General features: G+C 39.8%; 2 protein-coding genes and 1 pseudogene across 4 annotated transcripts; 2 read left to right on the top strand and 1 right to left on the bottom strand.

Annotated features, from left to right (window-relative positions):
* Nucleotides 1–31,440: 31,440 nt before the first annotated feature.
* On the top strand, nt 31,441–31,984 carry LOC311626975 (ubiquitin-conjugating enzyme E2 E1-like; annotated as a pseudogene). Its single transcript has one exon. The product of its transcript is annotated as a ubiquitin-conjugating enzyme E2 E1-like (transcript).
* A 54,785-nt stretch (nt 31,985–86,769) lies between these two features.
* On the top strand, nt 86,770–226,231 carry TLK1 (tousled like kinase 1). Its single transcript, XM_084892299.1, has 21 exons — nt 86,770–87,643; nt 133,295–133,413; nt 144,151–144,222; nt 165,484–165,559; nt 168,214–168,260; nt 169,434–169,529; nt 171,719–171,808; nt 172,785–172,877; nt 177,665–177,775; nt 177,890–178,026; nt 180,450–180,638; nt 190,293–190,359; nt 204,693–204,790; nt 206,670–206,751; nt 211,599–211,690; nt 211,774–211,863; nt 211,998–212,167; nt 212,436–212,571; nt 214,004–214,115; nt 215,230–215,337; nt 224,403–226,231. The coding sequence occupies exons 1-21, from the start codon at nt 87,013–87,015 to the stop codon at nt 224,577–224,579; spliced, it is 2,793 nt and encodes a 930-aa protein (XP_084748425.1). The 5' UTR covers nt 86,770–87,012; the 3' UTR covers nt 224,580–226,231.
* Nucleotides 226,232–254,869: 28,638 nt separating this feature from the next.
* GORASP2 (golgi reassembly stacking protein 2) lies at nt 254,870–287,937 on the bottom strand. Of its 2 annotated transcripts, XM_084891917.1 has the most exons (11): nt 287,694–287,911; nt 277,506–277,570; nt 273,998–274,078; nt 272,766–272,969; nt 272,301–272,387; nt 271,196–271,326; nt 266,904–267,036; nt 265,284–265,407; nt 260,533–260,619; nt 259,032–259,142; nt 254,870–256,778 (listed from the first exon to the last, which is right to left on the bottom strand). In XM_084891917.1, exons 4-11 carry the CDS (start codon nt 272,907–272,909, stop codon nt 256,438–256,440), a joined length of 1,158 nt encoding a protein of 385 aa, XP_084748043.1. In that variant the 5' UTR covers nt 272,910–272,969; nt 273,998–274,078; nt 277,506–277,570; nt 287,694–287,911; the 3' UTR covers nt 254,870–256,437. The 2 variants fall into 2 exon arrangements, with proteins under 2 accessions (XP_084748043.1, XP_084748044.1); XM_084891918.1 differs by lacking the exon at nt 277,506–277,570 and having other exon boundaries at nt 287,694–287,937.
* Between the last annotated feature and the right edge of the window lie 421 nt (nt 287,938–288,358).

Below are 288,358 nucleotides of genomic sequence, written 5' to 3'. Positions count from 1 at the left end.
CACACAGAGAACCAGGATTTACCCTGAGACTGTCGGCTTCAGAGTCTATGCCATGAATTGTTCTCCAGTTCTATAAGCCAACTTCTTCTTCTTCTTCTTCTTCTTCTTCTTCTTCTTCTTCTTCTTCTTCTTCTTCTTCTTCTTCTTCTTTTTAATAATTTCTTAAATTAGAGTTGACATACAATATTATATTAGTTCTAGGTGTACACCCCAGTGATTAGACATCGCATAACTTAGTAAGTGATCATACCAATAAATGTCATACCCATCTGACAAAAATTGTACACCTATGGATGAGGACAGTGAGGGGGATAAGGGCAGAGGGGGGGTGGAAACTGGGTGGAAGGAAGCTATGAAGGAAAAAAGAGAAACAATTGTAATAATCTGAACAATAAAGATTTAATTACAAAAAAGAAAGAAAATAGAGAAAGTGGTAAAGAAGCCAAAATTATTCATATTTTTATCACCCAGGGATAATGTTTATTAATACTTGGTTCTAGTTCCTTTTGGAAATTAAGTTACATATATAATTCTTTTTTCAAATAGCATTACACTGCATGTAATGTTTTAAATTTAATATTAAATTTTGAGCATTTTCCTATGTTAGTAAATTCTCTTATAAACCATAGACTTTAATGGCTACAAATATTCCAGTTACCCAGCAGTACCATAATTCACTTTTAAATCCCATAATATTGGACCATTAGGTTGTTTCTAATATTCCCGAGGCTTCTCTGTTGGTTTCTTGCGGATTCCTTTGCCTTGTTTTTTAAGAGCTGCCTGGGATATTTGAAGAACAGCTCTTCTATTAAAGAGAATTTGTCTATTTCCCTCTCAACAAGTAAGAACATCTCTGAGCCACTGAAGACAGATGAAAAATTTTAAAATCTCTTAAGTGTCCAAATTTTCAATGAGAATCTGAAATTTCATTCAATTAAAAAACACATGTAATTTTTCCTAGTTTTATAAATAAAACATTATTTTGTAAAGAAAGTAGAACATACAAATGAGCAAACAAAAAAAAATAAATGCCAAAACCGGTTTGGTTCAGTGGTAGAGTGTCGGTCTGCAGACTGAAAGGTCCCAGGTTCGATTCCGGTCAAGGGCATGTACATTGGTTGCGGGCACATCCCTGGTAGGGAGTGTGCAAGAGGCAGCTGGTCGATGTTTCTCTCTCATCGACGTTTCTAGCTCTCTATCTCTCTCCCTTCCTCTTTGTGAAAAATCAATAAAATATATTTTAAAATAAATAAATAAAGAAAGAAAGAAATAAAGAAAGAAATAAAATCCTATCAAATAAAAGGATAATATGCAAATTGACCCCTGGGAGTTCAACCGACCAGGTGTTTAACCTACTGGGAGTTTGACCGCTCACTATGATGTGTGCTGACCACCAGGGGTGGTGCGGAATGAAGGAAGGCCCTGGCCTGCAGCCAGAAGGCTCTGATCAGCCCTGATCACCAGCCAGGCCTGGGGACCCTAATGATGCATGAATTGTGTGCACTGGATCTCTAGTGTAAAATAATACCACTCAGGCCCTAGTCAGTTTGGTCCAGTTGATAGAGTGTCAGCTTGCAGATGGAAGGGTCCTGGGTTCAATTCCTGTTAAGGGCACATACCTTGGATGTGGGGTCCTACCCGATTTAGGCCCTAATTGGGGTGCATGCAGGAGGCAACCAATTGATGTGTTTTTCCTCACATTGATAGTTATCCTGTCTTTCCCTCTCTCTTTCATTCTCTCTATAAATAAATGGAAAAATAGTCTCGGGTGAGGATTAATAATAAACTAAATAAATAAAATAATACCACTCAGCTTCACGAATATCTTTCCACACTATACACTATCTTGTTACCTTACCGTTTTGCTCAACAACATATAACATCCTTTCACAATGTATCCATATATTAAATCATCATGTTATACACCTTACATATTTTATAGTTTTATTTATCAAATAAAAGCCCAGTGCATGGATTTGTGCACATTGAAAGGAAATTAATTAGAAGAAATATTTTAATATCACTATTCACCCTTTCTTTGTAATAGAAGTTTCAACCAAATTTATAATCGACAATGACACATGGAAACACACACACGTGCAATTGGCAACAGTGAGCGCTTTATATGTACCGCGCATGTGCAAGTCAACTTAGCCTTTTATATACGTAGATTATATTTCAATAAAGCTGTGTGTGTGGGGGGAGGGAAACACAGTTCTGAATGGTAAATGATTTCTTTCTAATCCAAGTCCTGATCCCTATAGTCAATCACAATTAACTCATTTATAGTTACATAAATACATTTACAGCATTTTTCTCCCTTATTCATTTTGCCATACCTACCATGGACTAGTTGCTACACTTTCAGAGAAGCAAAGGATTCTTCTATCACCAAGGACTCTGCCTTCTATCTGAGGGAACAAAAGCCATATTCTTGGGGAAAAGACAAATAAGAAAAGGCTGTAAAAAAAGTGACCCAAAGTGATGCTTCCAATAAGAGCATATGTGGGAGTAAGGAAATATCAGGCCATTTTACAAATTCAAGCCCTTTCTTCCATCTTTAACCCATCCTAGTGTGTTCATTTTTCCTTGTTATCCTATAGCTCCAGTTGGTTAGAAAAGGGCATAGAGTTAGTTATTCCCATAGATAGTCTCCTAATCCATTATCTGCCTCTAACTTTTAAGGAAATATGTCTATTTCACCCTCTTCCTAATTTATCCAGAAATGAGTGTCTTATTAAGTTGTATCAGAAGCTAAGCCTACGTTTATTTTAAATGATTGTGTTTGAAATTAGTGAAGACAGGACTCTGAGCCACTCCAGTTTTCCCAGACAGACTTTATTAAATAATGCAGTCTTATTTCCAGAGGAATTGTGAGTCTAGGTATCACTATACTAAGATTACAGCAAGAGGTAAAAAGATCAGATGAAGTGTAATCATCTTGCTTTGTGATCAAACTAATGCTGAAAGAGTAAAAAAAAAAAAAAAAAAGTTTATTTTGTAAGGTCTCTAAGGGAATAAGAAGTTTTAGTTACAACTCCTGCAGCTCTCCCTATTTCATAGCTTCAGGTTATTTCCAAAGCACCATTCTGAACACAAGATTATCATAATTACTTACCATAATCCCATCATATATTATTATGACTTTAAACAGTCAATTATGTCTTAAAGAAATTTTTAAAAATAACAACCCAAAAAAAGTATTTTACACCCACCTGCAAAGTTATCATTTCTGATGCTTTTCTTTCCTTTGTGTAATACAGATTTTCCTTCTGCCTGATGGACTTTCTCTAATATCCCTTATAATGCAGATCTGCTGGTGAAACTCTTTTCAGTGTTTGTATACATGAAGAAGGCTTTATTCAGCCTTTCACTTGGAAAGGTATTTCTGCTGGGTATAAATTTTCAGGATGACAGGTTTTTATGTGAATACTTTAAAGATGTTGCTTCACTGTCTTGTGGCTCACACCTTTTTCTCAGAAGAAATTAAGTGACCTACTATCATTCTTAATGTAATACGAGTAGCCCTGCACACGACCCCGTGAGCCAGTAGGTTTCTGCTGCCCTCCTGTAGCTCCCCCCTACCCCCCTTCATTGCTTGCTGCCCTGCCTCCTCCTGTAGCTCTCTGCTGCCTGCTTATAGTTCGCTGGTCCACCCTCCTGCAGATCTGTGATCTGATTGTCACTTGGCTGGTCATTACGCCACAGGGCATAACGGATAATTAGTATATTCCTCTCTTATTATATAGGCTATCTTTTTTTCTGGCTGTTTTTAAGATTTTTCTTTTCTAGGTTGTTTTCAACAATTTGATTATGATGTGCTTTGATGTAGTTCTCTTTTTGTTTTTTGTGCTTGGGTTTGTTGAGCTTCTTGCTCTGTGGGTTAGAAAATTCATCAGATTTGCAAAACTTTAGCTATTATTTCTTCACAAATTTTTTGTCCTCTCATCTCTTTCTTCTCTGTTGTGAACTGAATTGCCATGCCCCACCCCAGTTTATATATTGAAGCCCTAACTCACAATGTGACTATATTTGGAGATAGGCCTTTAGGAAGGTAACTAAGGCTAAATGTGGTTCTAAGAGTGAAGCCCTAATCCAATAGCATGGTGTCCTTATAAGAAGAGAAAGAGACACCAAAAATCAATCTCTCTCCATGCACATGCACAAAGAAAAGATCAAATGAAACACAATGAAAAGGCAGCTGTCTACAAGCCAAGAAGAGAGATCTCACCAAAAACCAACCCTGAAAGCACTTTGATCTTAGACTTTACACCTCCAGAACTGTGAGAAAATAAATTTCTGTGGCTTACACCAGTAGACTGTGGTATTTTGTTATGGCAGCAGTAGAAGACTAATTAATACAATAGTCCAGAGAGTTCTCATATCTCACCCCCTACCTCACATCTAGTTTCCCCTATTAAAAATTTCTTACATTAGTACCATATATTCGTTACAGTTAGTAAGCCAATATTGACCCATTATAATTAGCTGAAATCCATGTTTTATTCAGATTCATTTAGTCTTCCCTAATATCATTTTTCTGTTTCAGGATCCTATTCCACACACCAATTTACATTTAGTTGTTATATTTTCTTAGGTTCCTCTTGGCTGTGACAGTTTCTCAGACTTTCCTTGGTCTTAATGACCCTGAAAGTTTTCAGTATAGTAATCCCCACTCATCTATAGGGGATTATACCTATACTCATCTATACCCTCCAAGACCCCTGGTGAATATCTGAAACCACAGATAGTACCAAACTCTCTATATACCACATTTTTTCTATTTATACATACTTATGTATGAATAGGTATGTATGAATTACAAATTAGGCACGATAAGAGATTAGCACATTGGTGCTAACTAATAGTAAAATAGAACAATTATGACCAAAGCTGATCAGATAACTGAAACAGCTACTACGTAACAGGCAGGTAGCATACATGTTGAGGATATGTTGGACAAAGGGATGACTGACATCTGGGCAGGACAGAGCAGGAGAGACTAAGATTTCATCCCACTACTCAGAACAGCGCACAATTTAAAACCTATGAATTGTTTCTGAAATGTTATATTTAATATTTTTGGACTGTAGCTGACCACAGTTAGCTGAAACCATGAAAACTGAAACTTCAGATAAGGGAGAGGGGCTGCTGTTCTGGTTAGGTGTATTGTAGGTATAGGTGTATTGTAGGATGCCTCTTTATTGGATTTTATCTGATGTTGTTATTTGTGTGTATGTGTTGATGTTTTTTATTATTAGTCGAAGGTTATGAGTTTGATCATACCAAAACAATACCCTTCTGAGCTCTAGTCTTGATAACCAGTAGAGCACAAGGTTTTTCCACTGTGGCTACTGGGAACATAAATTATTCCTGGCTTTGTATAAAGCCTGGGGATTATCTGTCTGTTCCTTTCCACTGGGTCTTCTCCCTTACTTGGGGAAGTTCCTCGGTCACGTGTCTGGTGAATACGTACATGAAGACTGAAGAGGAACCCTAGTTTTCTGGAGTCCTCCCTCTCTGGGTGTGCAGCACTCTCCTCTCTTGCACTCTGCCCTGTGAATCCTGTCTCTCCAGGCTCCTCCAAATTCTCAGCTCTGGCTACTCAGTTCAAGGAGATTGCTGGGCTCTGTTTGGGCTTTTTCTTCTTGTGCTATAGCTTGAAAACTCTCTAGGCATTAAACTGGGGCAATCATAAGGCTCACCTCATTTATAACTTTTCTCTAAGGAATTACTTAGACTGAGGTTCCATGTGTCCAATGTCTGAAAAACATTATTGTCTTGTTTCTAAATTTAAAGAGGGAGACTACAGTAAATCCAGCTTTTTAGTTTCATGGTCACATACTAAAGCCAAAGTTACGTTCTTTGTTTTATTGTGATAAAATATACATAACATAAAACTTACATTTAACAATTTTTTTGTATAAAATGTTTAAAGATTTATTCAAAAATAGACAGTTCATCAATAAACTGTGGTATACAATGGACACAGACACTGGGGCTATGGGGGCTTGCCCAGGGTGGGAATGGCTGGTGGGAGGTGTCAATTGGGGGAAAAGGAGACATATGTAAAACTTTAGACAATAAAAAACAAGACTCAGCAGGAACAAAGCAATATATAAATTAATTAATTAATTGATAAATTAATTAGTTATACCATGGTATAACCACACACCAAGAACTGTAACCATTTTAATTGTACAGTTCAGTGGCATGAAGTGCATTCCCTTTGTTGTACAACCAACATCACCATCCATCTCCACAAGTTTATTTATCATCCCAAACTGAAACCCTATATCCACTGAGCCAAACTGGTTTCGGCATATATATATACACACACACAAATGTTTTCATATATATATACACAAATGTTTTCAAATTTTCCAGGTAAATACCCTACAGAAGAGAGATTGCTGGATCGTGGGGTAGCTCTCCTCTTAATTTTTTGAGGACCCTGCATACTGTTTCCATAGTGGCTACACCAATTCACATCCCCACCAGCAGTATATGAGTTCCCTTTCTCCATAGCCTCTCCAACACTAGTGATTATTTCTTGCCTTGTTGATAAAGCCACTCTAACAAGTGTGAGGTAGTATCTAATGGTTTTCATTTGTATTTCCCTTCCTTATAGCTAGTGAAGTTGAGCATCTTTTCATACAACTGTTGGCCATCTATATATATATGTCTTCCTTGGAAAAGTGTTAAACTTTAAAATTAAGTTATTCGTTTTTAATTGCCTCAATATTTTCATCCCTGTGGATATCGATGTTAAGACCATAATAACTGCTATTAGAAATTGTTACTAAATAACATCAGTTGATAAATGTTTAATATGGAACACTCCGAATGACTTAAATTGCCAACTTCACTTTTTCCAGGATAAGTTAAAAATAAGAGAGTGGAGGTGGCTAACATGATGGAGTTTGCTTCGACAGAAGGCTGCTATGGCGCTTTATTTGATCTAAAATGGAAAGGTGACAAATATGGGAATCATTTTAGTTCAGATGTATCAAATCTACTTATTATTCTAGAGCAAATATTAGTGGGTTGAATGAATCTCAAGCTGTAGACATTTCTCAGGTCTATTTTTAAATTCGAACTGGCTCTTTCCCAGAAAGAAGAGAAACAGAAATTTACTGGCAATAAAGCCTTTTACCTTTTTTTCGTTGAATTTTCTGAGACTTAAAAAAAAAAAAAAAAAACACTGAAAAATCAGAACAGATGGAACATTATGAAGAGCATTGCAAAACAGACTACTTTTCAGAGTACTTAGGAGAAAAATAACGTGCTGAAAAAGACCTTGTCTTTTTTAAAAACTGAGTTGAGCAGAGACAAAGTATCAGATGTAGTAAATATTTGCTTTTCTTTGAAGGAACTGAAAACAATAAAAGCCCAGTCACATTAAATTGTCCTCAAGTTGGTCTGAAAGGCGGCACCGGTCCAAAAGATTTCCATCTGAAAAAAGTTTGTAGAATTCTTCTTAGCAATCAGATTGCTGTGTGGTTTGGGTCAAGCTTGAGAACGTTGATTAAAATGTTGCCTATTAACATTCACTCTCTCTTTTTCCTAACCGGAAAACTGGCAAACTGGCTTTTAGATGTCAGAAACTTAAATGTTACACTGTGTAAACTCTCCAAGAAGGACAGGGTAGCAGAGAAAATTTTAGACGTGGCAGCCATGTTTGGTGCTCACAGGCTTTATCATCTCCACTTGCAGGCAGATGAGTGAGTATTAGAGCAGTTAGCTGTCTTTTTGCAACAGGTAAAGGGTGGGAGATGGTCTCTACAAGGGGTCGGGGGAGACTGTGGAGGGCTCCAGGGTCCTGGTTTGCAGCCCACCATGATTCATTCATCATGGACTTGCTACCAAACCATTGAGACGGAGACAGGGTAAGGGAACGTGTTACAGCAGCCAGTGAAACAGACCAAAAAACTGTCAGTCCCAGGAAAAGTCCTGGGGAGGAGGTTTGCAAATGCAGCAGCGAGGCTTTGCCAAGACAATACAGTTGGTTTGTTGGTTTTGCGTGTTTTTTTAGTGTCACACTTGACAAATCCTTCCTGAGTTTCTAAGGGAAGAGACAAATAATACCCAGCTTGTTATCAATAAAGGTAAGCAGGTGGTAAAGGGCTTAAATGCCATGTGAAGGACTTAAATACCAGAATAAACTATAGAGGGAACGTGGCAAACTCTCCTAAGGTAAGAAAGAAAGAAAAAATAGAGAAAAAGAAGTGCAGTGAAAACAATAAAAGCATAATCTTCCTTGAAGGGAAGCGAGAGAACATTTCCTTGGCTGAAGATCCATTGTGAATCAAAGAGAGAGAGGGAAAAAAATCACATTTGATAAAGGCCAAATGAAATGATAACCAACCTTCAGTACTAATGAGATTATCAAGAGGCCTTTAGATGAGTGATTTGGAGTGCTGGTCTTTTGACACCTGAAGCTGTTTACCAAGCTTAAAGAAATTGGCAAGTCTCCGAGAAAGGCTTTCAAAAGCCCTTCATTATGATTCTCTTTGTTTCAGGAAAATCAAATAGATGCCTTAGATGAGGGGTGACTAAAACGCATAAATGCAGTGTTGTAACAAATCCAAAGTGTTTGGAAACCATTGTGTCTGTGCCTGAGTGTTTGGAATAGCAAGATTTTGCAGAAATGGTGATCTACAAGTGGATGGTCAATCCTGGCCGCAAAAGGCTGCCTGCATGAAAATGGTTATCGTAGGAAGCCCACCCTCCACCTCTCTGAGCTCCAGAAATCAGCATGGTTTAATGACGTCACTTCCTCTAAGAGGGTGCAAGTGATATGTTGCTTTAATCATTTGACAAGCTTGCCTCCTCCAGGGACGGAGTGAAATCCATTCCAAATCTATTCCAGGACCTGGATCTGAGACCCGGAATCTCAAGAATCCTGGGGATTGGACCTGGGCTCTCTCCTGGGGGAGGACTTATTAAGGGAATTCTTTTTTTCTTCTTGACTAAAGAGATGCTCAGGAGGAAATGTTTCTTCTTTTTCTGCATTGGATGAATAGATCATCTGTCTTCTGTCATATTCCACAAATATTTTTCTCAGCACCTACTATATTCCAGGCTGGGGATAAAGTAGCTAATGAGACACTCATGGAATTTACATTCTAGTGGAGGAATCCCAAAATAAACAAGTACACAAATAACTATTTGACTTGCAGATTGTAAATGAGCTCTGACGAAAATAAACAGGGTGTTGAGAGAGTGAATGAAAAATGTCTCTAAAGTGCTTATAAGTCCCTTTAGTTAGAGGGTCAGGTTGCACAGAGCCATGTTTGGATGGATAAGGAAGAGCTAGCCACATGGAAACAGCAACAGGGAATGAGTGAATGTTTCAGGCAGAGGGAACAGCAGGTGCAAAAGCGATAAAGTAGAGAAAAAAAAAGGTGATCTGATAAGTCAAGGGAAAAATGATAGAAGATGAGGCTGGAGAGTTAAGAAGTTAGGGTTTTATTCTGAGAGCTCTGGGAAACCACTGACGGCTTTCCAGCAGGAGAAAAACTTATATTTTAGTAGGATCACTTGGACTGTTATAAGGAAGCTGTATTGGAAGGGAACAAAAAGGAAGCAGTGAGAGCAGTAGGAGTTGCAAGGTGGTGGAAATTTGTCCCAAGGATATCTATTTATCCCACTGAGAAGTGGGATCCACATCCCTTCCCCTTGAACTCTGGGGACTTCTACTATTAGAGTAACCATAGAAATGCCCCCTGGGACTTCTGAACTTGGACCACAGAAGGCCCGTGCAGCTTCTGCCTTGTCTGCTGGGACCTTGCTAGATCACTGCATAAGAAGTCCACCTACCCCAAGGCTGCCCTGCAGGGAAGGAGCCTGGGTCGCAAGAAGGGGCCATGTGTAAACGTTCCAGCCAATAGCTCCAGCCAAGGTCCCAGCGGACCACCAACATCAACCATCAGATGAGAATGAAGATGTCTCCAGATAATCCCTGCCTCCCAATGGGACATCACCCCCAGTCTTTGAGTCTTTCTGACGCTCCAAGGTATATTGGAGTAGAGCTATGTCATTCCTGCTGTCCTCTGTCCTAATTCTTGACCTATTAAGGCTTGAAGTGGTTTGTCACACAGCAGTGGTAACTTGAACACTGGGTGAGGAGCATCTTTGAGGGGAAAAATGAAGAAATGCCAATGAAAGCTAAGGGCATACTGGTGAAACAATCAAGTAGAGATACCAAGTAGTTAGCTAGCCATGTAAGCTTAAACAGAAAGCTGGGCTGGAGATACGCAAACTGGCTAACTGCATATGGATTCTAATTACTTCCCTGGGACTGGGTGAGTTCACCTAGGACAGGAGGTGAGCAGAGAAGACCTCTTTTTTAGAAGATCAGCAGTTAGGGAAGAAGAGGAAGAGCCAGAAAAGAAAATTGAGACAGAATGCCCAGAGAGACAAGGAAAGAGAGAGAGAGAGAGAGAGAGAGAGAGAGAGAGAGAGAGAGAGAGAGAGAGAGAGAGAGAGAGAAAATGGTTGGTCACAAAAGCTGAGAGAAAATTATTTCTAGAACAAAGGGAGGGGTCAACTTAGTGGAAAACTACTGAGATCTAAAAAGATAAGAGAGAAAAACTGGTCATCAGGTTCTGCAGCAAAGAGATCACTTGTGACCTTGAAAAAAAGCGAGTTCAGTGGGAGTGGATGGGACAGAAACAAAATGGGGTTTTGATCTCTGAGAGAATGAAGAATAGTTTATTATTTCAGAGAAAGTTGGATCAGCATGCCATATGCAGCTAGCTTAAGTGCTTCTGAAACTGCACAATTTACCTGCCTAGAGAAACAGCATAATGTAGAAAACACCATCCATTTTTTGGCATCAGAACTGGGTTGAAATAGCTATGGGCAAATTATTTAAATACATTGAGTTTCAGTTTCTTTATCTGTGAAGTAAGGATAATGATCCTTCTTCAAAAGAGTTGTTATAACAGGAGATGACATATTAGCACAATACCAGGCATAAAGAAGTCTGCTCAATGCTCATTCATTGAAAACTCACTTTCTGAGTGCCTCCTGTGCCAGCTCCTGTGCTGGGTGCCCGGGATACAGGGTGAAAGTCTCAGTCTGTGATCTCCAGAGAGCTAAGGGCTAGCGAGGAGATAGGTCTACAAACAGGTGCAGTACAAGATCATTGTGTCAGTAGGACTGTGAGGAAGGAGACGAAAATGTGAAGTGTGTCTGAGTGAGTGAAAAAAAGCTTTACAGAGGGAGAAGCATGTCATCTGTGACTTGAAGGCATGGGGTGGATTTGTCAGGTAGACAAGCTGGGGAGGGTATTCGGAGCCGAGAGAATATCATGTGCAAAGGCTCGGAGGTGGGACTCAACAGAGCCGGTTCTGGAACTGTAGACAGCAGCACGTTGCTGAAGTATAACCCGTGCAGAATAAGAGAGGTGGTGGATAGGAAGTGGTGAGGGGCGAGGCCAGGCTTAAGAAGGAAGAGGAGGATGAAGACCCTCATTTGGGGAAGATTAGATTTTATCCTCAAGGAATAAGGAGCCATTGCAGTCAGTACTTGGCATAAGGCAGTGACAAAAGCATTCTTATGTGTGGAAAATGGACTGAGAGTTTCCCTAGCTTTGTAAAATGCCCTGGCCTTTGCATTAATATATATATATATATATATATATATATATATATATATATATATATATATATATTATTGATTTTTTACAGAGAGGAAGAGAGAGGGCAGAGAGTTAGAAACATCAATGAGAGAGAATCATCGATCAGCTGCCTCTTGCACACCCCCCACTGGGGATGTGCCCGCAATCAAGGTACATGCCCTTGACCGGAATTGAACCTGGGACCTTTCAGTCCGCAGGCTGACGCTCTACCCACTGAGCCAAACCGGTTTCAGCTGGCCTTTGCATTTAAAAAAAAATGGTGCCTTTGACTAATGCTGGACGTGTGCCATAAATTGTTTTTCCATTTGTGACAGTGGAGTATTCTCATTCTCCTGAACAGAGCAACTCATGGACCAATTAGAATAGAGAATCCAGAAAGGGACTATACCAGAGAAAAGACAATTAGCTTTCTATTCTTTGTATAAGAATGATGTCAATTCCATAAAAAGCAGTGAATAAAGAATATGTAGCAAAGATAAATAAATAAAAGTAGGGGAAAAGTATTAAAGAGACGTAATAAATTTAATATTGATATGCTGACATTATCTAAATTTTATGATAGTTGTGGTATTTGTGATTTTATAAATTTGTGATTTGATATGCTTTCTTTTTTGTTCTAAATTCATTTTTGTTCCTACTTTTGCATCACTGATTTTACATTCTTTTTTTTGAAACTGTTCTTTCTTTCTTTTTTTAAAGGTTGTTTTGTTGATTTCAGAGAAGAAGGGAGAGGGAAAGAGAGATAGATACATAAATGATGAGAGAGAATCATTGATTGGCTACCTCCTGCATGCCCCACACTGGGGATCGAGCCTGCAACCGGAGTGTGTTCCCTGACCAGGAATCCGACCTCCTGGTTCATAGGTGGATGCTCAGCCACTGAGCCAGGCCAGCTAGGCTATATTCTTTTTCTTAAAGAAGACCTTAAAAATTGAATATGCTTTAGATTCCACAAAACCTATATAAACCATTGAAAGCTCAATTGGTTTCCGTAGGCCTGCCTACAACTTTGTAGGCAGTCATATTATTAAACTCTTCTCTAGTTTTCAGTTTAAGCATGCCAGCTGTTTCTAGAACCATGCTTGATATAATATTCACATTAGCTAGATCCTTTGTCCATCACTTATACATTATATTTTTTTGTATGTATGAAGAAATTCTCACTTTTAGTTTCCATAAATGTAAAAAAAATAATAAATTTCTGTTGTTTAAGCCACTCAATCAATGGCAGTTTGTTACGGCAGCCTAACCTGACTAAGACCGTAGATATAATATTTTAGCCTGTGTAGGCCATAGAGTCTTTGTCACAGCTGTTCAGTTCTGCCCAGCATGAAACCAGCTATAGACAATACGGAAACAAGTGAGCATTTTATTTCTGGATGCTGAAAGTTGAATTTCATGCAATTTTCATGGATCATTATTTTTTTGTGTTTATCTATTTATTTATTTGTCCAGCTATTTAAAATGTAGCCATTATTCTTAACTTGCAGGCTGTACAAAACGCAGTGTCAGGTCACATTTGCTGACCTCTGCAAAAACATTCCTTTGTGCTCAAACCACCTACTGTTGCTTTCTGATTTGCAACTAAAAATCCTGACTAATACATTTTAGTCTGTGCCTGTTTCAAGAGCAGCTGATTCTTAAGCTTCTAAGATAGACAAACACCCATCCTGCTTTTCTTCAACTGCCAGAGAGGAATTTTCTACGTAAACCCCCATGGGTCACCTGCTGCAATTTTTAGCAGCTCCTTGTGCTGTGTTATATTCCCGAGTCTTCTCCTGAGGATGGATTTTAAATAGTTTTGGTTTTTTTTTCTTTGCCCATAGATTACCCTGCTCTGGAGAGCTCCTGCTCACCTGAGTGAGCTATTTGTTTTGTTGTCACCTGAACCGCGTGACTGTGGATAGACACAGCTCAGCAGCCATAGCCGCAGCTCAGTCTTCCTCTAGCTGACAGGAAAGATATGTGAAGTGAGACACACAGAGATGGCCGTAAAATAAAGCCGGCAGCAAGATGAAAGCAGGTCATTCCCTGGACTCATTTGTAAGGTAGATTTAGGAAACTACCACACCACTCTGGAAGCTCGAACTGACCAAAGGCGCTGACATTTAGAGTCTGCCCCTTTCATTCCAGGCACTTCCCTACAAGACCCAGACTCTGTCTGCCTTTTCAAATGGAGTACCTTGCCTAATAAAAATATGACGCTCAGCAATAACAATGGATGGCAACGATATTTAGTCAATCCAAAGCTGTATAAAAATGCACTGGGCAATATGATGGACACAGTTGGCAATTCTCCTTGTCCTTTACTGATAGTATCACCTGGATTTATTCTGCCCTGAGAAGCATCTATCAGTCTGCAGTGATTTGGTTTGTCAGGGGAACAATGAGGAAGCAGAGGCTTAGAAAACAGGAGGCTTCGCTTTGCCTTCCTCTCAGTCACAAGTCTGGAGTTTTTAGAATTCCTGCCTGCACTAGGGTCTCCCTCTACCTTTGAATATTAGGCCTCCAATTTTACTTTTAAAGTTATAATAACCTATAATAATAATTAAAAAAAAGGGTAATATGCTAATTAGACTGGATTGACCAGATGTCTTCTGGACACATCCTATGTGCTTCCAGATAAAGCCAGGGCCTGCCCTGGGGGAAGCAGCTCAAGGTCACAGTCCTGGCTGCCTGTGGCCAGCCAGTGGAGGAAAGCCTGGATCCCAGGTGCGGGGGCTGAGGCAGAGGTGGTTAGGGGCATCAGGCAGGTATGCAGAGTGGTTAGGGGAGTTCAGGCAGGCAGGAAGAGGTGGCTGGGGCATCAGGCAGGTATGCAGAGTGGTTAGGGGCAATTAGGCAGGCAGGCAGAGGTGGTTAGGGGCATCAGGCAGGCAGATAGAGTGGTTAGGGGTAATCAGGCAGGCAGTCAGAGGCAGTTAGGGGCATCAGGCAGGCAGGTAGAGTGGTCAGGGGAGTTCAGGCAGGCATGCAGGCTAGAGGTCAGGAGCCATTAGTCCCAGATTGTGAGAGGGTGCAGGCCAGGCTGAGGGAAACCCCCCCTCCCATGCACAACTTTTGTGCACGGGGCCTCTAGTTAAGAAGAGAAAGCAAATCTGCGTTTAGGGGTGGAGGGGGAGAGGTGGAGGGAACTGGAAGAAGGTACTTAAGAACAAGAGAAAAAGTCTACTTCCCAAAGAAGACAGTGGTGAGTTATGTTGACGGCATGTACCCTCGATCTGAGGGGATAAGAAGGGCACTTTCCCTCTGTGGTCTTCCTCCCCAAAAGCACAATCCCAGTCTGATCATGAGAAAACATCAGACACATCTCATGGGAGGAACATTCTACAAAATACCAGACCAGTACTTCCCTAAAGGTCATCAAAACAAGGAAAGGCTGAGGAACGGTGAGAGCCAAAGAGAGCCCAAGGAGACGTGACAGTTCAATATAATGTGGTGTCCTGGATGGGACCCTTGAACAGAAAGGACATTAGGGGCGAACTGAGGAAATGGGAATAAATTATGGACTTTGATTTTTAAGACTATATCAATATTAGTTCATTGATTGCAACAAATGTACAAATGTAAGATGTGAAGGAAAACTGACATGGGTATATGGGAACTCTGTACCAAACAATAATTCTGCAAACCTAAAACTGTTTAAAAAGAAAAAGCTTAGCCCGGCCGGTATGGCTCAGAAGCTGTGCATCAACCTATGAACCAGGAGGTCCTTGGTTAGATTCCTAATTCCCGGTAGGGGCACTAGGTTGCGGGCTCGATCCCCAGTAGGGGGCCTCTAAGAGGCAGCCAATCAATGATTCTCCTCTCATCATTGATGTTTCTATCTCTCTCTTCCTCTCTGAATTTAAATTTTGTTAAAGTTTATTCAAAGGAAATAACTAGGCCTTTTGTTAGACTTACTCCCAGCCTTCCTGCTCCCCCAGACAGAGACTGCAATCGCTGTCTGCACTCAGCTCAATCTGCAGCACGTTATCTGAGGCTGGGTAATAGAGGATGCAAATGATCAGCCAGACATTTTTTAACTGAATGTAGGCAAAAACCGGAATTAAAGCAGTGCACATAAAAGAATGACTTCCCTAAGCATTTTGTTATTTGTCAGTGTGAATAGACCATAATCTGTGAGAAACTCCAAGATGGAATCCGACCTTTTATTTTTTTAACAAAACAGATTAACTCAGTGGTTGCCTGCAGTAACTACAATCATTGCCTATAGACAGCACCTCTTCCAAATTAGGGAACATTCCTTGAAGTTCTCATTAAATTCACATTGCTGTTTTGGGGTGGATATCCTGGGAGCTATGATTGTTCAAGTTGCTCTTTACAGAGTTGAGTTCTTCTATGAAGCTGAAGCATTGTGTAGACACTGACGTGTATTCTGCGGAGTAGGTTTGCTATTCAGTACAAATATCTCCTTTGGGAATTGTGCTATAGATAGCCTCTCTGATTACTGCGCCATGGCTGTGTTTTTAGCAGTAATCTTTCCCCTTAAGATAACCGTACAGAGGTCATTCTTAAACGGAGAGGACTGGTGATTGATTATCTTGTCACTGCCCTTCACCATCGGTCACGGTGGAAGCTGGCCATAGGAGAAGGAGGAGCCTCTGGGTTTTTTTGGTTTTTGTTTTTTTTGCTGTAAAACAAGTGAGGGACTTGGAAGCCCTTTCTGCTGCCTCCAGGTCCTGTTTGCAGAGCCTGGGGCTGCCTTGATGGAAGCAGCTGCCCCGTGTCATTTTAATGCCGGCCTTGACCTTTCTGCTCTTCGAGTTATTTGAGTTATGATTCTGCACCTTTCTCCCCACCTTTCGTTGCTTTCACCGTACAGATTTATTAAAGAAAGAAGAGAACGGTCTAGGACTGGATTTCAGCATTCTCAGCTTTGCCATTATATCACTCTGTTCCTTGGGCAGAGCACTTTGGCTTTCTGCTCCTCAGGTTCCTAAGCTATAAAATTGAATTCATAATATGTACCCCCATTATTTTAATATTACTCTGAGGATCAATGGTCATAACCGATGAAACCTTTTTTTTAAAGTTTAAAATGCTAGACATCGTTATATTTAAATACTAAAAAGTACTCAAAATATCAAAGCGCCCATGAAGCCCCTGAAAACGGCAGTTTACTTGTGACCAAGGTGTCAGAGCTACCATTTGGTCACGAGTTTCACACAGCAGAAACTAATTCTGGCTGATTTAAGAAAACACTACAACGATGTATCTATATATCAAAGGGAGCATGAGAGAAAGACATTTTTTGGAACACTATTGAGTAACTCCTATAAATATCAGGCTTGACAATGGGTAAGAATAAGGAAGTACCAGTAGCTAGGACCATGACCGAAACTTTGTACCAACACTGATGTTGCTGTTGATGCCACCTACCCCATCCCCGCCACTGCAAAAACAAACAAACAAAACATTCTTTGCAATATGCAGTCGACCATTAAGCAGTATGGGATCTAGGGGCACTCTCCCATCCCATGCAGTCAAAGATCCACATATTACTTATATATATATATATATATATATATATATATATATATATATATATATATGTGTGTGTGTGTGTGTGTGTGTGTGTGTGTGTGTGTATTTTATACAATTATATATATATTTTATACAATTATATATATATAATTGATTTTTTTTTTACAGAGAGGAAGAGAGAGGGATAGAGAGTTAGAAACATCAATGAGAGAGAATTATTGATCAGCTGCCTCCTGCACACCCCCACTGGGGATGTGCCCACAACCAAGGTACATGCCCCTGACCGGAATCGAACCTGGGACCCTTCTGTCCACAGGGCGACACTCTATCCACTGAGCCAAACCGGTTTCGGCCACATATTACTTTTGACTCTCAAAAAACTTACATAGCCTATTGTTGCCTTACCAATAACATAACATTGATGAACATATTTTATATATTATATACATTGTATATGGTATTCTTACAATAAAGTAAGCTAGAGAAAAGAAAGTGTTATTAAGAAAATCATAAGCAAGGGAAAATACATTTACAGTATTTATTGAAAAAATTTCACGTGTAAATGAACCCACACAGTTCCAACCCGTATTTTTCAAGAGACAATTGTATATTTCTTTGAATCACTTATTCAAAGTCTAAAATAGGTATTTCTCATTGGCTCTGCCCACACTGTGTGTGACCCAACCTTCCTTTAAGGAACCTGGGAAATGAGAATCAAACATCTTCAGCTTTGAAAGTGAGAAGCAGGCACTATCTCCCACAAAGGCTCATAAAATAGCATTCATTTCACAAATGTGGGAAAGAGGTCCAGAGGCTGATATGACTTTGGAGAGTTCGTGGTAATTTCAGATTCATTTAAGGGGAATTAAGTTAGGAATACATTTGGTTTGGGCGTGGTGGGATAAATGTATGTGGTCAGTAGTCATTTATGTGAATAGCTAAGTTATTGCTGGCCACCCCAGCCTTCAATTCGCCAACTTACTCGCCGCTGTGACCTGCAAGGGCAGGACCACTGATGGTACACTGGTTAATATGAGGATGGTCAATTAAAAAAAAATTTAAGATTAGTCACTGCAGAACATAACTTGAAAGGCCCACACATAACTTGAAATATTACAGCTCACATATGAGATAAGATAACATGCCTAGAAATTTATATGACTTATCAATAATGAGTTAGGAAACTGAAAGAAGCAGCTTTTCTAACTTATCAATAATATAAAACATGTTGATCAACCACACTGGAGAAAAAAAATGGAGTTTTCACTACAAGAAATGATCTTATAAATTACTGTCATAAGAAAGAGGAAATCAGCCCAAATTGTGTAAGCTTCAGGCCCACATAAACCTAGAGTTGCAGTCTTTGGAACACAGATACATTGAGGCCCATCTCAGTCTTCCAAGTGCTTACAGTTTAATAGGTCAGACAGACAAAAAAACCAACAACAAGCAGTTCAACATAGTGTTAACAAATGCAACAATATGAAATCAACTGACCATTTAGGGGAAAATGGATCTTGCTAGACTGGCTAGTTTATAAGCAAGACAAATTTATTTCTCACAGTTCTGGAGGCTGGGGTCAAGATCAGGGTGCCAACATGTTTGGGTTCTGATGAAGACCCTCTTCTGGGTGGCACACTGCTGACTTCTCATAGTATCCTCACAGGTTACAAATAGAATGCTCTAGTCATCTTCTTTAAGGGCACTAATCCCACTCATGAGGGCAGCACCCTTTTGACCTGATTACCTCCTAATGGTATCACATTGCAGGTTATGATTTTAACATGAATTTTGGGGGAGACAAAAACATTTAATCCATGTGTAGTTTTTTCTGATACGAAACGTGTAGTTCCTTTCAACGGGTAACTTGTTCCCAAACCAATTCTACAATTCCTCCACACCAGCTGAGTGTTTTACAATTCCATTCAGTTTTGACACCCAGAGTTTTGCAGACCCCATAGGCTAAGAGCTCAGTCCAGCAAGAGTGTCCCCACTTCAGATGCCATATGCAAGTCCCAGGTCCTCAGGCTGCCTGCACTCTGTCGGACTTGGCTATATTGAACAAACTCAAAAGGAGTCTGGAGGCTTTGCTAGAAAAAAAATAACAAAGATTTATCCGAGGGTCTTAAGGTTTGCAAACAGAAACACAATTAGGCAATACCCAGTGTGTGTGTGTGTGTGTGTGTGTGTGTGTGTGTGTGTTAATGTATTTTTATTGATTTCAGAGAGGAAGGGAGAGGGAAAGAGAGATAGAAACATCAATGATGAGAGAAAATCACTGATTGGCTGCCTCCTCCATGCTCCTTACTGGGGACAGAGCCCACAGTCCAGGCGTGTGCCCTTGGCTGGGGTCATTGCTTCCCTGCCTCCCCTTCTCCCATTTTGTAGTTTTCTGGACCAATGGAGACAAACTGCTCACTTCATGCAGGGTTAAATGGAGTTCATTTGTGTCACCTGCATTGTCTTCTTTAATCATGAGGAGATCCCAAATGAGTCAACACAAGGTGTGCCTCTGGGATATACAGATTGTTTTGAGCTAAAGGCAACTTTAGCCTCAGGCTCAAAAGAAACTCTGCCCTCCCCCACTTAACTACTTTGTAGAATTTGAATTAGAGGCCTTGCGCATAAGAGATTATCAAAGATAACTTCTGTCAGTGTACCATAAGAAACATCTAAACCTGCAGAGAATCATTTTGAGTTTATTTGAGCCAAACTGATAACAATTGCCCAGCAGCAGAATCTCAACAGATTCAGAAAAGGCTCCAGAAAATGAAGTTCTACTGCCTATTTTATACATTAAAACCAAAGGAGGAAACATAGGGGTGGGTAAATCCATTAGTGGTAGTTTAGGGAGGTGGGGGTAAGCAGTGCAAGGGGGAGGAGAGGGATCTCTGGGATTGGATAAAAAGTAAAACAGATAGACACAGACTTTCACATTGGTGGGTAATGATAGTTAACAGTTAACAGTTACAGCACGTAGAGATGGTGTTTGGGCAAGAAGATAACAGGGGTTCTGTGGTCTCCTGGTAGGAGATTGTGCCTTGAGGGTTCTGGGGGAAAGGAAAGGATTACTCTGACATTCCAAAGGTATGTTATCATAGATGCAAAAGACAATAGTCAGGCTCAGTTAGGGTAAAGATGGACCTTTATAGAAGAAGATACCAGTTTAGGACGTGACTACCCACCACGACTCATTTTTAGTTAGGAATTTTTATCTTGAGACCATCCTATATAGATAATTTTTATCTTGAGACCATCCCCGAACTTGTCAGGCTTAGTATGTGAGCTCTTTTTCACCCACAAACCTATCTGTTGGGTAAGGCAAGCTTCTATTTACTAAAGATCTGCTCTTCTTATCATCCTGCAATGGACCTTTAGAAGCCCCAAGGTCAGGATGCCTCATTTCTATGTCAGGCTGTCTTACATACCCAGGTTCCCTTTCTTTTTCTTTTTTTATAGATTTCATTTTATTTTTAATTTAATTAAATCTTTTATAATTCTCACCTGAGGATATTTTTCCATTGATTTTTACAGAGAGTAGAAGGGAGAGGGTGAGAGAAACACTGATGTGAGAGAGACACATCAATTGGTTGCCTCCTATATTACATGCCTCCAACCAGGGCTGGGACCTGCACCAGAGGTATGTGCCCTTGACCAGAATCAAACCTGGGGACTTTCAGTCTGCAAGCCAATGCTATATCCACTGAGCCAAACCGGCTGGGGCCCCATGTTCCCTATCTATCTCTGAACCTCTCATGCATGTGGCATCTCTGACTCTCTCATGTATGTGGGTCCCCATACATATGTATGTATAAATTTGGTTATTTTCTCTTATTAATCTGTCTCATGTCTATTTGATTATTAGACCAACCAGAAAGAACCTGAGGTTAAAGGAATGTTTATCCCTCCCCACAATCATTTTTAACATTATAAAGGATACAACTCAGGGACAGCCAAATATAAGAGAGGCATAGGAAAATACATTGGAGGTGGGATGAGGGTTGGTGCAGAGCTTCCATGCCCTTGTCAACATAAGATATATTCAAACCTGCCTTGCTGGCATGGCTCAGTGGTTGAGTGTTGACCTATGAACCAGGAGGTTATAGTTTAATTCCTGATCAGGGCACACGCCCAGGTTGCGGGCTCAATTCCCAGTGTGAGGTGTGCAGAAGGCAGCCAATCAATGATTCTCTCTCATCGCTGATGTTTCTATCTCTCTCTCCCTCTCCCTTCCTCTCTAAAATAAAATAAAAATATATTTAAAAAATAAATATTCAAACTTGTAGATAATTCTTGTGAGTTTATTTGAGCCAAACTGACCACAATTGCTGGGAAGCAAAATCTCAACGGATTGAGATAATGCTTCAGAAAATGGCAGTTCTTGCCCTAGCCGGCTTGGCTCTGTGAACTGAAGGGTCTCGGGTTTGATTCTGGTCAAGGGCACGTGCCTGGGTTGCAGGCTTGGTCCCCAGTAGAGGACACGCAGGAGGCGGCTGATCAATGAGTCTCAGCATTGATGTTTCTCTCTCCCTCCCGTTTCCTCTCTAAAATTAACAAAAACGTATTTAAAAAAGAAAAAAAAAGTGATGATAAAAAAAGAAAATGGCAATTCTGCATCCTACTTGCACCATACATCACAAACAAAATAGATTAGGAAGCAATTGAGGAGGTGACTCAGCTATGAACCCAGCAAGCAGAACCAATAAAAGGTCAGGCCAACCCACCAGGAGTCAAAATATCATCTCAGCAACATCATCTCATCGCCTGATAACCAAGAACAATAGCTAATGTCTGCAGACCTCCAGGCCTGCATGTAGCTGCATTTCTCACCCCAACGCCCTTCCCTCCTATGCCCTAGCCTTGAAAAACCTGTTTCCCTAAATACTTATCTTGCAGGAACCTTTGAGCATAGTCTCACCTACCATTGCAATGGGGGGGGAGGGGGGGGAGGCGGGGGGAGATTGGGGGGGTGAGTGGGGAGCTGCCAAAGCCTGCAAAAGTCCGGGAACTGGGAACAAAAAACGTGCCCTATATAAGAGGAAACCCTGCTGCAATCAGCGCTCAGCTTTCAGAACCAATTTCCCTGAGCCACAGCAACGCTGCTCCGGCAATAAAATGCATTTTCTGAATCTTCTGAGTTCCTGGTTGTATGTCTTCCTACCGCCTAAAAATTTTGCCATAACACCAAGGGGAAATCAGTTTCAACTGATATCGGTGTTATTAATAACACCATTGTTGAACATAGAAACCAAATGAGGTGTGTAGACTATACCTATAATTTCATCATGGTAGAACTTCTTTTTAAATGGTTCTATTCTGGTAAGAAGTGTTTAAAATGTTTCAACTAAACTAAAAGTTTCTTAGAAGGTGCAGATTGGCCAGAGCAGATTGTAAAACTATAGGTTTTAGCAACAAAGTCACTGAAGCTCATTGAGAAGTGAAGGTAGACTGGCTTGTTTGTTAACTGAGTTAACTGAGTGAATTAGTAACTTGGTTGCTAGAGTAAAAAAATTTTTCTGATTGAAAGGCTGCAATGAAGTGAGTCAAAGACATTGGATGGTGGTGGGGGGGAAAAAGGAAGAGAACGAAGGGGTTTAGAACACACCACCCAAAAATGTGCCACTTTGCATGTGGATTATTTGGAACTGAAGGTCATGAAGACCCAGCAGAATCAGGAAAAGCTCTTTACTACACCCCCTAGCTGCCTATAAGAAAGTATTTGTAGGGGAAATATATATTTATAAAGGAAATTCTCACTAGGAAGGGTGCTTGGATTAGGAAGAGTTGCTACAGGAGATAACTTTTTTTTTTTTTAACCTGAGAGACATATCTGCATAACAAGGCATCTTTTATTTATCACACACTTCCTCCTCTCACCCTCCCCTAACTTGCTTCCCCCACCTAGAAACCTCAAACCCCTATCTCTTTCCTTAGCTCAGGATGGTATAAATCTCAATTGTGTGGCTTCCTGTGAGTCTTATCTATATGTGGCTCCCGTGCACACAGATGTAATTAAAATTGTTTCCCGCCCCCCCTCCTTGCTGTTAACCTATTGTTAATGAAAAAAAACATTGAAACCTGTAAAGAATTTTTGTGAGTTTATTTGAGCCAAACTGTCAACATATGCTGGGAGGCAGAATCTCAACGTATTGAGATAATGGTCCGAAGAATGGCGGCTTACATTTCTATATTTATACATTGCAATCATAGGAAAGGGACGAAGGTGAGTTACATGAAATTCATTGGTGATAGATTAGGGAGGTGGGACAGAACGAAGCAGGGAAAAGGTTAAATGATAGACATGGGCTTCTTTTATAGAGATGGATACAGGATACTCTAACGTAACAATTGACAATTAACTTGAAAACAATAATAATGAGGGAATGTCTCGAGGCCATTTGTTGTGCCCTGAGGGGGTAAAAAGGAAGTTACAAGTTACCCAGACAGTCTCACAGATATGTTATCTTAGAGGCAGGAAGGCAAATGGGCTCAGTAAAGAAGATCTAAGTTGATCTTTGTCAGGTGAAATATCAGTCTAGGACATGACTACCCACTCTAACCTGTTTGTAGTTAGATATTTAATTTTCAAACCATCTTTTGTAGTTATTTTAGGTCTCTGAGTTTGCAAGACTGCCACGCGGGCCTTCCCTGAGCTTGTCAGGTTAGCATGTGGCTCTTTTCTTTCACACTATTTTATGTCCATTTAATTCTTAGACCAGCCACAGAACCTAGAAGGGTAGAACAGAAATCTTTTCCTTCCCTAGAAGAACATGACTTTTTTTTCTGAACAGGAAGAAGATAAAGCAAAGAAAAGAGATATTAGAGAAAAATTGATGCCATTAAATACATGGAAGTCATGCTATTCAAAATTCTGAATTAACATACACTAAAGGAGAATCCTTATAATGCCTACTATGAATTTTAAAAAGTGATTTATTCATAGTATGCCATAGGTCTGAAAACTTTAACAAGTCAGAAAAATAGAAGAGAAAAAAATTAAGATGTTGTTAAGGACTGGCTGTTAATGACATAGTTAAGAACAAAAGTATTTATCCAAACCTGTCTAACTATCTTTAAGTTTTACTTGACTTTGTATAGATTTTGTTTACACATTTGTAATCAGTGTTGTAGCTCAGCAAAAATGGTGAAGAATATAGCCTTTAAAGACAGACAAGACTAGATTCTAATTAAGACTGGAAAGTTAAATTCTCCGAATCTCAACTTCTTCCTTTGCAAAAGCAGAATAATAATTGATACTGGCTTACTAAGAAGTTAAATAATGGAAAGCCTTGACAATGGCTGGTGAGTCATGATACCCAACGAAGAATTGGTGTATGCTTGAGCCTTTGAACAAGTCACCATTATCAAGCAGCTCTCCATAAGACTGTCAGCATATAGCTGCCCCTTTGTCCCATGAAGTGCCATGGAATCATAGAAAGTCTAGAGGTCACCTCGTTCATTCTACCCATCCATGAATGCATCTGCTCCATAATATCCATTACCTGCACCTGAACATGTCTTTCTTTGGAGAAATCACTACTTCGTATGGTCCCTATCTTGCTTTAGAATGGGTCTATTAGGAAATTTTACCTTACATTTAGCCAGAATCTGCCCTTCACGTCTAGTCTTAGGCCTTTGTTCTGCTACAGTCTCCTCCTTATTTCAAGTCCGTGAATGAGCCCTGTCCCCGCTGCTCTAGGCCTTCCCTTTCCCAGGCTCTTTTCCCCAGCCCCTCTTCTGCATTTTGGGGTCCATGAATAGGAGAAAAAGCCTCGTGGGGTGCGTCCTTTTAAGCATAGCAGCTTGAAGAGAGGATCTTTTGCAAATTTTTGTTTAGGGTCAGGATAGAGGGCATATTTTAAGCTGGCACAATGACTGTTCACATTATCAATCATTTGCTACATAATAAAATCAGAACAGAGCTTCTCTCTCCTCTGAGAAAATGTCAACGAAAGAGGGTGGAGATTCCTCTTGCCACTGACGTAGCCATCACTACAGAAATCAAAGAATGTTGGGATCATCAACTAAGCAGAGCCTAATCAGGAGCATAGGAAAATAGAGCAGAAATCGGTCATTTGGTTACTCTGAGAGTGAGAATATACTTGATGCGAGACGCGTTCCCTCTCTCTCTCTCTCTCTCTCTCTCTCTCTCTCTCTCTCTCTCTCTCCCCCCTACCCTTACTCTCTTTGTTTTATGCATGCAGAAAGTGTCTTTTGGAAGACAAAAGAATCAAGAATTAGAGCACATGAGGGTTTGGGTTTTCACATAATTTAACCTTGTCTTCCTTTATAGCCCTCTGGTGGTTGTATTTTCCAGGGTCTGATTTTAATAAAAATAGCTACCATTTATCAACCACTTACTATGAAAAATGGAATTGTTCCAAGCAATTGAGCATATTAACTCACTCAATCCTCAAAGCAACCATTGGGGAAAAGACTATTATTATCATGAGTTTATAGATGAAATAAATAGGGAAGGGATGGTAAAGTATCCTGCACAAACACGCATAGCTAATAAGGAGCCAAATGAAACTTCAATCTCAGACTGTCCATGACACAGAATTCTCTTCCTCCTTAAAAGAGAATGGGTTGTTTTTCCCCCCAAGTTCTAACCTAGAAGAGTTACCAAATAATAGATATATCATTTGCGATTATCTTCTCCCATTCAGTATGTTGTCTTTTTGTTTTGTTGATGATTCTCTTCACTGTACAAAACTTTTTAGTTTGTTGTGGTCCCTTTTGTTTATTTTTGTTGTTGCTGCTCTTGCCTAAGGAGACATATCCAAAAAGACACTACTAAGAGCAATGTCAAAGAGTTTACTGTCTATGTTTTCTTTTAGGAGTTTTATGGCTTCAGGTCTTACATTTAAGTCTTTATTCATTTTAAATTTATTTTTGTATATGGTGTAAGAAAATGGTTCAATTTTTTCCCCCTGTGTCTGTCCAGTTTTCCCAGCACCATTTATGGAAGAAACTGGCTTTACCCCATTGTATATCTTTGCCTCCTTTCTCATGGATTGACCATATAAGTAAGGATTTATTTTTGAGCTCTATATCTGTATCTATATCTATATCTACATATCTCCTTTATTCTGATACCATACTGCTTTCATTATTGTAGCTTTGTAGTACTGTTTGAAATCAGGGAGCATGACACCTCCCACTTTCTTCTTTCTCAAGATTGCTGTGGCTATTTAGAGTATTTTGCGATTCCATATAAATTTTACAATTAGTTATTATAGTTCTGAGAATAACATTGGTATTTTAATAGGGATTGCACTGAGTCTGTACATTGCTTTAGGCAGTAAGGACATCTTAACAATATGTATTTTTTTTCATCTTAACAATATTAATATTTTGTACAACTGGGAGGAAACAATCACTGCACTTTTTTTGAAGTCTCAACCTTGCTGTATGAGGGGACCATGCCTGGAGATGATGCATATTGCAACCATGATGAGGCAAGTGAAGGTACAAAAACCAAATCTCTAGGTTTGGGAACATGAAACAGGCCAGAGTCTTTGATGACACTGTTGAGCTCTTAAATTAACCAATCTAGAAATCACTCTATTCTGGAATTCCTATGAGGAAAATGAAATTCCTTACTGTCTAAGCCACTTTCAGTTGGGTTTTCTGTAATATACAGCCAAGAGCATTAGAATTAAAACCCAAGACCTTATTTCTCATTAGCTTTCCATCAGGAAATAGCATATTTCCCTGGAAAAATCAGACCCTTTTACCTTATGAAGAAATAAGTGGGAATATTAGGGGCAATCAAATTAGCTAGAGCACCACTAACCTCAGAATCACCCAATATTAGTGGTCAGCTACCACGCACAATCTGATGTCTACACAGATTTAGATCCTATCCATGTAAGGCAAATGTGTCTCTCTTTACAAGTGAATACAGCCACAGACCAAAAAAAAAAATATTAAAAAATCCACCTTGTCACAGCAAAGTCATTTGCCAGAGAGATAGCCACAGACATTTGAAATCCATTATGGCCTTCACAGCCCACATGGGCATCTCTAATTTGGAATGCCATCTGCTGAGCTCTTCCAAAACTGTACTCGACAGGTAATTCTTTCTGTGAGGAATGCATTCAACTGACATGCAACTATTTGGTTTCTCTCAACAGGAATGAAAGGGGTCATATATACCCCACATTGATATCTTCCTTTTATGGTTTATTCTGTACTACACAATTTAGCCCTTACGAATATGTATTCTGATTCTTTAATCTTTACCTTTTAAAATGTCTCTTCTTTATTATAAAGATTACAATTTCCTAACAGGCAACACAGTAGGGAAAATATGCTCTCTGGTCTCAGAATCATGGTTTAACATCTTGGTTCTCCCGCTTACTGTCATTTTAACTTTGGGCAAGTTATTTAACTTCTGAGTCTCAGCCCATCCTCTGCACAATGTGGATAATTGCATGTCCTTTCTCAGTGGCATCATTCACTTTTATGAAACCTTTTAATCTATAAGTTATCACATTTAAATTGCACTTATCTTAAGTCACATAGTGATTTTAAGTGGAAGGGAATATTCTTTGATTCTCAATGCTAAGTTCTCGGTGGAAAGCAGTTGGCTCTTCATTTCTTCTTCATGAATTCACAGAAGAGTAAAGAGGATTCTGGCCTGTTACAATTCATCAATATTGACAATAGAGTTGACTGAGAACCTCTTCCCACTATAAACACATAGAAATGCTGGGTAAAATATTACTGAGTCATTTTTAAATGGAATAAATAAATAAATAATGTAAGAGAAATAAAACAATTCTGGAAATGAAGCCAAAACTTCAAAGCCAGAGTAATAAGATCTAGAAATTGCCATTTGCTCAGGTTAAGACTAGGATATTGGCCCTGGGTTATGGATGCCGTGTGGCTCCCATTTTTCCTTAGAATTGAAATCCCCAGCCTATCAGGGTCAGTGAAAGTGGACCTGCCCTCTGGCAGAACAGAGTGCTACTGTTTCCGAAAAGGATGGCACCATAAAGGAAGGGTGAGTTCTAGGGTGGCGAGAACTAAACACAAAATTCAGGATTCTCAGAGAAACCCAGCTCTCCTGGCATTGTGCTGAATAAATGAATGAAAGTCAAGAAAGCTCTGATCTCAGGCCAAGCGTGAGACTCTGGGCTAATGAAGACAGATAAGTAACCATCATCCTGCATAAGACCAGTATTGAGATGTGATGCCATGTAGTATGGATCAGATTAATACTGCGAGTGAACTAATCAGATTTCCAATTCTTTCTTTATGAAGTTTGACAGGATGGATTTTTTTTGCCCCAAGAATGCCCCTGAGAGTCTTGGACAATTCAGTGGGAAGTCCTTACAGGAGAGATCCTGGAAAAGAAGATGTGAGAACTTCAGTAAATAATTGGAAAAATGAAAGATATAAGACCATATTGTTTTTTAAGCTGGAAAAGTGTGTCTTACAGATAACATATATGCCTTGTCAACTCAAGAACCTGAGTGAAACTTCCTTAAGTTCCCAAGTGAATCTAATGCCCACATCAGGTGTCCATTTCTGGTCTATGCAGCCAGGACCCCAGGAGGAGGGAGACCAAAAAGCAGGGATGAATAGGCAGATATTGACAGAAAGGTCAATGTTGACATAATTTGAAATAAGAAAAGAGATAAGCAATTTTTCTTAGGAGAACACAGATTTTGAGCCAGAAAAATAGAAGTTTAAATGCTGGAGCAGTCATCTATGATCTGAATCACCTCAGGAAAATTCATCTATCTGAGCCTTAACTCTCCAATTGGTAAACTGGGTATAATAATACCAATCAAATAAAAGAGTTGTGAATATTAAATAAGAAAAAGCTATAAAATGCCTCATACAGTTCTTGGCACATAGCCTATTCTCAGGAAAAGTCATTGAGTCAATGATATTTTTAACTCTATTAACAAGTGTTAGGTGTTCTTCTAAAGAGCCTCACATTCTCCATGATTTTGGTCTTTGAGGTCTGTAAATGGGTTGAGATTCTTTGGGGAAAAGTACTAGCATATTGGGAAGAAATTTTATTTGTATTCTGTTTCTGGCTTAATTACTAAGTCATAAAGATTAGACCAGGGAGAACTGTAATATTTTTCTGGCTGTTTGTCCTAACAGAATGGGTGCATTAATCAGAACTCTTATAGTTACAAATAAAAGAAATCCAACAGCTTAAAACAAAACATAACAAAAAAAAAAAGGAATTTGCTTCTTCATGTAAATTAAAAAGTCCAGTGTATGGTGGTTTATTTGGATCCAGGTACACAAAAGATGAAGCCAGGAATCTCTTGGTTCTGCTTTCTCCTGTATTGTCAACAAGCTTTCCTAAAATGGTAGCAAAGCTTCCAAACAACAACTCCAGGCTTACATTCCATCCGTTGGAAGGAAAGTACCTCTTTCTTAATAATTCCAGTGCAAAACTGGAGAAAAACTCTCATTGGCTCAAGTGGGTGACATGCTTATCTCCAAACCAGTCATGAGGGCAGGAGATTCAGCATTCTGATGGACCAGGTTTGGGTCATGTATTCATCACTATGCCTGCGGATCGATGTGGGGGCCAGCTCTACCTGAAGCACATGGATAATGGTAGCGAGCCTCAAAGTATTATGGGGCCATTTTTACTAAAAGAAATAAGATGGGAATGTGTTACTGGAAAGAAAAACAGACAAACAGTTGTGAGAGGGAAATTAAAGCAAAATGACTACCCTCATTTTTTGCTGCTCCAAAATAATGATACATCTACCTCATGGTGGCCACTAAAATACATTTGGTAATCTTATTTTAAAGAAATTATGTAAATCTGACTAATAATGTATTCTTGGATGACAAAGATGAAATCACCAGAAGCTGCAAATAAATTACTTTATGTAAGGGCAGTTTTACTTTTATCTGGATGAGTTTTATGTGCCTGACCACTGCCCTGACCAGCTCATCCTATAACAAAGGAAATTGCCATCTGTCCCTTGGCTTGTATAAAATATTTCTGGAGGTGGCTTGCCAACTTCAGCCAGAATTACAGAACTAATGAGTTTTTAGCTACCATATGCACAGAGTGTAATAATAGCAGGCTCTCGGCAAATGTTGTCTACTTGCTTCTGGGAGTGCTTTCCCTCCATGATAGGAGCAGATGCCCAAGGCTCTATTAGGAATTCTGTTTTCTTCATAAATCTGTACAGTAACATGGAGTCCTCATATTCTAGTGAAGTGATTTTTATATGGAAAACATGACCCTTGTTAACCCCTTTCTCTTCAGTTTTCAACTTCTGTTATATAGAGACGGGCCCTTATTATGTCAGATTTAAGTACCAGGTGCCTTTTAGAAAATGTGGCCAGTTTGAGCTCTGATAGGTCTTTTGCTCTTTTGATGCCTTACTGATTTATGTGAAAGAAAGCAAGATTTAATTTCCTAATACTTCTTGCTCTTTTATATTAAAATGATTAGATATACCTAGCCCAGTGCTTTGTGCCTAATTATTCCAACAGTCAGAATAGGTTAGATTATGTGGTTGTAACAAATGAACCCACATTTCAATTTCTCACTCTCGCTGCACGTTCCACCATTTTCTATAGATGACCATGCAATTGGCTTCCTTGAGGTTCTAGTATATGGGATGCCACCACTGTAAATTTGTAAATATTCACCTGAGACTATAGGGGTTGGGTTGGTGAGTATCTTAAAAGTTTGTAAGTTAGAATATGTTTTCAAAATATATTTTTATTGATTTCAATGAGGAAGGGAGAGGGAGATAGAACCATCAGTGATGAGAGAGAATCATTGATCAGCTGACTCCTGTACACCCCCTATTTGGGGATTGAGCTCACAACCCAGGCATGTGCCCTGACTGGGAATCAAACTGTGACTTCCTGGTTCATAGATCGATGCTCAACCACTGAGCATGCTGGCCAGGCTAGGGTGCTTTAAAAACAAAACAAAACAAAACAGAACAACAAAAACTAGTACCAGAAAGCCTGACTCTGTCCACTGACAGTGCCTAGAAGTAACTAAAGCCCAGTAGCAATGAACACACCTGGTGCCCAGATTTTGGTTTTTAAATTTCATTTCTCAATCATGAAAGAAGTCAGGACTTCTTGGAGAAATGGCTGATTCTGGATTTGGGACAGAGAAAGATCATTTCAGAAAATAAGGAAGCATTAAGAACATGTGTATCCACTGAACCACTGATGGACATTTGGGTTGTTTCCACTTTCTGGCTATTGTCAATTAGAATGTACGAGAGCAGCTGCCACGGCAGCACAAGGAGCCAGACCCAAAAAGAGGGGCTGTCATGGGGTTTCCTATGTCGGGTGACCATTGGAGGACCAGCACCAGTTCGTCTTCATCTTCATCTTCATCCTCCAGCCAGCAAACTGAGAAAGAAACAAACACCCCCAAGAACAGAGGGAATGAGTAAGAGGATTCAGAAGGAACGGGCAGATTCCGCTTTAGCTCCCCCAACTAACTGCAGTGCTAGTCCCAAAGGTGATAACATCTATGAATGAAGATCAACCATCCTAGAGCTGCCAGCATCTGTGTACGAGGGCGGTGTATTCTTCCTTGATATCACTTTTTCACCGGAACACCCCTTCAAGCTTCCAAAGGTTCCATTTCAGACAAGAATCTGTCACTGGAATAACAGTCAAGGAGTTATTGGCTTGGACATACTGAATGATAATTGGAGTCCAGCACCAAGCATTTCTACAGTCCTCCTTTCTACCTGCTCACTTACTACAGTCTGTAATCCTGCCGATCCCTAGGTGAGAAATTTCGCCAGTCAGTATATAACCATCAGAGCAGAACAGGACAGAATGGCCTGACAGTGGACCAAGAGACACACTATATAAATTGGGTTTTCACAATTCTTACCTTATTTGTCTTACAGAGAGATTTTGAAGGAGTGAGGGAGGGTGGGAGTTGGTGTTTCTGTAACAGACATTATTCAGTCTTATTTCCCAAGATTTTGTTGTAACTTAAGGTATGTTGCTACAGTAGACAGAATTGGTATTACCAACACTTAAAATTGTCATTAGTTCTGCAATATAAGTTGAAATGTAGCACAGAGAATAGACCTTTAGATTCAGTTGCTTTAAGTCTGTAAATTTAAAAGCAGCTTAATTTTGTACAGGTTGCACACATGGCCTTTTATATGAAGCCCTTCCAAAACTACATACTTTTTTGCTTTAAAAAAATTGAAACTTGTTTTCCCTTCTTGGAAAGGAATAATGATATTTAACCATTTTTAGAGACTGTCATCTAATATATAGTAATTGGACATGTGTCTATAAGATCATACAGGAAATGAGTCATCATGCATTTTATTTTATATGACAGTCTGCTTTATGGTGAAAAGATTAGAGGTTTGATTCAGGGCCTGTGAAAACCTGTAGTAAAATACCTGAAGCTATTAGCTGTAATGCGTGGAATAGGAGCTGCTCAGTGAATTGGTTATATGATGCGGACTACTTAAGTCTACGTTTGTTACTGTGCTAATAAACAATATTAAACCAATAAAAAAGAATGTATGAATATCCATGTACAAGTTTTTCATGGATATGTTTTCAATTCTCTTGGGCATACAACCAAGAGTGGAAACTCTGTTTAACTTTTTAAAGAACTGCCAGACTATTTTCTAAAGCAGCTGCACCATTTTCCATTCCTAGTAGCAATGGACAAAGGGTCCAATGTCTCCACATCCTCTCTAGCACTTGTTATCTTTCTCTTTTTTCCTTACAGCCTTCCCAGCGGGTGTAAAGTGGTATCTCATTGTGGCTTTGATTTGCATTTTCTTACTGACTGATGATGGTACGCATTTTTATTGTGCTTTTATTGGCCATTCGTATATCTTCTTTGGATAAATGTCTGTTCAGATCCTTTGCCCATTTTTACATGGGCTAGTTTTCTTTTCACTTCGAGTTGTGAGAGGTTTTTATTTTTATTTTTTATTTTGTATATTCTGCATACCAGACTCTTATTAGATATATGATTTGCAAACATTTTCTCCCACTGTGGGTTGTTTTTCATGTCCTTAATAGTTTCCTTTGAAACATGAAAGTTTGAATTTTGATGAAGTCCAATTTACGTTATTTATTTTTTTCTTGTGTCACTAGGCTTTGGTGTCATATTAACTCTTGCAGTTACGTCTTTGATTCATTGCTTTTTGTATGAAGTGTGAGTTAGAGGTCAAAATTCAGTCTTTTATACGTTAATACTCAGTTATCCCAGAATTATCTGTTGAAAAGACTAAACTTTGCTGAAAATCAATTGACTATAAGTGTTTGTTTCTGGATTCTCAATTCTATTCCATTGATATATATATATCCTTAGGCTAGCACCACACTGTCTTAACTACTGTAGCTTTATACTAAGTTTTGAAATTAAGAAATGTGAACTTCAAATTGTGTTATTTTCTCAAGGTTGTTTTGACTGTTCTGGATTCCTTGCATTTCCATATGAGTTTTAGGATTATCTTATCAAAGTCTGCAAAAAGAAGAAAAAAAAAAAATAGAAAGCAAAAACAGAAACAAAAAACAAAAAAAAACAAACCAGTGGTGCCCTGGCTGGCATGACTCAGTAGTTAGAGCATTAGCTAGAGCACTAAAGGGTTGTGGGTTCGATTCCTTCCCAAGGGCATGTACCTGGGTTGTAAGTTTCACCCCAGACCCTAGTCAGGGTGCCAGCAGGAGGTGACCAATCAATGTGTTTCTCTCATATTGATGTTTCTCTCTCTGACTCTGTCTCTCTCCCTCGCTCCTTCCCTCCCGTTCCTCCCTTCTCTCTCTAAAAATCAGTGGAAGAAATATCCTCAGGTGAAGATGAACAACAACAACAAAAGTGGGATTTTAATAGGGATTGTATTGTATTTGTAGATCCATTTGGGGAAGGCTTCAGATTCATGAATATGGGATATCTTTCCATTTATTTAGTAGTTGACTGTGGTTGAAGAATAAGATTTAATGATTAGTCAGGAAGTGCAAGGTCTTGCTTAATTATAAGTTTACCCTGAAATCTAGACAGCTTTGATATCACAAAGGTTTATTTCTAATTCGTGATACATGTCCAGAAAGTTGACTGGGGGTAAGGCTCCAACATAGTCATTCAAAGATCGGGGCTATATCATCTATATCATAAAAGCCTGAGCGACCGGATGAGTGGGCGACTGGGTGACTGGATGACGGAACGACCAGACAACTGGATGACCAGCGTTGGCTATGATGCACACTGACCACCAGAGAGCAGATGCTCAATCAGGAGCTGCCCCATTTGTCAGCAGCAGAAGCTCTGGAAGCTCCGCTCAGCTGACAAATGGGCACCAGATACTGGGCTCACAGCTGGTGAGTGCAGCTGTGGCAGCAGGAGCATCTCCTACAGACACTCCCTAGGCACAGCGGGGCCAGAATGAGCAGGAGCAGCGTGGCAACTAGCCCAGGCTCAGGCTCCTCCCTGGCCACCTGCTGCTTCAGGCACTACTTTGTGCTGTGCAGGATAGATGCTGGAGCATGACCAGCTGGTGGGTAAGGCCAGGATGTGGCAGTGCAGAGGCCCACTGATCCCTGTAGGCCAGGCCAAGGGACCCCACCAGTGCACGAATCCATGCACCAGGCCTCTAGTTTAGAATATATGGCTTCTAGGTCATCAAGAGAAAAGCAGAGAGACCTGAAGACCCATGCACCAGCTTTTTCTTCCTCCCTTCCTCCCTCACTCCCTCCCTCCTTCCCTCCATTCCTCTTCCTTCCTTCCTTCCTTCCTTCCTTCCTTCCTTCCTTCCTTCCTTCCTTCCTTCCTTTCTTCCTTTCTTTCTTTCTTTTTATTTCAGAGAAGGGACAGATAGAAACAGTGATGAGAGAGAATCATTGATCAGCTGCCTCCTGCACACCCCACACTGGGAATCGAGCCCACAACCCAAGCATGTGCCTGGACTGGAAATTAAACCACAACCTCTTGGTTCATAGGTCAATGCTCAAATATCAAGCCACTCTGGCAGGGCCATGCAACAGCTTTTAAAAACTTCAGTCAGAAGTGATACATGTATATTTTGCTAACAGCAATTGGGCAGACTAGTCACCTGATCCTGACTGACTATAGTGGGCCTGGGAAAGTCAGGGAGCACATGGATATTTAGTGAGCAATAAATGTTTGCTATGAACTGAATTGTCTCCACCTCAAATTCATATGTTGATGCCAGAAGTACCAATGTGACTGTATTTAGAGATATGGTTTTTAAGGAGATAATTAATATAGTAAAAATGGTGGGGCCCTAAACTGATAGTGCTGATGTCCTCCTTCTCTCTCTCTCTCTCTCTCTCTCTCTCTCTCTCTCTCTCATATAGATATAGAAATTTAGATATAGATATAGATATAGATGATATAGATGATATAGATGATATAGATGATATAGATATAGATTTAGATATAGATATAGATATAGATATGGATATAGATATAGATATAGATATAGATATAGATATAGATATAGATATAGATATAGATATAGATATAGATATAGATATAGATATAGATTTGTGTGTGTGTGTGTGTGTGTGTGTGTGTGTGTGTGTGTGTGTGTAGAGGAAAGTCCTTCACATGGAGAAGGCTACAAGTCAGGAAAAGAGGCCTCATGAGACACCAACCATGTTGGTACTTTGATCTTGCACTCCCAGCCTCCAGAACTATGAGAAAATTATTTCTATTGTTTAAGCCACTCAGTCTATAGCATCTTGTTATAGCAGCCTGAGCTGACTAATGTCTAAGCCACATAGAGGGAGAAAGAACAGAAAAATAGATTGCACCACATTGTAGAATGTTTTACATTAATCTACACTTAATTGTTAAATAGTAGAAATCTTTGGATTTTTAACACCTAATAGAGCGGTACATCATCTTTCCTCCAAGGGGTTTATAAGGTTTAGGAGAGGAGTGGATTGTCCTCACACACACATAAGTATGTGCTTTAATGCTTGATTTACACAAATTATAGAAGTCATAAGCAGAGCACCCAGAGGCGTTTATTCTTTTTCAGTCAGTCCTGCCTTCAAATCTGGCTCTTTTTTCATTTTCTTATTCCTTTATGTCGTTCTAGGGTAGTTTCCTAGAGGAAAAGTGGGACACTATTACTAGAGGAGAGGAAAATGAATACTGGGTGAGCAATAACAGCTGACATTAATTACATTCCTCAGTCTAAGAAGATGCAAGGTAACCACAATAGCGCGACACCTCTTTCCTCTCTGCTCCCTGGAATGTGAAAGCTGTGTGCCACTCCAGTCCATTTCTTATTCTCAGAGATTAATATCAGATAAGCCCCAGATATTCTCTGTAAAATCTAAAAATATATGTAATTTTACATAAGTGCATGGTTAGAAAGAAGGGGATTTTTTTTTAAAGTGTAGGGTTTTGTTTTGTTTTTTGGAATTGGGGGGCTTGGTTTCCCCTCTCATAATTTCTATCTATGTTACAAATTACCCCATCATTATATGACTTAAAACAACAATAAATATTTATTCTCTTTCATAATTTTTGTGGGTGGGAGAGCTTGGCTGGGTGCTGGGCAGTTCTGAGCATGCAGTAGCTATTTAAGATCTATCTGGGGCTCAAGGATCTGCTTCCAAGGTGGCACATTCACATGTTGGCAAGTTGGTGCCCGTTATTGGTGGGAGACCTCAGTTTTTTTGTGTGTGGACCTCTCCATAGGGCTGGTTGAGTGTCCTCACATGATGGCTGGCTTCCCTCAGAGCAATTTATCCAAGAGAGCAAGGCAGAAACTACCATGCCCTTTATGACTTAGCCTGGAAATCACACACTGTAATTTCTGCCATGTTATATTTGGTCACATAGACAGCTCTCATTCAGTGTAGGAATAGCCTATAAAAAGGTGTGAATATTAGGAGGCAAGGATCATTGGGGCTCATCTTTTCTTTTTTAAAGATTTTTAAATTGATTTTTAGAAAGAGAGGAATAGAAAGAAACATCTATGTGAGAGCGAAACATCGATCGGCTGACTCCTGCACACACCCCTGCCAGGGATTGAGCTGCAACCCTGGCATGTGCCCTGATCAGGAATCGAACAGGCAACCATTAGGTGCACAGGATGCCCAACCAATTGAGCAACACCGGCCAGGCCATTGAGGCCCATCTTGAAGGCTGGCTACCATGCTGCCCCTCTCCATGTGTATGATGTAGTATATATCTGTGGTAAGCTGAAAAATGGATCCTCAAAATAGCAGGTCCTAATTCTTGGAACCTATAAATGTCATCTTATATGGAAAAGGGGTCTTTGCAGATGTGATTGAGTTTAGGAGACTGAAATGGGAATTTTATCCTGGATTAAACAGGGGTGCCCTACATGCAATCACAGTGTCCTTGTAGGAGAGAAGCAGAGGGGGGTGTGACACACATAGAAGAGAGGAAGGCCATGTGACCACAGGAGCGGAGATTGGAGTGTGAGCCACAAGCCAAGGAATGCGAGAATCTGGAATAGCTGAGGAACAGATTCTCCCTTAGAGACTCCAGGGAGCGCAGCCCTGCCAACACCTGAGTGTAGCTCAGAGACGCCAATGTCAGAATTCTGGCCTTCAGAAGGAAAGAATAACTTTAATAGGGGAGAGGTCATTGTTTTTCTGGGTGTGTGTGTGTGTGTGTGTGTGTGTGTGTGTGTTTTAATAATTAGAGACTATTTTTATTTTACCTTTTATATATCATAGCAATTAGGAGGAAGGCCTTAAGAGTCAGATTGTCCTGCATTTGCATCCCAGTCATTTCCCATCATTAGCTCTTGATCAAGTTGTGGTGCCTCCTCTTCCTCCAAAATAGGGCTAACAATAGCACCTACCTCAAAAATTTAGCTTTAAAAAAACTGTGATAAGATGCACATAACATAAAATTTACCATTTTTGAAGTGTATATTTTTTTAGCGTTCGATACATTTACATTGTCATACAACCAATCTCCAGAAGTCTTTTAATCTTGCTGAACTGAAATTCTATGTATATGCATTCACTAACAACCCCTATCTCCTCATTCTTCAGCTCTTGGAAACCACCATTCTGCTTTCTATCTCTATGAATTCAACTGCTCTCTGTTGTTTGTGGCAATTTGTTATAGTAACCATAGGAAACTGACACAGTATGCTTCCACCTCCATGTTCATTACAATCTTAAATGTATTAAATGTATTAAATCATTAAATGCATAAATGTACATAAACAGTTTTATGCACACATAGATACACAGGATTTTTTTTTTTGCCACTGTTTTATAAAAATGAGACTATATTACACATAATTTTCTTTGCTCTTTTCATTCAACATGTTTAATAAATTTCTTTTCAGATAATCATTTCATTCTTTGACTTTGGGCAAACCTCTTAAAAATTACCCTTATAACCCTAGCCAATATGGCTCAGTGCATAGAGCGTTGGCCTGCGGACCAAAGCGTTCTGGGTTTGATTCTGGTAAAGGGCACATACCTTGGTTGCAGGGACCTCCCTGCCCCAGGCCCTGGTCAGGGCTCATGCAGGAGGCAACCAACTGATGTGTTTCTCTCACATCCATATTTATCTCTCTTTCCCTCTTTCTTCCACTCTCCCTAAAAAGCAATGAAAAAATATCCTCATGCGAGGATTAACAACAAAAGTGCCCCTATAGGCTTCAATAAATACTGAAGCCTAAAACATGTTCAGAGTGCTTTTTCTACTGTTTGACAGTGGTGCCCCTCAACTTTCCAAGCCCTCATGATCAGGTTTGGGGGTTGTACTTCTCTCTCCTGACATCTGTTTTTCATACCTTCCTCCATTCATTAGCATCTCCATCAGACAGGGGCAAGAAAATGAAAAAGAGGGAAAGCATTACTCAAAAATAGAGACCAATAGAACTGAAACCAATTCTTTTTTAAAAAAAATAAATCTTTATTGTTGCAAGTATTACATATGTCCCCCATTTTTCCCCATTGACCCCCTCCAGCCTGTCTCCACCTCCTGCCCCAGGCCCTCACCGCCCTGTTGTCTGTGTCCATGGGCCATACAAGGTCCTTGATTGATTACCTTCCCCCCACCACCCGTCTCCCCTTCCCCCACCTTAACGCTGAGATTCTACACTACAGAAATCAATTCTTAACACAGTTATTTTTCCTTGTGTAAGGGATGTTGGAAGAAAGTTTGGTGGCTAATACTACTTAAGTCATCTGGATATGAGAGAGGGAATGTTACAGTCTATTCTTGATTTTTAAGACTTTTCGTCCCATGTTTAGATAATCCTGGCAAAGAGTAGTCCTTTAATAAATGTTGGAAGAATGTATTCAATCAACACATACTTACTAAGTACCTACTATATACTGGGAATCATGCAGGCTCTGAATGAATGAACAACTCAGATTTTTTCTTCTTGCCCTACCAAGTAGGCCTGCTATTCTATAGCTTTGCCATTGGAAGTTAGAAGGGAGAAGTGAAAGAAAATAAATGTGTCAGTTCTGTATTGGTTTCCTAGGGCTACCATATCAAAATACCACAGACTGAGTGGCTTAAAATAAAGAATTTATTGTCTCATAGTTCCTGTGGTTAGAAGTCTGAAATCAAGTAAGACCACACTCCCTCTGAAACCTGTAAAGGAATCCTACCTTGCCTTTTCCTGGCTTCTGATGGTCATTGGCAATCTTTGACATGCCTTGGCTTGCAGATGCATATCTCTGACATCTACCTTTCTACGTGGCATTATTTCTGTGTCTGTCTCCACATGGCCATCTTCTCATAAGGATACCAGTCATATTGGATTAAGGGCCTACCCTACACTAGTATAACCTTATCTTTTTAAAATAAATAAATAAATTTACTTATTTATTTTAGAGAGAGAGGGAGAAATACATTGATGTGAGAGCAAACATTGATCAGCTGCCTTCTGCATGCCCCCTTACCGGGGATTGAGCCTGCAATCCAGGCATGTGCCCTGAACAGGAATTGAAACAGCAACCTTTCAGTGCATGGGACTGTTATGGACGGCAGGAATGGTACCAGTTGTTAGAGTGGTGGGATCAGACCGGACCTGGCTTCAGCAACCTTGGTACGCCAGTTCTGGCTAGGAAAGAATTCAGAGCCAAGACTCAAACTATAAGAGAACATTTATTTATAAAATCACAGAGGCAGGAGGAGTAATTCATATAAGAAATGGGCTTAGGAAACAGTTTATAGATGTAAAGGAAGAGTCCTAGAAGCTTGGGAGTGAGTAAGGTAATGTTAACTCCCCTGGGGGGGAGGCAGGACGAGGATGGGAAAGGTTCGGGCATAGGGCATGCTCCCAGGAGGGAGAGCACACTGCGTCCTCAGTCCTAAAGATTTTAAGGGTGGAGAGCTTAAGAGCGATCCCAGTGTGAGATCTTGATAGAATATTCAGCAGCTTTGCAGATGTGTCCTTTCAGGGTCTAGGTCTCCACTGATGGATTAGTGGGTGCCAGGGCAGAAGGTCACTATCCAATGCAGCTGGTCCTGAGGGCAGCTGTGGGATCACGGGTCTGGTTTGTTGCTTTTCTGGGCCTGGAGCTAAATGTTATCTCTAGGGAGGAAAGGTCAGGGGTTCCAAACCACATGACCAGCGATATGCTAGGGGAGGAAAGGTCATCTGAGGGTGAGGTTCTTCCTACAGTTGTCCTTTGCTAGGCACCTGGGGCTTTCCACCTGGTGACCTTCTGTACCTGGCCCATCTTTGCTGTGCTCATGTCTGTCTAACTGCCGACCACAGGATGATGCCCAAAAGGTGACTCTTCTAGCGGTTCTCAACCTGTGGGTCACGACCATCGGAAAACATAGATATTTACATTACAATTCATTAACAGTAGCAAAATTACAGTTATGAAGTAGCAACGAAAATAATTTTATGGTTGAGGGTCACCACAACATGAGGAACTGTATTAAAGGGTCGCAGCATTAGAAAGGTTGAGAACCACTGATCAAGAAGATTGTTCTCCATTAAAAAAAAGAGATAGCAAAGAATGCACTCTGAAGCCATCGTTGATCTGAATCCTATCTTTCTTTACCTCGTAGCAATTAAGAGGTGCGACCATGGGCAAATTAATTCTTTGTGCCTCAGTCTCTCTGTCTATAAAATGAAGTTCATAATAGTACTTATGGGACTATTGTAAGGGTTATATTAATTAATACCGGGATAGTCCTTATAATAACAACTGGCACATAGAGAACTTTGATATGTTAACAGCTCTTTTCATTAAAAAATGAGTAGCTATGAGAGGATGATTCTTATTAATTATTTGAGACCCAATACACAAAATTCATACGCTGGGGGATGAGAGGTCCCTCAGCCCAGCCTGCACCCTCTTGCAGTCCAGGAGGAGTGGGCCTAAGCCTGCAGTCAGACATCCCTCTCACAGTTCGGGACTCCTTACTCCTTACCACCCGCCTGTTTGCTCCTCCTTACGGCTTGGCTCACTGCACTTTAGCGCTGCCATGGAGGCAGGAGCGGCTCCCACCACTGCTGCTGTGCTCACCAGCTGAGAGCCCGGCTTCTGGCTGAGTGGCCCTCCCCCTGTGGGAGCGCACTGACCACCAGGGGGCAGCTTCTGTGTTTCAAGTGACCCGTTGTTCTGGTCATTCCGCCTTAAAGGTCACTTAGGCTTTTGTTTTATAGATTCCCCTGAGAAAGGTGTAGTGACATGTATGTTGGAAAAAAGCCTGAGGGACTAAGTGTCCCACTGTGTGAATGCACCAGTAGGAGCCTCCTTCTAAACCAAACTGGGCCTGAGTGATGGCTGCTGCCCAATACACTGCCCACTTTTTTGATGAAGTGGCCTCTCCTGGCATCTGGTAGACCATAAAGCCAACAGACTTCCAAAACCCCAAGGAATAGTTCTTCTTTCTTTTGGAAAAGCAGCCTGTGAATAACAATTGATTGAAATGTTTTCACAGAAAATACATCACTACTGCCCAGCCACAGTGGCTCAGTGGTTGAGTGTTGGCCTATGAACCAAGTGGTCACGGTTCACTTCCTGGTCAGGACATGTGCCAGGGTTGCACTGTGGCTTGATCCCCAGTAGGAGGTGTGTAGGAGGCAGCCAATCAATGAGTCTTTGTCCTCGTTGATGTTTCTCTCTCTCCCTTTCCCTTCCTCTCTAAAATCAATAAAAAAATATAATTTTTTTTTTTTTTTTTAAAAGAAGAAAATACATCACTACCAGGAAAGCCTATGTATATAATTTAAATGTTTTTGGTTCTTTTTGGATTTCAATTTAAAATGACCTCTCTGCTCCATCAGAGAAAAGCCAGTGCACCACCATGGTGCCTGTCTTGGACAATATCAAAAGCAAATTTCAGCATTTGCTGGGCCTGAAATCACCTCCCTCCAACCCCAGAAGAGCCAGAATGTAGATTTGATTTCCTTAGAGAGCTCTCCAAGGAAAAGAGGAGAATCTCATCCCTTCTGACAAGACGAAGAGGAACACTGCATTCTGTATTCATGCATGAAATGAACACGGTTGCCATCCTTGGTTCCTATGATACTGAGTGTTAGAGTCATTAGGTAAGTGGGGTGGAGGGGCTGCTGACAAGAATTGAAAAAGGATATTGATTGCAAAGGGAGTCAGGCTTCAATTGTTGAATCAAGACCCATTGTCTTGCCTCACTCAAACATCATGGAATTTTTTAGCTGAAAGGCCCTCAAGGGATTGCTAATTCAGTAGTTAAACCAAAGTGTAGAAAGTAATTTATTACAAATAATGAAAATGCAGTTTGTGAATGATTGACTGGTTGATTGGTGGATTATTAAATTCTAGTGAATTCAAAATTCTTATCCTACAATGGTTGTCAAAGTATGGTTCCGGGACCTCCACTCCCAGAAGCAACATCATTTGAGAACTTAACAGAAATGCACATTTTCAAGTCCTACCCAAGACCTACTGAATCAGGGTGGGGCCCGGTGACCTGTGATTAATAAGCACTAGCGGCTATTCTGATGCCCAGTCCAGTTTGAGAACCACTGTTTAAATTGCAGTAATCTAACTTAACTGGCATTCAGGTGTGCTTAATCAAGGGATAGTGGAAGGGGTGAAGTGGTATACAACTAGTGCTCAGCATGGAGTGCAGAGAGCTGTGAGCTTGTGCACATGTCATTCTTGGATGCTCCCCAAGAATGACAACTAGATGGGGTTTTCAATAGGGGAGAGAAGTCCAGCACAACTCTGAGTACAACAAGGACAAGTGGAGGTTTATAGCCAAAGCACAGGGTGGGGATGAGTGGATAGCAAGTTACTAAGATAAAACATCAAGGCTAAAGAGATTCTTGCTAGACCTACTCAAGCTAGGGTAATAAGATATTGAGGGTGGGGAATGAGGAATTTGATCAGATATCAAGGATTTTCTGCCAAAGTGACCCAGCAGGATTCTTGCTAAAACTTGAACTAATGGCTTAAAGGACAGAGTCAAAGGTCAAGGCCTTGAGGGTTTAGCAGGGGTGGGGGACCTTTTTTCTGTTGAAGGGTCATTTGGGTATTTATAACATCACTAGAGGCCCAGTGCACAAAATTCACGCACTGGTAGGGTCCCTAGTAGATACCCCCTTTTAGCTGCCAGCCGGCTACTCCTTGCCTTCCCCTGGCCGACCTTGCCCCCTGGTTGAACTCCCCATTGAGGGGACAATTTGCATGCTATGCTTTTATTATATAGGATTTGTGGGCCATACAAAATTTTTAACTTAAAAATTAGCACGTTAAAATAAATAAACAAACAAATAAAATTAGCCTGTTATATTGTCAAATATTTATTTTTTGGGGGGTCAAATATTTAATTAGCTCACCCCTTGCCTTGTCAGGGCCAGACCAAATGATTTCCCAGCCCATATGGCCTTATACAGCCCCAGGGGCCTGATATTCCCCACTCCTGGCTAGAGGTAGGTCAAGAAGAAAGTCTTTGTCACCTTTTAGGATACAAGGTGGACACGTGATCTCTCTTAACACGATTTTACGGATGAGGAACATGAGATAGGAGCGTTTATAGGACTTACCCAACTGACTTGGACACTAAAAGGCAGTGGTGCAGGTCCCAGTTTGCCCAGAGACCATCAGCTCAGCATGTTCTAAAACTATACACCGCTGTCTGGGAGAGGGTGTGGCTGCTACCGGTGGGATCCAGGCTCCTTCTCTAGAGAGATATGGCCCAGAGCAGAGTCCTGTAGTCTTGCAGAGCTCAGACGAGGAATTCACCTATTAGCAAAACCTACAAAAGTTAACATTTTTTAAAAAGCAATTTTTTAAAAAAGTTTAGAAAGTGGCATCTACTGTGGCCATAATTTCATAAAAGAAATGACTTTTACTCCAGAATAAAATCTTAAAGATAAAAGAGCTGATTTTTACTGTGTGCTTTCTTATTTCCCCACAGAGTAGTAAAACTTTGCGAACAAATGCTCATATGAGGTTCACAGGGAAAAAAAAGCCTCATAAGAGGCTCACATGCTCTGCTTTAGACCCCTGACCGACTAGCAGGGGCCCTGATTGCCTGCCTCGCCCTGCCATGTGCCATCACCGCGTAGGCCTTTGATAAATGCTTTCTGGTGATAAAAATGATGAGAACGGAATGGATTTATAATATTTATTACGGTTTGGAAACTACATGCTAGAGGTACAGGGGACCTAAATTGCTTTTCCAAGGTCACATAACCAGTTATGAAAGGAGCTGGTGCAGGAATTTAAATCTTCCATCTCCTCGTTCAGAGTCCTTCTCCCTTAGGCCACGCTGACTTTGATAAAGGAAGTCTAATAGGATGTCTCCTAGTTGCTTGGGGGAATATATTAACCAGGAAATAAAGATATGATGAAATCAAACTGCCTGGGACTTACTACAAGATAAAGAAGTACATATCAGCCCAAGAGATCTCAGGAAAGTCAGGAACGTTAGGTTCAAGTGGCAGAAAAGAGCAGGAGGAGGAATGGCGTTGGGGGAAGGAACCAGGAATGTTTCTCTGTGATAAGGCCTGACTGCTGGAGTGGCCAGGCTGCACTTACGCAGATGCCAATCAATTTCCTTCATCCCAAACTGGCAACACTCGTTAGACAGGTTTAAAACCGGGAGAACAGGTAGAAGGAGTATCCACTTCATTCTGACATCCCGGGATATATGTATTTATGATGTCGAATACTGGACTGAGAGGGCTCAGTGGAAAACAGCATTGTAAAATTACACTTCGTGTGTGCATCAGTGAAGTACCTTAGTATATTACATCCCTGGTATATTCAAATAGGGTAGGGGTGTCGAACTCAATCAGAGAAGGGGCCAAAATCTAAAATCCAGCCTAAATCGCGGGCCGAATGGTTTACTGAACAGTCATAAACTGACAATGTCATAAACTGACAGCGGAGTGCAGTGATGACAGCGCGGTGCGGGCCACATTGCAAGGCCTTGCGGGCTGGATTTGGCCCGCGGGCCTTGTGTTTGACACATGTGAATTAGGGGGTAACCACTTGGTGGCATCTTAGATGAGTTTAAGCAAGAAAAAAAAAGAGGAAGTAAATTTACCATGACTTCAAACGGTTTGAAATAGCTTGTGGTAAAAATGAAAAAAAAAAATCTGTTATAGAAAGTGAGCCAGGTAAGTAATAAGACACTTGTTTAAATTTTTGCTGCATGAAAGGTTCTACGGCAATTTGTCCCATGTAGCAAACACTGACAACTGTATAGGATTCAAGTTCTCTGAACAGTCGAGCACTTTTTTTTGTTTGTTTCTCAGACGGTAACAAGGGCAGGAAGTAGAGAAATTAACCATAGGAAGGTTTTCATGGGCCCAGAGGAGTTTGCTGCAAAGATCCAATGAGATTAAGTAGCGGTGTCTTTAGAAGTGCCTTGTGGGCCGGCTGCTCATCACTGCTCTCCCTGGTACACCCAGCTGTCTGTCCTTGATGGTTCAAGTCACCCTCAGCTTCTCAGATGTATTCAGACTGGAAAGCAGCTTCCTTTTTTCTGCAACTATGTCCTCTGAGTTCCTAGCTTTCCTCTTCATATTTCATGGCATTCATAATAAATTAACCTTGCCCTAATTTAATTAGCCAACAAGTTCTCCCTTGTAACGCAGTTTAGTCACTAGATGGTTCAGATATGAGGATGTTGCAATTCAATGCAAAAATCGTCAGTTCAAAGGTATTCCTGAACTTCAAGACTGGGTGTTGGTTTGTGCGTGCGTTTGTTTTGCTTTTTTTTTCTCCACAGAGAAATTGTTTTCATTTCCTGTGGTGCTCAGCTCGTTAGATGTGCTCATTATGGAGATTTTCTGATTGTTTCTGGGATTAAAATACTTGCCTGTTCCGTATATCTGCCTAGGTGTGGTCCCTGGGAGAACAAGTGTTCCAGCCGGGAAACAGCAGCGACAGTGAGGCCTGGGAGGTGGCAGGAGGAGGAATGGTGGGAGCAGCCCAGCCAGGAAGGTGACACAGGCAGGGAGCATTACTGACCAGGAGATATGGGCGGCGCTATAACCTTACTCCTCCTTCAGGGGGGCTCTATAAATACACATAGTCACCACGTTCCAGCTTCGCTTTATTAATCTAAGAATAACCACGGATCATGGCAGTGCAATGACACTCAAATTCAGAACAGCATTGCAACTTTAAAAATATATATATGTTTTTATTGATTTTTAGAGCAAGAGGAAGGGAGAGGGATAGAGAGATAGATGAGAAACATCATCAATCAGCTGCCTTTTGCACTCCCACTTCTGGGGATCACGCCCAAAACCCAGGCATGCGCCTGGACTGGGAATCAAACCAGTGACCTCCTGGTTCATGGGTTGACACTCAACCACTGAGCCACACCGGCCAGGCAGTAATATAACTTTTTAACATAAGGAAAATGTAAATAAATGCAGATTAGGGTATGGTACCATATTTTGACTTACCTAATCAGCTAGAAGTAGGTATGAAACAAGCATTCTCTTACATCACTGGTGGGTACAAGCAACTAAAATTTTTCAGAATGTAGGTCTATAGGTATTGGTTTCCTAGAGCTGTCATAATAAAGTACCACAGACCAGGTAGCTTAAACAACAGAAACTTATTTTCTCACAATTCTAGAGGCTAGAAGTCAAAGATTGAGGTGTCGGCAGCATTGGTTTCTACTGAGGCCTCTCTCCATGGCTTGTAGCCGACCATCTTCTTTCTGTGTCTCCACATGGTCTTCCCTTTGTACAAATCTGTGTTCAAATTTCCTCATTTTATATGGACACCAGTCATGGTGGATTGGGGTCTACTCTAATTACCTCATTTTAAAATTATGTTAATTAATTTTTAAATTAAGACCCTAGCCGAGACCGATTTGGCTCAGTGGATAGAGCGTTGGCCTGCGGACTGAAGGGTCCCAGGTTCGATTCTGGTCAAGGGCATGTGCCTTGGCTGCAGGCACATCCCTGATGGGGGTGTGCAAGAGGCAGCTGATCCATGTTTCTCTCTCATCGACATTTCTATCCCTCTATCCCTCTTCCTTCCTCTCTGCAAAAAATCAATAAAATATATTAAAATAAATAAATTAAATTAAATTAAATTAAGACCCTATACCCAAATACAGTCACATTCTGAGGCATGGGTATGGGGACTCAAAAAATATACTTAAAAATGGGCACTTGGAACCGAAATATCTTTGCTGACATGTTCACATAAGGAACTGTTTGACATTGGAATTGGGTATCAGAAGAGCTGTTGGCCCAGTTAGAAACTCACTACAAACTGATTCATTTGCCTTTCAGCATAACCATTATTGCTTGTCTTATTTTCTATTCTTATTAGTATATTTCCAGTAGGACATGATCTCACTCATCTAGGGGAGATGGTGAACAACATAGACTGAACAGACTCAGAGATAAGGAGCCATGGGTCAGACTGTTTGTTGGACCTCAGAGGGAGGGTGGGGATAAAAGGGAGAGATCAACCAAAGGACTTATATACATACATATGAGCCTAGCCAGTGGCCAAGGGCAATAGGGGGTTGGGGGCATGAGTAGGGAGGGATGGGGGATTAGAATGGGGGGTTGAGGACAAATACCGGTATGTGATACCTTAATCAATAAAGAAATTTTTTAAATTTAAAAAAATAAATAAATAAAATATTGTAATAAATACCAAAAAATAAAAATAAAAAATGGACTCTTCACTGAGCCATTCTACATTTAGGAAGCCACACTAGAGATGTAAATATAATTCCTCAAATTATAGTATCGTACATTACTTTCTTATAATCTGCTTTTCTCATTTGTTATATATTTTGAACATTTTTATCTATGTATTTAAATACCTACAGCATCAATTTTATTTACTACCTAGTAGACTGTCATGCAGAAACATCATAATTTAATAATACACTTGTTTTTAATGTAATTTTTTGAATAAGATATGTATTTGTACAGTTCAAAAATCCCAAGTTTATAAAGGTTAACCCAGAAGCCTTGCTGCCATCCTACCCCTTTCCTCATCAGTAGCCCCTTTTATTACTACCCTTTCAGTGTTTCCTAATACAAATACATGCTAATGCAAATATACATTCTTATTTCCCCCTGCTTTCTTATACAAAAGGGAACATATTATTTACACTGCTCTGTACTTTTACTTTTTTTCTTCTTTTTTTTTACTTAATATATTTCTGGAGCTTTTCCATTATCACCATAAGAGTATTCTCTTTTCCCCTACAGCCACAAAATATACAATTGTGTGGATCAACCGTAGTTAATTTCCCCTACAGCCACAAAATATACAATTGTGTGGATCAACCAGTGTCCTCTATATAAGGTTGTTTCTCATCTTTTTCTATTACAAACAGAGGAAAAGGATAAATTTATATGTATGTTATTTCCTACAAGTACGAGTGTGCTGCTAAGATAACTCCTAAGATTGGGATTGCTGAGTCAAAATGCATTTGCACTTTTTTTTTTTTTTTTTTTTTTTTCATTTGTACTTCTGATAGACTCTGCGAAGCTGACCTGCACGGGGCCTGCACTGTTTTGTAATCAACCAGCAGTGGACAGTGACTCATTCTTTACAGCTTCCCCAGTAGGATGAGTTGCAAACTTTTAGATGTTTATCAATACCAAATGCCTCATTTTTTAACATTTGTTATTTCTGCTTTTGCTACACTTAGCAACACTAATGTCCTCTAATTATAAGACTAATACCCTCATAATTATACCTTTGCTCGTATTTTCATTATTCCCTTAAAATAAATTTCTCAGAGTTGACTCTGTTGTTCCAGGAGTACTTGCCTTCTTAGGGCTTTTGATCTGTTCTCCCTTTTGGGCAGGTTCATGAAGTCTCATGGGCTTCTAAAGGAGAGGAGCACTCCTCACTCCTGCATTGTAATTAATGCTCTAAGCTAATTGTTAATACACAAAACGGAGAAAATCTGTCTTCCTTAAGCATTTAAACATTGGCTCTAAACTCATTAATTAAAATATTTTTAGTGATTTAAAATTTAGTTATAAATTTAATATAATATGAAGGATTATTTATAATATTAAAATGTCAAACAGCCATGATAGAAACGTACACTTACTATTTTAAAATAGCAATATCAGGCCCAGCCGGCATGGCTCAGTGGTTGAGCATTGATTTATGAACCTGGAGGTCACTGTTCGATTCCTGGTCTGGGCACATGCTCAGGTTGCCCACTCTATCATGCAGGAGGCAGCCAGCCAATGAACAATTCTCTCTCATCATTGACGTTTCTATGTCTCTCTCCCTCTCCCTTCCTCTCTGAAACCATTAAAAATATGTTTAAAAAATAAAATAGCAACATCATGAGTTCAATTCATTGAAAATTCTCTGGACCTATGACACTAAGGGTTTCTTCAACCTCGACAACAGCAGAACCTCACTTCCTGCAGCTGATCCAGAAGGCTCCTGCCGACCCCAAAGCCAGCCTCTTAGTTCTTCCACTCTCTGGAGTGAAAGTGGTATTATGTCAACTCCCAAAAATATCTTACTTTATTCTTCAGCATTTGAAATTTTTTTTAATGAGGTTTTACTTACTTGTTTTAGACATCTGGTAACATTGCTTCTTTTCCACTGGCCTTCCAGTTGCCTGTTTTCCTTTGGCACTAAAATAAGGCCATGCTCCTTCTCATCCTGAGAATATCACCCTGGTGTTCTCCCCTGGGAGTTTTCTACCTGTTTTTATTTCACGGAAAACTGGCAGGTGACCCTCCCTGATGAACTCTACTGCACTTCAAACAAAGAACTCCTTTTCTTGGCCTATCAGCCTCTCACCCTGAAGTGCATACATCACTTTGTGGATTCCGATGTTTAGTACATGCATTCCTTTCGTAAAATATTATCTGTTTGCATGTTCTTATACCTTTAAATTTTAATTACAAAGAAAAGAAAGAAGACTGCCTCAAACCAGGTTAGAGAGCCTGGGCTGTCCATTTAGTTGATCTGTAGTTGTATTTTCTAAGGATCCAAACTTAAATCATCAGTCATCAGAATACCTCTTTCTACCATGCCCCTTTTAAAAAATAAACTTGTTTTTATTTTATTTTTATTTTTGGGGGGAGGTCACCTCTTTTTTTTTTTTTCTTTATTGATTAAGGTATTATATATGTGTCCTTATGGCCCATTGTCCCTCTACCCCCCTGATAAACTTGGAGTTTTTTTGTTTGTTTTTTTAAAATATATTTTGTTGATTTTTTACAGAGAGGAAGGGAGAGGGATAGAGAGCTAGAAACATCTATGTAAGAGAAACATCGATCCGCTGCCTCCTGCACACCCCCTGCTGGGGATGTGCCCACAACCAAGGTACATGCTCTTGACTGGAATCGAACCTGGGACTCTTCAGTCTGCAGCCGATCCTCTATCCACTGAGCCAAACCAGTCAGGGCCAGGGTTCACTCTTGATGCTGTACATTCTGTGGGTGTAGACAAATTTATAATGGCATGTATCCACCACTTTAGTGTCATGCAGAGTAGTTTCATAGCCCTAAGAATCCTGTGCTCTATTCATTCTTCCCTCCCACCTAGCTGCTGCTGGCAACCACTGATCTTTTTAGTCTCCACAGTTTTGCCTTTTCCAGAATGTCATGTAATTGGAATCCTACAGCATGTAGCCTTTCATGCTGACTTCTTTCACATAGGAACATGCACTTAAGGCTCCTCCACGGTTTTTAATAACTGATAGCTCTTTCTTTTTACCACTAAACAATTTTCCATCCTCTGGAAGTAACACAGTTTACTTATTCAGTCACCTACTGAAAGACATCTTGGTTGCTTCCAAGTTTAGAAAATTATAAATAAAGCTGGTTTAACATCTGTGTGCAGATTTTTATATGGGCATACATTTTGAATCTCTTTGAACAACTACCAAGGATCATATTGTAAGAGTATGTTAAGTTTTGTAAGAAACTGCCAAACTGTGTTCTAAAGTGGCTATACAATTTGTATTTCTATCAGCAATAAATGGCAGTTCCTGTTGCTCTGCATCTCCATCAGCATTTGGAGTTGTCAGTGTTCTGGATTTGACCATTATAATGGGCTAGAGGCCCGATGCATAAAATTCATGCAAGAGTAGGCCTTCCTTCCCCCGTCTGCTGGCACTGGCTTCCCTCTGGCACCCAGGATCCAGGCTTCCCTTGCAGCCATGGCTTCGTCTGGAAAGTTGTCTGGAAGGATGTCTGGTCTAATTAGCATATTACGCTTTTATTGTTATAGACTAGACGTAGGGGTGTCAAACTCAATCAGAGAAGGGGCCAAAATCAAAAATCCAGCCTAAATCGCGGGCCGAATGGTTTACTGAACAGTCATAAACTGACAATGTCATAAACTGAGAGCGGAGTGCAGTGATGACAGCGCGGTGCGGGCCACATTGCAAGGCCTGGCGGGCTGGATTTGGCCCACGGGCCTTGTGTTTAACACATACTAGAGTCTCAGTGCATGAAATTTGTGCATGGGGGGCATCCCTCAGCCTGACTTGTACCCTCTCCAATCTGGGAACCCTCAGGGGATGTCCTACTGATGGCTTAGGCCCGCTCCCTGTGGTTCTCTGCTCTCTGTGGGGCCTGCCTATTTCACACCGTGGCGATGGCCAAGCAGGCCCTGCTGGGTGCTGTCAAGCTCTATGGCTGGACCTGCCTGGGGGCGGGTCCAGCTGCACCACCTACCCTGGAATTAGTGGTCTGGCCCTGCCTCCCTCCCCAGCCCTTGAAGCAGCCTCAGCAGCTGCTGACCAGACCCTCCCCCAGTGCAGGTGTGCAGAGGCCCCTGCCACCCTGCCCCCGACACTGCATGCACAACCTCCTCCTGTTCGGTCGACCTGTTACCGTGTCCTGGTTAATTAGCGTATTTCTCTATTTTGTATAGATGTGTTGTGATATCAGGGACTTCCTAATTGAATTGTTGTATGTATGGCCCAGTTGTAGTTGTCCTCTCAAATGCTCTGAAGTGAGGCCAGGCAGAGTTAGTGTACATAATGTGGCTCCCTAATAGTGATTTTGAAGAATATTCAATAATGATGGATGACGAAATATTGCATGTATATCTATAAACAAAAAGATGGCAATGAAATCAATTAATTAACAAGCGTTGATAAAGTGAATTTAAGATTAACCACAGACTTACTCTATGAATGTAAAGGTTTTTGTGATGAAATTAGGGTGAGGAAGACAGTATAAATGGGGTTGAGTAACCCTGGCACGATTTTGTGGGCTTGCCTAGGAAATGAATCTAAAAGATATATTATACATGCAAGTCCCTAATATATCACTACTGCTAAGAGAAATTCTTCAAGTAGCAAACAACTTAATTATAAGTGACCTTTTGAAAAACAATTATTTCATTATTTTGAAAAATGAATTTTGGGTACATGGTCCTTTCATTAAAAATCTACTGGATGACAATAAAGATTTTTTTAAAATCTACTGGATGGATAGGACTTGACTTTTAAAAATGATTTATATTACATGTTACCAAAAAAGGGTGGTTCTGGTTATGTCAGAGCCATGCTTTTTCATTTTAGTCTGTTAAATAAAGCACCTAAATGCAGAAATATACTATAAATTTACTTTAAAGTTGATCAGTAGGTAAATAGGAGAGACTGTAAGTTATAGTTAGTAGAGAACTGAAACAAGCAAACCTTTTCTTTTATAGATTGAGGGGATAATTTATTAGGGACAGATTTTTCTGATTTTGCAGGGTTTTGAAGGCCATTTGTAATCAGCCTCATCCTTTAGTCAATCAGACCTATTTTCTAATGCATCTTTGGATACTGGTCTAACTTCCCATTCTCATCACTGCCAACCCAACCACCAGCTCTACCCAGCTCAGCTGCTCTCACAACCTGCTATTTGAATAGTTATAATAGCCCTTTTATGCATGCTATCGAAACCCACTCCAGTCCTCCACTTCGGCATGTTCATTCCAGAATTTTTATTATAGTTTTAAAAGGGCTATTTTTATATTGAAAATTATTCTCTCATCCATAAGATGCAAATATTTTACACAATTTTTCCAATTGAGATATTGGGGCTATGTTGATCCATTGCTATTTCTTAAATGGTGCCTCTGAGCAGAAAAGTGTCACGCTTTCATTAATTGGGCCGACACATTTAAAGCACATTAATTGAACTTATGCATTTATATCACACATTAAATATGCCCATCAAATACAGCTATGAGGTTTTCCAGTTACCTGTCCACATCTTTCATCTTTTACTTTTTTCTCTGTACTTGTTTTCCCCGGTAACTATAGAACATAATCATACTTTAAAAAATGTATTGACAGAGAGAGAGAAAGAGAGGGAGAGAGAAGCATCACTTTGTTGTTTCACTAATTTATGCATTCATTGGTTGCTTTTTGTACGTACCCTGAACCTGCAACCTTGGCGTATCAGGACAATGCTCTAACCAACTGAGCTAGCTAGCTAGCCATGGCATGAATAGTTTGTTTGTTTGTTTTTTTATATTTTATTGATTTTTTTACAGAGAGGAAGAGAGAGGGATAGAGAGTCAGAAACATTGATGAGAGAGAATCATCAATCGGCTGCCTCCTGCACACCCCCCACTGGGGATGTGCCCGCAACCAAGGTACATGCCCTTGACCGGAATCGAACCCGGGACCTTTCATCCGCAGTCCGAGCCAAACCAGTCTTGGCATGAATAGTTTTCCTAAGTAAATGCTTGGACTTAAGCTATGGTTAAGAGGAAAAAGACCATCTCCCCTATTCACGTTGCTTACACAAGCATTTATTAAACATCTGCTCTGGGCCAGGCAGCATGCTAGGTACTGAGGATACAAAAATGACCACACCTTATCTATTCTATCCACAAGGAACCTTGTTACAGTACTTCTCAGATCATAGTGTTCTTGAGAGTCGTGTGAGGGAATTTGTTAAAATGCAGATTCTGGAGTTTTCAGCGAACACAATTTAAACAGTTTGGGGTGGGGCCCAGGAATGTGTATCTAAGTCCTCCCAGTGATCTGTTGCAGGTAGTCCATTAATTAACACCACATTAAATTTTGTCCAATGTCTTATATTTGTGCCTGTTGTTCTGTACTATTACCATGAAGTTAAAAAGTGTTATTTAAAGGAAATGTTATTTAACCAGTTTCCTTTTCCACAAATATTTTTTTCTCCTTCTACCATTTTAAAATAAGAAATCTTCTCATATTCAGAGGTGACCAGTTAACTATAAGAAGATTTAGAGTCTGAGTACTTAGTTAAAAACCTAGTGCCCGGCCAGTGTGACTCAGTGGTTGAGCATCGAATATGAAACAGGAGGTCACGGTTCAGTTCCAGGTAGGACAATGACTGGTTGAGGGCTTGATCTCCAGGGTGGGGGCGGTTTGCAGGAGGCAGCAGATTGATGATTTTCTCTCATTATTGATGTTTCTATGTCTCTATCCCTCTTCCTTTCTCTATGAAATCACTTATATATATGTATTTTTTTAACCTAGAAATTTATCATATATCTTCCTTAATTTTTTCTACCATAAGACCAAATGCCTTATAAGACTATTACAACAATGTTATCACTTTGTAAGAATTTAGATGTCAACATTTACTGCTCTGAGTCTGCTGTTTCTTCACTGGTACTTTTCCTGCAAGCAAGGTCTCCTGCTTCCAGGAGAAAAGGAACATTTACTTTTTCTAATCCAACTAAAGGCCCAAATTATTACCGTGTTTCCCCAAAAATAAGACATCCTCTGAAAATAAGACCTAGCGCATGGAAAGATAAGACATCCCCTGAAAATAATACCTAGCGCAACTTTGGGAGAAAAAATTAATATAAGACACTGTCTTGTTTTCGGGGAAACAGGGTATTTACTTGTGATGCAGATTTTAGTCAATGCATGCCCACTACTTTGTTTTTTTGTCATTGTTGTTTTTTAATATGTTTTTATTGATTTTAGAGAGGAAGGGAAAGGGAGAAAGAGATAGAAACATCAATGATGAGAGAGAATCATTGATCAGCTGCCTCCTGCATGCCCCACACTGGGGATTGAGCCTGCAACCCAGGCATGTGACCTGATGGGGAATCAAACCATGACCTCCTAGTTCATAGGTCAAAGCTCAACCACTGAGCCACACTGGCCGAATTTATGCCCACTACTTTGGAAGAAAGTATGAAAGTAAGTTTTAACAAAGCAAAACATTAAATAAATTCACAAGTCGGTTTTTAGAGCCCTAATCATCCAGGTTCTCACTGATGTTTACGTTTGATTAGGCAGAGTCCCCCGTCCAGGCCCAGTTTTGAACTTTCTCTTCCGACTCATTGTGAAGTCTCTCTCACAGCCAGGCTGATAATGGCCTCCAGTCTCTTTCCTTCACTGCATACTACCTGTTTTTGCATTTTAACTGCACGCTTGCTTAGTCTTTTTGAAGGGATGCCCGAGCTCAGCCTACAGAGGGGAAATCCATCCCCTCCCCCCATTTTCTCTACAACCTCTGTCAATGCAGCTGAGGGGAGATACACACTGTCACCTTCCTCCTCCCTGCCCCCCCCACACACACTTAAAATGACAGTTACTTGGCTGCCATATATGATATATGATTATATCTATTTATCTATGGCATATGTGTATTGATATTTTGAGAGTATTTTTAAAAAAAACCTGTGGATTAGTTGTTTTCTAAAAAGCAGGAGAAAAAAAGAAAACAAAGAGCAGGAGACTGTTATCCATATTACAGGTGAATTAAATGAAACAGTCCCACCACATCTCTCTTAAAACAGCTTTGCTGCCTTTGCACTTGCTGGGATCTCAGCAGAAAATCATACAATAGTCATCAATTTTAGGCGTTTATCCAACCAGAGAGAGAGAGAGAGAGAGAGAGAGAGATCTAAGAAGATAGAAAATTACAAAAGTAACGGTGTGGATCATCTAGGGATAATATACATAAGATGAGGATATATTTAATTATTGCCCCCTGGAAAATGGAATGAATTTAGCTATCAGTCCTCCCCAGGTACTGTTTTCTTCTTAGCGTCTGACATCTTGTAGGGATAAGGGTGTTTGGGGTTGCTAAGAATGTTTCCTGTCTTTAATGTTGAGAGCTAGAAAAATTTGACTAGTGCAGCCTTTACTGGCAGCAAATACATGGAAATGCATCTCAGAGAAATTTTGCTGCTGACGCAAACTTGCCAGACGCAAGCATTCTGCATTTCGAATGGATGAGGGAAGGGGTGTGTTAGAAAAGAAGCCGAGAATGAGCAGGATAGTGATTCGTGTAATGGTTACCAAGAACCTTGAGTTTCAATCCCCCTTTTTTTATTTTCTAATACTTAAAACAATATATTTTGTTCTTTTAATGGGAAATAAATACAATAGCTTTTTGCTTCTAATCTTATTCAAATTTTATTTCACTGTACTTTTTTTCTCAATCGAAAATTTTACTTTATTCTATGATTAACGATGTGGAACTTAAAGTTACATAATAAATTATCAACTTGGCTCCATGTGTGGAAGAAACAAATCACAGGATTTCTTCAGAAGCCTTCACACACCCTTCTTCCCCAGTCAACTTACATCTGCGGGCACGGAAGGTGGGAGCCCAGGGCCCACTGAGGGTGGCACAGGCCAGCCTGCACAACCAGCGGTGACGTCCCTGATGGCAGAGCCTGACTGTCCAACACTCCTGAGCACTGTGTTTGCAGGTTAACGTGAAGAGAGACTAAAGAAATACATTTCATCCATCGAGAGCCCCAACATGCCCTCCGCACACTGGCATATAAGCCATTTGCTTTTAGCACAAGAGGGGAAAAAAGATCCGGATATGCCAAGACCAGGGCAACTGCATGATTCAAAAAAAAAAAAAACAGAACAACAACAACAAAAACCCAAACAAAACATTAAAAGTCACCACGGAGGCATTTTGTGTCATTTAAGACAAAAGGGCTTTGGTAAGGTTTATAAAGTCCGAGTGGGAGCGATCCCGCTCCTCCTAAAGTAGGCTTTTCAATCACGTCCAGTATTGTCATGTCTAAGCATGACTTCTGGCCTCATGCGCTTGATTTATTTTAGCATAAGGTTGAGCTCACAGATCTTCTTTCGACCAAATGTGTGGTTACCGATACTCTACAAGTTTATACCTGAGCAGGATGTTTTAGAGAGCAAACTTAAACAAGATCTCTTATAGCAGTCTAAACCGGATTTATTATGAACCATGGAGAATTAGCAGGCTTTACACCTTAGTCATTTCACAGATTCTGTAACTAAAAACTACTAAGTGCATATGCTAACGTATTGTTCATCTATTAGACAACTGATCCCAAATTTGAGAATAATAACATGGAAACATAATCAAGTAACAAATATCCTCTCTTTAATAAAGAGGCTCAAGACCCACTTTATGAATGACTAGAATAACAGCCATCAAGATGTTGGAATGTGAAGCATGTACAGATGGTTTCCCTAACATTGTCTTAAACTATCTTTAACCTTTTGGCCATCACCTTAAATTCCAGTGTTACAGATTGGTTTCTTTTGTTCCCAAGAGCTCTTTAAAATCCCAAAGCCCTTTGAAGGCGTGCACTTGTATCATGAAGATAATAATAATAATACATGTTTGTACATCTGATTAGGGCCAATATCCTCAAGATGTATTCTGCGGTATAAAGAATCCTATGGTCAAATTATACTGAGAGATTCATAATCAAAATCAACACACTGCTGCGCTTCTCAGAGCTTTGAAGATGCTGGAGTGCATTGGGAGTCTGCGGAGGAGATTCCGGTGGGCAACATTCCCCCGATTGATTATACCCAAGGAGCAGAGGTTTGTGAGCTGATGTTTCACAGTACACCCTTAGGGAAGTGTGTTGGCCATGCTGCATAAACCTCTTGCTGTGTTCAGGTAGAAAGACTGCTAATATGGGTCGATGACAAAATGGAGTTGTTGAGTATACAGTGGAAACAAGCAGTTTCATTTTCAGTGGAAATTTTCTAAGAGAATTTGAAACTCAGTTTGTTTTTCTCCTTCCTGTGGCCCTCTCCTGGCTGGTGTGGGACGGCTATTAGCTTCATCTAAGAAGGCTAAATGAACTCAGGGTGAGGGTCACTGGGAAAGGACATTTCAAATGGGCATCTCTGGCCAACTAACTCCAATTCTGACTTAAAAGAGAGCAGCACTCTCTGTACACTTTTAAATATGTGTATATATATAAAAAGCCCAAGTGTCTGTCTGACCATCAGACTGGTAGCCATGATGCACACTGACCACTAGGGGGAAGACACTCAAAGCAGGAGCTGCCATGATGCACACTGGCAGGCACCACGGACCTGGCACCGACAAGGCAACACTCCGCTTCCCCCAAGTGGGACATAGGCACGGCCACCACCCCGGCGTGACAGCCCAGCCCACCAAATCGCAGCCAACACTGCCAAGACCCCCTGGCGCAAAATGGGACCCACACCCCAGCCCAGCCCAGAAACAGTGGCTGTGGGTGCCCGGTAATGACATCACATAGCAATGCCCAATTTCCTCTCCCTAGTGACTAGTCTCCTTGGAGTTTCTTCAGCCCAGGAACATGACTTGCTTTATAGCCAGGTGCAAACATTTTACACTGTAACCAAATGTCTGTGAAGTGTTTTTCTGTGCCTCATCTCATTTGATCCTCACAGAAGCCCTGGAGTAGGTAGATAGGAGACGTGGTAGAATCCTATTTTCTTTTTCATTAGCTGGAAAAGAGATTTAGAAAGTTTAGAAACTTGACCCGACTGAAAAGAAGTAAGAAATAATGGTACTTGAAAATGACTTTAGGTTTTCTCACTGTGTAGAATATAGTCAAACACTGTTGCAATTAAATATTTTGCCCTTTGTTCTCCCTGTGTGATCTACAATAATAATCTGCTTCATGTTGGTATTTACTTCTGTGTTGCTGACAATTACCTGAAAGAGAAGTTGGGGTGCTTCACTGGACTGGAAAAAGTGTAGCTAAATCATTGATGAAAGAGAAACATCAATCAGCTGCCTTCTGCACACCCTCCACTGGGGATATGCCCGAAAGCAAGGTACATGCCCTTGACTGGAATCGAACCTGGACCCTTGAGTCTGCAGGCCGATGCTCTATCCACTGAGCCAAACCGGTTAGGGCCAGCATAAGTTTGATTAACTGCCTGACATACCTTTATATTTTAAAAATATTTTTTTGCTGTGTGCTTGTTGTTTGCCTCTTCATATGAAGGTTTCAAATTTCAAAATAACATATCCTTTAATAATCTTTTAATAGACAATTGAGAAAAGGTCTTTTTTAGCACCTTAACTTAATGGAAATGTCATGTAAAACTTTAGAATTACTATGAAATTTTGGGAAGTTTTTACCTAGTTTATTTCATATATGAAATTTCAGAGTATTTCAAGTTTTCTTGTCAGTAACTAACATAAAGAAACTACTCTGAGCTGAAAACACACATTAAACAGTTAGTTGATTACCAACATGTTATCGTAGCTTATGGATGAATGAGATTTATGTTTAACCCTGTACCTTCTTCACATCATGGTGCCAGATGAGTTATGACAGTGGACAGCAGGAATATTTCGGTGGCTGACAATAATTCCAATGCGAATTTCCATAATATACCCCACAAAACCCAAACTAAATACATCCTCAAAACATAGCTTCCACTTAGCTTGATCTCTCAAAACCCATGGCCACATCACAGCATTCACCTTCTGTCATGAGGTTGGGAAAGTCAAAGTTGAAAAGAACAGTGATATTATTAATTACAATTAAAATATCTTAATTGAGTCTAGCTGGCATGGGTCACTGGTTGAACCTCGACCTATGAACCTGGAGGTCACAGTTCGATTTCCAGGAGAGGCACATGCCCCAGTATGGGGCTCAATCCCCAGTGGAGGGCATCAAGAGGTGGCCAATTAATGATTTTCTCTCTCTCTTTCTTTTCTGAAATCAATAAAAATATATTTAAAAATTAAAATATTTTAATTGTTCAAGTTTTACAAAAGCATATGATTTTGTGAGCATATTTCCAGAACCCCTCCCAGGTCCTCAAAGGAGTCCATATGAGTGAGGGAAGCTAAAGTTTAAGCTTCTTTTTTAATGTATTTTTATTGATTTCAGAGAGAGAAAGGGAGAGAGAGAGAAACATCAGTGATGTAAGGGAATCATTGATTGGCTGAATCCTGACTCCTCTACTGGGGATTGAGCCTGCAACGGAGGTACATGCCCTTGTCTGGAATTGAACCTGGGACCCTTCAGTCTGCATGCCAACACTCTATCCACTGACCAAACTTAACTAGGGCATGAAGTTTAAGCTTCTTTAGCAACAGGATAAATCCTGCCTCTGATGCTCACCCCTTTTATGCCCAGCTCCTTCCAGTTGGATATTTAAGCAGTTTTTAAAATATATATATATTTATTGATTTTTAGAGAGCAAGAAAGGGAGAGGGACAGAGAAAAAGAAGCATTGATGTAAGAGAGGAACATCAGTTGGCTGCCTCCTGCATGATCCCCATCCCCACCCTACCCCCATCCTCACCCACCCCCACCATGGGAATCAAGGCCACAACCCTGGCATATGCCCTGACCAGGAATTAAACCAGCAACCTTTTGGTGCACCGGACAACACCCAACAAACTGAGCCACACCAGCCAGGGCCTTTGGGTATTTAATACTGCATCAACATAGAATAGTCAGTCTACTGTACATATATCCTACAGATACTAAAAGTGTGGTAAAGTGCAAAGGCGATAGAGTACTTTTCATAGCTCATAGCTCATCCTGAAGCTTGGAGTAGCCATTTAGGACAAGTTCTGGTCAACGAGACCTGAGAGAAAAGTTGATGAATAAAGGCTTCTGATAAATCTCTTACCAAGTTTTTGCTGGCACATGCCTTTTGCCCTTTGTCACTTCCTTTCTGCTTGCAGTGCTGGAGGTAGAGCAGCCATCTTGTGAGCACAAATGACAACATGAGGACAACTGTCAGTCCACTCCTTTTCTATGCCCCTGATTCTATTATATTCACCAGTTTATTCCTCTCATCAGATATTTTATTCACTTGATTTTTAGATTCATTTGTTGATACATAAGTATTTGTTGTTTATAATTTTTATTTTTACCTTTTTCTTCTTCTTCCTCTTCTTAAAGAATACCTTTCAGCATTTTATATAATACTGGCTTGGCAGTGAAGAACTTTAGTTTTTTCTTATCTGTGAAGCTCTTTATCTGACCTTCAGATTTATTGGTATATGACCAAAAAAATGTTTCTTTTTTTGTTTCGTTATTTTCTGCTGAGTGCAATCACAAATTGAAACATTTCCCATGATCGTGATTTTGAAGTAAGGATCTAGAAGACAGAATTTCTTTTGCAACCTTCTGTGGGACTTTGCAATAAAGAGTGCAAGTTGTTTTCATTGTCAGTCTTTCCCATACTTGTTATTGACATTTTGAAACCAGGAAATATTTAAAGTCTTAAAATTATACTATCTATGTTTGAGTTGATTTTTCAATTTTATTTATATTCCCTCACTAATGTGGTGAATGGAAACTTCATTTAGAATGTGGTATTGATTTAACATGATTTTCCCTGATTGACTTGTCCTTTGTAAAATGGAGATAATTACTGGTCCCATTAAACACAAATGATGTAAATGAGTTTGTTTTAAGTTCTTTGTAAGTCATTAGTATGTCATTACTGCTATAAGGTACCTTCATTGGGCCTTAATGGCAGATTAGGATTCAGTAAAATAAGATTTTAAGTGTGTCTAGGATTATTGCTTAATCTAATGGACTTTGAACTTTTCAGAATTTATCTTATTTTTCCTGAGAGCCTATCAGATATTCTCCACCTAGATCAGACATAGGGATAAATGAGTTTCTCTTGACTTTTTCTCCATGCTTAAGTGCTCCTAATAATTCAGTAATATGTTTTTATATTTAACTAGAGGTCCATTGCACGATATTCATGCAAAAATAGGCCCCTGGCTTCACTCCCAGCTGCCCAGAGCCAGCAAGTCCTCGCTTCTGTCTGGAGCATCACTCCAGTAGCTCCCTCCGCCACCCTGCTTCCCCCAATAGCAGGTTTCACACCACTCCCGCCTGCATATGTAAAGTAACCTCCATCTTGCATACTCACTCTGATTGACTGTGGGCATAGCGAAGATATGGTCAATTAGCATTTTTATCTTTTATTAGTGCTGATGCCCTTCCATGACTTTGCAATCTAGTCCAGAGTTTACAATATGTCATATAATCACCCCATTGACATGAAGTTTCTTTTTGTTGAAGAATACACCACTGTATTCTTTTATTGGTAAATGATTATATATCTACTTATAGTAAGTTACTTATTATTCATTTATTCAACACATATTTAATGAGTGCCTATGTAGAGCAGATACAGTTCTATGCACTGAGGATGCAGTACAAATAAAGCTGATGAGGTTCTTATTCTTATAAAGTTGACATTCTATTTTTTTTAAATATATTTTATTGATTTTTGTACAGAGTGGAAGGGAGAGAGATAGAGAGTTCAAAACATCAATGAGAGAGAGTCATCGATCAGCTGCCTCTTGCACACCCCCTACTGGGGATATGCCCACAACCAAGGTACATGCCCTTGACCGGAATCGAACCCGGGGCCCTTCAGTCCCCAAGCCAACGCTTAATCCATTGAGCCAAACCGGTCCCGGCTAAAGTTGACATTCTAATAGATACAGACAATATACAATGTTCTTTGTTGTTATTGTTGCTGTTGCTGCTGCAGCTGTTGTGTTCTTTGTTGTTATTGTTGTTGTTGTTGCTGCAGCTGTTGTTTTAAACTTATTTTTATTGATTTCAGAGAGGAAGGTAGAGGGAGAGATGGAAACATCAATGATGAGAGAGAATCACTGATCGGCTGCCTCCTGCAGGTTCCCTACTGGGGATCGAGCCCAAAATTCAGGCATTTGGAATCAAACCTGGGACCCTCCGGTATGCAGGCCAACACTCTATCCACTGAGCCATACCAGCTAGGGTCACAATGTTGTTTAAAAACTAGAAATGGACCTAGGGAATGGTGGGGAGCTAGTTTTCTAAAAATCATGATTAGAGAAATCCAAAATCCAGCAGCTCAAAAAATATCTCCCACTTGATTGAAATAGTCTAGTGCCCCTTCTTAAAATTCTCTCTTACCCTTCAACTCATGACATTGGCACAAACTGTAAATGCTCATTAATAACTTAGAGTCATGAGTACATTTAGGAAGTACTTGTGAAAATGTTGTAGACTTTTAATGATTTTTTACCTCTACAACGTCAAAACTGGAAGGGAATTTAGACATAACGTAGAAAACACATTACGGAGCCACCTGGATTATCAGTTTGAAAAATTAGGAACTTGGACCCTAAAAGAAGTATACATACTCCAGGCCAGAATATCTATTTCCCAAGGGGGTCCCCAAATTAGAGAGGTTCCTGGAGGTAGATAACAAATCATGAAGGAGACTCTTAGAGATGGGTGGATGGGTGAAAGAAAGTACTGAAGGTAAACTTATTTGTTGTTGCCATTTTTATTAGAATTACCTTTACCTGGACCAATCAAGAAAAGAAAAAAGAAGTATCTGGGTGAAATGACTTCATTCTCTTTTAGTTCATCTTTGATCAATTATATAAGAAATATGGTCATAGCTACGAAAGGTGACTTACAAAGAAACGGACTGATTATTTAAGCCCACGTAACCTTCAAACTATGACTAGGGGTTCCTGCCCCCATTCCTTTGCCATTTCAGTTAGAATGACTTTTAGTGCTGGCATTCTCCCAGCCCATTAGAAATTAAAGATACATAAAGTCAGCCTCTTAATGAGGTCATTATGGGCATTGGGGGCAGGATAATTCTTTGTTGTTTAGGACTTAATCTGCACCTTGTAGGATTTATAGCCTCTCTGCCTCCTAACCACTGAATGTCAGGGGCACCTCCCTGCTCAACATGTGACAATCAGAGACTTCCCCAAACACCCCGACAATTGAAAACCACTGATAATGAAAAGAGGTACTTACATATGTCACATCCATGTGACATCGTATGTGCTAGGCTGGATGTTTGTGTTCATTGCCATGGGAACACAGAGGAAGGGGGCCTCACCAAACCTAGTGATTCGCACAGGTGTTTAAATGAGGGTTATGCCTATTAAAATATCCAGACAATATCATTCCTACTCAAAATATTTTAGACATTCTCTCCGGATTACTTTTAGAGCCTGAGTCATGTTCTTTTGAAAACTTTTCTTCCTTTGGAAACATTCCCAAAGTCACTTGTAGCCAAGCCTTGTGAATAAGACGAGTGAACAAGCTGGACAATATTATTTTTAGTCAAAAGCAGCTTCACGGAACACGAAAAGATGAGCTGACGCTTAGAAGTTACTGAATTATGAAAAGCACTTACCTCGGGTTTTAATAAGAGGTGCCACTTACTTGATTACTTTCCATATTCTTCTTCTTATTATCGTAAGGTTGTTAGCACCCTGATAAGTGGCTACGGAAATGAAAGACTGTTGTGCTGCTGTGGAGGTGCCACGAAGGCCGCTAGCTCAGTCGAACAGCGAGGACATGCAACGCTTGCCAAGGGAAACTGATGCAGTGCTAATTGGCTTGGAGGAAGAAGGGAAGGTGTTCTAGACAAGCAACATATCCAAAGATACCAAAGACCGGAAGTGCGGCACTCTCCACGAGCTTCCAGCTGTATGGTGTCTGGAGCCCACAGTAGCAGGAGGGGCCGGAGGTGACTCTGATGAGGCAGGCAGCATCATTTGGCAAGCCACTTCTATGTGCCACACCGAGAAATGTGAACTCTGTATTGAAGATGAGGGATGGCCATTAAGGGCTTACGTGGCATAAATCTGATTAGACTTGCATTTTTAAATCATCCTATCAGTAAAGTGGAAAATGAACTAAGAGAGCATGCTCTGGAGGCAGAGTATTAAGATGCTGGCAACAGGAGAGAAAGAATGAAGTCCTAAATAAAGAGGTAGGAATGGGAGTTAAAAGGGGAAGGATGCAAGACTCTTTTTTTTTTGAAATTATAAAGCAACAGTAATTAAAACAATACAGTTATAGATCGGGAAAAGAAATCCATTCTGATCAATGTGCGTGGGAATTACATATTTAGTAAAAATATCACTCTAATAGGAACAGGATAGAATATTTAATAAAAAGTATTGATTAGAGGAGTATATATATATATATATATATATATATATATATATAAAATATATTTTATTGATTGTTTTTTACAGAGAGGAGGGAGAGTGATAGAGAGCCAGAAACATCGATGAGAGAGAAACAACGACCAGCCGCCTCCTGCACACCCCTTACCGGGGATGTGCCCGCAACCAACGCACATGCCCTTGACCAGAATCGAACCCGGGACCTTTCAGTCCGCAAACCAACGCTCTATCCACTGAGCCAAACCGGTTTTAGCTAGATGACACATCTAGCGTCATCGGCTGGTTGATGTTTCTCTCTCATCGACGTTTCTAGCTCTCTATCCCTCTCTCCTCCTCTCTGTAAAAAATCAATAAAATATATATATATATTTTTAAAAGTGTCATCTTGCAGTTTCATAGTCAGAACTCCGCCGTGGGCCGGCACCGGTTTGGCTCAGTGCATAGAGCATCGGCCTGTGGACTGAAAGGTCCCGGGTTCGATTCCGGTCAAGGGCATGTACCTTGGTTGCGGGCACATCCCCCATGGGGGTGTGCAAGAGGCAGCTGGTCGATGATTCTCTCTCATCGACATTTCTAACTCTCTATCCCTCTCTCTTCCTCTCTGTGAAAAATCAATAAAATATATTAAAAAAAAAAAAAAAAAAAAAAAAAAAAAAGAATTCCGCCGTGGGTCTCAGTGGGCTGAAGCAAGGTGTCAGCGGGACTGCATTCCTGCCTGGAGCCTGGAGGCAAGAATCTATTCCCTTACCTTTTCCAGTTTTAGAAGCCACCTTCATTCCTTGTTCTTGGCCCCCTCTTCCATTCCTATAGCCAGCAACATTGCATTTCTCTAACCGAGTGGTTCCCAACGTAGGGTACATGCCCCTCAGGGGGGTAATTTGATTTTTAAGAGAGGCAATTCAAGAATGAGTTATTGCCCTAACCGGTTTGGCTCAGTGGATAAAGCATTGGCCAGCGGACCAAAGGTTCCATTCCAGCCAAGGACATGTACCTTGGTTAAGGGCACATCCCCAGTAGGGGGTACGCAGGAGGCGGCTGATCAATGTTTCTCTCTCATTGATGTTTCTAACTCTCTATTCCTCTCCCTTCTTCTCTGTAAAAAAATCAATAAAATATATATTTTTAAAAGAATGAATATTAACAATGAATTTTTTGCATTTTTTATGGTTCCAGGGGTCTCATATACAGTATATAAATACTAGGGGCTCTGTGCATGAATTCACGGACCTTGAAAGGAACTGTGGGCCACAGGCTGCAGTGAGCACAGGGTGGGTCTCAGCCCATCTTCTATGCCCCCGCCCAGTGGCTCCCACTGCTGCTGCTCCCACGGCCCTGTTCGCACCCACTAATGATGCAGAGTGATTGGGGCCAGCTCCAGCAGTGGGTACGAGCAGGGCCAGTGCCATCAGCAGGTACAAACACCAGCTGCTGCCCTGTTTGCCCCTCAGGAGCAGGGGGAGGTGGAGAAACCCTCAGGAGTGATTGGGGACGTGCCAGGCACCGGTAGCAGGTGCAAGTAACAGCTCCAGCACTGGCTGCAGGTGCGAGCAGAGCTGGTGCCAGAAACAAGTGTGAGCACTGGACAGGACCACGGCACATGGGAGCAAAAAGTTTTCAGTAGCCACCAGAGGCTCACGCTGATGCCCCCGCTCACCTGCTCCACCATCCCACCATGGCTGATGCCTGCCATGTTCTGCATGCACCCCCTGGTGGCCAGTGCATGTCATAGCAACTGGTTGCTTGGTTGCTCAGTTGTTCTGCCCTTCAGTCTATTTGCATATTATCCTTTTATTATATAGGATGTAGTGTTACATATTTATGCATTTCAGTTCTCTATTATATCTTTTGAAACTTTATTTGCTATTTTTTCATATCACTTAATATTATTATTATTTTTAACAATTTCTTAGTGATTTCTTCTCAGTTCTTCAACTATCCTTTCTTTTATTTTTTTCCATTTCATGTATACTACACTCTTTGGAAGCTTGTTTAGACAAAGTTAATGGCCTTTTAGGCTTCCTCCATATGAATAGGAGGTCACCTTTTGAATAATAAGACTTATATTTCACAGTGGAGGTATCAGGATTTTAGAGATGCTGAGGTGGGTCGTGGACAAAAAAAGGTTGGGAACCACTGCTCTAACCATTGTTCTATAGTTGCATTTCCCTCTGACCACAGCCAGGAGAGGTTCTCCATTTTTAAGTATTCATGTGATTAGATTGGGCTCACTCAGATAATCCAGGATAATCTCCTCATTTCATATTTCATAATCTTATTCATGAATAAGATTCATGTGAGATAATGTGTGTGTGTATGTGTGTGTGTGTGTGTGTGTGTGTGTGTGTGTGTGTGTTCTGGGGGTTTAGGGCGTAGATACCTCTGCCAGATCATTATTCAAACTATCACAGGTGAAAAATGTGATTTAGATTCTTACCTTCTACCATAAACAAAGAATAAACTACTTATGGATTCAAGATCTGTGGATGAAAGAGGGGTTCTCCTGGAAGTAGCCTGTGATTATAAATTCCTAACTGTGCAGGTCATGGTGGGTAATCATGCCTATAACTTCTTTAGAAAACAGTACTAAGCAAGGCCTGTCCATTGTTGTTGTGCATCCTGGGTACCATACCCTTGAAATGCCGGAGTAATCCTCTTTGGCATACCCCTCCAAAGCAGAACCACCTATAAAAAGCATACAATCTTGTTAACCATCCTGCCATCCGATCACCACATTGCTTTCTCTCACCCTCATGTAATCTTCCTTAGACTCCCTTCTCAGTTCCACATGCATAATAGAAACTGCAAACTGTCATTCTCTGGAGCTTTTGAGATCTTGCTTCCTAACAATTGCCATCAGTTGGGCTCAAACAAATCCTTATAAAAATCCATTACAGTTTGGATGTTTCTTATGTCAATAGATGGTATCTGCCAGATTTTGACTGAAAAATTACTCTTCCATCCTTTTATAATTAGTATTTGAAGGAAATACTTGAGATCATGTAAATTCTGTTCCTCATTCCCTTTCATCCATTGATACCTCTTTCCTGAAGTACTACTTCTCTTATTGCCAAAGGGATTTCCTAATTCCATAATTTCTTCTATATTTATTAGTATAGAGAGTGAAATTTAGCCCTATCCCTGGAGATATCCATTACTAACATTAATTTTTGATAGTTTGGTGATTTTTTTGCTCTCCAGGTGTTCATATATAAGAGAAGCTGGTGGTTGGATTGATTCAGAGTGGATTTAGTAACTGACCTTTCAAAGGACTAAGGAATTTAATTGTCTTGGCAAGAGTGGGATTGAAGGGATGAATTGTGGGATCTGGCTGAATAAGGTAAGAAGTGAAGCCAGAGGCAGCTGACTGATTACAGAGACGTGGAGAGAGGTGAGGATTTTGAACCTTGAGGATGTTAACATTATGGAAGGGCAGCTCTGAAGACACGCCAAAATATTAGAGCACTTGAGTGTAAGCATTGGCTCAAATCGGTCACACCACTGCAATCACCTTGGCTTTTTCAGACACACACTAATATTTCAGAATCTTTATATGATCATCCTAATTGAAGTCAGGAATCAAGTCAACATTGCTTCCACTTGTGAGTCTGACAACTTTGGGGTCTTGATAATGTTAGAGTTCTACACCACCAACTTTGGTGTTTTATTCCAGTTCATAAAAGAAACATCATATTTTGTTTGAACTACTGTTTTCTTTAATGAGACATTAATTCTTCCCACTTCTGTTGAAAGATCAGAACAAATGCAGACTTTTACTGTTTTTGTTCATAATCCAAAAGGAACTTTGTTGTGCTCAAACTTTCTTGCAGAATGGATCATTTCCTTTATCTAAATATAACTCCTTGATCATCATTTTCAGAGTTAATTATCTCTGAACTTTTCAGCATTTTTGTTAAGTCTTATATCTCATAAGGGGCATCTTCTCTACCTTTGAATTTTGTGTTAAAGTAAAAAAAATACTTCCTGCCAAAACCGGTTTGGCTCAGTGGATAGAGCGTCGGCCTGTGGACTGAAAAGTCCCAGGTTCTATTCCAGTAGGGCATGTACCTTGGTTGCGGGCACATCCCCAGTAGTGGGTATGCAAGAGGCAGCTGGTCGATGTGTCTCTCTCATTGATGTTTCTAACTCTCTATCCCTCTTTCTTCCTCTATGTAAAAAGTCAATAAAATATATATTTAAAAAAAATACTTCCTCTTACCATTGTTTTTATGCCCACATACTCCTGGTATGTCAAGTGACTCATCTGCAGAATTTGCATGACTGGAAATATGGTTTCAAATCTTCCTGTGAATAACAGTCATACATTTCGAGCACTGTAGAAAAACCCTGTGTGACACTGAAGCTACAAGTTAAAACATGCTGCAATCTTCTCAGCTCAGACAGTTACTCCTCTGTTTCCAGGAATCATGGGAGAAAACCATTCTCCTCCTTAGTTTGCAGCACGACTGTGTGCTAATCTGTGATTTCAATGATCTATACTCAAGAAGAAAGATATTAATGTGCATAAAACAACTAATAATGTGATGAGGCTTTCTTTCTCATTAGCCAAGCATCTGAATTTCTACAACAGACACTATCTGCCAGCACTGGGACTTAAAAGGATGTCCTCTCCTGCCTTCTCAAATGACTGTTCTTTAATGGCTCCTTTAAAAATTCCTTATTTGTGAATAACAAAAAATGATGTATAAGGCAAATACAATCTGCTTGATTATCAAACCAAAAATTACTTCCTATTCTGCTTTTCTCTCTTTTCTTTTTTTTAAAATATAAAAGCATTGAAAGAAACTAGGTTCTTAAATATTTGACTCACAGCAACAAAGAGCCTGGTCATGTTTCAAAGCCTCTAAAAAATGTCTAGAGGACAAGTTGAGGTCAGTGGAGGAATCCACACCTTCTCTAATCTTTCCTTCCTCTTAGCCAGGATTCCAACTCACAAGGGTATGAGTCTCCTAACTGTTAAAAAATCAAGTCTTTCTAATGAGAGTGAGAAAGAAAAAAAAAAAATGTTGTCATGTAGGTATATTCATTTGGTTTGGGAATGAAAGGGTTCCCTATAATTTAGATTAAGAAACGGGGATGACTCATTACAACTATGAAGGTTATTAAAGAAATCAATAAATAGGTCACACCACAACTACTGTGCTTGTCATCACAGTAGCATTGCTAATTTCCCCATACAGTTGGTAATTGCTATTTCATATCTTCTTATACGGACTCTAAGACCCATTCTGGTGAAACAATAAATATTAGGATAGTCTTCAAATCCACCATTAGATGAGGCTATAAAAAGCTGTAAGTAGAGCAGGTGCAAGCTACTGAAAGAGTCAGAACCGAAATTGGAAAGAGTCACTCAAAATGACAACACTGGGTTCTTCATTGTGGCCAGAAATGGAGGTGCAGCCAGTTCTGAGACCCCAGAGTGGTCTGGGACATGTAGTTGTAGGAGATGGGGGATAATAGACGACTCTTAGACTAGGCCCTTCACCCCCGCAGTTGTTGGAGGATGTTGTTTTCGTCCTTTGCGGGTTATGTGGGCCAATGCTGAGCCTTGTCTGTCCTCTGTGTAAAAGCCTCCCCAAGAGGAGTGGGGCAAATCTCAGGACACCGTGGAAGCTGCAGGGCCCTGGAGAGGAACCGGAACCAGGCCATTTTGGAGCTGCAGGCCTGGAGTCTGCCTGCACAGACCCTCCTGTAAGTACCCCTTTTATCCATGCCTACCCATCCCAAGACCTTCCCTGGAATGAAGCTTATATTCTAAGCATTGGCCTCACTGGGGCAAATTCCTCCTGAACATTATTCCCCCATATGTCGTGTTGTACAGGTGACAGCATTTTCTCTTCCATCACTCAGTTCCATGACTTCCTGAAGGACCACTTCCTGGGTGAGGAGGTGAAACGCATAAAGAAGATGGGTGACACCTGACTCACCTCCGTAGGGTGTCAGGCCCCAGGCTGGGCTGGACGACTCTCTCTTCAAAAGGCTCACCTTCAAGCACCACTAGGAGCCTTTGGAGCCCAGAGGCCTTTGAGGGGCCCTCTGCATTCCCCTGGTGTCTGGCTTTTGCCTGAGCCTCTTCCCCAAAAAGACTAGTCATTCTTTTAACAGCCATGATGCCCACTCCCATGCACTGGACCAAATGGAAACAATAAAGCTTTTGCAGCAAAAAATAAAATAAGAAATTGCAGCATTGATTGAAAATTCACTGAATTATCCAATACAATAAAAATATATACAAAATTTAATAGTCATCGGTGTAAAAGGCCATAATACTCCAAAATTAAGACTGTTTTGCCCAGCCAGTGTGGCTTAGTGGTTGAGTGTTAACCTATGAACCAGGAGGTCATAGTTCGACTCCCAGTTAGGGCATATGCCCAGGTTGGGAGCTCGATCCACAATGTGGGGAGTGTAGGAGGCAGCCAATCAATGATTCTCTCTTATCATTGATATTTCTATCTCTCTCCCCCTCTCTCTTTCTCTCATATATATATATATATATATATATATATATATATATATATATACTGTATATTTTAAAGTAAGACTGTTTTGACAATGTTAAGTTAAATTGCTACCCCAACCAGAAAAGTGGTACAATACCTAACCTCACACTTATATTTTTTCAGTTTAATAAGCCTATAAAATATTTAACAAAAAGAATAAAGCAACATACATTAGAGCACCTTTGTTTGACTCTATTTGGACAAGTAAAATCTTAAGCTTCTCTCTAGTTTTCCTTATAAAGCCGACTGATTCTCAATCCATTTTAGCTACTTCTTTGCTTAAATATGTCTGGGTGACTTTGATGGTCAGTCTTGGAGTAATCTTTCTGCCTCCATTCTGCCTGTTCTGTAGCTTTTGTTACTACTGTCACAGGTATGTCTGAACTCAAGCCTGTTTCCTTTATATTCACAGTCAAAGAAGAAGTATGAAAAAAAAAAAAAAGTGTACAAAAGGGTGAGAAGCTGAGGAGCACACTTCCCTTCAGTTCCAGTCTGCAATCTAAAGCTCTATGACATTCCATCCAGGAATAAAAAAGCATCATCTGTGGAGACAGAGATATAGTGATCCCTCGGTATCTTGCAGAGATTGGTTCCAGGATCCCCACAGACACCAACATCCATAGGTGCGCAGGTCCCTTATATAAAATGATGTATTCGCACATAACCTACACACAGCAGCATACTTTAAATTATCTATAGATTACTTAGAGTACCTATTCATCAACATATTTTAAATCATCTGTAGATTACTTAGAGTACCTAATACAATGCAAATGTTATGTGAGTAATGTTTATACTGTGTTGTTTATGGAATAATGACAGGGGGAAAAAGTCTGTACATGTTCATTGCAGACACAACCATTGTAGGCTTACCTATATAGCACAGGTCAGCAACAATGTGGCTTTTTTCTTTGTTTTTTTGTTTGTTTTTGTTTTTGTTTTTTCATATTGTCCATCTGAGTTTGAATCTGCAGGTGCAGAACCCACATGTATAGAGGGCCAGCTGCCAATAAAAGGTAGTATGCAGAGCAGTTGAAGGCATGGACTTTGGCTTCAAGCAGACCTAGGTTCCAATTCTGTTTTCTTCCCTTAAGGCCTGCATGGCTTTGAACAAATTTCCTAATCTCTCTAAGCCTCCGCTTTCTCGTTTGTAACATAAGGATAGCAAGAGTACTTATTTCATTGAATTTATTGTTAGGATCAAATTAGACAGTGCCTGGCATATGGTAAGCATTAAAGAATGCTTGCTGGTATAACATTGGTGTTATTAGTATAAAAATATTTTCGTTTGGAAAAATTCACTACATCCTTGATAGGATATGCTCCCAGGTATTTTTGGGGACCTCATTCAACAATGACTCTGAGCCTAAAAACTGCTGTATTTGCTTCACTTCGTTAGTTGAGAAGAGACAGGTTCTGGACAAACTTTTGTCTAGTATCTTTGATGCCTGCTTTTCTTTGATGACTAGTTCTGTTTCAAATTTGGCTTTCTCATCCCAGTGACTACCCTTCTACCTTCAAGATGTGTAGGGTTCTGCATGCCAGGGACCCCACAACAGTGTTTGAGGCATGACTCAGGGCTTTCTGCCCTTGTCACACCAATGCAATCTGACCTCTGTGTAGATGGTCACCATGATATGATATTTTTTTGGCTCAGGTATACTAACATTTATTTTAATTATTTTTATGTTTATCCAAAGCCCTCAGCTCATCATGCTATTTATTAAGTGTTACTACCATATTTTATACAGTCTGAAATACATTGATTATTGCTGGGGAGTAGGGACTAGGGAAATTGGACGAATGACATCAAAAGGTCCATACTTTGGCCCTAACTGGTTTGGCTTAGTGGACAGAGCGTCGGCCTGAAGACTGAAGGGTCCTGGGTTTGGTTCTGGTCAAGGGCATGTTCCTTGGTTGCAGGCACCTCCCCACTGGGGGTATGGGGGAGTTGCAGGAGGCAGCTGATTTTTCATCTCTTCGATGTTTCTGGCTCTCTGTCCCTGCCCCTTCATCTCTGTAGAAATTAATAAAATATATTTTTTAAAAAGGTACATACTTTGAGTTATAAGATAAATAAGTACTGGGGATTAGTGTACAACATGATGACTGTTGACCCTGCTATCTTGGTATGGTATATATGAAAGCCGCTAAGAGAGTAGACCATAAAAGTTCTCATCACAAGGAAAAAAACTTTTCTTTCTTTTTTCCCCTTTTCTTTTTGGTAAAATATATGAGATGATAGATGTTGACTAAATTATTGTGGTACTCTGCATGGAGATGGTATTTAAACCTACCCAATGTGGTGCTCGACACTGGCTCCACGTTAGAATCACTATGAAATCCTGGCTCTGCACCCAGAGGCTCTGGTACAAGAGGGGCCTGGATTTGGGATTTCATTTTAAAAGCGTCTCAGGTTGCCGAAACTGGTTTGGCTCAGTGGTAGAGCATCGGTCTGCGGACTGAAAGGTCCCGGGTTCGATTCCGGTCAAGGACATGTACATTGGTTGCGGGCACATCCCCAGTAGGGGGTGTGCAAGAGACAGCTGGTCGATGTTTCTCTCTCATCGACGTTTCTAGCTCTCTATCCCTCTCTCCTCCTCTCTGTAAAAAAAATCAATAAAATATATTTAAAAATAAAAAATAAAAAATAAAAGCATCTCAGGTGATTCTAATGTGTAGCCAGGCTTAAGAACCAAGGTGAAATGGGACTGGGTAGTTGATTGTAAGAAGGGAAGGGGAGGAGAGGGGAGGGGAAGGGAGGGGAGGGAAGGGAAAGGAAGGGAAGGACCTCTAACCTCTAAAAGACCCCGTGAGACTTGCAACCAGGGAAGAAATGGTTCTTGGTTCACTGTCCTGAATGTTTTTGCTGCTGTCAATGAATTCTTGCTTGCTTAAAAAACAAACAAACAAACAAACAAAAAACCTGAATCTTGGTGGGCTCCAATATTTAGTGGATCAGAAGAGGAGTCAGAAGGTCTGGCAACAGGACACATCTAAAGAAGCCATAAAGGTAGGAGGGAAACCAGAATAGTGTCCAGAAGGCCAAATAAAGACAGAGGTTCAAGGAAGAGGGAGCAGTCAGCTGAGCCAAGACTGTTGGAAGAGCTAATAAGATAAGGATTAAGCATTAACTGTTAGTGAAGTGTGTTACAAACAGAACAGGAGATTGCAAATTCCCTTCCTATCTTCTTCATTGTACAATATATATTCATATCAAGCAAAATTGGGAGTAGTAAGATGTTCAATAAATAAAAAATAACTTAAAATGTGAAGGCAATATAATATGACTGAAAATTGTCTTCTAAATCCTCTCTCCCCTCTTTTTGTTAACAGGGTGATGCTAAATGAATAAATAGCCATGGAAAGTTTGGACAATTGAGAGAAAGGGAGAAAAATATTACCCATACTATATTCTTTTGTGCTTTCACAAGCACCATTACTTAGTCATTCATTCACTTTCATTTAGTGAAGTCCTACTCTTTAACAGGCTCTGTGCTAGGGATATACTAGTGGAAATAAGTACAAGAAAATATTTCTGCTCTTAAGTAATTCAGGACGTAATCGGGGAGATGAGCACTTAAAAAAAATTAAAAAGCCAGTGATAAGTGATGTAATAAAAGTGATATAGAGTATACTGTGGGATCAGAGAAGATTGAGAACTTAATATTGCATGTTAAATGATAATTATGAAGAGCACCTTAGCAAACTAGAAAATTACTCATGTTTGTAATGTGAGTGATAAAAACAAATGGAAAATTGGGTGTAACTCATGATCACAGTCATGTAAAAATGTGGTCCCCGAAGGTTTCTCAGTCAAGGAAAGGCTTGCGCTGAGTCTTGGATGATGGACCAGGGGGGGAAAAAAGGAATTCTGAGCTGGAAGAAAGCATGGGTAGTGAAACCTGTTTGGCCACTGTAATAACTTTGGTGTGGCTGCAGTGTGGGATTCCCACGAGGGAGTAACCAGGCAAAAAACTGGAAAGACGGGCAGGTGACAAGATAAAAAAAGATTAAAAGAGAATCCAATAAGCTGTGCTAGAAAATTTGAAAATGTTCTAGTCACTTATGAATAGCCACGGAACCACAGATTAATTTTAACATGGAAAAGCATGTTCAGATTTGGAATAACAAATATAACCTCAGCCACTGAACAGAAGGGGGCTGAAAGTGAAAGCAGGAACACTAGTTTGCAATAATTTAGGTGAGAAATGATAGAGACAATGGCAGAAGATGGATGGATGGATGGATGGATGGATGGATGGATTAAAAGGGTTCTTTGTTTTAGGAGACAGTGTGGATTTAGAAAATGGTAAGTGATGAGGGTATGGAGAGTGAGGAGTGGGGAAAAATAAGAATGACTCTCAGATCCCTGGTTTGAATAATTGACTTCCTATTTTTGTTCTCATCCCTGGCCACCTTTCTACGCAAGATAACAAATAGAAGAGGAAGACATTGAGTATTCTGGAGCTCAGGATACATGTGTGGGCTGGAGCTACAGATTTAAGAGTCACCATTACATGTGAGATTCCTGGGAGTCATACCAATGGAAGAGACTGGGTAAAACATTACCAGCATCTCAGAGGCCTCCCTCATATACCCCCAAGAGCAATCCCTGTCCTGATTTTTAACACTATAGAATGGTTTTGCCTTTTCTTGAACTTTATGTAAAAGGAATTACATAGTATGTTATCTTTTGTGTCTTCTTTTGTTTAACATTATGTTTGTATAGTTCATCTGTGTCACTGTGTATAGTTGTGATTTGTTAATTCTCATTTCTATGTAGTATTCCCTTGTGTGAATGTTCCACAATGTATTTATTCTGGTGGGCATCTGGGTAGGTTCTGGTCTGGAGATATTATAAGCAGTGCTGCTTTATGGACATACATGTTTTTTGATAAATATAATGTATGCATTTCTGTTAGAAATTTACCTAAAAAGGAAACTGATGGGTCATAAAATATGTTTATGTTTAGCACTCTAATATATATATTTAATTAAAGTGTTAATTAAACCGGACAGTCAAACAACCTTCTGGACATCATTCCAGACGTCCTTCCTAATGAAGCCATGGTGGCAGGGCTGAGGCAGAGGTGGTGAGGGGCGATCAGGCAGGCAGGTGTGCAGTTACGGGTGACCAGGCAGGCAGGCAGAGGAGTTAGGGGTGATAAGGCAGGTAGGCGAATAGTTAGGAGTGATCAGGCAGGTAGACATTCAAAAGGGTTAGAGGCAGCCAAAATCGGTTTGGCTCAGCGGTAGAGCGTTGGTCTGCGGACTGAAAGATCCCAGGTTCGATTCCAGTCAAGGGCATGTACCTTGGTTGCGGGCACCTCCCCGGTAGGGGATGTGCAAGAGGCAGCTGGTTGATGTTTCTCTCTCATCGACGTTTCTAGCTCTCTATCTCTCTCCTTCCTCTCTGTAAAAAATCAATAAAATATATTTAAAAAAAAAAAAAAGGGTTAGAGGCAATCAGGCAGGCAGAATGGTTAGGAGTGATCAGGCAGGCAGGCAAGTGGTTAGGGGCAATCAGGCAGGCAGACAGACAAGTGGTTAGGAGCCTGTGATCCTGGATTGTGAAAGGGATGTCCCGGATTGTGAGAGTGTGCAGGCCGAGCTGAGGGACCTCCCCCCATGCACAAATTTCGTGCATCGGGCTTCTAGTATGCATATATATATATATATATATGTGTGTGTGTGTGTGTGTGTGTGTGTGTGTGTGTGTAAATATATATAATTATACACACACACACATATATATACACACACACACATATATACACACACACACACACACACACACACATATATATATATATATATATATATATATATATATATATATTTCAGAGAGAAAGAGAAAGGGAGAGAGAGATAGTAACATCAATGATGAGAGAGAATCATTGATCAGTTGCCTTCTGCACACCCAACACTGGAGATTGAGGCCCAAACCCAGGCATGTGCCCTGACTAGGAACTGAACTGTGACCTCCTGGTTCAAAGGTCAACACTCAACCACTGAGCCACACTGGCTTGGCAGGAATACATTTTTTAAATTGCTTTTAAAAAGAAATTCTATCATCTATAATAATAGAAGTGTAACATGCTAATTAGACCAGTCGTCCTTCTGGACACCCTTCTGGAGGAAGCTGTGGCAACGGGTGCCAAGGCAGGGGCGGCAGAGGCGGCAGAGGTCCCCAGCCACGGCAGCGGTGGGGCCTGAGCCCCTTGCACAAATTTGGTGCATTGGTCTTCTAGGTAGAAATAAAATCTCAATATAATTTTAAGGTTACTATAGTTCTGCTAGCATTTTAGACTTAGCATCAGTTCATCTCTCATTATTAGTGTTTATTTTAACTTGTATCTATAGGTAAAGTCTTCTTTTAGACATCTTCACCACCTCTATCTTCCAAATCACAAGCTTTTTTAAAAATTAAGTGATTCATGAAACTGTGTCAAATCCATGGGAGTGCTTCTGATATACTTTTTTTTTTTTTGCTGGTTACCAATAAAATTAATACTTTATTTTATTTAATTATAAAGTTTATTTTCTGCATGTTGAGCAGTAGGTGACTTAGTTTTACTAAGGAGAATTATTTTTAGTTACTAGTGCCCTTGTCCTCTTCCAACATATCTCAACCCATATAGCAAGGAGCAGTCTATGATAAATTAAAATATGATATTTTAGGAGGAATCCGAAAGCGTGTTGAAGCCTCCAAACAAGGAAAAAAGAAAAAATTGAACTAAGAGCTCAAGATTACATGAAACTGAAGATATATATATCTTCACAATCACTATATATATATATATATATATATATATATATATATACTGTATGTGTGTGTGTATATGAGAGAGAGAGAGAGAGAGAGAGAGCCTTAAGTTAGTGTATGGATTAGACCCAAATCCAAGTTTTGAATCTTGAAAAGGTAATAATAATCTAGATCACTTTCTTTCCTTTTCTTTCTTTCTTTTTTTTTTTTAATTGATTTTAGAGTGAGAGGAAGGGAAAAGGTGAGAAACAGAGAGAAATATTGATGCTAGAGAAAGAAACAGCTATATGTTGCCTCTGGCACATGGCCCAAACTGTGGATCAAACCTGCAATCTAAGTTTGTATCCTGATCAGGAATCAAACCTGCCACCTTTTTTGCATGGGATGACATGCCAATGAACTGAGCCACATTGGCCAGGGCTAGATCACTTTTTGATGTACTTCAAGCCCAGCTAAAATTACTCCTCGTTTAGGGAGCCTCAGATGTGACCTCCCATGCCTCTACATTCTCCCATTTGTCTATACTTCACTTCTAGAGTGGGTCATTTTCTACTTTTTATGGTAGTCATTTGCCTGATTATTCTTTGCTCACCACCTCTAAGCTCCACGTCTGACTCACCTCTGCACTCCCATAGCGCCTGGCAAATCAAATTTCTTTACCCAAGGTAAGTGCTCTACAAGGGTTCCTGAAATAAATGTTTATCAGTTCATAACTATTTTCAGAACCGATGGATATAAACCATCCTTAAACAACTTTCTTGACTAAGTGCCCAAAAGGAACAATAGTTAAGTAGATAAACTCTTGACTTTCTCATAGTGACAATTTTAAAAATTTCATTCTAAGTCTTAAGACACTGTTTTCTTCACTTCTTCCCTTAAGAAACCACCATTGATTGCCCCTTATATTAACATTTTCCTTAAAAAAAAAAATATCCTTTCTCACTTTCTTATAAAATAACAAATTTATTTCCCTTTAAATATTTGCACCAGAATATAAATATTTAGAATCACAAATGCCAGTTCCTTTTTTTTCTAAAAAAATATTTTTTTAGCATTTTATTGCTAAGTGTACAGTAAGATGAACTTTCACGAACTGACCTCACACTTCTAACCAGCACCTGCAGTGAGAAACAGATTATTTGCATCTCAGAGATTCCCCTCTGGTTTCATGGTGACATTTTGACTTATTTTGGGGGGGAAAAGAGGAAGAAATTCTCATCAATATCTGGCATTTTTGTATTGTTTCCAAGTTTTTAAATATATGTGAGGTTACATATGTCTCTACTTATTTTTGCTATGTATCTAACTAAGACATTTTAGCACTTAACATTATCTTAAGTACTTTTGTAAGTCTTTAAACTAGGCAGTTGGAAAAATATTGTCCAAAACCAAGGATGTTTGATATTTATTTTTATGAAAAGAAACTTCAATTTCTTTGCCTAAAAAATCCTGTTGCAAAAATAATGTCCAGCGTAAGGTTTTGGGATTTCTGTTCTCCCCTATGATGTGATGAATTTACATTTTTTGTTTGATTACATCGGTAAAATTTAGGATGAGTGAAGTAGAACCCTAGATTACAATTGGTTTTTATGTTTTTTAAATCACTTTTCTAAGTAGGTTGCTTTGTTAAGAGATATGTTCTCGATTTTAAATCTGCTATATGAGCACTGTTTGCTTGCTGTACTTTGTTTTGTAAACATTTTGTAACACTCATGTCCTGGAGGACAGCTTCTAGTGCACTTTGGAAGAGATAATATTGTCCTAAAGTTAATTATAATTTTTTAACCTCAGGCAAAATGAATCAGTTTTGAGAATCTAGTAATTCCAGTTTTTGTTATGTACAAACTAAGGCACCCCACCTCACACACACCCCCCCTCATACCCTCCAAATGAGTTGATAAACCTGAAGGAAACCATTTCCATTGAAAGAGAACAGATGAAATGTAACCTAGCCTGCTATGCACAAAACTCTAGAACTATCTCTACAGGGATTTGGAAACCTAAATCTTCAAGCAGTAGCTTTGTGAATTGGACAGGGCAAGTAAAACAAACTCAGTGAGATGAGAATTCTTCATAATCCAATACAATGAAATCAGTTGTCTAAGCATTTACTAAACATACACACACAAAACAACAACAACAAAAAGCACACAAAAGAAACAAACAAACAAAAACACCTATTGTGATCGCCTGGCCCATGTGGTTCAGTTGGTTGAGCATCATTTCATGCACCTATAGGTCACTGGTTAAATTCCCAGTCAGGGCACATGCCTGGGTTGCCAGTAGGGGCATGCAGAAGGCAGCCTATTTATGGTTCTCTCTCATAGATGTTTCTCCTTCTCACTTCCTTCCTTCTCTCTCTAAAATCAATAAAAACATATTTAAAATAAACTATTGAGGTGACATGTTATGTTGGTAGGGTAAGCATCTTGATAGCACCTATGTGTGCATATACATGTGAACAGAGAAGAAAATCAAATCTGGGAGTAAATCCAGGCAAAGGCAACAAGGTAGGCACCTTCGTTTACTCTAATAAAAAGGCCCAGACCTCTTCATTTCCTAAACATTTGTAAGGTAATATCACACATATGTAAGAGTAGATCTAATATATTCCTATAGTTTAAAGAAACAGAAGACAAACATACTCCCATCCCACTTAACAAGTAGTGTGTTTGTTGATGCTCTTGTAGCCCCTGTGGGTCCTCCATGATCACATCCCTCTTTTCCCTGATGGAAGTACCCACTCTGACTTTGGCTTCTTATTCCCTTATTTTTCTAGCTTTGCCATGTTTATATTCTCAAATAATTTATTATTTAGTTTTGAGTGGTTTTTTAAAGTTGTTTTTGTTAATTTCCTCTTTGGGTGTTCTTTTCATGTATGAGAAAACACAATTGACTTTTTTTTACACTTAGCACTTTATTTATTGGTTGATTGATTATTAATTCTCACCCGAGGATATTTTCCCATTGATTTTTAGAGAGAGTGGGTGGGGAAAGTCAGAGAGAGAGAGAGAAACATTGATGTGAGAGAGACATATCAGTTGATTGCCTCCCACATGCACCCCAACCAGAGCCATGGATTGAGCCTGCAGCAGAGGTATATACCCTTGAACAGAATCGAACCCAAGACTTTTCAGTCTGTGGGACTAGCTCTATCCACTGAGCCAAATCGGCTAGGGCTAGTTTTGAATGTTTTTAAATGGAACCAACTGATGTCACCCTTCTTTAATGTTTTCTTTTAAATTAACATTATGCTTATGAGCATTTTAATTGTTGCATGGTATCCATGTAAATATACATAATTCTATTTATTCATTTTCTTGTGGATGGATTTTTGGATGGTTTCATTTTGGGCTGTAGTGGATATGAATATACTTGTTCTTGTCTCCTGACACAATGAGAATTCCTCCAGAACATATTTAGAATGGAATTGCCAAGTCATAATATCTTCAACTTTACCAAGTAGTAAAGTACCTCATTAATTAATTTTTGCTTAGTTTGAAAGGCTGGGATTGCCAGATTTAGCAAATAAAAATATAGGATAATCTATTAAATTTGAATTTCACATAAACAACAGATAGGGTAATTTTTTTAGTATAAGTGTGATCCACGAAAAATTTATATTTCATCTGGCAAGTCTAACAAGGTCAATAAACTTTACCAACTCACAAATCTTGGGCAATGAAGCATCAGAGTGAGGGGGTAGAGTGTTTGGTCCTTTCTTCCTCTGCTAGAGTGGCCTACCCAGTTATTTACCCGCAGGTTAGCTCAGGGGCCTCAAGTGCTTGCTAACTAGCTATGTGGTTAATTGATTGGTTCAACAAACATGTATTTGGCTCTGACTGTTTACAGGCAGGAGCTAGATGTTGGGAATACAACTGAAAACATGATAGACAGGTTCTTGCTCTCAGGTTTAGCCAAGATGGAGAAGTGGAGATTAATAAGGTAATGACCTTTGTCTATGGGAACAGCGGTGTGCTGGTGAGGAAGCCTGGATTTGTAGCTTTTGTTGACTTTGGAGCCATAAATACACTTATTATGGCCAGTTTTAAACTACCACTGTGACATCATTGAACTGAGTTGGGAGAGAAGTACACAATCTGCTCTCTGGGCAGTATGGACTGGCTCCAGCATTCCACAGTATGGGGGAGGACTTGGAAAGGACACTTCATCCAGTCTCTGGGCTCATTTCTGGCTGGCTAATGGGGAAGGGGCTTAGGCATTATTTCCTTAAATGTAGAAGGAATCAAACGCTAAGAGGTATAAAAGACATCTGTTATATTTATAATATTGGGTGCTTGGTAAATGTTTCTACCAAGGCATATAAATAGAAAAGAGCCTAATAAACATAGTTGTAAATTATGATGATTTATCTACAGATCAGGGCTCATAGCTCCCCTTTTGCATATGACCTTCTACATGGAGACACTTGAAGACCTCTTCTGCATTGTCCCTCAGTAATCCTCATCATTCATTCATTCATTCATTCATTCCACAAACGTTGACAGAGCCCTCGGTTTCTGCCACACTGTACTAGGCCTGAGTCCCTGACATCATGGAGCACTCGATTCACAGAAAGAACGAACACTTTCCTCTCCTCAGTTCTTTCGAGGCAGGTTTACTGCACTCTCTCTCCTTTCACTTGCTCAGTTCACTCCTGTATTTTCATGCTGACTTTCTTTCTGGGAATAGTTCCCCCCCAAGAAAGCTTGCCACAACCCCTTTCCAATCATCTTTTCTTGAGATTTCTCCTTCATCACAGAGTGGCAAGGGTTCCTTCCTTTCAGAATCAGAGCTCTCCTGACTTTTCTGTATCTTTTCCCATTGTGCAAGCTATCACTCAACAAGTGTTTTTTGAATGTGCACAGTGTGGGGGAGCCTCTACTTACCACTTCAATTTTCATTAATCATTTTATAAAATCACGGATTCACACAATTTGTGTTCAGGCCCTTTTAAAACTTAAATTTACTTAAGAAATACAGGACTTGCCCTAGCTGGCGTGACTTGGTTGGGTGTCATCTGTGCACTGAAAGGTTGCAGGTTTGATTCTGGGTTTTTGGGCTGGATCCCCGGTAGGGAACATGCAGAAGGCAGCCTATCAATTTTTTCTCCCTCTCTCTCTCCAAAATAATAATAATTTAAAAAATCAATTAAAAAATCTTAAAAAGAAAAATACAAGATTCATTGTACAAAAACTTTTAAAGCATACAGGAAGAAAGAATAATGAGTTGATTTGACAATTCACAAAGAGCCATTATTAACTTTTTGAGTTGCATTCATGTAGTCATTTGTTATGCATACTTACAAATTGGGATCATACCCATTTTTTTCTTTCATTTACTATTGTGTGAAAATTTTATCTTTTTCAGTGTTCTTTGAAGACATGATTTTAAATGATGGCATGACATTTCATTTTCAGGCTAAGCCACACACGACTTATTTAATTAGTTCCCTGTTGCTGGCAGTAGCCTTTTTATAAGTAAGTTAGTGTTGACTATCTTTATCTTAAGCTATAAGAAAGCCAGAATCGATCATTTAATTGTCCTTCCTCAGCAGCATTCATAACAAAAGTATAGCTAAAGTAATTGGATTAAGTATATGCTGTGACCCTCTAGTTACCACTTAAAATAAAAGGAGTCAGTCTGCATTACAAAATAACCCAGATTTGTATAAAGGTAACCAGAGGCTCTGGGGAGAGTTGGGAGGAAGAACACCCACCACCCGTCTTTGGTGAGAGGAGCGGAGCTTGGTTTAGATCTTGGAATTGCTAGGAGTCTTAGGGAACACCTAAAACTTCTTTACTTCTGTTTTGAACCAAGGATTGTGACCTGCTGAGACTAATACCCAGATCTCTTAACTTCCTTCCTGTCTGTGATCTTTTCACCACAATCAGCTGACTAAGCTAAGTCTTAAAATACAGAAAGAGTATATTTACATACATTTACCTACATGTTGTTATAGAAACTGTTTCCCCTTCTAACGCATGTACTTGGGTAAAAAACAAAAAAACCTAATGGTAAGGTTCTACGGATGTACTCAAGAGAAAGCATGTAATAGTCAAAAAAGTGGAAACAACACAAATGTCCATCAACAGGTGAATGGGTAAGTAAAAGTGTGGTATATTCACATAATGGGATACTCAGCAATAAAAAGAAATGAATTATTGATAAATACAGCAATGTAGATGAATCTCAAATAATTATGTCGAGTAAAAGAGTATAAATTGTATGATTCCACTTATCTAAAATTCTGGAAAATGCAAACTAATCTAAGTGACAGAAAGCAGATCTGTGGTTACTTGGGAATGGGAGTGGAGTGGAAGGGGATCCTTAGGAGAGTATAGGACCCTAGCTGGTTTGGCTCTGTGGATACAGCTTTGGCCTGTGGAGTCCCAAGTTCTATTCCAGTCAAGGGCACATGCCCGGGTTGTGGGCTCTATCCCCAGTGGGGGGCGTGCAGGAGGCAGCTGATCAATGATTCTCATCACTTATGTTTCTCTCTCTCCCTTCCTCTCTGAAATCAATAAAATTATATATTTTTTAAAAATGGTATAGGAAACTTTGGAGGCTGATGGATACACTCATTAGCTTGATTATAGAAATAGTTTCAGGAGTGTGTAGACGTCAAAACTCATCAAATTGTACATTTTAAATTCGTGCAGCTTACGTAGGTCAATTAAATCTCCCTAAAATTTAATTTGTGAGACCTACCTAGTAAGTTTGAAAAACAGAAGACTAGAAACTCGCTGAAGAATCTGAAGCCTAAGAAAACTAAAATGACTTCTGCAGACACGTGACAACCAAGGTTCTATTCTAGTATGATAGTTTATCTGAACAGAACATTACTGTGAGAAATGCAAAGTCATAAAAATAAGAAATGACACTTTTATCCACCTCCCCCCATCCCTGCCCCCTGTAATCTTGCCATTTCCCCATGCCTGTACAGTTGCTTTGCATTATCTTTTTGTTCTCAAGTTGTTGTTTTTTTTTTCAAGAGAGCAATAACCTTGTTGTATTTTTCCTGAACAATTAAGACTGCTCTTTTATGTACAAGATGCCCAGGCTCTGGTGTGTCTTGGACGTACGTGGGTGTGCAGAAAGCTACACTGTATAAAAGCAAGCAAATGCTGTTATTTTTGCCTTGGGGTTTTGTAGTTGGGACTCAGCAGCGGCACTGGAAACGAGCTGGAACTTTCTAGAAACCCTGCCCTTTTCTACAAGATGAACATCGGGCAGTTCCCTTAAATATGTGAATTCAGCGATCAAATTCGTCTATTCAGATTTTCCATTTATTGCTTTAAAATAAGTGCTATACCACACCTATGGTGCACCACGCCGGAAAAGATTCTATTTCAGAAAACAAAAGTTTTTATTTTTATTTCCACACTTTTCTTAAGCTTTTTTTTTTTTTTTTTTTTCCGGTAAGGACTCCCGTTCTGCAGACGGGGAGACGCATGTTTTGTTCGTGGTTTTCTTTTTTGTTTGTTTGTTTGTTTTTTGCACAGTACAGATGGGTAGGAAAGAAGCAACTCGCAACTTTTCAGTTCCATTTTGAGAAAGGATCACGTCGCCCTCTGACAGCCGCCCGCCCGGCGAGAGGAGCGGCAGCAGCTCCCGGGCAGGGCAGGGTGTGGGTCGGCTGCAGGCGCGCTGCCGCGGCGGAGTCAGGTGGCAGCGGGAGCCCGGCCGGCGCGGCGGGGAGCGTGCGGGGCGCGCCTCCCTCCGGCCGGCGCGGGGAGGTGGCCCGGCGCCCGGGAGTCCGCCGGCCCGGGGCTCCCGCGCCGCGGGTGCGCCAGGGGCGCCCGCATCGCTCCCCTCGCGCGCTCCCTCCCTCCCCACGCCGCCCCCACCCCCTGGCACGTCCCTCCCCCACGCCCGCTCCCGCTCCCGCGGCCGCCGCCGCCGCTACCGGAGGCGCAGGAGCCTCGCGATAGTGTTTGCACAGGCGGCGCGTGACGCCGCTGCCGCCGCCGCCGCCTGTAACTGATGCAGAGGTTGCCCCGCCGCCTCAGCCGCCACCCAGTCTGCCTCCGCCGCCGCCCGGGCGCCGCCGGGGGCCGCCGCACTGCAGAGGTGCCGGCAGGTTCCGCCGGCGGAAGTCTCCGCGCCCCGAGCAGCCCGCGCTCCGACTCCGACGCCGGCCCCGGCGGACGCCCCCTCGACGCCTCCGCCGCCGCCGCCGCCGCGCTCTCTCCCTCCGCCTCTTCCCCGGCGCGCCCGCCAGCTCCCTCGCCTCTCCCCCCTTCCCTCCTCCTCCTCCCCGTCCCCTCTCCTCCCCTCACCTCTTCCCTCTCCACCTCCCCCCTCCGCGGCTTCCTTCCCCCATCCCCTCGCCGCCTCTCCCCTCCCTGCCCTCGCTCTCCTCCCGCTCGCCCTCAGCGCGGCCCCCGCCATGACGGAGGCGGGTGCTGCCGGTGCCGTTGCCGCCTTTGCCGCCGTCGCAGGAGGGGAGCCGGGTTCCCAGAAAGTAGCTTGATGAGTGTCCAAAGTAGCAGTGGAAGTTTGGAGGGGCCGCCATCTTGGTCCCAGCTCTCCACGTCTCCAACCCCGGGCTCGGCGGCGGCGGCGGCCAGGTCCCTGCTGAATCACACGCCGCCATCCGGGAGGCCCAGGGAAGGTGAGTGCCGCGGCGCCCGCGCCCGCGCCAGGGCCTCCCCTCCGCGCCGGGGGGACCCCCGCGCCCCCCGCTCTCCTCCCCTCGACCCCGGGGTGGGGGATGGTGGCGAGGTGGCCGCGAGGCCGGCCGCGGGCTCCGGGGAGGGAGGTGGAGCGCGGGCGGTGGGTGGTGGTGGTGGTTCGCGGGTGGCGGAGGAGCCGGGCGAGGGGCTGTGCGCCGGGCTGGAGGGGACGGGGCGCGGCGCACACACTCGCCCTGGCTTCTTCGGAGCCAGCCCTCCAGGGTGGGGAGCCTCCACCCACCCCGGACGCGAGCCCCTTTCTGCTCCATTTGCTAGTAACACTCAGTCCTCTTAACCTCCTGGCCTCCGGTCTCTGGTGGGTTTTCCCTCCCGAGGAAGCATTCATCCCCGAGCCCCCTCCCCTTCCCTCGCGCACTCCTCCCCTAGAGGCGGTCCCCGCGCCCGGCTCTGCCGCCGCTGCTGCTCCCCGGGACCCGGAGGATGGCCCTCGTTGGCAGGGTCTCTGCCCTCTCCGAGGAGCGCCGCTGGTATTATCAAAGCCGACTTTGATCCCTTGCCTGGCTCCCCGGAGCCATTGAAAGGAGAGACTTGTGTGTGTGTGTGTGGGAGGGGGAGCATAGGCTTTGAACACCACCCCTTCGGAAGGTTGCAACTTTTCCTTCGCCATCACCTCCCGGTGGTTTGCACGTTATCTCGTTGCTGCAAGTAGGCTGTGCTGCTCTTGACAGGGTCGCGGGTTTTGTGGGAAATAATATCTGCGTAAAGGTTACTGCAACGCGCAACCCGATCGGTTACAATTGTTTTCTTAAGTTTTTGGCTTCTTGCATGCAAGTGTGCTGCCGCCAGATGTAGAAGTTACCCAGCTCGTAAGACACTGGCGTGTCTTTTGCCTGAAATTTCAACTTGCTGTAATTTAACTTTAAGTATAACCCCACATAGAATGAAATTGGGGAGGTCACGCATTTATGGGGGAAAGCAATAAAGGTGCATGGAATCGCGTTTGAGGCTCTTTTGTCTGGAAAACGTTGAGCCGGTACGCACCGGCAGTTGGGAAATGGGTTGTTCATTCCCAGTTGTGTCACACAAGGAGATTGTAGCCACCTTTGAAACACATACAACCACCCACACCCACACACACACACACACACACACACACACACCCCAAACAACCGTCTAGCAGTCCAATAGTCTAATGAATCATTTAAAGAAACCTAGAGCTTTGATTTATGTAGGAATCGGTGGGATTGATTTATTGAGAAAATATTTTCAGTTTTTTACTAAAAGCCTTGACAATTGTTAATCAAGTGTTTTGTGCCCTGAATCCACCGGTTCCGGCAGAGCATTCTTTGTCATTTTGCTCCTGCGAGCATGTGTGAAAGTGACAATAGGCTCAAAGATTGGCATGAATTTGCTCTAGAAAATTCATGGTAAGGTTTGATTTATGGCATCCATTAAACATGCTGAATACATTGACAGACATTTTCCTCTTTCCATTTTACCCCCAACACTGAGTTCTGATTATTAGAAGATAAAATGTATTTATTGACTAGCTCAGATTCAGTAGTTACGATTTTTTTTTTTTGCATTTGAAAATTTGTAAATGAATATTTTAAAATCTATTTTGTAAATAGAGCAGTTGGTTCTTTCAGCTTTTACTTTTGTCTGTAGTTTCATTAAGATGCTTACCGATATGTTATGAATGATAGTGTAATGAGTGATCATAAATTATGGTCTTGGGAAAGACTTTTTTTTTAAAGACTTTACCTTTTTTCATGCGGTCATTCATTTCTCAGATATTTGTTGAATCATTTTTGTAAGCTAGGTGCTGTATTAGATACTTAGGATACAGTGTTGAATTGTTTATCTGTAACACCTGTTATCAGTATTAGTAATTTGGGGGCTGCAAAATCGAGGTTGTGCGTTTTTGAGGTTGCTTCAACTTTAGTTTCAAAAACTTCTCTATTATTCTGCACTTTTCCTGATGTTTGAAAATCTTGAGGGTTGGAATAATTTAGTTTGAACTTCCAAATAACCAGAATTTTCCCAGTGGTTTAGATTATCATATTTTTATGGAACAAACTAGTGAGTCTCTCTATAATTAATGAAATAACAGGACATGTTTTTGTAAAAGTTATACTTCACCTGAAGTAACTGTATGGTCACAGTGGTATATTTCTTTTTTACCAACTGACATGTGAGTTAAAACTATGTTATTCCTCCTAAGGTTATATATTCATCTTGAAGCTAAAGTCTGAGCTTTCACTTAATGCTAACAGGAATCGCACATATTAAGATACAGGTTTCAAGATGGAGATGTTTTCTATTGAGTTGGATTTCAGTTTTTAACAAGTGTTTAGCATCTTTCCCAGATATACTTTTAGTATGTTGTTTACATTAATGTTAATTGAGAGAACTTTTGACTTCTGGTGACTGCTGGTAAAAATTACTATAAATGGAACTTGAATGTATATCTGAGGAGAGGACAAACCTTATTTCTTGAAAAATTGAGCCAATTTAATGTAATTTATAATATGAAATTTAAAAAACTTAAAAGAGATGCACATGTGAATATTTACACATATAAAGGTTATTTATATGTGTTGAACTTTAAGCACACTTTGAAAATGAGCTATTTTTAAAGATGTAAAGATGTAAGTAGTTGTAAAAATTATTTTGAAGTTTTGATATATTTGAAACCTAAAGATTTTAAGCTGATTATTTTTAATGCTCTGTATTATAAGACTTAAGAATTTATTAGAATTTAGAAATTTGTGTAATATAGTGTAGATTTTTTTGTCTTTGAGAATCCCAAAATCCCGTCTTTTTTTTTTTTTTTAATCAATCTTGAAGTTCTGTAGTTACTGATTTCATGTTGGATCTTAAACCTGTGATCTCTGTTCTGTTTAATCTTTTAATAATTGTGTGATTAAGGAGGTGGGGAATTAATAATTTAAGTACATTTTCTAGTAAAGGTCAGTTTTACTTTGTTGAAGTCTCAAAACTTAGTGTCATAATGGCTAGATGAGCAGCTGGTTTTTGTTTTTGTTTGCATATCAGTACGTAGGTACTTTTGAATGGATTATTGCTAAGAGTCAAATTAATAATTATACAAAGTTATATTTTTTGTTCCATGTTACCAGATATAAATAGATTGCTTTAGTTTTATGTAAATAGTGAAAATAGCTTGGTTAAAAAGATATCACAGCATAATTAAACTGTTGTTTTCTGTTTACATATTTACAGACTGCATCCCTTAACTAGAAGAATTAAAGTATTTGATTCCAGATGACAGTAATAATATCTGTAGGGAGATGTTAAAAGTAAAGGTGTACCAGATGGCCCTTTAATTTCTTGAAGTCACTAGCTGAAAGATGATAGGGTTGTGTATTTAAGGATTCTAGCTCATGGATGTGCTATAGGTAGGTATATTTCTTTTTTACCAACTAGCATGCAAGTTAAATTGGTGTTAATCCTCTCTAGGGCTTTATATTTATCCTGAAGTTGTAGTCTCATGTTTCACTAATATCAACAGGAATTGCATATATAAATTCCCAGGTATGAAGATGGAGACAGGCCGAAACCGGTTTGGCTCAGTGGATAGAGCGTTGGCCTGCGGACTGAAAGGTCCCAGGTTCGATTCCGGTCAAGGGCATATACCTTGGTTGCGGGCACGTCCCCAGTAGGGGGTGTGCAAGAGGCAGCTGATCGATGATTCTCTCTCATTGATGTTTCTAACTCTCTTTCCCTCTCTCTTCCTCTCTGTAAAATATCAATAAAATATATATTTTTTTTAAAAGATGGAGACAGTTTCAGAGGCACATTTATGTATTAGAGGAGAGAGATAGAAAACTTAGGACATTTAGAGGTTTGGGAATCTGCCCCTGAGAAAGTAGGCTTGCTTTAGGCTATTTGGTCTAAGTACTATTTCTTTCTTTTTTTTTTTTTTTTTAACGGAGGAAGGGACAGAGATAGAGAGTAAGAAATATCTGATAGGAGAGAAAACATCAATCAGCTGCCTCCTACACACCTTCTACTGGGGATGTGCCTGCAACCAAGGTACATGCTCTTGACCAGAATCAAACCTGGGACCCTTCCTTCAGTCTGCAGGCCAATGCTCTATCCACCGAGCCAAACTGGTTAGGGCCATGGTCTGCAAACTGTGGCTCGAGAGCCACACGTGGCTCTTTGGCCCCTTGAGTGTTGCTCTTACACAAAATACCACGGCCTGGGCGAGTCTATTTTGAAGAAGTGGCATTAGAAGAAGTTTAAGTTAAAAAAAATTTGGCTCTCAAAAGAAATTTCAATTGTTGTACTGTTGATTTTTGGCTCTGTTGACTAATGAGTTTGCTAACCACTTAGGGCATCTCAGTACTTCTTTACTCTCAAAAATTATTGAGGACTCCAAAGAGATTTGTTTATATGGGTTGTGTCTATTGATATTTACTATATTAGAAATGAAATCACAAAATATTAATTTATATAAAAATAACGTTAACAATTTTTAAAACTTAGAATAACTCTTCTAAAACAAAAACTTTAGTGAAACTAGTGGCATCCTTATGTAATAAAATCATAGTATGCAAATTGTCCCCTCAACCGGGAGGTCGGTTGGGAATTCGACAGTGGGCAGGGCCTGCCACAGGAAGGGACCCTACCAGTGCATAAATTTTGTGCACTGGGCCTCTAGTTCTGTAGTTTTACAAATCATTTAATTTCTGGCCTACTAGAAGATAGCTGGATTTTGCTTCTGCTTTCAAGTCTGTTGTGATTGTTGTATGTGAAGATAATCCAGTTTCACATAGATATATAGTTGGAAAAAGTAGGTATTTTAATAGCTTTTTGAGGAGTTGTATATATTCATTTTTACTGTTATACCAAAATTTGACAAGTGGCAATGGTTACATTGTATTTCAGAAATGTCTGTAGGGCCCACAAGAAATCTGTGAACTATACAGTTAGCCTAAAGAAGAGTTTACGTAAAGGGTGGGAAATAAGCTAGTTTTCATTCAGTATTTCAAGCACAAATAGAAAAGGGAATACATTTGTTCTTTTATTTTATTTTTAAAAATACATATATTTCAGAGAGGAAGTGAGAGCATCAATAGAGAATAATTGATCGGCTGCCCTTGACTGGGGATCAAGCCCACAACCCAGGCATGTGCCCTGACCAGGAATTGAGCCATTGACCTCCTGGTTCATAGGTCAACACTTAACCACTGAGCCATGCCAGCCAGGCTATTCTGTTATTTTAGAAGATAGACCAGCAGATGGAAGTTCAGAAGGCATATATTGAATTCAGTATAATTTCTTGACAAGAATGTCAGACTGTATAGCAGCTAGACTTATACAACAGTGGAAAGAACTGCCTCTTGAAGTATTTAGCTAAAAGAATTTACAGCAGTCTATGGGGACATTTTAGGGGGAGGCAGATATAAATTATGTAGATTCTTATTTTGGGTGCTATTGGATTAAGTTACTTAATGTCCCATCCAATTAAAAAATGTAAGCATTCTATGATTCTTTGAAAATCCCTAAATATAGTTAAACTGTACTTATCTATCCATGAATGTTTTTGAATATCTCCTAAGTCAGTAGTATGAAGCTATTGTTGACTTTATTACTATTTTGCATATTTATTATGCTTTCCTCTGAGATTTTTCCTGTATTTTCGGAATCAGCACTATCAGTCTTCCTGAAATCTCTCTGAGTTCCCTGTGAAATATAATAAGCTTTGAAGACATTTTAGGGAATCAGATACTGCTTATAATACAGTTTAGTAGCATTTGGGCACAGAACTTTAGCATACTGTTGGGGGCTAATTTTCAATTTTGATAGAAACTTATCAATAGTCTATATAGTCTTTTATTTGTAACTAGAGACCTGGTGCACAAAATTGTGCACTGGGGGTGGGGGGTGTTTTCCTCAGCCCAGCCTGCAGCCTCTCCAATCTGAGATCCCCTCAGGGGATGTCCGACTGCTGATTTAACCTGATTCATGCCTAACTGCTCCCCTGCCAGCCCATTTGCCCCCAACTGCCCTCCCCTGCCGCCCTGTTGTTCCCAACTGTTCTCCCCTGCCAACCCAGTCACCCCTAACTGCCCTCCCCTGCCTCCTGGTTACCCCTAACTGCCCTCTCCTTAAGGCCTTGTTGTCCCCAATTATCCTCCCCTGCCGGCCGGTCACCCCTAACTGCCCTCCCCTGCTAGTCTGATGTCCACAACTACCCTCCCCTGCTGGCCATATTTGACCACATGGGGGTGGCCATCTTGTGCAAGGGTGTGAGGGTCAATTTGCATGTTACTGCTTTGTTATATAGGATTGTTTATATGATTGCAGAAGTAATGTTCCAACAGTTTTAAAGTTAGAAAGTCTGAAAAGAGGACACATGAAGGAAAAGTATTTAAATTGATTTCTTGAGTTTAAAAAATGTGTATTAAAGACATAAATAAAATAATTTTAATTCTCATCTTAGAGAACTAGAGGCTTGGTGCACAAAATCTGTGCACTTGTGGGGGGAGGAAGGGTCCCTCAGCCCAGCCTGCACCCTCTTGCAGTCCGGGATCCCTCGCTCCTTACTGCCCATCTGCTTGCTCCTTACCACTTGGTTTGTTGCTCCTTAACGCTACCGCAGAGGCGGGAGAGGCTCCCATCATCACCACTGCGCTTGCCAGCCGTGAGGCTTCTGCTGAGCTGCCACTCCCCCTCTGGGAGCACACTGACCACCAGGGGGCAGCTCCTGCATTGAATGTCTGCACCTGGTGGTCAGTGTGCATCATAGCAACTGGTTGTTCCGGTCATTCTGCCTAACAGTCACTTAGGCTTTTAATATGTAGATAATACATGTAGTATTTATCATTACCTATAACAATTCACTCTTTGTTTAAATCCTCACTGAGCATATGTTTATTGATGAGAGAGAGAGAGAGAGAGAAAGAGAGAGAGAGAGAGAGAGAGAGAGATATCTGTTGTCCTGCAATAAACCACAACCTTTTTGGTGTATGGGACACTCTCACTAACTGAGCCACCAGGCCAGGACAACAATTCACATGTTAATTTTTTATGGGACATAATCTCTTCTGTGAGTTGGAATGAAAGGTTAGATTGTAGGTGGTAGGAAGTTAAGCATAAATTCCCATAGCTTTCTTGAAGTCAACTTAAGTGTGGTAAATAACATACAGCTGGAGACTTGTATTTGTTCCATTTCAGTTTAAAGCTTATTTTCTATAGAAGAAATAGGAATAAGTCATTTAATTTTATAAACTCTTTCATCTTTGTTAATAATTTTTTTTAATATCTCAGAATAATTTAGAGGAATAGTGTTCTAAAGTAGAAGTGTGGTACATATGAGAAAGTGCATCATTGATTGTAGTTGGAATTCAAGTGTAGTCTCTACTTTGCCATTAACTGTGTAACCTTGGGCAAGCTGCTTATCTCTGCTTCAGTTTCATAAAGTGAGAATTATAGAAATGAAAGGATCCTTGGAAGCAAGAGAATCCAAACTTCTCATTTTACAGATGAGGAAACTTAATTTGTTTAGGCTTTTACTGTAAGAGTTGGGACTAAAATTCAATTGTTTGACTCTCAACCTAGTACTTTTTCTGTTATACTTTGCAGCTTCTTTTTTTCTGTGAAATGATGTGTTTGGGTTCAAAGCTCTCAAAGGTCTCTATCAGCTGAAAAAATGTTATTCTTTTGACGTTAATTCCAAAATAATTAACGAGAAAAGTTTGTATACAGGTGAAAGAAATGTTTTTGAAGAAGCAGTGTTACCTTTTCAGGGTTATTATTTGGTTTTTTAAGATAATCATCTTCATTATTACCAAAAGATTTTTTAAGTTTAGGAGCATAGTAAGTAATGTGATGGGTGATTGTTTTTTTTTAATGATCACATTCTAAAACACTAATTTGACTACATTAAAAATTTCATAAATTATGTAAACAACAGTGTAGTGCTCTGAAGTGAATTGTGGTGATTGCACCTCAGAAATTACTTTTAGAGTATTTGCCCCCCTGAGTTAGGTGCCTCTGTTCCTTTGTGTCCTATAGGATTATTTCATAGCACCTTCAAGATGCTCCTTTTGATTACAGTTTTAGTTGTGTTGCCTATTAGACAGAAAGGTCTTGGATTCAGAGATTGTGTTTTGTTCATTTCTACATTCTCAGTGTATAGTAGAAAGGATGTCCTCTATATTGGCATCCAACAAAAAGTTTGTTGAAGACTGTTAAGTTTTCTTTAAAATGGAATGATATTACTAATATATATATATGTGTATGTATATATATATATATTTGTGTGTGTGTGTATGTGTATGTGTATATATATCTTAAAATGTACTTATTTTAGTCAAACAATTGAATAATTAACTCAGGAAGATGCTTATTTTAGTATCATATCCATTATATTTTAAAGAGATATGGATAACAGCAACAACAATAGCTGAGATTTATTGTTTGCACATACTATTTAATTCTCATAACACTGTGAGATATATACAGTTATTCTTATTTTACAGATGAGGAAACTGAAGCACAGAAATGTGAAGAAGCTTGCCCAGAGTGACACAGTGTAGTAAATAAATGTTAGTGCTCAGATATGAACCAAGTCTGCATTTTAGCTAATAGGATATATTGCCTAACATATAGAAATTTGTTTTTGACTAATATCGTATTTGTTTTTCCTTAGCAAACTTAATTTATTAACCAGTGTTTTAGGCTCATTCAGTTTACCTCTAAACTTTTGTTAAATTTGTTGTGTGTGTGTTTTTTTTTAAGTATATTTTTACTGATTTCAGAGAGGAAGGGAGAGAGAGAGAGAAACATCAATGATGAGAATCATTGATTGGCTGCCTCCTGCATGTCCCTCACTGGGGATCTAGCCTGCAACCCCTGGCATGCGCCCTTGACTGGAATCGAACCTGGGACCCTTTGGTCCGCAGGCCAGCAACGCTCTATCCACTGAGCCAAACCAGCCAGGGCTAAATTTGTTTTACATGAGTTTTATACATGTGTGAAGATAAGATTAAAAAATCACACACACATTAAAATCCCAAACCAAACAACTCAATTTAGAAACTTGTACCAGCTGTGCAGATCTTACTTCTATTTCATATATTCAGATATGTTTAGTATTTTCATGGAAAATGTTAGAGGTATACTATTGAAAGATCCTATTTTCTTGTTTAATCTAAATTTGAACGTCATTTTATGTTATATAGGGTGTCCCCCAAAAATATATGCACACTTTGAATGATTATAAAGTCAATATTTATTACAATACAGTTCGTTTTCAGAATTTAAAAAATCTACAGAAATTATTTATTTATTTTTGTCGATGCCTGTTTTCAAACTGATGACTCTACTGGTCCAGCACTGTTGATAACACAAAGCTCTGGAATCCCAAGTGTCAAGAATTATTTTGTTTGGTGTTTGTGTGCCAGTTTTGTGCCATAAGCTTTATCTTTTATGTATCCCTATTAAAAGTCTTGTAAATACATTTTCTTTGTTCAAAGCTTAGTCTAAGCTTTACCATTATTTCACATCAGTTAAGCCTGAAAAGGAGTGAATAATTGTGTGGTTTAATGCTGTTAAAAAGCGTGTCTCCGTAAAAATGTATACACACTTTGAATTATTATAAAAACAATGTTTGTATTTCACCTGCATTTTCAAACTTCCAGTAACATTTTTGGGTGAATTTTCTTTGTATAAAACTTAGTCTGGCTGAAAAGAGAGAAACATCAATTGAGCTACCTGCTGTTAAAGTGTGTATACATGTTTTTGGGACACCCTGTATTTTGGCCTTATAAGCCCACTACAGCCATAGTAAACATTAGAATTTAAATAAGAATTTTCCAATGTCCATACAGGAATAGTCTACTTATTGTGGAGACTATAATCTGGTGAACAAGGCTCTGAACAAAATTGAGATACTTTAGTTGCTATATTTGACTCTCTCTATTCAGTATGGGCAGGAAAAGGAGGCTTGAAGCTCAATCTATAAACTCATCTATAAGTAGTATTTTTTTTAAAAACATTTAGTTTTAATTCATTGCACACAAAACAAAGCCCTAGTGACATGTATTATTTAGTAAATATAATGAGAATCATATTTTGAAGGGGTTGATTGGAATTCAAGGCAGAGTGTAGAAAGGTATAGAGAGGAGCTGATATAGGTGGTAGGTAGATGTGAAACATCTCAGTGTGGTTTCAATATTAGGTCTGAAATGTGAATTTTAAGATGCTATACCAGTGGTTGGCAAACTCATCAGTCAACAGAGCCAAATATCAACAGTACAACAATTGAAATTTCTTTTGAGAGCCAAATTTTTTAAACTTAAACTTCTTTTAACGCCACTTATTCAAAATAAACTTGCCCAGGCCATGCATAGTATTTTGTGTAAGAGCCACACTCAAGGGGCCAAAGAGCCACATGTGGCTCGCGAGCTGCAGTTTGCTGACCACAGTGCTATACCTATATTTAAGTAAAAATGATTATCCCGTATAATAAAAGGCTAATATGCAAAGTGTCCGAACAGGGGAATGACCAGTTGCTATGACATGCACGGACCACCAGGTGGCATACGATCAATACAGGAGCTGTCCCCTGGTGGTCAGTGTGCTTTTACAGGGAGAGCGCTGCTCAGCCAGAAGCTGGGCTCACAGGCTGGCAAGCACAGTGGCAGGAGCCTCTCCTGCCTCTGCAGCAGTAGGATATCCCCTAAGGCTCCCGGACTGCGAGAGGGCGCAGGCTAGGCTAAGGGACTCCTGAGTGCATGAATTTCGTGCACTGGGCCTCTCATCTTACCTAATAAAAGAGGAAAATGCTAATTGACCATACCTTCACTATGCCCTTAGCTAATCAGAGTGAGTATGCAAATTATCCAAACAAAGATGGTGGTTAATTTGCATATGCAGAGCAGAGTATAGCCTGCTATGAGAGGAAGGGGGGTGGCAGAGGGAGCTATTCGAGTGGTGGTGCTTCAGACAGAAGTGAGGATGTGCCAGCTCTGGGCAGCCCCGAGCAGGGAGTGCGGACTTGCTGGTTCTGGGTGGCTGAGGAACGGGGACATGCCAGCTCTCAGGCGACTGGGTAGCCGGGACTTGCCAATTCTGGGCGGCTGAGGAGCGGGGATGTCCTGGCTCCCGGACGGCCAGGGTGCTGGGACGTGCTGGCTCTCAGGTGGCAGGGGAGCAGGAACTTGCTGGCTCCTGGGAGTGACGCCAGGGGCCTATTCTTGCACGAATATTGTGCAATGGGCCTCTAGTATTCTATAAAGATGCAGTAAAAAGCCAACTGCGAGGGGTTTGAGGGGGGTGACTTGTAATATTTGTTCTTCATTTATACGGATTATCAAGAAGTGGTTGTACTCATAAATTTGTGCCTTATTTGTGGAGAATGACAAACTTCTAGGTTTACATTCTTAATCTTTAACCTAGTAGTGCTGGTAATTGTTAAATGTGGTACATTGTCTAATTTCATGATTCCTTAGTTAACTGTGTATGTGCTTTTATATTTTAGATGAATATAGTGCCACTGGGGAAGGTCATAGGGATTTGTGTGAAGTCAATTAGTCCATCTTGTCTCATGATACCTGGGGCATGGTTTTTTGTGTTGTTTTGTTCGTTGTTGTGGTTTTGTTGTGTGTGTTTTTTGTGGTTTTCTTTTTTTTTTTGTAAACTGTGTGCATGCTTGCTTCTTTAAAAAATACAGCTTTTCCTTTTTCTGTTCACAGATTTTTAAAAACATCATTGTAATATGGTTTAGTCAACTTTGTTACTTCTAAAATTTACTTCATTTTTTTAAAAAATACATGTACTTATTAATGTTAGATCGGGTTCAAGGCACTTTGTAAATAGTAGCTCATTTACTTCTAGCAATCATGAAATACATTCTAATGGAGATTTGGTAACACATTTAAGGACACAGAGAGAGTATGTAGCAGAGCCAGGATTCAGACCTGAGTGCATCTTAAATAACAGTTACTGTTTATTCTGTCAATGTTATTCCACTGAATGGATGTACTGTAATTTATTTACTTAGTTAACCATTTTTCTTTAGGTAGTGTGTTAGTCATGATTCTTTTGCTTACCTGTGATAAAAACTTAATACAAGCTTCAGTAAATTAAGAGAGTAATTTAGTGGTTTACATAACTGAGATATGTTTGTACGGAAGAGGATGATGAAATGGCTTTAGAAACAGCTTTAGCTCCAAGATCTCAAATAATTTCACTGAGCCTGTTTGTCTCCATTTTTGGGTTCTTCTAGTCTCTTGCTTCTAGAGTTCTAGACACATACTTTTTAGCTTAGCAATTACACTTGAAAGTTTAACCTCTCTTTTCTAATGCCCATATGTCTATTCTAGGTTAATGCTAATGTATTCTAATTGTCAATTCCTTAACCAGTCATTGGGACCTGGGTGATGAAGTGTGTATGGCAAGGTAGCCATTATGGCTGTCAGAGTGAGTTCAGGAACCCTCAGAAAGCTATCATTGACAGATTAGGAGAGTGGTAGTTTTCTTCAGTAAAGGGATCCTGTTGAACAAAAACAATTACTTCTATAGGTAGTTGGTTATTTATTAAAAAATATTTTTTAACTTTTTGTCTGTTGTAGGCAGTGATATAATGAATATCTTTTGTTGTTGTTAATCCTTACCCCATGTTATTTTTCCATTGATCTTTAGAAAGTGGAAGGGAAGCGGGGGGTAGGGAGACGGGGGGCAGAGAGAGAAACATTGATGTTCGTTGCCTCCAGCATTCACCCTCGAAGGCTGAGATCTAACCTGCACCCAGGTATGTGCCCTTGGACCAGGAATTGAAACCCTCGACCATTTGATGCTCTAATCACTAAGCCACACTGGCCAGGGCATAATTAATATCTTTGAGTAAAAATTTGTTGTTAGTTTTAAGTCAACTCCCAGTGATGGAATTTGCAAGGCCAAAAGTATAAAACAATTTTAGGGCTTTAGATAAATGTGGCCAGGTTATTGTTTGAAGGATTGTACTCAACTCATATATCATCAGTGAATGAAACAGACATGTATTTTTTTCACCTAGAGGTTAACTCACCTTAGGAATTATTGGGCTTAAATATTATTAACACAGTGCCTTGAACTTAACCAAAGAGTTGCAAACCTCATACTGAACATGTGTCCAATCTAAATTACCAAATGCTTTCTTATAATTTCTCTGGGCATTTCTTACTCTATTTAAAAATTTTTATTATAGTTTTAAACAAAAACCAGAAGGATAATGACTGGCAGCCCCTACTCCTCTTGCCTCCCAGTGTCTCCCTACTCTGACCTAGTTGACAGCATTATACTTAATTTTTGGATATTGATACCTTATGTTAAAACATTAGAAGGTTAGTGTAACATAACAAGATGTAAGTAATAATTACAAGCACATGTTTGTTAGACTTGGGTTCCAGTTTGGGTTTTGCAACTTACTGTATAGTAACTTCAGTGCCTCATCTATAGATTTTCTTGATTGTAGGATGGGATAATAAATAGTAACTATTTCGCAAGATTGTGAGCATTAAATAAGAAATTTGTGGCATATTAACCAGTCAGCATGTGTTAACTGTAATTATTACATGCAGATAGAATGGTTCTTTACAATTTAATTTTTTTCTTCTTTGTTTAAATGGTAAGAATAGGGAAAGAGTACTATCTGGATGAAGATCCCTTGATAGCCAGAGCATACTTGACTGGCGTGAATTGTCTCCCTGGCCTGTTGAAGAATTCTAGCAGAGTTGTGTCTGACAGGCAGATTTCAAATGTTGTTTAAATGGCTACTTTCATCATTTTAGTTCTTGTAATTTTTATTAGCTTGAGAATTGATCAAATTTATGAGACGTGCTTATAACACTTAATTAAACAAGCACCAAGCACTTAGACTGTATTAGCAATGTTTGTGCTTTATCTTTGATATGCAGAAATAATGTTTTAAAGCACTACATTGAAAATATAAAAGAGGCCTGCATGTGTTTTTGAGCCTTCTTATTTGTACCAAGAAGAATGCTTTTTATTTTTTAAAATTGATTTTAGAGGAAGATGGAAGGAGGGCGAGAGATGTGAGAAACATTTTAAGAAACATCTATTGGTTGCCTCCTGTACATTCCCGACCAGGGATCAAACCAGAGACCTTTCAGTGTCCAAGAGGGTGCTCCAACCACCTGAGCCATGCTGCCAAGGCCTAATTTCTTTTTACTGTATAACATTGTGGCATTTATTGTGCATATAGTAATTTTTCTTTCTTTGAATTGCTTCAGTATACATTTTAATGATTTGGTTAATTGGGGAGGAGATGAATATTTCGATGTTATTTAATGTGTATGTCATTAATGTTTTCTAATAGGTTAACTAGGAGTTTAAAGTCTATTATTGCTTCTCAGCAGTGAATCAGTTGTCAGAGAATCAGAGTTTTATAGAAACCTTATTGGTATTGTTTATTCATTAAGTATTTGTGAACCTGGAGCCTAGCACTGGGAAAACAAAGATATATAAGATGATAAAATAAGTCCCTGCCTTCTAGGAGCTTGGTTACAGTCTAGCGAGGAAGATTATAATTTGTAACATGTAATTTATACTTTAAAAAACCTGTGGATCAGATAAAATAAGATGAATTGCCAGCTTTCAACTTCGGATGTAAGCAGAAGAACTACAATGTAGTTGCATCATATACTATACTGTATATCAAGGTGCTACTCATTGGTCTTTTGGTTGCTGGAAGCAAACTTAAGCAAAACATTTATGATTAGAAGTATAGAGAACTGGGTATCCCTTAGAACCTAGTTAGACCTCAAGGGAATTGAACTGGAAACTGGAAATTCAGAAACGACGGTAGCACTATTCCCTTGTGGATCATAGAGCAACCTTTTCCAGTGCTGTGAAGTCAAGTTCTCTAAAAAGGAAAAGTGAGAAGGGAGGAAATTATATTTCTATCACAGAGGTGTGAACAAAGTACTCCCTAGAGAAGGGAATTAGGCAGTTGTCCTCCAATTTAATTATTAAAAGGTATCTTCTTCTTTCAGTTGGCATGTCTTGATTGCAAGTGAATTTGAAATAATATCTATATCAAAAGTTCATTGCTAAATTTTCTTGAAATCTGTATCTTAGGGATTAGAATATATAGTTGTTATGTCAGTCCTTGTTATAGTTGATGGAACCATTTTCTCCATTATGCTTTTTCTCTTTTCTTTTTGTACTCTATATTTTTCATAGTTTTATACTTCGATTAAATTTTATGCCAGTTTTTCCTTGTGATATTTTTAAGTACATATCTTTAAATCATTACCTTTTTTTTTTTTTAATATTTTATTGATTTTTCACAGAGAGGAAGAGAGAGGGATAGAGAGTCAGAAATATCGATGAGAGAGAATCATCCATCAGCTGCCTCTTGTACACCCCCCACTGGGGATGTGCCCGCAACCAAGGTACATGCCCTTGACAGGAATCGAACCCGGGACCTTTCAGTCCGCAGGCCGACACTCTATCCACTGAGCCAAACCGGTCTTGGCTAAGTCATTACCTTTTAAAGCTTAAGTGTTGTTCATGATAGATGAAATAAAGTGGGGCCGGAGACTGGAATGCCAGGACACAGGCTTTATTGAAGAGAAAAGTACCACTGCTGGCTGCTTCCAGAGAAAGAGCAGAAAAAGGGCGTGGGCTCTTTTTAAGGGGAGGAGAGGAGACAAGGCTTAGGGCACTCAGCACACACTGATTGGTAGTTTCATATAAGGTCTATGATTAGGGACCTAGGGACTTAGAAATCGGGGGCTTAGGGTATTTGGCAGGTGCTGATTGGTGGTTCACTGATCAGGAATGTCTGGCTGCAGGTGGAGTTTACATCTGTCCATCAGTTGGCGGAAGGGAGGATCTATTAGTTCAGTGTTTCAATTTATTTAAAAATTTTATGTGATGCTGTACCTTTCATTAATGAAGCATAACATACAGAAAAACCACTTAGCTGCGCCACTAAGTGAAGAAATACATTACCATCACTTCAGAAGCCCTCCTCCTGCCCCCATGAGTCACTCATTATTACCTTCTTCCTTTTCCCCAAAGCAGCCACTATTCTGACTTACTTGTGCCTGTTTTTGAACTTTATTGAAATGCACTCAGAGTATATGTTTTGTTTCTAGCTGGTCCACATAATGTTTTTGAGATTCATTCGTGTTAATTCCTATAACTGTAGTTCATTTTTACTGTTTTATAATGCAGTCAAACCTCATTTCTTGAACATCTTCTACCTTGAACAGTTCAATTCTCAACCAAGTTGTTCACCAAAATATTGTCTCAGTTGTCCACCAAAACTTCAGTTTTCGATCTGACAACCGTTTCAAGACCTTGATATATCTCAGCATGACACAAAGCATTTCAAAGGCAACAGAAGATAGAATGCTTTTGTTGCTGGCAATTTGCACAATTTTAAAACATAGAGGGGCCATCAAGAGTGCTAATGTTACTAAGGGTGTGAAAGTGCTCACAAAACAGTAAGCACAGGCAGTTGAATAGGTAAAAAAAAAAAACTTGATTGGGAAAAGGAAAAGCAGTTAGCTGGTGATAGCATTTTAGAGGCTGAAAAATTCCTTTAAGACTAGTTGGGGGTGGTTCAATAAGTTTAAGAAAAGAAGTGTTTATGTAAGTTAAAGGTACTGTACATAAGAAAGGTTGAAATGGAATCATTTGGGGGTCTGGCATGAATTAATTTAATTTGTTATTTCTAATGGGGGGAAAAGATGATTCCGTTTTTGAACAAATTGCTTCTCGAACAGCCTTCTAAAACAAGTGAAGTTTGAGAAATGAGGTTCCACTGTATTACTTTGCATGCATATACCACAGTTTACTTACAAAATTTGTTAATGGATGTTTGGATTATCCCCACTTCTTGACTATCCTATATAATAAAAGCCCAATATGCAAATTGATTGAAGGTGGAATGACCAATGGAACTACCGGTCACTATGACGTGCATTGACCACCATGGGGCAGACTCTCAGTGCAGGAGCTGCCCCAACCCCTAGGTTCCAGGCAGAGGGAGGTGATTGGCAGCGGCAGGGGGCAGAGCCGGGGAGCAGGCGATGCTAGGCTGGCCAAGGTGGGTGCCAGCGTGGGCCTCCCCCCCATTGCCCTGTCAGTCACCCCATAGGTGGGCCCTGATCGCCAGCCAGGCCTAGGGACCCTATCTTGGCACAAATTTCATGCACAGGGCCTCTAGTTATTAATGCTAAATGAACCTGTTTATACCTGTCTTTTCATGTACCATCTGTTGAGTATATACCAACAGTAAATTTACTGTGTTATAAGGCATGGTAGTATTTGCCTTTAGTAGATACTGCCAATTTCCCAAAGTGGTTGTAATACTTTACTTTCCCATGAACAGTGTATAAGAGTTCCCATTGCTCCACATCCTCACCAGTAATTGGAATTGATAGTATTTATTTTTGTTATTTTGATGGATGTTGAGGTGGTGTTTGTGATTTTAATTTTCATTTCCTTGCTGGATTAAGATGTTTACCTTTTTCATAATTTTATTGGCCTTTGGCTATCTATTGTGACAGATACCTTTTGCTCAGTTTTTGTGTTGTTTGTCCTTACAAAAGAAAATTACTTGAAGGGAATTTTTTTTAATTTTGCATTTTGCATAACACTCCTTTTTAATTATAAACATTTCCCCTATATTCTGTGGCTTGCTTTTTCTTTATTTTTATGGCATTGAAGAAGTATCTCAAATTCATAAGAATGTTTTTCTATATTTGCTGTCTCTCAGTGTAGCCATTTATAGCTGTAAATTTTACTCTAAACACTCAGTTTATCCTATAATCTTTGATATGTTGTGATTTTGTTTTTTATTCATCTCAAGAATTTTCCAATTTTCCTTTTGATTTATTCTTTTGACCTGTAGATGTTTTACAGGGGTCCTCAAACTTTTTAAAGTGGGGGCCAGATCACGGTCCCTCAGAGAGCTGGAGGGCCGGACTATATGAACTACTAATTCCTACTGTAACATCTCGGCTGCGCTCACTGCCCAAAAAACCTGGCGGGCCGGATCAGACTCCTCTGCGGGCCGCATGTGGCCCGCGAGCCGTAGTTTGAAGACCCCTGTTTTAGAAGTATGTTAAATTTTACATATTTGTGAGTTTCCCAAATTTCTTTTTGTAATGGATTTTCAATTTAATTCTATTGTGGTCAGAGAATATTTGCATGCTTTCAGTTCTTCTCAATTTGTTGATGCTTGCATTAAGGCCTTAGCATATGGTCTGCCCTAGAGAATGTTCCATGTGTGCTTCAGTAGAATGTCTATTCTGTAGTTGGACAGAGTATTCTCTACTACAGTGATTTTCAACCTTTATCATCTCGTGGCACACACAAACTACTAAAATCCTGTGCCAGCCGAAACCGGTTTGGCTCAGTGGATAGAGCGTCGGCCTGCAGACTGAAAGGTCCCAGGTTTGATTCCCATCAAGGGCATGGACCTTGGTTGCGGCCACGTCCCCAGTAGGGGGCGTGCAAGAGGCAGCTGATTGATGTTTCTCTCTCATCCATGTTTCTAACTCTATCCCTCTCTCTTCCTCTCTGTGAAAAATCAATAAAATATATTTCTTTAAAAATCCTGTACCACAACAAAATATGTGTGTATATATATATTTTTAAAAATACATTTTATTGATTTTTTTTTTATAGAAAGGAAGGAAGAAAGATATAGAGCTAAAACATCGATGAGAAAGAAACATCAGCTTCCTGCTGCACACCCCCTCCTGGGGATGTGCCCACAACCAAGGTACATGCCCTTGACCGGAATCGAACCCGGGACCCTTCAGTCCGCAGGCCGACGCTCTATCCACTGAGCCAAATCGGTTTCAGCAAAATATATATTTTTTGTGCTGACAAAAAAATAAGTATAATTTTGATTCAAAAGCAGAGGATGGCTATTGTGTTGGTTGTCATTTAAAAAAAAAATTATTGTTGAAAGTATTACAGGTGACCCCTTTTTTTTCTCCCATTGACCCCTTATTCCTCACCCCCATGTCCCACCTCAGACCTTCACCACCCTATTGTCTGTGTATATGGGCTATGCATATATGCATACAAGTTTTTTGCTTAATCTTTTCCCACCCACTCACCCACCCCCGGCCATCCCTCTGAGATTTGACAGTCCGTTCCATGCTTCTGTGTCTCTGGATCTATTTTGTTCAACAGTTTATTTTGTTCATTTGATTCCACATATGAGTGAGATCATGTGATACTTGTCTTTCTCTGACTGGCTTATTTCACTTAACATAATACTGTCCAGGTCCCTCAATACTGTCTCAAAGGGTAAGAGCTCCTTCTCTTTCATATGCTTGGAATATTTTTTTCCATTCTTTCATTCTCATCTTGTGTGAGTCTTTTTCTGAGGTAGGTTTTTTGTAGTCAGTATATAGTTGGGTCATGTTTTTATATCCATTCAGCTTCCCTATGTCTTCTGATGGGAGCATTTAAGCCATTTACATTTAAGTTTATTATTGATAGGTACTTATTTATTGCCATTTTAATTCTATATGCTTAGTTTTCTCTTTTCTCTTTACAGCAGTACCTGTAGCATTTCTTATAATGCTGGCTTAGTGGTGATGTAATCTTTTAGCATTTTTTGTTTGTTTGGGAAGCTCTTTATTTCACTGTCTATTTTGAATGATAGCCTTGCTGGGTTTAGTAATTTTGGTTTCAGATCTTTGCTTTCCATTATCTCGAGTACTTCATGCCATTCCATTATCTCAAGTACTTTATGCAATATAGAGTTTTCTGATGAGAAATCAGGTGGCAGTCAGCCTTATGGGAGCGCCTTTGTAGGTAACAGTTTGCTTTTCTCTTGTTGCCTTTAAGATTCTTTGTCTTTAATTTTTGGCATTTTAATTATGATGTGTCTGGATGTGTGCCTGTTCAGGTTCTTCCTTGGGGGTTCTCTGTGCCTCCTGAACTTGAGTGACTTTTCCTTTTACCAGGTTAGGAAAGTTTTCTGCCATTATTTCTTCAAACATGTTCTCTGTCCTTTCCTCCCTTTCTGCTTCTTCTGGCACACCTGCTATTCTAATATTGTTACATTTCACATTGTCCCATGGCTTCCTTAAGCTATCCTCCTGGTTTTTAATTGTGTTTTTCTTTTTGGTTCTCTGATTTTTTTTCCCCAACCGTATCTTCTAATTCACTGATTTGACCCTTGCTTCTCCTAATCTGCTATGTATTCCTTCCAATGTGCTCTTTACTTGTGCTATGTCATTCTTTATTTCTGTTTTCATGGGTACTATATTTTTTCTCCTGCTGTTGAGCATCTTTACCATCATTATTTTGAACTCTATATTAGATAAATTTCTTACCTATTTCATTTTTCTCATCTGGACAATTCTCTTGTTCTTCATTTGGGGGTTTCCTTGTCTCCTCATTTTGGCTGCCTGTTTGGGTTTGTGACTATATTAGGTAGATCCACTACACCTCTCAATCTCTAGTTCAGGATCATATAAAATGCTGTTTCTTACTAATTAGATTAAGCAAAGATTCAAAGCCTTCAGAGACCACCTCAGTCTATAGACTGATAGGATTTTGTCTTGAATTGCCCTCAGGGGTAAGGTATTTTCCAAAAGGGTGGCTCCACTCTTTTACCCCTTAGCAAGGTTGCTTGTATAGCAAATGTCTACATGAGAAAGATGAACTCTGTAGCCTCAGGGAATGACTCAGCACTGGAAACTGGGGTGTCTGCCTTCTGAGCTCTAACCCCAGAACCCCTGGTCCTGGCTTCTTCTCATACTGCTCTCCCTCTGTTGGAACACAAGGTAAGTGGCTCCACAAGAAATTTTGTATATTGGCCCTTTAAAAGGGTGCCTGCATTTCCAACTGTGTCTCTAGCAGACGGCAACCCTGCTGCCTTTTTTTTTCTTTTTAAAAATAGTTTCATTGATTTCAGAGAGGAAGGAAAAGGGGAGAGAGAAATATCAACGATGAGAGAGAATCATTGATCAGCTGTCTCCTGCACACCCCCTATTGGGGTTTGAGCCCTCAACCTGGCATTTGCCCTTGACCAGAATCGAACCTGGGACTCTTCAGTCTGCAGGCCAGTACTCTATCCACTGAGCCAAACCAGCTAGGGCAACCCTGCTGCTTTTCACAGCCAGATGTTATGTGAATACCCTTCTCAGTTCTGGTGCTCTCTGCTGGGGTGCCCAGATTGGGGATTAGATCCCAGAGTTCTCAGTGTCAAGCCTCCACTGCTAAGATTATCTGTCTGGAACTTCAGTTGCTGTCTGTGGGAGCCTGGCCAGCCCTTTTTGCACCTCCACCCATCCTACCAGTTTCTATGCGGTCTCCACTTTCCATCCTCAGTTATTAGGGTTCTCTCCAGCGAGTCTTCTGTTGATTATTCATGAAGTTACTTTGTATTTTAGTTGTAATTCCAGTTTAGTCTTAGTGTTAGGAATAAAGCGAGCCCCCAAGTCAGGGGTTCTGGTAGAATACAAAACATAATTGGGAGCCAGGCAGCAAGGCACACGTTTACTTCTACGTAGAATGGTGCACGCATATGGTCTGGAAGCACATGCACACCAAGCAGGCAGGCTGCTTGGCTTTATAATCCCTTACACATGACCTGTCCTTTGCTCTTGATTGGAGCTCAGGGGCATAGTCTTTCGCCATTGGCTTATTCAAAGGGAGGGGTTGGCCTTTGCTGTTTCAAGATAGTGGCCCCCAAGGGAGCTGCAAACCAGGTGGCCAACATGGCGGCTGCCAAGGCACAGTGTCCAAAATGGCTGCTGTCTAAACTGTTCTTTGACAGAAAAGATGATTTGTTTATTCTCACATTGGGACTGTGTCAGTGCAACATCCACTTACTCTTCTAGTGTAACATTTTAATTCCTTTAATAAGTGTAAAACTATTTTTGAGTTATTTTCTTAGTGATTGCTCCAGGGCAGTGTTTTTCAACTGGTATATCGCAAAAATTTATTAGGACATACAATAGTTGACTATTTAGTCAGGGACACTGACGTCTTTTTCCCTTAAATTGTAAAAAAAAAAAAAAAAAAAGGCAACAGCCAACACAACAATAGCTGCTCAGTGTGAATGAATCAAAATTATGCCATATATTTTTGTCAATCGACAAAAAATATATATTTTGGTATGGTACAGAATTTTAGTAAATATTATAGTTTATGTGTCCCACCAGGTGAAAAAGATTGAATATCACTGCTCTAGGGTTTACATTATACATTTTAACTTATCAGACTATACATAGGAACTTCACTCCTATAAAGCTCTACTTGAACTGAAACTGGACAACCAATGAGTCCAGACTGCTTGTCACTATTTGAGCCAATTAAGCAGAGACAGGGTTGAATCATTTATGAGCGTTTATTCCAGTAATGCTGGCTCTATGGAAGAGCAGCAGGTCATCCACAAAAATTTGGTCTGCACGCCCCCATAAGCCAGCTGCTTATATTGGGTAGGACAAAAATTACACGGGGAAATAGGCAAAAGGAATAGAAATGGATATTTCAGGCATGGGGAAATATAGGCAATGCAGGCTGGGACGGGACTCCATTTTTTGGGCAACAAGATTGTTAATCTTTCTATAATAATAGGCAGTTCTTGAATGAGAATGGTCTGCATTGGAAGGTTGATTCCCAGGTCCAAGGTTGACTCCCAGGTTCCTGGGGCATGCAACTACCAGCCAACTTAGAATGTCCTTTCTTTAATCAGAACAAGGCAATCATGGTTAACAGAGCATGATTAATATTTATCATAACTATTGCTAGTCTCCAATATTCTATTTTTGCCCCTAACACGTCCACCTCTTTTTTGTTCTACATATTGCCATAAGTTACAAACCCCAAATATGCTGCTATAATTAATTAATGTTAAGTCTTTTAAAGAAATTGAGATAAGAAAGGAAAACATACATATTCATACATAGTTTTTGTACTAACTTTACTATCATTGCTGGTTCTCATTTCCTCCTGCAGATTTGATTTACCATCTGATATCATTTCCTTACTCCAATTAAGTTTGGCAAGTTTGTCTACACCTGCCTCCTTTGTGCTATTATTGTCAAATATATTACATTTCAATTCAATTATATGCAGTTGTTTTTAAATCAATTAAGAGAAGAAAGGAGAAGAAATATACAATTATGCTGTAGATTGGAATTACTCCCTGGTATAGCCAGAAGGACTAATTCTCAGTCTTCTGCCAGTTCCAGTCTATTGTTCAGCCTCTTTAGTGAATTTTTCTTTTCAGTTATTGGACATTTCAACTTCAGATTTGCGTTAGATTGTTTTGTATAATTTGTCTCTTCATTGCTATCCTCTATTTGAAGAGAGATTGTTATAGTACCTTCAGTTAATTATTTAAACTTGGTTTTCTTTCATTCTTTGGGCATATTTATAATAGCTGCTTTGAACTCTGCTGAATTTAACATCCGGGCCCTCTCGAAGCCCTGTGCTCAGTTTCCCTGACCTGGGAGATGATTTTGGTCTTGGCCACTTCTCGTTGTCTCCCTCATCTCCCCATTAAACTTTTGGTCACTTCTATTGCTGTCAGCTGTCAGCCTTCACTAATTGCTAGCTAATTACTCTATTGTTTTCATTCACATTCTGGGGCATAAATTGTTCCACATTCTGGTTGCTTTGAGTTAGGTCTCTGCAGAGCTAAGTGTTTATAGTCTTTGAGACTTGTACTTTCCCCAAGAGGGGTATTGCCTTTCTTTTTGCCTAATTCTCTAATGTTAAACTTCTAGCTGGTCTGTGCCTTGGCTTGTTGCTATTGCTTGTCATGGAACTACCCCCAAGATCTCCCTAGTTTTGGACAGTGCTCTTTGGAATGAACTTCCTGTTCCAAATAAACCCAGTTCCCTTAGGTCGAGAGCACCTTCCTGTTCTAACAGCTTGCCTGTTTCCCTCGGCCTCCCCCGTGTCCCCCCTTGCCCTCCCCCCCTTGCTTCAGTGGAATTAGGGGTAGAGGCAGGAGACCACTTCTCTTGAAATGATACCCCACTCTTAGGAGTAGGGCACTGGGTGAGTATGGTAACACCTATTCTCAGCTTGCCCCACTGGTAAAAAACCTATGCCTTATGAGTGAACAGTTGGCACCCAATATTTTTAGTGTACTGTACCTGAAGTAGAATTGCCGTATAGGTGGGGGCTGGTTGGAGGGAAGGACTCCTCGTCTTCTCATTCATGCCTTCCCAGAATGAAATTGTGGTCCTATACAAGGTAGGGAAGCTCCTGCGGTACCCATCTGGTATAGGACTTCTGTCACCATGAGCTGTGGGGTGTGAATGGGAGTGGCTTGTAGCTCAGATGTTGCAGATGCTTGCTGTTCTCTTTTGTATGTTTTCTTAAATAAATGTTTCCCATTTGCTGTGTGCCCTTAAGACAATTTCCAGATACATTAACTAGTTGGTTATTTTTTTTAAAAAAAATGTTTATTCACAGTTAAATGGTTGTTTCATTGGAGTGATGGTCCAGTGAGCTGTTCATTGCCCCTGTTCCTGAAGTACCACTTTCCTATATTGTTTTTTCAGAATTTTTCTTATTATGATTATGCTTTCTATATGTAGATCTATAATCCTCTTGAAGTGATTTTTGAGGTAGGAGTAAGTTTCAAAAATTATTTTTTCTCACTGGTTTTCAGTGCTACTTTTTTTTTTTTAAGTATTTAAAAATACTGAGATAGGCATTTCTAGGTTCTATATTCTATAGTATACTATAGAATCTATACTATTTTTTTGGTCTATTCTTGTGCCAGTACTATACTGTCTTAATTACCTAGCTTTATAATTAATTAGCTTGATAACCTGTAAAACAAACTTTCCTGCCTTCTGGTAGGTGGCTTTCTAAAGATGTTCTTAACAAGATTTCTGTCACCTGATAATTCAATTGAATATTAATCTGGGTAGTGCTGTGAAGGGATTTTATAGGTGTATTCAATGTTACTAGTTAACAGACCTTAAAATAGTGAGATTATTGTGGATTATTGGGATGGGCCTCAGTGTAATCACACCAGCCCTTAAAAACAGAAGCCAGGTCAGTAGTAGGAAGGAGAGGACTGGGACCCACATCCCCTTGGCTAGTTTGGGAGAGTATAAGGGAACCCTAATTGAGGCTGGCGATCATGTCACTCGAGTAGGATTTAGAGCAGCGTTTTTCAACCGCTGTTCCGCGGCACACTAGTGTGCCGCGAGATGTTGCCTGGTGTGCCGTAGGTGCAGACAAGACAAGAATTTTATAATTTTTCACTATTTTGTTTACTTAATATTTCATAATAAAGTAATTATAAAATACTTTCTTTGTGTTTATTTGATTCCTATTCAAGAGAATTACTTTATATATAGTCAATATAGGCACAGAGTTAAATTTTTTAACATTTTCTAATGGTGGTGTGCCTCGTGATTTTTTTCATGAAACAAGTGTGCCTTTGCCCAAAAAAGGTTGAAAAACACTGATTTAGAGGTAAACCCAGATAGATCTGCCACTGCCTAGTGCTCTCTGAGTAGCAAAGTCAGGATGACTGGAGCCGGGGCAATGGCTGCTCCTCTCCATGAAACCGTCCTGGGTTTTGAGCACCAAATGCTAGCGTCGCTGAAGGAGGAATACATGAGGCCAAAAGTGGTAGGGGATTATAAATTTATTAAGTCATCTGGAAAACCAGATGGGCTGAGTCCCAAAATGGGACCTGCTCTCAGAGACAGGGAGTCAGATTTTAAAGGACTCTGGGCAGGTCCGGATCCTGGGAAGGTCCAGAGGGGAAGAATAATGGTCTTAGCAAGTGGACTGTGGTCTAAGGGAAAGGGAATGTCGGTTGTGATCACTTTCCCACAGGAGTGCATATCAATTCAATTATTTGATCAAACCTAACACTAAGACCAGTCCCGGCTTGACAGACAGTAAGAAAATGGGGACCTTTGCCCTACAACTGCTTGGAACTGAACCTTGCCAACATCCTAAATCAGTGGTTCTCAACCTTTCTAATACCGCCACCCTTTAATACAGTTCCTCATAAAATTACTTTCATTGCTACTTCATAACTGTAATTTTGCTACTGTCAATGAATCATACTGTAATGTGTTTTCCGATGGTCTTCGGCTCTACAGCAGTGGTCTCAGCCTGTGGGTTGAGAACCACTAGCAGGGTCACCTAAAACCATCGGAAAATGAACCTGGAAAAAAATTCTCTCCTAGAGTGTCTAGACAGAAACACAGCCTAGTTGGTACCTTTATTTCATCCTTGTGAGGCTAAGCAGAGAACCAGCTGAGCCATGCTGTGCTCTGATTCCTGACCCATAGAATCTGGAGAACAATTGGTGATTTAAGCTGCCAGATTTTTGGTAACTTGTTAGGACAGCAATAGAAGAATAATTAATTTTCTTCAATTTCTACAAACAAAACAACAAACCAATCTTTTGGAGGTTTGATTGAGATTGCATTGAATCTATTGATCATATATTTAAAATAATGAGTGCATACAGTATAGTCACTTTGTCATTTTAATAATATTTTATAGCTTTATAATAATCTTGCACAGTTATCGCTACACTTCTAGATATTTTATTTTTGATGTTATTTTAAATTGTCTTTTAAACTTTATTGCTGATATGTAGAAATTAACCTAATTTTTGCATATTGACTTGCTAACTAGAAGCCTTGCTTATAATTCTGATAACTTGTCTCAGATTCATTTTCTATATACATATGGCCTATAAATTGTACTTTTATTTCATCTTTTTTAGTCTGTATACTTTTCTTTTTCTAGCCCTATTGCAGTGAGTGTGACTTCCAGTACAGTTTTGAATAGATGGGTTATACATAGTGTGAATCCTTGTGTTGTTCCTATTTTAGAAGTTGGGGAAGAATTTTGGGGTATTTCACAATTTTAGTACACAGGCATTTTGGATGTAGCCTTTCTCAGATCAAGGAACTTCTTTTCTATTACTAGTTACTGTTTTTGTTTAAATCATGAGTGGATATTGGATTTGTGAAATATTTTTCTCCATCTACTTAATCATTTAACTTTCCTCCAGATAGTGATGAATTATTTTATTGCTTTCTTAGTATTAAACCAGTCTTACGCTCATAGACTAAACCCAGTTTGTGAGCTATTCTTTCTATACAAATTACTAGCTGATCTTTCACTTAGTATTTTTGCACCTATATTCATGAATGAGGTAGGGTCTATAACTTTTTCTTTTGTCAGGTTTTGTATGAAGGTAACACTGGCATCATAAAAACTGCTTTTTTTTTTTTACCATTATCTCAAAAAATTTATTCAAGAAAGGGTGTTTGGATATTTGGTAGAATTCACTGAGGGAAGCTTTCTAGGCCTGGAATTTTTTCTGCAGCTAAGTTTTAAGTAATGGCTTTAATTTCTATATCATAGTGTTCTTTAGTTTCCTTTTTCTTATCAGTTTTGATAAGTTTTGTTTTCTGGGAAATCCTCCATTTTATCTAAAATTTCAAAAATATCTGCATAAAATTGTAACTACTATTCCTTTATTATCTAAGTCTGTGATCCATCTTACCAGTTTATTAGTGTTTTTGTGGACTTTTTGTTTATTCTTTCTATTTGATTAATTTTTGTTCACCTTTTTATTGTTTCTCTTTTTTACTTTTTTGGGGTTTAATTTGCTGCTCTTTGTCTAGATTTTTGTGACAGATACTTAGGTCTGGATTTTTAGTCCCTGCCCATATGTATTTGAAGGTATAAAGTTCCCTTAGCTTGGGTTTGGTTTCCATTCTCATTTTTTTTCCCTTTGCTTTTAAAAACAACACGGATAGCATAAAATTTACCATTTTTAAAGGGTACAGTTCAACCCCCCAGGTTTTGATATGTGTATGTCCATGTATATTATATGTGTACATATGCATATTTTACTCAGTTTAAAACCATCTGTAATTTCCATGTTCCCTACTTGGTCTATGGATTATTCGGAAATATATTGTCTAATTTTTAAACATAATGTTTTTTCTAAATGTCTTTTTGTTATTGATTCCTAACTTACCTCTACTGTAATAAACTAAATCTACAAGATTTCAGTTCTTTAAAATGTGAGGCTTGCTTCATGACCCAACATATGGTCTTGGTAAATATTCCTTGTATAGGACAAAAGAAAATTGTTGGCTACAATTGTTAGATATGGTATAATATGGAGAAATAGACATCGATGTGAGAGAAACACATCAATTGGTTGCTCCCACATGCCTGACCAGAGCTCAGTCAAGGGCACATACCTGCAACCAAGGTGTCTGCCCTTGACTGGAATCCAACCTGTGACCGTTAAGTCCACGGGCTGACGCTCCAAACACTGAGTCAAACCAGCTAGGGACTTCTACTTTTTTAAAAATAGAGTTAATGGGATGACATTGGTTAATAAGATTATATAGGTTTCACTCTGGCTGATGTGGCTATTAGTTGAGAGTTGTCCTATGCACCAAAGGGGGTCGCTGGTTTGATTCCTGGTCAGAACACATGCCCACGTTGCAGGTTCAATTCTTGTAAGGATGGGTGTTTTCCTCTGTCATCGATGTTTCCCTTCTCTCTTTTCCCATCTCCCATTTCCTCTCTCTCAAAATAAATTAATTAATACATAAAAACATATCCTCTGGTGAAGATTAAAAAAACATAACTTATTATTAGTTCATGAGTAGTACAAAAACAGGCAGTGCTTACTGATCCCAGGTATAGAGTCATCCTCCCTGAGGAAGTTGAGCCCTTCTTGTCAACCAGTTATCCAAGTAGTTTTGGTAATTTTAAATTAAAGAGTAGATGTTCTCTTCTTTTAATAGATAGAGAAAAGTCATTAGTTCTGTATGTTGCTGAAAAAATGTTTACATATGTATATAGTTTTAATTGTGGTAAAAGACACATAAAATTTACCATCTTAACCATTTCTAAGTGTCCAGTAGAGTTAAATATGCTGACATTATTGTATAGCTGATCTCGAGAACTGTTTCACCTTAAAACTGAAACTCATTTTAAACAACAGCTTCTTATTCCTCTGTCTCCAGCCTCTGAAACCACCATTTTATTTTGTCTCCATTAACTTGACTACTCTAGATACATCGTAGGAGTACAGTCATGTTTGTCTTTCTTGACTGGCTTGTTTCACTTAGCATAACATCCTCAAGGTTCATCCATACTGTAGTGTGTGTTAGAATTTCCTTCATTTTTAAGGCTGAAGAACGTACCATTTTATTATTATAAAATACCATATTTTGTGTATCCATTCATCCATTGATGTTCCTATTACTTGCTTCTAGGTCTTGACTATGGTGAATAATGCTGCTATAATCATGGGTATACAGATAACTCTTTGAGATCCTGTGTTCAATTCTTTTGAATATATACCCAGAAGTGGGATTACTGGCTCATGTTGTAATTTTATTTTTAATTCTTTGAGGAACTGCCATCCTGTTTTCCATAGCAGTTGTACCCTTTTATAGTTCTACCAACTGTGCACAAGCATTCCAATTTCTCCACATCTTTGCCAACACACACACACACTTTTTTTTTTTTTTTTTTTACAGTATTCACCCTAATGGGTATGAAGCAATATCTCATTGTGGCTTTTATTTGTAGTTCCTTAATTAGTGATGTTGAGCATCTTTTTATATACATATTGATCAGTTATATTTTGTCTCTGGAGAAATGTTTATTCAAGTCCTTTGCCAATTTTAAAATCAGGTTATTTGTTACTCTTCTATGTTATTTTTAATAATGCTATTTTCTCTCTTGCAGTGTGTCTACAAGTACAAATAAGTAGATTAACATAGTTTGTCCTTATTTATAAAGGTAGTATGTTGTAAGAATGAGGAGCACAGTAAGGAGTTCTGATGTGCTGAAAGCCAATCTAATAGAGAAGTTAAACATTCCATAATTGTTTTTTAAAGTACATGAACAGCAACCTGGAAATATTAAATATATATAATGTAATAAAAAAAGAAATAGAATTGATTTTTATGTGTCATATAGAATATTCAATCACCTTTCCCCTATATGATGTATTCAATTAGTATGTTAAGCAGATAACTTTAGGAAGTTGTTATGGTGTGTATATTTAGGCTTACATAGTGAGTAGTTCATAAAATTGGTTCTGATGTATCCACCCTTTTACATTACTTATTTTTCTCTTTACTCATAGTGAGTTCTAGCACTGACTTACTTGTCTTTTAAACCCAATGATTTATAATAGTGCTGATCATACAAATGATCCATAGTATAGGTGAATTTTGCAAGATCTAGATGGAAAATGAACAGTTTTTTTTTCTTCATGTTTTGTACTTTTATATTCTGTGTAGTGAACTGGGCTTTCTTTGTACCTATTTTTTCTTCTTACCACCCCTCAGCTCTTTGCTAATGATAATTTAATGAACCATTGCCCATAAAAGAGGCTTTTCATTGAGTCTTATTCAGTCTTTGTTGCTAATTGAATAGGATAACTGAGGCCTGTAGGAAGAAACATATTATTGTCCCTAAACACACCACATTCGAGTAACTTCAAAAAGAAATATACGGTATTTCCCCATACCAGGTCATTTTTTAGTGACTGTTACTGTCAACTATCCCTGTATAAGTCAGAAACACTTCCCTTTCCAAATTTAGTTTGTCACCAAGTCCTACTGTTTTTTTGTTTGTTTTGGTCCCTAGGTACCTTTCTGATCTGCTAGTACTCTATCTCCTCTTATCTAGGTTATTATAGGGGCTTCCTCACTGGTGTCCAAGAATTTGGGAATGCCTGAGAATAACCATTTATTCATTTTGCAAATACTTATTGAGAGTCTTCTATGTTTTGAGTGAACAACTAACCACACCCCCTCAATCCTCAATTCCTGTTATTTTGGAGCTTGTATTCTAGTGAGAGGAAGTATACTGGCTCATCGATACAGCTGTAGATTCAGAATGACATCTGCCAGTGAATTTCAGGACTAGCAAACATTCTCCTGAGTTGGCAGTGGAAGGAGATATGTGAAATTAACTATGGAGTCCTCCATAACTTGGAATAGCAAGGTAAACACTAGTGACCTAGGGCTATATAACAATGTGCCTCACTAGAGTGGCCAGGTGTTCTGTCAGCCTGAATGGGCTTCAGATACCGTGTCAGGTGTCCCCAAGGCAACCTCATGTTCAGATATTTGCTAGAAAGACTAGTGGGCTCAGCATACAGTTGTGTTCATGGATGAGACATATTACAGTGACATAGTAAAGTTACACAGCCAGATCATCAGGGAAAAAGGCATAGGCATAGTCGGGAGGAATGAACCTCTCTGTAGGCTTCCTTATGTTCTCCCTCCATGAGATGTGGCACATGGAGCACACACTACCCCAGCTGTGAAAAAGTGTGCAGTGTATCTGTTCAGGGAAGTCCATTAGAGATCTGCACTCAGGTATCTTATTTCTAGCCAGGGCTACTATAAAGTGTAACCATAATTGTTGAATAAAAAGTGTACAGAAAACAGAAGAAAATAAACTTGAATTTTTGACATTGGTTATCTTTTTGTAATAGAACTATGTATGCGTGGGACATTTTAGGCTCTAAGTTTTTGAATTTTTCTTTACTTTGGCAACTTTGGATTTATGATCAAGGGTAAAAAGGGAAAGAAGTAAAATTGCTTCTTTCTTGTCACTTTTATTAAAAAAAAAAAACAGGTCTTTTTTACTTTTTAACATAAGGTAAATAAATTGGCATTAGGAAAGAAATAAGTCATGTAAGAACTATAATCGAAAGAAAACTTGGAATAAGCCAGACTTAAAATCATGGTATAGATTCGCTGGAATACTATGGTGTAAGTTTGATGGTCAACCTTAAAAGTTATAAATTTAATAAGATTTTGCAGCCTGGGGTGGGGGTGGGGGTTGGGGGCGGGAGAGGCTGGAAGAGTTTATGGGGGGGAAAAAAGGACCCATGTAATACTTTCAACAATAAAGATTTTTTAAAGAAGAAATAAAATAATTTGCATCTATTTCTCTGGTTTGACAGCTTTGAGATTAATACACAAAAACTATGAGACTGTTGTGACCCACAATTTCTTTAAATGACTGAATACTATTAATAAAAATGGCAGTCATAATCATTTGTAAAGATACTAGAGGATTGCTTCATTGAGTATTAGTTTAAACCATATGAATTTATTTAGCAGATTAAAAATATTATAGTTGAAATCTGTAACTTTATATGGTCCAATTTGGTAAAAAAAAAAAAAATCATTCTTTATCCTTTGGTTTACTTAGCTTGTGTTATATATTTATCTGAAGGTAAAGTTTGATATTTCTATAAGGTTGCAGATACCATAATAGAAAATATTGCTAAAATTTTTAAATTTTGTTTTTTGGGGCAACTTGGTTATTGGAAATGTGTCTTTATAAAGGAACATTATGATCATAGTGGGTTTATGTGCTAATTTACGTATCAGGAACCTAAATTTTTCACATCTGGAATTTTGCAGCAATTTCAAGTTGGGAGTGGTACGGTAGTTAAAGATTGTTTTTGTTTTTATCAAGCAAGATAATTTGTGTTAAACATGTGGGTATTTATAGCAGATGGGGTTCCTAAGTAGAATAGGAACCCCATCTGCTATAAATACCCAGTAGAATAGTCTGTTTTGTTGGAAGTCTTGTGGATTTATTAATTTAAAAACTATTTCTTTCTTCTTTATTCAAAGACTTAGGCTAGAGAAATTGAAAATGAATGAGTACATTGGAATGCTCTGCTGTCTGCTAATCTTTTCTTGCTTTCTCTTTCCTATTACTTGGCATACAATTCTGGGCAGTTGCTTATTTTCTTGGGACTCAATACTAGTAAGTATAAAAATCGTAAAGGCTATACAATTCAGGAACCTGCCATGGGCTTACAAGTATTATTCTCATTTAATTCACATAAGAATCCTTTTAGGCTCTGTTATTACCAGGATTTTATGGATGAGGAAGTCATTAAGAGGCAAATCTGGGATTTGAACTCATCCTGGTATCTGAGTTCATGCTCTTAACCCTAAAGTGATATAACTCCAATAAATGTCCACAGAAATAGGTTTTAGGAGTCTCGTTGAAGATATGATAGAGATGATGTTGATGAAATAATACTTATGTTGATGTCACTATAAATATTTGAATATTTATTCCTTGATTATTATAATACATTGTTTTAGGTAGTATTTTAGTAGGTACATAATGCTTATCTTGGACTTCTTACATGCAGCTTTCTTTCTGGTCAGAGATTTACTTCCCTGCTGCAGATGGACTATTAAGAACCATAACAAATAAAGATTATTCTGTACCCTTCTTTCACACTGAACTATTTAGGCAGAGAATCGATGATGAAGGAATACTGTGGAGCAGTAAGTCATCACTGTTCTTTTTAAGGTCTAAATGGTATACCTCAGAGGAGTGGAATTTGGGAGATAGAGTATTGGGGATTTTTCACTTTTGTATTTTTGTATTATTTATTTCAACAAGCATGTATTATATTAACAATGAGGAAAGGCATGAAACTATAAAAGATTCTTAAGTGCTTAGTGCTTTTGTTAGGGACAGGATACCAGTTGACTTTTTATTGAGAAGGTGGTAATTACTAGGTTGGGTGTTTTTTGTTGTTTTTTGTTACTAATCCTTACCAGAAGATATCTTTCCATTGATTTTTAGAGAAAGTGGAAGGTAGAAGGAGAAAGAGAACGTCAGTGTGAGAGAGGCACACTGGTTGTCTTATTGCACATGCCCCGACCAGTGCCAGGATCAAGTCTGCAACCAACTGAAGTACGTGCCCTTGACCGAAATCGAACCTGGGACCCTTTAGTCTAAGGGCCAACACTCTTTACTGAGCCAAATTGGGTAGAGCACTAGGTCAGGTTTAAACTAAGTTACTGTTTTGAAGCTTTCCTGGAGAACATTTCTTCTTACATGTTAAAGTAATGCTTTCTCACCTCTCTCCAACCTATGCCCACCCCACACAGTTTTCTTTAGGACTATTCTTTTGGGACAAAGATGCTTAGTTGAGTGGATATAAGTTCTAATAGAGGACAATACAATTTTACCTCTCAGTGTCTTAATTTATTATAGTTAAAATGAGAACTATAGTCCTAACTGGTTTGGCTCAGTGGATAGTGTCAGCCTGCGGACTGAGGGATCCCAGGTTTGATTCCAATGAGGGCACTTGCCCAGGTTGTGGGCTTGATCCCAGTAAGGGACATGCAAGAGGCAGCTGATCAGTGATTCTCTCTCATCATTGATGTTTCTATCTCTCTCTCCTTGTCCCTTCCTCTCTGAAATTAATAAAAATATATTTAAAAATAAAACGAGAATTATATGTTAAATAGAAAAATAACCTAGTTAAAAAACACATATGTATGTGTGCATCTGAATATATACATATGTATACGTGGGTGTATATATACAGACAGAGATTGATTGATTTTTAAAATAGCAAAGTTAATTCTATGCCTGAAGCTAGAGGAAGACGTGTTACATTACTACTACATTAACATAAAGAAATAGGCTTGGCCAGTGTGTCTCAGTGATTGAGCATTGACCCAGGAACTAAGAGGTTACCAGTCCGGTTCCTGGTCAGGACACATGCCTGAGTTTTCAGGCTCAATCCTCAGTAGGGAACAGCTAATTGATGATGTTCCTCTCTCTTTCTCTCAAAAAAAAAATAAAAAAAAATAAAAAATCAATTAAAAACAAATAGAAATTAGGCATTAAAGTATATGCTGTTATATCTACCAGCAGCTTCTTTCTAACATCCTGTGGAAAGCTGGAAGGAAACTTACATAATGTAACATATATTCATTAATATGCCAGTGTTTGCTGGGCACTTGTATTTTAGCATACATACAGTACATATTCACATTTATTGTAACTGATTTAATTCAAAACTCTTTATAAAAACTTAATCTAACAACTGTAAGGTTTGTACTTTTATTATCTTTGTTTTGTATATAAGGAAGCTGAGACATGAAGAGATTAAGGAACTTGGCCATGCTTACACACCTTACCTATCTGTATATATTTAGTTTTGATAAAAGCAAAATTAGCTGTCAGGCATTATTTTTTATTTATAGAATAAGATTAAAATTAAAGTACTCTCATCTCTAAGGTGATAACGGTATATGATAGAGAAGCAAAATCTAAACTCTTTCTTTACCTCTGATGCAAGCTCTATTTCCTTATATAAATACTTTGGTCTTAGTATGTCTGAATTCTTTGCTGTAAGGGTTACAACAAAAGTGTTTAAAATGACCATCTTAACGATAAAGTCAGGTAATCAATCTGATATGGAATGATTCTAGATCAGACTTCTCTTCTTTTTACCACAGACTTATGTAGCTGAATGTATAGACTAGATTTAGGAACCTAGCCTCTATGCTTACTCTCTTCAGTCATTGTAGGTGAAATATTTGATGTGTATGTGTGTGAGTATATTTATGTATATATTACAATATATATATCTATGTTTGTATGTATGCATAGATAGATGGCTCTGAAATAGTGATATAGGACCAGAGAGATAGGTTGAATTTATGAGAAATTGTATGGCATTTTCCTTTGGAAAAAAATTCTAGATATATACAATTCTAAATGGATTAAATTTCCAAATGTTTATTTTTAAATCATTAGGGGAAAATGTAGGAGGTATTTTCATTAGATTCGTGGAAAAGAAAGGTTATTAGAAAATAGAGATATTGGGCTGCTTTTGTGGTAGCTTATTTAACATGTTCTTTTATGCTAAAAATTAGATTACTATTTAAATAGAATATCAATGTGGAATAAATGATGGAATGGAATGTAGTCAACAAAAATTATACTTACGTTAACTAAATACATTATACAAAATAGTGGACATGAAAATAGATATGTTTCATTTATTAATCATGTTAAAATGAATATTTAAAGGCAAGAATCAGAAGTAATTCTAGAGTGTTAAACAGTGTAAACTTCTTGAAATGTTTTTGCATGCTTTCAAGTGCATTAAAAATCTTACAAAAAGGAATTATTTAAATAGAATATTTTTGTTGAAATAATTTCTAACTTTATCCTAGTATTTCTGTGTGTGTGTTTTTTTAATCAGTTTTCTCTTGTCAGACATAATGTGAAAAGTATTAATAGAAGAAAGACCCTAACTGTTTTGTATAAGTCAGTTTATTAGGTGTAATATGAAAAGTACATTGAAAACCTGGAATGAATTAAAATATTTTCAGACTTTAGGAAGTTTTAAATTAAAAAATATGAGGTGATGACTTACCAGCAGTTGAATCTACTGTTAGAAGATATTAGTGAACAAACTCATTTCTATTACTTTTTGATTGATAACTGGTATAATCCTTTTTAGCACATGCTTTCTAGATATTTTGTTTTGACTCTATCAAGAAAGATAATTAAAATGTGATATAATGAAAAATTTATTTATCATATAAAGGTGGTATCTATAATAATAAAAGCATAATATGTTAATTAGACCAGACAGCCGAACAACCTTCCAGACATCATTCCAGATGTCCTTCTGGACCAAGTCACCGAGGCAGAGGTGGTTAGGGGCAATTAGGCAGGAAGGCAGGCAAGTGGTAAGGGGCAATCAGGCAGGCAGAGTGGTTGGGGTAATTAGGCAAGCAGGAGAGCAGTTAGGAGCCAGTGGTCCCTGATTGTGAGAGGGATAACTGACTGCCGGATTAGGCCTAGTCCCGCAGGGATCCCTATGAAAGATCCAGGATTGGGAGAGGGTGCAGGCCAGACTGAGACATCTCCCTGCACCCTATGCATGAATTTCATGCACCAGGCCTCTAGTAACTGTATAGTAATTTTGACTAATCAGAACTAATATGTCCAAATACATGCCACCTTGGGATGCCACACTATTATAATAACAACATTTATTAGTGACTTTTTGAGTGTATGAGGAGAGAGAAAATGTTTATTAAAAGGGAAAGTGATAAACTGTTGTCATGGGTCAAATTATGTCCTTCATTTATGTTGTTTCCCTAAAATGTTTCTTCATAGAACAGGATGTGATTGACCTTAATTTGAGTAGTGACATCTCCTGTTTTACATATTTATGAAGTTTTGGGTTTACAGTATCTTTTAGGGAGCGGTTTAGTAAGAGTAGTGGTATACTAGCATAATTAAGAAGCAGATGGTTTTCAGATGGGTTATTCTTTAAGGATGGTATGTATGGTCTTTATATTGCCTTTATAATTTCTTTGTCAAAAGTATAAACATTTGTTATGTAACAGTTTAACGGATTATGGTGAAATTACATATCCTTCAGAAAATCTTACCTCTTATAATTGAGGACTAAGTTTTGGTGTCAAATGACAGTTTGATTCCATAAAAGATTAAAAATTTTGAAATGTGTTTGCTATGAAAGGAGTCAGCACACTACTTATTTTTGGATGGTTAAAAATTGAAAGAAGAATAATACTTTGTGACATGTGAAATTCAAATTTTAATGCTCATAAGTAAAGTTTTATTGGAACATAGCTGCTTTTGCATTATAATGATGGAGCTGAGCAGTTGTGACAGTAACCCTGTATGGCATTCTCATCACTTTGTACTGCTTTTAGTTCACTACAAATTTCATTGCTGCTGTTAAAACTTGATAGTGTTTTGAGTGTTGTGTGTATTGCTAGTCTGCAGTATTTATTTTATACCAGTGAATATCCATTATGTCAAAACAAGAAAAGAAATGGACTCTGAATGACATGCTTTTAAGGCATAGGGGAATATTATTTTGTTATTGAATTATATAAGTATAACATTGTCCTTATTATGCAGTGATACTGTAGCTGTGATAGAATACTTTATAAGTTGACATTACTTCATTAAGCATACACCCAGTATTTTCAACTCTCAATTTTCTTAAAGTAACAGTCAACTTAAAAAGGCATATCTCATCATAGCATAAGCTCATAAAAATAAACATAAAAAATGAGGTTGCCATCAAAATAAGTTTCTGAGTGGCTCATTTGTTAGCCAAGCAAGGAAAGCCATTTAGTGAATTAATTAAAATCTGTTTGATTGCAACAAAAAAAAATATGTCCAGAGAAAATAAACTTGTTTTAGACTATTAACTTTTTAAAAAATAGTTTATTAAGAGGGGACGAGATTGAGAGAAAGGAAAACAGCTGTGTGAGAACGCAACATTAGTTGGCTGCTTTCTGTACAGCCCCCACTGGCACGTGTCCTGACTGGTAACTGAACCGGCAACCTCCTGGTCCAGGGGATGACACCCAACTAACTGAGCCACACCGCAAGGCTAGACTATTAACCTTTTAAATCGTTTAATCAAGAATCATTGATTTAAGAGGTCATATTTGAAGTCAATTAAAAAACAAGACAAGTGATAGTGATTTTTCTTGGCTCTTGATGAATTGAAAGATGTTACTGATACTACTCAATTATTGTTTATTCAAAATGTTAATACTAAGTTTGATATGGGGGAAAAAAACACAGCCTCTGTGAATAGTATGTGTAGAACAACTACAGGTGAGAATATTTTCAAGTTGAGAAAACACCAAGTACTATCTGAAATGGAATCTGCCTAAGATGTACATACTACAACGATGGTAAAAATATGTGTGAAACAGAAAAAGGCTTATTTGGACAAATTCACAAAGCTTGTAAAAAGATGTTCAAAGCCTGTGGTTATTCATTGTATTATTTGTTCATCAGCACATACTTTGCAGGAAATACTTGAATTTATCATGTATTGAATCAGTATTGTCAGTGGTGACTTTCATTTGCTCTCATGGATTTAACTAGTATCAACTCCATGAATTTCTTTTACAAGCTGAATATCCTATCTGGCTTAGCAGGTAAAATATTATTGCAATCATTTGAGCTAAGGGCTGAGATTGAAATTTTTCTTAACAAGATGGACTCCAACCACTATTATCAAATATGAATTGGCTTTGGAACTTTTATCTGTAGACTGGAAAATGTTTTGTATGAATTTAGCCTAAAATTATATGGCAGAATAGTGCTTACGTGCAAAATTTAGCTGCAGTAAAGTAATTTTAGTGGCAACTGATGTTTGAATCACAAGTGACATCAAGCTGCTTTATACATTTCTCATGCTGTCAAAGTGAGATCTTCATTCCCACATGAATTTTCATGAATATATTTTTTCAGCCTCTAACTACAGTTCCAGCATCATTTTTCCAGACATTGAAAAATGCAACAAGTTTTCATATTTCAAAATCCCCATTTAATTGTGCACTTGAGGAACTTCTATCTAACTTGCAATTGGAAGTGATTAATCTGCAATGCAATGATATATTGAAAGGCAGATATCAAAAGAATCTAATAGACTTCTGTAACTGCCTTTGAAGTAATGAGTATGCTTAATTAAAATTATGTGCTTGTGGACTGATACCAGTATTTGACAGTACCTATCTGTCAGAAAAGACATTTTCAAAGATAAATACGTAAAATCTGATCAGCATTAACAAAGATGAGTATGTACAATAGGTTTTGATGACAGGAAGCTTTATTAAGTGAAACGTAATCTCCCTCCCCAAATTTCATTCTTTTATTAGCAGATAATTAGCAGACTTACATATTATAAAGTACTAGAGGCCCGATGCATGGAATTTCATGTAAGAGTAGGCCTTCACAGGCACGGCTGCCTAGATCCCTCCGTCACAGCCACAGCGGCTATCTCCATCCCGGGGCTGCAGCCCCAGCTTCTTCCCGGAAGGACATCCGGTCTGATTAGCACATTACGCTTTTATTATTATAGATTATACTCGGCTATTATTATATCTTGCAATTTTTTTCATTAAAAGGCTTTTCTCTTGTTATAATAGCACCTGTGTGGTTTTGCCTATTGCCTGAAAAGATTAAAATACTTACCGTATTTCCGGCGTATAAGACGACCCCCTAATCTTACAGTTAAAACATAGGTTTATGCCTATATTTGCTGTATAAGACTACCCCCCACTTCCGAGACAACACCAGTTCTTTTTTTTTTTTTTTAATGTATTTTATTGATTTTGTACAGAGAGGAAGGGAGAGAGATAGAGAGTTAGAAACATCGATGAGAGAGAGTCATCGATCAGCTGCCTTTTGCACACCCCCTACTGGGGATGTGCCCGCAACCAAGGTACGTGCCCTTGACCAGAATCGAACCCGGGACCCTTCAGTCCCCAAGCCGATGCTCTATCCATTGAGCCAAACCGGTCTCGGCAACACCAGTTCTTTTTTAAACTAAATTTTTAAAGCTTCAAAGGTTATAATAGACTGCCTCTCTGACTCTGGCCAATCTGAGCAGGCTTTTTACTAGAACACAGTGTAGCTTCGGGTACAGAACATGTATAATTTGCATGCATAAAAAGCCTGCTTGGATTGGCTGAGTTAGAGAGGCGGTCCGAGCAGCCTTGCAGTGATTGGTGCGGAAACGAGTTGGAAAATTCGTTTAGGGGCATATCCAGACGTTTTTTGGAATATACTCGGCGTATAAGACGACCCCCCCCCCCCCCCCCCCCCCGATTTTTTCGGTTGATTTTTTTTGTTTCAAAAGTCATCTTATACGCTGGAAAATACGGTATGATCTGGTCCTTTACAGAAAAGTTTGTGCTTCTCTAACATGAATGCACATAGTAATTACATGAGGATGTGGTTAAAATGCAGAGTCTCATTTGATAGGCCTGAGGTGGGACCCACAATTTTGTATTCCTTATAAGCATCTGAGTGATAACAAGATGGGACTACATTTAGAGAAGCAGACTTTAGATATTCAAAGTTAAAGTTTTTGAGACAGGAACACTAATACTTGTTAAGCATCTTTTATGTGCTAGGGGTTATACTAGGGACTCTTGCATATATTGCCTCTTTAAAATCTCATTAAAAACTGTTAGAAGGTTTTAAGGACAAAAGTGAGATTGGAAACCCTAGTAAGAGTTTTCAGTTAGAAACACTGTGCTTTGTTTTTTTCCTTCTTCTTCTTCTTCTTCTTTTTTTTTTTTTTTTTTTTTTTTTTTTGCCTGGGACCTCATGGGGGAGAAGGAAGTCCTAGAGGAAGCTATATATCTAAGATAAAAACGATGGGAAACAAAATACTACATTATGAGCTGATCCAGGTCAAAATAAGGATTGATGAGATGTCCTCAATCTTCTCTACTAAATTTCAGTGGACCATCAATCAATTACCAAGCCAAGGATGGACATAGTATATAGCAATGTAGCACATATATATTTTGCAAACATTGCTTTCCCAATCTCTTGTTTCTGTTTTAATTTTTATAACCATATCTTTTGAACTAGCAGAGTTAAAATTTTTATGAAGTCCAATTTTTCTCTTTCAAAAATTATTTTTAAGAATGTGGTAAAATATACATAATACAAAATTTACCATGTTAACTAATTTTAGATGTATGGTCCGGTTGTACTACCATTACCAACATCTATCTCCAAAACTTCTGCCTTTCCCAACTGAAACTATCCATTAAACCCTAGCTTTCCATTCCACCATGCCCCTCAGTCTCTGTCAGCCATCATTGTACATTTAGTCTCTGTGAATTGGAGTACTCTAGGAACCTTATATTCATATAAGTGGAATCAGACAGTACTTATTTGTCTGGCTTATTTCACTTAGACTACTATCTTCAAAGTTATCTGTGTTGCAGCCTGTTTCAAAATTTCCTTCATTTTTAAACACTGGCTAATATTCCATTTTGTGTATATACCACATTTTATCTATATTTATCCATTGTGGACAATTAAGTTGCTTTCACCTTTTTGGCTATTGTGAATAATGCTGTTATCAACATGAGATGTACAAATATCTATTCTAGTCCTTGCTTTCACTTCTAGATTTATACTCATAAGTGGACTTTGAGTATAAAAAGTCATATGGTAATTCTATGTTTTATTTTTTGAGGAGCTGCCATACAATTTTTCATGTTTACATTCCAGCAGTGTACAAGGGTTTACATTCCAGCAGTGTACAAGGGTGCAAATTTCCCCACATCCTAGCTAACACCCATCCTAATGGTTGTTAAGTGGTATCTTATTGTAGTATTGATATGCATTGCCCTAATGATTAATGATATTGAGCCTCCTTTTATGTGTTCATTGGTCAGTTGCATATCTTTTTGGAAAAATGTCTGTGTTAGTTGGTCCTTTGCCAACCTACACAGACATTTTTATTTTTCTTATTGAGTTGTAGGATTTCTTTATACATTCTGGATATCAATCCTTTATAATTGGTTTTATTTTTCTTATTGAGTTGTAGGATTTCTTTATACATTCTGGATATCAATCCTTTATAATTGGTTTGCAGATATTTTCACCCATCTTTTGGGCTTTTTTGCTTTCTTGGTGTTGGATGCACAGAAGTTTCTAATTTTTATGAAGTCCAACTTACCTATTTTTTCTTTTATTGCCTGTTGGAGTGATGGTCAATTTGCATATTACATCTATATGGTCAATTTGCATGGTTAATCCTCACCTGAATGAAAATTATTTAAATTTCCATTAATTTTTAGACAGAGTAGAAGGGAGAGGGAGAGACACACAGGGAGAAACATGTGAAAGAGACACATTGATTGGTTGCCTCCTACACACACCCAGCCAAGGCTGGGAATCCAGTCTGCAACCAAGGTATATGCCCTTGATCGGAATCGAACCTGGGACCCTTCAGTCCTCTGGTCAGTGCTCTATCCACTGAGCCAAACCAGGCAAAGCTTGAGTTAATTTTTATATATGGTGTTAAGGGTCCAACTTAATATTTTTGTAAGTGGATATCCAGTTTTCCCAATAAAATTTGTTGACTGTTCTTTTCCCATTGAATGGTCTTTACACACTTGTTGAAAGTCATTTAATCATATATTTGAGGGTTTATTTCTGGGCTCTCTATTTTATTCCATTGGCTTATATGTCTTTCTTCATACCAGCAACGTGTATATATATATATATATATATATATATATATATATATATATACACACACACACACACACACACACACATACATACATACATACTTGTTATTATTTTTGACCTGACAGAATCACCAAAGACTATTTATTGTATAGTAGAATTTTGTTTTGTTTTTATTTGTTTTTTAATGAATGATGGTAATAAAATAGGAAAAATACATGGGGAAAAATCCTTAACCTCATACCATATACAAATGTTAATTTAGGATGAATTGTGGACCTCAACAGAAAAACAAAACTTACAATAAAGATGCTATTTTTTTACTTTGGGTCATGCAAAATTTTCTTAGAATAGAAAAATAATAATCAAAATAAAATATTAGATAATCTTTATTTCACCAAAATAATACACTTCTTGTCAAAACAGCATAAAGAAAATGGAAAAATATTAGAGACTTAGAGAAATTGTTTTTCTATCTACTTATCTATTAATAATCTGACAATGACTTATAACTAGAATACATAAGTAATTCCCGCATATAAATAACAATCTAATAAAAAATTGGGCAGAGGACTTGACAATATTCTTAATATCAACAATAAAGATATATACAAATTGCCAATAAGATCATGAAAAGGTACTAATGTCATTAGTAATCAGGGAAATGCAAATCTGAGTAGCACTTCACACTGCTAAAATAAAGATTTTAAAAAGTCAACATCAAATATTGGTAATCACATAGGAGTGTAAAATAGTATAACCACTTTGGAGACTTTTAGCAGTTCCTTATATAGTTCATATACAGCATCCTACTCATTGGTATTAAAATGAAACATTTGTTTACAAAAGTAATTGTGTAAGAATATTTATAGTGACTATATTACTGTAATTATTTTTTAAATGTAATTTAATGTTTTCAAAATAATCCTGTGGCAGGGTAGAATTGATATCAAAATCTCTATGAGTTGAGGTTAGTCTGTCTTACTACTGCTTTATTTCCAGTGCCAACTTCAAGACTTGACTAACTTGTCATATTATAGGTGTTTTATTTGAGAATCATCAGTTTGAAATACGAGGGGATATGAAGAGAGCAGACTGCCCTGAATTGGCCCTTGAGAATATTCATAGCTAACAGAGACCAAGCAGAGAAGCAGAAAAGATTTGATTGAATTCTGAAAACTAGAATTGTATATTTTAAAAACCAAGGATTGAGAGGTGTTTTTTTTTTTGTTTGTTTGTTTGTTTGTTTGTTTTTGTTTTTTTTATCATCCTCCCTTCCCCTGCCCCCCCCCCCACCAAAAAAAAGAATAGTACACAATTTCTGATATAACAGCAGGATAAGAAAAAAATGGAAGCATTGCCGGTATGTGAAAGTACTTTGTCAGAAGTATACTTAGAAATCAGATTCCAGAGACCTAAAGTGGTTATGGTTATAAATCACCAACTTACGAAAAGAATTATATTAATAGTATGGAATTCAAAAGAAAGTAGTTTTTTGTGTGTTTTTATTTAATATATATATTAAATAAGGGAAGGGAGGAGGGAAAGAAAGAATTATCAGTGATGAGAATCATCTATCAGCTGCCTCTTGCACACCCCCTACTGGAGATTGAGCCCACAACCCAAGCATGTGCCCTGCCCGGAATTGAATGGTGACCTCCTGTTCATAGGTCAGCGCTCGACCACTGAGCCACATTGGCAGGGCAAGCGTTTCGTGTTTTTTTTGTGTGTGTTTTTTAAGACATATAAATGAAGGCCTAAAGAGGCAAAGAGGGAAAAGATGCACGAGTTGGGATTCAGACACATGCAAGATCCCTTGGATATAAAGAAGGAATGGAATCAAAAGCAAAAATTGAAGGCTTGAACCTTTTTAAGTCAGTTACCCATTTGAGATGGAAAAAGAAGTGTACAGGGAAGATATTCAGATATAGGGAAGCAAATAAATGTGGGAGCATGGTCATTGTCCATCTAGTTACCTGCCCAAATGAAGAAGAAAGGAATGAAGGGAACTTTAAATGAGGTTTATAGGAATAATTATTAATATTTAGTAGAGGATTGTCAGGGTATGTGGAAGGACCATAGATAGTATCATTTGAAAATGTTCCACATGTGATTCTGGATTCGGGTAATAATACCCTTCTTGCTCCCTTTGAGAACCACTCATTTATGTCAGCAGAGAATTAGCAAGTATGGATAAAAGAATTTTTAAGAGTTTAATTGAACTTTAGGTAAAATTTGTGATGCCTTGGTGTGCTTAGTAGCAATTATATGAGCGTGTTAATTTCTCTCCTTCATCTCTTGTTTAATAACAGATGTTATCGTACTGATCTGTTTATGTGTGTTTTTCATCTACCTGATAGAAAACATTCAAAACTATCAACTATACAAAAGTTTCATGAAATCAATTTAATAGCTCACAGCCAGTTTTTTTTTCTTTCTTTTAATAGACTGGAATAGACTAGAAAATATTGATGTACACTGTAGTAAGAAGTATTTGTGGAATTTTTTATATGTATGTATGTATCTGTATACTGGGTTAGGTGGAAAATATATTTCGTAATGTGGATTTCAATTAGAAGTGTTCGAAATCCACTGTAGGTTGTTTTGATAAATGACAGTGGACATTATAAGGTCTCTTTCATCTCTTTGTAGAATTCATTAAGTTCAGTGACATATCAACTAAACACATGTATTTTGTGTTTATGCTTAAACATATATGTATATATTGTGTGTGTATTTTATTTTCTTATTAGGTGCAATGGATGAGCTCCATAGTCTGGATCCAAGAAGGCAAGAATTATTGGAAGCTAGATTTACAGGAGTTGCAACTGGGAGCACTGGGAGCACTGGGAGTTGCAGTGTTGGAGCTAAAGTGAGTGAAATTATAATCTGCATTTGACAATCTTTCCTTGTATTAAGTGGTCTAAAATATATTTTATGCTTACCAGAAAAATATCCTATATAATAAAAGGCTAATATGCAAATTATCCCCTTCGGAATTTGATAGACCAGGAGGTCAACCTCTCACTATGACGAGCACTGACCATCAGCGGGCAACACAGAATGAAGAAAGGTCCCACTGGCAGCCAGCAGCAGAGGGAAGGAAGACCTTGATTGGTCCTGATTGCTGGCCAGGCCTAAGGACCCTACCCATGCATGAATATGGGCCTCTAGTTCCTTACTATAATTTTTATAATGTATAGAAAAAAATTCAGTGTTTATGAACAGATTTATAATATAGCATAACATATTCCAGGGGCATTATGGTATAACTAGAGGTTGGTCCAGTGCATGAAATTTGTGCACAGAGGAAGGGGATGTCTCTCAGCACAGCCTTCACCCTCTCCAATCTGGGATCCCTAGAAGGATGTCCAACTGTCCATTTAGGCCCCATCCCAGTGGATTGCTGGCTCCCAACTGCTTGGCTGCCTGCCTGCCTGATTGTCCCTAACCACTCCCCTGCCAGCCTGATCACCCTCTAATCACTCCCCTGCCAACCTGATCGATGCCTAACTGCTCCTCTGCCGGCCCGATTACTGCCCTGCCATGCCAGCTTGGTCACTCCTAACTACCCTCCTGTGCAGGCCTGGTTGCCCCCAACTGCCCTTCCCTGCTGGCCTGTTCACCCACAACTTCCCTCCCCTGCTGGTCATCTTTTGGAGGCCATCTTGTGTCCACATGGGGGCTACCAACTTTGACCAGATGGGGGCGGCCATTTTGTGTGTTGGAGTGATGGTCAATTTGCATATTACCTTTTTATTATATAGGATTAGAGACCCAGTGCACAAAATTTGTGCACGACGGGCAGGGGTTGTCAATCAGCTCAGTCTGCACCCTCTCCAATCTGGGACCCCGTCCAACTGTCTGTTTAGGCCCAGTCGGACATCCCTCTCACAATCTAGGATGGCTGGCTCCCAACCGCTCACATGCTTGCCTGTCTGGTACCCCCTAACTGCTTCTGCCTGCCAACCTGATTATCCCTAACCACTCCCCTGCCAATCTGATTGATTCCTAACTGCTCCCCTTCCAGTCTGTTTGCCCCCAACTGCCCTCCCCCTGCATGCCTGGTCACCCTGGTGCATGGGTGGGGGCCAGCTGGTTTGCCCTGAAGGGTGTCCCGATTAAGGGTGGGGGTTCCTTTGGGGCATGGTGCAGCCTGGGCAAGGGGACTGTAGTGGTTTGCAGGCTCTAGTGTCTGAAATTTATCTTCTACAATTGAAACTTTGTAGCCTGGAGCGGAGCCAAGCCTCCTGCTCACTCTGTGGCTGCAGCCATTTCTCTTGGAATTTATTTACCTTCTATCATTGAAACTTCGTAGCCTTAATCAGAGGCCAAGGCAGGCCAGGGCTGCGGAAAGCCATTTCCTCCACTGCCTCCTCGCCTCCTCTCCAGCTCCGCCGCTGCCGCCATTTCTGTTGGGATTCTATCATTGAAACTTTGTAACCGTAAGCGGAGCCCTGGCCTGCCAGGGTGTGTGGAAAGCTTGGCTTCCTCCATTGCCTGGGAAATCCAAGCTTCCCTCCTGCTCTCTGTGGCCGCAGCCATCCTGGTTGGGGTTAATTTGCATACTGCTCCTGATTGGCTGGTGGGCATGGCTTGTGGGTGTAGTGAAGGTATGGTCAATTTCATATTACTCTTTTATTAGATAGGATTATTATATAAGATATAGCATAGTAGGCTTAGGGGTAAAAAGGAGTGTCTTTCTCCCATTACATAATTTTTACCTTTCTTGCCCTCTGTTTCTCTCTTGTCCCTATTATACATATTCCTATCTGTACATTAGTCCACTGCTTCTGACTACTGCAAAAAACTCAATAGTGTATCTGTTTGCTTTTCACTGATAGACATCAGGTTGTTGTCTTCAACTCCCCACTGCCTCACACTGCAGTGAATTTCTTGTACTTGTTCTCTTTTGGAGCTTTGTGGGTAATTATTTAGGATATATTCCCAAGAGCAGAACTGCTAGGACATAAGTTATGTGTAGACTTAGGTGGAGTAAATAGTACAAGACTGCTATTAAGAACATTGTACAAAAGCAGTCTGCACTTTCAGCAGAGTGGAGTGCATGAGCGTTTTGATAAACCCACATCTCATATTCACCAGCATCATCCAGGTTCATAGTTCTTGGTTGAATTATAGGTACGAAATAATGTCATTGTTTTCCTCATATCACCAGTTACTTTGAGCATTTTATTCTATTCAAAATAAATTTTATTTTTATTCTTTGGATGATCTCTAAAAAAGAATGAAAGTTTTAAAATAGCAATCTTTACAAATAGTTAGAACTGTTTGATGAAGAAGCTCAAAAACTAAAGTTGGGTCCAGTGGATCCTGATGGTATTCTAAAAGTTAAATACTTCTTCCCCAACCCTGCTCCCCAAAGATATTCTACCGTTTCTTCTATTACTTATATAGTGTTACTGAAATATTTGCTCTTTAGTCCATTCAGGCCTCACCTTTTATATAATATTGATAGGGATCCAGTTTTATTTTTTTCCATGTAGTGAACCAGTTTTATCAGTAACTAGAGGCCCAGTGCACCACATTTGTACATGGATGCGATCCCTAGGCCTGGCCCGCAATTGAAGCGCGAGTGTCTGGTGTGGAAGGGCAGAGAGCACTGCCCTTCGCTGCTGCCACTGGTCACCGTCTGCAGGGCAGTTGGCAGAGTGATCAGGCCCCTGCTCACACCCACCTTGGTCTGGCGCTGCCCACTCACCTGGTCTACCATCCTGCCACAGTCCTGTTCTTGTTGGGACCCATCCGGGCCTGCAGCACCTTCACTGCTGCCCACTGCCAGCACCGCTTCGCTGACGCCTACCATGTTCCGTGCCGCTCCCTGGTGGTCAGTGCACATCATAGCAAGCAGTTGAACTCCTGGTCAAACAATTTGCATATTAGGCTTTTATTATATCTTAAATGCTTCTTAAATCATTTGTATTTTTCCGCTGATTTGTGATGCCAACTTTATTATATATTAAGTTGCCATGTATAGATACCAACCTGTCTCTGAAATTTTTCTAATGTTCCAGTGGTCTGTTTTCTAGTACTAATATCACATTACACACACACACACACACACACACACACACACACAAACAATCTTTTGTAAAGTTCATTTAGTTTATGGATCTTCATTTCTTCATAAAATTGAGCATCTCTTCCTTTGCTTGTTAGCATTTGGGGATTCTTTTTCTATGATAGCTTCTTTGTATCTTTTTTCTTAAACTATTTAAATGGAATTTTTATCATGGATGCATTGAATTTACAGATTAATTTGGGGAGTATTGAATTTTTATAAGTTTAGCTTGTCCCATTCAAGTACATGAAATGTGTCCACATTTATTGTTTCTTCGGGGCGGCCATCTTGTGCCTTGGAGTGATGATCAACTTGCATATTACTCTTTTATTTGATAGGATAGTCACCATGCCTGTACATTATATCCCCATAACTGGAAGTTTATATCCTTTGACCCCTTTTCCATCCCCCACCTCCTAACTCTGGCAGTCATCAATTTATTCTCTGTATCTATAAGTTCAGTTTTGGTTTTGGATTCTACATGTAAGTGAACTCATGCAGTCTTTTTGTCTTTCTCTATCTGATGTATTTCACTGAGCATAATGCTCTCAAGGTATATTCATGTCACAGAGAAGATTTTTTTCTTTTCAATGTCTGAATAACATTCCATTGTGTGTGTGTGTGTGTGTGTGTGTGTATATATATATATATATACACACACACACACACATACATACATATATATCCCACATCATATTTTCTCTACCCATTCATGGGTATAGATTGCTTTCATGTCTTGGTTATTGTAAATAATGAATACAGGGATGCGCATATCTTTTCAAGTTAGTGCTTTTGTTTTCTTTGGATAAATACCCAGAAGTGGAATTGCTGGGTCATGTGGTAGTCCTAGTTTTAATATTTTTAGGAACCTCCTTACTGATTTTCCTAATAGCTGCCCTAATTTACAATCCCACTAACAGTGCACAAAGGTTTCCTTTTCTCTAATCCTTGTCAGTATTTGTTATTCCTTGTTTTTTTGTGTGTTGGGGTTTTTTTTGTTTGTGTTGTGTGTTTTTTGGGGTTTTTGTTTGTGTGTGTGTGTACTGAGTGGCCAGATTATTATGATCTCTGGATACATAATAATCTGGTCACTCAGTATATATCTTATATAATAAAAGGCTAATATGCAAATTGTCCCCTCAACCAGGAGTTCGACCAGTAGGCAGGCCGGCCAACCGCCCATGTCCCTCCCCCTGGCCAGGCTGGCCAGACCCCACCCATGCAGAATTCATGCACTGGGCCTCTAAAATACACACACACACACACACACAGTGGCCAGATTATTATGCATTCAGAGATCATAATAATCTGGCCACTCAGTGTATATATAACAGTATATATAACTCTGAAAGGTATAAGGCGATGGTATCTCATTGTATAATACTAAGATTTTTTTCTGTATCTTTGGTTTTCAGTAGTTTGCCTGTAATGTTACCTGGGTATGGAACTTTATTTTACATAAACCCTAGAGGTAACCACACACACAAAAAAAAATCTAGAACTGAGATACACGACAAAAAAGGGGGAAACAAAGGAAAAAAATCATAGAATACCACCAAACTAAAATAACAGTTGGAAACACAAGGGAAAAGGAACAATGAAAACACAGAGCTATAAGAAACAAATAGAAAAATGGCTATAGGAAATCCTCATACATCAATAATCACCCTACATGTAAATGGGCTGAACTCACCAATAAAAAGTAGAGTAGTGATTAGATGAAAAACAAAACCCAGTCTGACAGGTATAGCTCAGTGGTTGAGTGTTGACCAGAAATCTTACTACAGGAGGAGGTCACAGTTCAATTCCCAATCAGGGTATATGATCTCTCTCATCATTGAATAAAATTTTTTAAAAAGTTAAGAGGTAGAATTTGATACTTTATAATAATATAATAATAATAATAATAATAATACATTAAGAAGATGTAACACTTATCAGCATTAAAATATATAAAGCAACTACACAGAACTAAAGGGAGAAACTGAGAGAGACACAATTATAGTGGGGGACCTAAATACCCCATTGACAAATATAGCTAGATCATTCAAACCGAAAATCAGTAAGGCCTTAAAGGACACATTTTAGACCAAAAGGATATAATCAGCATTTACAGAGCCGTTCATCCCAGAGATCAGATTATATATTATTCTCTATTGCACATGTTCCCTTCTAAGGATAGACCATACGTTGGGACACAGAACTAGCCTCAACAAATTTAAGAAAAGTGATATACTATATATTCTCCAAACTCAATTTTTTGAAATTGGAAGTTATCTGCAAAAAATAAAGCAGGAAAAACAGGCTCATTATTCGATGGGGTCAAAGAAGTTTTAAAAATGTCAAAAGATACAAAGAGAAAAATGAGAATGACAGTATGATATTAAAACTTTTGGGATGCAGCAAAAGTGATAATAAGATAGAAATTCATATCATTACAGGCCTATCTCAAGAAACAAGAAAAATCTCAAATAGACAACCTAATGATTCACCTAAAAGAACTAGAAGAACAAATGAGGCCCCAGTCAATAGAAGGAAGGAATTATTAAAATTAGAGCAGAATTAAACAAAATAGTGTCCCCCCCCAAAGATTGTATGCACACTTTTCAAAAAAATGGTTTGTTAATCCTCATCCAGGATATTTTTTCCATAGGTTTTCAGAGAGATTGGAAGGGGCGAGGGGTGAGAGAGAGAGAAACGTCAATGTGAGAGAGACACATTGATCAGTTGCTCCTACACACACCCCAATGGGGCTGAGATAGAAACTGCAACCAGGTATATGCCCTTGACCCTTCAGTGCTTGGCTGACCCTCTAACCACTGCATCATACCAGCCAGGGCTACCCCCTTTATTTGATAGCTCAATTGATGTTTTTTTCTTTTCAAGATAAACCCATTGGAATTAATTATTCAAAGTGTGTATACCTTTTTAGGGGGAGGATCCTATAGTAGAAAACAAAAATATAATAGAAAAATTAATACAACAAGGTTGGTTCTTTGAGAAGATTAATAAGTATGATTTTCTTTGTATTTATTCTGCTTGGAGTTATCTGTGACCTTTTTGAATCTTTAAATTTATATCTTCCACCAAATTTTGGGACTTTCTGGCTATTCCTCAAATACTTTTTCTGCGCCTTTTTCTTTACTTCTGTGATCCCAAATACATGTATAGTTTCCAGCAACTACTTTTCAATAATTTTTCTCTCTTCCTTTGGTTTTCAGTACTTTCTTCTCCATTCTGATGTCAAGCCTATCCAGTGATTTTTTTTTTTTTTTTAATTTTAGAGAATATATTTGAGTATGGGTCACATTTTCTTGTTTCTTCGTAAGTTTAGAAATTTTGTTTATATCATGCACACTGTGAATGATACATTAGAGTGACTTTGGGATTTGGTTTAGTGTTCTGTTGAGCATTAAATTTTTTTGGTGATAATATTTGTATTAGGAAAGAATTAACTTGGCTCGACTGAAATCTAAGCTATGTCTCCCTATAGGGGATGGCAGCTAACATCTTTGTTCAGTTGTTTTAGCCTTATCTGGACTGCTTAGAGTCTGTTCCACTCTTACATAGATGAGTGACCAGCTAGAGACATGGATAGAAATAATATGCAGAATTTGCTACTCTGTCTTTGGTGCTTTATTTTCTAGCTGCTATAGTAGTTTAACCCTGGTTTTTGAAGCCAGTAGGATTTCCTGTGATGATCCAAGTTTCAGCTGCTCTGCAGCTCACACTAGGGGCCTTGAAGCAAAAACTGTAAGTGCAGGAAACCCACCTTCTATTCCCTTCTTCCAAATGTCTCCCACCCAGATTCTGTCTACTCTTGGTTGCTCACGTGCTTTCAGGTAGTTGTGTTTTATATTTTTTTCCAGAATTTATGATTATCCAAGAGAACATTGGTCTGATAAGAGGTATTCTGTTCCTCCCTGTGGCAGAATCTGTATTTTAAAAAATATGTTTTAAAAGGTAAAAATATCTCATGAATTTATATTGATTCTTCCAATTCAAATCAGAACTACAAGGTTTTTATTTATATCGCATCATTTTACTTGTATATCAAGAATTGTATGCCAAAACCGGTTTGGCTCAGTGGATAGAGCGTCGGCCTGCGGACTGAAAGGTCCCAGGTTCGATTCCGGTCAAGGGCATGTACCTTGGTTGCGGGCACGTACCCGGTAGGGGGTGTGCAAGAGGCAGCTGATCGATGATTCTTTCTCATCGATGTTTCTAACTCTCTATTCCTCTGTTTCTCTCTGTAAAAAATCAATTATATATAAATATATATATATTTTTTTTAATTGTAGTATTAAAAAAAAAAAAAAAGAATTGTAGTTCTTGCCCTGACTGGTTTGGCTCAGTGGATAGAGTGTCAGCCTGATGACTGAAGGGTTCCAGGTTCAGTTCTGGTCAAGGGCATGCACCTTGTTTGCGGGTACATCCCGGCGGGGGGGGGGGGGGGGGGGCGGGGGGGCGCGTGTACAGGAAGCAGCTGATCGATGTTTCTCTCCCAATGATGTTTCTAACTCTCTATCCCTCTCCCTTCCTCTCTGTAAAAAAAAAAAAACAAAAACATTTTTTAAAAAAGGAATTGTAGTTTTCAAGGATGTAAACCATATGATAGAATATCACATAACTATTTACTTTTTCCCTATACACACAGCAATTTCAAAGCATCTATACTTGTATTATCACAGTGGCCAAAGTGGTTACTGGAAACAATTCAAAGTTTTTTCACTTGTGCTTCTCATAAAATTCCATCCTCCAATTTTTAAATATTGTACAATTAATAACTTTGCATGCATTAGCTATTAAATTTTATAGTTTTGTCCGTGTATTTTTTATTTAACCTTTATCAGTAAGTAATAATATTGATTGTATCAGTTTTTATGGTGAATCTTCATTTTGGTGGTGTGAAGTTGTCTCTGGATTCTTTTGGAACGCTCTGATTTCTGGCATTTTGATAAGTATGCCTTTTATATATTAAAAATCAATTTTACTGGATATAGAACACCTTATTCACATTTACTTGGATATCTTAATGTATTACTTCATTTTCTTCTGGCATAAAGTGCTGCCTTTGAAAAATCAAACATTCTGAGGTGCATATTGTGTTCTTTCAGGCGGTAGTTTCAATTTTTCAAGGAGGATTTCCCGAACTACAGTTTCTACTATTTGTTTTCTTCTCGTGGTGCTCTTTAAAGCCTTCTATTACCTGAATGTTAGTATTCTGCGCCTTTTTGGTTTAGTGTTCTGTTGAGTATTAAATAGAACACTAAACCAAAGCAATTGCTGCTTTCTCATTCTTTTTATCTCTTCATTTCTTTTGATTTCAGAAGTGTTCCTTCTTTTTACCTCCTAGTTCTCTTAAATCATTATCTGTTGTATTTATTTTCTCTTGGTTTCATTTAGACTTAATCTTCATTATTGAACCCATTTTTTCCCAATTTCTGATGCTTCCTAAGTTCTGTTACCTTATTTCCGAGTTTTTTTGAAATCTGATTTATGTTGTTCTTTCATGTCTTGAGTCATTTTAGTAATGTCTTTTAGCTCATTTCGAAATATTAGGTTACAGTTTTCGCCTATTTTGTGAAATGTGTATGTTTCTGGTACACTTTTATTATCAGGACAGTAGTCTATATCTTACTGTCTTTTTTCTTATATAATTATGGGCTGACCTACATCATTTTCTGATGCTTACCTTTTTTTGTTTGTTTGTTTAGAATGGCTTTTCTTATAGAGCTCCCTCTGCTGTTGTGTTTGGGTACTCTTCAAAAGTAATTTCTGAGATTTGTAGGCGTTGCCTTCTTCTCCACTTGTTATGTTTATATTCTTTTTTCTGTATCTTCATCGTATCTGTTGGGTTTAGTTTTATTTCCACACCCAGTAGTTTATACTTATTGTGACACCCTTAGTGAGGGATTAGTTTCAGGAGGTCATAGGGCCTAAGTTGCTTTAACTTCTCAGACTTAGTCACTACTGGAAAGGGCAGAAACCCTTCCAGATATAGCTTCTGTACTCAAAATGACTTACTGGTCAGTTGCATTTGCTGTTTTGGGAGTCTGTTGTCAAATCTGTTCAACACCCCATTTCCTTTTGCTTCTTCTCATACCATGCAGGTGCTTTGGTTGTTGGTAATCTGTTCGCATCTGCTATTTTGGAGAGATTTCTAGTCACCCAGTTTTGTTGTAAATGTTATGTGTGAGTTTGGGGTGTATAAGGTATTTTTATGTGGAGCTTTAGGGATAATGAGAAACATTGTCCCGCCGAAACCGGTTTGGCTCAATGGATAGAGCGTCGGCTTGGGGACTGAAGGGACCTGGATTCAATTCCAGTCAAGGGCACGTACCTTGGTTGCGGGCATATCCCCAGTAGGGGGTGTGCAAGAGGCAGCTGATCAATGACTCTCTCTCATTGATGTTTCTGGCTATCTAACTCTCTCCCTTCCTCTCTGTACAAAATCAATAAAATATATTTTAAAAAAAAAGAAAGAAAAAAAAAAGAAAAACATTGTCCCTGAATCTTTATAATTTATCACTTCTTAATTGTTGTTTACGGTGTTCTTTGTTTAAAGTTTGATCATCTTGCTCTAATTAGATTTTAACTTCCTTTAAATAGTGTTTGAATCTTAATTGATTTGCATGTTGTTTGTGTTGAAAATGGGCTTTATAGTTCCTTCATAGTACTAAACATGTATGCAATAGCTCAGAGTCACCAGTTTTGAAAGGAGTTGAATGGTAGTCGAACTTGCAGCCTTTTAATGGTAGAATTAACGGCTACTCTTACAATTTGAAGGGAAATAAGGATACCAGTTGACCTGCTTCCACATGAAGTTTATTCATGCGTCATCTTTGGCATGCCTGTCATCCCCTGGTCTATAATTATTTCTGGAAGACATTGATTTAATGTATTGTTGGTCCAAACAAGTCCACAAAACAATAAGCATAATGGAAACATAGCAAACATCATCCTGCAAAATAATAACTTATTTCTGTTTGTCACAATTTAAAATATTGTAAAGGAAATGTGGAAATTCTTGTGAAGCAATTAGAATGGTCAAAACGATAAAAAAAAAAAAAAATTCTTAAAGCACTAAGCCAAAACAAACCAAAGATTGTCTAGTTTGTTAATATAAAAAGAAGCAAATGGATATGGAAGGGATATGATGGAATTTGCTAAGATTGTAAAGAGAAGGAACACAAATAATACTTAAGGAAGCATTGGATTTTATTTATTGAATAGTAGTTTTAGGGATCTTGTTATCTAACAATAGCCCATTTCCTTTGCCTCCTGAATTTGATATTCTAAAAACTCAAGTAATGAGTCTGTCCTTAAAATACAGCAGAACTTTATTGATTTGGTAATACTTTCCAAGATATTTATAGTGTTAACAGGTTGACATTTCTTATATTTACTTAATTTGACGTCCTTATTTAAAGGAATCATACTTTATTTTAATTTATGAAGATATATTTGTGTAATTTGTTTCATTTAAAATTACTCCTAAGTTTTACCCTTTTAAAAATCTCTTAACAGGCTTCAACAAATAATGAAAGCTCAAATCACAGTTTTGGAAGCTTGGGATCTTTAAGTGACAAAGAATCAGAGGTAAGTAACTTCATTTTAAATATGTTACTATTAATGCTTTTTAAATTTTTATAGGAGCATTTTATTCTACCTTATGAAGCACAGCATTCAGACTGAAGACTGTATTTGTCATTAGAAAGAAAATATAGTTTCTTTGTTTATGGAGCTGAACTTGTGGTATAGTTGTGCTTAATAGAAGATAGTTTACTAGCCGTTCCTAATTTTAGGAGTTGAAGGTGGTTTTTGAAATTCATTGCTTCACCGTTTTCTATTTCTTATTATACTTTCCTCTTAGTTTGGCTCTGCGTAAGGGTTTATTTACTTTCTAAGATGCAGATATAAGGGCTTTTTTCCTCTTTTTAAAATTTCTTTTGGAATTTCATGCTCTTGGTTTTCCCTTTTCTTACTTAAAAATATCTGAAAAATGTCCTCTCCTACCACCCACTTACTGACCCCACTAAGAAAATACATTGGATTTTGTAAGTAGTCATTTTGATCCATGTTCACATTAAGCATGATATACTTGATGACATCTTTTAAAAATGTATAGATAGGTATTGCTTTGAATTTTAGCATTTACTTGTTGATGCTGCAACTTCAGTTTTTGTGAATATAGCCTATAATAAATACTGTCTCTTCTCAGATTACAGAATACTGTTACTTACTTTTCAGTATATTTGTGTGTGTGTCTGTGTGTATGTTTTCCCTGTCAATGTTAACTTATTTCTATATGATCCATTTTAGTCTTTTTTCTATTATATTTGGGTTAGTGTAGATATATCACCTTGATAATACCAAAAAGATGTTAACACTCAGAAACCCTTAGCTATTCAGTGTTGGTGTTCAATGGAAAGACAGTACCAAAGGTGGCCTCTTTTAAACCCTGTACTAAGGAAAGCATCTAGGGATCTCTAGGTAGACAGTTCTGTGCAGGCACCCTGACACTCCAAAGGAGTGTGGCATAGGGCTCTCACTCATCAGGCTTTCCCTTCCACAGAGACAACTGGCAGGCAGCTGAAAGGACTGTGCAAGTGACGGGACTTTATCTGCAGTAGGTTCCCTTGAGGTAAGCGTTAGTAGCCCCTGTAGGACCAGATTGTCACAGTTCAGCTTTTTTTTTTTTTTTTTTTTTTTTAACATTAACACACTTATACTGAGCCTTTAAAAATAGTAGGTTTAGATCTAGACAAAAGTAGCTTTTCAAAAATTATATCAAGAATGTTTTCATTTTATATGTCCTAGACTTTGAAATATTTCTTGACATTTCCAGATTTTGTTCTATTTAGTAATCTCACATGCCTCCTCTTTCAAAGGCTTTTATCTTATAAAGAGCAATAAAATGATTTTAGATATTTTCCTTTTCTATTCACCAAATCTGGTCTTCTTTATTTTTTAAATAGCAAAACATAGTAAAAAGTTAGATCACCAAAAAAAAAAAAATATTTCTATGTTCTTTATAGATGAAGTATTTAATTCCTTCAAAAGCAGTTATAAGAAAATACTGCTCTGTAAAGAATTCCAAGAATCACTTTTGTCTATATTTTTAATTTAAAATATTGATTTGTTACTGTTTTTTAAAGACCATCATGACATTTGCAGTGAAATAGAATTTGGTTCAACATTGGATATACTGAGCTTTATTTATATAGAAATTTTGACAGTAGGGACAGCAATAGAAAACCTTAACTCTTGACTTTTGCTGTTCTGTGTTCCATATCTGGAAGTTTTAGAAAATTAATGATTAAGTTAGGTGGCGCAATATTTTAGAAATGACTGCAGATTTATACATTTTTCTTAAGACTTAAAGAAGCAAAAAAAAAAAAAATTTTTGTTTTTGTCTTTCCATTGTAAGAAGCTACATATCTGGAAAATGATTGCCAGGTTTTATTTCTATAATACATACCTTAATGAATTCCCTTGGGTAAAATTTCATATAAATCAAGATACAGATATTCATAGGACATTAAGTTAAGTTTTTAGGAGTAAACATTAAATTGCAGAAGTACTTTTTTTCCTAGTACAGTAGTAGAGTTTATGTAGTATTCTATTGTCTTCTGATGTTATTTATTCTTTTGGTAATTCATTTCCAAATAATAGTTTTTGTTTTTATGAACAAATAGTGCTAAAAATTTATTTATTACTTTTTAATGATAAAAGTACAGATTCAATCAGATTTAATTTTTAAAAATGGAACATTTTGCATGGGCTCCCTCTGCAGGCCTCTTCCCTAAAAGAAAGGGCAGCTGTGATCTTCATATGAGTGGGTAGGGCTTCGACCAAGAGACTCCACTGTAGAGACTTGGCATGGGGCAGACAGCAGGCTGAAGACCTCTGGCCCTCTCCACCCCCATCTCCTTCCCTCATGGCCAGACAGGAAGGACTCTACTTTGGCTACCCAACCTTTCCACACCCCACTTTCTAGTTCATCAATTAGACATTATCTGTTGAATCCCTTTTAGTATTTATCAAGACTCTTAGTTTTCCCTACTCTCTTCAGATACTTGTAAACCTCCTGTTTTCTTCTATTCTTTTACAATTAAAACTGAAAAGCATCTAATATTTACTCTTAGGGTGATTGAATCTACTTCAACTGAAAATTTTCATTTCAGTTAATAATATGAATCATTTCATATATGAATTTGCCTTTTATTTCTAAATGTAGAATTATAGACCATAAAAGGTTTTCCCTTTTTAAATTATATATGTGTGTGTGTACATAATATATATATATATATATATATATATATATATATATATATATATATATATATGTTTGATTTTTTACAGAGAGGAAGGGGGAGGAATAAAGAATTAGAAACATCAGATGAGAGAGAAACATCAATCAGCTGCCTCCTGCACACTCCCTACTGGGGATGTGTCCGCAATCAAGATACATGTCCTTTGACTGGAATCAAACCTGGGACCCTTGAGTCCACAGGCCGATGCTCTATCCACTGAGCCAAACCAGTTAGGACAAATTTTCCCTTTAGTTAATGAAATCGTCAGGTAGTAAGGAAGGTGTTGCTTTATTACACATACTCGTAAATCAAGGTCTATTCAAAGGCTCCAAAAATTTACTGTATTTTCATTAAACATTTATTACTTATCTGTTATCTTCTAACCTCTGTGCTAAGCACAAAGAATATAAAATAAATAGTGTATTGTCTCTGCCTTCACAAGACGACAGTTTGTTTTATAAACATTGTGGGCTGCTGTAATAGATGTAAGCACAAGGTGCTATAGGGTCAAAGAATAAGAAACCCTTAATCCCACCTGCCTGCAAGGGAGAGGAGGGAAGGAAAGAGAAGAGAGATCTTCCTTCAAAGAAGGAAAGGCTGTGAATTCATTCCAGAGGTTAAAGGCAAAGTGTGAGAAGACAGGAAGAGATTTCCATGCTTTTGCATAGAAGTTTGGCAGGTAGTTTTGTTCATGGCATAGGGCAGTGATTCTCAACCCCAGCTGGACTTTAGATCCCCTGAGGAGCTTAGAAAAGTACCATGCTGCAGAGGTGACTCAGTTGGTTTGCAAACTTCTGGTATAGAGAGGATGTTCAAGAAGGGTGAAAGATAGGCAGGGGTCAGGGTGTGAAAGGCCATTTATTTCATAAGAAGGAATTTAGGTTTTTATCTGGGTGACGGAGAGCCCTTGAAGCAGGGAGGAAAAAGACAAATTAGAGATGGAGAAGCCCTCTCCAGGTGGCAATGTGAAGGGAATAGGATCGGAAGGAAGCAAAACCTCAGTTTGAATACTTTACCTTTACAAAACTCCAAACCTCCATGGCTTAATATTAGGAGGAAAACTTCAAGTGGGAGGAGTTCTAATTTAGTGTTCTTAAGTTTGCCTTTTGGACATTCTTCTCCTTCAGATGCTCTCACTTTTGGTTATTGATGCTATCACCATCCAGCCGATGCCCCTCAGAAGTTAATGTGCAAGTGAATTACCAAATGTTCTTATGTCTATAGATCTGGGGTGGGGGTTTGCATTTATCTAACAACTTCTCAAATTCCACTAGATTTTAAAAGTAGAATCAGCAGTTTGATGACTTTTGAATGAGGGTAAAGAAGGAAAGGGAAGAGCCTAGGATTTTTTAAAATAAATTTTATTGATTTTGTACAGAGAGGAAGGGAGAGAGATAGAGAGTTAGAAACATCGATGAGAGAGAGTCATCGATCAGCTGCCTCTTGCACACCCCCTGCTTGGGATATGCCGCAACCAAGGTACATGTCCTTGACCGGAATCGAACCCGGGACACTTCAGTCCCCAAGCCGACGCTCTATCCGTTGAGCCAAACCGGTTTCGGCAAGCCTAGGATTTTTTTAAAGATACATAACTTCAGGTGATAACTCAGGAAGGAAAGGGTCATGCTAAAGAGAAAGACTTACCTGTAGGAGTTTCTACATAGGTTGAAATGATTGGGTGGTCTCAGGATTCCTGGGGGTCCCTGAGACTTTCAGGGGACCCACAAGGATAGTTTTTATAACAGTGCTAAGACATATTTGGCTTTGTAAAACTTTAATTTTCTCCTGAGCTCACAGTGAAAATTTTCAGAGGCTGTATTATATATATGATGTCATCACTGACAAATTTATAGATTCTGTACTTGTGTATTCTGGAGTTTAAAAGCTTTTCAGTTTTAAATTCTAAAATGGTAAATATTGATAGTTATAAACCACATAAATAAAAGCTCTTTGGGGTCTTCAATAGCTTTTAAGAGTGTGTAGAGGAGCCCTGAGATCCAAAAGTTTAAAACCTGCTTTTGTAGATGAATTCATCCTGATAGTTTGTGTAACTCTAGGAAATGTTACCAAACCAGAAGGGTGTGCTGGAGAAAGGAGGCAGATACCGTGTTTCCCCGAAAATTAGACATCCTCCGAAAATAAGACCTACTTACAGGTTTCCTTCTGAGTGAAATATAAGGCATCCCCCGAAAATAAGGCCCTAGGCTAAACATGAGAGATTTGGTCCATTGATTCTGAAAGAAATGGAGTCACAAGAAATTCACCAGGAAATTCAGGAATTGGATTGTTATGATGATGTTCCAGAAGATAATGACATGATTGTCACTCACTGAATAAATGAGTAAATTCTTTTTAATATATTTTATTGATTTTTTACAGAGAGGAATGGAGAGAGAGAGAGAGCTAGAAACGTTGATGAGAGAGAAACATCGATCAGCTGCCTCTTGCACACCCCCTACCGGGGATGTGCCCGCAACCAATGTACATGCCCTTGGCCGGAATCGAACCTGAGACCTTTCAGTCCGCAGACCAACGCTCTACCACTGAGCCAAACCGGTTTCGGCTAAATGAGTAAATTCTTGATACTGTAGGATTCACAGTTTGTCTGGTTTGTGTTGACAACTACCGTACTACCATACCGTATACAGGTAATAAATTTCCTTTATTTTCATTTAACAATAAATGTGTACTGTATTCTTCTTCATGGAAAAATAAGACATCCCCTGAAAATAAGACTTAGTGCATCTTTGGGAGCAAAAATTAATATAAGACACTGTCTTATTTTCGGGGAAACAGAGTAGTAGGAAGAAAAAGAGGAGAAAAGAAGAAGAATGAGTAGAATTAAATGTCACAGAAGTCACAAGATAATAAGGGTAAAAAGTGACTAAAAATTTGTCACTTAGGCTTAGTTCTAGTAGATTAATGGGAGCAAGATTCCAGATTATAGTTAAGGAAGCATTGGAAAATGAGGAAATAGTGATAGCAAACACTGACAGCTCTTGGCAGAATTTTTACTGTAAAGGAGAAGAGACAATATTGAGTCTTAACAGACTTGCCATATTATGTGCTAAGGAAAGGGTCACAGCAGAGCTATGATGGGTCAAGGAAAGTGCCAAAGAAAAAAGAGAAAGTAGAACCAAAACTCCATACCTTTTCCTCAGGGTGGTATGAATGGTGAGATCCAGACCTTGGTGGGCAGGGTTGGTTGTAGGCAGAAATGACAAGGAATACCCTTTCTTTTGATGAATGAATTTCCAAACTAATAACCTTTCTCTTACTTCACAGCGAAAAAAGAGATTATCAGCCGAAGGAAAGAACTAGGAATGGGCTGTGGGTGTGAGAAGAATGATACAGATTTTATGGGAGGGACAGAGAAGGGAGTTTAAAGAGAAAGGGTTACTCATCCTTTTAAATGTTTTAGAATGCCTGAAAGAGTTAGAAACATGGTCTGTGTGATTTATCTGCTGGCTAAAAGTCCACATTATTTTATGAGGCTAAGAGAAGGAGCCCATGTTTCTTGCTTATCAGTGTTTTCCAAATTTTAGACCTGTTTCATCCACCATCTGCAGTTCTTTCAGGACCCATCCACCCTTCCTTGTCTAAACACAAAAGACTTCTATTGTCTTGAAATTCTGTACAATTGCTGTTCCGTCTCCACCTTACCCCAAGTGCTAAAATTAGATATCTTATAGCTTATTTGGAATTTATAATGAATATTAATACCAAAACCATTCCTCCAACCTACCTCTCCTTTGCAGTGTTCTAGGATATATTTCTGTTCTTTATTTTCTTACCAAGGTGGGATATTTGTGACTGAATATAAGACTGAATATAAATATCATTGAGTTATATCATCTTTAATAATGTTGAAGAAGCACATTAAGTCTATTTTGGGATGTGTGTTTGCATACAGTATACTACAAAATAATATTTGTAAAGCAGACACATATCAAATTACTCTATTTTTATCTCAATTTAATCTTTAATACTTATCCTAATATATAAAGAGCCAGAGTCCGACACGACCTAAATGTCCTGGCCAGCGCAGAAGTCAGTCCTGGGTCCCGGCTGCCCGCGGCGTGGCAGCAGGAGGGAGCTGTGGAAACAGCAATGCTGCCATCGGACTGGCCTCTGGGTCCCCCCCACTGCCTGCAGGCTCTGGGGAATCAGAGCCATGCTGTGATCTGGGAATCTTGTTCCCTCCCCCAGCCACAGCCATGCTGCGATCAGACTGGCCTCTTGGTCCCTTCCTTCCCCACCCCCATACCCCATCCTCAGCCCACAGGCCCAGGGAACCAGAGCCATGCTGCCATGGGACTGGACCCTACCCGAGGGGTCCCAGATTCTGAGAGCATGCAGGCTAGGTTAAGAGAGACCCACTACCCCCCAGGCACAAATTTTCGTGCACCAGGTCTCTAGTCTTCTGTAAATGTCTGTTTAACTTGAATCTCATTTGATCAATTTAAAATATATTCTATCTCTTTTCCCTTCCTCCCGGATAATTATCAGTTCTTTAAACCTCTATGACTCCCTTCTTAGCATATTGGCATTGAATTACTATTTATTTTTTTTATTTATTTATTTATTTTTTTTTAAGTTTTTTGTTTGTTGTTTTTTTTTCTTTTTTAAATAAAATTTTATTGTTCATATTATTACAAATGTTCCTTTTCCCCCTCCCCCCTCCATTGCTCTCCTCCACCAGGTTCCCACCCCACCCTCTGCCCTTTCCCCTCTCCCCATTGTCCTCATCCATAGGTGCACAGTTTATGTTCAGTCTCTTCCCACGCCCCCCTCTCCCCTTTTCCCCAAGAATCGTCAGTTCACTCCCCTTCCATACCTCTGATTCTATTATATTCAACAGTTAATATTGTTCATCAGATTTTTTTAATTTCCTTGGTTTTTAGATTCACTTGTTGATAATTACGTATTTGTTGTTCATAATTTTTATCTTTGTTTACTTTCTCTTCTGAAAGAACCCCCTTCAGCAGTTCATATAATTCTGGTTTGGTGGTGATGAACTCCTTTAGCTTTTTTTTATTAGTGAAGCTCTTTATCTGGCCTTCGATTCTGAGTGATAGGTTTGCTGGGTAGCTTATTTTTGGCTGTAGGTTCTTGCTATTCATCACCTTGAATATTTCTTGCCATTCCCTTCTGGCCTGCATGGTTTCTGTTGAGAAGTCAGCTGACAATCGTATAGGTGCTCCTTTATAAGTTACTACCTTCTTTGCTCTTGCTTCTTTTAGTATTCTCTCTTTATCTTTTGCTCTTGGAATTTTAATAATGATGTGTCTCGGTGTGGTCCTCTTTGGATTCCTTTTGTTTGGAGTTCTGTGCGCTTCCTGGACTTGTAAGTCAAATTCTTTCACCAGGTGGGGGAAGTTTTCTGTCACTATTTCTTTCAGTATGTTTTCGATATCTTGCTCTCTCTCATCTTCTGGAATCCCCATAATTCTGATGTTGGTTCGCTTGAAGTTGTCCCAGAGGTTTCTTACATTATCTTCAATTTTCTGGATTCTCTTGCCTTCTAGCTTCTGTGGAGGAGTGTCTTCTGGCTCTTTATGTTCCAAATCTTTGACTTGATTCTTGTGATCTTCCCTTCTGTTTTTAGGACTCTGTAGAATATTTTTTATTTCAGACAATGTATTCTTTATTTCTTGTTGATCCCTTATCATTTCTTGTTGACTCCTTATTAATTCTAGTTGATCTCTTTTCATATCCTCATAGGCCTTATCCATCTTTTCTAGGAAATTCTTGAAAAACCTTATAAGCGTAGATTTGAACTCTATATCCAGACGCTTTTTGTCCTCCATTTCTTTCGTTTGTGATCTATTTTGTTGTCGCATTTCGCAGTTACAGATGGGACGGGGTTTCAGGGTGGAGCCTGCAGCTTTGGCTTCTGTCAGCCCCGCCCTATGCGGGTCCTTCAGTGCTCGCTGCCAGCGCCTCTGAGAGAAAGGTGCCCTCGATTTTCGCCTGCTGCCAAACAGTCTATGCTCTCCCACAATGAGCCCGGTATTGGGGTTCAGTTCAGTTGGAAGTGGAGTTGGAGGTGGCGTTCACAGCAGTCTGGAGCCCCAGTCTCCTTCCCGTCAGGGCAATCCCGCGGCACAGCCGACCGTCCCTTCTCTGGGGGCAGTGTGCGCGCCTCCGGGACCTCCTTTCTCCGCTACCCCGGGGTTCCGACTTACAGCCCAGCTCCCTATGGCTGAGCCTGAGTCCCCGGGGTCTGGCCCAGAACTGGGGTTCCGAGCAGTCAGGGGCCCAGCACAGTCGGAGTTTTCTCTCCTTCCCGCTAGGGAACGCCCGCCAGGCACTCGGCCTCCCTCCTCTCCGGCTCCGTCCTCTTCGCGTGCGCCGCGTGTCTCCGTACCTTAGGCTTTTACAGCTCCTCCGTGCTTCCTTCTGGTTTTCTCCTTGCTTCTTGTTGTAGGATTTCCAGTCAGTCGACTTTCCTGTAGTTCTGGGTAATGTCCATTTTATATTTTAGTTGTATTTTATTAAAATTGTTGTGTGCGGCTGCGGCTAGTTGCCTACCCGAGCAGCCATCTTGGATTCCGAATTACTATTTATTTTTGATTCAGATACTTTTGACTTATTTAGGATTAAGGATATTTTTAAGTTATAAATATGCAGAAACTGGGACATTTGTTGCATCAAGACATTTAAACTTAAATCTACTTTTGGCATTTTAATAATTGTAATGAAAGAATATAATATAGATATTATGCCTTGATTGTCTTAATTTACCTCTTTATGATTAATGGAGGCCATTTTATCAAAGAAGATCTGATTAGCTTTATCTTTGAATTAAGTTTTTGGAAGTAGTCTTGGAACTTAACCTTTTTTCCCCCCTCATTTGAGTTAAAGTTGTAATATTGAAGATACTTTGAAACATTAATGCTTTTATTTAAAGACTTTGTATAGGTCACATTGTGTTTGATTTCTTATGTGCATGTTTTAGAGGAAGCAGAAAGTAAAAACACTAGGGAAATTAGTTAGACCTAAAACTAACTTACTAATATGCCTGGCTTTAGGAGGGCATTATTTCTAGAACCAGTATTGTGTATAGAGTTATTTAATAAGTTTGTAAATGTAAATTTTTCTTTTTTGAAGAAGGTCTTTTAAAGTTACACAAACTTGTGCAAACTAATTAAATAGGGTTGTCTTCTGTTCTTAGTAGATTGGCCAGATTTGGAGAATGATAAGAGCATTTTCTGTTTTAAGCTTGTTTTTATATTCATACCCATCTCTGCTTTTTCCTTTTCCTCCCCTTAACAGTATTTAGTTTGAATGTTTTCTTAGTGAACACTGTTAGGTACCCAGGGTTAATTGGAAGTTATGATAATAGAGGTAATACTGGCCTTAAATTTTGGGTTTTAGATTGATTTTTTTTTTATTTCATTAAAATTTTACTTGTGAGTGTGTGTGTGTGTGTGTTTGTGTGTGTGTGTGTGTGTGTGTGTGTGTGTGTATACTTGTTAAAATCTGGACAAATCTTTTTTTTAATGTCTTAGTCTGAGCACCCAATAAGAAATCGGAAAACTTGGGATGATGTATAGTCTAAGTATCACTGAAGATTACATTTTTATGCCTATTCCACCTGAATAAATTACCTTATTCTGTTTAAATATGTTCAGCTTTTCAAGATTGTTAGACATCTAGTCATTTTTTAAGAAATATAATTTGCATTCTGCTACTTACATTATTTTTAAAAATGTTTTAGCCTGAGAAATGATCTTTGTGGTATTCTATTTGCTGTTTTCTCTTTTACTTATATTTCTGCTAGTAGTATTTTCTCACTTCTTATGTGCTAGGTGGGCCAAACCATAAATCTTACTCAGTATTATTATGTCATTTGTTATACTGACATTGTATATAACATGTTGCTATATACAATGTACAATATCAATGTTGTCTTGAAGGAGAGTACTCTGTGTGCATCTAAAATTGCCTATTTTGTAACACTAATAAATGCATTATCTTAGTGGAGGAATAAATTTGTTTTTTCTCCCTTATTAATGATTAATAATCAATTTTATAAATTTAAAAGTCCTTGTAAAAATCCTGGAATTGTTTTGTAAATTTTTTTTTCATTAAAAAAATCTATTTGATTCTACTATTATACATTAAAGGACATGCACTTATAGGAACTATATTCAGCTATAAGTTAGAGTGTACTACCCTGAAGTATGTTAGGTGATAGGGTTCACAGCAAAGGAAGGACGTCTCTCCTGGTCGTCTATGCGTGTCCTTAGTCTCCTGGAAGGAAAAGTCAACTGGAAATCAGATGTAGGTCTTGCATTGGCTCTGTAGCTGCTTTTATAATGGTGGAAGACTGTGTGTGTCAGAATCATCTGGGAAGCTTTTTCAGAGTATTTATAAGGATCCCTGCTTAGAAATTCTGATATACTCTGTCTAGATAATCTTTCAGTTTCTTAAAAATCTTGAAATCATAATTTAGTAAGTCATTTATTTATCAAGCAGATATATAGCTGTTAAATGTTTCACTTTATAAAAGTGTACTTAATGTGGATGGTGGGTTGTTTTTAGAGCAAGAAAGTTCTATACTGATTGAAGAAAAGAAGATTAGAAGGAAATAATGCCCATGTCATTTTAATAATGAAGACCTACCTCCCTGGCCAGTGTGGCTCAGTTGGTTGGAGTGTTGTCCCATATACTAAAACAGGGGTCTTCAAACTACGGCCCGCGGGCCACATGCGGCCCGCAGAGGAGTCTGATCCGGCCCGCCAGGTTTTTTGGGCAGTGAGCGCAGCCAAGGTGTTACAGTAGGAATTAGTAGTTCATATAGTCCGGCCCTCCAGCTCTCTGAGGGACCGTGATCTGGCCCCCACTTTAAAAAGTTTGAGGACCCCTGTACTAAAAGGTAGTGGGTTCAATTCCCAGTCAGGCACATACCTAGGTTGCTGGTTTGGTCCTTGGTTGGGGTGTGTACAAGAGGCAACCAGTTGAGATCTCTCGATCTCGATCTCTCTCTCTCTCTCTCTCTCTCTCTCTCTCAATAAACATCTTCAGGTGAGGAATTTTTAATTAAAAATAAATTTTAAAAGAGATTGAAGACATACTTTAAAGTGGAACTTTGTATAGTGCTCAATTATAGTAGGTGGTAAGTAAGTATTTACATCACTTTAGTTTTAGCATGGTAGTTTTGAGTCAACTACAAATGATTCTTATATATTCATCAAAACAAGGTTTCTAAACTATAATGTTACTGACATCTGAGACCAGGTAATTCTTGGGTTGGGGTTGTCCTGAGCGATGTAGGTCGTTTAGCAGCATCTCTGGCTGATGCATTAGATATCTGTAGCCCACTGTTGTGGTAACCAAAAATGTCTCTAGATATTCCCTAATATCCTCTGGGGGTCTGGGCAGATCTCCTCTTGGAGAATCATGAATGAAGGAGAGAAAACACAGTTTTAACACATTGCCTATGGAGGTAGATTACAACTCTATAAGTTTAACATCTCTAAGTATGGAAACAGCCCAGAGAATTAATTTGCCCACAGATAATAAATTAACAGAGTCAAAATTCTAATTCCAAATCGTCTCTTATTTCAGAGTGATATTCTCAACCAATGTGCTACACTCTTTCTGCATAACTAAGATAGTGTATAACTACCTTATTAGTTAGATAAATGACCCTAGTTATAGTTAATCTTTTGAAGAAATGGAATTTTTTTTGGAAATACATAGATTTAAGGTGATTTATGGTATCATCAGGTTTTTCAATCTAAGATATGCCTGGACTAACAGGGCTTCACAAATGTTTTATCTGATAAATAGTGCTTTTATTTATTTATTTATTTTTAATATATTTTATTGATTTTTTACAGAGAGGAAGGGAGAGAGATAGAGAGCCAGAAACGTCGATGAGAGAGAAACATCGACCAGCCACCTCCTGCACAAACCCTACCGGGGATGTGCCCGCAACCAACGTACATGCCCCTGACCGGAATCGAACCTGGGACCTTTCAGTCCGCAGACCGACGCTCTACCACTGAGCCAAACCGGTTTCGGCAGATAGTGCTTTTAGACTGATTTTTAAGGGCATTCAACACAAGTTGATATTACGTGATAATTTGGTTTCAATATCTTACACTTCAGTAAAGTTTTAAAGATATTAGATGTAGCTGAAACCGGTTTGGCTCAGTAGTAGAGCTTTGGTCTACGGACTGAAAGGTCCCAGGTTCGATTCCGGTCAGGGGCATGTATGTTGGTTGCGGGCACATCCCCAGTCGGGGATGTGCAAGAGGCAGCTGGTCGGTGTTCCTCTCTCATCGGCGTTCCTCTCTCATCGACGTTTCTAGCTCTCTATCTCTCTCCCTTCCTCTCTGTAAAAAATTAATAAAAATATATTTAAAAAATATATATATTAGATGTATTTTTATGTCATCAGAACATAGTGACTATTTTACTAATTTCTTAAAAGACCAATTCTCATTTTCTAAAATAATGAGTAACCATGACAGTCGATTGCTCTTCTTAAATCCTAATGAGTTTTCATAATTTTTGGTTTTTAATTCTTAATAGAAGATTATGTAAAGAATAACTTCTTAATTTTAGAGATTCTCTAAAGTGGAATATACAGTAAATGCATGACATTATATATGTAGGTAGACTATTGCTAATCCTGATGATACATCAGCATCACTTTAGGAGGTTTTTAAAAATAAGGATTCCTGTGGTCTCTTTCCAGAAATGATTGAATTTGTAAAGGGTACTCCAACATGAACTTAGAGTTTTATAAATGCTTTAGATGTATACTCAACATTGAGAATCAATGCTAGTAGATAAAAGATATTTCAAAAAATAAAATAACCCCCTTTTTTTCTTATTACAAATATAGTTTTGCCATAGAGAAAACAGCAATGAAATGCCTTTTTAAAACATGTCAGGTAGAGCATGGATCAATTGGTAGGGTAATCATACACAGTGTTAGTATAGGTATAGATTAATATTGCCTTAGAATGTGCACTTTGACAATATTTTTAAAATTTTAAGTGTGAATATTCTGTGACAAAGCATTTATACTTCAGAGTTTCTATCCCAAAGAAATCCTATATAATAATCCTATATAATAAAAGACTATTATGCAAATCGACCGAATAGCAGAATAACTGGTTGCTATGACGGGCACTGACCACCAGAGGTCAGACGCTCAATGCAGAAACTGCCCCCTGGTGGTAAGTACTCTCCCACAGGGGGGGCACTGCTCAGCCAGAAGCCATGGCCAGCACAGTGGTATTGGTGGGAGCCTCTTCCACTTCCATGGCAGTGCTAAGAATGTCTGACTGATGGCCTAGGCTCGCTCGCCTCTCCGCGGGGAGCAGGCCTAAGCCTTCAGTTGTACATCCCCCGAGGGCTCCAGACTGCGAGAGGGTGCAGGCCCACCTGAGGGACCACTCTTCCCCTCCTCCCCCACCAAGTGCACAATTCTCAGGCACTGGGCCTCTAGTAATTGTATAATGCCCGCTAGGGATTTGAGTTCAAGGAAATGCCTATAGGGATACTATACAAGAATCATGTTACTCTATCACAAGTGTTACAATGGGCAAGAAGTTCTGAAATCACTGTTCTGAATGTTACTATTATAATCACTCAACATGCCAACATTTCCAGAATAAGTTACCTTGAAAATTTCTTTTCCCCACAGCAGTTACTCTGTATGGCTGTTTTATTCTGATTATATGATTTGAAAAGAATTTACAAGATATATAAAGGAAAAAATATTTTAATTTTATAGTTTGTACTGTTTGACAACTAAAGCCTTAAAGGGAAAGTCAGAAAGGGAAAATGCCAAGAAATTGTTATGCTAAGTGAATAAGAAAATGGCAAACAATATTTCATTTCATCAATATTGAAGACTTAGTACATATGCTCCTTTTAAATATATGTGAATGCAAATTAAAATTGGTCTAGAGAGGATATTGAGAAGTCAGACTGTGAGGATGGAAAGTTAGGTAGTTTGACTTTTATTTTTTAATATATTTTTACTAGTGACCCAGTGCATAAAATTTGTGCACGTTAAAAGGGAATTAATTAGAGGAAATATTTTAATATTGCTATTTGCCCTTTCTCAATAATAGAAGTGTCAGAGATAAAAGAAAATTAGTAAATGTATATGAAAATCTTCCTCCAGAGTCAAGTCCCCGCCCACCCCCATGTGCCTGGAAATTGTGCGAGACACAGACACGGCTGGCCCCACCCCTATTGGGCTAGATCCAGACCCATCTGGCCCCACCCCCCTCAAGTCCCTTTGGGTGGGGGGCACAGCCTCAGGTCCCTTGGCCTGGGGCGGGGGGAAGGGTAGCCTGAGGTCCCCCATCAAGCCCGGTCAGGGTGGGGCACAGCCTGAGGTTCTCTGGCTTGGTCCTGGGGCAGGGGGCATGGCCTCAGGTTCCCTGGCCTGATGCTGGGGCAGGGGACATGACCTGAGGTCCCGCATCAAGCTCTGCCAGGTATGTGGGTGCACCCTGAGGTCCCCCGTCAAGCTCCACCAGGCGGGGATCACGGCCTGGGGTCCCCTGGCCTGGCACCGGGGCAGGAGGGCGTGGCCTGAGGTCCCTTGTAAAGCCTCGCCAGGTGGGAGGCAGCCTCAGGTCCCTGCTGATTGCTCGTAAAGGCTCATTACGGAAACTAGTCTCCTCTGTGAGTGCAGCCATCTTGTGTTATGGGATCCCCACCTCTGCTGTGGACGCAGCCATCTTGTGTTACGGAATCCCTGCCACCATTGTGGGCACAGCCACCTTTGTGACAGCATGATGGTCTATTTGCATATTTCTTCTTTATTAGATAGGATTGATTTCTGAGAGGAAAACAGAGAAACATCAGTGATGAGAGAGAATCATTGATTCTGCTTCCTGCGCACCCCTGACTGGGGATTGAGACCACAACCCCAGGCATGTGCCCTGACTGGGAATTGAATCGTGACCTCCTGGTTCATTAGGTCAACCCTTAACCACTGAGCCATGCGGCTGGGCAAGTTAGGTAGTTTTTAAAACTTGAGGGTAGATTTTTTTTTTTTTTTTTAATATAGAGACTATACACTCTGTTCCAGATGCTGTACTAGGTATGTTTGTGGTAAGTTTCTCATTTTGTACTCACAATGGGCTCTTGTGGCCTGTATTATCAACATTTAAAATTGAGAAAATCAAGTCTAGAGTTAAATGACATGCTGACAGTTATGGTAAAAAAAGGGACCCAGAGTTTGATTTTTTAGTCTATGCTTCTTTAAAGGCCCATGGTAGTTAGGAAGTTATGGTCCATATGAGCTGACAGAACAATCCTAAAATACTCTATGAGGTGAGAGTGAAGTTAAAGGTTAATATCAGGTAGTCATATTAAGACATGGGTGAAAAAGATTAAAGTTTATGGAAAGGGACAAAATGCTGTCTTTGTAAAGGAAACATTTACTTTATAAGCTAATTTAGGTATATTCTAGGTTTCCCTTTTTCATCTTTTACTTTGTTCAACTTTTCAGTTTTTTATTACCTATTTCCAGCTTCTTAACCCACATTAATCTTAAAATTAATTTTCTTCCCCTCTGTCTCAAAATTTTCTCTGGTTTAAAGGAGGTAAACCTGTTGTCCTTTTTTCCTTACTGTAATCATTATGCATTTGGGTATTTTTATGTTTTCATTTTATTTTTTATCAAAATGACATTTCCCCCAAGGGACTGTCCTACTTCTCTATTCCAGAAAGTTTTAAATTTAGGGAAACAGCCTTGGAGAAAGTTTTTACCAAGAAATCTGTCTCTTTTCATTATTTTTAAATTAATAAATAATTTTATATTAATTTCAGGTGTGTAACATAGTGATCAGACATTTGTTTGACTTAAAAAATGATCTCTACAAGTTTAATAACAATCTGTCACTATACAGAATTACTACAATATTATTGACTATATTTCCTGTGCTGTACATTGTACTCCTATGATTTAAAATATGTGGAATACTTCACAAATTTGCATGTCATCCTTGTACAGGGGCCATATCATGCTAATCTCTATATCATTCCAGTTTTAATATGTGTGCTGATGAAGTGAGCACTCTGTGTGTCTTTAAAAATAATACTTTAAATATCTTGAAGTATATATTCAGTGAAGTATTTTAAAATGTGGTGATACTTTTATTCTGAGGAAAATAGAACATTGGTTATTATTTAAATTTGAACTTTTTATTTTACTTTATAAATCTTTATTGTTGAAAGTATTACATATGTCCCCTTTTTTCTCCTATTGACCCCGTACAGTCTGCCTCTATCCCAGGTCTCCACCACCCTATTGCCTGTGTCCATGGGCTGCACATATATGCATATAGGTTCTTTGGTTGATCTCTTCCCACCCACCACACCCCTGCCTTCCCTCCAGTATTTGACAATCTCAGGATTTGTTTTGTTCAACATTTTATTTTGTTCATTAGATAACATATATGAGTGATATCATATGCTACTTGTCTTTCTTTGATTGGCTTATTTTGTTTAGCATAATACTCTTCAGGTACCTTCATACTGTCTCAAAGGGTAAAAGATCCTTCTTTATTGCTACATAGTATTCCATGGTATAAATGTCCCCCAGCTTTTTTAAATACTCATATACTGATGGGCACTTGGGCTGTTTCCAAATGTTAGCTATTGTAAATTGTGCTGCTATGAACAAAGGGGTGCATACATTCTTTCTGATTGGTGTTTCTGGTTTCTTAGGATATATTCCTAGAAGTGGGATCACTGGGTCAAATGGCAGTTCCATATTTAATTTTTTTAGGAAACTCCATACTGTTTTCCATAATGACTGCACCAGTCTGCATTCATACCAGCAGTGTACTAGGTTCCCCTTTCTCTACATCCTTGCCAGCACTTGTTATTTGTTGACTTGTTGATGATAACTATTCTGATAGGTGTGAGGTGATACCTCTTTGTCGTTGTAATTTGTATCTCTCTGATGATCAGTGACTTTGAGCATTTTTTTCATATGTCTCTTGGCCATATGTATGTCCACTCTGGAGGAGTATCTATTTAGGTTTTTTGCCCATTTTTTTAATTGGGTTGTTTATCTTCCTTTTGTTAACTTGTATGAGTTCCTTATATATATTGGATATTAACCCTTTTTCAGATGTATCATTGGCAATTATGTTCTTCCGTGCAGTGAGCTTTCTTGTTTTGTTGATGGTTTTGCTGTGCAGAAGCTTTTAATTTTGATGTCCCATTCGTTTATTTTCTCTTTTGTTTCCCTTGCCCTAGGAGATGTATCTGTAAATGTATTGCTATGAGAGATGTCTGAGATTTTGCTGCCTGTGGTTTCTTCTAGGATTTTTATGGTTTCATGACTTTACATTTAAGTCTTTTTATCCATTTTTAGTTTATTCTTGTGTATGGTATAAGTTACTAGTAGTGATCAGTTTCATTGTTTTGCATGTGTCCAATTTTCCCAATACCATTTATGGTATAGACTGTCCTTACTCCATTGTATGCTCTTGCCTTCTTTGGTAAATATTAATTGAGCATAATGGTTTGGTTTGATTTCTGGGGTATTTGTTCTGTTCCATTTATCTATATATCTGTTCTTGTGCCAATACCAGGCTGTTTTGATTATAGTGGCTTTGTAGTATAACTTGATATCTGGTTTTGTGATCCTGCCAACTTTGTTCTTCTTTCTCAAGATTGCTGTCTGCAGCTATTCGGGGTCTTTTTTCGTTCCATAAATATTTTTGGAGTATTTGTCCTGGATCTGTGACATATGCCATTGGTATTTTAATAGGGACTGCATTGAATCTATTGATTGTGTGCATTCTCCCTCTAAGAAAGTGCCTATATATCCAGCTGTCTCTCCCTGGCAGACAGCAACCCTGTTGCTTTTCACATCCAGATGTTATGTGAACACCTTTCTCGGTATTGGCGCTCTAGGCTGGGAATCCTGAGGTTTAGACCCTAGAGTTCACAGTGGGAACCCCCACAGCTGAGATATCTCTCCGGAACTTCGCAACTTCAGCTGCTGTGTGTGGGAGTCCTGCCAGCCCTTTCCCACCTCCGCACTTCCTACCAGTCTCTATGCGTCTCCACATTCCGTACTTCTTTATCTGGGTTCTCCCCAGATAGTCTTCAGTTGGTTTATTAGGGATGGTTTTTCTGTATTTTAGTTGTAATTCCAGTTTGGTCCTGGGAGCATGTCAGTGTAGCATCATCTCACTCTGCCACCATTTTGGAATCTCCTTATTTTTTATACCTTTTTTTTTTTTTTTTTTTAAATCCTTATCCAAGGATTTCCCCCCCATTGATTTCTAAAGAGAGAGTAGAAGGGAGGGAATAGAGAGATAGAGAGAGAAACATCAATGTGAGAGAGACACATTGATTGGTTGCCTCCTGCATGTGCCCTTACCAGAGCTGGGGAACCTGCAACTGAGGTCCAGACCCTTGACTGGGAGTCAAATCCGAGACCCTTCAGTTCATGGACCAACACTCCAACCGCTGAACCACACTGGCCAGGGCAACTTTGAGGGTTTTTTTTTTAATGTGTGTGGTGTTTTAATTTTGACAGTGAAACTAAACTAAGAACTATTTACCCTAAATTGCTGGTTCATCAGTCTACCTCCTGAGTAGATTGCCAGTTATGATGGGTTTCTTTAAGTTCTCTCATTTGTGATTTTAAAACATTTGCAGATTACTGACATAATGAATTTTACTTATGAACTTAATAAAATTTTGAAATATTTTTGCATAGTTGATTCATTCAGTTTTTGATGTAGGGCATATAGCATGTCACACAGAGAAAATAATGCATTTAGACATTGGAAATATACAGAATTGGATTTGAATCCTGATTACCTTGAGTAACTTATTTAATATTCATGCATTTATCAAGTAATAATTATGTGCCAGGCACGTGGGTGGGAGCAGTGACATGGGGAGAGGGTATGACTCCTGTCTTTAAAGAATTCAAAGGCTTGTACAATTGACTTCAGCCTCTCTGAATCTGTTGTCTTGTTGACAAAATGGAGGTGAAAGAACTTAAAATTCTCCAAATAATACTTAAAGGACCCATAGATGCTCATTATGAGCTAGATTATGTATTGTCATTCATACTATGTAATCATAGAACTACTCGGAAACATCAGATAAAGATTAAGCCCCTTCTTTGCATTGCCTTTAGAGATTTATTTGTTTTGATGTATCATTCATTCAAATATTCTTTGTTCTGGAACTAGACATATTTGCCCAGCTTCTAGAATTGGAGGGCCCGGTGCCATTGCCTTGTGCCATTGTTCTTGGTTTTCATTTTATCTAAGCACAACAGTCTGTTAGACTCTACAAAAATTACTTGTTATTTTAGCCTGATGAAAAGACTTGTTCTCAGTTAAAAGAACAAATCTGTAATTTGAAAACAAGCCATCATGTAGGGCAGGGGTCTGCTTGCTTTTTCTGTAAAGGGCCAGCTATTTTAGGCTTTGTGGGCCATATGGTCTAGGATGGAACTACTCAACTTTGATGTTGTAATATAAAAAGCAACCATACAAAATACATAAATGAATGAGTGTGGCTGTGTTCCAATAAAACTTTATTTATGGATACTGAAATTTAAATTTCTTATCAAAATATTCTTTTTGTTTTTAAATTTTTCAGTCATATAAGAATGTAAAAGCTATGCTTAAATTATGGACTCTATTAAAAAAAACAGGTATCCAGCCAGATTTGGCCTGTGTGCTATAGTTTGACCCTTGATGTAGAGCATAATGTATGATTTTATATATGTTTACTTCAGAGAGGAAGGGAAAGGGAGAGAGATAGAGATAGAAACATCAGTATTGAGAATCATTGATTGGCTGCATCCTGGGCACGTGCCTCAACTGGGAATGGAACTGTGACTTCCTGGTTCATAGGTCAGCGCTCAACACTGATCCATTACTGGCCAAGCATAATGTGCGAATTTACTATAATTTGTTATTGGGTAATGATAGTTAGGCACTTAGGTGAATGGTTCTTTTAGTAGGATAGTTAAAATCAAAGTTTGGGTTCTGCATTTTTTTTTTCCTTATTCAAGCTTACTTTTATGTACAAACTATGTATGAATAGGAAAAACATAGGTTTTGTTGTTTGTTTTGCCCTCACCAGTTAAGAATTTAAAGGGCATTTTTGAAGGTTAATTACGCTTAAATTTTTCATTTGCCTCAAGTCACATTCTGTAAATGTGAATTTCAAATAATGTCTACAAGATGTTCTATGCTAGTATACTTTGAATTTTTAAAATGTACAAAGTAGGAAATTTTGTTTGTTTTTTAAAAATAATTGTATATATGTGCACATTTACATTGTGTGAGAACAAAAAATAAGCCTAGACAAAAGTAGGTTTACAGTTATGAGTATACAAGAATTTATTCTTGTGTTGTTATTTATTAATTATTGTATTTTCCATATGAACATGTAAACCTACTTTTGCCCCACTCAGTATTTTACTTTAAAAATGATTTTTATACTGACTATAATAATTTTGTATGTTAAAACTGTGATTTAAAACTGTAAACTTTGCTTTCTGTAGACACCAGAGAAGAAACAATCGGAATCATCCAGAGGAAGAAAGAGAAAAGCAGAAAATCAGAATGAAAGTAGTCAGGGTAAGTGAAGTAAAATCTTCCTTCAGAGCTAAATAGGCATTTACAGTTATTCTGATTTTTAATTAGTTAATAATGTAATTGTTAAATAAGTAATTTTATTTTTTGTGATTTTTTATGACTGCTGTGTAATTTCTGCATTTAATAATCGTTTAGGAATGTACTTTATGTACTTTGCATAAGAAATAATAATATGAAATTGGAATCTTTTTGTACCATAAATAGTGTGTGGTTACTGTTTAGGCTTTTTAACATTTCTCCCTTTTTTGGCTCACTTACCTAATTCAGTTGATTGGCACCTCTTGCTCTGGAAACCTAAAAGGCCTTGGGCCAAAGAAGATCTGCTAATACTAAGTGTTAAGCACCTGGCAAGCACTACCTTAGCACCTTTCATTTTTCTCTTTTTATATGATTTATGGTATTGAATATGAACTTGAGATCTCATTTTAAAACAAATATCCACACTTATTCCTTTTATTAAAAAAAAACTATATAAAAATAATTAAGAAATTTATTAAAGCACCATCTTTTTCTTTTCAGATCTGTTCTTTATCCTTTTTGCATACCTATATTTTGTGATATGAGCTAAGAAAATTGTTTTCGTTAGACTTTAGAATTTTTATAATGGATAACAAAATAGTATTATCATTTTGGCCCTCTATATTAAATGTAATAAAGTGGGCTCTTAAAACTTATATAATAGTGATTTTATACATATATTACATGATTATTCTTTAAGATCTAGAGCAATAATCTTGTCACTTATAAATGGCACTGGCACCAAAGTATGTGTGTGTAGCAGTTGTCTTTCCAGAAGGAAGGTGTTAAGTCATTGTAGCACCTTTCTCTAGGTTTGTGGTATTTTGTATGTTAATCTGTCTCCTGAGCTCCTTTTTGGTATTAATGTAGTTCCCCAAGTTTGGGTTAATGTGCTTGGAGCTTTATATATAGTGTAAAAATAAATTAATTATGATAATTTCAACTTCAGATTTAAAAACTCAGTAAAAACAGGTCTCAAAATAGGGAAGGATTTCTGGGTTTGTTAATTCAACATATGTCTTTAAGAACCAACTTTTTTTCTTTATGGCCTGCCATATGCAGATTGTCTGATTTTCTTTTGGTCTTAGGCTGGTTACCAGTTTTAATTGGATTTGCTCATGTCAGTTTCCCCACTCATATTTGCTTTATGAAAGGGGCTGGATTAAGGGGTTTCTGTACAAACATTTGCATCAGAGTGGTACCGAAGAGGAGTAGAGAGCAAGGAATTGAAACTTATTTGAAGAAATAATGACAGAAAACTTTCCTAACCTGTTGAAGGAAATAGATGCACAAGCCCAGGGAACGCAGACTCCCCAAACAAGATGAACCCAAAGAGGCTAGCACTAAGACAAAAAGAAAGAAAAGGGCTGGCTTACTTTAGGGTTTCTTCTCATTCTTTGGAATGAACTTCTTTAATTCTAAAGCAAACCTCTCCTGCATTCCTATAGACAAGAATTGGGACATGTGTCCATTCCAACACCACTTATGTCCAGCAAAGGTATTATTGCCCTGGGGGGAAAAAAATCAGACCCATCTCTAAAATTGAAAATGAATTAAAGTTCCCATCAGAAATGCAGGCTTTATGGAAAGGGGATGATAGCTGAACAAAATTAGATTTCTTACCAGAAGGAGAACTAGGAATTGAGGCGGTATTAGTTACATGTGCTATATACTAGTAGGAGAAGGAATGTTAACAGAACAAAATTTGGGTTCAGTGAGCAAATAGTTTGTGGGTAGGTAACCCAAAATGTCTCAATGTTCATTTAAAAATAGTACTTCTTCAGAACCCAGGAGAGCTGTTGAAAGGACATTCCTTTGGTATAAAACCTTTATAGTCTTCTCTGAACTTTAAATTAACCTGTACAAAATTATTGTTCACAAATGTCTAGGTAACATTTATAGTTCCGAATTCTTATTTAGTTTAAAAAATAGTGTACTTGTTCCAAGTACAAATTTAAGGTTGTTGAACTTTAAATGTATTATTTATTCACCTCAGTAATGCCTGGCATATAATAACCATTCAAGAAATATTTGTTGAATAAAATAGATGAATATAAGTTAGTGTTGAATTGACAAAGCTATATGTTTTTGTTATTTAAAACTTTTGACTCTGTGGTATCATTTTTTTGTTTGTAACTTGAAGAAATCATGTATTCTCTATAGTTCCAATGAAGGTTGGTTGACTCCTATTCAAAAAAGTTTCTATAAATACCATATTTCTTAAGAGCTTCCAAATTCAGTTTTTATAAAACTGAGTCCATTTTAGAGCAAAACTTTTAATTAAAGAATTGTGATCTATAATTATTTAGATCACTGTATCAATATGTGGTCATACACGGTACAATATTTAAAATGTACTTTATTAAAAAGCCTATAAATTTAGAAATACTTTTTAGAGAATGAAAACATTTTTAGAAATAGCATTCATATTAAAGCATGTTATTGCCAGTTTGTTATGGTTTGTGTTAACCAACTTTTTTTTATTATTATAGGTTTGTCAATTATACAGCTGCCTCTTAGTTTAAAAAAAATTGATTTGCTTTAATGAAATTAGAGGACTTTAAATAATATTAATGACTGACTTTAAATCTATAAAATTTTTTACTTTTATATTTTAGGAAAAAGTATTGGGGGACGTAGCCACAAAATTAGCGACTATTTTGAAGTAAGTCATTGAGGAGCATCTCTGGTGGGGATTTTTTGTTTGTTTTTTAAATATATTTTTTTATTGTTGATAGTATTTCTCCCCCTTCACTCCCCCCCCTCCTCCCCATGTCTTCATCCCCTTATCCTCTGTGTCATATAAATCTGGTATGGGCTAAGATAATTTCTTTGAAGCACAAGGCCAACTTTTTATTATCTATTTGATTAGAGCAAAGAAAGCTTCAATCTATGTGATGTCCTATCTTTCTAGGAACATTAAAATTTACTTCTGTATTGGGATGGCACATCATAATTTTCAAAGTACTTTCTCATATCTTTGCTTGTAACAACAGTAGAGGGTGTGCAAGAGGCAGCTGATCGATGACTCTCATCGATGTTTCTAGCTCTCTCTCTCCCTTCCTCTCTGTACAAAATCAATAAAATATATTTTTTAAAAATAAATAAAAATAAATAAATAAATAAAAACTAAATATCTTGAGAGGAAGCCAATAACAACACATTTTCTCCCCAAATGAGAAAGAAAGGCAGCTTCCCTTCCTGTGTAGCTAAGTCATGCACTGTAATACATGTCATGCGTGTAAGAAAGGATCTATTTTTGTTAGATTTTGTGCTGTTAAAAGGAAGGGACTTGGTCTGTAGAATACCTTTATAAAGTGCTATGCACATTCAGATATTTAACATCTTGAGAATGATGATTCTGTTTTAAATGGTTATGTTCACAAACATCTACATGTAAACATGTTAACATTTTTCAGATTAGGGATTATACTCTTCAACAAACATGTTATAACATCATTGTGTCAATGCTATTGCTACAACATAAAAGTTATGGTTGAGTTTTAGACTTTAGTTTTGTGCTAAAATTTGAAGGAAAATGAGATATGTTTATTATGTTGGGGGAATTTGTCTTTGTCACAACAAGTTATATACGGTAAGAATGTTCAAGAAATAAAAGGTCTGTACAAGACATAGTCTTGTCATGTTCTTATGATCAGTATTCTCTCTTTAGTCTTTTAGGACTTAGCTGTGAATAATACTACTTTTGCTTTTTCTTGACCTATTTAAATGTCTGTTTGATGTAAATAACATAGATATATTTAAATTCTTAATGCTATGTCCAAAATAACATTTATCTAAACCTGTTTTAATAGTGATGTTTTCTTTTTTTGCTCAGTACCAAGGTGGGAATGGCTCAAGTCCAGTAAGAGGCATACCTCCTGCAATCCGTTCTCCTCAGAATTCACACTCACATTCCACTCCTTCCTCATCTGTAAGTATTTATGTGCACAGTCCTATGTCTGGGAAGTTATGTATACTGAGTAACTGTTATAATTTACCAGTGGCCCACTGCACAGATTCGTGCCCATTGAAAGGAAATTAACCCAAGAACCACTGCTGCCAAGTCACCGCAGCTTAGCAGTAAACTAGATTTGGGGTCAACAGTGTCCCAGCAACAAACCCCCCACCGAACGTGGAATCGTATGGCCCTGTGAGGAATCAGGCTCCCTCCTCTCTGGTTCTGGGGTGCGTTATCCAAGAACCGCCTCTGCCAACTCACAGCAGCTCAGCAGCTCTTGTGTTGAGCATCTGCCCCTTGGTGTGGTCAGTGTGCATCATATGTACCAGATGGTCAGCCGGTCACTTAGCCTTTTATATATATAAATTGTCTTTCTATATATTATTTATCTTTTTAAAATCGTTCTGTGAGGTGAATTGAGTCCTTTTTAGTAATTTGGTGTTATTAGAACTTTACTTCTGAAAGTGAGATTCTTAAGTTACAGTTTTTCTGAACTAAATATATCCAAGAAGTAATGTTTCTATAAAAGAAGGCTGTTGAGTCTATGAGACTAATATGAATACCCTTATAAAATCAGTCTATATCAAGTAAATCATTTCTAACTTTTAACTTTCTTATGAATTATATTTCTCAACCACTGAAATGATCACATAATTCCTTTCTGAGTATCTTTAAGAAAAAGATAGGTAGCCATCAGCCTTGGATTATTTAGTTCAGTATAGGACCTGAGTTCAGTATTGGATCTGAAAATTAATAACTTTTTGTTTTATTCCTAACATTTTTATATGTTTTTTTTTGTTTGTTTTGTTTGTTTTTTTTTGAAATATATTTTATTGATTTTTTACAGAGAGGAAGGGAGAGAGATAGAGAGCTAGAAATGTCGATGAGAGAGAAACATCGACCAGCTGACTCTTGCACACTCCTACCAAGGATGTGCCTGCAACCAATGTACATGCCTCCGACCAGAATCGAACCTGGGACCTTTCAGTCTACCACTGAGCCAAACCGGTTTCAGCTATTCCTAACATTTTAAAACCTAGTTTTTTATCTACATTGTTTTATACATCAGATTTCGTTTTTTCTTTACTTTCATTTTGTGGAAGTTCAGTGGCTAACCAGAAAAACTATATTGGCTTTCAGTAATTTAAAGATGAATTAAAAATTTTTGAAAATTAGAGTATCTCTTATTTAAGTACCTTGATTGTTCTTACACTGTGCCCTACTGGTCCTTGTCTCTAGATATATACTGAGTTGTTCCTTAATCATTTTGTACCTTGGGGCACATAATTTTGCCATACACAAGTAAAGCATAATACTCAACAATAAATAAGAGTTGTGTTGTGTTAGTATTGATACAGTGATGTAATCTTCCAATGAATGTGTTTTAAAACTAGTGACTAGATAAGCCACAAAACTCATCAGTAAATTGATCTTACACTACCATGTTTCCCCGAAAATAAGACATCCTCCGAAAATAAGACCTAGCGCAACTTTGGGAGAAAAAGTTAATATAAGACACTGTCTTATTTTCGGGGAAACAGGATATATTTTGGCATGCATTATTATCTCTAATACTAAGAGTTCTGTATTAAGATCTTTTTCAGTTTTATTTTTAAAACACAATAATGTTAACGTTTTTGTTTTAACATGATGCCTTATTTTATTTAACTGACTAAAAGCATTACAATTTCCTCTATGACACAAGAATGTAAACTTGAGGGCAGGGAATACATAGTTATCTTTCACTGGGCCTTATGTGAGGGAGGTACTCAATAAATGTTTATTGACTAAAGGGTGATTAAAAGTTTCAAAGTCAGTTATTTTTTAATTAAATTTATTATCCTAACAAAAACTTAAGAAATATTGCCCTGTCTGGGTGGCTCAGTTGGTTGGAGCATCATCCCATACACCAAAAGGTTGCAGGTTCTATTCCGAGTCAGGGCATATATGTAAGTGGTGGATTCTATCCCCAGTCAGTCAACTGACCGATGTTTCTCTCTCTTCTTTCATCATACCCGCCCCCCTCTCTCAAATCAATAAACATATCTCAGGTGAGGACTTAAAAAAGGGGAGGAGGGAAATGTTAAGTAGTTGTTGCTAAACAGAAGCCTATTTTTCTTCTTGCTGATGTAAAATTTTGATTTATTTTTTATTTTTTTAAGGTTCGACCTAATAGCCCTTCTCCTATTGCAGTAGCTTTTGGGGACCACCCTATTGTACAACCAAAGCAGTTATCCTTTAAAATTACTCAGGTAAATAGTTATTGAGATTTATTGGTATGATTTCTAAGAAACAAGTAACCAATTTTGTACAAACAACTCATATGTCTTCTCTTTGTTTTGGACATAGTCATAAAGTTAAATTATGCATCAAGAAAGCTTATTAATAAACAAAAAGACAACTTATAAGGGATAAGAAGCTGAAATAGCCAATTTGCTATCATTTTGTCTTTTATTATTTTATAAATATATAGATGTTTTAAACAAATTAAATAAACAGAACCACCATGATTTGTCAATTCTGTTTGCTGATTCTTTTTTAACTTAACATACAAGTTATCAGTGTCTTCATGAAACTGTTATATTTATTATAAATGGACATTTAAGCCATTCATTTTGGGTGTCTATATTATGTATGCTGCACACTTAGAAAAATCATTGGAAAATAGAATTAATTGGATACCTTTTACACTTATTTAGTTTTATTAATTTTGAATACTATTTCATTTCAACTTTTTACATATGGCAGTGAATGACACTGTCTCAGACCAAGGGTTGACCTCCCAGTTGCCCAATTTATTGCCATGAGACTTTTTCTGTTAGGTGATGGCTAAACTGTTGCACATGCATCAGAACTTTTGGGTTCTCTCTAGGCTATGATAATAAGTACATTGCTTTCAGTCAGTGAACAGCTCATGAAAGTTTTTGCCGTGTTCAAAATTCAGAGTTGATAGCATAAAGCAATGGTTATATTGAATTTTAATGATGAACATATCAATATTCTAAACTTTTAAATAACTAATCTTTAGATGTTTCTTTGTAAGTTTATAGCGCTTGTACTTCTGACTAAAACTTAAAACTGCACTCAATACTTTTTGGAATACCCTTTACATACACACATAAAATCAAATCTTTGCTTTTTAGAATCAGTAAAATCTAATGTTTACATGCAATGATATATATATATATATATATATATGAGATAATTAAATAGTTTTCTTTCATTTAGACTGATCTCACAATGCTGAAATTAGCAGCATTAGAAAGTAATAAAAACCAGGACCTGGAAAAGAAAGAAGGTCGTATAGATGACTTGCTCAGGGTAAGTAGTAAGTTATGATGGGGGTGGCGTCGGGGAGAGGCTGATTGGCAATAGTAAAACTGTTGAGAAAATACTCAATTTTATCAAAAAAATATTCTATAGCTGGGGTGGGGGGAAGCCTTTTCTGGTTGTATAAGTACTTGATTGTAAATGTCAACTTTAAAGTGAAAATTATTTTATTCTTTTTTTAAAATGCGAATTGAGAAACAGTTGAAGAAATAGAAGGAAGTTGAAACCGGTTTGGCTCAGTGGATAGAGCATCGGCTTGCGGACTGAAAGGTCCCAGGTTCGATTCTGGTGAAGGGCATGTACCTTGGTTGCGGGCATGTCCCCAGTAAGGGGTGTGCAGGAGAGGCAGCTGATCGATGTTTCTAACTCTCTATCCCTCTCCCTTCCTCTCGGTAAAAAAATAAATAAAAAATATATTTTTTAAAAAAGAAACAGAAGGAAGTTAATAAAGTTTTTTTAATCAACTACCAGAAGACAGAGATACCCATTTCATGTTAAAGTTAATTGATTTTGTTACAATCCAACATTTGCAATTATACATGATGAAGTAATTGCTACCATCCTGCAAGATTTTTAATGGAAACTTTATTGAAAAACACATCAAAAAGTGTACTTATAATGTGAGTGAAATATAAAGCAGTGGTCTCGCCCATTGATGCTCAGTAAAATCACTGAATGATGGAAAGGAAGGGGCTAGGCACTTGATAAAAGTACTAATGCCAGAACTCTACCCTGAGAGGTTCTGATTAAATTAATGTGATGTAGGGTTTGTACATTGGTAGTTTTGTTAAAAGTTCCTCGGGATGAGTCCGATTTAAGCCAGCTTTGAGAGCCACTGGTGTATAAACTCAATAAAATCAATATCCATGATTCTACCATAGTGATCAATAACTTTGAATTATTGTGTGCCTTTCCTGACCTTGCCACATTCACTATCACATCCCTTTACCATCAACCACATTCTGAGTTTTGTATTATGCCTTTCATGGTTTTATTACATACTAGAGGCCCAGTGCACAAATGTTGGGTGGGGTGGAGGATGTCCCTCAGCCCAGCCTACTCCCTCTCACAGTCCGGGAACCCTGTGATTGATCACCCAGCAGAGGGGGAGGCCCTGCCCAACTGACCAGGGCTCTGCGATGGATGGATTGCCCTCGTAGAGAGAAGCCCCGCCCGCCCACTTCAACGCCCACCCCCCCACCATAGCCCACTGGTAGGTGGCCTGGGCCTCCCTCTTTGGAGTGATTATGAGGCAATGGAAGGGCCCCCAACCAATTGCATTGCACTCACTTTAGCTGGCCTGGCGCCAGTGGTTATTCACAGTGTGGTTGTCCGGACAGTCATTCCACTGTTTGGCCATTTGGTCTATTTGCATATTACACTTTGTTATAGATATTTAAACATTCTTAACATTATTTCAGTTTGTTTTTGAACTTTATATAAACAAAATTGCACTGTATGTACCCGTTTATTTTGATTGTTTTCACCAAACAGTATAGTATGTGTGATTGTAATATAGTTTATTCATTTTACTATATAGTGAGGCATTATATTAATACTAAAGGCCCGATGTATGAAAACCATGCACAGGTAGGGTTTCTAGGCCTGGCTGGTGATCAGCCCAATCTGTGGCAATTAGAGAATCCCCCACTGGCACCCTCCTTGGCTGGTCTGGGGCCTGCGTTGAGCATCTGCCTTCTGGTGGTCAGTGTGCATCATAGCGACCAGTCGTTCTGTCATTCAGTCTATTTGCATATTAGGCTTTTATTATATAGAATACCATAATTTATTTTTTCTGCTCTTGGTGGACATTTAGTTTCTATTTTTTGCTAATATGAACTACTCAGAATATTCTTGTACATGTCTTCTAGGGCAAATATGGGATGATTTCTCTTATGGTATATGTTAAGTACTGAGCATGCATGTTCTCAACTTTGCTTTATAATGTCAAGTTTTTCTTAAGTGGTTGGATCCCATTAGTGGTGGGCAAAAAATAATCTCATTGCTCATTATCCTTGCCAAATCTTATTATAACCAGATTTAATTTTTTTAAATTGTTGACCAATTTGATGAATGTAATAAGATATCTTTAATTAGATATATTCCTTATCTATTTTTTGAGCATCTTTAAAAACATTTATTAGCCATTTGAGTTTCTTTTGGGAAATAACTGATCATGGTTTTTGGCTTATTACCTTTTTTTTTTTATAATATATTTTATTGATTTTTTACAGAGAAGAAAGGAGCGGGATAGAGAGTTAGAAACATTAATAAGAGAGAGACATCGATCAGCTGCCTCCTGCACACCTCCCACTGGGGATGTGCTGTAACCACGGTACATGCCCTTGTCTGGAATCGAACCTGGGACCCTTCAGTCTGCAGGCTGATGCTCTATCCACTGAGCCAAACCAGACTTGGCAAGGCTTATTATCTTATTAGGTAGTCTTTTGTTTTTGTTTTTAATTGATGTCAGTTTTTTGTTCTGACACTCAATATACAGGATGGGACAAAAAAAGTTTTATAGTTGTATTATTTATTAATTATTATTTTCATAGAACAACTATAAACCTACTTTTGCCCACCTCTATATATTGATTTTCTCCAAATGTGTGAGTTGTCTGTTCATTTCTTCATGCTACTTCTGATGCATTTAAAATTTTTGTCTGATTAAGTATGTATTTTTAATAGATTGTGTTTTATTGTAAATTATTAGAAAAGGTATAGCAACAGATTTTTTTTCCTAAAGCTTATAAAGATGTCCTATATTATATTTTTAAAGTTTCATTTTTTTATTATTTAAATATATTTTATTGATTTTTCACAGAGAGGAAGGGACAGAGATAAAGAGTTAGAAATACTGATAGGAGAGAAACATCAATCAGCTGCCTCCTACTTCTAATGGGGATGTGCCTGCAACTAATGTACATGCCCTTGACCGGAATCGAACCTGGGACCCTTCAATCCGCAAACCAACGCTCTATCCATTGAGCCAAACTGGTTTCGGCTTAAAAGTTTTATAGCCTGGTTTTTTAATATAAATTGTTAATCTCACTGGAATTCATTTTTGGGTATGGTGTGAAGAAGGTTTCATTTTAATTTCTATATATAACCAGTTGTCCAGCTCATTTAATTAAAAGTTCCCTGTTTATCATCAGCTCCATTGTATAATCTAGTTTCCATATATAGGAGGATCTATTTCTGTGTTCTCTGCTATGTTCTGTGTTCTATTTGTGTGTTCCTATGCTGGTTTCACATCTTTTTTGTTGTCTTTGGCTTTTAGTGACAGAGAACATAAACAATACATTAAATGAGATACAGTGTTACTTTTTTGAGAGAAGAACAAAAGTGGACAGCCTAGTTGTGATGGCTCCATGGTGGCATGGGGATTTTAACTCTTTCGGTTTTTATGCTCTTTCATCCTTACTGTATGCTTTCTATTTTGAGGGTAATATGGAGGTACAAAATATTTATTCGGAGTCACAGTTATGATATATGTGTTTCTGAGCAGTTAATAGGAAAAGAAAGGGAATAACAGGAAGGAAGGAAGGAAGGAAGGAAGGAAGGAAGGAAGGAAGGAAGGAAGGAAGGAAGGAAGGAAGGAAGGAAGGAAAAGGCAACAATTCTGTGTACAATCTTCTTGGATATTCCATTCCTTAGCTGCAAGGAAACTAGGAAATCTATCTATCAGCTAGGCACATATCAATCCAGAATAAAATATTGGTTTGTCATTATTAAGGAAGGAGAAAATACATTTGGGCTATCATAATTACCTTAGCTTTCTTGATATGTAGTTGAACAAATATCCTCTTCGTTTTGGCTATATTTGGCCCTTTGCAGTCTTAGAGAAATGTAAAATCAGTTTTTCAAGTTACACAAACAATTTGTTGGGGTTTTGTTTGAATTGCTCCTGATGCAATGCTGAGGAACTATTGGTGCCAAATTCCATTTATGTTCCTCAGAAAGTATCTCATCTGCTAGCATTTTTTTAAATTTAATATGGCACTTTCTTTTGCCTTTCACCATGATTGGCCTACACCTATGGTTCTCTACGTATTATCCCCAGATCAGAAACATCAGCTTTACAGATGAACTTATTAGAAATAAATTTTCAGATCCTACCTCAGGTCTACTGATTCAGAAACTCTGGGGATGGGTCCCAATAATCTGTGTTCTAACAAGCCCTCCTGTTATTTTCTGGTCACTATACTAGACTAACCAGACTCATCTCCTGAGTTTAGAGAGAGGTCTCTTCCCTGAACATGTGGCTACCTGCAAAGTCAACAAAACTTGGTGTATTTTTGTCAAAAAAGGTGGTGGGAAAGTTTAGCTATTAAATAGGCATCAACAGTGTCATCCACAAATTGAAGGAACAAAATTGTTTATTACATAAATGGAAAAGAATCATTCATTTTTAAGTGTTAGATACTTGATATACTATATTTCAATTATTTTTAACTAAGTTAGTTAGATGGTATTGCCCCTAATTTAAAAATAAACAAGACAACTGAACTAAGATTCAGATAACTTAAAGAGTGGATTTGAACCCATGGAGTATGAATATAAATTCCATTTACTTTCCATTATACAATCAAGCAGCATTTAATAGTACTACCCCATGGTAAGCAGGTGTTTTTCAAAAGATTTTATTATCATATTCAAGAGTATAATCTTACTAATCCTTTCTCTTTATTTAATTTATTCAAAGCATTAAAAATATTCCAAAGTGTATCGTAAATACAAATTGTAGATCTTTTCCATTTTTCTACTTATTCTTGTAGGCTAACTGTGATCTCAGACGGCAAATAGATGAACAACAAAAATTACTTGAAAAGTACAAAGAACGACTAAATAAGTGCATATCAATGAGCAAGAAATTACTTATTGAAAAGGTAAATCAAAAGTTGGATAAAATTTCCCTTCCCTTTTACTAGCACCCTTTGCCTTGTATGCTTTTAAAATTTAAATGAATATCATTGAGCACTGATTTTTCCTCCTTTTTTCAGAGTAACCAAGAAAAACTGTCAAGCCGGGAGAAGAGTATGCAAGACAGATTACGCCTTGGACACTTCACAACAGTTAGACATGGTGCTTCATTTACTGAACAATGGACAGATGGTTTTGCATTTCAGAATCTTGTGAAGTTAGTCATTCTTATATTTTAAAAAATTTAGTATTCCTTTGGGTTTTCATTACTTTCAATGATTATAGATTTGGAATTTTGTTCTACATCTATTCTTACTACTCTTGGAGATCATAAAGTTAGTACATTTGAAAGGAACATGAAACAGATAAATTTAGCTTTAGCAGACTTCTTGACTAGTTAGCATTCATCTGTATAAGTTTTATGATGTATGTAGCACTCATCTATATATAATTCATCTACTATGATGTATTATTCTAAATATGATTTTCTGAAATACAAACTGACCTATCTTTATGGATAATTTAGAAGTAAAATTGTTGAAAATTTAATTTTTATTGGAAGATTTATATCTATATGTGGGATTTTTCTGTTTAGTTTTTTTTTTTTTCTTTTAAGTAATTTTTATTATTTTCAGAGAGGAAGGGAGAGAGAGATAGAAACATCAATGATGAGAATCATGGATCTGCTGCCTCCTGCATGCCCCACACTGAGGATGGAGCCCACAAGCCAGGCATATGCCCTCACGTGGAATTAACTCTGACCTCCTGGTTCATAGGTTAATGCTCAACCACTGAGCCACACCTGCCAGGCAATTGGTAGATTCTTGCATGTGCCCTGACTGGGATTTGAGCCTGCAACCTTAGCATATCAGGGATGATGCTGTAATCAACTGAGCTACCGAACAGGGCACATATACACATTTTATATCAATCTGTTTACCAGTGTGTACCAGTGATATAACCCAAAGTATTTGGAGAAAGAGAAGAGAAATAAAAAATAAGTAATATTAAATTAATTGGCTCTAAATTGTATAGTCATTCCTAATTAATCAAGTATTAGCTATCTATTCATTCCAATAATTTTTTACTTTCCATAAGTTGAAATGATTTAATTGTACTTTCAATTGAAAACTGGATTAAAGTCTACTCTTGAGATTTTCTCACCTCTTCTACCTAGGTCAAGCATGTCAAACTCAAAGGCTTTATTATAATAATAGAAGTGTAATATGCTAATTAGACCAGACAGCCCAACAACCTTCCTGGCGTCCTTCCCGACAAAGCCTCTGGGGCAGGGGCCAAGGCAGAGGCGATTAGGGGCCATCAGGCAGGCAGATGAGTGGTTAGGGGCGATCAGGCAGGCAGGTCAGCAGTTAGGAGCCATAGGTCCCAGATTGAGAGAGGGATGTCCGACTGTCAGTTTAAGGTTTAAACTGGCAGTTGGACATCCCCTGAGGGGTCCTGGATTGTAAGAGGATGCAGGCTAGGCTGAGGGACCTCACCCCTAACCCCTGTGCATGAATTTTGTGTACCAGGCCTCTCGTCTAAATATATATAAAAGCCTAAGCAACCAGTTGACTGAACGACCAATTGGTATGACATGCACTGACTACCAGGGGACATACACCCAACACAGGAGCTGCCACCTGGTGGTCAGTGTGTTCCCACAGCCAACCTCCCAAGGCTGACCAACCTCATTTGGCCCCAATCACTAGCCAGGCTGAGGGAACCATCTGTACATGAATTTGTGCACCTGGCCTCTAATAAGATATAAAATAGATATAGTGTCTGCTCCCATGAAGTGATGTAGTCCAACCAGACGATTCTGATCAAGTATCTATAGGAACAAGAGACCTGTTGCACAAAATTCGTGCACTGGGGGGTGTCCCTTAGCCCAGCCTGCACCCCCTCCAATCTAGGATCCCTCTCATAATCCAGGATGGCTGGATTACAAAGGAACCACTCACCTGCCTGCCTGCCAGATTGCCCCTAACTACTTCTGCCTGCCAGCCTGATAGTCCCCTAACTGCTCCCCTGTCAGCCTGATTGATGCCTAATTTCATTCCCCTGCCAACCTGGTCACCCTCAACTGCCCTCCCCTGCTGGCCCAGCCATCCCTATCTGCCCTCCCCTGCTGGCCAGGTCATCCCCAACTGTCCTCCCTGCCCTTCAGGCCTGGTCACCCCCAACTGCCCTCCCCTACCAGCCTGGTCGCCCATACCTGCCCTCCCCTGCTAGCCATCTTGTGGCAGTCATCTTATGATGACATGGTAGCAGCATCTTGTTGCCACATGGGGCAGCTATCTTGTGTCCACATGGGGGTGGCCATCTTGTGCAAGGGTGTGATGGTCAATTTGCATATTCTTTATTATATAGGATATATTTGCTAGAAAGGAGTAGATAGATATCATGAGAATATATACAGCAACTCATCTTTGCCTAATCTAGGGGGCTTAACAGATGGATACCCCACTTAGAAATGGATGTTTCAGATAAACAATTAGTACCAGTTGATTCACAAGGGAGGGATCAAAAAGGTAAAAATCTGTGTTGTGACCTTTTATGTTTATTAATATATTTTCATTTTTCAACTGTGGAAAGTAATGGAACATTAATATGGTTTTTTACATTTATTTTATACAGGCAACAAGAATGGGTGAATCAGCAAAGGGAAGATATTGAAAGGCAAAGGAAACTTCTAGCCAAACGCAAACCTCCCACAGCTAATAATTCTCAGGCACCCTCTACCAACTCTGAACCAAAACAGAGGAAAAATAAAGCAGTCAATGGCGCAGAAAACGATCCCTTTGTTAGACCAAATTTACCACAATTGTAAGTCTCCCATTTTTAATTTTCCTTTTTTAAAATTGTAGCCAATAAGTATGAATGTTAGTAATGGATGTTATTTATTATTAAACTAATACTTAAGTAGTAATAGTAATTTTAGCCAGGAAGAAAGGCAATATTGAAAACTTACCTTTAAATTAATAATAAACCCCAAATACCTGAATTTTACTTTTGTAAGTGGAAATTTATTAATCATCTTTTTAAAAAAATGGAGACTTAGGTAGCTAAGAGACTGGAATCCCTTCTTCATGCCTGAGTGGGTCAGTTATTCATGTTCTTTTTTCTAAGAGAATGTTAATTTAAATAATATATAGCTGCCATACATTTTCTCAATCTGTGGAAGCAATACATTGTTTTCTAAATTTTTTGCTTTAGTGCTGCATAACTCTTTATAATTCAAGGGATAAAGACTTTTTTTTAAATTGTTACGTGATTATAATAGATAATTTTGAAAATATGGAAGAACATAATAAAACAATATAGATCATGATCTGATCCCACAGAGAACACCATTGTTAAAATGGTGATATGTAATAATCCTCCCTTATCTGCATTTTGCTTTTCTGAATTTTAGTTACCCATGGTCAACCATGATCTAAAATATTAAATGGAAAATTCCAGAAATAAACAAATTATAAGTTTTAAATTGCGTGCCATTCTGAGTAGTGTACTACAATCTCAGACCATCCCACTCTGTCCCACCTGAATATGCATCATCCCTTTGTCCAGTGTGTCCACACTCTATCCACTGCCTGCTCATTAGTCACTTACTAGCTATCTTGGTTATCGGATCGACTATTGTGGTACTTGTGTTTAAGTAACCTTTCCTTACTTTACTTAATAATGGCCCCAAACCATAAGAGTAGTGATGTTGGCAATTCTGATATGCCAAAGAAAAGCCTAAAGTGCTTCCTTTAAGTGAAAATGTGAGTACAGTACAGTAAGGCAATTTGAGAGAGCACATTCACATAATTATTACTGTATATTATAATTGTTTTATTAATTTCTTGCTGTGTCTAATTATTGGTATGTATGTATAGGAAAAACGTAGTATGCACAAGGGTCAGTACTAATCATGGATTGGCATCCACTGGAAGTCTTGGAACATATTCTCTATGGATAAGAGGGGAATAATACTGTACAGATGTATCTAAACTTATTTTTCTATTCTACAACAATTTCCAAAATACATACACGCACACACACACACACACACAGTTTGATGTTTTTTTTGGGTGTACTCTTTTTCTCCTTTCTTGAAAGATAATGTTTTATCTATGCTTTGAATCCCATTTCCTATATCAAGGACGACTTCTATCAATATCGTCATTATCTTACATGTTCAACTCTGTTTTCTCTTTTTTATAAAACAAAAACCTCCCCCTCAATTATAAATCCCCCTGGTCTTCATGTTCTATCATCTTTATATTTTCACCTCTTCTGCCTCAAGATTTCTCCTTTAACTGAAAATTTTTTAAAGATTATAAACTATCTCCTTGATGGTAAATGCAACAGACATTTGAGTCTTTAACTTGGCAGCATTGAATATAGTTGCATCTTAACTTTTTCTTAAAAGACTTTTATTGTCTTAGTGTTTGAAATACCTTGTTCTCCTAATTTTCATTTAACTTACTTGGCTTTGTCTTCTTGGTCTCTGTTATGGACTAGACATCATTTTCTCTACCAGTTTGTACAATAAAATAAGTGTTTTTTTAGGGATCTGTTTTATGCCATCATACATCTTTCTATTTCAGTCTCTCTCTCCCCAACCGTACACACACACACACACACACACACACACACACACACACACACCTTGCCTTTTTCTGTGCTCTCTATTAAAATATTTTTTTTTATTGATTTTGTACAGAGAGGAAGGGAGAGAGATAGAGAGTTAGAAACATCGATGAGAGAGAGTCATCGATCAGCTGCCTCTTGCACACCCCCTACTGGGGATATGCCCGCAACCAAGGTTAGTACATGCCCTTGACCGGAATCGAACCTGGGACCCTTCAGTCCCCAAGCCAACGCTCTATCCATTTTAGCCAAACCGGTCTCAGCATGTTCTCTCTATTAGTAAATGGTTCTGCCATCCTCTCAATGCCACATGCTAGAATTTTGGTTGTCACCCTTAACATTTTAGATCAAGATTTTTATCATTTCCCACTAATAAATAGGTATTTATAATCTTATCTTTCCAAGTCCATCTCAAAATTACTTCCTTCTTCAAATATTTCCTAATTTGGGGAGCTATGTAAATTATAATTAAAACATTTGGCTTTCTTTTTAAATTTAGCAAATGATTTACTTTTTATAAATTTGTTGTTTTGAGAGTCGATGGGTAGGTGAGCAATTATATAGAAGAAAGTGTATGTTAGCTTTAACTTCACCCTAATAGACACCAAGTTGTTCTTCTATAGCTTAAATTTACCCATTTATGTAAGTCCCCACTGATACCATTCTAACTCAAGTTATTGCCATCTCTTATTTGGGGTTTTTTTTACACACACATCCCCCTTTCAACTTTGATCTTGTCCTCCAATCCATTTTCAGTTGTAAACAATCATTTTTTTCCAGATAGAATTATGAGCCTTTTGTTCTTTCCTTTAGAACCCTAACATAGCTTTCTGTTGTTTGAATGATATTAAGATAGCTTTTAAAATACTTTTGATCTGACACTTTCTGACCTCTCTAGCCTCAGTTACTGTTTTCTTATATGTCAAGATAAAATTCACGCTCATGAAAACGCTCTATAGGCCTTCTTATTTCTCTCTCTATCCTGTTCCCCAGCATCTGCCCTGTATATCCTATGCTAAACTCTTCCAGTTCTCTAAATGGACTATGCTTTCTGTGCTTCATGCATCTGGTCCTTGCCCTTCTTCACCTCTTTCCCTATTCATCCTTAAACACTTGGCTCAGATACCAATTTCAATAGAAAGCTCTCCCTAACCTTTTTTCTTCCTAGTTTTCCCCCTCCCCATCAAGTCAGGTGCCCATGGCCTTTTGTACATTCCTGCCTATATTGTAACATTTATGTCACTATTTTATCTTTATACATAGTCTTAATATCTAGCACAGTTCCTGGCATATGTAAAGTGGTAGATAAATACTAAATTACAATCCATAAGCATTTGATTTTCATTTTCTCTTATTCAATAGACCATTTTTTTCTAGTTTGTTACAGGTGTTTAGCTTCCTGCTTACCTCCAAGATAGTAACAGCTGTAACTGTAGTTTAATAATCATAGACTTGTCTCATTTCCATCCCATTTTATTGCATATGTTGACTTAGAACTAACCCTGAAGTTATGCTGCTATGTGTTCTTGGATTGGCAAATTAAGTGATACTACACAGCAATTTGATTACATTCTTATGCAGAAGCAGATTTAAATAGGGGGAAAACCACAAAGCACTTTATTCATGTATATTATAGTTCAATTTTAGCAGCCATACTCTGCAACTGTCTTCTAAAAACTCTGTTTGAATCATTGTTCACTGGGAAGTAGGCTTTGCCTTGTGTACAGAATATCTAATATAATTAGAATAGAGATCATGAATCTTTAATGATTTTTCTATGAAGAAATTAACATAGAAAATGAAGTTACTACTATGTACTGGTTAGAACTTTAAGCCCTATAGTCAGACAGACGTAGAGTCCAACCTTGCCTCTTTCAGGTTATTTTTGGTTAGCTGTTTTACCTTTTAGAGCCTTCCTTTCCTCACTTATGAAAGTATCTACATTGTAGTGTTAAAAGATAATATGTGGTAATGTGTGTAAAATAATTGCATCATTCCTGGCTCTTAACTAAGTTTCAGCTATCAGCAAGATTCAGTTAAGTTTTTAAGGTAGTTGTTTCAATGTTTTATTATATATTTCACATAGCTAATATTATCCTATCTAATAAAGAGGGAATATGCTAATTGACCATCACACCCTCACAAAGATGGCAGCACCCACAGAAAATAAGGTTAGGGAATATGCTAATTGACTGTTACGCCCTCAAAGATGGCCGTGCCCAGTTCCTTCAGCCCCACCCGGGTGACAGGCGTGCGGCCCAGCTGGGCCCACCCCCAAGCAGGTCCAGCCACTCCACACACCTGCCGCCCAAGTCCCCCAGTCCCCTTAGCCCCTCGAGGCACAAGCAAGCCTTGGATGGCAGTTGCCTAGCCGCTCAGGACTGGCCAAGGCTTGTGCTGCCATCAGTGGCAGCAGCAGAGAAGTGATGAAGCATCACCTTCCCCTGATTGCTGGGTCTTCTCACTCCCCTGAGGGCTCCCGGACTGAGACGGGGCAGGTCAAGCTGAGGGTCCGCCCACCCCAGAGCGTGAATTTTCACTCACCATGCCTCTAGTCTATAGATAATATCTTAAGTGTTTCTTGCATTAATTGTACATTATTAATATATTTTCATGAAGATTTGGACTTCAGCCCTGACTGGGTGGCTTAGTTAGTTGGAGCATTGTCCCATATACCAAAAAAAGTTGAGAGTTCAATTACCGGTCAGGGCACAAACATCTTAAGTGGATGTTTCTCCATCTCTCTCAAATCAGTTTTTTAAAATATATGTATTTTTTATTGACTTCAAAGAGGAAGGGATAGAGAAAGATATATAGAACCATCAGTGATTAAAGAGAATCATTGATCTGGCTGCCTTCTGCACGCCCCCTACTGGGGATCAAGCCTACAACCCGGCCTTGTGCCATTGACCAGAATCGAACCCAGGGCCCTTCAGTCTGCAGGCAACACTCTATCCGCTGAGCTAAAACAGCTAGGGCTTAAATCAATTCTAAAAAATTCTCCAGTGAGGATTTTAAAAATATTTTACATATTAAATACCGACCCCCTAATTTTACAGTTAAAACATAGGTTTAGGCCTATATTCGGTGTATAAGACTACCCCCCACTTCAAAGAAAAGACTTTGCCATCAAGATCTGCAGGTAATTTTTGTGCAATTTTGACCTTTTGCCCCCGATTTTCGGTTGACTTTTTTTTCGTTTCAAAAGTCGTCTTCTCAGGAGTGAGAAGTCCCAGCAATCAGGGGAAGGTGATGCTTCATCACTTCTCTGCTGCTGCCACTGATGGCAGCACAAGCCTTGGCCAGTCCTGAGCGGCTAGGCAACTGCCATCCAAGGCTTGCTTGTGCCTCGAGGGGCTAAAGGGACTGGGGGACTTGGGCGGCAGGTGTGTGGAGTGGCTGGACCTGCTTGGGGGTGGGCCCAGCCTGTCACCCGGGTGGGGCTGAAGGAACTGGGCACTGCCATACATATTCTAAAATATGTATATTTTAAATTGTTTTTATTTTTATCTATGTATTCATAAGAAATAAAGTGCTTATTTTGTCATTATAAAAGGTTCAAATCACTAGGAACGTACAGTAATTCTAAATTCGTATGTACATAATATGGACTTAAGATAAATTAAAAATTGATAGTATTTGAAGAAGATATTGACAGATCCGCATATCATAATGGGAGATGTCAACACACACATTTCTTAGTATAGAGCATGTAGATAAAAATTAAATGATGCAAAACAACAAACATTATGGTTCTAGAAAATTTCAGTGGGATTAATAAAATTAACCTAATGGACACGTCCCCTAACCTCTGCAGAATATATGTTCTTTTTAAATATGTTCTTATATAAAAATCGCCCATGCTAGATCACAAAGAAAGTCTCGACAAATTTCAAAGTGTTGAGTTTGAATAAGATGAATTGTTTTGTCCTTATATGTTTGGTAGACTCATGGGTGAAACTTGAAGGATTAGAATGAATTCTCAGTGTTACATTCACATTTGTCCAGTGATTAAAGCTCATTCATTGTGAATTCAAAATGTTAATACACCATAACCTTAACTTGAACCCTGACCCTAAACCTAGCCCTAGCCCAACCCTTACCTGACCCTGAACCCTAGGCTGACAACTTTGACAACAATAGAATTCAGCTAAAAGTCAATAACAAAAGGGATTGTGGAAAAGTCTAAATGGAAATGAGAAAATATTTTTAGATGAATGGTAGTGAAAGTGCTACATAGCAAAATTTGTGAGATAAATCTGAAACAGTATCTACAGGGATATTTATATTTATAGCCTTGTATACACATATAGGGGGGAAAAAACTAAAATTTTATATACTAAGCATCTATTTCAGGTAGGAAGTGAGTAGCAGAATTAGCCCAAGAAGTAAGAGGAGAAACATAATAACAGTAAACAGACATATAATATAGAGAATCAATCCCATAAAAGGAATGTTGGTTAAAAAAAACAACACACTAATGAAATTTAAAAAGAGAGAAGATAATCATTATCATGAATGAAAAAAGGAATATTCTACAGAGTCTAAAGATATTTAAAGACAAACATATAAATGGGTTAAATTTGAAATGGATACATTTCTAGAAAAATACAACTTAAAATTGACATTAGGAGAAATAAAATTTAAATAGTTCTATAACTATTAAAGACATTGAATCTATAATTAAAATCATCAATCAAAGAAAACTCCGAGTACAGATGACTTCATCTATGTAGCCTACTACCCATTTAATGAAGAAATAATGTCAGTATTTTAATAACATTTTTGAAGAACAGCAAAAATAATCTCTATTTTATTAGCCCAACAAAATCTTGGTGTCAAAATCAACCAAGTCTGCACAAGGAAGTAATGTTATAGGCTGATTTCACTTATAGAAGTAAATGCAAGCCCTGTCTAGTGTGGCTCAGTTGGCTGAATATTATCCTGTGCACCAAAAGGCTGTTGGTTTGATTCGTGGTCATTGTACATGTGTGTGTTCAGTCCCCAATATGAGGCTTGCAGGAGGCAGCTGATCCATGTTTCTCTCCCTCTTCATTCCTCTCTCTCTAAAATGAGTTTTTTTTTAAAAAAAACACTTTATTTTTATTTTTTAAGTAAATGCAAAAGTCTTAATTAGCAACCTAAAATATATTAAAATGGTAATCTGTCAAGACCAAGTTGGATTTATTTTACCGTAGTAGGTATGCAAGGTTGGTTTAACATGAGGAATATCAGTGTAATTTTCCACATAAAAATAAAGATTATATAATCATCTTAACAGATGCCAAAATAAGAAACATTAGATAATATTCAACATTGATCTGTAATTTAAAGTCTTAGCAAAATATCAGTAGTTAGGTAACTTTCTTAATCTGCAGTATGTATTCATTTTCCTTTTTGGTTGCATCTCTACATACTATGCTTTTGAGAATGTGGCCCTATACCTGCTGTTTCATCTTCCTGGCTTCTTTCTTTTCCTTTGTAACCCAAGTTCAGATGTTACCTCTACTTTGCTTTTTTCCAGTTTCCTTCAGATAAAAATTTTTTCTTTGCTTTGTTTACTCATAGCTGTATTATCCAGGATAATCACCTTATTTTAGGGTCAGCTAATTAGCAACCATTAATTCCATTTAATCCTTTGCTATGTAAGGTAACATTCACAAGTTCCAAGGTTTGGCATTTAGCATCTTTGGGAAGCCATTATTCTATTTACCATAGTCTTCCCTCTATCCAAGATTCACATCTTTCCCACATGAAAAATATATTTATCTATTCATCCTATCCGAACAAACCCAAAAACCACCCACAATACAGCATTAACTCAACATCTAAAATCTCATCTATATCTCTTCAGCTCAAACAGTTATAAATCTCATTGTCTAAATCTGGTATGAGTGAGTCTCTGTGTATAATTCACCCAGAGACAAAATTCCTCTTAATCTGTGAGCCTCAAGAAACAGGCTTGTTTCAAAATACAGTGAAGAGGATAGACATAGATAACAGTTTCTAGCTCAAACAAAAAAGTAAAGGAGTCTTTGATCCCAAGCAGGTTCAAATCCACCAGACAAACTCAAACTGGATTTGGTTTCAAGGTATGCTAATAATTATTTGTGGCTTGTGGCTCTGCCTTCTGGATCCGAAATTTTGACAATTCTGAGTCTCCCATGAAGTTATTATATATTTTTAGCTGAGTAGCTTTATTAGCCTGCTTCTTACTTATAGAATTTGGGGGATGTGACAGACTTTCATGTTATATTCTCTGACCTTTTAAATCCAAACTATTACTGTTTCTGCTATATAAAGATTCTTAAGAATCTTGTAGATCTCCTATGTATGAAGTAATGATTCGTCGTTCATTTAGACAAAAGGATCTTCCACAGTTCTTTTCTAAATAATCCCATCACTATTTTTGGCTTCTGCTGAGAAGGCTGAGGGGATCTGTAAGTCACACACCAGTCTTCATCTTGTTAAATACTATGTGACTGAATATTCTGGACTCTCTTGGATATTAGCAAAAGATTGTCCAGCTACACAGTCTTTTCTCCTTTTTTTAAGAGAAGCTTTCCTGACAGTGAACCTCAATTTTAGTGTAATTCACACTTTGGGTAGGATGAGAATTTCTTAAGCCATTAAGTCCTGATTCCTTATTTTTGAAAATTTATTCTCTTGTCTCTCATCTCACATATTAATAAAAACAGCAAGAAAAAACTAGTCTATGCCTTCAGCAGTGTTTTTAATTTTATTGCATTTTAGGAGGTGACATTGGTTAACCCTAATATATAAAAATCCAGGTTCTGTAACAACTAACTGAAGGCTTGACCAAATATTGGAAGTTAGTCCTGCAGTCTGTGCTGGATTGCCTGCGACCCAGCACCGACTGCTGAGGGGGCTGCAGATCAGGTCCAGAGAGAGAGGCAGGGTCTGATCTGCAGCCTCTGTGGAAGCTGTTGATCAGCCATTGCCTCTCTCCGGGCTTTGCCAGCAGCCACACCTGTTTCTCTCCTGGCCATTGGGGGCTGCTGATCAGGCCCAGAGATAGGCCCAGCGACACTGACTGGCATAGAAACTGACCAATCAGAACCACATTGGCCAGGGGGGGGGGGGGGGATCAGCCAAGCAGAGTCAGTTAGCGGTGATCAGGCCTGGCAGGAGAGAGCAGTTGGGGGCGAGATCAGGCTGGCAGGGGAGGGCAGTTAGGGGCAATCAGGCAGGCAGGTAGGTGAGCAGTTAGGAGCCAGTGGTCCCAGATTGTGAGAGGGGTGTCCGATTGGAGAGAGTGCAGGCTAGGCTGAGGGAATCCCCCCTCCGTGCACGAATTTCATGCACTGTGCCACTAGTGAAATTATATAGATTTCAGGGGTACAATTCTATAATACATCATCTGTGTGCTGTACTGTATTCACCACCCCAAATCAGGTCTCCTTCCATCACCATTTATCCCCACTTTGCCCTCTTCTTCCTCCTCCCACCCCACTTTCCCTCTAGTATTCTCCATAATGATGTTGTCTGTGTCTATAAGTTGTTTTTCTGTAATCCCTTCACCATTTTCACTAAGCCCCTTCCCACCAAACCCTACCTCTCTGACAGCTGTCAGTCTGTTCTGTATCTGTGTTTATATTTTGTTTTGTTTACTTTTCATTAATTTCCACATTTACATTAATTCATTGTTCTATCTGTACGTGTATATATTCTGAAGAATAAAAGGACATTTGCCTTATATATTTTGGGTTGAAAGTTGTCAACGTTTTGTTACTTCCATTGGATTAACTTTATATAGCTGGTTGTTAATAAGAAATAATAAGTATTATTCTTAATATCTAGAATGTATTTTATTTTTGACAGGTTGACTTTGGCAGAATATCATGAACAGGAAGAAATTTTCAAACTTAGACTAGGACATCTCAAAAAGGTATGTGAAACATCTGTTGTATTTTGTTTGTTACCAGAAGTTGTGAAGAGTTGTGTTATACATTTCTTATTAAAGAAATCAAATCTTAAGAAAGAAGAGCAAGTCTACAAATTAAAACTTTTAGACAAAAAAAAAAAAAAAAAAAAAAAAAGGCAGCATTACATTTGCTTGTTTATGTTGAATATATTAAAATAATATTCCATTACCTTGTATCAACTTACAAACATTGAGATGCTGTTCCTGTGATGGAGTAGTGATTCCTGGCCAGACTTCCAGTCTTTTTTTTTTTTCAGACTTCCAGTCTTTTTTTTTTTTTAATAAATAAATAAATCTTTAAATAAATCTTTATTGTTCAGTTTATTACAAATGTGTTCCTCTTTCCCCCCTCCCTCCTCAATTGCTCCCCTCCACCAGATTCCCACCCCACCCTCTGTCCTTTCCCCATCCCCCATTGTCCTCATCCATAGGTGCAGTTTTTGTTCAGTCTCTTCCCGCACCCCCATTCCCCTTTTCCCCGAGAATCGTCAGTCCACTCCCCTTCCGTACCTCTGATTCTATTATATTCACCAGTTAATATTGTTCATCAGATTTTTTAATTCCCTTGGTTTTGAGATTCACTTGTTGATAGCTACGTATTTGTTGTTCATAATTTTTATCTTTATCTTCCTCTTCCTAAATAACCCCCTTCAGCAATTCATGTAATTCTGGTTTGGCAGTGATGAACTCTCTTAGCTTTTTTTTATTTGAGAAGCTCTTTATCTGGCCTTCGATTCTGAGTGATAGCTTTGCTGGATAGAGTATTTTTGGCTTTAGGTTCTTGCTATTCATCACCTTGAATATTTCTTGCCATTCCCATCTGGCCTGCATGGTTTCTGTTGAGAAATCAGCTGACAATTGTATGGGTGCTCCTTTATAGGTAACTACCTGCTTTTCTCTTGCTGCTTTTAATATTCTCTTTGACTTTTGCTCTTGGAATTTTAATTATGATGTGTCTTGGTGTGGTCCTCCTTGGATTTCTTTTGTTTGGGGTTCTGTGCGCTTCCTGGACTTGTAAGTCTATTTCTTTCACCAGGTGGGGGAAGTTTTCGGTCACTATTTCTTCCAGTATTCTTTCAGTATCTTGCTCTCTCTCTTCTTCTGGAATCCCCATAATTCTGATGTTGGTTCGCTTGAAATTGTCCCAGAGGTTTCTTACACTGTCTTCAACTTTCTGGATTCTCTTATCTTCTTGCTTCTGTGGAGGAGTGTCCTCTGGCTCTTTGTGTTCTAAATCTTTGTCTTTATTCTTACAATCTTCCAGTCTGTTTTTAGGACTCTGTAATATTTTTAATTTCAGACAATGTTTTCTTCATTTCTAGTTGATCCCTTATTATTTCTAGTTGCTCCCTTTTTATATCCTCGTAGGTCTCATTTATTTTATCGGCCTTTTTTAGGATATTCTTGAATAACCTTATAACTGTAGTTTTGAACTCAATGTCCAAGCTTTTCTTTTCCTCCATCTCCTTCACTTGTGTCCTGCCTCTTGTCTGCATTTTAGTTGCTTCCCTGATTTGATGGAATAGTTTTGTGTGCTGGGTGTTCTGGTAGAGCCCAGTAGCACAGCCTTCCCAGTTACCTGCGGTGGACAGTCTTGGTGTAGCCCTTTGTGGGCTGTGTGTGCAGTCTTGTTGTTAAGCCTTGCTTATTGTTGATATCACTGGGAAGCATTGATCTCCAAGCCAACTGGCTGTGAGGATCAGCAGTGTCTCAGGAGGGCTTCTGTACTCTGCTTGGATGGGGCGGGGTCTCGGGGTAGCGCAGACAATCTTTGGTTCCCTGTCAGTCTCACCTTAGAAAAGTCCTGTTTGCAGTGAGTTTCGGGAGATTGGTTGCAGGCACGCGCACCTCTTTGGTAAAGGCACAGACAAGCTTTGGATTCCGGCCAGTCCCTCCTTAGAGAAAGCCAGCCTCTGGGAGAGCTTCTGTGCTCAGCCACAGATGGGGCGGAGTCTCGGGTTGGTGCAGACAAGCTTTGTTTTCCCGTTGGCTCCTCCCCAAGTCCCGCAGTAATAGCCTCTGGCTTCACACACCTCGGAGAGATCTCTGCCCACTGCCTGACCGGTCCCTGACTGGGGCCGTCTATCAGAGCAATAGGGTGATTCTGTTTTCCTCTTGAACAAGAAAGCCAGCTGCCCTCTCCGCACTCCGGGAGTAAGCCAGCAGCAATCTTGGTCCGGCCCTCCCACTTCACACGCTGGGAGTAAGCCAGTGCCTTTTCGCTCACAGTTCTCTGCATCTTCACAGTTCCTGAGGTTCAGCATGCCTTCTCTCTCCTTCCCAGATGTCAGAGCCTCCTTTCAGCTAGCCGTCTGGTGCTTCAGGGCAATGCCTCCCCTGTTTTCCAGTTCTAAATTCAAATTTGTTGTGGTAGGCTGCATTCAGGTGTCTACCCTATGCTGCCATCTTGGTTTCTCCCAGACTTCCAGTCTTAACATTTCTTTGTTTAAGTACTATTTTACTTGTTTATAAACTGACATGCTAATCACTTCATTGTTTTGCAGTTTATATTTTGGTTCAAACCATTTTACTAAAAACATAATACAGTAAGTTTCTCCCCTCAATTTTACTGACAGATGTAAAATTCTTTTTCTTTAACCCAGCTTTTTAAATTATGTTTTTGCTTGTCAGGTTAATGAAATGTTTGTGTGGTGGTTTTTTTGAAGGGGGGGGGGGGTTTGAAATGTTTTTTTATCCTCACCCAAGGATATGTGTTTTGTCTTTCATTAATTTTAGAGACAGAAACATTGGTGTGAGAGAGAAACATCTATCGGTTGCCTCCCTTATGTATCCCAACAGGTGATTGAACCCCAACCTTTTGGTGTACGTGACAATGCTCCAATTGTCTGAACTACCCTGCCAGGGCATAGATTACTGAAAGTTTTTTAATAGGCTGAATAATAGTTGAAATTGAATTAGTGAGCTAATTGAAGATAGTATCTCGGAAATCATCTCTCTAGGATAGGGTGAAATAGGACAGAGAAACCCATCCTGGTAGCAGCTACTATTCACACTATGCTGTATTGTTTTTGCAATGCCATCAACATGCTTCATACCCATGCCATTTAATTACAGGGAACAGAAAAAGGTTATAATAGGGTATGTGTCATGTTCCGATACGTTTTGCAGAAGTAGGACCTGCTTCCACACTTCATGTCAGTGGGCAGTGACTATGAGGACGATAGATAGATTAGATAGATAGATAGATAATAAGGAAGTAAAGTAAGTAAGTGTATATCTAGAAACTTTGCATGAGTGTTCTTTTACTGTGCCATATATCTGCTCCAGCTCAGTAAAGTCTCCACCTAAACTGCTTGAATAGTAGATTTATTCTGGGTGTTTTGTTTTTAGTTCTTCATTCTTTTCTATTGTAATTATTGACTGTTTCTCCTGCTTTTGGAGATACAGTAGACAACTTCAGTCTATTCTCTGTAACAGATGGAGTTGTAATGGGACTAAAGAAGGAAGAGACGATTTTGTAATATAGCATGAATATAAGTATTTTAGTGCTCACCTGAGCCTTTTTGATAATGAATTCATAGAGACCTGTGTGTGATGTCCCATATAAATATTTATCAATTATTTTCTGATCAGCCTTTCAGGATAATGGGACAATCTATATATATAAAAGCCTAAGCCACTGTCCAACCAGTAGGTATGATGCACATTGACCACTAGGGGGTAGAGGCTCATTGCAGGAGCTGCTAGCTGCGGTGACTTGGCAGCTGCAGTTCTTGAGTGATGCACCTGGAACCAGTGATGCACCTGGAACCAGGGAGCCCGATTTCAGGGTGCATCACTCGAGAACCGCCCTCTTGCAATCCAAGACCCCTCGGAGGATGTCGGAGAGCTGGTTCAGCCTGATCCCTGAGGGACCCTATCAGTGCATGAATCCTGACCCTCTTTGGGTCTGCCTCTAGCCTATTGCTGAGGTCGTGGATCTGGCCCTTATAGAAACTTTTCGACTCGATTAGCTAAATGATGAAATGTGCCAGGACCTACTGGCTGTGACCCACACATCTGGCTTCCACACCTGCCCATCCGCCTTAATATTGATTTCCAGTGGAGGCAGCAGTTTTCCCACTACCACTCTCGGCTGGGAAATCGGCTGTAGCTTTTCTCATTACAGTCAGATAGTAGCGCCAGCCGGCAACCTCTGGGGAGGGAAAGAGGCAGAGGAGCAGCTAGGTGGGAAGAAGGAGGTTTCCGTTGCCACAGAACTCTGTCTGGGTGGAAGGGCCTGGGAGGGAGGCTAACATTGAGCAGGGTCGGCCCATTTTATTTTATTTTTATTTTTTAACCTATTTTATTGATTTTTTACAGAGAGGAAGGGAAAGAGATAGAGAGCTAGAAACGTCAATGAGAGAGAAACATCAACCAGCTGCCTCTTGCACACCCCCCACCGGGGATGTGCCCGCAACCAATGTAGATGCCCTTGACCGGAATCGAACCCGGGACCTTTCAATCGCAGACCGACGCTCTACCACTGAGCCAAACCGGTTTCGGCCTTTTCATCTAACTTTTATATTATTCTCTTTCCCATTGCTTGACTTCTCCATTTTTTTAACTTACTCTTTTTAATAACTGTCCCCTCCATAATCTTTTTCCAGTTTTACTTTTTCAGATTTACTGAGCAGTTTTAGATTTCTAACTTTATCTTCTTCTTAACCAATTTACAACATTGCTTTTCTTTGACATCCATCCTAGGATATTTTGGAGGATTGAATGAACTAGTAATGCTGGAACATACCCTCATGACTTGAATTCTCATTTTCTTCTAAGAGACTATTTTGGGTGAGAAAAATTGAATCCATTTTAAAGAAAGGAGCTAGTGGTTCATAGATACAAAGAACAAAATTGAATAGGTAGTGTCACCTTAGAACATAAATAAAAATACCCTGCTTACCACTGGGTATTAATTTTTGAATTGTATAATTAAAAAACAATAAGCATTAAGTTACATATTTTAAAAATAAGTTATCTGATATTCTAAACCAGAGTTGAAAAATAAATCATTAAAATAGATCATTCTGCTTTCTAAAAAGAAGGTAAGAAGGTTGATTGTATACTTTTAACAGAGAGCAAGTATGACGTAAGAAAATATATGTTATCACTCTCTTATCAGCTTCCTGTGTTCCTAGGTTTATTAAGCTGACATCAACTGTACCTCAGCTTGTAACTATATAGCTTCTACCATAGGCTGGATCTGATCTGTGAATATTTGATCTTCATGTAACCCTATGGGAATTCACTTGTGGTGTGTCGGCTTAGAGTTTAGATTTGGAGCCTGCATACTCTTGCATTAGCCAGAGTGAATCTTGCTTTCACTCTTCCTTTAATGAACACTTAGAGTTAAATCAAAATTATTGGATTAAATTTGTTAGCACAGAAGGAGAAAACATCCTCCTTTGAGGAAGCTCATGCCGTTTGGACATATGATAATAGAAGGACTTTGTACTGAAATGAATAATTTATGATGTGCATTACATTTCATAAATATAATTGAATAAGTAAGCAAATATGAAAATGTGTGTTTATCATTGAATACGTCACAAAGTTCACATTCTATGCTATTCTAAAGGTTTAGAAATGTAAGTTCAAAGCTGTTAATGTGATAGAATAATGAATGAGTGTGAAGCAGAAACCTCTAAAAGTAATCTATGGCTGAAATAAGCAGGTATTCCTGGTTAACACCAAATAGTAAATTTAATCTTACTTATGGCATATTAGTTTTGTCTCCTGAGATTAGGAAAATCACTGTGCAGCATCACCTTTGTTTTAATATATCTAGAATTCTTTAATTTATTGTTACTTATTATCAGTTTATGAAATCATTGCTCTCTCACTGAGTAACTTATTTTCACACTGTGCCTGATACAGGCATGAATCAAGTTCTCATTTCAGGAAAATTACATAATATTACATTTTATGGACTTGGAAGTTTAACCATTCTAGAGTGACCATTAATGTCAACTTTTTGAATGCCAAGATATGTATATGCTTTGTCTAAATTAGTATCACTAGTAACTAGCAAAGCTTACCTTTTCTCTTGAACCTTTCTGACTCCTATTTCAGTAGCAATACACAGAGGCTTTCATCCTACATTCTTTTTGTTGCATAGGACAGCAAGTTGATTCTTTGTATTCAGAAGAATTAGTTCTCTTGTAGCTTTCTTCCCATCTCAGAGTAGTGGGAATGTTTTTGTGTGTTTTTTCCTTCCAGAAACATGCTATTTCATTTTTATCGCAGATAAAGGAGAGCAGTTAAGTTTTTCACAAACACATATACTCTCTTTCTCTCACATATTACTTTCCTTGGGTATTCTATTAGAGATTGTTATATTAGCTAGAATGTTTTATTATTAGCTGATATATTACTTTTCACTCTAAATTTATTTTTAAAGGTCAACAGAAAACAATTTTTTTTTAAAGTGTACATATTCTAACATAATTTTACCTTTTATATAGTTTAAGGATATAACAGGAAAAAAATGATTTAATAAAATATATGGAGACCACACAAATTATTTCTAAAACTTTTTTTTTTTTTTGTCCTCATCCAAGAATATTTTTTCCACTGATTTTTAGAGGGAGTAGAAGGGAGAGAGGTGAAGGAGGGAGAGATACATCAGTGTGAAAAAGATATATTGATTGGTTGCCTCCCACATGCCCTGAGCACACCCTGACTATAGCCAAAACAAACCTGCAACCCAGGCATATACCTTTGACTCTTACCTTTAACCAATAATTGAGGGACCCTCTGGGGCTCATCCTGAGCTCTAACCACTGAGAACACTGGCCAAGACATTCCTTAAAAATTTTTGTTAAAACAACTTTTGTGCTACTAGTAATTATTTTCACATTTTTCCAGTTACCGCTTAATAAAAGCTTATAGTTATAACAAGAGTAATTTCCTATCTTTTAAAAGTTGTTTCTTTGAGGCAGAGCTGCTTAACTATCCTTTTTATGCCACATTTGGAACCTGTGGATTTAAGGAAACTAACAAACCATATACCAGTTAGCTTTTATGGTTGATTCTGTCTTAATTCCAGTCTTTGGTAAATTCTAGTTATAGTAAAGCAACTTGTCTTTATGATTTGAAGAGTTCTGCTAGGTTGTTATTTGTCTATTTCAGAACATTATTCTGGAATTCAAGAAACTACTGGGTGTGCTTTCCAAGGATTGTTATTTTTATCCCTAAAAATCCATCTTCCATGTAATAGATGCTCTAAAAGTTACCAATTCTAATACACCAAAATGATAAGAATTTTGAAAGTTATTAGGGCCAATAACTATGTCTTACCACTGCTATTTATTCAAACTTATGATGTGAACAACATGTGGATATGTGTTGCTCTTTATTTTTTATTTTTGTCTATCATCTAGATTCTAAACATTGATTAGTTGGAGAGAATGCATGTAGAAGATTTGACATTATTGAATAGTGTCATAGGGATTGGCATGAGAGAGAGAGAGAGAGAGAGAGAGAGAGAGAGAGAGAGAGAGAGAGAGAATATGAATGGGAGAGATTTGTAAGCCCTGAATATAAATGCCAAAAGTTTTTTTGGAAAAACATAACCAATTTATAATTGAAACAGGATTAGTCAAGAATCATCAGCACCAACACAGATGTGTCTTTGCAGACCGAAGGAATCAGATAAACAATTTGCAGTCATCTCAATCTCTACTAAAACAAAAATCACATCCAACATGCCACCTGACACCATTTCTTTCTCTCTCTCTCCTTTGCTCCTTGCGATGTGGCATTCATCTCTCCTTGTGCCTTCGTTCTGAAGAGATAACAGTATAGCAACAACTCTGCCACTGACATCCTGTTCTCTGACCGATACTGGCACCTGCAAAGAGCAACAACCAGTAACAGGCAGCAGCAACATCAGTATTATATCTTCCATGATGAATCTTTACAGGTCAAGAACAAGCACACAGCACTTTTCTCACTCCTTCACAATGGACCATGCAACTAGTTGAAATGGAAGACAGTGGATTTGTCTACAAGCCTTTTGAGCAGTGGAGAATACAGGGCATTGATTTTAGGTGAAATGACCAAGTATTCTTTAAGTTTGATATCTCCTTTGGTCTTCCTTTCTAGAATACCATTGTCATCTGACTTATTCTTTGTGGTCATACCTTACTATGACCACAAAGGATAAGTTTGCACATGTGACATTTCTGGTCACTTTAGGTTTGAATAAGTATATGAAAATAATAAACAATAGTATAATGCTAGAGGGGTTCATCTGTACACCTTTATATTCATGACCATGACTAGAAGAAATCTTTTGGGAATTCTTCTGTCAGTTAAAGCCACAACCACATTGTACATTGTTTCTCTAGAACATAACACAAGATGCTACTATGTAGGCAGTAGTTTTTAGTGAAGTGTAAAAATGCACTTTACTAGGAAAAGGCATGGTGAAGCCCATGGAGATTGTTACGGGGATCCTGACTTTTTGGCATGCGTGGGCAAGAGAAGTACCAAGAAGAGTGTTGCAGTTCTAAACTTTTGTTCTTACTAATACTCCCCATTTAAAAATTAGTATTCTGTGAAAAAGGACTCCCGAGAGAACATGGAACTAGCTGTAGGTAGGAACACTCCCAGTATTTATATTCTACCTCCTACTGTCATTATAGACCTGCAAATATATTCCAGGCTCAGTGTTTCTTAATTTGGTAGTAGATGTTCTGTTACCAAAGTAAAGCTATAGTGTTCAGTGTTAATTTACCTAGTTGTATAGGCAATGGAAATTTGGAAAGAATCTTAAAAGTCATATTAGCCACTTTTCAATCAGAACTATAACTCCATGTCATTTATGTGCATATGTGTAGAGCCTGAACAACTGGGCTTTTTCCATTATTGTGTCAAATCTTCTCATACTTTGAGAAAAAAAAACACACAAAAACAAACAAACAAACATGGAATCCACAAAAATCCAGGGGGAAAAAGGTTAAAGGGAAGCAGAAAGCTGTGAGAAGGGCTACAGTATACTCTGCTAAGGCACTGTACCTGTATGTGCTAGGGTTTGTGTTAGCACTCCATTAGTGTTTACATCTGGAATTTCACACCCCCCCATACAGTCACTGTAATTTGTTTCAAAAGTGTACTAAATATTCTAAGCATTTAAATTTTGCCAGTTAGTTGAATTGTTATAAGAGGCCCAGTGCATGAAATTGATGCATGGGTAGGGTCCCTAGTCCTGGCCAGTGATCAGGGCCGATCAGGGCCTTCTGGCTGCTGGCCAGGACCTCCCTTCCTTCCACACCACCCCCAGGTGATCAGCGCACAGAATAGCGAGCAGTTGAACTCCCGAGGGGACATTTTGCATATCAGCTTTTTATATATAGATGCTATTGCTAAGGTAGGATTTTGTTTGGTTTTAAATAGAATGGGGGAATTGATAGAATCAATGTCCATTTTAATAGTTATTCCCAATTATGGATTTTAATGTAAGTATTTATGCATTTAAAGAGAGAATAAAACACCACTCCCACCATTACTTGCGCCCCCTCCTCCAAGTAGGAAATGAAGTGCAGAGGGAAGAAAACATTAAGGTTCTAAAATAATTGTCTGAGCCAGTTAAACACACCTGAGGGAGATGTAGTAGCTCCTGTAATAACCAGCTCAGTGAGCAGTTAGAGATGGGAGAGGAGAGAACATTTTATACTTAGGAAAGAACCCTGCCGCCCCAAGAATTTTATAATTTTGTCCTTTCTCCCTAGTCTACACAATCATACTCAACAGAAATAGGACTATGCACAAGTAGTTTCAAATACGATTTCTACAAATTTAGATCTGTCTAGATCACATGTGTCAAACACAAGGCCCGCGGGCCAAATCCAGCCCGCCAGGCCTTGCAATGTGGCCCACACCGCACTGTCATCACTGCACTCTGCTGTCAGTTTATGACATTGTCAGTTTATGACTGTTCAGTAAACCATTCGGCCCGCGATTTAGGCTGGATTTTAAATTTTGGCCCCTTCTCTGATTGAGTTCGACACCCCTAGTCTAGATGGTCTTTAATTCTTTTCTGCACAACCATTTCCATTAGCTTTTAAATAGTGCCTTTTGTTAATTTTACCTTTCACTTTCCTGGTGATAAACTTTTAGAATGACATAAGTAGTTTATGTAATGAAACTTAATTTGGGACCTAGAGATGCTTTTTTTAAAATATATTTTATTAGCCAAGACCGGTTTGGCTCAATGGATAGAGCGTCGGCTTGGGGACTGAAGGGTCCCAGGTTCGATTCCGGTCAAGGGTATGTACCTTGGTTGCGGGCATATCCCCAGTAGGGGGTGTGCAAGAGGCAGCTGATCGATGACTCTCTCTCATCGATGTTTCTAACTCTCTATCTCCCTTCCTCTCTGTACAAAATCAATAAAATATATAAATATATATATATATATATATATATAAAATAAATTTTTACAAGGAGATAGAAACATTGATGAGAGAGAAACATCTATTCAGCTGCCTCTTGCACACTCTCTACTGGGGATGTGCCCTCAACCAAGGTACATGCCTTTGACCGGAATCTAACCTGGGACCCTTGAGTCCACAGGCCAACACTCTATCCACTGAGCCAAATCTGTTAGAGTGAGATGCTAACTTTTGAGGGATTACTAGTGTCCATTACTAAATGATTTGAATGTTAAACTTTTGAAACCTCATTCTGAACTAGTTTTCCTAAACCAAGTAATGTTATGTGTTGAATAGACTATTCAAAGTGATAAGCATTTCTTTGCTTCCACCATTTTTGTAATATACCACACATAATTTATTTTGTTTTAGCAACTGTCATCAATTATAGGCAAGCTGAGAACATTACAACAAAATAACTTTCCATTTTATCTTGGCTTTACAGAAAGGCAACTCCTTCAAATTGAGTTTTGTTGTTTGTTTGGGTTTTGGGGGCGGTGGGGGAAATGACATGGAACATACTAGTATATTCAAGATTTGCGAAAGAAGTTGAAACTAGTACATTCAATTTTTTCAGGAAGGTATCGGTTTGACATGTGAAAATGCATTTTATAACTAAGCATTTATAGCTTGATGCCTTTATATCCCACCTTTCTTTTTAAAATTGCCATTATGGGAAATGCTCAAAAATACCCCAAATCCACCTAACAGTTTTAACCTGGCATTTACAGAGATTCTACTTTGCTGTAATTTATTTTTGGCTTTAAATATGAGCTAAGGGGATATTAAATTGCCAGAAGAGACTTTGTTTACAAATAGAAAGCATTTCTATGCTAAGGCACTCCATTAGTGTTTACATCTATGCTAAGGCACTCCATTAGTGTTCACACACCCCCATACAGTCACTGTAATTTGTTTCAAAAGTGTACTAAATATTCTAAGCATTTAAATTTTGCCAGTTAGTTGAATTGTTATAAGAGGCCCAGTGCATGAAATTGATGCATGGGTAGGGTCCCTAGTCCTGGCCAGTTAGTTGATCACTGGCCCTGATCACTGGCCAGGACTAGGGACCCTACCCATGCATCAATTTCATGCACTGGGCCTCTTATAACAATTCAACTAACTGGCAAAGGACAAGCTTTCTAGTTAAGTTGCTGTGAAATTTGCCTTCTATATAAATTTCAAGTTAAAAATTTTGGGAAGTGGTGTGTTTTGCAGGCTACTCAAACAATGAGGCAATATCAAGATCTGTGGTATACTTGTATGACTTGGTTTTTTAAATATAATTTAGAATATTAGAGTTTATTTTAAAATCCTGTTAAAATAGCTATAGTGTACTAGGTGTAGCAGTTAATAACACAGATTTTTTTCAATAGATGGAGTTACACATATGTTGATAAATATGCAATTTAATATCCACACTGTTTTGTTGTATTGACAACAAGCTTCAAAACTTCATTTGTCAAATTTGCTGAAGGTGTTAACATCATAGATATTTTTACACTTAAAACTGTCGAATTTCATGCCACAAAAAGAGCATTTACAGGAAGTTATAATTCATTATTTTAAAGAAAAGTGCTGCTGAATACTTCGGAAAGCTTATGGTGAACATGCTCCATCTCAAAATACTTGTGAGCACTAGTTTAAACATTTAAAAGTGATGATTTTGATGCGAAAGACAAAGAATGTCCAGGTCAACTGAAAAAGTTTGAAGACCAACTATTATAAGCATTATTGAATGAAGATGTGTGTCAATCTCAAAAACAACTTGCAAAAACTTTAAACGTTGCTCAGCAAACAATTTACAATAGTTTATAAGCAATGAGAAAGATTTTAAAGGAAGGAAAATGGGTGCCACATCAACTGAACGAAAAACAAATGAAAACCAAAAAGTCCTCAATAAAATGTTGATTCAGTAGTGCGAAAGAAAGTCATTTTTGCATTGAATTGTGACTGGTGATGAAAAGTAGATTTATTTTGAGAATCCCAAATGCACAGAATCATGGACTGATACAGGTCAACCATCAACATCAACTACAAGGCCAAATCGCTTCGGAAAGAAGACAATGCTCTGCGTTTGGTGGGATAAAGAAGTCATGTACACACACACACACACACTCACTCACCATGCACGAATTACATGCACCAGGTCTCTACTGTATAGTTATCTATTTTAGAAAAATCTCCCTCAAATTCTAGAACTGTGTATCCTCATTTATGTTTATTTTGAAAGCTTCTATTTAATCTACATTAAATATCTATAACAAGTTGTGGTTGAGTTTCACTTCAGAATAATTAAAGTAACTTTCAGGGTCAACTGAAATACAAACATCTAGGTTTAGTTTTTTAATAATACTTAGAACATTCCTTTTAGTGTAAGCCTTAGAAATAGGCTATTTCTAATTATCTGCTTTGGAATGAAATGATATTTATATCAAAGTAAATTTCAGAATTATTTTTCGAGATAAAGGATATTTTTTGATATTAGGAAATAAATGATTAAAAGAAGAGAAGTTAATAGATGAAATATTTAAGCACAGTATTCAGAAATAACCTCTATTCCATGTGGTATAGGTTTATATTAGTAGTAGGTATACTTCAACCAAGCTAATCTGTATTTGTTTATTTGCTTAACATATATTCAAAAATATTTTAAAATTGGGCATTTTTAGAATTCTCCACTGAAATTTGGTATATTTTTATGTATTCTTTAATATTCAAGTTTATATTGATGAATCAGGTGTGTGTAGGTAATGGGTTATTATGTTGACTTGTTTTCGTGTTGTTATTTTTCATGTTCTAAAAATGTATATATTTTGAGACATGAAAATATCAAAATTTTTATATTAATTGAATGTTGACATAAATTTCTTTAGAATTTGCCTAAATCTGCTCTGATGATAACTAAGGATCAGCTACTCATAAAATGTTTGTTTTAGAGTCTATTTAAGATTGCAGTGGGATTTATCCAAAGAGAGTGGTCAATATGTGTGTGTTCCAAATATTGTAAGCTCTAGATATAATCAGTGGTTCTGTCTTTTTCCTTTCTTCCACTTCTAATTATTGTAAAACTAGAGGACCAGTGCATGAAAATTCGTGCACTTGGCAGGCGTCCCGCAGCCCAGCCTGTGCCCTCTTGCAGTCCGGGATCCCTCAGGGTATGTCTACCTGCCGGCTTATGCCCACTCCCTGGGGGATCGGGCCTAAGCTTACAGTCAGACATCCCTTTGGCAGCCCAGGAGCCCTCGGGGGTGTCCAACCGATGGCTTAGGGGAGCTGGCTTAAGCTGAGTCGGACGTCCTTAGCGATGCCAAGACAGGAGAGGCTCCTACCACTGCTGCTGCACTAGCAGCTGTCAGCCCAGCTTGTGTCTGCCTCCTGGTGGTCAGTTTGCGTCATAGGGTCAATATGCAAATTGACCCTTCCGTTGTTAGGGTCCATTTGCATATTACCCTTTTGTTATATAGGTTATCTTCATTTGCTTTATGCTAATAAATTATTACCTCTCAAATTAAAATTTGGATGTACCAGAAATGAAGCTTTCAGTTCATTTTGTTATATGTCAGTTTCAGACTACCTTGCAGCCATTTTCAGTTTAGACATTATAAAAATAGGTTTCTTGCTGTACAGAATAAAATTCGGCATCTCATTAGGTATAGATTTTTATGTGGAGGATGGTTTCTTGAAATAGGCTTTTCCATCTTTCAGGCATTGAAAGGAGCACTTTGGTCTTTTAACTCAGTGGTACTTTATAATAACTGTTCTTCCTGTCGCTGTAAAAAAATGACACATGGGTAAAAATATCTTTTTTTATACAGCAAATAAATTGAGCTTGTTATAGTCCCCTCTCTTCATTTTCAGGAAGAGGCAGAAATTCAGGCAGAACTTGAACGTTTGGAAAGAGTGAGAAATCTGCACATTCGAGAGCTCAAAAGGATAAATAATGAAGATAATTCACAGTAAGTCATTATTATACTTCAGTTTTACATGATAAAAGTGTTTCTCCTCTGTGCAGAGCATAAACACAATATTTCCTTGTTGGGGGCTTCTTGTCATACTTAGAAAAAAGATCCACAGTCCTTCCCGTGGCTCAACAAGTCTTATTTATGTAAACTGGTCTGTGGGCACCGCACCAACATATCTCTGTTCATCCTCCCCTCACAAGCTGCAGCCATGCCAGCCCCCATCCCTATCTCAGGGCTTTTGTGCTGGCTACCTTCTCACCTGAAATGTTCATCTTCTAAATATCTGAGTGGCTTCCTTTTGATTTCACTCCAAATGGACATGAGAGGCCATTCTTAGGCAGCCCTATCCAAAATAGCAGTCCTTACACCATTCCCTTCCCTCTCCTGGTATTTTTATCTTGCTTTGTTTTTTATAACATTTTTCACTATCTGGAATTATAAAATCTGTATTTCAGTTATCTGTCTTCTCTCCCTAAAATATAACCTATATGAGAGGAGGAACTTAATTTTATTTTTGTTATAGTAGGCATGCAACAAACATTTGTTGACTGAATATCAAAATGAATATTAATAGGGAAGAAGAAATTATTTTCAACTAAAGGGGTTTCAGTAAGCCACATATCCAGCATTATTTTTTTTAATATATATTTTATTGATTTTTTTACAGAGAGGAAGGGAGAGGGATAGAGAGTTAGAAACATCGATGAGAGAAAAACATAAACCAGCTGCCTCCTGCACACCCCCTACTGGGGATGTGCCTGCAACCAAGGTACATGCCCTTAACCAGAATAGAACCTGGGACCCTTCAGTCCGCAGGCTGACGCTCTATCCCCTAAGCCAAACCGGTTTCGGCATATCCAGCATTATTATACAGAACTTGAGGAGAAAATAGAAAAGTATAAGTCTGTGTCCTTAACCCCTGGTTATAAAAATGGAGAGAAAATAGCCATGAACTGGTGGGAACTTTATGAAGATAGAAATTAAGCAAGAAGATGGAAATTATGCCAAGCATTCCTTGGATTCAATCATGTTGAGGAGAGAAGCACGTCTTTTATACCTAAACTTGTCGTGTAGTTTAAGACCTCATGGCCCAACAAGAGGATCAGCATTGGAAGGGACCATTTCTGCTGTGAAATATAAATATCTTGCTTAAAATTAAGAGGGCCTATCTGTGATCATTTGTGTATGTGTAACACAAATACACAGATCATTCCAGTGTGTAAGGTGAATGAAATATTAGTGTTATGGAATAACTTAAATTGTGCCAGATGAAAATTCTAATAGAACAAGACTAATTAAAAATTATCTGACCTGAAAACTATGTCCAAACTTGTTTGTGGATATGTAATAGCAGTATTGTCTATGAGTGATTTTTTCCCAAAGTTTTTAAACAAGTTTTTCTTTTTTAATTGGGAAATAAAATTTTATTTATGGAAGTCTTAAAGACAGTAAAATGTATGGGTAAAAGCCAATTTAAAAGTATAATTACTTTTAATCTTATGTCAATACTATAAAGTCTTGATTAACTATAACAAAGAATACAAGTTTTCTCTGAGGGAAGTAATTCCTGCTGAGTAGATGGGGATTTCCTAATATTTCTTGATGACACAGTCGTTGGTAGCTCTTTATCACAGCACTATAATTGGTCAGTGAACCTGGATATTCAGCTATAAATGTTAAGCTTTATAAACAAACACCAGGTGTTAAGGTGGGTGATAGTCCTGCAGATAGAGAAGTATGGAACAGAATTTGGAATTAGCAGTAGAGTGAGAAAGAAATAGCTAGGGGTAGAATATGAGCGTGGAACTTTATTGTGGACAGAACCTTTTTGTATGCGTTTTCATGTTACTGTTTTTTTTCCTCTACCCTTAAGGTTCAAAGATCATCCAACGTTAAATGAAAGATATTTATTACTTCATCTGCTTGGTAGAGGTGGCTTTAGTGAAGTGTATAAGGTAATGTAATTTCTTTTTTTTTTCTGTTCTTCACACTAATATAGGAGTACAGGTTTCCCCTACTATGCACAAGTAGTGTGTTCCTATGAAACCTTTAGAAGTCAAAATAAGCATAAAGCAAAGAAGCAGTTACCATTAATTTATATGGAAATTTTTTCAAGTATTCCCAGACCCCCTAAATAACCCACCAAATCATACCAAATACACTTAATTACATCCAGTTTTATGATAAGTGCAGCACCCTTACAAGCTTTCTTAAGCTTTTCTGAAAGCTTATGATACATTTGCTAATTAATGCATGAAATAAATCCAAGTAAAGCTCACAAACACAGGTCAAAGCCAGATTGATACTGAGATGCTGAGTGTGGTTCCAGGGGGAGGACCTTGGGCTGCCACTCTGGCTGCAAGGGTGTGCACTGACTCTAACCCTGAGAAATGAGCACTGGAAGCTATTTTTACTTCTTGCTTTTTCTCATAAAAGCAAAAGCCCTCTTTGTATTTATTGCAGTTAGCCAAAAAAAAGGTACAAATAAATGTAGGCCTTTTGTAAAAGAAAAGTGGCCTAATGTGAACTCAAAAAGTGGGGGATACCTATATGTGGTTAAGAAGTACTTATCTTTTGTTTGTTAATTTTATAATTTGCGGGGAGGGCAGATTTTATGTCCTGACTCATTACAACAAGTCTGGTGGCTTATGTTGTATCTTAAAGAACAAGTACAAAAAAAAAGTACATAAATGTTAAAGGCACACCTTAAAATTAAATACCCATTGCATTTTGAAGTTATTTATTACATGTTCTTACAAGCTCATATCTTTTTAAAGTATGATACTTTGTAAAACACTGTGTGATATGAAATCATGAGAATTCTCATGATCCGTCCACAATGTGTTAAGAGTCTAAAGACTGTGCACCTGCACAGCCCATCAAGTATTTGCTACCTAGTACTGTTAGCCAGTTTGATACAAATAATAGCAATCAGAATCAAGATAGGCAGGTAGTCATATGATATAGTGCCTTTATGGTCATACTATACCCTTATATTTAAACATGTATCTCAGAAATCTTACATGTCCTGAATTTACAGAAATTCCTACCTATTTTAATGACCATGTTTTTCAAATGCTTATGTATAAATGTAAAAATTTTTACTCATGTTTAGTGATTTTTTGTTGTTTTTCAATGTTTTATACCTTACTTTTTCCTACTTTATGTTGTATCTTCCTGTTCAACCTTTAAATATTGTAGCTCCTAAGTCTCTTATTCTGTATTCTCCTTTTCAAATATATTCCTGCCCATTCACTGACTTATCTATTTGATTTCACCCTCAGATCTGTGTCTGACTATGTGTGTACATACCCCACACTTTCTTTCTGAGCTCCTATCTGTTAATGTGACTTTGTCTCTTCACTTGGCGTGGATTCCGCAGGCACTGCAAATTCACTTGTTAATTAGAAGTTATTTTTCTTTTCTCCAAAACCCCTTCTTCCAACTCTGCTTCCTACTTTAGTCCATAGCATTGCTATTCAACTGCCTAGTCCCTCAAGTTAAAAACATAAAAGCCATCCTTCACTCTACCTTTCCCTTCCCTTCCTCAGCATGTAACCAGTTCCTGGGTGCCCACTGTTATTAATGTCATCAAACTCCCCTAAATCCAGCAATGGCCCTTTCCTTTCTATTAGCTCAAGGCCACATTGTCTCTTGTTTGCGTTGCTACCCAAGGGCATTAAGTTTCTCCAGCGTACTTATGTAAACTGCAGCTAGAGTAGCCTTTTTATAAAATGCAATACAATTTTCTCACTCTCTTATAAGCCCCAGTGGCTTCCCGTTTCTCTTAGTTAAGATGCAGGTCATGCTCTCACCTGAGACTTCTTTTAGAAGCTCTCCTTGTTTGTCTGCCTTTTATAAGCTCCTTGTGATACTTGCTGTGCTTCATTCTATGTCAGTATAGTTAGTGGTTAAGAGGTTGGATTCTGAAGCCAGACTGACTGGGTTTGAATCCTAATTCTGACTGCTGTTAAATAACGGTATAATCTTGGGCTTATTACTTAATCATCCTCTGTCTCACTGTCTTCATCTAGGGATGATAATAGTACCTACATTGTAGGATTATGATTAATTGAGCTATCACAGGTAAATCACATAGAACATTGGTGCTTAATAAATGTAAGATCATTACTAAAAATCCTCTCTGTTTAATGAGACAAAGACTGTGCCTTCATGGCTTAGTAAAAACCATTCTGGATTGTTCTGACTGTGGGAAAATTTGGAATTTGAATTCAGAGAACTTCAATTCTGGTCTTGGTTCAACCAGTAACTATTTTTTGTTTTGTTAAGTTGAACAAGTAATAAAAATCATGGGCCTCACCTATCAGGAGTGATCTGTGAGCTCTCTTGTAATTCCTATGTCTTTAATTCCAACAATAGTTCATCCTTGTGCACTGTAATGATTGAAGTAGGCTTACACAGGCTTCATGGAGGAAGATCATAATAGCTCACCTTGGATCCAAAAGTGTACAGTTACATAACACTACTACCCTGTTTCCCCGAAAATAAGACAGTGTCTTATATTAATTTTTGCTCCCAAAGATGCGCTAGGTTTTATTTTCAGGGGATGTCTTATTTTTCCATGAAGAAGAATACGGTACACATTTATTGTTAAATGAAAATAAAGGAAATTTATTACCTGTATACGGTATGGTAGTACGGTAGTTGTCAACACAAACCAGACAAACCGTGAATCCTACAGTATCAAGAATTTACTCATTTATTCAATGACAATCATGTCATCATCTTCTGGAACATCATCATAACAATCCAATTCCTGAATTTCCTGGTGAATTTCTTGTGACTCCATTTCTTTCAGAATCAGTGGACCAAATCTCGCATGTTTAGCCTGGGGGGGGGGGGGCTTATTTTTGGGGGGATGCCTTATATTTCACTCAGAAGGAAACCTGTAAGTGGGTCTTATTTTCGAAGGATGTCTTATTTTCGGGGAAACATGGTAACTCAGCCTACTAATCACAGCACCCTTCTGCCACTGCCACTGTTTTTAGGGCCAAACGGGATTTTCTTTTAGAAATTAGAAAATGCAGATGGTAGCTCAATGACTTGAACCTTCAGTACTGGCCTAAATACTAACCACTCACTCCAGCCTCTACAAAGCCCTTTTATTGTTGCCAGGTCCATTGAGAAACAAAGCAACAGATTGTAAATCAAATTGTATAGACTTTTATCTGTACCACGGTGGGAAAGATTGAATCAGTTGCTTAGTGATAACTGTATTAACTTTATGAGAAGGTACTTTGCTCATCTAATCTTGGGAGAAAGATGTGTCATATATAACTATTATAATCAACATACACTGGCATTAGCTTTTATCAGTAGTATACTTAATTTTACTTTCATCTATTTTCATTTATTATGATTGCCTCTGAATTTTATCCTTTATGCTACTCTGCTTTTTCTCACATGAACCTTTGAAAATTCTTTTCTATATCTTTAAATCCAACTTCTTAAAAATTTTATTTAGAAGTTTATTAAAACTAGAAACAGGAAACGAGGAAGGGCCTATGATAAAAGAAGCAACAGACAAGAGACTATGTGGGGAAATGAGCCTAGACTGGGCTGCTTTGGCTCACTAAGAAGTCAGAGAAGAGGGGACCTTCGGGGACAAGTTCAGGGGATTGGCCACTGCCCATTGGTTGCAAGTCCCGTGGGGTCCCTTAGCGCTTAAGAATTGCATTCCTAAGGAGGAAGAGGAGGAGGAAGGGAAAGACACAGGCATGCTCCCCAGAGGGAGGTCACACCTAAACCCAACTTTCAATTAATATAATTAGCTAATATTTATTGGATATTTACTATGAATCATATTTTTCTAAATACTTTGTTTCACCCCATTTAATCTTTTCAACTACCCAAACTTAATAAATGAGGCTAAGAGAGGGTTTTAATACAAAGTTTTGCACTAATAAGGTTATCTTGACTCCAAAATGAATATTCTTGATTATTCCATCCTTTATTGCTTCTATAATTTTGTGATAAGCATTTTACCGCTACTGCTTATTTTTAGATTAAATTGATGGGGAGAGTATGGACTAAGGACCTTCTTTTTAATGAATATGTAAGCTATGTGTTTTCTTAAAGGGGCACCTTTGTATATAAATCACAGCAAAGCCTAAATTATTAAATCTCTTTTATTGTTAAAAAACAATTTTAAGTCACTTGAAGTCTTAAATAATACTGATCATTTTTTATTTTGTTACTTAATAGACTAGTGATTTAAACAAAACAGTATCAAAAATGTTTTATGGTGTTTTTTTAGACAACCAGGGAAAATTGAAGACTAGTTGGGTATTAGATGAAGTTAGGTGTGGTAATGATTTAATTAAAGTTTAGGAACTTGTTAATTTTCAAAGAAGTGAGGAAAAAGGTAGGGAGTTGCTAAGAGAAGCTAGAGAAAAAAGGTTTGCTTTATCCAACCCACAAAAAAAGCATTAGAGCCATCTGTTTTCCTGGCTGTTCTGCCAGGATAGAGGAGCAAGTTCATATTAAAAAAAAAAAAAAAAAAAAAAAAAAAAAAAAAAAGAGCTTTATTTTATTTTGAGTCATTTATAAAACTTACATTAAAGTTTTCTCTGATTTAGCACCATGTTTCTGACCATGTGTCATTAGACTGTATATAATCTTAGCAAAGATCAACACAAGAATTGTAGTGTTAAAAAAAAAAAAAAAGAATTGTAATGTATATTCTAATTCCATATTATGCGAAAATCATCACCAAAATTTTTTTAATGTCTTCGGCTATTCATTTGGTCTTGGGTCCTAACTCTTGTTACTTGAATCCTAGGCTTTTGACCTTTATGAACAAAGATATGCTGCTGTGAAGATCCATCAGCTTAATAAAACCTGGAGGGATGAGAAAAAGGAAAATTACTATAAGTAAATATAATACTTCATTCTTTTTATCAATTGAAAACATATTTAATGGTAATGGAGAATTAATATACTCTCTCTTCCTGTAGACATGCCTGCAGAGAGTATAGAATACACAAAGAACTGGATCATCCCAGAATAGTTAAACTCTATGATTATTTCTCCTTGGATACAGATACGTAAGTAAATATAACTAAAGATTTCTGCTTTCCCTATTCTGTAGTGGTGATATAAATGACTTCATTTCTTCACTGTGATTCTGAATTATTGGATAATATTTTATATCTAATTTTTTTTATCTTCTCCATTTTAGGTTTTGTACAGTATTAGAATACTGTGAAGGCAATGACTTGGATTTCTATCTGAAGCAACATAAATTAATGTCGGAGAAAGAAGCTAGGTCTATTGTAATGCAAATTGTAAATGCGCTAAGATATCTCAATGAAATCAAACCCCCTATTATACATTATGATCTTAAGCCAGGTAACTAATAAAATTGTCTAAATAAATTTTTAAGTTCTAAGGAGTATAATGTCAATTTATTAATTTACCTAAAAACATACTTTTTGGTTTAGTTTGTAAATGTCAGTAGAGTAGTTTTAGAATTTAAAGTGTTTTTGTCATGTCACTTCTTAAAATTATATTTACTTACCAAAAGTTAGCGTTACTTACCAAAAGTTAGCGTAAGTCATAAAGATGTTATTCATCTATGTATCATTAAAAGAACCTTCTATTTTTATTTTCCTCCTAGGAAACATCCTTCTGGTGGATGGAACAGCTTGTGGAGAAATCAAAATCACTGATTTTGGTCTGTCCAAGATCATGGATGACGATAGCTATGGTGTAGATGGAATGGACCTAACTTCCCAAGGGGCAGGCACTTACTGGTAAATATATCACTAAAAACGTCAAAATTGTATAGATTAGTCACAAGGCTTTTTATGAGAGTTTAGTTTTTCTTTTCATGTCCCTTTGAGATTACTGTGCTGAGGGTACTGATGTGAAGCCCTGAGTTGAGAGGGAGGCCACGTTCATCAGTCTTCATCTCAGCAAACTAGAGAGAGGAAGACTTAGCATTAGCGGGTGACTTAGTAACCTACCCAGAAACTCCGAATGGGGAGAATGGGGACGGGGGGGTGTTTTCTATAGTTAGAGGGAATTTATCATGAAAAAAAAAAAAAAACATAAATATACCATCTTAACTATTACAGGAAATAAGCAAAAAGCCATCTCTGTAGAGCAGTGGTTCTCAACCTTTCTAATGTCGTGAACCTTTAATACAGTTCTTCATGTTGTGGTGACCCTCCCCCCCAACCATAAAATTATTTTCGTTGCTACTTTGTAACTGTAATTTTGCTACTGTTATGAATCATAATGTAAATATCTGTGTTTTCCGATGGTCTTAGGCTCTACAGTCGCGACCCAAAGGTTGAGAACCGCTAGCAGGGTCATCTAAGACCATCGGAAAACACTGATATTTACATTACGAAAAGGCTTATGGAGGCTGGGTGGATCTCGAAGAGAAGGTGCTCTCCGTGTAAATTGGAGGGTTAGGGGAGGTATTCAGTATTGTCGTATTCAAAAGCATGAGTTACAGAAAAGTAGTGTGGGCGGCCAAGTTAATTGGCTTTCCCTAGCCGGTGTGAGGGGTAAAGAAGAGTGAGTGCAGATGTTGGAAGTTTAAGTTGCTGCTGGATTAGGATGGGTCTTGTGTTACAAACAAGAGATATGAGGTACATTCCTTGGCAGTTAATAATGCTGAGGTTCTTTAAACAGAAGAGCCACCTGGTCAGATGTGTGTTTTAGGAAGAAAACTGCCTACAGTTTGAGTGCTAGTGAAGGGGGGCAGTGGGAGAGGATTTATTCTATTATTAGAGACTTACCCAAAATAGAACATTGATTGGGTAAATAACAGAGGTAGAAAAAGTAGTTCCTAGAAGAAACGGGCTTAGCAAACAAGTTCTAGAGGTAAAAGGTCCCTTGGAGCTTGAGAATGAAAGCTAATGGTAACATGCCTGGGGAGAGGAGGAAGGTAAAGTGCCTAGAACATTGTAATTTCTAATGATAATATATGTTATTGTGCACTTTAGGCGTGTGTGTGTGTGTGTGTGTGTGTGTGTATCATACTTTATCTCAAAGTTGTATGTTTTGGCGCTAGGGTCAAGTGATACAAGGACTTAAAAGCTTGATTGGAAATTTTCACTCATGAAGATCCTAAGGTGTTATGTGGATAAAATTAGTTCTAAGATTTTTACACTTAGATTTTAAATTACAGATTGTTAATAGTAGCCTTACCCTTTTCTCCCCAAAAAACTATAGGTATTTACCTCCTGAGTGTTTTGTAGTTGGAAAAGAACCACCAAAAATTTCCAACAAGGTTGATGTGTGGTCAGTTGGAGTCATTTTCTTTCAGTGTCTTTATGGTAGAAAGGTAAGTTAAAGTATACCAGATTCAACTGTACTACTAGATAAGTGGAATTTCCCCCTTTTAAATACAAAGTTCATTAACTTAAAGTCAAAAGTCAATTTAAATCCTTCCAAGGAAAGCCAGGCTTCTTCTCTATTTCTTTTAATCCTTAACTGAGGATATTTTTTCATTGAGAATGGAAGGGCGGGAAGAGGAAAAGAGAAAAACATCGATGGGTTGCCTCCACACGTGTGCTGATGTGCGCTGGGGATTTAGCTTGCATTAAAGCACGTGTCCCTGACCTAATTCCCTTAGGTCCACAGGCTGACATTCTATAACCACTGAGTAAAACCAGCTAGGGCTCTTCTCTATTTCTGCTAAAATTTCTATGGATCAGAATTATTTTATTTCATAGCAATTTACTTGGCCTGCATTTTTCACACACACCTTTTTTTTTTTTTTTAACTGAAGGAAAAAGAAGTAATTGTATGTTAAAAGTGCTAATATTCTCTACTGTTAAAGAATACTGGAGCCAAAACTTTTCATTATCCTCCATTCTCTCTCCCTCACTGCATGCACACAGTTTGGCCTTTTCATAGTTTCCTCAGGGAAATTCCGCCAAACTTAAGTCTTAATATTTCCTGAACCACTTTATTTTGAAATCAGAACTATAGATATTATCTATTCCCCTTTTCATCCCTTCATCAGTATGGAAAGAGAGTTTAATGAACTTGTCTGGAAATTGACTGCAAATCAGGAGTGCCAAGCCCAGAGCTCTTTGGTTACGTTGGTGTACTATGCTCTAAGTGTTTTTTTCGGTGGTCTTTTCACAGGCACTGCCACTACTTCATCTCTTCTCTAACCAGACTTCATTTTGTAAATATTAAGAATAAAGTTTTAAATTTCTTATGTTTTTATCTTAATTTCCTATTTGTAGTAGCATTATTTTCTTCTGCTTATTCAGTGTCTCAGCTATGTTGTGGATTAATTATAACTTTGTTGCTATGAAAATGTATCCCAACTTTCATGAAACTGAGGGCAAGACTTTTTTAGAACACAAATCATTTGTATCTTGAGTATTCACTGTTAATATCTGTTTAAATTTTGTGAGATAAATTTCTCAACATTTTATTTTTAGCCATTTGGTCACAATCAATCTCAACAAGACATTCTTCAAGAAAATACAATATTAAAAGCCACAGACGTTCAGTTCCCTGTAAAACCGGTTGTAAGCACTGAAGCCAAGGTAATGAATTTATGTAAATAAGTTTTGGGAAGTAAATTTCACATCATAAATTGTTCTTAAAACAAAGTAATTACTACCACAGGAAAATCTATCCAAGAGGTATATAGTTGATCCTTGAACAGTAAGGGTTTGAACTGCACAGGTCCAGTTAAATACATTTTGATAAATATATTGGAAATTTGCAGATGAATCACATAGCCTAGAAATATTTTTTAAAATTTTTGAAAAATTTAGGTATGTCATGAATACATAAAATATACTTTTATCGAAAGAGTATAGTCTAGACATACTAAATATGTCTTAATTGACTAAGTCACTGATAAGGCTTTCGCTCAAAAGTAATAATGTGGATTTTCAACTGCACTGGGGGTTGATGCCTCTAATCCTCATGTTATTCAAGGGTCAACTATATGAGAAATAATAAGCCAAAACCGGTTTGGCTCAATGGATAGAGCGTCGGCCTGCAGACCGAAAGGTCCCAGGTTCGATTCCGGGCAAGGGTATGTACCTTGGTTGCGGGTACATCCCCAGTAGGGGGTGTGCAGGAGGAGGTAGCTGATTGATGATTCTCTCTCATTAATGTTTCTAACTCTCTATTCTTCTCTTCCTCTCTGTAAAAAATCAATAAAATATATATATATATTTTTTTAAAGAAAGAAATAATAAAAGTATTATGTTGAGTCCTGGCTGTTGGTTGGAGCGTTGTCTTGTGCACTGGAGGGTCCCAGGTTCAATTCCTGTCAGGGCTTATGGGTTCGATCCCGTCAGGCTGTATACATAGCAAAAGTACCTTGTCCAGAATTATACCTAATATAATTCTCGTGCTATCTGCCCTAGCTCTTGAGAAAGCCTGACCTCTTCTTTAGCTTTCTTAACACATAGAAGTCTCTGAAGCTAAATATATATATATATATATATATATATATATATATATATATATATATATATCTTCAAAATTTTCATTGATTTTTGGGGAAGAGAAAAACAAACATGTATCATCTATCAGTTGCCAATTGCATGCACCCCAACCGGGACTGGGGATGTGCCTTGACCAGAATCAAACCAACGACCTTTCAGTATACAGGATGTCACTCCTATCAACTGAGCCACATCAGCCAGGGCTGTACTAACCAGGTCCAACCCTGCTTAGCTTCTGAGATCAGGTGCATTCAGGGTGGTATGGCCATAGACTAGTCCATATATGTCTATGTGATATCATGAAATAGATATTTCTAATAGCAAAACTATGATGGTCCTTAATATCTTCCCACCTTCGTCCTCTGGCCTTTCCCACTTTTACTCCTGCTTTGTTATGCTCATCCCAAAGTTTATTTCTCTGTGACTCCCTGATGTAGTCTTCTTTTTAAAACCTGTGAAATTCCTAAGACAAACACATGACATTCCCATTTCTTTCTGTTATGAAGAGTCTAAGCCAGTGGTTGCAAACTCAGTCAGTGGAGCGGCAAGCCACAGCTCTTGAGCTACAGTTGGCTGACCACTGGTCTAGGCCATCAGAATAATTCATAAAGAGGCATTATGTACCTTCTGTTAGAAGGTGTAGATAAGCCCTGCTATATGTCCCTGATCAAGGTCATAATGGCCTTCGTAATTGTACTGGTTATTGTGTAATATCAGTAATTGTCCCACAGTTCATGTTATCTTATTTTAAATTTATCCATATTTTTAAAAGTATTACAGATGTCCTCTTCTTCCCCATTGACTCCCTCCACCCCACTATTGTCTGTGTCCATGGGTTATGCATATCAATTCTTTGATCTCTCTCCACCCCGCCTTCCTCTAGATTGGTTAGTCCAGTGGTCGGCAAACTCATTAGTCAACAGAGCCAAATATCAACAGTACAACAATTGAAATTTCTTTTGAGAGCCATATTTTTTAAAGTTAAACTTCTAATGCCACTTCTTCAAAATAGACTCACCGTGGTATTTTGTGGAAGAGCCACAGTCAAGAAGATGCAGTTTGCCGACCACAGGGTTAGCCTATCCATTGCATCTTTATTAGCCTTTTGCAAATCATTTGAATGACTTTTAGAAGCTTGGCAATTAAAAAGATAACTGGCCCGTTCATATTTTTAAAAATGAGTATTTTTGTAAGGTAAATATGGCTCCTTTTAAAAAGATCTTGACTACAATATCCCTGGTAACATAGATGCTAAAATCCTCAACAAAATATTAGGGAATCAGATCCAGCAATACATTTAAAAGATCATACACCATGAGCAAGTGGGATTTATTCCAGGGATGCAAGGCTGGTATAGTATTTGCAAATCAATCAATGTGATACATTACATAAACAAAATAAAGGATAAAAAAAATCACATGATCATATCAATAAGAGTTTTTTTGATAAAAACTCTTAGCAAAGTGGGAATAGAGAGGGATCATACCTCAACATAAGAAAGACCATATATGACAAACCTATGATCAATATCACACTCATTGGGCAAAAACTAAGTGTTTCCCTTAAGAACACTTAATGGGAAAAGGACAAGGATGTCTGCTTGCACCACTCTTATTCAACATAGTACCAGAAGTCCTAGCCACAGTAATCAAACAAGAAGAGAGGAGGAGGAAGTAAGATTATTTGCAGATGACATGATATTGTACATAGAAAACCCTAAAGACTCCACCAAAATTATATTCAATTTAATAAATGTAGCAGTTATAAAATCAACATCCAAAAATTGATGGCATTTTAATACACCAATAATGAACTCTCAGGGAAAATAAAAAAAACAACCTGTTTACCAACAAAAAAAATTTAAGATATTTAGAAATAAACTTAACCAAGGAGATTAAAAAAAACCTATAGTCAGAAAATAGATTCCAAATAGCCAAAACAATCTTGGAAAAAAGAACAGAGTTGGAGGATCACAATACCAGATATCAAACTATACTACAAAGCCACTGTAATAAAATAAAAAATAAAAAAATAAAAAGCATAGGCATCAAAATCTCAGACTTTTCACAGATACATCTTCTACAGCAAGAAAAACAAAGGAAAAATTTTTTTTTAAATGGAACTACATCAAATTAAAAAGTTGCACTGCAAAAGAAACCATCATCTAAATGAAAGGGGAACCCACTGTATGGGAGAACATATTTGGCAATAATACAGCTAATAAGGGGTTAATTTCCAAAATATATAAAGAACTCATACAACTCAACAAAAGGAAGACAGTCCAATTAATGGGCTAGGGACCTAAATAGACACTTCTCCAAAGTGGACATACAGATGGCCAAGAGACGAATGAAAAATGCTCAAAATCACTGATCATTAGAAAGATACAAATTAAAATGACAATGGCCAAAGCCGGTTTGGCTCAGTGGATAGAGCGTCAGCCTGAGGACTGAGAGGTCCCAGGTTCGATTCCGGCCAAGGGCATGTACCTTGGTTGCGGGCACATCCCCAGTGGAAGGTTGCAAGAGGCAGCTGATCGATGATTCTTCCTCATCGATGTTTCTAACTCTCTATTCCTCTGTCTTCCTCTCTGTAAAAAATCAATAAAATATATATTTTTTAAAAAAAATTAAAATGACAATGAGGTACTGCCTCAACACCTGTCAAAATGGCTAAACAAATGACTAGTGCTAGTGAGGATGTGGAGAAAAGGGGACAGTTATGGGACTGCAGACTGGTACAGCCACTATGGAAAACAGTGGAGTTACCTCAAAAAATCAAAAATAGAAATGCCATGCTGAAACTGGTTTGGCTCAGTGGATAGAGCGTCGGCCTGTGGACTGAAAGGTCCCAGGTTAGATTTCGTTGAGCATCTGCCTCCTGGTGGTCAGTGCGCCTCATAGCAACCAGTCATTCTACCGGTTGTTCCCCCGTTTGGTCGATTTGTATAATAGGGTTTATTATATAGGATATGCATTAGCCCATGGACACAGACTGTAGTGTGGTGAAGTCCAGGCGGAAGGGGTAGGGACTGGGTGGAAGAGGGTAAAGGGGTGTAGGATGGGGGACATATATAATACTTTCAACAATAAAAATAAGACTTTGGGAGGATCCAAGATGGCTGCACAGGTAAACACCTAACCGCAGCCGCACACAACAATTTCAATAAAATACAATTAAAATATAAAATGGATATTACCCAGAACTACAGGAAAGTCGACTGACTGGAAATTCTACAACGAGAAGCAAGGAGAAAACCAGAAGGAAGAGCGGAGGAGCTGTAAAAGCCTAAGAGTCCTAAAAACAGAAGGGAAGATCATAAGAATCAAGTCAAAGATTTGGAACATAAAGAGCCAGAAGACACTCCTCCTTAAAAGCAAGAAGGCAAAAGAATCCAGAAAGTTGAAGATAATGTAAGAAAACTCTGGGACAACTTCAAGCGAACCAACATCAGAATTATGGGGATCCCAGAAGATGAGAGAGAGCAAGATATCGAAAACATACTGAAAGAAATAGTGACAGAAAACTTCCCCCACCTGGTGAAAAAATTAGACTTACAAGTCCAGGAAGTGCACAGAACTCCAAACAAAAGGAATCCAAAGAAGACCACACCAAGACAAATCATAATTAAAATTCCAAGAGCAAAAGACAAAGAGAGAATATTAAAAGAAGCAAGAGCAAAGCAGGTAGTTACCTATAAAGGAGCACCTATACGATTGTCAGCTGATTTCTCAACAGAAACCATGCAGGCCAGAAGGGAATGGCAAGAAATATTCAAGGTGATGAATAGTAAGAACCTACAGCCAAAAATAATCTACCCAGCAAAGCTATCACTCAGAATCGAAGGCCAGATAAAGAGCTTCACCAATAAAAAAAAAAAAGCTAAAGGAGTTCATCACCACCAATCAAGAATTATATGAATTGCTGAAGGGGGTTCTTTTGGAAGAGAAAGTAAATAAAGATAAAAACTATGAACAACAAATACATTAACTATCAACAAGTGAATCTAAAAACCAAGGAAATTAAAAAAAAATCTGATGAACAATATTAACTGTTGAATATAATAGAATCAGAGGTATGGAAGGGGAGTGACTGACGATTCTTGGGGAAAGGGGGAGATGGGGATGTGGGAAGAGACTGAACATAAACTGTGCACCTATGGATGAGGACAATGGGGGTGAGGAAAGGGCAGAGGGTGGGGTGGGAACCTGGTGGAGGGGAGCAACGGGGGGGGGGGGGAGGAGAGGAACATCTGTAATAATATGAACAATAAAGATTTAAAAAAAAAAAAACAATGAAAATAAAAAAAATTTTAAGATCTTGATGTTAGCATCTAAATTTTGTCTTCTGTTTATCTACAGTATCAGTGAGAATAGAAACTAAATGACTTTAGTCAATGCAGAATCCATTTATTGACATTATTAATAGTAACAAGAATGAGTATAGTGTGAATTTAGTGTGCCAAAAAGAAGTCCAGTTTACCACCTCTGGCTCTTTATAGGTCCCACAGTCACCCGTTGGTACCAGGGGAAAATCACATTATTTTTTGCTTGTTTCATAACCTTTTGTCCCTACAGAGCACACCTTTGCCAAGTACCTCTACTGACCTCATTTAAGCATCTTAAGCATATTTACTCTGCATATACTTAACCTTGTTCTTAGTTTTTCATCCTTTTAAACTCTGCCTTCAACATAATCACTCTTGATTTTTTTTCTTTATCTTAATCATTTTCGGAGTGTTATCTGAAACTTTTTTTATTTTTTAATGACTTAAAAAGATAAAACCTAAGGGATCAGAAAGACTTTTGATAAAATACTAGTATGCTAACCATGGTATAATGAGAATAGCTACATTTGTTTTCAGAGAAAAAATTACTTCTAATGATTTTCAAAGCAAAACAACAGGCAAAATTGTTCCATTTAAATTGAAGTTTGATCACATTAAAAAGTTATATGTGTTACCATTTTCTTATTAATGGTTTGTTTCATCGCAAGCTATAGGGTACATCTAGTGTCAGCAATAAGAAAGGGAAAGAATTACCAATTGTTATCTAAGAATGTTTTATCTGTTGCAAAAAAAAACACATGAATCTCAAATATGAGTGAAAGAAAGAAGCCAGATAAAGAGAACATAATCTGTGATATCACTTATATAAATGTCAAAACAGCAAACTCAACTATAGTGATGAAAGGGTAGAAGGTAGAGTCCATGCCTAAAAGGGCAGGAAGAGACTCACATGGTTTTGGTAAAATTATTTTATCTGATTGCCAGTTGCATAGATATATTCACTTTGTACTATCCTATCTAATAAAGGGGAAATATGCAAATTAACCATCACTCCATCACAAAATATGGCAGCGCCCATAGCCACAAGATGGCGGCACCAGTCCTCTCAGCCCCACTGGAGTCCCCCAAGCCCAGGGATCTGCCGCTGAGAGCAGGCAGTGTGAGCAGCCTGGCGGAATGCCTGCTTCGTCACCATAGTGACAAGGCAAGCTTTCTGCGCCCATCCGCAGATGGGCCTCTGAGCAGCGGGCACCGAGTGGCCAGGCCCCTCCGAGAGCTACTGGTGCACAGATTCATGCGCAGGACATCCTCCGAAAATAAGACGTAGCACGTGGAAAGATAAGACATCCCCTGAAAATAAGACCTAGCGCAACTTTGGGAGAAAAAATTAATATAAGACACTGTCTTATTTTTGGGGAAACAGGGTAGTATACTTATAATTAGTGTTTTATTTTTTTAAAAAAAGAAGCTTTTCTCAAAGACAGGATATGTAAAACCAGTCTGAGAAAGGAAAAAGATAGTAATTATATTCCTCTTTTAATTATATTCCACTTTTAGCTTTTAAAAGTGTGCTGATGCTCAATGTTAACCTATGAAACAAAAACCTCAATGAAGTATCCCTTCATCTAAAGAAAGTCTTTATGCTCAATAGGAGAAAAAAAAATAGTATGGTTGAAAATAGCATACCCTCTGGCCAAACTAAGCTGATAGTGAGAGGATTATTTTAGCAGAAGATAAATTCTAGAAATAAGTGTGCAGAATTTGTAATTATAAATGCAGCTTTCCATATCCAATATATTAGAAGTCCTAACTAGAGCAATTAGGCAAAAATATAAATAAAATGCATCAAAATCAAAAAGGAAGAAATAATTTACAGATGATATTATACAGTTAACCCTTTAACGACACAGGTTCAAACTGCACCAGTCCACTTACACAGATTTCTCAGCTGACCCACACAGTTCACATTGAATGGGGGTCAGCGGATCGTTGGAGGGGCCAAATAAGTTCCATGTGGATTTTGACTGCTGGGAGTTGTCACCCCTAAACCCTTGTTTTCAGGGGTCAACTGTATACTGAAAACCCTAAAAGCATCACCCAAAAACCGTTAGAACTAGTCAACAAATCCAGTAAAGTTGCAGGATAAACTCTATATAAAAATCTGTTGCATTTCTATACACAAACTATCAGAAAGAGAAATTCAGATAAGATCATTTGCATACAAAAGAGTAAATAAAATACCTAGAAATTAATTTAGCCAACATTGAAAACTTGTAAGATGTTAATGGGAGAAATTAAAGAAACACAAATATATGGAAAGAAATTCCATGCTCATGGGTTGGAAGAACTGATTGTTGCCGAAACTGGTTTGGCTCAGTGGATAGAGCGTCGGCCTGCTGACTAAAAGGTCCCGGGTTCGATTCCAGTCAGAGGCATGTACCTTGGTTGCAGGCGCATCCCCAGTAGGGGGTGTTCAAGAGGCAGCTAATCAATGATTCTCTCTCATCGATGTTTCTAACTCTATCCCTCTCTCTTCCTCTCTGTAAAATATCAATAAAATATATTTTTTAAAAAGAACTGATTGTTAAAATGTCTGTACTACCTAAAGCAATCTACAGATTCATGTAATCCTTATCAAAATTCCACTTGTATTTTTCACAGAACTAGAACAATTATAAAATTTGTGTGGAACCACAAAAGGCCCAGAATAGGCAAAGCAGTCTTGAGAATAAACAACAAAGCTGGAGGCATCAAGCTCCCTAATTGCTGTCATATAACTGTAGTAACCAAAACAGTATGGTACTGGCATAAAAATAGACACATCGATCAGTGGAACAGGATTGAGAGCCCAGAGATAAACCTACACATATATGGTCAATTATTTTATGAACAGGAGTCAAAAATATGCAATGGAGTAAAGACAGTCTCCTCAATAAACGATGTCAGGAAAACAGAAAAACAAAAATTTACTCAAAATGGATGGAAGATGTGAAGATGTAAAGATCCGAAACATAAAATTCCTAAAAGAAAATATAGCTGGTAAGCTTTTGACCTCTATCTTGGTGTGGAATTTTTGGATTTGACACCAAAAGCAAAGGCAACAAAAACAAGTGCATACCAACGCTTCTGCACAGCAGAGGAAACCAACAAGATGCAAAGGGAGGGACTTGAATAGATCTTTATACCAATGTTCAAAACAGCATTCACAATAGCAGAAAGGTGGAAACAATCAAATAGCAACAGGTGAATGGATAAACAGAATGTGGTATATACATGCAGTTGAATATTACTCAGTTTAAAAAGAGACAAAATTCTGATGCATGCTGCAAGTATGGATAACTCAAACATTGTGCTAAGTGAAATAACCCAAATACAAAAGGACAAATGTTGTGTGATTCCACTTATATTCTAGGTACTCATATAGATATTTAGGATAGCCAAATCATAAATCAGACAGACAGTGGTTTTCAAAGGTCAGGGGAGGAAGAAATCAGTAGTTACTGTTTAATGTTACAGTAAAAGTTTCAATTTGAAATGATGGAAAACCTGTCTTAAATGTGTCCATTCTTGCCGAAACCGGTTTGGCTCAGTGGTAGAGCGTCGGTCTGCGGACTGAAAGGTCCCAGGTTCAATTCCGGTCCAGGGCATGTACGTTGGTTGCGGGCACTTCCCCGGTAGGGGGTGTGCAACAGGCAGCTGGTCGATGTTTCTCTCTCAGCGACGTTTCTAGCTCTCTATTTCTCTCCCTTCCTCTCAGTAAAAAATCAATAATAAAATATATTTTTTTAAAAAAATGTGTCCATTCTTCTCTGGAATTTAGAAGGGGAAAGATTTTAACTGCTGACTTTTTTTTTTTAAGGCCTTTATACGACGCTGTTTGGCATACCGAAAAGAAGATCGATTTGATGTGCACCAACTGGCAAATGACCCGTACCTCCTCCCTCACATGAGAAGATCAAACTCTTCAGGAAACTTGCACATGGCTGGGCTGACAGCATCCCCTACACCCCCCGCTTCAAGCATAATTACGTTCTGACTTTCCTCCAAAATCGGCATGATATCTTTGAATTGCTTCCAGGTGCACACTTGAGTTCAAGAGCATTTGAGTGTTTTTTTGTTCCTTTATTTTTTACACAGGACGTGATTGAGAACTGTTCGCGAGCTGAAGTTCTTTGTAGCGTCATTTGTATGGGAAAGGATCATGGATGGTGAATAAATGTACACTTCTGACTATAAATAATCTTGAGACGTGAAGGGTGACTGCCTGTTACACAGAAATGAGAATACCATGTTCAGACGAAGAAAAATGATTTGTTTGTTTGGGGAAACACTGTAAATAACGTTTATAATACTTAAATACATTTGGTTGTTACTAAAGAGGTCTAATATGAAGGGTAGTTTTTCATTATTTAAAAACATTTGGAAAAAATGAGAAATATTTCTAACACAAGAACTACAGTGCCTGGATACATTCTTCAGCATTCGGTAGTTAATCTGCCGAAACCAAAGTAAGAACTGAATGACAGTGACAGTTGTGTTTTATAGAGAGAATGTGAGAGTTAGAATCTTTGGACAAGGTTAGCCTTTGTCATTTGCCTGTTCTGGCTTTTACCACATTGTACCTCGAAATCACATGTCCTTTTTTTTTTCACTGATTATGTTAAAGGGAGAGCTATTACTCCTGGATACTTTACACCTTTGACAAAATGCGCTGCTCATTTTTAAATCAGTTGAATTCACTAAATTGTAATATCGCCAGTGTTTTCAATATGTTAGAAGTAACATTTTTGTTTTGATGCCAGGCCTTGTTCATTAAAACAAATGACAGTATGTAACCAAATGCAGACCAGTTCTATGCAGGATAATGATAAATTCCCTTCTAGTTCTATTGTAAATTGTTGTACATATGTCATATTTCAATTACCAAGTTTCAGCAGCTTATTCTTGTACAAATGTTTAAAAATAATGGCTTTTCTAATTGGATATTGTATTTTTTTTAAGTCTTGAAGGCGCGTTAATTGCTGCTAAATGATGTTGCTTCTTTGCTAAAAAAAAAAAAAAGAAAAGAAAATATCGAATGACCTCCTTAAAAAGGTGCAAATTGACTGTACATCCTAGAGGCATATTAAAAGCAGGCATTCATTAACAATCAAGGCATGTAAAAATGATCCATGTTGGACATATAGAATTCTCTAAATCAGTTCCTTGGGTTCTAGGGCTGTGGAGCACATAGATACTAGATTTATACATTGTTCATGGTTATTCTACATTTCTAGAAGGTTCTTATCAGCAAGGTGGGATGATGGTCCCATAAACAAGTTTCTTGTGGTTTGTACAGATTTGTTAAAATGTGAACATTTTCTAACTGCCTTGTATGGTGTAAACCATTATTTTTCAGGATGTTGTATTTTACTCCTGTAAAAATTATTCCTTTATTGTTATATTCATAATGCTGATACTTACATGTAAGTTGTCCCTGTTGCTGAAAAAGGAGGCTCTACTTACTTTACCACAGATTCTCCTTAATATTGTACAGTTAAACTGTGGCTGTTATTTCTGATGTTGCAAGCCATTTTGTTTTTCCATTGTACATACACACACTGTCTCTTTAAAATGCTGCTGAAATTGTAGAGAATGTAGCCAAACTGGTAATAAACAATGACAGTTAAAATTTAAAGACTATGAAAATTGCATTTTTAAGGGAGTTTTCAAGACTTAGAATATTGGCTCTGACTTGGCTCCTTAAGAATCAGCTGAATAAATTCTTTAAGTATACTTCAAGACAAGTATAGAGTGTTCATGCTGTTAAAGTGAACCTAATAACCATTATCAAGGTGAATTCTGGGTGAGTAACAGCACTATCAGGAGTGGCTAAGGGCTGTGCCTGCTCCTCCGTAGATTAAGATAGAAATCCTATAAGAAATATTGACATGGTAATGAAATGTTAACATTAAGTGCCTTTAATTTTGTTATTTTCATCATTCTGAGTCATAAAGTACTATGTTCATAGAGTAACTTACTTGAAGTTCTGAATTGAAGGAAAATGCCCAGTTTTAAAATTTTGGTGAGATATTAAGTGACTATAAATCTAACGAGATTGATTTGAATAAGTAGTATAGTTCAAGATCACTGCTTATCATCATTTCCAAATGAAAGTGGCTACTAGTCTCAAAATGCAGAAAAGGAAGAAAATGAGTAACTTATAAACCGTCTCTTCCTCCTAAAGCTTTCCCAAACAAATGCTATAGATTTCAGATTATATGCCAGTAACCCAGTAAATATGAATACTGTTATCTTCACAAAGGAACTTGATATCTATCACCAAGTGATTTCAGTTACTCTGGCAATCTTCAGCTCTAATATCTTCTGAAGCTTAAACTGTTCTGGTTTCCTGAATTCACTCCTCAGAATGTGTCACTTACACTCCTGAGACAACAGCAAGGTCCTCTCCTTTGACTCTCTTATTGGCCTGTTTCCTGTAAGAGTCAGCACTGTTACAGGTAAAATGCAGTTTTTGGAGATGATTTTAGAGTCTCTCTGATGTGCAGTAGTTTCAGTGTGTGCACCCTGAGAGGAAATAAGTGTAGAAACTACCCTAATAATTAATTAAATCAAGAATTGGGTAGATATCAGATTGTCTTTTAAAAAAAACAAAAATAAAACTTTTTTGTCCATCCCCTTCTAAAAAAACAAAAGAACTTTGTTTAAATGGTACATAAAATGTAAACAAATACCTTTGCAGATACCTCATTACATGAAGCTAAAGTGGTGGGGAGTTTCAGTGAAAAATTTAAAGAAGATATTGTGCGTTTTGCTATTCATTGTTACTTACTAAATATAATGTCATCAGATGTTACTACCTATTTAATTATAATGCAGACTGTCCAGTCCTTTAGGTTGTTACTTTTAGAATTGAATTGCATTGCTGTTTGTGTGTGACAAAGCTTTATACCTTTAAAGTCATATTTGTAGGTCTTTCTCTAATCCCACCTAAATTTTGACATGTTACCTGATAGAATTTCCTCATAAATATACTAAAATTTAATGTTCTGAAGGCATTCAAAAAGTGTTTTATCAGCTAATTTATATTAAATTATTAGGATTCTCGTTCCTGGCAACTCTACAACAGTTCTAGGATTTATATAATTTGTCAATCTCAATGTTCTTTCCTAGAACATACACATCTCTACTTGCCTTTCCTTAATTTCCTTCCCTCCTGTCCCCCTTTTTGGAGCATTCTTCTCTCCCCCCCCCCCCCCCCCCCCCCCCCCACACACACACACAGAATTCTTTAGTGTTTGGGAAAGATTTGAGTAAATATATGTGAACCAACTTCAAGAATTTACATAGAAGCAGGGAAGAACTTAATAGAATTATTTTTAGTTAGAAATCCTCACTCATTTAAAATACTAGGGATGTAAATTACCTATGATTGTTTTAAGAAAGGCAACTTTCAAAAAAATGAGAAGAAAACTATAAAATAGAAAACGATAAAAAGATAAGTACATGTCTTTCAATAATTAACTTAAATGGACTAAATTCTCCAATCAAAAGACAATTTTTTTAAAAAATGTTTATGCGGCCTACAAGAGAGTGACTTCAGATGTAAGGCCATACAGACTAAAAGTGAAGAGATGGAAAAAGATAATCTATTCAAATGGCAAGAGAGTTGCTGGTATAGCTATACTCATATCAGACAAATAGACTTTAAAGCAAAGATTATAAGAGACAAAGAAAGACATTACATTGTAATAAGGGAGTCAACCCAACAAAAGAAATAACATTTGTAAATATGCCCCCATCATTGGCGCATCTAAATATATAAAGCAAATATTAAAAGAAATAGCAATACAATATAATAGGGGTCTTTACTATACATTCTCTTCAATAGATCATCCAGATAGGAAATAAGGAAATCGGCTTTTTATTACATTAAACCAGATGGGTTTATAAGATACGTATTATACAAAACACTATAAGCAACAGAACACATCCTCAAGTGCACATGGAATTCTCCATAGATCGTATATTAGGCCACAAAACAAGTCAAGATATTCAAGAAAATTGAAATAAAAACAAGCATCTTTTCTGACCATAATGCATGAAACAAAATCAATTACAAGAATGAAAATTCACAAATATGTACTGATTAAACGACATGCTACAGAACAGCTAGTGGGTCAAAGGAGAAATGAAAAAAAGTTGAAAATACCTTGAGATAAATAATAACAGAAACAACATTCCAAAACTAATGGGATGTAGCAAAAGCAGTTCTGAGAGGGATGTTCAGAAATAGCAATAAATGATTATATTAAAAAAATAAAATAAAAACTTTGCACCCCAAGAAACAAAAACAAATGAAGCCCAGGAAGGAAATAAAGATCACAGCAGAAATAAAATAGAGACTAAAAAGACAATAGAAAAGGTAAAAGTAAGAGCTGGTTCTTTGAAAAGATAAACAATTGACCAATCTTTAGTTAGACTCACCCAGAAAATGAGAGGGACCAAATAAAACTAAGGAGATATAACTGATATCACAGTAATACAAAGGATCGCAAGAGACTCCTCTGAACAAATTTGACAACCTACAGGAATGGTAAAATTCCTAGAAGCATACAACCTACAAAGACTGAAGCACAAAGAAATAGAAAAATCTGAACAAATAAGTTACTAGTAGGGAGACTGAGAATTGGTAAACAAACACCTTCTAATAAGCAAAAGTCTAAAACAAGACTGGTGAATTCTACAGCATTTAAAGAGGAATCAATACCAATTCTCAAACCCTTCAAAAAAAAAAAAAAAAAATAGAGCCGAACAGGTTTGGCTCAATGGATAGAGCATCGGCTTGGGGACTGAAAGGTCCCGGATTCGATTCCGGTCAAGGGCATGTACCTTGGTTGCGGGCACATCCTCAGTAGGGGGTGTGCAAGAGGCGGCAGCTGATGTATGACTCTCTCTCATCGATGTTTCTAAACTCTCTATCCCTCTCCCTCTCTGTACAAAATCAATAAAATATATATTTTTTAAAAAAAAAATAGATGGAAAAATGGTAGTCAGGAGAGGATCCAAGATGGCTGCTCGGGTAGACACCTAGCCGCAGCAGCTCACAACAATTTCAATGGAATACAACTAAAATGTAGAGTGGACATTGCCCAGAGCTACAGGTAGTCGACTGACTGAAAACTCTACAATAGGAAGGAGGGAGAAAACCAGAAGGAAAATCAGAGGAGCTGAAAAAAAGCCTAAGGTACGGAGACATGCTGTGCGCTCGCACGTACGCGCGCGCGGAGAGGTCGCAGCCGGAGAGGAGGAGAGGGCTGGGTGCTGCCCGGCGTTCCCTAGCAGGAAGGAAATAGAACCCCCAGCCTGGGCTGAACCCCTGAACCGGCAGCGCTGAGCCCCAAGTTATGGGCCAGACCCTGGGGACCCAGGCTCCGGCAGGGGGAGATGGGGCTGTGAGGCGGAATTCCTGGGGATGGCGAAAGGCGGGGCCCCCGGAGTCGCGCGCACATGGCGCGCAGAGGACTGAATGTTGACTCTGATGCTGGATTACCCTAGCCGGAAGAAACAAAGCCTCAGGCGGTGGCGCTGAGCCTCAGTCCAGACCGCCCTGATCTCCAGGTCTGGGCCAGTCCCTGGGGACCCAGGCTCGGGCAGGGGGAGACGGGGCTGTGAGGTGGAGTCCTGGGAGCGCGGCGAAAGGCCGAGCCCCCGGAGTCGCGCACACTGTGTGCAGAGGACAGTCTGTTGACTCTGATCCTGGACTCCCCTAGTGGGAGGGAGAAAGAAAGCTCCAGACTGGAGGAACGCCACGAGGAGCAGGAGCCCCTGCCGGACACCGGCCAGCCGGGCGCCAGCAAGGAGCCGGGCGACGGGGCCCCCGGGGGGGGGGGGGGTGCCCCTGAGCCTTCGACTGCTGAGCGCGGGCAACAGAGCCAAGGACGGGGGCTGCTTCCTGGGCGGCGCCGACCCCGGCAACAGGCTGAAGCAGCGCAGGAGCCTGCGGAGAACAAAGGGGTGCCACAGGCCAACCTGCTGAGCTCCCAGGACAAGGAGGAAGAAACCAAAGAAGTTCTCAATGTGAAGAAATCAAGTGAGAGCAAATGATAGTAAAATTACTTAAGAAAGAATACAAAGAAGATCTTGAAAAATCAAAGACTAAGTCAGAACTCAGCGCACCAGCCAACATTGCAACATAAATGCGTTTTGTTGTTTTTTTAAAAAAAGAAAAAAAAAGAAAAAAAAGGGACAGAATGTTGGAACAGCGGCGACCAGGCCTAGAGTGGCCAGGCACAAGGCAGTGGCAGCTGGGCCCGGAGCAGCAGTGGCCAGGCCCTAGAGCAGCAGCAGCCAGAACAAGAGCATCAACGGCCAGCACTGGAGCAGCCAGACCTGGGGCAGTGGCAGTCAGGCCTGAGGCACGGAGCATCCAGGCTGGGAGCGGCCAGGCTTGGAGCAGCCGGGTCTGGTGCGGCCAGGCCCGGAGCAGCGGCTGCCAGGCTGGGAGCGGCCAGGCCCGGAGCAGCCGGGTCTGGTGCGGCCAGGCCCGGAGCAGTGGCTGCCAGGCTAGGAGTGGCCAGGCCTGGAGCAGCAGCTGCCAGGCTGGGAGCAGCCAGGCCCGGAGCAGCCGGGTCTGGTGTGGCCAGGCCCGGAGCAGCGGCTGCCAGGCTGGGAGCGGCCAGGCCCGGAGCAACCGGGTCAGGTGCGGCCAGGCCAGGAGCAGCGGCTGCCAGGCTGGGAGCGGCCAGGCCCGGGGCAACCGGGTCGGGTGCGGCCAGGCCAGGAGCAGCGGCTGCCAGGCTGGGAGTGGCCAGGCCCGGAGCAGCGGCTGCCAGGCTGGGAGCGGCCAGGCCCTGAGCAGCCGGGTCTGGTGCTGCCAGGCCCGGAGCAGCGGCTGCCAGGCTGGGAGCGGCCAGGCCCGGAGCAGCCGGGTCTGGTGCGGCCAGGCCCGGAGCAGCGGCTGCCAGGCTGGGAGCGGCCAGGCCCGGAGCAGCCGGGTCTGGTGCGGCCAGGCCAGGAGCAGCGGCTGCCAGGCTGGGAGCGGCCAGGCCCGGAGCAGCAGCTGCCAGGCTGGGATCGGCCAGGCCCGGAGCAGCTGGGTCTGGTGCGGCCAGGCCCGGAGCAGTGGCTGCCAGGCTGGGAGCGGCCAGGCCTGGAGCAGCAGCTGCCGGGCTGGGAGCGGCCAGGCCCAGAGCAGCCGGGTTGGGTGCGGCCAGGCCCGGAGCAGCAGCTGCCAGGCTGGGAGCGGCCAGGCCCGGAGCAGCGGCTGCCAGGCTGGGAGCGGCCAGGCCCGGAGCAGCGGCTGACAGGCTGGGAGCGGCCAGGCCCGGAGCGGCCGGGACCGGAGCAACCGGGCCCAGAGCAGCTGGGTCGGGTGCGGCCAGGCCTGTAGCAACAACAGCCAAGTCCAGAGCAACTAGGTCGGGAGCGGCAGTGACCAGACCCGGAGCAGCTGGTTGTGGAACGAACCAGAGCAATAGAGGCCAGGCCCGAAGCAGCCAGGCCTGAAACAGCTCGCTCCTCGCCTGTCCCTGCCCACGGCTGCCTCTCAGACATGGCTGGAAACTTTTGCGGGAACTTGAGGGTCTGCTGAATCAAGTGATGAAGGCTTAGATCTGGATGTGTTGAGTTAGTATAGCGCTGGGGTGTTGATCTGTGAGTGTCTTGGGTGGGGCCTGGATGAGGCTGGTTGACCTATTTGGAAATGTCTTTTGTGTGAAATGTATCATTGGGCATTTGGAGGTATTATTGATATGAGAAAATGCTAAGTAACAGATTTACTATCTGAAAAGGGATTTACTATCGGGGAAAGGGAGGGAGGAAGAGACTGAACATAAACTGTGCACCTATTGATGAGGACAATGGGGGATGGGGCGGGGGCAGAGGGTGGGGTGGGAACCTGGTGGAGGGGGGAAGAAATGAGGAACCTTTGTAATAATATGAACAATAAAGATTGATTTAAAAAAAAAAAATAGATGGGAGAGGATCCAAGATGGCTGCTCCCAGATAAACACCTAGCCGCAGCCGCACACAACAATTTCAATAAAATACAACTAAAATATAAAACGGACATTGCCCAGAACTACAGGAAGGTTGACTGACTGGAAATTCTACAGCGAGAAGCAAGGAGAAAACCAGAAGGAGGAGCGGAGGAGCTGGAAAAGCCCAAGGTACGGAGGCGCAGCGCGCGGAGAGGATGGAGCCAGAGAGGAGGGGGAGACGGAGTGCCTGGCGGGCGTTCCCTAGCGGAAAGGAGATAAAACTCCGACTGTGCTGGGCCCCCGACTGCTCTGAACCCCAGTTCTAGGCCAGACCCCGGGGACCCAGGCTCAGCCATAGGGAGCCGGGCTGTAAGGCGGAACCCCGGGGAGCGGCGAAAGGAGGTCCTGGAGGCGCGCACACTGAGCGCAGAGAAGGGACAGTTGGCTGTGCCGCGGGAATGCCCTGGCGGGATGGAGACTGGGGCTCCAGACTGCTCTGAATGCCACCTCCAACTCCACTTCCAACTGAACTGAACCCCAATACCGGGCTCATTGTGAGAGAGCATAGACTGTTTGGCAGCAGGCGAAAATCAAGGGCACCTTTCTCTCAGAGGCGCTGGCGGCGAGCACTGAAGGACCCGCATAGGGCGGGGCTGACGGAAGCCAAAGCTGCAGGCTCCACCCTGAAACCCCGTCCCATCTGTAACTGCGAAATGATCACAAACGAAAGAAATGGAGGACAAAAAGCATCTGGATATAGAGTTCAAATCTACGCTTATAAGGTTTTTCAAGAATTTCCTAGAAAAGATGGATAAGACCTATGAGGATATGAAAAGAGATCAACTAGAATTAATAAGGAGTCATCAAAAAATGATAAGGGATCAACAAGAAATAAAGAATACATTGTATGAAATAAAAAATATTTTACAGAGTCCTAAAAACAGAAGGGAAGATTGCAAGAATCAAGTCAAAGATTTGGAACATAAAGAGCCAGAAGACACTCCTCCACAGAAGCTAGAAGGCAAGAGAATCCAGAAAATTGAAGATAATGTAAGAAACCTCTGTGACAACTTCAAGCGAACCAACATCAGAATTATGGGGGTCCCAGAAGATGAGAGAGAGCAAGATATCGAAAACATACTGAAAGAAATAGTGACAGAAAACTTCCCCCACCTGGTGAAAAAATTAGACTTACAAGTCCAGGAAGCGCACAGAACTCCAAACAAAAGGAATCCAAAGAGGACCACACCAAGATACATCATAATTAAAATTCCAAGAGCAAAAGACAAAGAGAGAATATTAAAAGAAGCAAGAGCAAAGAAGGTAGTTACGTATAAAGGAGCACCTATACGATTGTCAGCTGATTTCTCAACAGAAACCATGCAGGCCAGAAGGGAATGGCAAGAAATGTTCAAGGTGATGAATAGCAAGAACCTACAGCCAAAAATACTCTACCCAGCAAAGCTATCACTCAGAATCGAAGGTCAGATAAAGAGCTTCACTAATAAAAAAAAAGCTAAAGGAGTTCATCAACACCAAACCAGAATTATATGAATTGCTGAAGGGGGTTCTTTCAGAAGAGAAAGTAAACAAAGATAAAAATTATGAACAACAAATACGTAACTATCAACAAGTGAATCTAAAAACCAAGAAAATTAAAAAAAAAAATCTGATGAATAATAGTAACTGTTGAATATAATAGAATCAGAGGTATGGAAGGGGAGTGAACTGACGATTCTTGGGGAAAAGGGGAGAGGGGGGCGTGGGAAGAGACTGAACATAAACTGTGCACCTATCGATGAGGACAATGGGGAGTGGGGAAAGGGCAGAGGGTGGGGTGGGAACCTGGTGGAGGCGAGCAATGGTGGTGGTGGGGGGGAAGGAACATTTGTAATAATATGAACAATAAAAACTTATTAAAAAAAAATAAATAAAAAATAAAAAAATAGAAGGGAACACTTCCAAACTCATTTTACAAGGTCAGCATCACCCTGATCCCAAAACCAGTCAAGAAAATAAAAGTATCAGGGCAATATTCCCAGTAAACATAAATGCAAAAATCCTCAACAAAATATTAGCAAAACAGCCGAAACCGGTTTGGCTCAATGGATAGAGCGTCAGCTTGGGGACTGAAAGGTCCCGGGTTCAATTCCGGTCAAGGGCATGTACCTTGGTTGCGGGCATATCCCCAGTAGGGGGTGTGCAAGAGGCAGCTGATCAATGACTCTCTCTCATCGATGTTTCTAACTCTCTATCTCTCTCCCTTCCTCTGTGTACAAAATCAATAAAATATATTTAAAAAATATATATATTAGCAAAACAAATACAACATATTAAAAGGATCACACACCAATGATCAAGTGGGATTTATTCCAGAAATATAGGATGGTTCAAAATCCACAAGGAGATTTTGGACCATTTGATACACTGTATTAACAAAATGGATAAAAATATAAGCATCTTAATAGATGCAAAAAATTTTTTTGCCTAAATTCAACATCCATTTATGATTTTAAAAAACACCTCACCCTAACGGGTTTGGCTCAGTGGATAGGGCATCAGCCTGAGGACTAAAGGGTCCCAGTTTCGATTCCAATCAAGGACATGCACCTTGGTTGTGGTTACATCCCCAGTAGGGGGTGTGCAGGAGGCAGCTGATCAATGTTTCTCTCTATCCCTCTTCCTCTCTGTAAAAGATATATTAAAATATATATAAATATAAATATAAATATAAATATATATATATATATATATATATATATATTAAGTATATATATATTAAAAAAATAACCCCACACACACCTCAAAGTGGGTATAGAGAGAACATACCACAACATAATAAAAGCCACATATAACAAGCCCACAGCTACCATACTATTCAACAATGAAAAGCTCAAAGATTTTCCTCTAAAATCAGGAACAAGACAAAGATACCCACTCATCACTTTTTTTTTTTTATATATTTTATTGATTTTGTACAGAGAGGAAGGGAGAGAGATAGAGAGTTAGAAACATTGATGAGAGAGAGTCATCAATCAGCTGCCTCTTGCACACCGCCTACTGGGGATATGCCCGCAACCAAGGTACATGCCCTTGACCGGAATCGAACCCGGGACCCTTCAGTCCCCAAGCCAACACTCTATCCATTGAGCCAAACCAGTCTCGGCCCACTCATCACTTTTATTCAGCATAGTATTGCAATTCCTACCAGAACAATCAGGCAACAAAAATAACTAAAAGGCACCCAAACAAGAAAGAAGTAAAACTGTCTTCGAAAACCCAACGGCACCACCAAAAGTTGTTAGAACTAATCAACAAAATCTGTCAAGTTACAGAACACAAATCAATATACAAAAAATGTGCTGCATTTCTACACACTCTCAGAGAAATTTTTAAAAAAAATTCTATTTACAGTTGCATCCAAAAAGTAAAATATCTTGGAGTGAATTTAGCCAAGGAGATGACGGACCTGAAAACTATCAGATGTTAATGAAAAATTTAAAGAAACACAAATAGCTGAATCCGGTTTGGCTCAGTGGATAGAGCGTCAGCCTGCAGACTGAGGGGTCCCGGGTTCGATTCCGGTCAAGGGTACGTACATTGGTTGTGGGCACATTCCCAGTGGGAGGTGTGCAGGAGGCAGTTGATCAGTGTTTCTCATCGATATTTCTGGCTCTCTGTCCCTCTCTCTTACTCTCTATAAAAAATCAATAAAGCCGAAACTGGTTTGGCTCAGTGGATAGAGCTTTGGCCTGTGGACTGAAAGATCCCAGGTTCGATTCGGGTCAAAGGCATGAACCTTGGTTGTGGGCACATCCCCATTGGGGGTGTGTGAGGGAGGCAGCTGGTCAATGATTCTCTCTCATTAATGTTTCTAACTCTATCCCTCTCTTCCTCTCTGTAAGAAATCAATAAAATAAAAAAATCTTTTTTTAAAAAAAAATCAATAAAATATATTTTAAAAAAGAAAAGAAACACAAATATATGGAGAGATATTCCATGCTCATGGATTGGAAGAATTGATACTGTTAAAATGTCTATACTACCCAAAGCAATCTACAGATTCAATATAATCCCTACCAAAATTCCTGTGGCATTTTTCACAAAACTAGAACGAATAATCATAAAAAACTTATGGAACAAGAGATCCAGAATAGCTAAAGCAATCTTAAGAAAGAAAAACAAAGCTGGAGGCATCATGTTCCCTGATTTCAAACTATATTACAACTACAGTAATCAAAACAGTATGGTATTGGCATAAAAAAGACACATAGCCCTAACCAGTTTTGCTCAGTGGATAGAGCACCAGCCTTCAGACTGAAGGGTCCCAAGTTCAATTCCAGTCAAGAGCACATGCCCAGTTTTCAGGCTTAATCCCCAGTAGGGGCCATGCAGGAGGCAGCTGATCAATTATTCTCTTTCATTGCTGATGTATCTATACCTCCCTCTCCCTTCCTCTCTAAAATCAATAAAAATATTTAAAAAACAAACAAACAAAAAAAAAAAACCCAGATCAATGGAAAGAATTGAAAGCCCCAAAATAAACCCAAACATATAGAGTCAATTAATTTATGACAAATGAGTCAAAACTATACCATGAGGAAAGGACAGTATGTTCAACAAATGGTACTGGGAAAACTGAGCAAAGAAATAAAACGACCACATGCTTATTCCATACCCAAAAATTAACTTTACGTGAATGAAAGACTTGAACTTAAAATCTGAAGCAGGCAGTTAGCTTCTTGACATCAGTCTTGGTGAGAATTTTTATTTATTTCATGCCAAAAGAAAGGCAACAAATGCAAAAATAAACAAGTGAGACCATATCAGATGAAAAAGCTGCACAGCAATGGAATCAGCAAAACAAAAAGACAATCTTCCAAATGAGAGAAAATATCTACAAGTCACATGTTTGATAAGGGGTTAAAATGCAAAATATTTAAATAATTTATGTAATTCAATAGCAACAAACAATTCCAGTTTTTAAAAAAAGGGCAGAGGATCTGAATAGCCATTTTCCCAAAGAAGACATCTACGGTACATAGTTAACAGGTTCATGAAAAGAAGCTCATCACTAATCATGGAAATGTAAACCAAAACCACCATGCGACATCACCTCACACCTGTCAGAATGGCCGCTATCAAAAAGATAAGACACAGCTGTTGACAAGGACACGGAGAACAGGGAGCCCTTGTGCACTGTCGGTGGGATTGTAAGTTGGTGCAGCCACTGTGAAAAGCAGTACCTATGGAGCTTCCTCAAACAATTAAAAACAGAACTATCATATGATCCAGCAATTCCACTTCTAGGTTTATTTTTAATCCTCACCTGAGGAGATGGTTATTGAAATGAGAGTGAGAGCAACATCAGCAGGAGAGAGAAACATCGATTGGTTGCCTTCCCAACCAGGGGTCAAATCCACAACCATTTGAAGTACGAGATGATGCTCTCGCTAACTGAGCCGCCGGCTGGACCACCTCTGGGCATTTATCTGAAGAAAATGAAAACATTAACTTGAAAAGATATATGCATCTCAATGTTCACTGCCTCATTATTTATAACTAGAGGCCCAGTGCACAAAATTCAGGCGGGGGGGGGGGGTGTCTCTCAGCCCAGCCTGTATCCTCTCACAGTCCAGGACTGTTTGCTCCTAACCTGCCTGCCTGATCCCCCCTAACTGCCTCTGCCTGCCTGCCTGATCCCCCCTAACTGCCTCTGCCTGCCTGCCTGATCCCCCTAACTGCCTCTGCCTGCCTGCCTGGTCACCCTCAACCCGCCCTGCCTGCCTGATCCCCCTAACTGCCTCTGCCTGCCTGCCTGGTCACCCTCAACCCCCCCTGCCTGCCTGATCCCCCTAACTGCCTCTGCAGCCTGGTCGCCCCTAACTGCCTCTGCCTGCCTGATCCCCCCTAACTGCCTCTGCCTGCCTGATCCCACTAACTCCCTCTGCCTGCCTGATCCCCCTAACTCCCTCTGCCTGCCTGATCCCACTAACCCCTTCTGCCTGCCTGATCCCCCTAACTACCTCTGCCTGCCTGATCCCCCTAACTGACTCTGCCTGCCTGATCCCCCCTAACTACCTCTGCCTGCCTGCCTGGTCCCCCCTAACTGCCTCTGCCTGCCTGATCCCCCTAACTGCCTCTGCCTGCCTGATCCCCCCTAACTGCCTCTGCCTGCCTGATCCCCCTAACTGCCTCTGCCTGCCTGCCTGATCCCCCCTAACTGCCTCTGCCTGCCTGGTCCCCCCTAACTGCCTCTGCCTGCCTGCCTGGTCCCCCCTAACTGCCTCTGCCTGCCTGGTCCCCCCTAACTGCCTCTGCCTGCCTGGTCCCCCCTAACTGCCTCTGCCTGCCTGCCTGGTCCCCCCTAACTGCCTCTGCCTGCCTGCCTGATCCCCCCTAACTGCCTCTGCCTGCCTGATCCCCCCTAACTGCCTCTGCCTGCCTGGTCCCCCCTAACTGCCTCTGCCTGCCTGCCTGGTCCCCCCTAACTGCCTCTGCCTGCCTGGTCCCCCCTAACTGCCTCTGCCTGCCTGTTCCCCCCTAACTGCCTCTGCCTGCCTGCCTGGTCCCCCCTAACTGCCTCTGCCTGCCTGATCCCCCTAACTGCCTCTGCCTGACTGCCTGCCTGGTCCCCCCTAACTGCCTCTGCCTGCCTGATCCCCCCTAACTACCTCTGCCTGCCTGCCTGGTCCCCCCTAACTGCCTCTGCCTGCCTGATCCCCCCTAACTGCCTCTGCCTGCCTGCCTGCCTGATCCCCCTAACTGCCTCTGCCTACCTGATCCCCCCTAACTGCCTCTGCCTGCCTGCCTGATCCCCCTAACTGCCTCTGCCTGCCTGCCTGATCCCCCCTAACTGCCTCTGCCTGCCTGCCTGATCCCCCCTAACTGCCTCTGCCTGCCTGATCCCCCCTAACTACCTCTGCCTGCCTGCCTGATCCCCCCTAACTGCCTCTGCCTGACTGCCTGATCCCCCCTAACTGCCTCTGCCTGCCTGCCTGATCCCCCCTAACTGCCTCTGCCTGCCTGATCCCCCTAACTGCCTCTGCCTGCCTGATCCCCCCTAACTACCTCTGCCTGCCTGCCTGATCCCCCCTAACTGCCTCTGCCTGACTGCCTGATCCCCCCTAACTGCCTCTGCCTGCCTGCCTGATCCCCCCTAACTGCCTCTGCCTGCCTGATCCCCCCTAACTACCTCTGCCTGCCTGATACCCCTAACTGCCTCTGCCTGCCTGATCCCCCCTAACTGCCTCTGCCTGCCTGATCCCCCTAACTGCCTCTGCCTGCCTGCCTGCCTGGTCCCCCCTAACTGCCTCTGCCTGCCTGATCCCCCTAACTACCTCTGCCTGACTGCCTGATCCCCCCTAACTGCCTCTGCCTGATCCCCCCTAACTGCCCCTGCCTGCCTGCCTGGTCCCCCCTAACTACCTCTGCCTGCCTGATCCCCCTAACTGCCTCTGCCTGCCTGATCCCCCCTAACTGCCTCTGCCTGCCTGATCCCCCTAACTGCCTCTGCCTGCCTGATCCCCCTAACTGCCTCTGCCTGCCTGATCCCCCTAACTGCCTCTGCCTGCCTGCCTGCCTGATCCCCCTAACTGCCTCTGCCTGCCTGATCCCCCTAACTGCCTCTGCCTGCCTGATCCCCCTAACTGCCTCTGCCTGCCTGCCTGCCTGATCCCCCCTAACTGCCTCTGCCTGCCTGATCCCCCTAACTGCCTCTGCCTGCCTGGTCCCCCCTAACTGCCTCTGCCTGCCTGCCTGATCCCCCCTAACTGCCTCTGCCTGCCTGATCCCCCTAACTGCCTCTGCCTGCCTGATCCCCCTAACTGCCTCTGCCTGCCTGATCCCCCTAACTGCCTCTGCCTGCCTGCCTGCCTGATCCCCCCTAACTGCCTCTGCCTGCCTGATCCCCCTAACTGCCTCTGCCTGCCTGGTCCCCCCTAACTGCCTCTGCCTGCCTGCCTGATCCCCCCTAACTGCCTCTGCCTGCCTGATCCCCCTAACTGCCTCTGCCTGCCTGATCCCCCTAACTGCCTCTGCCTGCCTGATCCCCCCTAACTACCTCTGCCTGCCTGATCCCCCTAACTGCCTCTGCCTGCCTGCCTGATCCCCCTAACTGCCTCTGCCTGCCTGGTCCCCCCTAACTACCTCTGCCTGCCTGCCTGGTCCCCCCTAACTGCCTCTGCCTGCCTGGTCCCCCTAACTACCTCTGCCTGCCTGATCCCCCCTAACTGCCTCTGCCTGCCTGCCTGGTCCCCCCTAACTGCCTCTGCCTGCCTGATCCCCCCTAACTACCTCTGCCTGCCTGCCTGGTCCCCCCTAACTGCCTCTGCCTGCCTGGTCCCCCTAACTGCCTCTGCCTGCCTGATCCCCCCTAACTGCCTCTGCCTGCCTGCCTGGTCACCCTCAACCCCTCTGCCTGCCTGCCTGATCACCCTTAATCCCTTTGCCTGCCTGCCTGATTGCCCCTAACTGCCCCCCTGCGGGCCTAATCACCCCTAACTGCTTCTGCCTCTGCCTCAGCCACCATGGCTTTGTCCGGAAGGAGGACGGGTCGACTGAAAGATGCCCAGTCTATCCAGTCTAATTAGCATATTACCCTTTTACTGTTACAGATAGCCAAGGCATGGCAGCAACCTAAGTGTCCTTTGACAGATGATTGTGTAGAAGTGATATAACACACACAAACACATACACATACACATGGAATATTATTCTAGTCTGTAAGAAGGAGGAAATCTTGCCATTTGTGAAAACAGCAATGGAACTTGAGGGCACAGGCTAAGCGAAATACATCAGACACAGAAAGATTACTACCACATGATCGCACTGATGTGTGGGATTTAAAGAAACAGCAAATAAAATGGGTATGGGTGCAGAGAACAGACTGGCGGTTGCCAGAGGCAGGGGAGGTAGAAGGTTGGGGGATGGGCAGGATGGGTGAAGGGTCATAAGGCACCCACATCCAGCCATAAAATAAGTCCTGGGATGTAAGCAGCATGCCGTCCTTGGGTTACGTTGGAGATCCATTCCTATGACGTGACGTAAATAGATGTTTTAAAAATATATTTTATTGATTTTTTTACAGAGATGAAGGGAGAGAGAGTTAGAAACATCGATGAGAGAGAAACATCAATCAGCTGTCTCCTGCACACCCCCTACTGGGGATGTGCCTGCAACCAAGGTACATGCCCTTGACCAGAATCGAACCTGGGACCCTTGAGTCCACAGGCCAACGCTCTATCCACTGAGCCAAACTAATTAGGGCCATAACTCGATTTTTGCCATAAGTGGGAACCTGTGGGATTCCTTATCACGACCCGCATGGTTCAGGATTCCACTTCAGAGTCTGGTTTCTGGAGAAGGCTGCACACAAATGAAAAGAGACTGGAAAAAAGTTAATTTGGGAAAATGGGGGGCCAGGCAGGAGTCCGCCTCTAGAGGGAGGACTACCCCCGCTCTGGCCTTTTGCCATCCCCTTTATTGGGGCTATGAAATACACCCATATCCTTTAGGCAGGAAATTCCAAACATAGAAAATCAGCAAGAATTTACATAGGATTAGCAGGTGGAGGTTGCTTTAACTACCAAAGTCTCAACTAAACAATGAGCTAATAGCTCCGACCGTTCAGAGCCATTAAGATCGGCCAGCCTTCTGGGTTCCCTTTTCACATGGAACCGCCAGCGGCAATGCTCGGTTTCTGGCAGGAGCCCACCTACATGAGCACCTCGTCCCTCACATGGAGCACATACACAGCGGTAATGAAGTGAAACTAAAAAAAAAACTTAAAAGTGATAAAGTAATAAAAAACATAAAGCACATATGTACATACATTGAAATGACAAAAAAAATTTTTAATAAATAAATGGGAGATGGCACCATAACCATGAAACAATGTATGTTCGACAAAACCCAAGACTGCCTGCATATATATAAAAAGCCAGTGACCATAACACCATAATGACCAGAACAACCAGTGGTTATGATGCGCACTGCCCCAATCATGGGGTGGGGCCAGATGGCCAACCTCCCACGGCCCCTCCCTCCTCTCCCCCCTTTCCCCCCTCCCCCCCCCCTGTGCCAACCCACCCTTGATCTGACTCTCCCACCCTGATCACTGGTGGGGCCCGCTGGCCAGACGCCCCATTCCCCCCGCCAGACCTGCCCCTGATGGGCCCCCAACCCCCTGACCGGCCCGCAGCCCCTCCCCCCAGCTGGCCCCACCTCTAATCACCTCCCACCCCAACAGGGAGCTGGCCGACCTCTTGCAGCCCTTCCCCATCCTAGCCCACCCCAGATCAGCCCCCCACCCTGATTTTAGAGGAAAGAGGCAGCTGGCCAACCCCCATGGCCCCTCTCCCAGGCTGCTGGCCCCCAATCTGCACTCCCTCATCCCAATCAGCGGTGGAGCCTGCTGGCCAACCGCCTGCAGCCCCTCCCCATGGCGGGCCCTGCCCACCTCCTGCCATCTCTTCCTCCGATAGGCTCAGCCTCCATCTGCCCGGATTGGGCTGGGCCGGCCAGACCCCACCCGTGCACAGATCCGTGCACTAGGCCCTAGTAGTTACTAAAACTCTATTGCATATTTGAAAGTTGCTGAGAGTATCTCTCTCAAAAGTGATCATTAGAATAAAACATTTTGTATATTGTACAGTATAATGATGAATGTTAACTAGACTTACTGTGATCCTTTTGCAATATACACATATTATACCATTATGTTGTACACCTGAAACTAATATAATGTTATATGTCAATTATATCTCAAATTATATCTCTATATTTACCCCAAATATAGACAATTACATAATAATGCAGTCTGGGATGCTGGAAAATGGATCTAGTTTAATTATCCTTCGGTGGTCCTTTTATACTGCAAATATAGACAAAAGTGTCTACTGTATATCACCAGAGGCCCAGAGCACGAAATTCATGCAAGAGTAGGCCTTCCTTAGCCCTCTGCCAGCACCACTCCCCTCCGGCCCCGGGACCGGGCTTCCCTCGCAGCCCTGGCTTCGCCCGGAAGGATGTCTGGTCTGATTAGCATATTACACTTTTAGTATTATAGATGTTATTTTTTTCAAGGGCAAAAAAAAATATTATTCAGAAAATCAGACAAGAAGTTAATATAAGTGGTTTGAGTTATGAATAAATTCAAGTAAATCAAGAATGATTTTCAAAATGGGAAAAGATTTTTCAAATCTATAGGCTGCCAGCCAGTGTGGCTCAGTGGTTGAGCATCAATCCATGTACCAGGAGCCTAGAAGAGTGTGTGGCATAGAATATACGCCCGTTCCAATCCAGGTCAGGGCGCATGCCCGGGTCTGAGGCTCCATCCCCAGCAGGGGACACACTGAAGGCAGCTGATCCGTGTTCATGACGACGTTTCTACCCCTCTCTCCCTTCCTCTAAAGTCAATTTAGAAAAATACTGTTAACTGTTTAAAAAAGTCTACAGGTTGCTAAATAACAATTTCATCCTTTACAAATGCTTTTTGATAATTTACATAATAATGCAGTCAGGGATGCTGGAGAATGGATTATCTAGTTTAATTATCCATCGGTGGTCCTTTCATTCATTCCACAAGAACATATTCTAAGCCACACACCCTTCTAGGCTCCACGGATACAGAGCCAAGCAGGAGAGTGTCCCATAGACAGACATCTGTTAGAGAATCACACCAATCAAGGTGAAATGACACTGCGGTAAGACAATAATGCATAGGTGCTACTGCAACATAAAAAAGACTTACACAGACCATGTCAAAGGTCTGTTTCCTCAAGCAAAATATCTAAGATCCTTCCACTATAGACACGCCTCACTTTGGGGATGAACTATGAATTATTATTCCATAATAATTATCAGAAGCACAAACCTAAGCCCTGAGATACTGAGAATGTTGGCAATAATAGCTGGCAACACTCCAGATGTTTAGGAAATCGTCATCTGAAGAAACATGTGCATTCTCCTGGACTATTGAACAAATACTAGCCCTGAGAAACAGGAAATCACAAACTACAAATCCTTCCTTGGTAATTCTCTAATAAGGCTATCACATACATGGTGCCATTTTTATTAGATGTATGAACTTCTTAAACCCCTAGATCAGGGGTCCTCAAACTTTTTAAAGTGGGGGCCAGATCACGGTCCCTCAGAGAGCTGGAGGGCCGGACTATATGAACTACTAATTCCTACTGTAACACCTCGGCTGCGCTCACTGCCCAAAAAACCTGGCGGGCAGGATCAGACTCCTCTGCGAGCCGCATGTGGCCCGCGGGCCGTAGTTTGAAGACCCCTGCCCTAGATGGTTATATTTTTGATGCTACCATAGTATTCTTCTAATACTTTTTTAAATCCTCGCCCAAGGATATGTTTTGATTTTTTTTAGAGAGAGAGGGAAATGGGGGGAGGTGAGGGAGGAAGACTGACATAGATATGAGAGAAACATGGATCCGCTGCCTCCCATACTCAACCATCGGCGATTGAACCCGAACCCTAGGAATGTGCCTTGAAGAGGAATCGGAACCCACAGCCTGTGGTGCATAGGACGAAGTCACAGCCAGCAGAGCCACTCGGCCAGGGCTCGTCTCACACTTCTGCCAATATTTTACCAAACGCAGTTCTCCCCGGACACTGTTCTGTTTTCCTGAGGCAAACCAGAGGCTGCTGGTTTCTGACATGCCCAGCTATTTCAAGTGTTATATTTTTTCTCAGTGTCGAGCACTTTTAATTGTCCCAATGTGTTGTAAGTAAAAGAATAAATCTCTGACACAGCATCTTTTGAAAGTGAGAAATCAATCAAATAGACTCTCTTTAGACTCCATTACTACCCATAACTGTTTACTCCTGAGCAAGAGAGCTAAGCCCCCGAATCCAAAACCGAAAACCAACCAGCCAACCAACCAACCATCAAAAGCATTGTTTTTAACTCCACTCCCCGCACCCCTCACCCTCACCCCCTCCCCTTCACCCCTTACACACACACACTCACTCACACACACACACACACACACACACACACACTCCCACACACACTCTCTTACTCACTCACACACACACACACACACACACACTCACACACACACACACACTCTCTCTCGCTCACTCACACACTCACACACACACACACACACACACACACACTCTCTCGCTCACTCACACACTCACACACACACACACACACTCACACACACACACTCTCTCTCGCTCACTCACACACACTCACACACTCACACACACACACACACACTCTCTCGCTCACTCACACTCACACACACACTCACACTCTCTCACTCACACACTCACACACACACTCACACACACACTCTCTCGCTCACTCACACACACTCACACACTCACACACACACACACACACACACTCTCTCGCTCACTCACACTCACACACACACACACTCACACTCTCTCACTCACACACTCACACACACACACACTCACACACACACACACACTCTCTCTCGCTCACTCACACACACACACACACTCTCTCTCTCTCTCTCTCTCTCTCTCTCTCTCGCTCACACGCTCACACACACTCACACACTCACACACACACAGCTCCCGTTAGATGGGAAGGGAGACTGCAGAGCTTTGACCTGGTGTCAGAGGCGGAGCAGCAGTGTGAGCAGCCCTGGCCCTCGCCGCCCTGGCCCCCCCCTGGGCCAGCCCCGGGAGGGGGCGGCCCTCCGGAGGGTCCGGGCCTGGGCGGGGGCGCTGTGCACCGGCCGCTGGCGGAGGCTCTGGCCAGCAGCCCGGCCTGGCCCCTCCGGGCCGGCCCCGCGGCCTGCGCGCCGGGGAAGGCAGGGCCGGTGCCCATCGCTCAGCGCCGGCCCGGCCGCCGTCACCAGCCAAATAGCAACGGCACAACGACGGACATTTCTTTTGAGAGCCAAATTTTTAAACTTAAACGATACAGGTCGTTACATTGTTTTTAACTTAATCACAGTACTCCTAAGCTGGCCTTCGCTAAAAACTCAAGGGGCCAAAGAGCCGCATGTGGCTCGGGAGCCGCAGTTTGCCGACACAGCCCCGCCGCCGGGTGTGAAGGCGGCGGCGGTCAGTCCCCGGCCTCCCTCCTCCTGTCACCCTGTGGCGCCTCTCACCCGGCCGAGCGCCGCTCCGCTGGTCCGCGGGGCAGGGGATGTTCGGTCCGAGCGGCCGCGCCCCGGCCCGGAGCACAGGAGGCCGCCGGGAGGGCCCCGCTCAGGTGTCTGTCCGACACCAGGAGGCCTTAGAAAGGAACCGGCTCTTTAAGTTCGATAGAAGCAGGGACTTACCCTCCGGAGGGTGCACGTGAGGAGCGGCCTCCTCTGCTCCCCCTCCGCCCCGTGGGCTCCTCACCCACCAGTGGTTCCACCTGGAGCCGGGCCGCTCCACCCCAGCTGGGAGCCGGAGGAGCGTCCGTTAACGGATTTCACCTGCTTAAAAACGTTTTTATTTTATTTACTTATTTCATTGATTTTTCACAGAGAGGAAGAGAGAGGGACAGAGAGTTAGAAACATGGATGAGAGAGAATCATCGACCAGCTGCCTCTTGGGGATGTGCCCGCAACCAAGGTACATGCCCTTGACCGGAATCGAACCCGGGACCTTTCAGTCCGCAGGCCGACGCTCTATCCACTGAGCCAAACTGGTTTCGGCAATAAAAATATATTTTTAAAAATAAAATAAAAACAGGTTTTGGCAATAAAAATATATTTTTAAAAATAAAATAAAAACAGCCGGGACCGGTTTGGCTCAGTGGATAGAGCGTCGGCCTGCGGACTGAAAGGTCCCGGGTTCGATTCCGGTCAAGGGCATGTACCTTGGTTGCGGGCACATCCCCAGTAGGGGGTGTGCAAGAGGCAGCTGATAAATGATTCTCTCTCATCGATGTTTCTAACTCTCTATCCCTCTCCATTCCTCTTTGTAAAAAATCAATTATATATATATATTTTAAATATACATATATATTTATATTGATGTTAGATAGGAATGGAGAGGGAGAGAGAGAGAGAAACATCAATGATGAGAGAGAATCGTTACTTGGCCGCCTCCTGCACACGTCCTCCTGGGGGCCGAGCCTGCACCTCAGGCAAGTGCCCTTGACTGGAACTGAGCCCAGGATCAGTTGGCTCTATCCGCTGAGCCAACCCGGCTAGGGCTGTTTTTATTTACTTTAGAGAGAGGAAGGGAAACATCAATGAAACAGAAACATCCAAGGGCTGTTTCCTGCGTGCCCCCTCCTGGGGATCGAGCCCTCGGCCCAGGCAGGCATGTGCCCTGACTGGGGATCCAACAGGTCGTGACCTCAGTGTTCCGCCACTGAGCCACACCAGCGAGCTGGATTTTACTTTCTTCATCCGTCAGATAATTGAGGGAGCCCTCCGAGGTCCTCGTAAAGAGCCATCGGGGAGGAGAAGCGCGGACCGGCTGCTTTCCGCAGCCCCGGTGGGGAAGGTCGCCCGGCTGGAGAGGGGCTGGGGGCCAGGCAGGGCGCTCACCGCCTGGCTCTGGGCTCCTCCCGGGCCTCCCGGGCGGACAGACCGAAGGTCTCCTCAGCCACGGCCAGAGCAGGACCTGCCGCTGGGCAGTGAGGCGGGTTGGGAAGCCGGAGGCCTGGGCACCGCAGCATTCTCTGGGCCGAGGCTGCTTTGGGAAGAAGATGGGATCCCAGCCCCGCGGCTGTGGCTCAGCGCTTGAGCACCGACCTATGAACCAGGAGGTCATGGTTCATTCCCAGCCAGGGCACATGCCCGGATTGCAGACTTGACCCCCCAGTAGGGGGCGTTCAGGAGGCAGCCAATCAGTGATTCTCTCTCATCATTGATGTTTCTATCTCTCCCTCTTCCTTCCTCTCTGAAATCAATTATATATTGATATATATATATAATTTTTATTTATTTATTTATTATTTTTTTTAATGAGATCCTAGCCCTGGCTGGTTTGGCTCAGTGAGTAGAGTGTCGGCCAGGCCCAAATCTGATTCTGGTCAGGGGCACATGCCCAGGCCGTGGGCTCGATCCCCAGTGCGGGGTGTGCAGGAGGCAGCGGTCAGTGCTTCTCTCTCATCATTGATGGTTCTGTCTTCCCCTCTCCCTTCCTTTCTGAAATCAACAAAATATATATTTTTTAAAATGATGAACATTTTTTTTTTATGAGATCCTAAAGTTTCCCCCCCCCCCCTTCTTCAGGGAAGCCACACGTCCCCTCCCTGGCCAGAGGGCAGCTTCCAGCAGCTCCACCTGGGTCTGATCTTCAATTCTGTGTTCCGCCCATTTCATCTTCAAAAGGCTATCTTGCTAAAAGGAAGAATTTTCAAATCACTGGTCTTTGTGAAGGGCACACTCCTTACTCCTTTGCCCCAAACAAAACAAAAATCCCTTTTATGGTCCAGTTTGAGGCTCCTTGGCACCAAATCCAAGGCCTTTCCCGATCTTTAACCCCCTCCAGCTGCAACTGCTACCGATCCACACTCCACCCTCTGCATTCCCCAGCAATCCGAGGGCCAGCACACTGTGGGGTGCAGCCTCACGGCTCTGAGGCCTCTCTGACTGCCCGGAGCCTCTCCGCCCTCAAAGCCCGGCATCACTCCCAGGGGAGCTTCCCTGGCCTCCTTCAGGGAGCTGCCCCACTCCTGGGCCTTCTGTCCCTGTCTCATCCCCGGCTACCGAGGTGCCAATTGTGAAGCAGTGTGGTGGGATGCCTCTGGATTCAGAGACACTTCAGGGATAACTGCCTCATTGATCGGAGAGGGGAGATGGCAGAGCTGATCAGAGGAGATGGCAGAGCTGATCGGAGAGGGGAGATGGCAGAGCTGATCAGAGGAGATGGCAGAGCTGATCGGAGAGGGGAGATGGCAGAGCTGATCGGAGAGGGGTGATGGCAGCTGATCGGAGAGGGGAGATGGCAGAGCTGATCAGAGAGGGGAGATGGCAGAGCTGATCGGAGAGGGGTGATGGCAGAGCTGATCGAAGAGGGGTGATGGCAGAGCTGATCGGAGAGGGGAGATGGCAGAGCTGATTGGAGAGGGGAGATGGCAGAGCGGATCGGAGGAGATGGCAGAGCTGATCGGAGAGGGGAGAGGCGGTGCCATCACAGCCAGGCTCACCATCAGGAAACCTGCAGAGGAGGAGGCGGCGGGAGGGTGAGGGCTGGGGAGGGTGGAAGCCAGACCCCTGCACCTCCCCCACCAGATATCAGGTTCCTGATGTTTCCTGAGGTATCTGAGAGGCTCAAAGACACCCGAAGGACTTTTCTTCTTTATCTTAACAAACCCTCAGGCTGATGATGTGTCTTTTGGTGAGAGACCCAGGCCTCTCTGCAGCCCCCACGCAGCTCCAGGTGCGGAGGCAGGAAGCAGGGGACTGAATCCGGAGACCTTTGCTAGAGAACAAAAGCGCCGCCACCCCGAGGGTGCTTCCAAGATGCCCCCGCCCCGCCCAGGGGCCCTGCGAGGCCGGCCCGGAGACCCCGCGGCCTGGACGGGGCGCGGCTTTCCTGGGCTCGGGGCGCCACCTGGTGGCCGTGGCGCGCACTGCGGGCTCCGCTCGGAAGCCCGGCCTGCAGGGCTCCGTGCCCCCCGCAGGGCCTGGGAGAGCACAGGAGTCTCCGGGCGGAAGTCAGTGTTGGAAGCTGAGCGCGGACAGACATCCCTGGAAGGGGCTCCTGGCCCAGAGCTTCCCGCTCTGTGACCTGGAGGAAGTGTCTTCCCAGGTCCCAGTCCTGCCTGCTGGGATGCCCTAAGAATTAACAGGAAAACTCGCCCAGCTGGGGGCTTGGTACCTGCTGTCAACTAATACTTTTCTTTAAATTGACGCCTTTTTCTCACTGAAGTTTATTTGTAAAGGAAGATACTCGTCCAAAGTGTTTTTTTTTTCCAATACATGTTAAAGTAAACACACAGGTATTGAAATTAGAAAACAAAAATTTCCTCCGTGTACCATTCAGCAACATGAGATCCGGTGCCTGCCCAGGGCCTGTGTCCGTCTCTCTGCCTTCTTCCCCATCCCTACCACAACGGGTCCTCTCCTGTCCCCGCCTGGAACACAGGTTACACTGATCGATATGCCTCGTGGAGATATTAATTTGGAAAAACGGATTTCATTGTCTCGAAGGTTCCGTGCTCTTTTCATTTCTGATCATTTCAAGAAAAGAAAAAGCTTGACAGAGACCAGCGTGGGTAAACGGCTTGTTTTATTTACCTCACAGTGAGCGGGGTCCCTGGACGCTACCACAGGGCCAGCTTCTTTTCACTCAGCTCCCTAACGAGACTCCTTGTTCGACCTGCGTGCGCTTCATGTACCTGACGGCCAACATTCCTCCTGGAGGTCTGAACAATGTCTGGAGGCAACAGGGCCCTCAGCTTCGCACAGCTGTCTGCACCACACGGGAACATTTCTGGCCGACGTGATTCAGACACAACAGACTGGCACTGTGTTGCGATCTGTGGTAACTCCAGCCTAGGGCACTGACAGAGAGCTCTGTGTATACGACCAGGCTCCCTGTAAGCGCCACGGGAGATCCCCAGCCCACGCTCCCCTCCAGGCTGGGCAGCCCTAGCTCTGTAAGTCTCCCATGTGTCCCCACATGGAAACAACCCTAGTTTTTGTTGACTAAAAAGTAATTCAAACCTGTTTAAAAGTTCTGAAAATACTCAGGTGTATAAGAGAAGAAATAAGAAGTTCCCATAGCCCCATCCCAACCAGTCTAATTCAAGTGCTTCTCAGAGATGCTTCCTGACAACCTCAGCAGACAGTCCCGGTGTCAAACCAGGTCAGCCCGGCCAGGCTGGGCAAATGTGAGCCACTTCCCTCTAACTAGGATGAGGCTGGATTGAGTGGAGGACAGGCCTTTCAGGTGCTCAGAATCTTGTATCACCTGCTCCTTGATCCCTAGAAGAGAACTGATGATAAATGCCAACAGAGTTGGTTGGTAAGGTAAATAACTAATGGGCTTGGGGCCCCCGAATTGGCTTTAGGAAGAGGCTGGTAAAACCCAAATTCCAGTCACTGTCCCAGTCATTGTCCAGGCGACGATTGCTGCCATGTTTATAGTTTAAGGCAGTGTTTCCCAACCTTCTCTCATGATGAGAATCACCTGGTGGAGTTGTTAAAACACAGATTCCTGAATCCCAACTAAGAAGTGCTAAACTAGAATTTTTGGGAACATATAGGTAAAATTGTATACTTAACTAGTGCTCTAACACAGATGTTATATACAGAGCACTAAGTTAGGTATGCAATTTTACCTATATGTTCCCAAAAATTCTAGTTTAGCACTTCTTAGTTGGGATTCAGGAATCTGTGTTTTAACAACTCCACCAGGTGATTCTCATCATGAGAGAAGTTTGGGAAACACTGGTTTAAGGGACTGCGTCAAACTTTGTTTGCCTTAGAGCCTGTTCGACCAAGACTCACGGATCTAAAGTAAGGAAGTCCGGGAAGGATCCTGTTTTCTAATCCTGGGTTCCCTGGTTCTGGCCCCTCCAAGTCTCTGAAGTCCCGGTTTCCCACCCGCTCCTACCAGGATCATACTGCAGACACATTGTCTGTGGGCTACGCAGGTGGCAGGAAGCAGTGGGCCGGGTGGGGTCTGTGGCGGACTCGAGGGTGTAGGTTCAAGATGGCACTTGTTCCCTTGTGGACTGAGGATCCAGTGTTGCAGGATCTTGGGACTTTTCTGACTCCTAAACGTTGGCAATTGATTCACACTTGAATATCAAAGAACCATGCTGGAGAAGCCAGTTGGCTACCTCGTTCGCTGGGCAGATTGTCTTGTAAAGGGCTTTGCACAGACCTGGCCTGGCTCCTCACGGGACACTGAGCTGTAATTATCCCAAAGCCCAGTGGCCTCCAAGGAGCAGAGGCCTTTCTATTGCCAGGAATATGGTGCAGCCTCAAAGCTGGTAACGCGAAGTCCCTGGAGCTCACCTCCACCAGTGGAAGGAGGGTCTTTTCATTCTTTAATTTAAACTGAAGGAGAGTGGCCAGTTCCCTGGAGCAGCAGCTTTTTCTGCACTTCTCAGCCTCAGCTGCGCTGTAACAGGCGCAAACTGTCGCTGGCTTTACTTCCGCAGTTGGCAGCAAGCCTCTGCCACTGGCTGCTGGCTGCATGCTTGTGAACACCCCACCCCCTTCCCTAGCTGCCAGGGTGATGCCAGCCTGGGAGGGGTCCTGAGGCCTATAAAGGAATGCGGGATTGTTCCTCCTACAGCAAAGGGAAGAATTATCAGCGATAATCAGCGATAAAAAGGGCTTCTTCTAATGTGTGCTTTGCTGAGTGGAACGAGTGTCTCAGTAGGCAATGGCGTTCCTATTGCCTTCTTACCTACCTTCCCAAGCTCCAGAGCAGCCGGACTCAATGACCACTGAGGAGGAGGTGCTGAGCCTGTGCTGATCGCAGCCTGGGAAGGGACAGGCTCACTGAGGGAGGGAAATGTCCCTGTGAGCGGCTCTCACCCCCTGGGAAGCTTTTCAAACTCCATCGGCCCAGCGGCCCACACTCTGAGTGAGGGGTTGTGAGCCGGCTGAAGGCTTGCTGGGTAGTAATTAGAGGGAGGCCTTCACCTTCAGGCCACGGAGGAGCCATCCTCCAACGTTAGTTGATGTCTCACAAATGAGGAAGGTCGTTCTCCTTTTTATTTCATTTTCACTTTCAGGCATTGAGCTAAACGAGGCTCTTCAAAAGTAAGCACATTTAGCCGGGACTGGTTTGGCTCAGTGGATAGAGCGTCGGCCTGCGGATGAAAGGTCCCAGGTTCGATTCCGGTCAAGGGCATGTACCTTGGTTGCAGGCACATCCCCAGTAGGGGGTGTGCAGGAGGCAGCTGATCGATGATTCTCTCTCATCGATGTTTCTAACTCTCTATCCCTCTCTCTTCCTCTCTGTGAAAAATCAATAAAATATATTAAAAAAAAAAAAAAAAAAAAAAAAAAAAAGGTAAGCACACTTAGTAAAACAGGAACAAAAACCAAAGGGAAATCATTACAGGTTCTTAGCTACCAAAGCGGATAACAGAACCACCTCCCTGGCCTTTCACTGGCCCTGACGCTCTTCCCTCCATCTGCTCATTTCAGGCCACTGTTCTGGGCCTGCACTCCACTAGGCAGGCTTTCTCAATGCAAATCTGAGCTTTTCCCCAAGGAAATCCTCCTCCAGTGACTCCTGCTTTTTCTTTTGTGACTCCTGTTTTTAAGACAAAGCCCCAACTCCCCAGCCAGGCACCTAGGTTGCATTAGTTACTCCTCTTCCTTGTCAGCAATAGTTGGGCATACGGTGAGATAAAAGACTTCATCTCTGTCTCTTTTTCAGCTAAAAGGGGCCTGGTGACTCCCCACTGGCCAGAAGGATGTGAGCCAAAGTGCTGTGTGGAACTGTTCTGAATTGCCCCCAAAGGAAGGGGGGCGGGAGTTTCTCTCCTGGTTGGAATGAGAACGGTGTACTGGGGCTCCAGCTGTCACCTGGGTCCGTATGCTGACCTTGGAAATGGAAAGCACACCCGGTAGAACTACACTGCAGGGGCCAGGCCTGCCTCAGCTGGTCTACCTCCAACTCCGAGTAAGGGAGAGAGAGAAGGTTCTTGTTGAAGCCACTACTGTTCCGAGAAGTGCGTGGCGACAGCCTGTTCCAGCTATCGTCCTCCCCATTACTGCCTCTGTGGCACTTGGCACAAGCCGAGCGGTCAGAGGGTTCAAAGGCAAGTCTGCCTTTGTGATTCGCATCTCGGTGAACTCCTCTCCATGTGAGAGCACTTGAGAGCCCTGGAGACTGATCCCCAACAAGGCCGCAGGGAGTGGCTTCTTGGTAGGGACACCATTTTTTATATCACATTTCAGGCCCCTGGTATAGAACCTGCTGCTGTCTATAAACACCAACTGTTTTTGTTTTCCTGAAAGAAGTAGAGAGTATCTAAAATAAGATCTAATGAGCCAATCTAGGCCAAGTCTGTGGCTATCTTCCAAGAAAGGGCTAAGAAGTCCTCTCCCCCCAGAGCTCAGTGTTTATAGACATTTTCCTGGGAAGATGGTCTAGTGATGCTGTCCTTTTCAAATGAGAACTGTAATCCCACAAGAGGTAATATCACTGCATTGGAGAAACTTGTTAAAAAAAAAAAAAAAAAACTTTGTAAATCTTAAAAATTGCCCAGCCAGTATGACTCAGTGGTTGAACATTGACCTAAGAACCAGGTGGTCAAGGTTCAATTCCCCATCAGGGCAGATGTCTGGGTTGCAGACTCGATCCGCAGTAGGGGGCATGCAGAAGGCAGCCGATCAATGAGTCTCTCTCATCACTGATGTTTCTATCTCTCCCCCTCTGAAATCAATAAAAATATATTTTAAAAAATTACTTGCTTTACACACACACATTTAATATGAACATCTTTTAGAAAGTAGTAACAACCTGCTCAACCTTTCCTGTCCTGGAAAGTGTATGATTGCATCATCTATAATAAAAGTGTAATATGCAAATTAGATCAAACAGCCAAACGACCTTCCAGATGAAGCTGGGGCTACGAGGGCCAGGCCAAGCCGCCAACACTGCCAAAGCCGAGCCCTTTGCATGAATTTCGTGCATCGGTCTCTAGTTTAAATATACTTGTGAACATTTTCTCTACCTGTTACAGTTTTCTCAGTTAATCCAAAAACAGGATTAAACTGAGAGGACTATTCTAGTAATATTTATAATGTAAACAGAAGATGCTATGCTTAGAGCTGGAGCCTTCTTTAATCATCCTAAATATAAATCTGGCTCCAGAAATGGACATATGCTAAGAACTGGCTGGCATTGGCCCCTGTTGGAGGCTCTGAGCTGGAGCTGACGACCCTAGTTTCCAGCTGAGTGGTTGTAGTTCTATGTGCTGTTCTCTTAGCAATGTTCAGTCCAGTGCCAGGTCAATACCGATGAACTTCTTTCATCTTACTTAAAAACAGATATATAATACGCATTTAATTTCATTCAATAAATCAATTCCATTTAACTTATCACCTCTTAGAAAACTTAGGAGAAAACTAACGTTAAGACATGAAAAATTATACTGAAGATGTGTGGACACTGAGAGTAATGCGTGCACATATGGCAGGTAGGACCTATAATTTAAATGTTTCACAAGAAGAAAATCCAAATTACTATCATTTATTGCTGTATCTATGCTTTCCTAGTATGGTTGTAATGTCTGAAGTAGCCACAAAGTGCCACCTTCTGGTTTAAAACTGTGCAACACCAACACCTCCTTTATTTCTCTTTAAATGTATTTCATGGTGGACATATAAAGCAACAGCAGCAGTTACAAAATGTTGTCCGAGTAATTTTGAGACCTCAAAATAAGGATCCGTGTATAGGCTGAATAAAAAGATATTCAATTACTAGTGCACACTGTGTAACTTTATCAAGCATCTTTAGCTGGGTTTTGTGTAAACCTTAATAGAGATGTGACTCACAGAGACCAAAAGTAAAATATTTTTTCCTTTCACCGTTTAGTGAGTTGGTCTGCTTTCACGCAAATGATTTACAAACTATGAGAAATGCTGCATGTGAGAACTAGGCATAAAATGTTTCATTTTTTACAGAGGAGCAGCAGGGGGACAGGGACAAAAGTAGACACCTTGTCGCCACCTTTACCAAAGATGCACACCCCAAGAATGGCAGTGGAAACCTGGCAGCAAGCCCTCTTACAATTCTTTTTGGTTGTTTTAAAATACAAGCACTTTCTGACATTTCCCTCCCCAGCCCATGAACCCACCCTGATTTGGCAGGATACAATCTCAGAACATCTTGCTTAGTTTTCCCCTTAGAATTATTTACAGGATGCCTACAGATATGATAAAAACTAGTATGAAATTAATGACAGTTTGCGTTTCCAGATTCGTTTCCGTGGTAAAATAAGCACACCGAGCCAACTCCAAAGATGGTTCAAAGTTAGGGTGACTCAGAGGCATTTGCATCCGTCACCGCAGAAACAGGCTTCTGGCTGGCCTGGGCGGATTCGCTGGCTCTGTCCTCGGCAGTGACGGGGGCCGTGGGAGCTGGGAGCGTCACGTCCAGAGTGAGTGCTGAGGCAGCATCTGCTCTTGCAGCGGTCACGACGGGGTCGGAGGGTGGGCTGCTGGTGGGCGGGAGGGAGGACAGCAGCTCCCCTGAGCCTGCTGCCGAAGAGACCTCTGGAGCCAAAGGGAATGACGGAAGGAGCTCGGATGGCAAGGGGAGCGCTGCAATGCCAGGTAAGTTTTGGGAAGACAAGGAAGGAAGAGGTGGCAAGCCTAGGACAAAAACAGCACCATCAGACATCCTCCCAGCACTGAAAGAGCGGTAGCCATAGTCACATAGTGTTTTTATTTGCACTTCATTAAGGAAACTGAAGTGAGGAGAGACAATACAAATCACAACCTCTGCTTATCCTCAGTTGGAGACAGGACAGAGTTAAATACAGGGTGGGGCAAAGTAGGTTTGCATTTGTTCGTATGGAAAATAATACAAAATAAACTGTGTTTCACGTACTCATAGCTGTATGCCTCCTTTCCCCCTCCCTGTGTTCACACTAAGTGCTCACACTAAGACCAGCTGGCTGGGAGGAAAGGCCCTGCTTCTAGGCTCCTCCATGCCTAGGCTCCCTGTCCAGCTCAGGGAAGAAGTGATTCTCCCGGGGGACAGACAGCAGCCCCTCCAGCAGGCACTGCAGCCGCACTGAGTGTCGGGCAGGAGAATCCCGTTCACCCAGGAAAGCTGCGAGCTGACTGAGAGCTGCCTGGACAGACAACAGGAAGAGGAGACACAGAAGGCAGCCTCTGGGAAGACTGTGGAAGGAGGGGCTTGTCATGAAGCCCCTGCATTAGCTTCATCCTAAATACCTAGTCCCTGCTCAAGCCCCAAGACTGATGGATAACTGTTTATACTTAGTGGGTTTATTGTGTTGATTTTAAAATGCACAACAGCCCTGACCAGTTTTTCTCAGTGGTTAGAGCGTCAGCTTTTGGAACGAAGGGTCAAGGGTTCGATTCCCGGTCAAGGGCACATACCTTGGTTGTAGGTTCACTTCTTACCCCCAGTGGGGGCATGTGTGGGAGGCAATCAGTCGATGTGCCTCTCTCACATGGATGTTTCTCTCCCCCCCGTCCCCCTACCCTCACCCCCTCCTTTGACTCGCTCTGAAAATTAATGGGGGGGAAAAAGAGCCCTAGCTGGTTTGGTTCGATGGATAGAGTGTCAGCCTGCAGACTGAAAAGTCCCAGGTTTGATTCTGATCAAGGGCACATGTCTGGGTTGTGGGCTCGATCCACAGTAGGGAGTATGCAGGAGGCAGCCAATCAATGATTCTCTCTCATCATTGATGTTTCTATCTCTCTCTCCCTCTCTGAAATCAATAAAAATATATATATCGAAGGACTTGTATGCATGCATATAAGCATAACCAATGGATGCAAAACTCTGGAGAGGGAGGGCATTTATGGGAATGTGGGGGGGAGGGCAATTGGTAAGATATGTATACATATAATACCTAAATAAAAAAAATGAAAGAAAAAAAATATATGTAATTTTTTACATATATTTTGTAAAAAATATATGTAATTTATATTTTTTACAAAATTATAAATCAGAATTTTGTAAAAAATATAAATTACAAAAAAAGATTTCCTTCAGTGAGGATTAAAAATAATAAGGAATCAATAATAATAAAGGAAAAGAGGATTACTTCTTTAAGAAACAACGAAAAGGCAGGTTGCACAATAGGTTCAGGGCTGGTTAAACCCTCAATGTCAATTTGGGGAAAGGGCAGAAGGAAAAGCCAAGAATATAGGGCAGAGAAGAAAAGACTGAGAGCGTAAGACAACAGCATCAGAGGTTACAGGAATGAAGTCAGCCCTGCCATGTGGCCCGCTCCAAGCCAAAGGGAACCTGGGTAACCATTAGCCGGAAGAGCAGACTGTGGGACATATTCTCTGCTGCTTCATGTTCATCAGTGCATAGGAAGAGTATGAACTCTGAATATCTGATAACTTACCATTTGCAGCAAAAAAAAACCTCTCAGTTTTTATTATAAAGACATTTATTAATAATGGAGACTATTAAATAACAAGTATTTATTAAAAAATAAGCTAACCAGCTGAGCAAGGGCAATGGTTTTACAGTCTAAGTTTCTGGGCCTGGGCTACACAAGATAGGTGCCTCCGAGGGCAGCCGCCCCAAACACAGGGGAATCACAGGAGTTCATCCCCCTCCACGGGGCGAAATGCACCCCTTCCATCCAGTGTAGTCACAGCAGTGTGACACCACACACTGTCTTTACTTCTACAATCGGCCTCTGTGGTGTATGAGAGGAGAATCAAAAAGATAACTTCTTCCTCTTTTCTTTTAAATAAAATAAGATTAATATTGATTTGGAGCAGCTAAAATTTATTAAACTGATCTGCCTTTTCAGAAAAAAAACCCATAACAACCCCAAAATAAAGGATTGTTTTTCCTAGATAAAACTTTTTATTAGGTAGAGTCCTAGGAAGGCAAGATGGGCAACATACCTGGGTTCACGAGTTCTGGAAGGCTGACGCTGGGCATGACGTGTGGTGTCGGAAGGTTGAGGTTGGGGAGGGCAGGCAGGTTAGGTAGTCCTGGTGGTAAAGGCATCAGACCTGAAGAGAAGGTGAGAACGAAAGGTTTACCAGCTCCCCTGGGAAAACATTCAATCCTTATGTGTTAAAAAAATACTATCCACTTCAAAGTGAGGAGTCCACTTACTATGTGGCAGTTTTGAATCATTACAACATCTACATATATAAAAGCCTAAGCAATAGAACAACTGGTCACTATGATGCGCACTGACTACCAGGGGCAGATGCTCAATGCAGGAGCTCCCACAGCCAACCTCCTGCTGCCCCTCCCCCCACCGGCCAACCTCCCACAGCTCCAAACACCCCCAATAGCTGGCCAGGCCGAGGGACCCCACCTGTGCATGAATTCATGCGCTGGGCCTCCAGTTAATAATAAAATCTCACTGAAGCAAAATTCTCTTTTTAAAAAAAAAAATATTTTTTTTATTGATTTCAGAGAGGAAGGGAGAGATAGAAACATCAATGATGAGAGAGAATTATGGATTGGCTATCTCCGAGCCTGCAACCTGGGAATGTGCCACAAACTCCAGATTCATAGAGTAAGGCTCAAACACTGAACCATGCCAGTCGGGCAAAGCAAAATGTCTTTCTATATTTAACTGATTAAATGCTAAGAGTTAAAACAAATACTAATTCTTCTAAACCCAAGAGCAAGAATGATGAGGCCCAAGTGTCTGGAGAAAGGAGTGATTTATCCAGCAAGAATGGTAGTAAAGTGGAGTGGAAGTTTGCTTTGTTGGTTGAGGTTTACAGTCCCCCTGGACTTTTTTTTCTTCAAATTCTAAAATAATTTCAGACGTAGGGTTACAAAAAGCAGTTGATTAAAAAGAATCCCCATATATACCTTTCACTCAAATTCCCCAAATATTAACATTTTATCACACTTACTTTATTATTCTGTGTTTGAGTGTGTACATACTTGGTTAGTAATGACTGTGTAACAACACCTTTAGCCATATAATTAAAGACTCCCACAATGCAAATACATTTGATCAGTGAAATAATACTTATTATTTGCAAGAAAAGGGACTTGTGTTCATTGGGAACAGTAAGAGAAATAAACCAAAACCTAATCTAATGTTCGAGCTACCGAAGATGCAGATAAGGAGTGCTCTCTTCCAGGACACAATGGGTATTCACACAGACAACTATGAGAAAGCCCAACGAAGGAAGTGCTCAAGAATGGAACCTGTACATATTTCTTATCTGCCTCAAGCTGCAAGGGGGTGGGAAGGGGCGATAAGTTGGCTCATTTCCTCTTGTTCTCATTTATCACAAAGTTACAGAGGTAAATGAGATTAAAAGACATAAAAAGTCACTACATAGGTGTAAGATTTTTTTCAGTGCTTTTTAAGATGTGGAATGTTAGTAATGCTCTTATTACACACATCTCGAGTCTCTTGATGCTTACCTGGCAATGTAGTAGCTGAATTCATTGATGGTATAGAAGTGAGGGACTGGTTTACTTGTGGTGGCAATAATGGTACTGTTGGTACACCTAAAATAAAAGCACAATCTTTTTAAAAATTTGTAACTAATTCAGTTGACAAAGAATAAACAGATCATATTCAGATAGTGTTCAATCCCTACCCCTGTGGTCAGTGGGACTTCATTTAGTTAATTTCTGGCTGTGTCACTAGGTGTCACAGCTGGTCTATCTACTCTGCCCAAGGCCCCTAACAAAAACTGTGAGAGCCTGGGCCGAGAGGGCAGGAGGCTCAGCAAAGCCAGCCCAGCTAAGCTCACTGGATGAGAGTTTTACACTTGACCTAAGTAGGTTAGATTAGAAAATTGTTTTGCAAATCTGGAAATGGAACGCAAGGACTCTAGTCAGTCTCCATTTGGGCTCCTGAACTAAGAAACCATGGGGACCTGGGCCTGCTGGAGGGGTGGGAGCCATCTGCCCTATGAAACAGTGAGTGCTGGGCTGGCTTTAGAAAGAGACAAAAGAGCATATGAACCTCCAGAGATGGAGAGAATGCCTGGCTTCCTGACTCTCCATTTCCATTTGACGGTAGGTTCTGTGACACTCCTTTGAGGTCCAGCACATTCCCATTTTCACTTATGTTAGCTTGAGGAGGCTATGTTCTTTATATACAAATAACTCTTACAATACTGCCTAGTAAAGATTATCTACTCAAGTTTTTCACCTACTTATGCGGGAGGTTTTGCTGATGTCAAAACGATAGTAATATTGCACATGGATTCTAGTTTTTATCTTAATCTTATAAAGATCTGCTAAAATACAGTAGCAAAAATGAATTGTGCTATTCATAAATGTATGAAACAACCATCTTCAGATATTTATTTATTCATGTGTTTACTGCAGAAATTGGAGGCATGCAAAAGCAGAAGAGGATTCTTTGCTTTTATCAGACTCTCCAAGAGGTGGTTGGATGGTTGGTTGGCGTGTTCATTTACTTAAGTTTTTGAGGGGCACTTATTATATGTTAGATATTGTTCTAGACCTGGAGGCTCTTCACAGCATAACAACAATAAGAGTCCTGACCTTTATGAAATTTACATTCTAATGAAGGCCAGAAAAGACAAACATTAAATAAATAAAATAGATATTATGTAAAATGGTGTAAGTTTTCTGCAAAAAGACTGAGCAAAGAAGGGGCTCAGGAAGTGTTGGGGTGTACCAGAAAGGTCACACTGATTGCCATTTCAACATGATATACTCATTTTCTAAAACTTTCATAATCTAAAAATTATCAACCCACAAAGAAGCCATTTTTAAAAACCATGTATTTGTACATTTCTAGTTACTATTTGGGCTACTTTGCAGCAATATAATTAAAAGCAAAGACAGGCCTAGCTGGTTTGGCTCAGTGGATAGAGCGTCCTGTGGGTTGGAGAGAACATCCCAAGTTCAATTCCATAAAGGGCACATGCTCGGGTTGCGGGCTCAATCCCCAGCAGGGGGCCTGCAGGAGGAAGCAGATCAATGATTCTCTCTCATCATTGATGTTTCTATCTCTATCTCCCTCTCCTTTCCTCTCCGAAATCAATAAAAATATATATATATATAAAAAAGCAAAGACAGAAAAATAAATGCCTAACAAAAAATTGTTTCTCATACTATGAAGCTAGGATGTTAGAGTATTTTTAAATTAAGTTAATTGAAGTGAAAATGTTAATATCTTAGTCTCTTTTGAGCACTCACTGCTTTATCTACACTCCTTCTTTTAATATTCAAGAAACCATTTCTCTGTAGTGTTATAAGGTCAAAGATCTCAGTGCATGTGCTTATAAGATAATGCAAGTACTACAAAACTATAATGTAATGTGGGAAGAGCTAAAATGTCAAAAAGAATCTGGGACTTGAAGAGAGATGTCAGCTGTCCCCTAAAATCAGAAGACTTCTTATATGGCATTGGAACCCTCTTACTCTAAAGCAGGTAAGCAATACTCAAACACAGATATAGCCTCTGCTGTGAGAAGAACCCCAATCCACCTTTACTAAGTCTATTCAGAAAAAGTATAAGAGCATCTGATGAACTATAAGAAAAAACAATCATAATATAAAAATATTTCAAACACTACTTATATGAAACAAACTTTAAAATCCCTTCCAACTGTATCTAAGACTTGATACTGATGACATTAATAGTTAATCTCATCTAGGAAATGTCCTGAAACTGGATTGTGGTGATGACTGCACAACTTCTTACTAAATTTACTAAAAGACATTGAGCTGTATATTTACAGTGAGTTAATTTTATGGTATGCACATTACACCTCAATAAAGTTTGGGGGAAAAATTAACAAAAAGTCTGGTTGGCATGGCTCAGTGGTTGAGCGTTGATCTATGAACCAGGTGGTCACATTTTGATTTCTGGTCAGGGCACATGCCTGGTTGGGGCTCAATCCCCAGTGGGGGGTATGCAGGAGGCTCTGATCAATGATTCTCTTTCACCATTGATTTTTCTATCTCCCCTTTCCTTACTCTCTGAAATCAATAAAAATAGATTGTGGGGGGAAAAAACTCAACAAATTGTAGGGGGTGGGAAGATATGTCACCATATTGGTAACAAATGAAGCTGGATAGTGAGGGTTTGTTATACTATTCTACCCACTTCTGGGTTAAATTTTTAATTATAAAAAATTAAAATTTTCCTTGGCTGATTTGGCTTAGTGGATAGAGTGTCTGCCTGTGGACTCAGGGTCCCAGGTTTGATTCCAGTCAAGGGCATGTACCTTGGTTGTGGGCACATCCTCATTAGGGGGTATGCAGGAGGAAGCTGATTGATGTTTTTCTCTCATCTCCCTCTCCCTTCCTCTCTGTAAAAATTCAATAAAATATATTTAAAAAATTAAAATTTAAAAACTTATCTAGAAAAACATTTCTTAGAAGAGCTTTGATTTGAACCTAGGGGACCAACTCAAGAGATTATACTCTTGACCTTAAGTGTATCTTACTGGGCTGTTTTAAATCCATTCCAGAACATGTAAGCAAATTTTGAATACAAATATTAAAAATAGCTCAAGCCCTAGCCAGTTTGGCTCAGTGACTAGAGCATCGGCCTGGGAACTGAATGGTCCCAGGTTCAATTCCGGTCAAGGGCACATGACAAGGTTGTGAGCTCAATCCCCAGTGGGGGACTTGCAGGATTCTCTCTCATCATGGATGTTTCTATCACTCTCCCCCTCTTCCTTCATCTCTGAAATCAATAAAAACATATTAAAAAAAAAAAAAAAGCTCAATAATAAAAAGTATTAAGAAAATAAAACTAAACCATGTCAGTATTAACTCACTCAATATTTGAGTACATAATATACTCTAGGTACAGTATTATGAAGGAAGAAAACAAAAAAACAGAAGATTTTAAAAAAAGGAAAGAATCTCCCAACATACCGAGTTAAGAACCATATTATGTGACCAAGCAATTCCATAAAAACTTGTACTCAAATGTTCGTAGCAATACTATTAATAGTAGCTAAAAAGTAGAAATAATTTAAAAAGTCCCTCAACTGATGAATAAACAAAACATGGAACATCCATTGAATGGGATATTTAGCCATAAAAAAGGAATGAAGTTTTAATATATGCTATGATAGGAAGGAATCTTAGAAACTACACATATCTATATATATAAAAGCCAAGCGACTAGAACGACCGGTCACTATGATGTGCACTGCAGCTGGCCAATCAGCCCAATCAGGGGCGGAGCCAGCCAGCCAATCTCCCTCAGCTCTTCCCCTGGGTGGGGTGAATTCGTGCACCAGGCCTCTACTATCATATGAAAGGCCTACATTAGACAAATCCATAGAAAGAAAGTAGATTTGGGGAAAAATAGGAAGTGACTGATAATGGGTACAGGATCTCTCTTGGTGCAATAAAATGTTCTAAAATTGACAAAAGTGATGATTATACAACTCTGCAAATAAACTACCCCTCCCCCCAAATGTATATTTTAAATGGGTAAATTGTTTGGTATGTGAATTAGATCTTGATAAAGCTGTTAAAAAAATAACAACACTAAAACAAACAGGGACTATATGTATTAGGTAGAAGAAGGAATAAAGGAGATAGACATATGTTTTTTGAGCAAGACTAAGCCCCTAGAAAAGGAATACATGGCAACCTGCTTTTTTTTGTATCCCCAGTGTCTACCACTTCAGGGATATGCAAACATCTGTTGAGTAAACAGCAATTAAAACAGAATTTCAAGCTAAGAGTCCTGGCTCTACAACTTGTACAATATTAATAGAAGCCCAGCTCTAACCAGTTTGGCTCAGTGGATAGTGTGTCAGCCTGCGGACTGAAGGGTCCCAGGTTTGATTCTGGCCAAGGGTATGTACCTTGGTTGCAGACACATCCCCAGTAGGGGGTGTGCAGAAGGCAGCTGACCAATGTTTCTAACTCTCTATCCCTCTCCTTTCCTCTCTGTAAAAAATTAATAAAATATATATTTTTTTAAAAAAAGAGAAGCCCAAAGTCAGAACTACATTGAGAAAAGGTTTAAATGCTGTGTGTCAAATGCATGGTGATTTAGTACTAAGTCTAGTATTAAGAAAGGTCTTGTCAATACAGAGCATATTTACAGTTTTCAAAGTATACTGGCATTGACTTTTTAAAATTGTATAGCCTGAGACATAAAAGAGTATCATGTCAAACAAAGTAGACTGAAAAACAGAATACATTTTTCTGGTTACCTGTACTGAGAACATTACTGATAGCTGGTGCAGTTGAGCTAATAGAAAGTCCTGACAGACTCTGATCAATTTCTGTGGTTCCTGGTGGTGACAAAGATGGGGGATTTACCGAGGACAGCTGGACCTTCCAAAAAAAAAGAAGAAAGAAAAAAATTACTCAAGTGTATTTACAAGAAAATATAGTCCTACAGATTTTTTGATCATATAATGTCAAATATTTTATCCCAGCAGCTCTGCCATCTGAGACTCCTTCCTAATGCTGGAATATGCCAAGGACCATGCACTGAAACTACCTTCCCATCCTGTCACTTCGTCTTTTGACACATGGCAATACCTTGTTACACACACTGTTCTAGCTATTTCCACACTAGGAGGAGATTCTATTCTCCTGTTGACCATCCAAAAATCACTTTATTCAACCCTTATATCACCACTGCTTTCTTCTTCTTTGAATTCTCAGCCAGTTTTTGTTTTAAACTTTTATTGGTCATGGAAGAAATCAGATGGAGTCTTAAAACCAGGATAAATTCCTTAGACGTTTCAAGATGCCTCACGTCATAAGTACACCTTATCTTTTTTCATCAATGAATGAATATGGCAGCCAGATCTCTACCTTCAAGCAAGAAAAAATGAGGGAGTCTATATGAATTCTATACAGATGGGTGGATAGGTGGTTTCACCTCTGAATACTCTATTTCTGCTAGCTCCAATGCCTTCTAGCACATTTCAATATAACTTATATAATAGCCCCTTTTTCTAGTTGCTATTTCACCCTCTGTCTTCTGACTGCCCTAGAGGCTTCATCTGGTTAGGAATAGCAAATATGGGGGGGGGGGGGGGGAGTGTGAACATATAACTACGCTGGCTCTGGCCATGAGCCAATGGCGGGATGAGGAGGGAGCTCCTCTTCACTTCTCTAGAATCTGGTTAAACTGTGTACCAAAATGACAGTGGTAGCAGCCCTTCCTTTACAACTGTAGCATTTTCTTTTTGGATGTTTGGTTTTGAATTAGTTGTGTAGACAAGAGTTAATTGTTCTGTGAGGCCTGCTTAGGAAATAGTTTAAAGGCTTTAATCTTGTGCAAATATCTCTTATTCCTTAAGAAGTTTCATTTTGATCCTGTAACAGTCCCTACACACCTAGCATTCTTAGCTTTCCTAGCCAAGTTTCTTGAAGTAATAAACACCAGCTATCATCACTTTATCATTCATTATTCACCCTTTATCTCCCTTTTCTTAAAGCTTTGTTCTCCCCCTGGGCTTCTCCTGAGTTTCCTTTGCTGGGTCCCCTTTCTCTGCCCATCCATTTAAATACTAGAAACGTTCAAGACTCCAATGCCAGTCCTTTGACTCAGTCAGGGGCCAATCCCTTGACAATTTTTATTAATGCTCATTGGGTTAAATTACCCTCTTTTTCCTGATGATTCCCAAATCTGTATCTCTAGCCTTGTCTTCATTCTTAAGACCTGTAGGATATCCAAATGGATATTCAAATTCAGCATGGTCAATACCTAACTCATCATCTACCCTACATCAATTAGTGCTACCACCACACACATCAACACTCAAGTCATTTTGGTGGAAACTTCATGATACAATCATGTAGTAAAGTTATCTTACCTCTGTAAACCCATCTTTAAGAGGAGTAATAGGTGTACCAGTCATCTGTCCTGGAAGAGATATTTTCTTTCCTTCTTCAAAAGGACGTGTAGGTATTCGATGTAAATAACCATATCCAATGCCACACCCTAGACTGTGAAAAATTTTTTTTTTAAAGTTACTGTTATCAGTCATAGGTTGCATTTCATTGAGGTTTTGAAATATAAAAATACATTCCCATTCTTTTATTTATTTATTTTTTATTTTTATTTTTTAAAATATATTTTATTGATTTTTTACAGAGAGGAAGGGAGAGAGATAGAGAGCTAGAGACGTCAATGAGAGAGAAACATCGACCAGCTGCCTCCTGCACACCCCCCACCGGGGATGTGCCCGTAACTAACGTACATGCCCTTGACCAGAATCGAACCCGGGACCTCTCAGTCCGCAGACCGACGCTCTACCACTGAGCCAAACCGGTTTCGGCCATTCCCATTCTTTTAAATAATGTCAATTTATCAGAGGTTCCTTTGTTCACTCTCTTATGAAATACCACCCTTTTCTCCACCATGGGCACTACCTTTACTCTTTCATTTTTCTTCAAGTATTTATCACCATCTAACACTCCCTTAATAAAATGTTAAGGTTCTTGAAGGCAGAGACCTTGTTTTGTTTAATGCCTTGAGCAGTTCCTGACACATGGCACTTAATAATTGTTTGCTGAATGAATGTCATAGTCTTTGCACAGAAGAGCTCCAAGCACTTCTGTATGGTGATGTCATTTACACATCTCATAGTTCTATTTCAAAATACTGTTAACAGAGGCCATCTCTTTAATAATATGATTACACTGCTTCTTTCCATAGTCTGTTGGCCTCCCAATATTTATTTTTCCTTCTTCCCTTTGGAGAATGATTTATCTGCTATTGTGTGCAGTACTGGTGTGAATGTCAATCAGAAGGCCTCTCGTGCCCAAACCAAGGAGTAGCTAATGACCAAAGCCAATCCCTCTCTCCTGCCCATGGCGACAAATCTTGGGAGTGACAGAAAACCAAAGACACTCATTTCTTCAGTAGAATACCGATGAAACTGCCAAAGTCCTTCTGCTCTAAATTCCTAGAGGTGTTCTGAGTTCTATCCTTCCCACATCTGATTTTTTACTGTTTCTTTAATTATATGAGTGATTCCCCAGCAATAAAGTCATGTCTGCTTACAACAATGACAGCTGGGTTCTACTGTCTGGAACCAAAGAGCCCCCATTGATATAATATCATCCTTCCACTGCCCAAAGTATATACAAATTCCTGACCAAAGTATTTAAGGCCCATCACAATCAGGTTACAACTGTTTCTATCATGAATGCTTTTATTTCCTAAACTACTTGACACTTTCTGAGTAGGCCAGGCAGATATGTCTGTGCCTCTCTCCTGCCAAGGCATTTATCATTTCTGTGTGTATTACCACCACCAAAAGATGGGAGAGCAGGCAGTGGCCAACTTTAGCTCTTCCTTATCCAAATCTGATTTCACAGTGATGCTTCACATTACAAAATTACTTGTTCTTTCTCTCTTTTTTCCTTCTCCCTTTTACCATCAAAACTGCAATTCTCACTGAACTGGATCTTAGATAAATCTGAAGGGAGTAAGATTAAATAATTTACATTGATCAATGGCAGCCTTTCAGAGGTAGCTACATTTTAAAACAAGGTGCTTATTAATCAAAATAACTAAGTGGAGGTAGAGAGGCACTTGAAGCAACAGCAAGATGTCCTGCGAACTTAAAGCTAACTTAAGAATGAAACTAAGAGAAATATGCTATAATGAATGAAATGTGGTCAGCCTCAGAGGAGGGAATAAAAACCAAAAGCAGATACATGACAAATGAGAGTAGACTCAGGAAAATGGTATGTATGGGCCTATATAAAGCAATGGCTGATCAATGGCACTAAGTCATGTCAAAAGGAAAAATGTCTTCCAAAGAAAAGGAACAATCTCCAGAGTCTAGAAGAGGAGGACACCAAGAATAGCAATGCAGCAGTGTGATTAAAATTAAAGAACTAGTGATGACTTCCCCATCTGCAGAGCCTCTTCCTCACACACTGATTCTATGCTCACCAAGCAATCGTGTGGTACTAATCAGACATAAGTGTTCTAACTGGAGAAACTATTAGTTTCTTTTATAAACTGAAAATTTGTCATTCTAATAAATACAGCAGCTTCCTTACAAATTTAGTTTATATGTGGCAGTCCCTCTGAAATTAGTCGACTTTGAATGTCTTAAGATCATATTTCTGTGATTATAAACCTGGACAATGAACAATGGCAACTTGATCAAGTATTGCCTCAGTCCGAAACCGGTTTGGCTCAATAGATAGAGCGTCGGCCTGCGGACTGAAGGGTCCTGGATTCGATTCCGGTCAAGGGCATGTAGTGTGGTTGCGGGCACATCCCCGGTGGGGGGTGTGCAGGAGGCAGCTGGTCGATGTCTCTCTCTCATAGATGTTTCTGACTGTCTATCCCTCTCTCTTCCTCTCTGTAAGAAATCAATAAAATATATTAAAAAAAAAAAAAAAGTATTGCCTCAGGTGGACCAGATTCTTAAAATGAGACCTCTATCTCATTTTCTCAAATTGCAACAACTTAGCATTCTGGTGCAACATAGACTCTGAGGTAGTGTGGGTAAAGGTAACAGTGTGAGCAAATAGAGGCTTTCTCTGCCTGCATCATCGAAGTCATCCCTTTCCAGCAAATGCCAGAACTTTTACAAAACACTTGGAAGTTTCCAAACCCTAAGCTTTCCTATAATAATTACTATCCTATATAATAAAAGGCTAATATGCAAACAGACTGAACAGCAGAACCACCAAACAATTGGTCGCTATGACATGCACTGACCACCAGGGGCCACTCATGGAACATGGCAGGCATCGGCAGTAGGCGGCAGAGTGTGGAACATGATGGGCGTTGGCTATGGTGGAGCAGGTGAATGGGGGTGCCAGACCAAGGCGGGGTGCCAGTTGCTGTTATTGAGGCTAGCCTCTGGTGGTTACTGAAAGTTCTTTGCTCCTGGGCGCCGTGGTCCCCCACCACTTGCACCCGCTGTCAGCACCTGGTGCCAGTCCTAATCACTCGGGGCCATGAGCAGGTGTGAGTGGTGGCTGAGGGCTTCTCCACTTCCCCGCTCCTGAGGGGTGATTGGGGCAGCAGCCACTGCTCCCACCAGCTGGCGGCGCTGGCCCCGCTCACACCTGCTGCTGGCGCTGGCCCCAATCACTCCACACTGTCAGCAGGTGCGAGGAGGGCTGGCGCCATCAGGCATGGAAGCAGTGGCGGTGGGAGCGAGGCTGCCGGCAGACAGGGGGCTGGGGTCCATGGCAGGAGGAGCTGAGGAAGGGCACAGAGAATGCGCTGAGATGCCCCTAGTGGCCCACAGTTCCTTTCAAGGTGCATGAATTTGTGCACTGGGCCCCTAGTGATTAATAATTCCTTAAATTAAAAAAAGGCTTAGAACTTTCAAAATAGTGAAAGATTTGTACAATTTAAGCAACACCTGAAAGACCTTAAAAAAGCAATGTAGCCGAAACTGGTTTGGCTCAGTGGTAGAGCGACGGTCTGTGGACTGAAGGGTCCCAGGTTTGATTCCGGTCAAGGGCATGTACATTGGTTGCGGGCACATCCCCAGTAGGTGGTGTGCAGGAGGCAGCTGATTGATGATTCTCTCTCATTGGTGTTTCTAGCTCTCTATCTCTCTCTTTCTCTCTGTTAAAAAAAAAGCAATGTAAATCAACTTTTTTTTTCCTCTCGAAATTACGGAACTGACTTGAAAAAGAGTCCCAGAAAACTGATTTTATAAAATCTGCCTACCTGCTTGGCTTGATGCTCTTTCTAAATTGAGTTTTATGGTTATTGTAATTTTGTCTAATTCTTGGTTGAAATCAGCCTATCTATTTCTGAAAGCCAACAATTTTTACAAAGTCTAAGAAATCTTCCTAGCACCTAAATAAAGTTACACTGTATTGTCCCATTGTTGAAGAGGGGAATTAGGAAAATTAAATAAAACTGAACTATTTGATTAAAATAACAAAACAAAGAAAGGCTATTAGCTCTTAGATCAGTAAAAAAAAAAAAAAGACAAAAAAAAAAAAAAAAAAAAGACTATAGTCTATATACCAGTCTTCCTAAATATATACTTTAAAAAAAGAATTATTGCTTGGCTGGTGTGGCTCAGTAGTTGAGCTTTGGCTCATGAACCAATCAATTTTTACAACACATCTAAGTTTAAGCAGTTATAATTTAGTCTAAAATTGACCTTACCTGCCTTCTCCACCCCATGCAGAATTTGGTGTAATAATCACTTCTCGACAGTTATCAGTGTCTGTATTATACACATAAAGTTTCAATGGTTTTGTTTCATGTGTTTCAATAAGGCTGAACAGATCTTCAGACTGCAAAAGCATCACAGGAGAAAAATATTTTTATGTTACTGAACAGTGGGTCTCAAACCTGGCTAATATCAAAATTACCTATAAACTTAAAAAAACAGAAACACACTTGCTGGGTGGCTAAGTTGGTTGGAACTCATATATCAAAAGGTTGTAGGTTTGATTTCGTCAGGGCACATACCTAGATTGGGGGTTTGATCCCTAGTCGGGGCACATACAGGAGGCAACCAATTCATGTTTCTCTCTCACATCAATATCAATGTCTCTCTCTCTCTCTCTCTCTCTCTCTCTCTCTCTCTCTCTCTCTCTCCTTCCTCTATATCTAAAATCAATATCCTCATGTAAGGAAAAAACAAAACACATAGACACAGATTGTGAGCCTAGCCCCAAACATCAAAATCATTTCTTAAAACTGACATTCAAACAAGGTTTAATTTTATAAATGACCTATTTACTACATGTCCAATTTCACAAGACCTAGTCAAGCAATTTTAGTTAAAACTCTTCTACACACAAATCCTATGTACGGTATTTTGCCTTTGCTCTCTATGATTAAGACCTGGTTATCTGGGCACCTTATTTTTTCTCTCATTTTTGATTTAGCAATATATACGTTCTCTAGCCATCAAGCAAGGAAAAGGATTAAAACAGCTGAGCCAATTTTGTGACCTCTTTTTAGGAAGAGAAAATGAAATCAATAACCAAAAGGAGGATTTCATTTAGCCTGAGGTACAGTAAGGGTTTTTATATACCAAACACAAACCTGTGAACGACTACATAGTACGGTATGCACTTCCCCCCAGAGCCAAACTAATGAGACAACGCCCAGATGTTCTGTTTAACTCCTGAGCATGGGTGATCTTGGCCGGCAAAGACCTAAATTTCAACTCTAAATGCAAAGTAGGCAAATATACTCATGGACTTAAACATTAATAAGAAAATGTTATATAATTTTCTTTAATAAACACACTAATTACCTCATTCATGACAGTATCTGCTCCAATGATATAATCACTGTGAGGTCTGAGACCTGCCCTTGCTGCCGGAGAATTTGGTTCTACATCCTACGGTGACACAAAAACACCCCCCAAAATTAATATACATAAAATAACGTTCCAAATCTTATAGCAATTAAAAACCACTACATTTGTAATTGTCTTGTTATGTCACATAATCTTGAATAAATATTTAAAATACTTCTGTAGCTATTTCCTTTAACATTTCTTCTCATAATGAATAAATTATTTGTTTCTCTTCCTCATCTCATGCATTAAAAAAAAATAACCTAGATTTTAACAGCAATGAATTCTGATTTTCAAGATCTAAAAATAGCCTAATAATAAAAGTCCCTACAATCTCAACCAAACTGGAGATAACCGCTGGTAGAACACCTTTCTATATTCTTTTTAAACTGCAAGGAACAGCTTACAAGTGATACGTACCAACACATGCCAAACGTTTTCATTTGCCCCATCAAAGCTGCAGAAACGAATGCTCACTCCCAACAAGCCCTGGCCACCCCACATGTTACTGGGTGTGACTGAGGTCTCTCGAAGCTCCAGTGTTTTACTACTGTAGACAAGCATTTTTACAGGCTTTTCAACATTTGCTTTCAGTAGATCCTTCAGAGTATCATTGTCTTTATTCTGTGAACACATAAAATGGTTTTTCTTAATAAATAAAAATGCAATGTTAACTGTCTTAGTTTAAGCATCCTATGGTCTATTGGAGTAATATTAATGAACACAAAGCATTCTATGGGCGAAGGTTTCATTAACATCCAAATGTTCCTCCAAATAAAAGAATGTTAAGAAGTTAAAAACAATTCTTGTTAGCAATAACTTCTGACTTTTTCTAATAGCTAACTACAGATTATGTAATTTGCAACCTAACATGGATTTAAGTGATCTAGGGCTTTATTGATTAAGAAAACACACCAAATTATTTCATAAGAAGTCATATTACATAACAGGATTGGTATGACTTTGGTTTTAAAATCTAAAACATTTGCTGGCATTGAAGTTTAATTTGGATTCTACTCCTAAATATACAGTTTAGTTATTTAGTAGGAACTGGCAGGAAAAAGAAAATGGAAGCAGTGTGTTAAATATTTCATTACATAAATGAAAAAAGGCCATTATATAGAAGATGTTGATAAGCCAACCAAGTAGCCATTGTTGTAAGAATTTCCTTTGCTGAAATTATATAATTTCCTTCCTACAGGGCTTTATTATAGGTAAACTGAAAACAACATAAAAGTGGTTTTAATTCTGCACTTTTGGAACACATCTATCTGGTTCTAGTAACATTACTTATATACAAAGAAACTGACAAGTTGAAAGTCATTTATCAATTACCTACAAAAGTTTGACATCTTTAAAAAAAGCAAATGCTTTAATATTATTTCTTTCTGCATAAAAATTTAAATATTTAACATTTAAAGTAAAAGTCTCCAGTGATTTTAACCCCCTAAAATAATTGCTGGCGTGTCAAGTATAGTATTTTATATTTGGCATTTTCATACGTTTACTAACATAATTACTTTTACAAACTGATAACACACTTTATGTTTGTAACTAATGAATAAACACCAGTCCCATATAATAAACACCAAAAATTCCATTTTTAAAAGATACAAAATACTATACACAAAGGTACAAAAAGCTGAACTTACTAATCTTGAACCATTAATAGAAACAATAAAATCAAAGAATGGTTCTAGTCCCGCTCTATGTCCTGGGGAATTTTCTTGTACCTGTAAAAAAAAAAAAAAAAAAGCCAATATGAAAAATACAAAGCTTAATTAAAAATCATAAGTAAATTTTTAATACCCATTCCTTCTGTAAAACTAGACTAATTTTATCAATAAAAATTATAGCTACAGCCGAAACCGGTTTGGCTCAGTGGATAGAGTGTCGGCCTGCGGACTGAAAGGTCCCGGGTTCGATTCCGGTCAAGGGCACGTACCTTGGTTTCGGGCATATCCCCAGTGGGGGGTGTGCAAGAGGCAGCTGGTCGATGTTTCTCTCTCATCGACGTTTCTAACTCTATCCCTCTCAATTTCTCTCTGTGTAAAATCAATAAAATATATATTTTTTAAATTATAGCTACAAACTAGTTCTCTCATTTCTCTTCATCTAATCCAGAAAATAAATACCCTTGCAGCTTTCTAAATTCTACCCATTCTTTATGTTCACCTCCTATATGAGGCTTTCTCACTATGATTCTATTACCACCACTTTCTATTTTTGGAGGCAGGTTTCGGGGCAATCCTCCGAGCATTTAGCACATGACACAACAGATAGTTATTTATTACAACTAAGTGACATTCAGGGAGCATTTATTCCATAGCAAGGAACAATTCAATTACAAAACTAATATAGGATCAATGTGGCTGGTGTCAAAACATTTATAATCTGTGGAGAAATAGGCAAGAAAAGAAAGGGGAGACAGAGGACATATAGTCTTCTAATAATTGTGCTACAAGACCAAAAAAGTAAGGGTTAAATGTAGGCACAAAGTTCTAAAAGAAAGATTAATTCCAATTGAAGAAGCTTCACACACACAAACGTTTGAACTGTACTTTAAAAAGGAAGTAGAACTTTCTTTATTTTAAAATATATTTTATTGATTTTTTACAGAGAGGAAGAGAGAGGGATAGAGTTAGAAACATCAATGAGAGAGAATCATCGACCAGCTGCCTCTTGCACATCCCCTACTGGGTATGTGCCCAAAACCAAGGTGCATGCCCTTGACCGGAATGGAACCTGGGACCTTTGAGTCCGCAGGCTGACGCTCTATCCATTGAGCCAACCAACCCAGTCTCGGCGGAGGTAGAACTTTCAACGGTGAAAATGAACAAGAGGATAAGGACATCTGAAAGTTGAAGAAATGATACAAGTAAAAACCCAAAAGGAGTCTGAAAAATGAGGATAATAATATACGGTAGTATAGCTAGACAACACAGTGGTGTGGGACAGAATTACATGTTTAGAAAATCAGAAGTCCTTTATTTTACAGGTGAAAAAACTATTTTGTTACTTATCTATGGGCCATAGCTGGCTGGTGGTAGAGGTGAAATTCAAAAGTACATTTTACAACTATTAATCTAATAAGGAGGCTGCCAGAAAGAGTGCAGCCAGATTTATAGATGACTTTAAGTGAAAAATTAGGACTTTTAGCTTCTCAACAACTCAAATGTTTAGCACCCAACTTTGAAATGGATTAAATTTATTAAATTTGCTGAAATTGAAATAATAAAATTGGTAGCTGGTATTATAGTATTGGTAATATGGCAAATAAGCAAAAAGTTAATATAATCTACTTTGCATCTCTCTATAATATTTTCATAATGTTTTAAGGAATTGTTATTCTGCTTTAATGTTATTAAATACCGTCAAATCTATTCTATGAAAACAAAGTTTGAATTGAGATTTGTAGGCTGATTTATTCTAAGTCTAAAGTGTTTTAATAATCAATTCTGAGGCTAAGGAAAACAGATACATACATTCATCCATGCATAAATCTATAGCAATTTACACAGGAACAAATGTGGATGCTTCCAAAACGGAACAAAGACTGTTCCCAGAATGTCCTTTTAATACCTGGCTTCTTGGATTAGTATTACTTTATTTAAAGTCAAATTATACTATCATTGCCTCTGAAGAAATAAAACTGTTTTTCCCCCATTTATCACAATAAGGAATAGTTAGTTGTCCATTATAAGGATGCTTCAATGTTTAACATAGTAAAACTGTGTGATTTTGCTTTATGCAAATTTCCCTGCAAATGTGAGACTTAATAATTTTTTAAGTTAAACTATCAAAAAGATTTAAAAGTATTACCTTTAATAAAAATAGTCAATATGTATTTGTTTAGTTTCTGTATACTCAAGTTTTCTTAAATGGGGGCTATTATAGTCTACATACAGGGTGAGTATATGAAACAAGGTTTACTCCTAATTAACTAGAGGCCCAGCGCATAAATTCATGTGGGGGTGGGAGGGTCCCCCTCAGCCCAGCCTGCACCTCTCCAATCTGGGACCCCTCCGACATCCCTCTCACAATCCGGGACCATTGGCTCCTAACTGCTCACCTGCCTGCCTACCTGATCGCCCCCAACTGCGCCCCCTGCCAGCCTGATCACCCCTAACCGCCTCTGCCTGCTGGCCTGGTCGCCCCCAACTCCCCACCCTGCCGACCTGGTCGCTCCTAATTGCCCCCCCACCCGCTGGCCTGGCTGCGACTTACTGCCCCCCCCCACCAATCTGGTCACTCCAACTACCCCACCCCCCACTTGCTGGCCTGGTTACCCCAAATGCCCTTCTCTGCCAGCCTAGTCATCCCTAACTGCCCCCACCCACCGGCCTGGTCGCCCCTAACTGCCCTCCCCCCTCCCCCCACTGGCCTGGTCACTCCACGCAGCCTGTTGCCAGCTGTTTGTCCATCCCTCACTCACCCCCCTGCCAGCCTGGTCACCCCAGGCAGCCTGTTGGTCATTATTGTTACTGTGACAGTGACCTGGACAATTTTGATATTCCTCGGTTATTAGTATAGACTAGAGGCCCAGTGCGCATGAGTAGCTTGCTTCCTCTTGCCTCAGCTGGCCTCGTCACTCTTTGCGCCCTGCCCTCCATTGCTCATGGCTCTCCACCAGTCATAGCCCTCAACCTCTGGTAGCTTGCTGCCCTGCCCTCCGCTGCTCTAGCTTGCACCCTGCCTCGAGAGCTGCTGCTCCTTTGGACATGATAGCGTCATGGCGGGCCATTTGTTAATATAGATTACTAGAGTCCTGGTGCACGAAATTCATGCACTGGGGGGAGGGGGTCCTTCAGCCCAGCCTGTGCCCTCTCACAGTCCAGGATCCCTCACTCCTCATGGCCCACCTGCAGTGGAGGTGGGAGAGGCTCCCGCCACCACTGCTGCACTCACCAGTCGTGAGCCCAGCTTCTGGCTGAGTGGTGCTCCCCTTGAGAGCACACTGACCACAAGGGGGCAGCTCCTGTATTGAACGTTTGCAACCTCTACCCCCCCTGGTCAGTGCACGTCATAGCAAACATTGTTCCGTTATTTGGTCAATTTGCTTATTAGTTTTTCATTATATAGGAGGATTGTATAACTTTCCATATGAACAACTGTAAACCCTTTGTCCCACCCTATATTGTCAAGCAAAATGTCTAGAACCCGAAATGGCGGATAGACTTCTCCTCAAATGGCAACTCTGAAAGGAAAATGGTGGCAGCTTGGATCTACAAGAAGAAGAAAAGTGAGGTTAAGTCACAGCTGGCTGGGAAAAAAATAAAGATCTGCCAGGTATGAAATGCCTATTAGAATCTTATCAATTACATGCAAAACGCTTCAGGTGTGAAGATCATTAGCATACCAGTAAGCCCTAGAAGCTCCCTCAGAGTGAAATTTCTCACTTAATAGGGTCCATTACCTAGTAATTCTATTTTATTTAGAATCTAACATGTCCACTGATCAATTTCACACTTCTCCACTGAGGCTGCCAAAAGTTTATCTTTTAGTTAAAAAAGGCTAAAGACGATGCTTTTTGAAATGCCATCACCAACTTAGAAAGTTGGTCTCACATACAGAATCTTATGCCATCCTTCAAGTATAAAGTTTTACTACCATTTGTTTGAAACGCAAAGTCTTCAATACCAGTTCCCCATAACTCAAAAAAGATTCAATAACTAACTTTGAATTCTAAAATAAATAAAATGTCTCTAACTCTAATTTTTCATTTTCATTTGCTACAAACATCAATCTCCTGTTTCTAATGGACCTTGAAATTAATTTCTTTCCCAAATTTATTTACGTATATCATTAGTACAAGCACAATTCTGGTATTTAGGTATCTTAATTACTGCTAGGAAGCCAGCAGAGGGAGCCCTAGGAAATGCTCTCTTGACCCTAATACACTTACAGGAAATTTCCTACTTTTCATAGCATGGAAAATAAGATCTACAACATAGCAAATGAAACATCCACACAGTTAAGTTTCTCTGGCAATATTATTCATTGATAAGAATCACTTAGGCATCTAATCTCTCAAACATCAGATTCCCACTTCAAATTGTCCCATATGAGATCTGATTATTTATCATGTTTCCTTCAAACCATCTAAATTAAATACATACACATACATAAACACATATGGTTATGCAGGCCACTTAGCACTTATTTTTGGGCCAAATATCACAGAAATTTAAGATGAAGAGGTTAAATTTGAAAGTTAAGATTTTGCAAGATTTAAAGAAAATGTACTGTGAGCCCTGAATGGTATGGCTCAGTGGATAGAGTGTCGGCCTGCGTACTAAAAGGTCCCAGGTTCGATTCTGGTTAAGGGCACATGCCTGGATTGGGGGCTCGATCCTCAGTAGGGGGCATGCAGGAGGCAATGATTCTCTTTCATCATTAATGTTTCTGTGTCTCTCCCTGTCCCTTCCTCTCTGAAATCATTAAAAATATGTTTTTTTGGGGGAAAATGTACAGTGAGAAGATAACAGAGTTTTAGAGCTAGACTGACTTGGTTTTGAGGCATGGTTTTGCCTACTAATTAGCAGTGTAAGCTTAGGAAAGTTTATCTTTATGGGCTTCAGTTTTCTCATCTGCAAGTAAGAGATAATGCCATCTACTTTATAAGAATATTGTAGCAACTGAGTGAGTGTACTGAAATGCTTAGCTAAGTCTCTGACATATGACAGGAGTCCTAAAAATCTGAAGCTCATCTTTCTAACTTTTCAATCACCACCTGAAGATAAATCTTTATAACCAACTAATTCCTGGACACTACATTATTATTCTAACCATGTATTAATTACCTCTCACACATTAAAAGACACAAAATGTTAGCCAGCTAGGAAGGGAAGAAAAATTATTTTTTAAATGTTGTTTCTCAAAAATCAATTCCAGCCAAACCGGTTTGGCTCAGTGGTAGAGCGTCGGTCTGCAGAATGAAAGGTCCCAGGTTCGGTTCCGGTCAAGGGCATGTGCATTGGTTGCGGGCACATTCCCGGTGGGGGGTGTGCAGGGGGCAGCTGGTTGGTGTTTCTCTCTCATTGACGTTTCTGGCTCTCTAGCTCTCTCCCTTCCTCTCTGTAAAAAATCAATAAAAATATATTTTAAAAAAATCAATTCCAGATGGACGGTGGATCTAAAGATCAAAGGCGAAACAATAACTTTTAGAGAAAAACACAGAATATTTTTGAGATCTTCAAGTATGAAGACTTCTTAAATAGGACACAAAAAAGTACTAAATGTAAACTAAAAAAAATTGATAAGCTAAATTATACTAAAACTACAAACTTCTGCAAGTCAAAAGACAAGTAGAAAATACAAATTCAAAAAGGAATTATATTCAGAACAAATTTAGACTACTGCAAATCATTAATAAAGATAGGCAATAAAGTCACAATGAGATACTTCTTCATATCTACAAGAATGGCTAATAAAAAGTAACGAGAATGGACAATAAATAATGTGGAGAAATGGAACCCACATATATCGATGGTGGACATGTAAAATGGTGCAGCCATTGTGTAAAAGTTTGGCAATTCCTCAAAATGCTAAACACAGGAATCATGTGACCCAGCAATTTCACTCCCATACAGCCAAGAGAAATGAAAACATGTCCATGTAAAACTTGTACACAAATTTAATAGCTGCATTATTCATAAGAGCCAGAAAATGGAAACTCAGCTGATATTCCTCAGCTAAAGAACAGATAAACAAATTGTGGAATACCCATAAAATGGAATATAACTTGGCAATAAAAAGGAACCAAGCATTGATAGATGATAGAACATGAATGAACCTTGAGAACATTATACTAAGTAAAAGAAGCCAGTCACAAAGACCATACATTTGTAAGATCCCATTTAAATGTCCAGAAAAGGCAAATCCATAGAAAAATAAAGTTGATTAGTGGCTGCCAGAGGCTGAGAGTAGGAAGGAAGGAGAGTAGCTGCTAATAGGAAGAGAGTTTCTTTCTCTGTGATAAAAAGGTTCTGGAATTCGATACTAGTGATGGTAGTACAACTTTGTAAATATACTACAAAAACCACTGAACTGTATACTTTAAAATGTTGGATTTAATGGTATATAAATTAAATCTCAATAAAGCTGCTAAAAATGGAGAAAACATTTTAGCAGACTCTAAACAAAAAAGTGGCCAATACCAGGCCCGGAGCAGCCGGGTCTGGTGCGGCCAGGCCTGGAGCAGCGGCTGCCAGGCTGGGAGCGGCCAGGCCCGGAGCAGCCGGGTCTGGTGCGGCCAGGCCAGGAGCAGCGGCTGCCAGACTGGGAGCAGCCAGGCCCGGAGCAGCAGCTGCCAGGCTGGGAGCGGCCAGGCCCGGAGCAGCCGGGTCTGGTGCGGCCAGGCCCGGAGCAGCGATTGCCAGGCTGGGAGCGGCCAGGCCCGGAGCAGCCGGGTCTGGTGTGGCCAGGCCCGGAGCAGCGGCTGCCAGGCTGGGAGCGGCCAGGCCCGGAGCAGCCGGGTCTGGTGCGGCCAGGCCAGGAGCAGCGGCTGCCAGGCTGGGAGCGGCCAGGCCCGGAGCAGCAGCTGCCAGGCTGGGAGCGGCTAGGCCCGGAGCAGCGGCTGTCAGGCTGGGAGCGGCCAGGCCCGGAGCGGCCGGGACCGGAGCAACCAGTCCCAGAGCAGCCGGGTCGGGTGCGGCCAGGCCTGTAGCAGCAACAGCCAAGTCCAGAGCAACTAGGTCGGGAGCGGCAGTGACCAGACCCGGAGCAGCTGGTTGTGGAACGAACCAGAGCAACAGAGGCCAGGCCCAGAGCAGCCAGGCCCGAAACAGCTCGCTCCTCGCCTGTACCTGCCCACGGCTGCCTCTCAGACATGGCTGGAAACTTTTGCGGGAACTTGAGGGTCTGCTGAATCAAGTGATGAAGGCTTAGATCTGGATGTGTTGAGTTAGTATAGCGCTGGGGTGTTGATCTGTGAGTGCCTTGGGTGGGGCCTGCATGAGGCTGGTTGACCTATTTGGAAATGTCTTTTGTGTGAAGTGTATCATTGGGCATGTGGAGGTATTATTGATATGAGAAAATGCTAAGTAACAGATTTACTATCTGAAAAGGGATTTACTATCGGGGAAAGGGAGGGAGGAAGAGACTGAACATAAACTGTGCACCTATGGATGAGGACAATGGGGGATGGGGAGGGGGCAGAGGTTGGGGTGGGAACCTGGTGGAGGGGGGAAGAAATGAGGAACCTTTGTAATAATATGAACAATAAAGATTAAAAAAAAAAAAAAAAAGTGGCCAATAAATATGATAATGTGCTCAACTTCAATAGTCATCAGGAAATGCAAATTAAAACCACAACGCCATACCACTATCAGAATGGTCAAAATAAAAAAGATGGAAAATACCTATCAGAATGGTCAAAATAAAAAATAAAAAATAAAAAAGATGGAAAATACTGGGTATTAATGAGGATATGGAACAATCAGAAACCTGATGGTGGGAATGTTAAGTTAGTCAACGACTTGGCAATATCCATTAATATTGAAATATGCACACCTCTGACCAAAAATTCCACTCTTTAGTATGCCCAATAGAAATGGGTATCCATGCTCTCCAATACATACAGTATAATGTTCAGAGCAGTACTCTTTGTAACAGCCCCAAACTAAGCAGCAGAGCAGATACATTTTAGTATGTGCAGCAGAATTAAGCTTTTGACTTTCTCACCTCCCTTTCTGTTCCTCAATCATTAGAAAGTTTTACCAGATTTAGCCTGAATCTGTGTACAGATCCAATAGTTCTATACTGGTTACTTTCCGGTGAAACGTCCATCTCTTCTCCTGGGATTAGAAGTATAACACTTTATACTAGATTTGGGTCACATCTTGACTGAAGGACAGAGGCACAGCAGGGCTGAAGGGAAGAAGAATTTGGGGGAGGCAGGGAAGGTGGAGGTGGCATTCTCTTGGCCGCACTGGTTTATTTAACGGGGAACACAGAACTGCTACCTTAAAGTAACAAAGGAAATTACAAGGCTGCTTTCAGAACATGGATATTTTCAGACCAGGTATTTTATAAGGTGATATACAAAAATATGTTTGCCCCAAGTTTCTAGCTGGTATATGAATTATCTTAAGTTTCCTAACTATGGAGATGTTCCCATAAAACTGGCTCAGTGGAATGTGTCTTCTCTTTATTACTGCACCATCAACTCCTTCCTCACACATAAAAGATAGGGAAGTCCCTTTGAAAGACCTCTATTTAATGTTAACACCCTCACTTCTGTAATGTTTTTAAAAGTAGAGATGTTACATAAGACTAAAAAAATCAATCAATCAAGTAATGAGGATTCATTTCAACTAGACACATAAAACCACAGGAAAAGATTTGAAAATGTGATGTAATAAAAATAAACTCTAAAACCTGCAGTTATAAAAGATAAACTTTTGGAGTTAGTGAGCTCTTCCACATCTGAAAGGGCACAGTTTCCCAATTTGGGACTTGACACAGGAGTGCAGTAAATAATTTTTTAGTAGACTAAAAGAGTTCCAGCCTCCCTGCTAAACCATTATTCTCAACCAGAGGCCCAATGCACAAAACCTGTGCAAGAGCAGGCCGTTCTCCCACAGCTGCTGGCACCTGGGAGCTGGGCTTCCCTCACTCACAGCCCAGGCTTCGCCCGGACATTGGGTCTAATAGGCATACTGGCATTACGCTTTTATTACTATAGATGTTCTACCAAAGAGCACATTCTCCTCACATTCAACCCATGATGTAACTTGTAACATATGAAACAATCTGAAATAAAATTCTAAAAGGAAATACAAAACCCATCATTACATAGCAGCTTCCTAGAAAAAAATCCATATAATTAAAAATATGTTGAAAGTAAAGTTTGCTGTAAAAAAATAAAAACTCTGACAACCTGTCGCTTCATTTTATACTATTCAATGTTTATATAATTACACAATATTAAAATATTTATAATAATTTGGGAAAATACATTTTAAGTGAAATCAAAAGGTAGGATTTAAAGTTGTAGATATGTACTTATAACAACAAAAGAATAGAAAAATTAAATGCCCAACACCAGAAGGTGCTGCTTAACCCAACTAAGGTACAAGAGTCTACTCTGAAGCTGAGTGAAACAAGAGGCAGATCTATGTGCTGCTATGGAAAGAAGGCAGGTGGGTTATCAAATGAGAAGTACAAGGTAACAGTCTCTATCACATGATTCCAACAGTTGTAAAAGGAAAAAAGAAAGAAAAAAAGGGAGGAGGGTATATCAAACATTTTTGAAAGAATACATAAGCAATTATCCATTGCCCTGCTGTTTTTGCTCCGTGGCTGTGGGTTTGATTCCTGATCAAGGGCATATATCTGGTTTGCAGGTTCGATCTCAGACCGTGGTCCTGGTTGAGGCACGTGTGGCAGAATCGATGTGTCTCTCTCATAGTGATTTTTCTTCTTTTCTCTCTCCCTCTCTTCCACTCTCTTTAGAAAGCAATGGAGCCCGTCTGGTGTGACTGAGCTTCAGTCTCTGAACCAGGAGGTGATAGGTCCATTCCGGGTCAGGCACGTGCTCTAGGTTTGGGGTTAAATCCCCAAAGAGGGAGGGGGCACACAGGGAGCAGTGAATCAATGATTCTCTCTCGTCATTGATATTTCTCTCTCCCCTCCGCTTGGAAATACAAATGTATTAAACAAACAAAATCAATGGAAAAAAATATCCTCAGGTGAGGATTAACAAAAAAAAATTAAAATAAATAAATAATTTATGATGGTTACTTCCAGAACAGGGAGTGGGTCATAAAATAGGATCAAACATGAAATATAAATATAAAACATAAAAAGGAAAGTACACTATTCAAAGCAGAAAATTTGGAAACATTTCAAGGTTATCCCTAAAGATTTTTAAAAGAAGAATCTAACAATGACTATGGAAAAATGGAAAAACTGTAAAAATCAATCTGAACTATAGGAGCTTTAAAGTAATAATAAAAACAGCAGTGAATGTGGCCGTCACTAAAATTAGTATTTCAAAATCCAGTCATATAAGTTTTTATTACTAACAAGGAAATGGCCAGGAATTGGTTAATGAAAACTTCTAATTTAATCATTCTAGGCCTTGTTGAACACTGATTTTATTGCAGGGTTAACCTGCCATATATACTCTGGTTTACAAGCTCAGTAATCCAGTGGTGGAATATACTGCTGTACATTTAGGCAATTCTACATAATAAAAGGATAATACCCAAATAGACCAAACAGCAGAACAATTGAACAACCAAAGCGTAATACCCTAATAATATGCTAAGGCTGCTCAAGCGCTCACTATGACGGGCACTGATCACCAGGGGGCAGATGCCCTGACTGGTAGGTTAGCTTACTGCTGGGGTCTGGCCAATGGGGACAGAGCAAGATGGGCCGGACACGGCCTGGAGCCTCCCGGGGTCGGCCCGGCCTGTGCCCTCTCGCAATCCAGGACCCCTGGTGGGATGTCGGAGAGCCAGTTTCAGCTGAATCCCGCAGGCCTCGCCCCTTGGGAGGCAATAAGATGCAGGGCTCATGGCTGGCAGCTGCTGCTGCTGCAGCGGCAGCAAGAGCCTCTGGTGTTGGGCCTGATTGGGCAGGAGCCTGCGGCGGGCACAGGGGGGCGGGGATGAGCAGGAGCGGCAGGTAGGAGCTGCAGGTGGCGTTGGACGCGGGTTTCTAGTAACAAATGAAAGGAAGATCTTTTTATATGTTGGGTGCAGCTAACGCCTTCTGAGGTGCTGTGTTTCCCTGTGCCACTTTGAAAACAAAGATAATACCAATTACAGAATCAGGGGCAGAGCAGGTTACATATTCAGAAACATTTAAAAAATTCTCTGCCTGGTCTAAGTGGTTCAGGTGGTTGAGCATAGTCTTGTGCATCAAAAGGTTGCTAGTTTGATTCCTGGTCAGAGCACACACCTAGGTTTTGGGTTCAATCCCCGGTGGTTGGAGCAAGTACAGAGAACAATTGATTAGTTTCTCTTTCATATAGATGTTTCTCTCCTTCTCTCTTTCTCCATTCTTTTCTCTAAGTATGTCATTGGGTGAGGATTTTAAAAAATTACCCTAAATTAGATGATTATTATTTTAAAGCTCCCTCTTATAAAACTCGAACAAAATAAGAATTACTTAATCTTTTGCAACACTGCTCCAGATGCAGATAGAAAACAAAGGTTGTCCCTAGTGCTTTTAAAAATCAGATTCAGCTGAAACCGGTTTGGCTCAGTGGTAGAGCGTCTGTCTGCGGACTGGAAGGTCCCAGGTTCCATTCCGGTCAGGGGCATGTACATTGGTTGCAGGCACATCCCCAGTAGGGGGTGTGCAAGAGGCAGCTGGTCGATGTTTCTCTCTCATTGACGTTTCTTTTTTTCTTTTCTTTTCTTTTTCTTTTTTTTTTTTTTTAAATATATTTTATTGATTTTGTACAGAGAGGAAGGGAGAGAGATAGAGAATTAGAAACATCGATGAGAGAGTCATCGACCAGCCGCCTCCTCACCCCCCCCACTGGGTGTGCCCGCAACCAAGGTACATGCCCTTGACCGGAATCGAACCCGGGACCCCTCAGTCCCCAAGCCGACGCTCTATCCATTGAGCCAAACCGGTCTCGGCTCATTGATGTTTCTAGCTCTCTCCCTCTCTCCCTTCCTCTCTGTAAAAAAATCAATAATATATATATATGAATAAAAATCAGATTCATAGATTAATAACATCTGAACTATAGAATATGTATGAGTGCCTATTTACTGAGGTGCACCTATGTGAAGAAAATACACTTCAACTTGTTTTATGGCAAATGAAGTTATTAACATAAGTCACAGAATTAGAATCCTTTTGATGAGTACAGCTTTCTAGGAGACCTTTTAAACTCATTAACACTGTGCTTTACTAATTGCACGTATTAAAAAAAAAAAATCACAAATCCCCAAGGATTCATGGCTACAGTCAGTCACTGAATAACACAGCCGAGAGCAGAAAACTCAAAATCAAACCAGATAATAACGTGCACTTCACATCTGGAATCTGACACTTCTCCCATTTCCCCTATCTCTGTAGTCCGTGGGGGTTGGCTTAACTGAAGGAAAAGGAAGATAATGTGGTTTATTAATAGATTCTCTTGCTTTTGCTGCGAAAATCGTTTTTTCCAGTCAGCGTGCGGCTTCAAGAGGGATTTCTAGTGCAGTGGAGAGACTGGGTGCAATAATCCGTAAGATCAGAAAGGTGATGGATCACGGCCCTGTCACACAGGTATGTGGGCACTGTATGAGGGTGTGTGTCTGCCTAAGAATGGGCCGTAAGCCCGAAGGTGACGAAGCACCAGGAAATGCACTTTCTCACGTTCAGTGAAAAGGCTCTTTCTTGCCCGCGAGAAGCCAATACCTAGTGGCGCTCTATTGCACCCCGAAACGTCGCTACAACTGGGCCCCTCTGTGGACGATCCCGTTGCCCCACGCAGGGGTCCCAGGCCTCCACCCTCAATGCTTCTCCCAGACCAGCTCCACGAGGAGAGGCGGACACGCTGCATTCTCCCCAGGGTGTCCACAAGCAGGGGTGCAGCTAACGCCTTCTGAGGTGCTGTGTTTCCCTGCATCCTGGTGGCTGAGGCTGCTTTCCTTTGTTTACCTACATTTCTTTTTCTTTTTTTTTTTTTTAACGTTCCCCTCTCTCCTTTACCTCTCACCCCACTGAGAGGTAAACCTCCGAACCTTAAATCTCCACCACGCCCTGAGCAGGCTCAGGAAGAGCAGAACGGAAGTTCCCGGCCGGGAGGTGTGGAAGGGGAGGACTGGGAAGGTGCGGAGCGACACGAGAGAGCAGGGGGTGGGGGGAGAGACACGACACGACTGTCAAATTCAAGTCCGCCCAGGCCGCCAGACCCCCTCCTCGCTCCGTCCCGTCTGCAGTCCCGGCCTCCGCGGACCGGCGGCGGCGCCGAGGTGCAGGGACACCTGCCGTCGCATCCTCCGCCGAGGCTCCCTTTTCCCGGAAAAGCTCCAGAGACAGCCTCAGTCCCCTCTTTGCAGAGTTTGCCCCCTGCCCTTCCATGAACTAACTTCGGGCGCTAAGGCTTCCGGGGGAGGGGGCCGAGAACGCCGCGCCGAGGAGGAAAAGCAGCCAAGTTTGTTCCCCGGCGAAGTGGCCGGACGCCGTCTCCGCTCCGGCCCGACCGCCCGCCGCGGCGGGGGGACCCGGGCCCGGGGCCGCGGGCCGGCGGACGCGAGGGCAGCCCAGCACCGGCCTCGGCACCGCAGCGCCCGCGGCCGCCGCTGCGCCGGGAGGCCGGGCCTGCCAGCCTCGGGGAAGGCCCGCCCGGACCCTGCCCGCCCGCCGCTCCCGGGCCGCCGTCGGACCTCTTACCCGCAGGACGTGGTAGCCTTCCGTGCCGCCGCCGGGAATCTCGACGCTCTGCGAAGAGCCCATGGCGGCGGGCGATGCGAGTGGCCGGCCGGGCTCCGCGCTGCTCCCCGCCCCCCGCCAACCGCCCGCTACTGCTCCTCCGCTGAGCACTTGGGACGTGGCAGTCGCCGCCGCCGGGGAGCCGGGCCGCACTGCCCGCCGGGAGATCGTCTCCGCGGCAGCCGGGGCCCCAGCGACGCCGCCGACAGCGCCACCTGCCGCGAGCCCCCCGGAACTGTCGGAGCGTAGCGTGCGCAGGTGGAGTGGGCGGGGCCGGAGGAGGAGAGCGGGGCGGGGCCTCCTCGTGCTCGCGAGAAAGAGCAGATGTACCGTTCGCCCTGCCTGGGAACCTGGCTACGGGAGCCAGGATGGGACAAGATTCATCTCCCGAAAGGTTCTTGCCCGGAAGTACGGCTGCCGGGCAGTAGCTCCTCTTGTGGCCGGAGACAGGAAGAAGGCTGCTAGAAAGAATAGGGGCGAAGGCAAGCACGCTGCTTCCTCGCCATCCCCTGCGTCTTGTCCCAGGTTGTACAGAGGAGGGTGACAGTGGCTCTCCGTAGAATGAATACCGTGTCGGCTCAGCTCAGCTCAGCTGTATAAAGGGAAACGTGCCATTTGTAAAATGT

Source organism: Pipistrellus hanaki, assembly GCF_964339955.1.
Source record: "Pipistrellus hanaki genome assembly, chromosome: 8".
Lineage (NCBI taxonomy): Eukaryota > Metazoa > Chordata > Mammalia > Chiroptera > Vespertilionidae > Pipistrellus > Pipistrellus hanaki.
This window is presented reverse-complemented; position numbering and strand designations above follow the sequence as displayed.

Coding starts and splice junctions, on each gene's coding strand:
- GORASP2 (XM_084891918.1), bottom strand. CDS start 287,756: ATGGGCTCTTCGCAGAGCGTCGAGATTCCCGGCGGCGGCACGGAAGGC. Junction 274,079..287,693: donor AAGGCTACCACGTCCTGCGG/GTAAGAGGTCCG, acceptor TTTTTTTTACAG/GTACAAGAAAATTCCCCAGG. Junction 271,327..272,300: donor CAGATACTGTCATGAATGAG/GTAATTAGTGTG, acceptor ATGCTTTTGCAG/TCTGAAGATCTGTTCAGCCT.
- TLK1 (XM_084892299.1), top strand. CDS start 87,013: ATGCAGAGGTTGCCCCGCCGCCTCAGCCGCCACCCAGTCTGCCTCCGC. Junction 178,027..180,449: donor GCATTTCAGAATCTTGTGAA/GTTAGTCATTCT, acceptor TATTTTATACAG/GCAACAAGAATGGGTGAATC. Junction 190,360..204,692: donor GACTAGGACATCTCAAAAAG/GTATGTGAAACA, acceptor CTTCATTTTCAG/GAAGAGGCAGAAATTCAGGC.